The sequence below is a fragment of the Eptesicus fuscus genome, chromosome 16 (genome assembly GCF_027574615.1).
Source record: "Eptesicus fuscus isolate TK198812 chromosome 16, DD_ASM_mEF_20220401, whole genome shotgun sequence".
Classification (NCBI taxonomy): domain Eukaryota; kingdom Metazoa; phylum Chordata; class Mammalia; order Chiroptera; family Vespertilionidae; genus Eptesicus; species Eptesicus fuscus.
Window position 1 is genome coordinate 38,278,889 of NC_072488.1, and position 234,690 is coordinate 38,513,578.

General features: G+C 46.7%; 1 protein-coding gene and 1 long non-coding RNA gene across 6 annotated transcripts; one reads left to right on the forward strand and one right to left on the reverse strand.

The window, feature by feature from the left end:
• Positions 1-29,630: 29,630 nt before the first annotated feature.
• Positions 29,631-227,181, reverse strand: SPRED2 (sprouty related EVH1 domain containing 2). Of its 5 annotated transcripts, XM_054728136.1 has the most exons (9): positions 226,954-227,181; positions 222,475-222,528; positions 213,381-213,461; positions 190,195-190,253; positions 168,202-168,313; positions 50,218-50,386; positions 47,748-47,812; positions 32,454-32,603; positions 29,631-30,425 (listed from the first exon to the last, which is right to left on the reverse strand). In XM_054728136.1, the coding sequence occupies exons 2-9, from the start codon at positions 222,484-222,486 to the stop codon at positions 29,763-29,765; spliced, it is 1,311 nt and encodes a 436-aa protein (XP_054584111.1). In that variant the 5' UTR covers positions 222,487-222,528; positions 226,954-227,181; the 3' UTR covers positions 29,631-29,762. The 5 variants fall into 5 exon arrangements, 3 of the variants coding, with proteins under 3 accessions (XP_054584111.1, XP_054584112.1, XP_054584113.1); XM_054728137.1 differs by lacking the exons at positions 190,195-190,253; positions 213,381-213,461; positions 222,475-222,528; positions 226,954-227,181 and adding exons at positions 57,281-57,458; positions 144,201-144,323; positions 144,800-144,880 and having other exon boundaries at positions 168,202-168,265; XM_054728138.1 differs by lacking the exons at positions 190,195-190,253; positions 213,381-213,461; positions 222,475-222,528; positions 226,954-227,181 and adding an exon at positions 57,281-57,458 and having other exon boundaries at positions 168,202-168,265.
• On the forward strand, positions 30,842-36,247 carry LOC129151849 (uncharacterized). Its single transcript, XR_008558537.1, has 4 exons — positions 30,842-30,877; positions 31,885-31,968; positions 34,640-34,906; positions 35,670-36,247. It is a non-coding gene; the product is annotated as an uncharacterized LOC129151849 (long non-coding RNA).
• Positions 227,182-234,690: the final 7,509 nt, after the last annotated feature.

Consider the following 234,690-nt stretch of genomic DNA (forward strand, 5'->3'; position numbering starts at 1 on the left):
CCTGCAAGTCAGGTTCTGTTAGAAGCCTTGTTTGTTCTGAATGTTTGTCATGAAATTTGTCCAAAAGTGGAAGTGTTTAATTGTGCACAATGACCAACAGTCGTTTTCATGACTTCTATAAGTACATTTCTTATGGCTTAAAAACGGACTGAAAACTCGGTTTAAGGTTCCTTAAAGTAGAATGCTGTTCCTGAGGTGGGTTTTGGGGGTGTCAGCGTCTACTATTTGCCTTTCTCAGACGGGTGGAGGTGATGCTGGGAAAGCCATCTTCTGACTTGAAGTTGCCGTCCTTTTAAAACGGTGCGACAATTTTGTTTATTTCTTTAGTTTGCGTTAATCCTGCCAATCTCAGAAGGGAGTTGGCTGAAAATGATCTCTTTCCCATTTCATATATGTAGCACTCTTTTATGCCTTCAACGTTTTTTGTTGTCAGACCGTTCAAAAGAAGCTAGGACTTGTGGTGTGAGCCAACAAAAATCCTCTCTCAGGTGCTTCAGAAACAATGAGAGGGGCTTCGTTGAGCTTTCTAAATGAACGTTGTCTTTGTTTTGTTGCACTTCTGGGTCTCTTGAACGAATAAGTGTGGGGAAAGATTCATGTCATGAAACTCGCATGGTGTAAGAGTCTAATGAGGTTTGGATTTGTGGAGCGGCTCCCACCCCCACCCCCACCCCGCCATCGAATCTCTGAGGCCGGAGGAACGTGGCCCACAAAGACCTTTGCTGTTCTCGCCCCTGAAACGACAGGATAGAATGATCTACGGAAGAGCACCTTAAGCTTTTGGAAGGCAAGATTTGCCAATTGGCAAACTACACCCAAGGGTAGCTTGCTCCACTAGCTGATTTTATGCAGAAGCTGGGACCGAAATTCAAGTTTCCACTGCATCTCAATAGTTACCACTTTCAAGAATATGCCCCGTTTTCTGCAGGCTCGGGGCTTGTCTGCTAAAATAATTAGCTGTGAGGCATTAGGGGAAAGCGCTGCATCTGCAGAGGCGGACGGTTAGGAGAGGAGGAGATAAACCCTGGCTTGACTCACAGCTGCCCACCCTGCAGGGCGCAGAGCTCGCCAGGAATATCCACGCTGACGCTCAGGAGGAACGAGGAAACCATTCGCCCAGATAGCGGGGTTCCTGACAGTGGCGGCGTAAACGCTTTCCTTGTACAGCGCGGGAGAATGTTGAGGCTCCGAGGTGCTCCCTGGCGCCCACCTTCACCCCCTTCCTCTCCTAGCATTTCCAGCAGCCTCCGGCCAGGGGTGCCTGAGACTCAGCCCCGAGGGAGCTAGGCCAGGGATACCAGGCTCCACTTCCAGACGTGGAGGGGACACTTCGGAGGGCTCCTTTGCACTTGGAAACACGTGAATCAGAAGCCAGAGAATTTTGTATCGAATTAAGCCACGGCAACCGCTTAACATCAGAGTATATTTTTCCAAAGGCTTCCCACCTGTCCCTCAGGCACCGGGCCTTCTGGACCCCAGGCTGCTCTGTCTGTCTGTCTGTCTGTCTGGTGGCTGCCGTGTGTGCTGAGAGAGCCGGCGCCTGGGTTCCTGTGCGTTAGGTTCACTCGGAGGGGAAAGTGCTGCCGGTCTCCCCTGTGTCCAAGGGCCTTTGCTTCTAGTGCCTTTGGAAGAGGAGTGCCTTTTCCTGCCCTGGTTTGCTGCCTCTCAGAGAAAAGGAGGCATCTGACACGGAGGGGGCTGGACGTGCGCAGCCGCTTGGCTTCTTGTGAGCAGAGACCACAGGGCGCTCAGGCCCTCTTAGGGTGAAAGGAGTCCCGGGGGACCCGGTAACGATGCCGACACCAGAAAGCTGCCACGGTCCTTTCCTGAGCACCCACGGGCACCTCCCGCCCTTTGCCTGCCTTCTCATGTTGGTGCAGGAAGGAGTGGCTATGTGGGGGAGAAAGCAGAGGCCAAGGTAAAGCGAGCAGAGCACGGACTCGGAGCTGGAAGTTGTGGAGGCGGAGCTGAATTCCAACGTCCCCCCAGCTACACAACCTTCGCTTCAGCACCCTACAGTGGCTCTGCGTGATGGTCGTCTGTCGGTCTGTGGTCTGTCTGTCTCTCAAAACCTTCATCTTGACCGTCCACACCCCCCTCAGGCCTGGGGGAAAAGCTCTTGTCCTTTGTGTGTCTTTATTTAGCTCAGGCAGATGAGGAGGGTGCCCAGCCCGGAGCGGTTGCCGTCCCAAGTGCCATTAGAGAAGCGCTTTGATATGAAGTGCCCTCTGAGAGCCCGCTCTTCTGTTTATAGCCCGCTATTCCCGGGGAGGAAATGGAGCGGACGCTCTGGGAGTGAACAAATGAACGGCCTGCTGGCCACAGGCATTTGTATCAGAGGCGCTTGTCACACGTTGAGGGTTTATCAGGTTTGGACTTTCCTTGGTCGGTAGGCTTTGTTTTTGCCTAGCAGGTGTGTGCATTCTGGTTCCGAGGCTCCGAATTCAGATCAGAACCTGACAAATCAGTCAGCGGGGTTTTCAAAACCTCCACTCACGACAGGAAGGCAAGACATGGAAAGAATGTCAGCTATTATGGTTGCAGTGGCCCTTGGGGTCCAAATGGCCCTTGGAAGTAACACTTGGAGAAGGAAAACATTTGAATCACTTAAGTCTGCGAAGAACGCGCCCTGGGTGGAATGCTCTGAGAATGGCGAGAGCGGGGGCAGGCTCTCGGGGTGACTGCCGTGGACAGGGACAGCCCAGTGCCGGCCGCAGATGCTAAGAAGTGTAAGAGGACAGCCCTGGCCCGTGTGGCCCTGTTGGTGGAGCATCGTCCGTGCACCAAAAGGTCTCCACTTCCATTCCCCATCAGGGCACGTACCCCGGTTGCGGGTTCGATCCCTGGTCTGGGTGTGTGCAGGAGGCAACCGATCGAAGTTTCTCTCTCACATCGATATTTCTGTCTGTCTTTCTCTCCCTCTCCCTTTTACTCTCTCTAAATAAATAAAGACGTATTTCTAAAATTTAAAAAAAAGGTGCAAGAGGACAGGACGTTGCCTCCTGGGAGACGGTAACTGCTCCCAGACAGAGCATCAGTGTGTCGCTCAAGCAGCAGCTCAAGTTCCTGGTCTGAATTCAAGGACGTTTCCCAGGTCTCCAGGCCGTGAATAGCTGTGTAGTTTAAGACGGTCATTATTGCTCACATCCCGCTCTGGCCGGGAGCAGAGGGAGGGGCCTGGCCCCGGGTCCCCTGTCCCCGCTGCAGGAGGACACAATTAGCAGTTAGCCTGTCTCTGCAAGCCCTGGGGAGCGAAGGGGAGGAAGGAAGGAAGGAAGTTGTGTAGGATAAACAAAACAAAGCACAACCAAAAAAAGCCGCAGAAAGTACTTCAGATGTGCAAGAATCTGTAATTCCCATACTCCTGGGATAGCCAAGGGTTAGGGCCTGGATTGAATGTTTTCCCATGGAATGGGAACACCAAGAAAAACGTGTTCGGGAGGGCGGAGTGCCTGGCTTGCTCTAAAGGGGTCTTGGAAGCAGTTTCCTCTTGTGTTTCTGGATGTGTACACACAGCCAGGCCGATAGATAAATTGTTTAAAAGGCTATCCAGCAAGTTTCACCACAGGCTCCTTCGTATGGCCAGTTTGCCTTTAACTTTCCATGGCGGGCTTACATAGGTGTTATGAGCTTGCTGAAAACAATTCAGCACTTTAAAAACAAAAAAGGGATTTAAAAGACGTGAACCTACAGATAAAAAAAAAAATACGAAATGATCGCTTGCGTATTCACCAAAACCCACTCCAAAGGAAGGCGCCCCTGGCAGACACGGTGTCAGAGTGGCTGGTGGCTGTCACAGTTCAGGGCTTTTACAATGTCCAAAGGGGAGGTTCCCCGGGACTGACACTGCGCCACGCCCCTCCGAGAGGAGGCTTTTTCCGCATCCCAATGGCCCTTTGGATGGAACCGAGCGAACACCTCTAAAAAGTAGGCGTGGTGGGCATTTTAATAGGCTGCTGAGTGATCTCGATGTAAAGTGGGCCAAGATTACACAGCCTAATGGCATGCCGCGGCTGGGGCTCAGCTGTGCAGCTGTTCTGGTGAGGGGCTGGGGGGCCGGGGGGCCGGCTTGCGTGGGAGCCAAGGGTTTTGCAAGTTTTGTGCATGTGTATGTGTCAGGTTCATTGGAAGATGGTCGGTCAAGTTGAACTTGACAGTGAACCAAGAAAGCAAAACAAAAACACGACAAAAGTCAGTTCACTCCAATGTTTGTTTCGGTTTGTGCAAAATAAGCACAGTTGCGATTTTGTGTGTATGCAGTCGATTTTGTAGGGAACACAGTTTTTATTTCTTCACTGGGTAGCATTGTTAACGTGTGTTAGTTACCATCGTTGGACCAGGAGGCTTGCCTGTAGGGACGGGGGTCCCGTTGTTTAAAGATTCAGGCTGCGTTTCCGAAATGAACCGGCGACGGGGCAGGGCACCTTCCCAGGACCTTCTGGAGAACTTGAAAGGGACTGGCCTCTCAGGTGTGGTCCCCTCCTCCCCTGTCCGGGGCGGCCCTCACAATGGGTCTGAAGCCAGGGGCATGTAAAGTCACTCGTATTTGTGTGAAAGGCTCCGAATTTTGAATTTAAAGAAGCTGTGGGGTTCTAACCCAGGTAAGAATAGGCAGGCTGAGGATAGGGGATTGGGGGGGGGGGGGAGGCGGGGGGTTATGTAGCATCCTCAAGGGAATTCTGGGAAACCCAAGTGCCAGCAAAACGTCTACGACTCCCACATTTCTGGGCCCCTCATCCTCATCTGTAAACAGCCGGTTCCAAGGTGCTTGGAATAGTTATTATTTCCAGTCTCTTCCTCAAAGGTTCACGTTAGGACTAAGATTTGAGGACTTCGCAGGTCTTATTTTTTTTTTTCCGTATCAGAGTAAGCCTTGGAATACCAAGACAGCAGCGGCCAGGGGGATGGAGAAGACAGTGGCGACAAAACAGATGCAGAGGCTCAGTTAACTCAAAGAAAACCTAGAAACGGGGTCTCCGTTAGGGTGACCGGCTCCATGGGCACTGGATTAGTGGGCACTGGCCATGATGCTTGTGGCCACCAAGCGTCTTTCAAACTCTCTCCCCATTTTCTATGCTGTCAGTGCTGCCTCCTCCAGGCAGAAGTCACTCTCACCCTCCTGGCGGCCGGGCCTTTCCGGGCCAGGGGGCAGCTTAGGCCTGGGGCTTGGTCCTCAACTGGGCCCCGGCCTTCCCGACATGCCTGGGAGCTCCCCAGGACCCCTCAGTCATTTCTTTTCTGCTCAAACCGTCCAGGGCAGGTTATGCTGTTTGCAGCTAAGTGCCCGACTAACCAAAAGTGGCTAGAAAGCAATTCTTTTTTTTTTCCCCCTTCAGGAAAAGCAGTCTTTTTTATCGAACCTGCCTTGGTGTGGGGCAGTTCCGTCCTAATGAAACCAGTGCTTGGCAAGGAAGGACACGAGATCGCTGCAAAGCATTTTGTTCAGTGATATAGCACGTGTTTATTCTCCTTACGCGGCAGAGGCGGCTCGACACTGTCAAATTAAAGACAACTTTCCCGTTCAAGCGGCAGGCCCACTCGGTCCCCTCCATCGGGCAGAGCGAGAACCTGACTTAAGGTTTTCATAGGAGCCGAAGGTCAGAAGCAGAGCCGAGAATGGACTCAGCCATACCCTGCTGAGGTTTCTTTTAGTTCTTTACCCTACAAATATGGTAGGAGTAACAAAATCCCAAATCAGCCGAAGCCGGTTTGGCTCAGTGGATAGAGCGTCGGCCTGCGGACTGAAGGGTCCCAGGTTCGATTCCGGTCAAGGGCATGTACCTTGGTTGCGGGCACATCCCCAGTAGGGGGTGTGCAGGAGGCAGCTGGTCGATGTTTCTCTCTCATCGATGTTTCTAGCTCTCTATCCCTCTCCCTTCCTCTCTGTAAAAAAAATCAATAAAATATAAAAAAAAACAAAATCCCAAATCAATTCCCAGGAAATATGGAGGGATCTATAAAGGATCACGAAGTAAGGCAAATTCTCAGTGGAGTTTCCCCCCTTTTCTTAGGGGAGCTGGGGGGAGAGTGGGGGGGTGGGTTGAAGAATGAGAATTTTCTGTGTGCCTTCTCTGAAATCAAGAAGTGTTAGAAACTGTCCGGCCGGTGTGCTCTGTGGTTGAGCGTCGACCTATGAACAAGGAGGTCACGATTGGATTCCCTGTCAGGGCAGAAGGCTGGGTTGCGGGCTCCATCCCTCGTGTGGGGCAGGCAGGAGGCAGCCGATCAATGATCCTCTCTCATTATTGATGTTTCCATCTCTCCCTCCTAAAATAAATATATATTTAAAAAATAAAAATATCTTTTAAAAAATTGTTAGAAACCAAGAGAGCCACTTTGAAACATGTTTTCCTTGATGCCAGTAAACTGAAATTATTGAATCAAATGAAAACAGATGTTGAATTCGCGGTCAGCTATGGGCTGAGCTCGCTGCTGGATGGAAAACAGCAGCGACATTTATTTCTCCTGAACCAGTGGAGAGTAGCTTCAGACGTCCATGCCCCCTTATCGCTCACTACCTCAGTGTGTATTTCCTAAGAACAGGGCATTCCCTTACAGAGCCCCGGTGCTGTTACCAAGTTCAAGCCGTTTAATTCTGTTACCGTAACATCTCCTGTTCTTCTCTCCGTTTTCCAAGTTGGTCAGTTGGCCCAGCAGTGCCTCAGAGCATTTCCCAGACTCCAGTGCGGAATCAAACCCAGCACCACACACAGCATTTGGATGCCCTGCCTCTCTTGTTTTCTGTTCTCTGGAACCGTTCCTCAGCCTTTGTCTTTTAGGACGGAAACCAGTTATCTTCCAGAACATTCCTTAATTTGGCTCCTCGCATGTTTCCTCATGACTAGGGTCAGGCTATGCTGCCCCCAGGCCCCCCACTCCCCCCAGTCAGAAGATGATGTAAGTGATGCTGGAGGATGTCCCTCTGCTTATGTTCATTGTGATCACCTGGTCAGTGTGCTGTCCGGCTTCTCCACTCACTGCATAGCTACCACTTCTCCTGGTAACTAGGAAGCAACCGGGGGGCAACGTACCCTGGGTTTCAAGGACCAGCTTCCCACGGTAACGGAGGAGGCGGCCGAGGGCGGTGGTGAAAACGGGCTCGAATCCCGACTGTGCTGTTCACTAGCTGTGTGGCCTGGGGCGGTTACCGGACCTCTCACATCCACCTTTTCTCATCTGTGAAATGTGATACTAATAATTGCCTTCCAGGGTTGAGAGGGTAAATAAATATAAGGTGCTTGGCGGATGGGAGGGATCCACAGATGTTCGGGTGCTTCTCATCCTCTTCCTCCACCTGAAAGGCTATCTGAGGGCAGGGGTTTGTTGGTCTCTTCCTGTTGCTTCCAGTGCTATGAAGGGACAAGCAAGTCACCCAATACAGCACCGATGGAAAAACGGGGGGGGAAGCGTGGTGTTCTCATCGGAAATGCCAGGAGCAGGGGAGGGGGTAGTGGTCATGCTCAGCTTGAGAATCAGCCGCAAGGACAGGGCCGATGGGACACAGGCATGAGACCGCCCCGGGCTCCAGGGCTCCGGGTTTCATCCCACACCCAGGCCAGAGGCCAGAGGCCCAGGCTGCGGCAGAACCCACTCCGCCCCCTGCTGTGTCCCGGGAAACCACCAACCTCATCTCAGCCTCTGTTTCCTCATCTGAAGAATGAGGGGTTTTGCCCTGGCCGGGGAGCTCAATTGGTTAGAGCGTCGTCCTGATATACCAAGGTTGTGGGTTCGATCCCGGTCAGGGCACACACAAGGAGCAACCAATGAATGCATAAATGGGGGAACAACAAATCGATGTTTCTCTCTCCTTGCCTCTCTCTCTTAAAAAATAAAATAAAATAAAATAAAATAAAATAAATATACACTAGCCAGTTTAGTTCAGTGGATAGAGAGTCAGCCTGTGGACTGAAGGGTCCCAGGTTCAATTCCAGTCAAGGGCAAGTACCTCGGTTGCGGGCTTAATCCCTGGGCCCCAACAAAGGGCTTGTGTATGAGGCAACCAATCAATGTGTCTCTCTCACGTCGATGTTTCTCTCTCTCTCCCCCTTCATTCCACTGTTTCTTTTTAAAAAATATATATTTTATTGATTTTTTCAGAGAGGAAGGGAGTGGGATAGAGAGCTAGAAACATCGATGAGAGAGAAACATCGATCAGCTGCCTCTTGCATGCCTCCTACTGGGGATGTGCCTGCAACCAAGGTACATGCCCTTGATGGGAACCGAACCTGGGACCTCTCAGTCCGCAGGCCGACTCTCTATCCACTGAGCCAAACCGGTTAGGGCTTCCTTCCACTGTTTCTAGAAATCAATGGAAAAATATCCTCAGGTGAGGGTTAACAACAACAACAAAAAAGAAATATGAAGCGTGAGGGGTTTTGAGATCTGGAGCTCTCAGTCCAGGCTGGGCATTAGAATTAGGGAATTCTTGGACCCATCCCCTGACCACGTAAGTCAGTACCCAGGCATTGGAATGTTTCAGCAGTCCCCCAGCAGATCCTACTGTAAGTTAATGGGAAAACCTCAGGCCTAACTCATCCTAAACCTTCTTCCTAGCCTTAAGTTTCTACAAGTCTGTGAATGGAATATTCTGAGGAACTGAGTTTTCTGGTGAACTTAGAACTCACCACCAGAATTTCCTTCTTGTTTCTATTCCTTTTTTTTTTTTTTTTAACATTTCTAAAGTGAATAAGTCAAAATAATTTTGAAGGTCCTTCCTACCGTAATGTTTCTATGACCACATGAGAAGGATATTCCGAGGAACTGGGTTTTCTGGTGAATTTAGAATCCCAGTTTTCATTTTTATTTCGAGTTTTGAAAACTTTTTAATAGTACAATTTCCTGCCTAGAAAAAAGGGACAATAACTGCATAACATGGGGGCCACCACAGGTCCTATCCCGAGCCAGAGCAGACATTGCAAATTGATGATGATTCCGACCTCTGACTTGCCTTTAAAATCCTCTCCATCCTAGTCAGCCATGACCAATCAATCAACTAACACTCGAGGTAAGACCTATTTGCTATTCTGGGTATGCTGATTTTAGCTCAATATTTCTTTCATAATGGGATAGCTTCAGGGCCGCAAGGGCAAGACTCCAAACGGCCCTTCCTCAACTCCAAGGGCAGAGGCCTATAGAACAGGCTAGGGGGGCTGTGCTGGATGTATACTGAGATTGGATATGCTTTGGGTGTAAATGCATATAAATGTTTATGAAAGGACTAGAGGTCCAGTGCATGAAATTGGTGCACTGGTAGGGTCCCTTAGCGGCTGCCGGCTGCTGGCCGGGGCCTCTCTCCCTTCCTCCAGCTGGCCCTGCCCCTTGGTCGAACTCCTGGACAACCTCCCGGTCAAGGGGACAATTTGCATACTACGCTTTTATGATATAGGATGCTTTGCTACCATTTGCTTCTTTTACTTAAGTTGAATATAGAGAAGCCGGTGTAGGGGAAACAGTATAGCAGAGCAAGAGCCAGGGTTCAAATCCTGATCCTGCCAGTCACTAGTTGGTCCCTTTGGACAAGTTACCCAAACTCTCCTTCATGCCTCGGTTTCCTCCTCTGAAAATGTGTCTAGTAATACTGTCTGCTTTGTAGGATTATGGTGAAGTTTGAGTGAAATAACAGACCCAACACCCAGGGTCCTACACACAGGGAACTCTCAACAAATGCTACCTGCTTACCTTGTCAATACCACTCCCAGAAGGTTTTATTAAGTGAGCTATAAATCAAAATTGCATAGATGTGTTCCAGGCAGTAGAGAGGACAGAAATAGCTATATTGTGCCCCGACACCAGCTGGTGGGAGGGACGTGAATCTGTGTCCTTCCAAAGTGGGTGTTGTCGTGTGGTCTGGGATGGCAGTGGCCCCAACTCATGTAAGCTTGGGGTGCTCAACAGGAGCTGTGGTGCCCCCTGGGGCATTTTGGAGATTGGTGGGGTGGTTTTTGGTTGACACCCCCACTGGCATTTTGGGGTGGAGAGGAAGCTAGATGTCCTGTAGTATGAAGAACTGTCTCATGTCCCCCATGACTTTCGAGTGTTCCCTCACACTTACAAATGCAGGTCATCAGTACTTAGAACATCACAATCCTGAAAATAAGTTCTAAGAAGTTACTCGAGAAACCCAGTAATTTAGAAGACCATTTCGTCGGGAGAAACCTCAATGGAAGGATGATCTTGTCTGGAAATTACTGACTACTTGACTCCTGCAGGTTGCTGGCTCTCTCTGTGCATTAAGCTCTCTCACTACACAGTTTCCTGGAAAGGGTTTCAGGGCCGTAGGGCAGTTACAGTGCAATGAAACCAACTGAAAATGTGTAACAGAGATCTGAGATTTCTTTCAGCAGACCTCTTACCAAACACCAGTGAGCCGACTCGTGAAATGCAAGAGACGCAGGGAATTTCATTCATGATTAAAAAATATTGTTATAATTTTGCCATTCTGCATACGTATTATCTATATTAATTTTGTAGCACGATAATCAGAAATCTAGGTTGTGAGGATTACACCTTAAAATTTATTTTCCAGCGGCTGTTCCTCTTCAGCATTATTCTGGTTCCCGCCCTCGTGGTCTCCGCCGCCTCTTGGCCTCCTTCATCCATCCGCTCACAGGGTCTTTTTTTTAGCACTAGCTACCCTGTCACTAGGGTAACACCCCAGGTCATAAAATAGGAAACCCTCCTGATGCTGTACTTACAAATAAGTCCCAGCTCATGTATAATTTTGAGTCTCTAGTTCATCTATACTATATTTTAATATGGTTATTTTATCCTTTCTCTTATATCCAGGTTAATGTTCTCGGCTATTACTCGGCCTAACACCAGTTTTTATCCTATGTCCATCCTACCTTTGCCCTTTCGTTTCTCTATTCTTGTCTCAACAGCTTCTGATCTCACTTCTCTGAAATCCAGACGCCATCATTACCTGTAGGTGTTCAGTCTGTCCCCCGCGGCTGCTGTGCTTGAGCATTTATAGTTTGAACTACATGTCACTTTATCATACATTATCACCACTTAATTCTTCCTTTATGTTAGGGGAGGAGTTCTCAATGACAGATAATCTTGTCTCCTGGGAGACACTGGGCAATTTCTGGAGACATTTTTGGTTGTCACATCTGGGGGAGGTTAGGGAGCCGATGGTTGAAAGACCAGATAAAAAAAATTGACTAGGAGTGTTTTGTTTGTTTTTAAGTACATTTTTATTGATTTCAGAGAGGAAGGGAGAGGGAGAGAGAGATAGAAACACCAATGATGAGAGAGAATCATTGATAGGCTGCCTCCTGCATGCTCCTTACTGGGGATCGAGCCCACAACCCTGGCATGTGTCCCGACTGGAACTGAACCGTGACCTCCTGGTTCATAGGTTGACACTCAACCTCTGAGCCACACTGACCAGGCTAAAAATGTATTTTTAAAAATTCTGTTAGAGTTAGGGTATTACATTTTAATTTTTAAAAACGTGTATAGCTAGCTTATTAATCCATGAATTTCCTTAGGGCCACTAAAGGGAGTTTACAGAATACTTACAATACAAACAAGCTATGAGCCACGGCATAAATCAAAATAAGAGGAAGCGCTGTGGGCAGGCCTTGGATCCCCACGTCTATCCTTGCCCTCGATCTGGTTCTGTAAATAGAAAATGACTTTGGAAAGCTTCTCTGTCCCTGAATCTCATGTGGAGCCAAAGGTCAAATGTGGATCCGGCATAGCCGAATCGTCCAGCATCCATCCTTCCAACTGTGTTCCCCAGCATCTGTCCCCGAGCATTCTCGTCTCAGGGAACATTTGTTCAGCACCCAGTGAATCCAGCCTCCTCCCCGCCCAGAGGGAACGCTGAGAGGGTCTGAGTCACACACAGGGTTTGGTACAAACACCTCCCTTCAGCCAGCACCCAGCTCCGGGTCTCCTTCACCGCCCCCAGCCTGGAGGAACACAGCTACCAGGAGGCACTAGGGCTGCTCTCTGGGCCACAGATCGCCCGAGAAGAATGTCCCAGAATTATTTAAAGGCGTGGCACTTAGTGTGGCTGATTGTGGGAGGAGCGAGTCTGGATAGAGTACCATTTAGCATACTCCTTCCCAAGAGGCACTGGGACGCCTCCGCTCCACATGGGGTTAAACAAATGGGACGGCACATTCCACAGTCTGCAAAGCAGCCCGGGGAGAGCAGGCTCTGCAAGGGAGTCTCATCCTCTGGCTCTATCTACCGCTTACCGTGCTGGGTGGCTTTGGACACAACCTCATCCTCCTGCACCCCAGACACAAAGCACCTCGCAGGTGCCTGGCACACACACGAAAGGGGCACCACGAGCTGCTTTTGGTAATAACTCCACTCAGGGCCGTCGGCACCCCCTACACAACCCCCCCCATCCGGGACTGGAGCTGGCTTCCAATGAGCTGCACCCTCGGCAGCGTGGTTAGCATGGGGAAGGGTCCCAGCCAGCCCTGAACTTGGAGCACCTGGGGGCTTCTTACTCAATTAGAGACCAGCTTTGTATCCTCAAACCACCTTCAGAGATACCCCCGGTCATTATGAGCGCTTGCTGTGTGCCAGAGTGTGCTTGCATAGTCGCATTTCATTCTCAAAATTATCCAAAATACAGGCGTGGCTGCTCCTTTGAGTGGATGAGGAAAGGGAGCCCCAGAGCAGCAACCCCACCACTTGGGTCACGGAGGCAGAGGCCAGGGGCGGAGGCGGGGCTGGGCCCGGGCAGGGCTGTCACCTTAGGGTGCCTTTGTACCTGATCAGGCCGCATCCCTCCCTTCTAGGGAAATCACTGCCAAATGCTGACTCTCCCGGCTCTGGGAGGGGAGGCTTTGTGGGGCCAGCTAGCCCTTCTCGGGGACTCCCAGCTCACGAGGCCTGGCGCTGGCTCCTGCTCTCAGCTCAGCGCCGGGAGGGCCCCCCAAGCCTTGGCTTCCAGCTACCACATCTGCTTGGTGGAGAAGTGGGTGGGGCCCAAAGAGCAGATTTATTGTGTCTCCAGCGCCTTGGGCTCCATCCCAGGCGCAGAATTGGAGCGATGACAAGGATAGATGTGCTTGGCTCCGGGCTCAGTCATGAGGATTTACTGAGCACCTGCAGTCATAAAAAACCAGGACGCTGCAGCGTGCGAGGCCCCCGGGGCATGCGGGAGCCGCAGAGGTGCGGACGCTTGCTCTCCAGCTGCTTGCAGTCTAGTGGTGAACAGGGAAGGTTCCCGAGAACCTCAGACACGGAACAAGGCGGGGCGTCTCTGCCATGAAGAACCTGAGAGGTCGAGCACTCGGGTCACACAGCCAGAGAGGAACCGCTCACATCTGCAGGTTCTGTGACACTTACTCCACCTCCTTTTATTTCAAAACACTTGCAGAAGCCCGACCTGGTTTGGCTCAGTGGATAGAGCATTGGCCTGTGAACTGAAGGGTCCCAGGTTCAATTCCAGTCAAGGGCACATGCCCCGGGTTGCAGGCTCGATCCCCAGTAGGGGGCGTGCAGGAGGCAGCTGATCAATGATTCTCTCTCATCATTGATGTTTCTGTCTCCCTCTCCCTTCCTTTCTGAAATCAATAAGAAACATATTTAAAAACACATGTAGAAATATGAAATATAAAAATAAAACTAAGCACAAAAAGGGGAAGAAACCACCTCAAACCCCACTGTCCAGAGATAACATCCTCTCTCTCTACAGATGCACGTGCCCACGTCCACCGCGCGTGTCTGCTTTATAGCCTTGGACCATGCACACACTGCTCAGCAAGCTGTCCCCTTTGCCATGGCTCCCTGTGAGGGGGCTCCCAAGGGCAAGGCAGAGGGGTGCTTCCGGGAGGGTCTTCTCCCTGCAGGCAGCTCTGGGCTCCAGGAGGGAGGACGGCAGGCGACGGTGACACCTGCAGGGGAAAGGCGAGCCTCGTGCGATGTGTGTGGAGGGCTGCGGAGGAGGGACATGTAGGCCCGGGTGTGCTTTGGGGCTCCCAGGAGAGGCAGCCGGGGCTGGGGAGCCTGGCTGTGTGGCTGGGAAAGGCCGCCCTCTGGGTGCTTTCGGTGACCAGAGCCCACACATTTCTTCAGAAGGCGCTTCCGCAGGGAAGAAAGCATGAAACCCGCGTTTCCCAGGACGTGCCCAGGGAATACCAACCCCACAAAAGCCGTCTCCAGGAAGAGGATTGAAAGGCCGTGAAGAGATGTGGTCTCCAGTCCCCCCGCCTCGGAGGATTGCATGCAGAGGAGGCCTGGTGTGTCCAGAGGCCTTAACCCAAGTTCCCCACGTGTCTTCTCAGAATGGCTCCCAGGCATTTCCCTCCTGCTCGAGACCAGTGGTGTTGGAGAAGACACCACAGAGCCACTGGGCTGGGAGTGTCCCTCATTAGGGCGACTTCCTTTCCCTCAGTGGAAAGCCCCCGGCCTGGCAGGTGTCAGGTGCCCACGCCCCAGCCCGCCTCTGGCTCTGAAAAGGCAGAAGTCAATGACCTCAAGTCTTCTCCAGCTCCAACGTTCTATTTCTGTTTCTGAAATTCATGCCAATCGAATCTCACTTGAGAGAATACCTAGGGGGTGTGGTGGCCTAGGCCAGGCGTCCTCAAACTACGGCCCGCGGGCCACATGCAGGTGTTTTGGCCGTTTTGCTTTTTCACTTCAAAATAAGATATGTGCAGTGTGCATAGGAATTTGTTCATAGTTTTTTTTAAACTATAGTCCGGCCCTCCAATGGTCTGAGGGACAGTAAACTGGCCCCCTGTTTAAAAAGTTTGAGGACCCCTGGCCTAGGCAGTCGAATTTGTTGGTTAAATTTACCCAACAAGTATTTCTTGAGCTCCTATGAAGTGCCTGGTACTGTTCTAGGTATTCGGGATTCAGGAATGAATATAATAAGCTCTTTTCTCCTATTGCTCTAACTAGAGGTCCGGTGCACAAAATTTGTGCACTGGGTGGGGGGGGTCCCTCAGCCTGGCCTGCACCCTCTCACAGTCTGGGAGCCCCACGATGGATCACCCAGCACCACCAGCCAGGTAGCCTGGGCCTCCCTCTTTGGGGCAATTGTGGAGCCCCCCGATTGATCGCCCTGCCGGCCGGTGGCCTGGGACTCCCTCTGTGGGGCGATCATGGGGTGATGGCCGGGCTCCCGACCAATTGCATCGCACCTGCCTTGGCTGGCCTGGTGCCATTGGGTGTCATAGCGTGGTTGTCTGGATGGTGGTTTCGCTGTTTGGCCGTTCGGTTGATTTGCATATTATGCTTTTATTATTATAGATGGGGAAACTACAAACAAAAAACTATATCACAAATATGTCATCTAAGGACTATGAGGAGAGTAAGCAAAGGGTATATGATGGGGCTACTGAGAGAAGAAGCAATTTAAGAAAGTGAATTGGAAAGGCTTTTTTAAACAGGTGACATTGGAGCAGAGAACTGAAGGAAGCAAGGATGAAGCTGTGCAGAGATCTCAGGGCAGAGCATATCAGGTGGTGGGAATAGCAAGTGCAAAGGTCCTGAGGTAGGAACATGTTTGAGGAAAACAAGGAGGCCTGTGTGACTTAAGGAAGTAAAAGGGGGAGAGAGTGAGAAGATGAGGTCAGAGAGGTAGTGGGGGCCAAATCTTTTAGGATTGTGAAGTTCACAAGAAGAACTTGGGATCTGATTCAGAGGGTGATGGGAAGCCATGGGAGGGACTGAGCAGGGGAGTGACATGTGATACAAGAGAGAATGTCTGCTTTCTAATGGGGAAGGACAGCTTTCTACATGGTGAGAGCCCTCTCTCTGTCTTTAAATATAATGAAACTTATGAAAAGTAACTGAATTTTCATTTCATGACTGAAGATCTTGTAAGGCCTCAGGATTTATTCTTCATTCATTACATGCTCATTGAGCAGCGACTATGTGCCAAGCTCTGTGCTAGGCACCAGGGCTACCAATGTAGTTGATATGACTTTTAGTTCTCAAAGTTTGATGTGAAAAACATCCCAATTACTTTGTCCCTTTAATTCAGGAGTGGGGAACCTTTTTTCCTGCTATCTGGATATCTATAACATCATTTGCGGGCTATACAAAATTATACTTAAAAACTAGTGGCCCAGTGCACGAATTTGTGCACCAGTGGGGTCCATCGGCCTGGCCTGCGGTATCAGGCCAAAATTGGCTCTCCGACATCCCTCAAGGGGTCCTGAATTGCAAGAAGGCGCAGGTAAGGCCGAGGGACTCCACTGGTGCACGATTGGGGCCGGGGAGGGACACGGGAAGTGTCAGCCAGGGAGGGACCATAGGAGGGCTCCAGGGTGTACCCGGCCCAACTTGCTCAGTCCCGATTGGCTGGACCCCAGCAGCAAGCTAACCTACTGGTCAGAGCATTTGCCTCTGGTGGTCAGTGCACATCATAGTGACTGGTCAACTGGTCAACTGTCTGCCCCCTGGTGGTCAGTGCACATCATAGCAAGCTGTTGAGCAGCCTTAACGTATCATTAGCATATTATGCTTTGATTGGTTGAACGGCCAACCGAACGACCAGACACTTAGCATATTAGGCTTTTATTATATAGGATTAGCCTGCTATGTTTGGTCAAGCATGTTATTAACTCGCCCCTCCTGCCTTGGCAGGGCCACCCCTGCTCTAACTAAACAGGCCTCCAGGCCCCTCTTGTCACGGTGCCATGGCGTTCCATCTCAGTCACGTTTCAGGAGGCAATGGCCTCCCTTTCCCCTGTGATTCCATGTGAACCCGGGAGGGGCGGGGCCCCTGGTCTCCGTCCATCATGGGTGATACCGAGATGCTCCTGGTCCGAGCCCAGTTGGTGGTCTTGCCAAAGGCAAGCAGCTCCACCCCTCTGTGCCCGCCAGGGCTCCCCAGGTCCTCCCCTTGGTTCCCGGCTCCCGGCTCCTAAGAACTCAGTCTCCCTGGCATCTACTTACGGCTCTCAGTGGTCAGGTCATTAATGGATGCTGCGTGGATGCATAAGACACAGTCACCTTTCCTCAAGCCTTTTATGACTTTTGGTCCAACAGACGAGGAACCCCGTGTTTGGTCAGTGAGGCTGGGCTCTGTCAGGCCGTTGGGATAGACTCGGGAGCTGCTTCCCTTACGAAGGGTGAGCCGGAGGAGCTACCCAACGCTTGTACTTAAGTGGTTATTGTTTTTAGTATAACGGCCAATCGAACGACCAGACACTTAGCATATTAGGCTTTTATTATATAGGATTAGCCTGCTATGTTTGGTCAAGCATGTTATTAACTCGCCCCTCCTGCCTATGTCTCTGGACCTATTTCGTCCATCAGTTTGTTTTTGTTCATTAGATTCCACATGTGAGTGAGATCGTGTGACACTTGTCTTTCTCTGACTGGCTCATTTCGCTTAGCATAATATTCTCCAGGTCCCTCCATGCTGTCTCAAAGGGTAAGAGATCCTTCTTTTTTACAGCTGCGTAGTATTCCATGGTATAAATGTACCGTATCTTTTTTGTTCTCTCATCTACTGATGGGCACTTGGGCTGTTTCCAGATCTTAGCTATTGTGAATAGTGCTCCTATGAACGTAGGGGTGTATATAACCTTTCTGATTGGTATTTTGGGATTCTTAGGATATAAGTGGTTCTGCATCGTGGTTCCTAACGTGGATATAGAGGAACTTACCCAGTCTTCTCCTCGGGGACATTTGTGACTTTCTGGATTTTTTGCCATCAGTACCAACGTTGCAATAAGCATCCTCAGGCAAATGGCTCCGCAAATGTGTGTGGGCAACATTGACCATAAGAGCAAGATGCCATCCGGGGACAGGGGGTCACTCACTAGGTCCCTAGCTCAGAGATGACACTTCTGTCCTCTCCGGGGCCTGGGGGGTGGCACCAAGGGGCCATGTACGCTCCTGGCCTTGGGACATCCAGGTTTGGTAGTCGGACTCCAGCACCTGCCTGCGCCCCAGGGACGTTGCTGAATGAACACAATGTGGGTAGCAGAGGTGCCTGTTTCCGGTCACCCTCTCATCACACCCGCGGAGGAGGGGGTGGGGCGCCAGGCACTGTAAGGCTCACCTGCTCAGCCTGCTGCCCAGGCAGGGAGAGACCCATCACGTCTGGCTCACCTGAGGAGGCCTGGGCTGGGAGATCCAGAGAGATGCAGCAGCCCGCCCAAGGGCACACAGGACACAGGTGGTGGGGAGAACAGCGGGGCTGGGCTGGAGGGCGTGGCGGCTTCTGGCCCTAATCCTGAAGCTACGTCTGGGCCCGGGGAGAGGGTGCAGGACTGAGGAGCCATGCGGCCGTGTGTGTGTAGGGGGCGGGGTCACCCTCTTGTCACCTGTTTGCCTCCCCTTCACTAGAGTGAAGCTGGCTTTTTGTTTCCTGAGGTTGATGTTTCTTCACTAGCTTCTGCCCTCTATCTGCCAGGACAGTGTTCGGTGGTAACAAACCCCAGATTATACGGGCTGAATGCCAAGGTTTGCTTTTCACTGACACCTCAACCCCTGACTCAGGCCCTTCCTGTCATCTGCTCTGTGGTGGCTCGGTGACCCAATCTGCTGTCATCTTGTGGCTTACCACCTCCACGGTGGCCTCTGAGGACAGCCCCGGGGGAGGGGTAGAGGCCTGGGGAGGGGGAGAGCGCAAGAGGACCGCATGCTGATTCTTAGATGCCTCTTTTTTTTTTTTTTTTAAATATGTTTTATTGATTTTTTACAGAGAGGAAGGGAGAGGGACAGAGAGCTAGAAACATCGATGAGAGAGAAACATCGACCAGCTGCCTCCTGCACACCCCCCGACCGGGGACGTGCCCGCAACCAAGGTACATGCCCTTGACCGGAATCGAACCTGGGACCCTTCAGTCCGCAGGCTGACGCTCCATCCACTGAGCCAAACCGGTTTCGGCAGTCTTAGATGCCTCTTGAGGTCCCTTCCATTCAGAGCCTGGGGCCACACCCAATCACAAGGGATGGGCTACTACATTTGGGGGCGATGGGTCGCACGGGTAACCCCGAGCAGTGTGTGCGTGTCTCTGCCGAGCCCACAGGCTGCACTAAGCAGGGCAATGACCACAGGCCTGCAGGGCGGCTGTTGTCAGTAATAGTAGATTTGGAGCCCTAACCGGTTTGGCTCAGTGGATAGAGCCAACGCCTGAGGACTGAAGGGTCCCAGGGTTCGATTCTGGTCAAGGGGCATGTACCTCAGTTGTGGGCACATCCCCAGTAGGGGGTGTGCAGGAGGCAGCTGATCGATGTTTCTCTCTCATCGATGTTTCTAGCTCTCTATCCCTCTCCCTTCCTCTCTGTAAAAAAATCAATAAAATATATTTTTTAAAAAATAGTAGATTTGGAGACCAATGTTAGTTTTTAGGCGCCACGCAATTGTTAATTCATCTGCAGAGGACTTTTCCTTTTTGCAACCATCTTATTGTCCAGTAACACACACATACAGAAAACCCCGCACGACAAACGTAGAGCTTCACCTTAGTAAATTATGAGAAGGCACAGGCTCCTGAGACTGCCTCCCAAAGCAAGAACTTAACAGAAGAGCCAACTGTTTTCACTTTTGGACTTAGCATTCTATTTCGCCAAACTGACGTCTCATGCAGCTTTGGAAAACGGAAGTTTTGAATTTCAGAGGTAGGATGCTCCACTTTTATACGAAGGGCTGTCTAATCTCGACCGTGACCTTGCAGCACGCCTGTGGCCGAGGGAAGGAGGACGCGCTCCCATCTCACAACGAAGGTTAGGGAAGGAATGTGGGGTGCCTCCGGCAGGCCAGCCGGCGGCCCGGGAAGCTGCGGTCAGCCTCTCCCCGCATGCCCTCCCTGTGCACGTGGTCCCCGGGTCAGCCTGCCTCTTGTGGTCCTGAGGCCCCCAGGGAACGAGTCTGTCCAGCGAGGCCACCACACCCACCCTGCGGCCCCTCCTCCGGGCCAAACTGCAGCCGGGAGGTCAGCCTGACCCGGGGGACTCCCAGCTCTGGGCAGAAGCCTCCTTGCTCCTGCCAAGGTATGTGTCAGCCGCGAAGCAGCACACCATGTTTTGGGGACTTGCAAAGGCTGAATCCTAGAAAGACTGCGTGTCCCTGGCCGGGGCCGGACTGGCCTCCGGGGAGCCCGACACACCTGCGGAGAGACCTATCAACACACGTTCCTGGGGCTCAGGTCAGACTCGGCAAAGCATGGCTTCCTCCCCTCCCCACACGCTGCCCCTCCTGCACGCAGGAAGCCACTGACACCATGTTTGCTAGAAAAACGAGAAATCTTCGTGGTCGGACGAGAGGAAGTAAATGCCAAGCTGCCCTAACCCCGCCCGGACACCCCCCCCTGAGGACAGGGGCCAGGAGCCCGGACCTCCCCACTCTTTCCCAAGCATTTGGAACAAACTCCGAAAATACCAGGGGCGGAGCACAAGCTGCCTTTGCTGTCATCAAGAAGAATGATAAATCATGCAAAACAGGCCATTTTCTCCTGTCCCCAAAATACTGCGTGTATACCAGTACTTACATTTGGTGTCATTTTACATGGCCAAGGTATTTTCGAAAAAAAAGAAAAAAAAAGTTCTCTCTCTCTTTTTTCCCCCTAAACCAAAAACACCAGCTGTCAAACCCACTGCTTCCTTCCCCGCCAAGTCTGCACTGGTAGCAGGCGGCGGCGGCCCTGTGCTCTGAGTCAGGCCTCCCTCCCGGGGCTCCCCGCCTGCAGAACAAACGGAAGAGCTGGTGAATGGCACCTCGGGGCCTGCAGGCAGGCGGGGAGGCCTGACATATTGGCAGAGGCGCCCACCCCGTCGTCCGCAGAATGAAAGGCCGCCGGGAGAACGCCGGGGCCCAGCAGGGCGAGGCATTTTTCAAAGTGGCTTCTGCTTGTCGCCAGGAATAAGCGAGGAAGCCAAGACAGTTCATTCAAAAGGAGCACGTGAGAAACACCCCACTACTCCCCAGCCCCGGACTCGGAGAGGGCGCAGCCCGGTCCCATGCCTCTCCTTCTAGCCCTCGCTCCTCGCTCCGCGCTGCACGGGATGGCGTGGCGACAGCCTACATCAGCCTTCAGGGCTGGGCGGACGTGATCCATTTTCTCTTTCGACAGGGAAAGGCTTTTCTGGAAGACACTCGGAAGGCAACCATGGTTACTAATGGAGCACGGCAAGCACGAGACAGGTAGTTCTTACCTAGGCTCGACCGAAGAGCAGAAAGTGGGGGACGGTTTTTGCATCGAGCCACACATATTTAGGGGACAAAATGGTCTGAGAGAAGAGATACAGCTTGCTACAGTAAAAAGATCATATAAAGTAACCCCAAAACCAGGAGAGGCAAAGACGCGGACTCCAGGTGAGAGCAGGAGCAAACCAGACACACCTGACACCCCCTCCCACACCCCCTCAGATCCCCAGGAAGTCTCACACAGACAGGACACCTGGCAAAAGCTCTGTGGCCAGAAAGATAAGGCCGCAGGCCAAAGTCCCGGCAGAATTTTCATTAACCACGTTGTCTGCCGGGATGCATTGAGAAGAACATTCTTGGATCTCACGCCATTGGTGTTGCTGGCTCTGAGCCAGAATAGGACAGACAGACGGCCCCCAGGAAGGAAGGAAACACTTTTCTTTTACTTGGTCCCTTTGTCAGCGATGATCTTCCACCTGGACAGGCAGGAATTACCTTCTAGGTCAGACAGTTTCATTCTTTTTTTTTTTTCCCCTGCCTCTCTCCAAAGCAACAAAGACTGCAATTCCCAGAACACAGCACAGCGAGAAGGGAAAGGATGGCAGAAGGCACGCATCGTCTTCAGACGCAGAAGGAGTGTCATCATCAGGGCTAGGAGAGGGGAGGGTGCTGGCACTGGCTGCTCAAAGGTCTGCAAACTGCATTGGACTCTCCAGCCTAATCAGGGACCCCAAGAGCTGCGCAGAAGCAGCCATAGGCTGCCTCAGAGATACCCCAGATAATGCTCACCAGGCAAGAACGTCGGAGCGAAGCAGGCTCAGATCCACGAGAGAAAGCTGCTTTTGCTTGTCTGGTGGCCAAGGCTGAGTCTGGATAGATAGAGGGCTCTCCATTCGATGGAAAAATACCAACAAGAGGCCAAGGAAAAGAAAATAGAGCCTCAAGGAGAAGAAAACTGCTCTCAACACCCAGAGGCGGCAGATCTCTCCGAACATGGCTCTTCTACAAGAAACAGATGCTAATCTTTGATAACTGCTGTTCTGTGTCCTCAGAAAGATGCAAGGAGATATGGCCTCAATGGAACTGGCCAAAGAAGGAACTGGGGGGACCACACAGTCTGAGATAAGAGAGAGACGGAGATACGAAGAGAGCTGGCTAACATAAGAAGATACCATAAAGCAACCCAGAAAGAGAAGCGCCAGCGTCAGAGCCGTGTTGGAAGAGCAGCCTTGACTGTTAACCAGACAGAGGAAGAGGCCACAAACTCGTCGTTCTCAGGATCCCTTTATACTCTTAAAAATTATCGAGGGCCCCAAAAAGCTTTAGTTTAAGTAGATTATAGAATGGAGAGCCCAGAAATAAACCCATACATATGGTACATTCATTTACAACGGGAAAAGGACGGTCTTTTGTATAAATGGTGTTGGAAAAACTGGACAGATGCAAAAGAATAAAAGAATACCCACGCAATTAATAAAATTGGACCACCATCTTATACCATATACAAAATTCAACTCAAAATGGATTAAATACTTGAAGGTAAGACCTGAAACCATAAAACTCTTAGAAGAAAACTGACATTAAGCTCCTTGACATTGATCTTGGTGATGATTTTTTTGGGCAACAAAACCAAAAATAAACAAGTGGGACTACATCAAACTAAAAGCTTCTGCACAGCAAAGGAAACCAGCAACAAAATAAAAAGGCAGCCTACTGAATGGGAGGAAATACTTGCAAATCATTTATCTGCTAAGGGGTTAATATCCAAAATATATAAAGAACTCATACAACTCAATAATAAAAACACAAACAATCTAACTTAAAATGGGCCAGAGGATAGACTTTTTAAAAAGAAGACATACAGCCCTAGCCAGTGTGGCTTAGTGGATAGAGCGTCAGCCTTCAGACTGAAGGGTCCCAGGTTCGATTCCGGTCAAGGGCACATGCCTGGGCTGTGGGCTCGGTCCCCAGTAGGGGGCGTGCAGGAGGCAGCCGATCCATGATGCTCTCTCATCATGGATGTTTCTATCATCTCTCTCTCCCTCTCTCATCCTCTCTGAAATCAATTAAAAAATAAAATAATAAAAGAAGAAATACAGATGGTCAACAGGTACATGAAAAGGTGCTCAATATCATTAATCAAGAGAATGCAAATCAAAACCACAATGAGATATGACCTCCCACCTGTTAGAATGGCTATTACCAAAAAGACAAGAAATAGCCCAGCAAGTGTGGCTCAATGGTTGGGCGTCAACCCATGCACCGAGAGGTTGCCAGTTCGATTCCCGGATCCCCAGCAGGGAGTGTGCAGGAGGTAGCCAATTGATGTTGATGTTTCTCTCTCACCGATGTTTTTCCCCCCGCCCCCCCCCCCCTTTTTTTTTGTTCTCTCTCTCTCTGGCTGACTCGACATGGTTAGCATTAGAATAAAGGAATCGAGAAAAAAGCAAGCGAGTGCAAAGGGTTAAAAGTGGTGAGAGTGTACATCTTTGTTTTGTTCCTGATCTTAAAGGAAAAGCTTTCATTCTCTTACCAGTGAGTATGATGTTAACTGTGGGCTTATCACAATTGCTTTTATTGTGTTAAGTTTTGTTTCCTCTATATTCACTTTGTTGAGAGTTTTTATCATGAATGGATATTGAATTTTGTCAAATGCTTTTTCTGCATCTATTGAGATGATCATATGATTTTTATCCTTCACGTTGTTAATGTGGTATATCACATTGATTTGCTCATGTTGAGACATGCTTGCATTCTTGGAATAAATCCCACTTGATTATGATGTATGATCCTTTTAATGTAATGTTGAATTTGGTTTGCTAATATTTTAAATTGAGAATTTTTGCATCTACTGGTATGTTCATCAGGGATATGGGCTTGTAGTTTTCTTGTAATGTTTAGTAGAATTCAGCAGTGAAGCTATGTGGTCCTGGACTTTTGTTTGCTGGGAGGTTTTTTTGATTACTGATTCAATTTCTTATAAGTCTGTTAAGATTTTCCTTTTCATCTTGATTCAGTCTTGATAGGTTGTATGTTTCTAGGAATTTATCCAGTTCCTGTAGGTTGTCCAATTTGTTGGCATATAATTGTTCATGGTGGTTTCTTACGATCCTTTATGGTACCAGTTGTAACGTCTCCTCTTTCATTTATGATTTTGAGTCCTCTCTTTTGTTCTTGGTGAATATAGGTAAAGGTTTGTCTATTTTGTTTATCTTTTTTTCCCAAGCGATTAGTTTCATTGTTATTTTTAAGTAGTCATTTTAGTCTCTATCTCATTTATTTCTGCTCTGATCCTTATTTCCTTCCTTATACTAATTTGGGCTTAGTTTGTTCTTTTTCTAGTTCCTTTAGGTGTAAAATTAGGTTGTTTATTGGAGATCTTTCTTGTTTCTTAATGTCAGCATTTATGTCTATGAACTTCCCTCCTAGAACTGCTTTTGCTGCATCCCATAAGTTTGGGTATGTTATATTTCCATTTTCATTAGTCTCCAGGTATTTTTTTCTCTTTTGATTTCTTCTTTGATTCATTAGTTGTTCAGTAAAATGTTGTTTAATCTTCAGATATATATGAATTTTTATTTTCTTGTAATTGACTTCTAGTTTTATATCATTGTAGTTGCAAAAGATGCTTGATATTTCAGTCTTCTTACATTTATTAAGACTTGTTCTGTGACCTAATATATGACATATCCTGAAGAATGTTCCATATGTGCTTGAGAAAAATGTGTATTCTGTTGCTTTTGAATGGAATGTTCTATATATGTAAGTTCATCTGATCTATGTATCATTTAAGACTGTTTCCATATTGATTTTCTCACTGAATGATCAACCCATTGATGAAAGGGGGGTATTAAAGTCCCCTACTATTATGCAGTTGTCTATTTCTCCCTTTAGGTCTGTTGATATCTGCTTTATATATTTAGGTGTCTCTATGTTGAGTGCATAATTATTTATAAAATATTATATTCTCTTGGGTTGACACCTTTATCATTATGTAATGCCCTTCTTGTCTCTCATTGTTCCTGAGGACTCCAGCCAGCCTAGTACACTTCTGCAGTTCTCACTTAACATATCTGGGAGGGGCAGCCAGAATCAAAACCTAATTTAGAATTGCAGAGGTTAAAAAATCTCAACATATAAGCTGTAGGCCTAAATATGTACAAAATGTCCACAATGGATTCAGCCTCCTGTGCTTCAAGAGGTTGTCCTTCCCAGAAAAAAAGGAGGAACTGAGGAAGGAATTAGCATTTTGGAAGCGTATCCTGCGTACTACATTCTAACTACAGCACATCATTTAACCTTAGTGTTGTTCTGAGGGTAGGTATAATTCCACTTGTTACATCTGAGGAAACAGGCTCAAAAATTGTTTTGCTAGTAATGACAGACTGTCCAGTGACTTTGGTCGAATTAATGTAGTTTCTCTACACCTGATTCCTCACCTGTAACATGGAAAGACACCAGCTCCTCTGCAGAAGGTTAAAGGGGACGACATGTGTGTGCCCAGCTCCCGGCTGAGCACAAAGGGCACCAAACACGAGGGGCTATTCCAGAGGCAGCCTGAGGGAACAGGGCAGACAGGGTGAGTGAGGCTCTTGACTGGTGTCCGCTTTTTAAGCCTGAAAGCAGGAAGGAAGGCGAGTATCAGAGCGAGGCCTGGAAGGGGCTCTGCAGTCACCTGAGTCCTTGCCTCATGTGATTGCATGGTCACCTGTTACTGACCCTTCCTAAGCTTCTGTCCCGCAACCCGGAACAGGGATAGCAGAAGAGACATACCTTGGGGGGGGGGGGGGAGGGGGAGGGCGGGAGGCGGGGGGAGGGAAGGGGATCCATGAGGATCAAGTAAGATTTTAGGGCTCCTTCCCCACTGCAGTTCTGGAGGTGCCAAGTTCTCTCTCTTCTTTTTTTTTAAAAAATATATTTTATTGATTTTTTTACAGAGAGGAAGGGAGAGGGATAGAGTTAGAAACATCAATGAGAGAAGAAACATTGATCAGCTGCCTCCTGCACAACCCCCACTGGGGATGTGCCTGCAACCAAGGTACATGCCCCTGACCGGAATCGAACCTGGGACCCCCCAGTCCGCAGGCCGATGCTCTATCCACTGAGCCAAACCAGTCAGGGCTGTTTGTTTTTAATCAGAACAATTTATTCAAGATTGTCGTAAGTAAATTGTTCTGGCAGATATTATTTTCTTAATTCACCAATTCTATTTCAGAGCAATCCCATTATCCCTTTACTGTCAAAATAAAAGTTTTACAATTGATGTTTCTACTTCCTCCATGTTGACCCTTCACCCCACTATAATCTGGTTGATGCACCTCCTACTCTAATGAAATGGAGCTTCCAAGTTCCCCAGCAATCTCTTAATTACCTCTCGCCTTCTACCTGCCAGCATCTCCTGTTGCTTTTCACCTTGGCCATGGCCTAGAAGTCATCCCTTCCTGCAGGAGTTAAAACTAAGATGGAGGGGCCCCTCCACACCTCCTTTTAAGGCCCTACTCAGTTATCTAAAGGAGCCAAACTTTCCTCTGTGACCCCTAAAAACACCCCACACTTGATCTCCCCAGGATCGCCACCGTAACTTCCGGGCATCCAAGGAGCCCGCTTGGAAGGGAAAGTGGGCCAAATGTCACCGAGTAGAAAAGCACTGTGAGAAGACCACGGGTCTTGCTGTTTTAACAATTGGTTTTGGTAGAAACTGTCTTACACACACACACACACACACACACACACACACACACACACACACACACGGTTTAGCAGGAATTGGTGGAAAACAACTGGGAGGAAGTACAGCTGTTCCCTCGGAGGAGCTGGCCTGGGGGAAGGCCGGCCTGGGGAGAGGGGGTGTTCCCCTTGTTCCCCGGGTGCTGACATACAGCATTCCTTTCACTTGAGGCAGCTGAGCTGAGGAGCTGCAGCCGCCCCTGGGGAATATGACTTAGCTGGGAAGGGCCTCACACAAACAGACCTGTGTCCCCACATCCTCCTCCGAGAGAAACCCCTTCCCATCCTTCGTGCGCGAACTCCCGCCATCAGCAGAGGCTCCGATACGGCCCCGTCTCTGGCCCGACAAACAGCCCGAAGTCAGTGATCTCGTAGGATGTGTTTATATTTACACGGTACAGTTTAAAGCAATGGCTACATTGGTCATACATATTAGAAACCATAAAAAAAAAAAGTTAAGAACTTAAAATGTACATCATACACTTGTATATATATTTTTTACACAGAGGTAAAAAGGGTTATTATAAAAAAATCAATACAACAGGGTTTTTAGTATACAGGTCAAGAATGAATGATGCTTCAGGCACTTTAATTTGTTAATGTGAGCAAATAGCTTAGGGGGGGAGGGGGAGGGTGTCGGGAGAAGCTTCCAAAACAGATAATCTTTTTGGTTAATGTTTTGTTACCACAGATACAAAAATAAAATCTGAATAATTTCTCTCAAATGATTGACGTCAGTATGGCAAAGCTGACTGGGGAAATACTACACACTGTTCAGCTGCAGTGTGGCAATGAGAGAGAGGGACGTATTTACATAAATGTCCCCATGGCTGCCCTGTGCCTTAACCGCTGCCTTCACAAACCAAAAAGCATGGGCGGAGTCAGACTCACTAGCATAACTCTTCAAAGGGTGGACCAGGACGGGGGGGGGGGGGGGTGGGGGGGGGGTGAAGGGAGAGAGAGACGACGAACTAGAGCCGACAGACAAAAAGCGGCTGGGATACGTGTATTCTTACTGAAATAAATAGGGGCGCTGGAACTGAGGTCTAACAAAACATACATTAGTGTTGTGCTTTGTAGAGAGGAGACCTTGAGAAAGACCTTGAGGAAAAACCTCGGGGCGTGGGGGTGGTCTCTCAACAACCTTGGGAGGCTGGCTGCGGTTTGCTAGCTGTTCTCCAGGCAGGCAGGGAAGCAATGCTCTTTCCTCCCATCACCAGACCGACGACCCTCTAGTCCCTTTCCAGACCGAAAGGCCCAACCAGGCACTCCAACAAAGGAAAACGTCTACCAACTAACTCAGAAGCACAGAGGGCATTTGCACCGGTGATCTGACTAAAGAAATGCGACGGGCTCTCAGGAGAGCGGAAAGCATTCCACGAAGGTAAGCATGGCTAGCACTTTCCCAGTACGATGGGAAGACTGGAAAAAAGTCCCTTTCCTTGAAGACTGGTGTCCTGTGTGCAACAGGGAAGGGAGGGGTGAGGGACCAGGCCACGCCCTCGGCGGGCAGTCACCCCGGGAAGATCGTGGCGGGAAGAACAGTGTTTGACAAACCCGCCCCTGGGTTCTCCACGTCGTTCTGATTGTACGATGCTGGGCACGGGCAAACCACTCTTCACGTTCCTTCTTTCCGCCCTAGGATTTGGCGATTCCTTGCAATCGGTTAGAAAAATAATCTTTTCCAGCTAATTCGAAGCCTCCTAGGTAGCAAGGCGGCAGGTAGCCCTAGCCTGCTGACTCAACCATTTGTGCACACCAAGTGGCAAGTCTGGGTTTGGAGTTGCAGGAGAAAGACACTTAGGCATCGGAGGGGTTTTTACATATGGCCTTGTTTCTTCCTAAGTATAAATGAAGAATTTGGTGACGTGAAGTTGAGTCCAAAAGAAAAGCACAAACCCACGTACGAAATGCAGCCCACCACTCCTCAGATTTACAACATTTAAACCCCCACCCCCCGTTAACAGAAAACCCCCATTGGGGAGAGGGGAGTTCCTTTCGTTTGATTTACCGGAACCTTAGCGTTTCCCAACACTGGTTTGTGTTTAAAGAGAGTATTTGGTTTCCAAAACAGCAAGCAAATTTTTTTTTACTTTATTAGCATTTTCTTCCAATATTGCTAAATTTTTGGAAGTGGTGGTGACACAATTTTAAAAAGTTCTACCTTAGGGGTAACTGGGGAGACTCAGGGAAACCGGAAATCTCCTTTCTAGCCCTGGCCAGAGAGGATGTGATGCCGTTTAAGGAATTTTCCTGATTCTCCCAAGTTAATCTGAGGTTTAAGGCTCAATTCTTAGTCATTTTACGGGTGAAATGTCTGCATCCTGAAGAACTGGCAGATTTGGGGGGGGGGGGGCAGACCATGATGATGGGCTCAAGACAGAAACTGCGGCTTTCATGGGAAATGTGGCTTTAGAAAAGTTAAAGCGATCTTGTGTGATGGCGGAAGTTTGTCAGCCAGCTCACCACCTAGACGGAACAGCTAACGTGGGGTTGAGATACTTCTGGTTGGGTTTCATCATTCTGACATCACACTTCCAGGAACCCGGTGATGCTCGTTAGCAGCTGGCAAGCTGAGCCCAGAGAAAGATAGTCTGCGATGCTCTTGGAAAAACCAACTACAAGACCCATCAAAAAAAGAAAAAAGAAAAGCGGCCGTTCGGACGGCAGGCGCCTTTGAACTGGAAGAGGTGGGCAGGAAATCAACACAGGTATGAGACAGTGAGCTTGATTACAGATTATCAATACACGAGTCTACGCGGGGGGGGGGGTCCTTTCGTTAGAACACTGTGCGCAGGGATGGATGGGTGGGTGGGGGTGGCTGGGAGGTGCCGAGTCCGCCAGAGGGTGCCCCAGGCTGGAATGGCGCCCCGGGGGGCAGGGGAGAGGACGAGCGTGTGTGGGAGACAAGCTCCCTCGGGGCGGTGCACGGCGGGGAGGGCGGGGCGCGGAGTCACACGGCCGCTTTGTGCTTGCCGCCGCAGCACCTGCACATCACGCCGCAGTGGTAGCAGGCCCGGAGGGGCAGGTAACAGCACATACAGGGGGCCAAGAAGGACAAGGCGATAAGAGCCATCCACCGGAGGCAAAACTTCTCGTCGCTGGTGTCGCACGAGCAGGGGTCTGTGTAGTCGCCCTCGGGGTCCGACATACAGTGGTAGAGCAGGCTGTCCGCACACCACATGCAGCTCACCCGGCGGATGCAAGTTCTCACGGCGTCGGGCGCGTCCTGGCAGCGGCCCCGCCGGTTCTCCTCGTGGTTGAACATGTCCCTGCAGTACTCGCACCGGGAGCGCTCGCCGTCCTCCCGCCGCCGCGACTTGCCCCGCGTGGGCTGGGTCTTGATCACGCCGCCCCCGCGCCCTTTGGGGTCCTCACGGAGGCCGAAGTCCGAGGAGTCCACGTAGGGGTAGTTGTAGTCGTGCTTGGGCACCTCGCCCTTGGCGAAGCGCACGTAGGAGTCCGCGTCCTCGGCGGGGTCCGGGGCCCTGCCGCGCACGGGCGCGTGCCGGTAGTCCTCGTAGCCCGTCACCCAGATCTTCTCCCGCGGGTTGATGCGCACGATCTCCTCGTCGTCGTCCGGGAAGCTCACCTGGCGGTAGGGCCTGGGCATCGGCTGCCCCAGGAGAAAAGAGACGGCATTTTACAGCAGTGGCAAAAAAAAAAAAAAGAAAAGAAAAAGAAAAGAATCCAACATGTGCCTTTCACCTTGACAAAGACATTTCTTGAAGAAACTGACCCGTCCTGTAATGACTGAACATCTTATGGGTCAAAGATGGATTTCAAACTGTGAGTCTCAATCCATTCCTGGGTCGGGAATCAATTGAGTGGGCCGAGACCAGCTTTTATCCTCCCCCGTTTTTTGATTACCATATATATATGTGGGAGAGGGTGCCCACTGTAAGAACAGTTTGCATTTTCAGAAGCTGGACACACCCAGGTCAAGACGCAGAAGGTGTCCGATTTCTGCCTGGTTTTGTACAGTGTGTTCTCTGTTGTATGATCAGCTTTTTTTTTTTCTTCTTCAGTGAAATAGGCGCATACGGGAGTACACTGCACGTTAGAAGGGTAAGTACTTTTCATAACCTGTGCATAGACAATACGTGCGCTCTGGGTCACCCTATAAAATGCATTTCTCACTGTGGGTCGTGTTCCAAAAAAGCAAAAGGGGGCTACCAGGAACTATAAGAACTGTGGAATCTGGTTGAGAAGTTACGATGCCCAGGTAACAAAAGGTTAAGAGCCCAGGTTCCAGTTCTGTCACTCACTGCGCAGGCTCCGGAGGCCGGCTGCCTGGGTTCGAATCCTGCCAGGATCGCACAGATAGTGAGTGAGTGACAGAACTGGAACCTGGGCCTAGGCAGCTGCGGCCCAGAGCCATACCCTCCAGCCCCCACACCCCAACTGCATTCTGCCTTCGGGCCAAGAGTCCTCTCAGCAGGTAGTCGGTTTTCCACCTTGGAAGTCCGTTGGGCATGAAGGCTTTTTAAGGGGAAAAGAGCATGGTTCTGGGCAAACCCACTGGAGTCAAATTCGGGCTGTGCAATTTCCTGGCAAGTGGATATGCCTCAACCTCCGTTTTCCTGACCGCCAGACTGCATAGGGCTGTTGTGAATGGAAAGAATCTACGCGGTGTTCGCACTGGGCCTGTCACACGGGATGTGCTCAATACCCGCTACCACTGTCACCATTATAACAGTGACAGCATTTTGACATGGCAGTTCGGTTCACCCATCGCTTCCCAGCAGACTGTGCGCAGGGCCACCCCTCACACCCTTTGCCCTAATTCCCGTGACAATCTTGACATTAGAGCTTCCTGGGCTTCAGAAAATCACAGTCCTGTAGGATTTCAGAACAAATCTTGGGAGCTGTCACAGGCTTTGCTAATTTTTTAATTTTATTTTGCAAAGTAAGGAGAGTCAAGAAGTCAGTTCTTATCTATTGCTACCATAATTTGACTTAAAAACATTTTTAATGCCAAACTATTGGGACGCATACAACAAAAAGGTTTTTTTAAAGGAGTCACAGAAACCTAGCTTTACGTTAACTGTGCTCCTTTTTTTCTCTTTTCAAAGCAGACCCTGGTGGCCACCTCGCCCTCCACGGGCACCAGTCCCAGCCCCGCTGTTTGGGAACCTCCTCTGCAAAGCAGCCACTCGGTAAATATTTGCTGAATTATTGAGTCCCAGACTCCATCTCCCCGAGCAGGCCTGGGCCTGCAGCCCGAGCCACCAGGGCGCGAGCCAGGTGTGCGGCGCTCTTCAGGCCCGGGCGGGCTTTGTGCTGTCACACCGGGTCGGCAGGCCCTCTGCAGGGGGCAGCACCGCGCCTGGGAGAGCACAGACTTGCATTTGAATCTGTTCCACCGGGGACTCGATCTCTCTAGGCCTTAGCTTCCTCATCTACAAAGTGGGGAGCCGAGGACCTGCCTTGTGGGGCACTTTGCGAGGATGAAACGAGATACAGTACAAGGGATCTGGCACACAGAAACCTCTAAGCAAGGGTGAGCTGCCGCCGCCAGCGAGGTGGGGTGGGGGGGTACGAAGTTGCACGGAAGGGGCCTAGGCTCGGGGAGAGGAAGGAGGCCTCCAGCATCGGGAGCCCCGCACCCCGATGACCTCAGAGCAGGGAGACTACCGCTCACCTGTTCGAGGTGATAGTGGTCCGTGGGGTATGGGTCGTGGTGGTGGCCCAGGGTGTAAATCCTCCGGTGCTCGCAGGATGTGGGCGAGGAGATTGTCCGGGTGGGTTGTTCCCTCTTCTGAGAGGAATTAGAAGAGCTGTCTGTAGCTGTCTGTTTAGAGGGAGGTAACCAAGAGTTAATTTGAAAAAAACCAAACCCACACACCAAACCCTAGCATGCCGTCTACCCGCCTTGTGGCCTCTTGCTGGACTTCCCGAAATCTTGAGTTTATCCTGGCTCCGGGAGGCGGGAGGGCCCCTGAAGGACGAGATTGTCTACACATGATGTGGCCGCCAGACCCCGGACGGTTGGGTTTGTTTTCTCGAAGGTGGGAGCAGCGACCGGGCTTTGGGGCCGGGCTTACTACAGCGGGCCTCCCGCCGGCCGGGGCAGCCCAGTTTGGGCAGGGATGGTCGTCCCATTTGTAGCGCTAGTTCCAAGGCACTCTGGCAAGCAGGGGAGGTGCAAACACGGAAAAAAAAAAACCCCAAATGTTTACATGTGTGGCTAATCCCGGCCTGAGAAAGAGATAAGGATACCTTGGGGTATCATGGGTACTGGCTTTCCAGAAATTTTGTAGGACGACATCTTTGAGGTCCACTTTAAACTGGCAGCGAGATGGGCGACCGCGGAGGGTTAAGGCCGCCATCAGTGAGGAGGGGCTCGCAGAGCTGTCTCCCCAGCAGCAGTATCCAGTTCAGCCCCGAGCCTCCCTGATGGTGTCTTGGGAAGGTGATCAGATGTTGGGATGGACTGTGGCCAGAGCGCAGGGGGGGCCACCGCCTCCCAATATACCTACCACCTGGGTGCTTCATGCTCCCGCCTAAGACTCAATGAAGGGGGCCAGGTGATGGTCGCCCTCCACAACCACTCCCACCCCCCACATGCTCGTAAAAGACTGTTAAGTCTTTACAACCAGGGCACCCCACCTTTCACCTCCATGGAGTCGGGGACCCTTCCCCACCCCCACACAAATGAAAAGGTTTTTCTTGTATGTAGGAACTTCTTCCTCTCCTTGGCTGTTGCTCTCACAGTCCCCTTGGCCTTTTTATTCTACATGTCTTTTGTCCGTGTCATAAATCCTTTTGGGGGCAAGGCAGGGCTTAAACAAATAGACTGATAAGTTATTTTCACCCCTCTGCCCATTTATAAAGACGGAAATGCTCAGAAAAGTGGGACTACAGGTATTTAGGAGAAAGAAGACTCATTTCCATTATGCAATAAATTGCTGTTAATTTTTAAAACTTGGTGGACATGTGCAGCTTCCCTACAGGGACCCAACCTGCCTGGATTTTTCCTATTGGTTTGGTCCAAGTGATGCGGAGCTGATGCCTGTGTCCAATCCCTCCACCCGCAGTGGCTAATCCAGATGTGGACACATGGTCCTCGCAGGCCATCCAGAAAGATTTCTGACGGAGTTCAGAAAAGATGCTGACTTTTTATCTCGGGTCCCGTAAGCCTGGGACTGTGGTGAGGGCACTGGGAAAGCACCTTCTGAGGGTGAAGTGAAGCGAAACCTAGAGAAGGCAACCCCCACGGACAACATCTGAGCTTTGGGGTCCAGTCAAGCCTGAATCCTGACCCCCTCTTTGGTAACTTAAGCCAGATGTGCTGGGCTCACCACGTGGGCGCACTTCTCCTCACTCCCGATCCCAGCTCTGAGGCGGCAGCGCCACCTGCGTCACTCCCCTGGCCTCTCGGTGACCCCGACTCCTCTCCACAACGGGTGGGGTGACCTGGGCGTGCAGCCTGCTACCTCCCTCCTCTGCCTCTTGGGAGCCACCCAACTGGCGAGCAGCACGTGCGAGCAGCCATTCTGGGGACTGTGGGGCCCACCGTGGGGAGGCTGCAGACCCAGCACCCCTGAGACACCCGCTTCCTGCAGATGTAACCAAGACCACAAAGGGTCCCCCGCAATGGGTTCAGATAGGAAAGAATTACTATTAAATATCCGTAACAGAGAGAGAGCAAGCTGACACACAAGAATTTTTTCCTTTCTTCCACACTCTGCCTGTTGTCCAGCTCTCACCCACTTTGCTGTCGATCCGACGACAAAGCCCAGAACTCCCCCGTTATGAGAGTGTGTACCATGTGCCAGGTACACATGAACAATCGCAGGTAAAAGACCGTCTCCACACCACACATAGGAAAACGAAGACTCAGAGAGGCGGGACCTGCTGACCGGCAGTGGCTAACCCAGATGTGGACACCCTGACTATCAATCCCCCTGGAGTTCAGCACCCCACACCGCTGCTTCTCACACTCAGGCGAGCCCATTCCAACGCCTCCTCTGAGAGGAATTGTGTTAACCTCAACAAAAGTCCAACTTCACGTAAGAAGGCGCACCCTGCATGACAGACACCCAGCAAGTAAGGGGATGGCGTCTCATGATACAAAGGTTTCCAGAGATCTCAGTAAGTACTTCCTGAGTAAGCAGATAAGGGCCCTCAGTATGACTCACATCTCAAGGGTTACGTTCTTATCCAACACCCACATGATGGTCATCTCCGAGGCTAGAAGCTACCCGGGTGCTGACCGCGGTAACATGCTCTCAGCACCGAGGTCTCAGAAACCGGCTAACACATCACGGTCACCTCTGTGTTAGTCAGCTGGTACCCTCATCCACCCCAGGGCCAGGTTAACAATGTGTAGGAAGTCATTCTGAGACATGAGGCACACCCAGTTTTCCCGGTATTCATGAGCCAATCAGAAATGCCCCCGTCTGACCTCCCTAGGCCCAAACAGCACCACCCCCCACACCCGACCCCCAGCACAGTCAAGTGCAAAGCTTCCCAAACTCGAGGCTGAGGGAGACCTTTGAAGGCCTCCTAACCTAGTGAGGGTTTGTGCAAAGGAGCAGGAAAGCCAGCAACCTCTGAGGTATGCCCACAGTTCCCCGCCTCCCGAGGGCCAGGCTGAGGGTACGGCCCGGCCCAGCCCACAGCCTTCCCTGCCAGACTGCTCGGTGTGGGTCTGGACCCTGGAAAGGAGAGCCTGCCAGACAGGCTCCACGGGAAGCCGAGGTCGTGTCAGATCTATACTATCAGACAAATCTTGAAGCGGGGTGACCCGCAAACAAGAGGGATGTCCTATCAGGGCATCTCCAAGAGCAGTGAGGGGAAATACCTCCTGCCCACATGCACTGCTGACCTAACTGCTCGTGGTTTCCACTCACAGCGGGAGGACAGCAGCCACCCAAGCGGTGCGCACGCGCACACACCCACAAGCAAGCTGCTCGAAGGTCACCGTCGCTTGTGTGCACAAGCTCATGCCACCTACCCATCTGACAGCTTCTCCTTCGACGCGGAAAGACTGCGGCTGCGTTTTAAACTCGCCTTGCTCTCCCGAGGGTGTCTCAACTGCTGCAGGTTTGAACTCAAGAAGGACAAAGGCAGAGGCCCTCAGCCCCCCGAAGAGGGACAGCTTCAGTGCCAGGCTCCCCGAGCCACTGCACCGGCACGTGTGTCCTCCACAGCCAGCCTCTGACTCAGTGTCAGTGCCCACGATGAAAACGAGGTCCAGCCAAGAAGTTTGCAACTTAATATTGAGGACCGAACAAAAGAAAGGCGGTGGAATGTTATAATGTTAAATATCAGGGTCTTAGCTCAGGCAGACTGGATTTGAATCATTCTCTGCTCATTATAAATTGCGTGATTTTGGTCTAATTCACATCTAACTCCAGTTTTCATATCTGCAAAAACGGAGCTGAAACTGTCCTCAGAGTTATTGCAAAAATGAAATGAGATTAAACATTTGCAAAACTGAAATGAGATTAAGCATTTCCATTTTTTAAACTGGTACTGCCGATTACAGAAAAGTTACTGATTCTGTTGGTCCGGTATCTGGTCGCCTCGCTTAACTTCTTATAGAAGTTCACATAGTGACTTTGGGTTTTTCTCAGTAAATCATATTACCTACAAAAGATAGTCTGGCCTCTTTTCCAGTATTTATACCTTCTTTTTCTTATCTTACTGCAATTTTTGCCAGGGCTTCCAGCCTGATGTGGAAAAACAGAGGCAATAGTGGCCCTGCTTGTCTTTTTCTTTTTTTTAAATTGATTATATATATATATATATATATATTTATATATATATATATATATTTCTTTATTGATTTCAGAGAGGGAGAGATACAAACATCAATGATGAGAGAGAATCATTGATCAGCTGCCTCCAGCATGCCTCCTACTGGGGATCAAGCCCGCAACCCAGGCATGTGCCCTTGGCCGGAATCGAACCTGGGACCCTACAGTCTGCAGGCCAACGCTCTATCCACTGAGCCAAACCGGCTAGGGCACCCTGCTTATCTTTTTAAAAATAAATTTCCAATGATCACTGTAAAAACTCACAGACTTTGAGTAATTAACAAGCTTGTGTGACCCTCTAACAGGGCAGGAAGCTGAGACAGGACCTTGATAAGGAGAACAGAGAAAGAACAGGAGAGTGAGAAGGGAAGGGAGGTGGAAGCGAGAGTTCAGGGTACTGAGATGAAAGGGTGGGCACTGCTAACCTTAAAAACACTGAGCAGAGCCCCGACCAGCCTGACCAAATCCACTCTGGGAGTACCAATACCCATCCCTTCCCTGAGGGTTTTTGGGTTTGGGCTGGGTGCTTGTGGGATGTGGGTTCACATTCTAGATGGGTAGACAACCCAGACCTGGGCCCGGAGGAAGGAAAAAAGAGGCTCAAACTGATCAGTGAACATCGGATAAACTTCTTTAAACATTGTAAGCTTCCAGTGTCTGAGCTCTGCAGACGTAAGTTGAACTTACTTTGAGAAGTCAGATATTTCCTTTGAGAACTCAGAGAATTCCCCAGAATTTAACAAATAAGAGGAAAACCACGGAGCTTCAAAAGTTGATAGACTTTCCTTCTGAATAACTGACTTGAATGTTATGATATCTTGCCAGTAAGTCAAAATCTGAAGTACAAAAGACCCTGGGTGGAGGCCGCCTGTTCCCCAAGGTCAATGCTACCTGTGTGGGCGGGAATTTGTCTGAATGGAGAAAGGGGGTTAGAAGATCAATGCCTAATGTTAGAGCTGTGGCTGGCTCCCTCCTATGTTACGGGCATATTTTGTACAATAGGATTTCTTACTCTTAGAAAGTTGGCTACCCTTCCCTGACCTACGGAGGGCTCTGGAGTTCCCCGGGAGGTTCTTGAAGAAGCACGTGCATTTGTTCGTGTGCCCTGGGTCCGGGAATGAGCCTCCTTCATTTGGAAGGTTAACCTCTTTGACCAGGGGAAGCTCAAAGAGGGAGGGAAAAAACCAAGAGGCTAAACCAGGTAAGAAGGCAATTTGCTTAAATTAAGTTACCCATCTGGGATAGGATCCTAGCTGCAGACCAGGGCTTTCTGGGGCATTCCGGGTGGGTCAGACTATACATTTCAAAGTAAAAGAAGTGTTTTCAGGACTATGTGCATCCCCTTGAACTCCCCTGGGTTTTCCCGCTAAATCCTTGATTTTCCAAAAGGGGGTGGGGGTACAGAACAAAGGCAGCAACAGCTGGCAGACAGTGGCTAGGGGAGAGAAAGGGGTGTCCAGGGCTGATTTTTCAAGGACACGTGGAACTATTGAGGGGCTCCTGGTTTATAGCTTTCCCGAGTAGGACACTCCCACCGAGTGTATCGGTGCGACTACGAGAAGGCTGGCGTTTGTCAATTTTCTCCTCCCTTCTGGGATGGAGACAAATGGGATGAACCCCACCCACCTCCAGAGAGGCAAGCAACCAAGTACAGCCACTTCATCATCCCCGTGTCTCCAGAACACGAGCCGACGGAAGAAAGTGCACGGTGCATGGAGCCAAGCCCACTCAGCGGCCGCTTCCGGAGGCCAGCGGACCTGGGTGTCTTCAACAGGCCCAGGAGGGACGGGTACGAAACTGCTGGCGGAGCGCGGCCACGTCACCTGGAGTCACACAGCGACGCTCGGCCCACATAGCTCAATGCAGAGAGAAACGGACAGCCGGATGCCAGGCCATTCGTCTTAGACAAGTTGCTGAACTTCTTTGGGCCTCAGTTTCCTCCTGTGTAAAATCAGGGGCTCTACTGGGTGATCCCCAAGGTCTATGTGGGCTCTAACAATTTCATGTGTAATCCTCCTCCCTCTTCCTAAGAATATGACAGGTCACAAGGGTTTGTCTAACCCTGTTGCTTAGCTGATTCAAGAGCCACACGATATATGTCAACTATACTTCAATAAACACAAATAATAAATAAAAATAAGTCATCACCATGCCCCCCCCCCCCCAAGCTGCCAGAGGATTCACTCAGAGGATGAAGTAGAATTTCTGCCATCGATAGATGCTATTTTGACTTTTTAAAGATGGGTTACTAGGAGTTATGACCACAGTTCGTATTATTTTGACTGCAATCCACCACCAAAATAGATCTCGACATCTGATGCATTCTTCCTATAGCAAGGGCTTCTCGTTTTATTTCTTTTAAAAAGTATGCACACACACAGAGTATATATAAATACAAATGTATGCCATTCCTCTCCACCTCGGGCTGGGAGACTAGACTGATCACATAAAACTCGGCTGCTTCTGCCTATCAGGAGACAGTAACCGGGACGGCCGAGGGCCCCAGAGGCGCCTGGCTCAGGGGTGTGGATGAGCTGTTGTTTCTAACGCTTCAGCAAAGCTTACATTCTCCTTCATATCTACCAGACTGACAGGCCCGTGGCCAATCCCTTTTCCTCTGCTAAACAGGAAGTTATCACCAGGTCTTTGGGAACAGATAGCACTGGCTCACCTGTCCTAAGGGCCTACATTGGTTCTAGGTGTCCTGTTTCAAAGAGGCAAGCAGAGCAGAAAATCGGCCAGGTACATGCTCTCCTACGGTCCCAGCGAGCAGGCAGTTTGGCCTAAGAGGCAGCTGCTTGGGGAAAAGAGAGCACTCTGTCCTCGGGCATTAATTACCCTCTCTGGGACCCAGGGAATAGATAAAGTGGGCGTTCCTTCATTGGGAAAAAATAATAATAAAAAGGAAATTTCCACATGTTCAACAAAATTTTGTGTGTCTAGACGTTGAAGTCAGGTGAAAGCAAATTTGATATGAAAGGAAAGGACTGATGAGCCACAGCTTCGCTTCACCGGAAGGGCTGAGGGATGGGAGCAGGAAGGCCGGGTTTCAGGTAACCCCGGCGACGTTCTCTGTATGAATTAGTAAAATGGAAATAACAGCATCCACGGCTTAAAACGATGAGATGACATACGTGTAAAGGAAGAAAGACACACGTGGAAGCGTTAGAGAAATGCCGCTGGGCTTCCTGAAATGGAGAGCGTTGCGAAGCTTTTGTTGGACATGAACTGCTTTAGTTGAGCCACTGGAAGGCACTGCTTTTGAGTAAGACGATCCTCCTCTTACTATGTGATGTGAGCTTGGTAACTGTCGTGTGGAAGGTAAAGCGTGGGCCTCCGCCTGCAGCAGCTAAGGGACACGCTTCCGGGTGCCAACCACGGGGCACAGGGCTGCCCCTCCCAAACATTTTTGCCTTTCTTAACCAATTTCACTAAATTTTATAGAATTTACATTTCCAGCCTATGTTCTCTCCACGTATCCTCCCCCCACCCCGCTTCTGTCCCCATCCCTTCATTCCATAGGGAGAGACAACAGAAACATTTCTGATCAGCGGATCTTCTAAAAGGAGGCTGGGGCTTGGAGGAGGAACTGGCGACCGTGTGCCTGCACTGAGGCTTTAGGCCAGCGCCCTCGCTGAGATATCCATCATTTAGGTGGTTCTTTTGCAACGAAGGGGGACTCTGGTACGCTTGACGGGTAACATTTATAAAACGTGCTGAATAAGTACTGCCTTTTCTTACAGTTCCGGGCGAGCAGAGTGTGGAACTGAGCCTCTCTGAGCCTGGGTGATTCATCTGCAGACACGAAGGGCCGGTAGGGTACCTCCCAGGTGGCCGGAGGACAGATGCAGTGATGTATGCGCAAGTGTGGGCGTAGCACCAGGGCAGCTCCACGCCCCAGTTCCTCTCCCTCCCTTCCCCTGGGCCAGCAGACAGACTCAGAAGAAATGTGTCCACCCTGAGAAGGTTGTGTGTTCAAAGGATCAAGGGTCACAGCTAACTCACGGCAGAACCAAGTTCAGAATCCAGGCCTCTCCCTCACCTCCAAACTCCGTACTCTCAGGGGTCACACACCACGTCAGCTTTTAAAAACACTCTTAGAAAATCAGTAGGTGAACCCCATCTATCTATCTATCTATCTATCTATCTATCTATCTAAAATAGAGAAATATGCTAATTAACCGGGACGCCATAACGGGTCAACTGGACAGGAGGAGGTTGTGCGCACAGCGTCGGGGGCGGGGCGGCAGGGGCCTCCGAGCGCCTGCGCTGGGGGAGGGCCTGATCAGCAGCGGCTGTGGCTGCTTCAAGGGCCAGAGAGGGAGGCAGGGCTGGACCGGCAGCGGCCATGGCTACTGTGGGGCCCAGGGAATGAGGCAGGGCAGAACCGGCGACTCCAGGGTGGGCGGCACCTCGAGATTTCAAACCGCGCGCTGGGCTCCTAGTTTTATTATAAAGCTGGTCGATATGCCTTCAGTTTTAATGTTGGGGCTGGATTAGGTGGAAAAACTCTTTAAGGAAAATTTTGTGGTATTCTGCACTCTTCCGCTTCTGTACGTGAAACCTAGGTAATTACAAAATTCAATGAATTTTTTTTCTACTTAATTAAGAATGAAAATAAGGACAACTTGCAAATACTCAAAAAGCCCATCTAGGATAAAACAAAACTGCTTCTCAGTACTTTGGTTTCAACCACTTGCTCTAACCTCGCTTTAGAGAGCACCTGGGGTGGATGGGCGAGGCACCATCGGGGACAACTGCTCTGAACAGCCAGAAGGTAACAATGCAGCTTGTAATAAACAGGATGCCAGGGGGCCAAGCACAGGGCACGAGGCAGGACCAGGTTTTCCAATTTGGGCAAAACATGGCTAGAAACTGATGATGCTCTAACAGACATGACATCTTCCCTGTCTAAAGGAGGACTGCCTACATCAAGAAATAAATACAGCGACACACCAACACATAACCCAAATACCAGCCTTTTCCAGCTGGGTTCTCGGAGAGAATTCAGACCCGAACAAAATCATGGAGTGACTCTTCTCAATTCTGCAAAGGACGTTACACAGTGAGTACCGTTCTCGGTGCACAGGACACGTTAACTCACTATATAAGGATGGATTCCTTAAAGTGCTAGGGCTTAACCTTTTGCACTCGGATGTCGAGTGTGACTCGACACGGTTAGCATTAGAATAAAGGAATTGAGAAAAAAGCAAGCAAGTGCAAAGGGTTATTGGAGAATTGATGGAGAAGGGCTGTCCAAATCCCAAAACGATACTTAGGTGGAAGTAAACCTAGAGGGTGGAGAAAAACAAAACCCCAAATCTATACATGTAGGGTAGGCCTTGCTATGGTCAAGCTCCGAGTTGCCATCTTGGGGACCATAGGCTGGAACACCCACTAGGAAGGCTCCAAGCCCACCACATGAATGGGTCACATGGGCATGAGCCACATATCTATTCTCTTGTCTCTCCCTTTTCCAACTTGGGTCCAAGAGAACCCTAAGATAGAACTCTTATATTTGGTGGTGGTTAAAAAAAAAAAAAATAGAACAGCTGAAGGACCCTAAATATACTTATTCAACGGCGGAAGAGGAAAATAGCAGCGGAGAACTGGGAAGCTGGGCGCGAGCGCTCCCTGCCCCTCCGCCACGAACTGGATGTGAGATCGCAAGCGAGTCACGCGTCTGAGTCACCTGGAAAGAACTCACAATCCCTTCCCACTCCCGGACCGGCGATTCTAAGGAGCTGGCTTTTTAGAGCGGCCCTCGCCACCCAGCAAGGCAAACAAATGTCCAGCTAACGCCTGCAGCTTCTCTCTAATGGGCCATTGTTTCCACGGTGGACATCCGGCTGCCCAGCGCGAGGCAGGGCGTAAGCAGGAAGAAGAGCGCTTGGAGCCACAGAAGTCAACCTCTTTAATCCCTAAACCTCCAGCGGGGGGAACGAGGATGAGCTGCTATAACTAAGCTGTTCATCTCGATTCCTCCTCCTCCCTTGACCTCTCACCCACCTTCTGATAAAACCCCTCTCATTTTAAAAAAAAAAAATCAATACACGTATGTATATCACTTAATATCTCAAGTAGCAATCTCGCCTCTCTCCACTTCAGCTTCTCGCTCTGCAGAGAAATGAATACACTTTCAACTCTTGTGGCTCTTCTTGTATTTGTCTCCATTTTTTTTTCAATCGCATGTGGTTTTATACTATTTTCTGATTTGCAGACTTAGATATTATTTAAGGACTGCTTATTATGGATGAAGATCTAGCCCTTTTATACACCCTCAAGTATCCTCCTATAAAGGGAATATTTCCCTAATCCCCCAGCTTTAGCGCCAGAATCCAGCCACTCGGCACAGTGACAGCTGAAGCACCGACCGCACGTGACCAGATTCTAGGTCGGCTGCTCTAGAAGTATGTGTGCCCTGCAGCTGCATTCTCCAGCGATCCTATTAAAAGGACCCTTGTCTGGCTATGACGATGCTAATAACATTTAAACATTACTTTAGAATTCCGCCGCAGTAAATAAATCACCCGGTTTGAATGGACCAAACCCTACACAACAGGAATTTGGGAAATTGTTCACTAAGTGACCACAGAACCCAGAGCCTCTCCGGTGCTAGCCAGTTCATTGTCTCTCCTCACTCTGCCCCGGAATCCCTTTCCTGCCGGTTCCAAACCCTCACCTGGAGGGACCTGGGAGGAAGTCAGTTCTAAGTTGGGGAGCAAAGCAGCTCAGCTTATCCACAGAGATAAACAGTCCACACCTGAGGTTCACAGGGCCTCCTCCACAGAGACAAAAGCGCCACGGAGGGAACAGACTCGAGGGTCTTTCTCCATCCCTCTCGTCTCCCCAGCTCAGAAGGGACAGAAGTGAGAGTGCGCTCTCAGCAGTTTACAGACTGCGAACCTTTGTTGTTGCTTTATGTTCTTTGCATGACTCATCTCACACATTACCAAGTGGCTCAGGCCCTGGAATTCCTGGTACCTCCATGTTTAATGCTGGGCACTCCCTTGCCACCAAGGGTCAACCGTTGTAACTGAGGTCTCCCTGGAGTGCAGGGGCCGTGAGAGGGCTGTGCCACACAGGAGAAAGCTGGCGAGAGGGTCAGCAGCAGCGCGAGGAGCCAACAGCTTACAGTGGTGACAGAGCCGGGGCTCCGCTCCTCGCTGTACACCGAGCACAAACGGATGGAAACACGGCACGCAGGCACTGAGATTCCCTCAAAACCACCCCCTTTCAATGGCTCTCCAAGATGACAAAGCAAATGAATAACGTAGAAAAACCTGATTTTACACACCATACAGTAATCCTCACCAAATGCCACAGATAGGGTTTACGACTTGCTGTATCTGCGCATGTATGTGTGTTTACACACACTTACACATATTATTTTTGCTGATCAGTTAAAAATAAGTTACCTGGAATAGGTATCTTATAGGTATCTTATATCTTCTCTGACCTCCCCTACCGTCAAGTCCCTGGTTCAGAGGGCTCTGCAGTCTGTGCCAGGCCAGCCTAAGCCTGTCAGAGCCAAGCTCATCCCTGTTCAAACCACCCTGCTCCCTGAATCAGGGCTGCAGCACGCTTTACACACCTCTGTATTATCCAAAGCAGTTTTTTCAAATCACTAGCCGGGAGGAGTCTGTTGGAAAGCATGTTTAAAGGGGTACAACCAATATTTTAAAATATGAAATAAAAAATTGCTTATAAAAGATATTCTTGGGACAACTGAGGAACTATTATCTGACAGGAGATTCCTATAAGGGATCTGGAAGGGACAGAAGTGAGAGTGTGCTCTCAGCAGTTTAAAGCAAAATGACATATAACGAAGCCCATTTTACCACAGGCTAAACCAGTGGTCGGCAAACTGCGGCTCGCAAGTTTGCCGACCACTGGGCTAAACCAGCAACGCAAGAGTGAAGTTCCTACACTGCCTCACCAACGTTCTAACAGAACAACGCTGAATGAAATGCATTACTCCGGGCCTGTTGCATCTGGGGGTCAGATCACCCATTTATTTATTGGGTATTTATAGAGCAAAGCTTTCTAGGGTTGCAGAGACTAAAATAATGAACAACCTGTTTCTAATTGACTGGAGATGCATTCACTCAGCAAATAAAATAGGAAAGCCAAAAAAGGGGCAGGCTTTTAAGTGGCGAGAGGAATACAGAGTACCATGGGATTTTAAACAAGAGAGAACAATCCTATTCGGTCGAGGGAGGAATACGAGGGCACACGAACGGATAAACAACCCACACTCAGAGAGTCGGAGTGGTTGCTCATCAGGGGTCTCTGGTGGCGGCACTGGCAGGAGAGATGTGGACACACACCAGGCTGGCGGCAGTGACGTGGAAAGGAGAGCCACGGGAACACTGTGGAGGCCCCAGTGTTGGCAACAGGTGCACAGGCAGGGCAGGCGTGCATGCGTGTGTGTGCATGCGTGCACACACTAAGAAGGGCATGCATTTAACCGAGAAACGGCAACATGGTTGTACCATCCTGAGAAGTCAGGCGGAGAAGCTGCTTGGGGGGCGGGAGCGGGGGGGTAACCATCAGGGCTGGGAAGTGTGAGCAGGGACAGCCCGTGCTTGGTGAGCACCCAAGCCAGACAGCTACCCCACAGGGACCTGGGCTGCCCCCTCCTCCACTTCATTCCCTAGTGTAGAATGTGCATCAACAGGCTGCCCACGACGTCCTGCTTTCCTCCCAACCCCAAGCAATCCCCCGAAACGGGGACCCCCTGGCTCCACCAGCAGAAACAGAGGACACACGTGTGGTTCCTCCAGTGACAACACCTCTACAGGTTTCCCCACACACACGCTGTTCTCGCAGGAAACCCCTAACTCCATCCTCGGCGGTAAGTTACACTCTTTCATTGATAAATGAGTTCTGAGTTCTAAACGCCTGTCTCACCAATAAAAGGTGTTTTTTTTTTTAAAAAAAGATTGTAAAATTGATTTTGAGAGAGAGCGGACAAGCGGGAAACCTGGTGGTAAGGTTGACGACCCTCTCATCCTTACACAGGATGTGTTTCTAATAGTCCGTGACCGAATGGCTGGGGCTGTCTCGAGAAGGGAGGTACTATTGTTCAGTCCCTTCTTTGTAAACCAATGGAATGAAGGCCACGGGTCCCATACAGCAGGGCTACAGGGAATGCGAGGGAGTGGGGCTCCTTCCCCAGTGAGTTCCAAGTGTCTGGGAGCAGAAGGGCTGTTTCTACACTTCCTTCCAGGCACTCGGCGACACCCTAGAGCAGCATGCTGATACCCCGCGGCTGAAAGGGCAAAACCAGGAGGATGCTGGCTTCCATCACCCGGCTCCCGCTGCCCTCTCCTGATTCTATAAATCATTCTGGCAGGTAGCTGGGAAGCAGCTGCGGGTGACAGTTTTGCTCTGGAGCACAGGAAGCCACCTTTTAACCCTCCTGCTGTTGTTTGTCTCTCCAAACGTGACAAAGGAACAGATGTAAGCAACATGCCAACTGCTGAGAAGATCTGCTCGGAGCGCTATAGGAAACCTGCTCAGAGCCACATCACACCAGCCGCTGCAGGGAAGGACAACCGAGTTCATTTCCTGACGCCCCCACGGACGCTGTGCTCACGTCGGGCTGGGATCCGCAGGCCGCTCGCTGTGCACATCCCGGCACCCGGCTTCGCCCCTGTGGTTCCCAGCCTTGAAGCCACTTCCCGAGCCCTGTTCCAATGCCGCCGAGGTCCAGTCGGGCCTCCCGACTGGTGGTCTTCTCTGACCTCCCCTACCGTCAAGTCCCTGGTTCAGAGGGCTCTGCAGTCTGTGCCAGGCCAGCCCAAGCCCTTCAGAGCCAAGCTCATCCCTGTTCAAACCACCCTGCTCCCTGAATCAGGGCTGCAGCACGCTTTACACACCTCTGTATTCAGTTTTTTCAAATCACTAGCCGGGAGGCGTCTGTTGGAAAGCACGTTTAGAGGGGTACAACCAATATTTTAAAATATGAAATAAAAAATTGTTTATAAAAGATATTCTTGGGACAACTGAGGAACTATTATCTGACAGGAGATTCCTATGAATTTTCTTATAGGTATAGGAATGGTGGTATGCTTGTGTAGAATACCACCTTATTTTTAGGAGGTGGATAATGAAGTAATTCCAGGTAACTTATTTTTAACTGATCAGCAAAAATGTACGTGTACGTGTACGTGTGTGTGTGTGTGTGTGTGTGTGTGTGTGTGTGTGTGTTGCACATCTCTAAATACACATACATGCACAGATACAGCAAATGGGGCAAAATGTCACAACTGCCAAATCTAGGTGTTGAGCATACAGTGCTCACTGGATTATTCTGTACGTGTTCCTATGTGCTTGAAAAGTTTCATAATCAAAAAGTAGAAGAAAACAAAACAAGAGAAAAAACCCATAATGCAGAGCATGAAGTACAGTCCGGTTTGAGGTGTCTCTGGATGTGTGCCCCCTAGGTTACAACGTAAATGTGTTTCATACTGTAGGTCAAGGCCACGAGTGTGAAAATGCTGCCCTAGAGCTTTTCTCACTAGGCACACGGCAGGCGTGCAATGAACTGTTATTTCCTTTTAGAAGCCCAGGACTTAAATGAAGAAGCTGAGAAATCATTTTATCTCCAGTTATATCCCATTAACTCAAGCTGTATCAAAACATCCAAGCCACTTCCTGCCTTCGCACACTTAGTTCCAACCTCAACTCAGCCTTCAGGCCTTTCTGATCCGATGTTTAATCACTCATCAGCAAGGCTACTTCTGGCATTCCCGTCGATGCCAGGGAGGCGGTTGTGTTCGACTCTGAGTAGGGTGACCAGTTGTCCTGGTTTGCCTGGGATTGAGGTGTTTTGTAGGACCAGGGACTTTCGATGCTAAAACTAGGACAGTCCTGGGCAAACCAGACGGTTGTTCATCATAAAACTGAGGAAAGACGGTGCGAGAACCTGGGACAGGTCCGGGAGAGTGGACGCTGTCAGGTCATGGTGTGATGTTCCCACTGCAACGCGAACAACAAAGGCAAAACCCAGCCCAGGAAAAATGGTGACAAGCCAGAGATCTCCACGATGGCATCCCTGCTGAAACAGCACATGCCAGATTGCGAAGTGTCTCTCATGCCCTTGACCAGAACCTCTCCCGAGTCCTCACCGCTAACCTGGAGAGCAAGGGACCCAGAGAACTTACCGTAAAAACGTCGTCATCACCAAGCTCAGCTTCATTGTGGATGGTGGAGGATGATGTGGTTGAGCCTAAGAAGACAAAAAAAAAAATGTAATAAAAAGTGTTTTCAAAGAGGTTAAGTCCAGTCCAATCGTTTAAAAGGTAGATTTTAATAAAACCACACCTCGTTCCTTTCCTGTGTAGCTCACTAACAGATGTTACCTGGGAATTAATGCTTTTAATTTATTCTTCAATTGACCCTTGCCAGGATGCCCCCTAAATGAACTTGGCCGACTGTTGTTCCCAATTAACCCCTTGAACTTTTGCACTGGCCATTAGCACACAGAGAAGCAACACAGAGGAGGGGCGGGGAGAGCCTGCCCACTGCTCTGCGGTGCAAGGTCAAGACCAGCCTCTGCCAGCGACCCCCCCCCCCCCCCCCCCCAGGTCCCAACAGGGTATAGTAGGAAAAGCACGGGATGGAAAACCCCCAGGTTAGACCCACCACCATCTCCCTGTAAACTGGACTTTGCTTTCTGGTCTTTTCATCTACCAAAGAGGGGGCTTGACTCAACAGCTTGTATGGTCACCCCCTGTTCTGAAATTCAGGCACCGTTCTCCAAAACCCAGATTGTGGGAGCCACCTTCTAAGCTGACACCAGGGCAAGATTGTTTTCTCTCACAACACCAGGGCCTCGGTGAGTTTTCTGTTTCTGCAGGCCAACATTTAGGCTCAGGTCAGAAAGCCAGGTTTATTCCACCATGAAATGAGGGTTCAGTTTATTTCCCTTTTCATCTCTTCATTCTGGTATGCAAGCCAGTAGAAATTCCCTTCTTTCCCCCATTAATAGTACCCAGTAATGTGTAGATCAACAAGTGACAGTTAATGGCCAAAAGGAAAAATATTTAAATTTGCATAAGTGATAGACCAAGAGCAATTTATTTTCTACCTTCTCCTTTTCTTGGTTAAGTCTTTAAAAATATGCATTTAGAAAGTATTTTGCTACTATATAAAACAGAAATTAAGAGAATTGCTCAGAAAGGGAAGAGAGCCTGACCGGCGTGGCCCAGTGATTGAGCGTTAACCTATGAACCTGGAGGTCACGGTTCGATCCCCATTGTGGGGCATGCAGACGGCAGCCTATCAATGATTCTCTCTTATCATTGATGTTTCTAGCTCTCTTCCCTCTCCCTTCCTCTCTGAAATCAATAAAAATATATTAAAAAGAAAGGGAAGAGAAATATTTAAATCTCCAACAAGGAATCCCTGGAGGAAAAATAAGTCCCATAATAACCTCTGCACAATTCCTATTAATCTTTCAGGGTTTTTCTCTACTTAAATTATACTAACCAATTAATACTTAAGGCAAGTTTGATAGAAAACAGCTGGGTAGAGAAGACATAGAAAAAAATGACATGTGCTCAATTTTGTTTATAAATTCAGTAATTAAGTATATGGACATACTGAAAACTGTTAACAGTAATACAGGAGCTATTTTCTCTCTATACATTTAAAAGATATGTTTGACAACACTTTAATATTTGTTACTTAGGTAAGACCTATGATGTAAACCCCAGTTTTCATTGGCTAGCACGTGGTTGTAGTTAACAGATTTATGTTCCAGCAATAATTATCTTACTATTGATGTTAAGCAGTTTTTCATTGAAGATTTGCTTTTCTCTTCCCACAAATCCATAATGAAGAAAAGGACTTCTGAACACTTTTATTTCTTAAACAGATGAAACACACATTCTTTTATGATTGATTTTTATTTAGTTTTTATAATTAATTCTGAGGTGGCTTTTGCTTGGTATTTCTTTCTTCATGGTTTTGGTACCACTGCCCCTCTCATTTGAGAACTGAATGAGTTAAAGTGGAGAATTCCTGTGTTTGCATCTGTGGACTCTAGAAAAGCCCATGAGAATTGATGGCCTAAGAGCCTTCCAGGCCAGGATCAAATGGAACACAATTCTACTAATCACTCACCACAGAGTAAGGCCTAAACCAAACCAGGGCTCCGGGAGTCACAGATCCCTTTCCTGTTTGGGGGCAGCTGCACACCTGGCTCTGATCGCAAGAGGGCAGTGGGTGGGCCTGGAGCCCTCTGGGTTCATTTGAATCTATTCCCCATTTCTGAGCCATGACCGATAAGACCAAAGCCGTTTCAATCATCAGGGAGAGGTGAACTCCATCAAAAACTCATTCACATGGTAGTCTAGAACTTGTCTTTTCAGAGCAAAGTCTAAAAACCAATTGGGACCACTTCTTACTCAGAAACCCATCTCCTTCCCTACCCGCCCCCCGCCCCGATCTCTCCCTTCGTAATTGTTTTCCTTTCCTTGGATGTTCCTCAAGTTTCGGCTCCTACTGACTGACCTGGCCACCAACCCTCCTTCTAATAAGCCACAAATATATGATGGTGGACAACAGGAATGAAAAATCACTCAGAAAATTAACACAGTCCCACTGAGAATGCAGCGACAAACGCAATACCTTCTATAAGGTCTTCGATTGCTTTCCTCACTCCCCTGTCAAAGGCTCGAGCATCGGCAGGACTTTGGAAAGTAAGTCCAAACTTCCTATTGTCGACCTTCCAGTGATGAAAGGTTGGGTTGGCTTTGGTGTAGACCAAGTCCTTTCTTACATAGCATTCCAATACCACCTGAAGGATGGAAACACACAGGCTGGTTAACTTGTGAAACAGTCATGCTGGTGTTTGGTGACGAAACTCTAAGTGGGAACTGTCCATCTTTGGTGGCAACTAATGAAAACCCTCCTCTCCTGCCTTCAGGTATCTGTGAGTCTCTCCACTGGAAAGGCCTTTGCTTGCCTCTGTGGACCATCCATCCACTCTTTGTTGACCTGTCATCCTACCCCACACCCCCAACCCCCTTGCATTTGGTGATTCCCCCTGTACTGTGGTACTCCTTAACCACTCTTCATCTCATTCCTCTTCCTCACTCCTCGATTGCGGGGGGTGGGCACTAGGCTGAGGTCCAGGTCTTGGGGCTTTGCTGTGTTCCAGGTGACTGATTCCATGCCAGGACCTTTGTATTAGTGGCTCTCAACTTTCCCTCCTCTGTCCTAATGGGTGTTTCCCGGTGACCTCAAATCCAACATGTTGAAAAACTAACAATCTGCTCTGAAATTTCTGCCACTAGATTCCTCTCCCAACTTCCCCACATCTAGCAATGCCAATCCCGCTTTGTTCATTCTCTTTGGTTTAAAATCTCCATGGTTATCTTTGCCTCTTCTGCTTTCTCTACCCCCTGTATTATTAATCACCAAGTCCGTTTCATTTTTCCTTCAATATCTTTTATATAAATTCATTTAAGTTGATACTACCCTGATCTGGGTCTCTATTAACATTTTATCTGCATTATTAGAACAATCTCCAAGTTTCTAGCCATTTAACTTTAGAACTGCCTTTAACTAAGCTATAACTTTGCAGAGATTGTCTCAGACCCTTGGTCTTTTTATCTCTAAAATGGAAATAACACTAATATTATCAGCGTGAACATATATAGCATAAAAGCAGCATTGCAATCATGTGAATGTAAATTCCCTTCTTTTTTCACAAAAAAATCTCTAAATATCAACAATGTTTATTCCTAGGTACACCAAAATAATTTTGCTAAGTGTTATTAATAGCTTTGATTTTGTTCTGGTGAAGCTCTTCATTTAACCAAATGAAATCTTACTAAGAGAAGGGAAAGAGTAAAGGCCTGCCTAAATAAGTATAAATTCAAATTAGAGAATATTATTAAATAAGTACAGGTTTCAAGGCTACATCTAAGCAGACTAAGAAATTAAGTGCTGCCTACTAAATGTTCCCTAACTTGTAAACAGATGAGAACAACAGTCAAATTGGTATATCCAGTAGCAGTCCCAAGCAGTTAACTTTATTACATTGTATTGAAAGAAGACAACAGTCCTTTCACACAGTTCTATTTATGATTAAGATACTTATTATGGCCGTTTCCCCCTAAGAATAGTGCGATGGTTAAATGTCAGCCCAGCCCCATTCCTAATTGGGGAAATCCAAATAACCAAGGCTTTAACTAACAAATGTTATCTATTTTAGAATTTAATAGTCTCAATTCAAAGTCTCAAAATAAATGTTTTGTAAAAACAAAGACTTCCAGTTTCTCCATATTTTTAGGGTGAAAAAATTAGTCTTCGGTTGACATTTTCCAAGTTTAAGATTATTACAACGGTACATTTTCTTACAGAAGTTTCAAAAAAAAAAACAAAAAAACGACATCATTACATATCTGTTTAATGACAAAAATGAAAAAGTTCAGATGCTTTCATCTTACCAACAGGTATAATCCCTCTAATGAAGTCTAGGCATTAACTTAAAACTTAAAAATATCTTCTTAGCCTGGCCAGCGTGGCTCAGTGGTTGAGCGTTGACCTATGAACCAGGAGGTCATGGCTTGATTCCTGGTCAGGGCACATGCCTGGGCTGCGGGCTGGATCCCCACTGTGGGGCGTGCAGGAGGCAGCCGATCTATGATTCTCTCTCATTGATGCTTCTATCTCTCTCTCCCTCTCCTTTCCTCTCTGAAATCAATAAAAATATATCTAAAAATAAAAATATTAAAAATTATTAAAGCTTGACCCTTGAATGGACATCTTTTGTGTGATGAAGGGGAAGTACACATAACTGGATTCTCATCTCTGCTTCCGCGTCCAGTCTGCTGTAACATGTCACTGGGGTTGCAGTATATGAAGAAAGCCGGGCTTTGCGCAAACGCGGTTGGGAAAGGGGAGAGGATTTCTAACAGCCTTTTCTCTTCGGCTGCACGTGGAAGAATGACAGCTGTCTCAAGGAAAAGCTCTAGTGCAATTAACTGCTTCAGTTGTGAGTTGAACTGCCTGCTTTTTTTTCATGGATTTCCTTGAAAGAACCACTGACAGACGAGCTACGGTTACTCAAACGTGTGTATCTGGCAGGTCTTTTCTTGAATCTGAACGCAGTGAGCCTGTCACTTTCAGGAAAACAACTGGCGTTATTTGTTGCCAATAATAAAATCTGAACTTTCAAGCGAAAGAATTGTGGACAGCTCCCCGACACTTCAAGACTTTTCTAATGAGATTAGTGGTGACGTTGTGAGATTTTTGGATACTGTTGGGTTCAATGTACCAACCTTGGGGAGATCTGTTTAAATCATTATTTTCCAAATGGCCAATGCATGATGTTACAAAACCAAGAGTGAGTAAAAGATGTCATCAAAGTGAAAGATAAACCAGTGGATTTTAATGTAAGAGTATGAAAAATTCGTTGATATGGCCTCAGACTCCACATTCATAAAACTCCACAAGCCATGTTTTGGTGTAGTATCAAAAAAGTGTATCTATAATTATCTGAAAAGGTTATTAAAGTGCTTCTCCCTTTTCCAACTACCAACCTGTGTGAGGCTGGGTTTTCTTCACCCAAAACAACATATTGCAAGAGACTGAAAGCAGGAGGAGACACCAGAATCCAGCTATTTCCGACTAAGCCTGATATTAAAGAGATCTGCAAGAACAAAATACTACCCTTCTCCTATTTTTTATTCTGGAAAATAGCTATATAATTAGTTCTCATAAAGAATGCCACCCATGCTAACACTATTACTTAAGATGAAAAATTTTTCAGTTTGAATTTCTAAAATGGTAAGTATCAGTAGCTCTACCTCACAGCGACAAAAGCTTTTTGGGGTCCTCAATAAATTGTCAGAGCCGAGGGAGCCTGACACCAAAAATGCTCGAGAACTGCTGTTGTCCACAAATCTTTGCAGGCGAGTCTATTTTCACAGGACAGGGCTCAGGTGTAAAACTGCCGGGTAAAAAGGTATGTACACTTAAAACCGATCGGTATCCCGCCACACTGCCTTCCAAAGAGCTCTGCCAGCCGGCACTCCCACCAAACGGGAGCGCTCCTGGCCTGGCACGGGCAGCGGATGGAGTGGTCACCCTTTTAGACTCTGTGGTTCCTTTTCCTAAGGTGGTTCTCACAGGATTTGTTTCAGGAGGAAACTCCTCTAATCCATCTCACATAGGACTGAACTCAGAAATTTTAAATTTACATATAATTGCTCAGGAAAACTTGACTGTCTCCAACTTCCAAAAAAATGATCCCAGTAACACCGTGTGAACGGATGTCTGGAACCCAGGCTTTCCACAGAAACAGTGGCAGCTGAGCTCACAGGCCTCAGCATGTCATTCAACAACAACAAAAAACCAGGGTTTTGCATTTTAGAATTGCACTATGTTGGAAAAACTATCGACAACACGGTTTCTGTCAGAAAAAGCACTTCCTGTCCTAGCTGGACTACTGGGGACTCTGATACCATCCATCCACTCTATTCCAAAAATGGTCTCCACTCTTTCCTCGAAATCCCACCATTTAGGGGTGGGGGGGAGGGCGGTTCTTCAACAACCCACCCTCTGCAGGGTTCCCACAGGGACTCATACTCTCCAGTGGGTGGGAGTGCTGCTTACGGAAGCTTGGAGGCCAAAAGAAGAGTCACCATATCTCTAAGGGGTGGAGGTGGTGGTGGTGGTGGTGGTGGTGGTGGTGTGTGTGTGTGTGTGTGTGTGTGTGTGTGTGTGTGTGTTGTGGGACAGGGCAGAGGGAGGGAGTCAAGTACCACCGAGTATAGAAGTCCAGAATTTCCTGGAGTGTGACATAGGTAAGGTGAGGGATGAAGTGGGTGTGTGATTTAAACACCAGTGGATATAAAAGTCCAGAAGTGTAGAGTCAGAATGCAGAGGGTCAGGAAGGGGACGGAGGGATGGAGACACATGATTGGGGAGAGGATGAGGCACACAATCCTTTCACAATGGAAGCTGGCCCGCAAGCAGGACTGCCCTGTTGCTGTGCGGAGTTAGTGAGAAGGGACCAGGTTTTGGCTTCACAAGGAAATGGTTCCCAGCGCTGGCTCTGCTAAGGCTGTGTGCCTAGACAGAGGAAATGGGTCCCTTCTTAGAGCATCGCGTTCCCACGCTACAACGTGGACATAATAGTACCGGCCCCTACAGCACGCGGCAGGAATTTAACTGAGGTTCTTTACACAAGGGCCCTGAACAAAACCGCAAAGGTTTATTATGTATGTCAGTGGTAAGATACAAGTTTATACATGTATTTATAAAATGACGTCGTTGGATGAGACAAGCTAAAGGCCATTTTAGGTTGACATATTCTATGACAAACTACAGAAATACCAGGAAAAAAACAACAACATCTAAACTAATATAACCATTCAGGTAAGATAATCTGTTAACACAAAGGTAGTAACAATAAAAAGGGGAAAAGGGGGAAAACTTTTCTTTCAAAATTTTTGTAGAAAAAGAACATCAACTAAAACAAAAAGACAATAATGTGGCGGATGAAGATTAATATCCCTGTTATACAAGAGGGCATTCATACATATGAAGGAGAAAAGGTCCCAATAGATCAAATATCATTAACAGATAACTTAATTGTCCCTGTTTAACAGACAGAAAAACATTTGATCTCATCAGATACCACTGATAATCTGTCAAACTGGTGAAGATGTGAAGTATCCGATCCTCGTTGTGTTAAAGGATATTCTCATAATGGTCGCAGCTCTTCGCACAACAATCAAAGGTCATAAAAATGTGACCCTTAAATTATTCCAAGAAAATAAAAATGTGGAAAATGCAGGTAGGTATCTACAAATGCAGATAGGTAATACTAGGGGAGGGAGCAAGGGGGAAGAACCTTAATATTTGACACTAAGGAGATTGTCAAATAAACAAAAATAATCAACCTGATAACAGCAACATGGAAAGTTTCTTACAATGATGTTAGGGCAAAACCAATGACATACGAAACTGTTGATGAGTTCGGATTCTGGCTATGTGAAAATAAAAACATGCATGAGGAGAAAACACGACATCAGAGCTAAATAAAGGTGGCTGTGCACAGGCGACTTTGGCTCAGTTCTGGGGTCAGAGTGACAGAGTAGCAAATACTGGTTCCAGACTCCAAGATGAGTCACCAAGAACAAGGAGTCTTTCTGAATCTTAATTTCTTCAGGTCTGACTACACAGGCTGATACAAGGACACAATGATACAACCTCACTGAAGGGCGAGCACAGGTCCAATGCTATGTAAAGGGTCGTTATTTTATATTGATGGTGTGGTTATGCTGCCTTTATTGTGAATATCTTATAAATAAGACTGTTTCATTATTCGACTATCATGGAGGGAATTTCTTAGATAGACACATTTTCATTTATTTTATTTTTAGAGATGAATCAAGGGTGAAAACAGCATTTCTGTTAATCCATATATAATATTTACAAATTGTTCTGTCTTACCTATTTCATAACTTTTAAAACAATAAGTGTTTGTGAAATATTGTATTTGTACACTTAGCAACCTTATCAACTCAACAGACACCACCAGGAGAGGGCTTCAGGTGTAATACTGACATATCCTGCAGTGTCTCTGTTTTCTCTGCTGAGATCCTGTACCATCTGGCACATTCTGAATCATCTGATGGCTTTTGAGCATATACTCCATGACTGAGTACAGATAGGAGCAGTGTTCTTCCAGGTCCACACCACCAATTACAAATAGCTTTAGCCCGGCCGGTGTGGCTCAGTGGTTGAGCATCGACCTATGAACCAGGAAGGAGGTCACAGTTTGATTCCCGGTCAGGGCCCATGTCCAGGTTGTGGGCTTGATCCCCAGGGTGGTGCTTGCAGGAGGCAGCCGATCAATGATATTCTCTCTCATCATTGATGTTTCTATCTTTTTCTCCCTCTCACTTCCTCTTTGAAATCAATAAAAAAAATTTTTTTAAATAGCTTTAGACATTCAATTTCCCTTCATATCATAGATTCCTTCGTAATATAGAATTGGGCATCCAAGTTCCTTCATGCAACTAAATGGATTAATCATGCGCCCACCCCTGAGAGGTCATGGTTACACTCCAAAGTGTCTATTTTTAAGCACGTAGAATTGTTATGGAAGTGCGATACCACTTTTTGTTACTTTCTTTTTCCAAACATGTTTTGTTCATTACCTTTATGGAATTAAAGCTACCGTATCTTTTAGCTAAACATTTATTTAGAAGTAACCAAATATCAGGTGGCACCTTTTCTTTCCACCTTTTCACCAACCAACCAAATCTTGATGGCACGCTCCATTAAAAAAAAACCCTACACTTGAAGAAAGTCTGACTTCACAGCTCACTACAATCTGATTCATAATAAAGAACCCACTTCTGTTTTGAGTATCTTGTTACAGTGACAGAAAGACAGCTTAATTAATCAAAGATGCAAACAAGACTGCCGAACATACGGCCTCTGAGCATCCGAATTATACGGTGCGTGTAAAAAGTGACTTTGCTGGAAAGCCAGGGCTACGTTTTTTGCAACTTGGTACCAGCTCCAGATTTATAACTTTGGGAGCTTTCCTAAGAGGTTGAAGTCAGAGAAAGAAGGGAAGAAATATCCTACGGGAAGAGGGCTGCGATTTAAGGTAAAGAAATCAGTCATTGCTGATTTAACCCCCGCCTTCCCCGTCTGCCGTTACCAGTTTGTCTTTCTGCCGTTCACCATGGATGAGAAAGCCGCTTCGTCCATTGCCTTCGGGGTGCATGACCTTACAGACCCCCACGCGACTGATCCCGCCTCCTTCCTGTGGGAACCATCCCCCGCTGGAGTCATCTCTGGTCATAACCACAGCCTTGACACGCACAATATAGCTGTCACTAAAACGACAACAAGAAGAATGGGGCATGACAATGGTCTGGCAGTTGCAGGACATGTTTCACAAAGCAAGACGCCAGCATTTGCTGGGCTCATCGACAGGAAACCTATGCCTGGCAGCAACCTGAAAAGGCGGCTCATCTCAACTTCTAGAGAAAAACCAAAACTTTAATTAAACTCAATATGAATGTACATTAAAAAAAAAAAAAGGTACCCACAAACTAAAAAATATTTGTGAGTTTTTCAAGGTGTATGTCCAATTTCTGGGTGGTAAACACTAATGATAAAACAAATGAGCTGGCCCGGCTGGTGTGGCTCAGTGGTTGAGTGTCGACCAAGGAACCAAGAGATTGGGGTTCAATTCCAGGTCAGGGCACATGCCTAGGTTTCAGGCTCGATCCCCAGAAGCGGGTGTGCAGGAGGCAGCCAATCGATGACTCTCTCTCATCACTGATGTTTCTATCTCTCTCTCCCTCTACCTTCTCTCTCTTAAAAAAAATCAATAAAAACATTAAAAAATAAAACCCCACACAAATGAGGTGATCTCTATAGTTTGGTATCATACATTAGTAAAGACAAATCTATTAACTTAAAAGGATATTATGGTTTCAACCATTAAAACTTAGTTTATAATGCCAAGGTTTAACATTTTATAAAACCAATAATCCTCTGATTTAGCATAACACTAGGAGAATCCATTTCCAAATCACACATTCACTATACAATCACAGATAGGTGGGAAATATTTCAATTTAAGTGCCCTTTATACGTGTGTAACCTCTTGATTCTATTTTTCCAGTCTAAATTTCAATTTCACATTAAGTTCTTTTGCACAATTGCCAAACATCCTCTTTCTTCTCCAGAGACCAACTCTAGCTTCTTTTCATTCTTCCGTCACTTTGCGGGAAAATTTATTTGCATTTTCAGCAAGGCCATTAAATCTCACTCGCTGCTCTCTTTCTTTGGAAAGAATTCATTTTTTACTCATTCAAACATATATCCCCGTCTTCTATATGCCAGGCACTGTGCCAGATTCCAGGGAAACAAAGATGCGGAGTAACACAGAACCCCCTCCTTCCGCCTTCCAGGCCGGCGCGGAGCCTGGCCACGCAGTCTGCAAGCCGAGGGAGACCCTTTGGGCAGTCCCTCCGCCCCACGCCCCTGATCACCTTACTCCCCCCAAAGACAGAGCCACCTACATTCCATGGTTCCCTAGAGAGCTTACCCTCCACTGCGACCCAGCTCCCTTCCCACGGTGCCCATCAGACTCAAGGTCTAACACCCCAACCCTTACCTTCTTATCCCTTCCTCAGACTTTTTTTTTTGGTGGTAAAACATACATACAGTAAAATGTACCATTTTAAGTGTACAATTCCATGGCATTAAATTAAGCACATTCACACTGTTCTGCAACCATCCCCATCACCCACCTCCAGAACTTCTTTCATCTCCCCAGACTAAAAATCCATTCTCACTAAACACGAACTCCCCATCCTCCCTTCTCCCCAGCCCCTGGCAACCACCACTCTACTCTGGGTACCTGTGTAAGACCCTTTCACTTTCTTAACCCAAATGCACAGGTGCTCCGGGCTGAGCCTCTGGGGCCCACACACACCGGGCTGCTGTCTCACCCCTGGTGCAGGCCAGTGGCCCTCTCCCCAGTTCCTCTGAAGCTCCCGAGTCTGCCCATGCCCCCACTACCCCTCCTGAGCCTGACCATGCCCCCACTACCCCTCCCGAGTCTGACCATGCCCCCACTACCCCTCCCGAGTCTGACCATGCCCCCACTACCCCTCCCGAGTCTGCCCATGCCCCCACTACCCCTACAGGCCTCGGGGTCACTCCCCCGCATTCCTTGAAGACACTCATTGTCCCTCCATCCTCCCACCATGATCCCTGTCATGGTTCTTTCTAATTTCATTCTTCACCCCAAGGATCCTTCCCATTTCTTGGCCTCTCAGCTTCTGGAACTCTTCTGCTCCTATGACCTGGTCTTCCACCCAACCTCTCCCACCCATGCCTAGTCGCAGCCTTAACCTTAAACAATAGCTGTTCAGCTCCCATGACCTCATTCTAACTGTCCTGCTCTCCAGCCACCCCCTCCCGAATTTGCAAGCTCACTCCCTCAACTTCAGTAACTGCCCCCACTGGGGCCACAATCTACTGTTATGAGCCTCACCCCCCACCCCCACCCCACATACACCGTTCCCCACCCCCTTATGCTCTCACTTGATTCTCTACCCAACTTAAGCTCCATGGTCTATCATGACACTCTTTTGCACAAAACCTTAACACATTTGTTCTCTCCTCATTGTAATTGCCTGGCGAAACCCCAACTCAGGGGAAATGCCACCATCTATTTCACTCCATGCTCCCACCCAGGCTGCTGAATATGGTTAGAGGAACACCCCCCACTCTGTTTAACGTACAGGTCTGGTGTGAAAGTCACAACCACTAACCTCCATGGGTCCTGAAGTGCCACCCAGCATCCTGCTACATTCCCCAAGTCCGTCCCCAAAATCACTTCACGTGTCCTCCTACCACCTCCCTGTCAGATGATGGATGAGCTTGCTTTCATTTCAGTGAGAAAATAGACACGATCGGAAAAGACCCTGCACCTGTGCCCACCAGCATGCCTACGACTCTGGACCATTACTCTCTGCCTCTCCTTTGATAACTGGCTAACCCGTCCACGGTCCAAGCCAGGGTCAACAGCTGCAACGTCAGTACTGTCTACGTATGTGCCAACAGTGGCCAAATTCATGTTTCTATCCAGACCTCATCTCTAAGCTTCAGAACAGTAAAACCAACTGCCTATGATTTCTCTGCTTGGGTATCTAGTTCAATCAACAGCTTGAACTCGTGAGTCCCAACACCTTCCTATCCAGGAGGTTCTCCCTTTGACACATATCCAGAACCCACATTGGACTACCGCCCTCAACTCTGCCCTGATCCCAGCTGTCACCACCTCTCAGACGACTGAGGTAGCCCCCTAACTGGCCTCCTCACTTCCACACATGCCCAACTTTCTAAGAAATAGACAGGTGACTCAGAGTATGACACGCGACTCAAACCAACCCTCCAACATTTCTTCATATTACTCTGAGTAAAACGAAAAAAATCTAGCCTTTATCTTACCACTCTCCTCCTTGCTCATTCCACATTAGTCCCACTGTCCTGGAGGGTCCTCCCCATGAAGCCCATTCCTACCTCAGGGCCTTTGCACATGCTTAAAACCCCATTTCACTCTCTCCCCCCACACATAAACGAGGTTCATTCTAAAGGTTAATTTCATCACAGAAGACTTCTCTGTCTACTTTATGTATAGTACCGTGCACTCTTTTTTTTTTTATTTTTTTTAAATTTATTTTTTTGATTTTTTACAGAGAGGAAGGAAGTGGGATAGAGAGCTAGAAACATCGATGAGAGAGAAACATCGACCAGCTGCCTCCTGCACACCCCCTACCGGGGATGTGCCCGCAACCAAGGTACATGCCCTTGACCGGAATCGAACCTGGGACCCTTCAGTCCGCAGGCCGACGCTCTATCCACTGAGCCAAACTGGTTTCGGCCATGCACTCCTCTTAAATCTTCTCCTGCTTTGTCTTTCTACGTGCTGCTAAGTCGACCCCTGCCCTATTTGTCTGTCCACCTTCCCCAACTAGAATGTAAACTCCCTGAGAGCAGGGACGTTGCCCCTTTTGTTCATTGCTATATCCCCAGAGCCTAGAATGGTGTCTTACATGTAGTAGGTGGTACAGTGATTGGGTTAAATATACAATATTTATCAACAGGCTTAAAAAAATAAGTTGTAGCTAACAGAATCCCTGAGAAAACACGAAGTGTTCAATACCTTTTTGCTTATGAGCCATAATAAGTTAATTGGGATCGGGTAAAAATTTCCTTTTCAATAAACAGGAAAACTGGCCCTGGCTGGTTTGGCTCAGTGGATGGAGCGTCGGCCTGCTGACTGAAGAGTCCCAGGTTAGATTCCGGTCAAGCTCACCTGCCTGGGTTGTGGGCTCGGTCCCCAGTGGGGGGCGTGCAGGAGGCAGCTGATCAATGATTCTCTCTCATCATTTATGTTTCTATCTCTCTCTCCTCCCTTCCTCTCTGAAATCGATAAAAATGTATTTAAAAATAAACAAACAAACAAATAAATAGGAAAACTGATTTTAAAAAAAATCACATGGTTTTCATCATTAATCTATTTTAGGATCCAACGTGCATATTCCTTTAGATCATAGAGATTAAGAACATTTTATAACATTTGTTTAGACTAGTTGCATACAAGCATCTTGAGAAGATCTTTTTTCCCCTCAATACCCCATCTTTTCTAGAAAGAGGAAGGGGTTCCCGGCTGTGTAAATGCTGTGGTATGAAACCCCGCTTTTCAAACCTCCGGTGCGTGCACTGTGGGTTCATCCTGACGGGAAAGGCCAAGGCGAGTAACTGAAACACCACACACCTCTCACTGAAACATGCTTTTGCTGTTTTGGTGTTGCAGCTGTGTCCTGGTCTCCTTTCGAGTGAATTAAGTATGAAAAAGGAAGTCTGTATTACTTACGCTAGTGTCACAGACTTATTTCCAAGAAGTATTCATTTATGAGAGGTTTTTAAAAACGCCCCAACCCTTGGCGTCCAGACCACAGGGGCTGATTCTGGCGTTTGCTTTTGGATCTGCAGCATCCTCCGTCCTGCCTTGATTCATCTCACGCCCCTTCCTGAGGGCAGGCGCCTTCTCTGTGAGGGGCTGCCTGGGATGGGGCTGGGGGGACAGGAGTCCACCCCCCACTCCCGTCTTCTCCGGTAACATCTCCGATAGCCGGCATTAACCGAGGCATCTGGCTATTTAAAACGAGGTGGGGGATAAAGTGTTACACTAAAAGCTGCGAAGGCTGTCTGGATAATCCAGCTGCATGGCTGCGTGCCAGCTGCTTCCTAGTTGTGGTGTATTTACGTTACTCAGGCATCTCACCCCACCCAGAAGACACGACAATGAACTCGGCTACCAAAAGGAATAGGGGAGGAAAACTCCCTTCCCACCTTCCCTCCCCCTCTTTCTGGAAAGAATTAAACAACATGTTTAAACCAGATGTGGGGGTGGCTGGGGGGAGGAGGGGCGCAGGAAGGGCAAAGGTAGGTTAGTGTTGTAACGTGCACAAGGAGAATGCTGCTAGCGTGCCTCAGAAATCTTACAAAATAACTTTTGACAAAAATAACAACAACAAAAAATGCTCCTGAAAGTTTCAACTGCTAAACTGGTGTAACTGATTTAGGGCCTGGTGATGTCCCAGACGTGGGTCCAGACACCAGCCGAATGGAGCCCTAGTGTCTGAATTTGAGCTAAACTGCCCCACAGAATCAACATCATTACAAATGGTGTTTGACTCCCGCCATCCAAACAACACCATACTCTTTAGATCAGTGGTTCCCAACCTTTTTTTGGCCATGCCCCACCAAGACATCTCTAAAATCCTGGTGCCCCCTCCGTGACATATGCTTCTTATTATTCAAAAAGTGAACTCCTGTTTATGTGGAGGAAACCTAAGAGACCATTAACCTAGTCTAAACAAGCTTCCAAAGAACATGGCATCCATGAAAGAAAAATAAAAGAATGAAAGGACAGTTGAGGTACTAAGGAAGAAATCACTAAGAAATTGTTAAAAAATAATAATAATATGAAGTGATATGAAAAAATGGCAAGTAAATTTTCAAAACACATTATAGAGAACTGATATGCATAAATATGTCACGACATATATTCATACTAGAGGCCCAGTGCACAAAATTCGTGCATGGACAGGGTCCCTAGTGGCTGATGGCTGGGGCCGCCCTTCCCCTGCCAGCCTGGGCCTTCCTTCGTTCCGCGCCGCCCCCTGGTGGTCAGCGCACATCATAGCGAGTGATCGAACTCCCGGTTGGTCGAACTCCTGAGGGAACACATTGCATATTAGGCTTTTATATATATAGATACTGTATATGAGGCCCCTAGAACCATAGGAAATGCAAAAAATTCCGTTAATAACTCATTCTCGAATTGCCCCCCTTAAAAATCAAATTGCCCCCCCCCCTCCGTGGGGCATGTGCTCCACATTGGGAACCACTGCTTTAGATGCATTTTGAGTAAAATTGATGCTTACAAATTGGACTGGAGATCTGCCATTTAAATGTGGTTTCTTTAAGGAAAAAGTTTTGTGTTGCCATGTGTGACTTTATTTGTAAAAACAGGAGTTGTTCTGTGATCGCGCAATATACAGAAGAGGTAGGTGCTATCCTAAGGCAGAAAGAACAATTTCAAAGCTAGATTTTTTTGGGGGGTGGGGGGAGTGCTGATTCTACAGTGGCAAGGCAAGGTTTGGATCTCAGCCCTTAATGTTCTAAGTTCTCCCTAGATTAAAAGCAGGCCCTGTATGGGCCACGTTACAGAAGTAAACAAAGGAATTGTAGGAAATGGTGCTGAGGCAACGGTCTGTAAATAATGTTGAAAGCCAGACAGGTCAGCAGTGCCTTGACCTCAGTAGCTGAGCCTCTTTTTGAGCTTCAGTTTTCTTATTTGGAGAGAGAGAGAGAGAGAGAGAGAGAGAGAGAGAGAGAGAGAGAGAGAGAGAGAGAGAGAGAGAGAGAGAGAGAGAGAGAGAGAAATGGATCTATGGATCTATCCTGCTGGGAAGTGCAGAGGGTTAAAAGCAGTGATAGAGGTCAAGTGTCTGATACAGAGAAGTTGTAGCCAACATGATTATTTTTGCTGAAAGGCTGACTCTGATGATTAAAACAGGCCCCTGGCCACGGACTGCCTTTTTCAGCTGCCGGAGAGTGGAGTGGCAGGGAGGCTGTCAGGCCCTTGACAACAGGAGAAAATCCAAAACGGACCTGGGGCAATTATCAGTGCAAGTCAGAACCCTGAAGGCCGAGCTGCAGCCCAATCTCAGGCGCACCCACAGAGAAAAATCATCCCATCTGCCATCTGTGAGCAGTCCTCTGCTCCTCCCCTCCCCGGCTCAGGGGTGGAGACTAGAACTCTTACATCCCCCATAAATACTTCCCAGACCCCTCCTCAGCCAGCCCTTATCTCATTACAAGGATCTTTATCTCCACATTACGCTAAACATTAATTTCCTCCCAGCCCTCTTTTCTACCCTTCCCCACTTCACCACACCTTGAGAAGGATTAGCTAAGATCCATGCTCCCTCTTCCCCCCAGCTGCCCACTGAGCCACAAGAACCCCAAGTCCACCAGGGGAGCCAGGCGCACAGTTTATTGTACTCACACCCTGTCTACCCCATCTTCCTGTGTCTATAGATTTCTAAAGGCTCTTTGATTTCATCGAATCACATATCCTATATAATAAAATCCTAATATGCAAATCAACTGAACGGTGGAACAACCGGCTGCCATGATGCGCTCTGACCACCAAGGGGCACTCAACGTAGGAGCTGCCCCCTGGTGGTCAGTGTGCTCCCACAGGGGGAGCACCGCTCAGCCAGAAGCCGGGCTCATGGCTGGCGAGTGCAGCAGTGGTGGCGGGAGCCTCTCCTGCTTTTGCTGCAGGTGGGCAGTAAGGAGCGAGGGGTCCCAGACTGTGAGAGGGATGTCTGACTGCCCGCTTAGGCCCGATCCCAAGGGGACCCGGACTGCGAGAGGATGCAGGCCGGGCTGAGGGGGATCCGCCCCCCCCCCCCCCGTGCACGAATGTCGTGCACCAGGCCTCTAGAGTATATATAAAATAGAATATGTATAAAATATATGTGTATATGAAATATATATGTCTAGCTATCTTAAAAAAAAAGAATCAACAAACTATTTCAGCAGAATCAAGTGTGTTGAGAAGTCAAAGATATTGGTCATATTCTACTTAAGCGAGTGGTGGTTCTGTGAGTGACTGTTTTATTATTAAGCATCAACTACTTAATTTTTTTTTAAGTTGACTGCCCCAGTTTTAGAAATTTATATTCTCTGAAGTTTACAGGCAAGGAAAATTATACATAATACTAGAGGCCTGGTGCACAAATTCGTGCAGGGGTGGGGTCCCTTGGCCTGGCCGGCGATCGAGGCCTATTGGTGGGGGGGAGGGTGACCTGGGGGGAGGGGCCCTGGGAGGTGGGCCGGCCAGGGGGAGGGGGCCATGGGTGGTTGGCCAGAGACCCCACCCCCGATTGGGGCAGGGGGGGTGGCATCGGGGGCGGGGCTGGCCAGGGGAGGGGCCGCAGGAGATTGGGGGGGCGGCGCGCGGGATCGGGGCCAGATCGGGCCAGTTGGTGTCATAGTGTGCGTGTCATAGCAACCAGTTATTCGCCGTCTGGTCACTAGGCTTTTATATACATAGTTTCGTGCGTGGTGGGAACGTGCTTTTCAGCTCTGTGCGAGCCACTAAAGGTAGACGATGTGCTCGCTCTGCTTAATGCCTACCAAATGTGTGGGGGCTTGTACGGGCTGCGGCGTTACAGAGAACGATGGCAGGAGAAGCCCGCTTCTGCAGAGGACCAGCTCTCTCGGATGCTGACGAGCAGGCACTATGAAGCAGAGACAGTTTCTGAACGTCAGTTTGCTTCATAAAGAGAACTGGTTTGCCTAATATCAGAGTGGGGGAAGCTCAAAAGTGGGCTAAGATCATGTAAGAAAAAGGCTTCCCCACAGTAACGTAACATCCGTGAAGTCAGCCATGAAGTACACTGGACGGAAAGTTGGCTTGGAAACTGCCCTACCCTGTATCTGGGAGGGGGAAAAAACATGACTCTGACCTCACGGTGCCAAGGCGCTCAGGTAGTGACCAGACCTACGGAGAGAGGACAGCAGGCTCGGCAGTCCAACCTCCATCGTGCCCTGCTTTTCTGAGATGCCGCAGTTCATCTTGCCCACGCAGAGTAATTCTCCCAGAGGATTACAACAGAGCTTTTGTATGTTCTATCTTCATAATTTAGGTAATTTTAAAATGGTTAACGAGTTTCTAGGAAAAGAACCCCAATATATAACACTAGAGGCCCAATGCATGAAATTCATGCAAGAGTAGGCCTTCCTTCCCCCAGCTGCCCGCACCGGCTTCCCTCCGGCCCTGGCTTCATCCGGAAGGACGTCTGGTCTAATTAGCATATTACGCTTTTATTATTATAGATGGTACCCAAAAGGTGGTGGTGGTTGTGGCTGTTTGCCTTGCAATGGCTAGGGATGTAAGCTTCACCCAGGAATCAATCAGGCTGAAAGTCAGAGGTCCTGCTTATATTGTAGGAGCCCCAGAGGGGGTATGAATAGGTTTCTTTATTATGTACTGGGCTCAGAATCTGTGAAAATGTTTTAGGAATCCCTACTTCAGCCTTGCACCATAAACCAGTAGATTCTGTAGCACTGCAGGTCACTAGAGCCTTCGGGGTCCAAATTCTACCCTCACCCAGCGGGGGAAGTAGGGGGCATGCCCATTCTCATCCTCGCATGCCACACTTAATTCCGCATCTTTGTTGTTGATGCTACCTAGCTACCCTGGGGCATATAAATAGACCCCCTCACCCACACACACTGTCTAGGGCACAGAGAAAGGGCTGCTTCCTCCATTATTGTGAAAGGCACTGCCAACACGACTGGTGTTTGAAACAGGCATGATTATTAAACGTAATAGTTTATAAATCATTCTTTAGAACCAAGCCCGGCAAGTGATCGTTCTTTAGACGTGGCCTCTGGTATTTTTTATTTTTCCTATTGAAATTTTAAACACAAAAATATCCTGTTAGAATAATTACTGCTAACTCCTGTTTTTATAAGCTAGTGATTCTATGATTCTAAATAAAAGTCCAGACCCTAACATCCAGTGCTGATTCAGCACAATACGTGCCTCTAATAGTTTCCTTTCAATTACAACGCACTGTAAACAGACACATTTTTTTAATCTCCCAGGTGCCACCTTACACTTTCAGGCCATAGGAGCCAGTGCCGGTGTACTGAGTATTCCGGCACATTCTCTCTCGCGTGGGGCCAAGCCGCCGCCCGGTACGCGTCTTTGGGAACGGATGCTCTTTGGGGCTGTCCCAAGTGGAGGGCCCTGGGCAGGGTGCTGCTCACCACTCGGGTCCCCCTTTCTTTGCTGCTGAGTCCTGCTACCCTTAAGGGCCAGAGAAAGGAAATGAAGCGAAGACATAAAGGAACGAAGGCTGAGAGTGGAAGTGAAACTTGTAAGCTTTTTCCTTTTTAAATATGTAAAGAATATATATATTGATTTCAGAGAGGAAGGGAGATAGACAGAAACATCAATGATGAGAATCATCGATCGGCTGCCTCCTGCACGTCCCCTACTGTATTGTGAACAAGCATAAATCCTCCACAGGAAATGAAATGGTTCAACTGGCTTTTACTTATATATGGTTCTCAGTCCTTTTCTCTTTTGTAAATACCTTTTTATAAAAATCTTTCGATTTTATTTACTTAATTATATCCAACGTCTTAAGGACGAAGCGATGGTTTACAACAGCAGCAATGCTTTTCCTACCGACATTTAAATTCAGCACTTAAATTCAGAAACCACAAGAATACTAAATATATAATACCCATGATGACGGGTCACTTAGAGCTGGGGCACAAGGAAGATAAAGGCATTAGGGTTGCTCTGCTAATGTCCAACCCCAAACCATAACCCGGGGTCGTTTTAGACCGGGACAATGAACCAACCATCCGCTGAAGTAAATCTTAGCTTCAGCACCTGCACAGGCCGTTTTAGAAGTTGCGTCTAGGACAGATTTTGTTTTAATGGCTCGTTGGCAAATGTCCCGTGTCAACGTAACTTTCCTGAGCAAGAACCTCTTGAGGTGAGTAATGTACCAGCTGGGAGGAGAAGGCCCCGCTGAGGTCGCGCCTGGAGAGCTGGGGCAGGGCAGGCCTGAAGTTTATTGCCGGGGATGCACGATCAGTGAAGAACAAATCATTTTTTTCTTGAAATTTGAAAACCATTTGCTCTAATTTCTATTAACAGCAGAAATCCTAATTTACCCACCCCGAGGGTCCGGGGAACTAGAGGTTCCTGGCCGCATACCCCTTAAGTCCTAGGTCGGTTTCCCGCTCAACCACTTGGGACCTCTGTGCCCTCATGTAGCAAGTGCCTATACAGTGGGCAAGTTCTTCAGCAGTAGGCTGTGGTATACATTTTAAGTTATTTTTTAGTTTAAAACACTGGATCCAGAAAATTAAACTAGCTCATACTGCCCTCCAACAACAAAAAAGTAAATATAATACAATTTTATTTGTGTGTTTTTTTTAAAAATTTATTTTATTGATTTTTTTACAGAGAGGAAGAGAGAGGGACAGAGAGCCAGAAACATCGATGAGGGAGAACCATCGATCAGCTGCCTCCTGCACACCCCCTACTGGGGATATGCCCGCAACCAAGGTACATGCCCTTGACCGGAATCGAACCCGGGACCCCTGAGTCCGCAGGCCGATGCTCTATCCACTGAGCCAAACCGGTTTCGGCAAAAAAGTAAATATAATACAATTTTAAAATAAACAAACAAAAAAAAATTACAATTCCACGAACTCAACCAAGTTAAAAACTTTTTTTTTTTTGGAAAAAGATTACTTTTTAAAACTCAACAGCAAATGATTCTCTGCATTAGATCATGAGTTTTATCATAGTATTATACACAAATTCTCTAAATGGTAACATGGGAATTTTAAGAACAGCTAAAACATTTTAGGAAATAATGGAAAGATTTTACTACAACACTTCATTAACACTCAAGGCATTTTTAGGATACTTCTGAGTTTTGACCAAAATCACCCCAAACACAGGCAACCTGAACATGAGCAAACTACTTTTTTTAAAAAAAATGAAAATTTTATTCAAACCAAAACAGAATGAATCTACATCTTAAAGAGTAAAATGTTCTGTCCCAAAGGGTGACAGCATGGTGTGAAGAGGGGACTGGGAGACGGGGAGGGGAGGGGCCCAAGTCTGAAACCCGGGTTTACAATTTTGCCTTTATTGTCTGCTGCTCTGCTGAGCCTACAGTTCAGTGGAGTTCATAATCAGGATCGAAGGATTACCAACTTACATAAAATAACTCATCCCTGGAGATCGAGCCCCGTCTTCTTCTCCCACTTTTTACTCCGGAAGCAGGTTTCCCTGTTTTCACACACCCTTCCAAAGATGGCACTTACAATCCACGTTTAAACACCCGAAGATCAGCTGACAGAAATCACTGAACACATTTACTAAATTACTGAACAAAATTAACTCTCACCACATTAAAGTATACATGTAATAGAAAAATGGGTACTTCAACAACGCATAAAGACCAAGGGGGTTGGTTTAAAGTTAATAATCTCTAACTGGGGTCTTTAAATTGCTGCCCTTGAATGCTGTGCCTGACTTTCTCAGAATCTCCTCTTTTCTCATTGAATCGGAGAAAACAAAGGAAGAGCTTCCTGAATGATCCACATGCTGAAACGTTGAGGAGAAGCATACGGATGTCTGTAACGTACTGTGCGATGCATAAAAAAGCGACGAGGTGACTTGGATGGAGAGAGGGATAGATAGGGGGGTAAGTCCTGTGGATTAAGCAATAAGAGCAAAATGCTGGCAGCAGACAGGAGCTGGTGAGGGTTGACGGTGCACGCCTTTCGGCAAAATGCTTTGTTGAAAAAAAACAAAAACGGAAGACTTTTTCTATAGTGCGACACTCTGAATGAAGATTTAACAGTAAACTTTAGAAGATGCTGATAATGGTACTGGAAATTCAGTCCAATTATTTCTCCTCACTCGATCCAGGACACGCCTCCCACATTTTTACCTGCCTGCCACCTGCCATCCCTCCCAATCCCCAAAGCAAACCATGGTCACAAGGGCAGGAAATTACCAAACTACTTAATACCAAATTCTAAACCTACAAAATCCTTTACAAGCCAGTCCTTAATAAGACCTGTTCTCAAACAAACGGAGGTGACAGTTTAGCCCACAGGGAGGAGAGGCAGCATGCACTGCCCGCCTCCCTGCCTATATTCCAACAGAGGTGAATGGCAGGAATTACCAAAGGGGATTTAGTTCCCTTTCTTCGACCTCCCTCATCAGAGATGAAAAGCCTACCACTAAGAAACAAATAAAGCATTTGTTCTCCCTGAAGAATTCTGGATCTCTTCACCTACCAGGTAGAGACTGGAGTAGAGCTGGGCCTACAGGTAGACTTTAGGTCTTCAGTTAGGACGGTGAAGAGCCATCCAAACACGTTTCGATACACACTTTTTATGCCAGAAAGAATCGTAGAAACCATGTACCCTAGACCCCTCGCTTAGATGAAAACGTTACAATCCACGCTGGAGCAGGGACTTGTCCAAGGTCACTGGCATTGGAACAGGAAAAGGACTAAGCGCTCCTCTCTGTAAACCACCCCTCTCCCCTGGCACTTTGTCTTAAAGGGGTCCCGTGTTGTGGCCAAGGTCCCAATATCCAAGCGAGTTGGTCTAGAGCAGGGGTGGGGAACACCCGGTCCGAGGGCCATGTAAGGCCTGAGAAATCATTGGGTCTGGGCCTGCCAAGGCATTAGGGGTGAGTTAATTAAATGTTTGGCCAAATAGAGCAGGCTGATTTTTAAGTTGACAATTTTGTATGGCCCACGAATGATGTTATAAATATCCAAATGGCCCTTGGCAGAAAAAAAGATTCCCCCGTCACAGACTTAGAGGATATAAGAGAAGTTATTCTCATTAGTCCCTTAAAATTTACTGGATAGGCAACTGACTGTCAAAGAAGTCATAAGGAGAAATGAAGAGGTATCACTAATGACACAACCATATGAAAAAGAAAAAAAAAAAAAAAAGTGGGACCTGCTCAGCTTGGCAAAGTTTCCCACGGACTGAGGCAATCCTCATTTGGAACCATCAGTGTAAGTTGTGCCATAAGCCAGCAGACTTAACCTCTATAGCACATCTCCTTCTCACTCCTGGGTGAGGCACCCCCGAACTCTGCTCGTCAGCCTCAGTTTCTTCATACGTAAAACGAGGGGTAGGGGCTAAATGACCTTTAAGGTCCTTTTAAAAAAAATTGTATTAAACACACACATTAAAAAACATCTCCTTAAAGCCCTTTAGCTGTGCCAGAGGAATCAGCAAACTGAAGCCACACAGATATTCTACAAAAGCAGATCAAAAACTTTCAGCAGTAAAATGGTAACCGAAAATATCTTCTGAATTGAAAAAACCCCTGAAACCACAAAGACCTGAAACCATGACAAACTAACAGATATGTTCTCTCAGTGCAAGTGTTGTTACGCAATTATAAAGTTCCCAGGAGTGAAGCTAGTCTATCAAAGTGTTTTAGAAAAAAACACACACACACAAAAAAAAAAACAGGAAAAGGCTGAAAATTGAGTTTAATAAGATCCTTTGAGTCAAATAGGTACAACTTCGCTCTCTAACTGGGTTTATACGCCCACAAATGTGAGATTCTCTCCAGCGATACGTAGAAGAAAATCCTCAAGACATGTTTATGGGACAAATGCCTCTTGTTTATGGGCAAAGAAGAGAAGCGGGATCTGCCTCCTTTCTCCCTAATAGTTCACCTATATGCTCTATCAATCGACTCAAGACAGCTGTTCCAGTAGCAAAAGGTAAGGACGCATTTGCTTAATTTAAAAAATGGGGAGAGACACTTTGATAAAGCAACTCTGTGCACTTCTAGTTTCACGTCGGGTCCAGGATGCTTCCATGACACAAACGAGTTCGGGCACAAAAGTTTTCTTGTAAACCAGTTGTTTGAAATTGGAATGTATTTTCTCCACAGGAAAAACAAACTGGTGAGCAGCAGGAAAGTCCAATCAATTCCTAAAATGCTTGAATCACAGTTCTATTCCCAAATGGTTTTTACTGCCCACTGAGAGTCTCCTTAAGAGAGAGAAACCTCTCCCTCCCCCTCCAGTGGGAATGGCCCCTTCTATTAAGCTCTGGCCAAGAGTTTTCCCCACCTGGGTGTGGGGTGGGGGAGAAAGGGCAAGCAAGGAAGAATTCTTAAACTCCTGGTTTAGACTTCATTTGGGGCACCCTGGAATTCCATACCACTGGATCTTGAAAAGCTCTGAAAAGAGCCAACCTGATGATCATCTACTACTAAGATTGAGAAGTCTTTACACCTAAGTAAGCAGCAGTCAAACCAAAAGGAAAGCGCTAAATTACAGCTCTGGTATCCGAATCAACACTATTGATTAGGAATCCCAAGCGTCACTGGGACAACTGTTCTTTGCCTTGATGGCGGCGATGACGGCTGGCGAGCAATTAGAAGGGCAGGAACAAGGCAAGCTTCAGGCTCACAGGATACTCAGGCAGCAGTGCCTTCTTGACCAGTGCTTGACTACGGAGAGGAACAGGATTTGACCTACGAGGGCCATTTCCTTCTGAGTTATTACACAACAGAGCCATCCACTTGGGGCACGTGCTTCCATTAAGTGACTTTCCTGCCATAAAAGAGCTGGGCAGTCAGGAGAATGTGTAGGCCGACTAGCTATTAAGTTTGCCCGCAGTTTAACATAATATTCTTAAAATAGCTTCCCTTGTAGGAGAATATTCTAGATTGATTTCAAAGACAGCCTCTGGGGAAGAGCTATCCCTACACCTAACTAAGTCTACCAGCCTGTGGATGGGCTAGAAGCCGCCTGATTTCGAGACGCTTGGGGTGCACAGATAATTGAGACCCCTGGAGGCTAAGCTGCTGAGTTTGGGCCTTCCTGCCCATCACCAACATGCTCACGCCAGGAAGTCCAATCGATCTTTTAGGCCATGCGTTCAGTGGTGGCTTAAGACCACTGCCCACGGTCCAAGGCAGGACAACCGAGTAGCCGCGGCCAACTTCTCCCACCAGGGAGCTTTACTGACCAGGTGGCAGGCTGAATGGCCAAACAGATGCAATTACACTACCCTGAAGCCATGCTGTCACTGTGGGCTGCCAACTAGCATCAGAAGAAAGAATAAAAAAGCCCCGCCTTAATGTTTGGTCAAGAGGAAGTACCCCAGCTCATTTCCCGCTTGGTGTGCTTCAGCCACCTCTCAGGACTAAGCTCACCTGCAAGAAGGTCACAACCCCTGAAGGCACCGTAAATACGCCATCCCGGACCGCACATGGCTACACACCCAGCCATTTCCTGCGCTGAGCAACTTGGTCTAGGGAAGCTCTTGTGTAAACCAAAAAGGCTAGATAAACACAAGGTGTTATGACACGATGGCACCTTTTCTTGTGTGGCTGCATATAGAGAATGAACCCTGACATTTTTTGAAAGTCAAGTCTTATCTCAAAAGGCATTCATTTCACATCCATGTTCACTGTAGCATTATTCACAACAGTCGAGAGATGGAAACAGCCTAAATGTCCATCAAAGGATGAATGGATAAAGAAAATACATGTAACAGGATATTTTTCAGCTTAAAAAAGAAAAAGAAATCCTGTCGTAGGCTGCAACATGGATGAAACCTTGAGGGCATTATGCTAAGTGAAATAAGCCAGTCACAAAAAAGACAAATACTGCATGATTCCATGTCTAAATTCTGCTCTCTAAAGTAATCAAACTCATAGAAACAGAAAGTAGAATGGTGGCTGTGAAGGGCTGGGGAGAGGGAGATATGGGGAGTTGTTTCATGCATCTGGAGTTGCAGTTTTGCAAGATGAAAAGGTTCTAGAGTTCTGTTGCATGCATGTAGTGAGCACTAATAATTTACTGTAACACTCAGAAATAGTTAAGATGGCACATTTTATGTTATGTGTAGTAGAATTGCATCTACTTGGCCACACACAAAAAAGACAATATGAGAAACAAAAAAGGGCCACTTGAAATGGGTATACTCAAGAAGGACCCAAATTCAGAAATTTTGGGCTTTGGCAAAATAATATTTCTGTAGTCCGAAAGAAATAAACATTAAAACACACACACACACACACACACACACACACACACACACACACACCTCTCCCTTAATCTAAGAAATATTCTTCTACACTATGAGAAACAATTAACAAATTTGCAAGATCTCAAGGTAACTATAAAAGGGAGATCTTGTGCTTTAAATATAAATGTAAATGTGGCTTATGCTCTGTTCCTTGAGATACCAGACAAATTGCATATATAAAAAACACAAGCATTTCCTTTGTGGAGGGTTTTACTGAGATAAAAATGGCTTTTCTTACAAAGTCATCTCAAAGAACAGAAGCCACGTTAAGCATAATAGACTTTCCCCTAATTGTTAGCTCCAAAAATCCCCCTAATCCTTTGCCATTCCAGTATATTCGAATAGAATGCTCATTATGTTTACAATATAGGTGACAGAATCCCTAAAAATATTTTATTACTCCCTTTCTATTTCTTCTATTCCAACCTCAGTTTTGAGATTATTTTACACACACACACACACACACACCCCACAATCACAAGGATTTTCTAAGATTTCCATCATGGGGGTTTGTGATGTTTTTTAAAACATTTTTCAAAGCAGAAAAAGGGGCCGTTTTATACTTCTTTGGAATACGTTCCTGCCAGGTTTTGCACACTGCAGTTCTTTGGCGATGTGATGAGAACACATGCCCACCCACACACACTAATTTTGCTCTTCACCCTTCCCAAGCAGCCTTTATGACACATGCTGTCTGTGCTCCATTTAATGGAATTCAAGAGGCCCAGTCAAACAGCCGGCCCCACGGGCCAGTGCCACCCCTCTTCCTCTGGATGGGCACAAGGAACGTGTGTTCAAAAGAAAACCACAAAAAAGCCCAACCCGGCTTGGACACCTCCAATCTGAAAACCTCTACAACGGTATGAACTAACACTGAAAACAAAAAGTCATCTCTTGGGTTGAAATCTGGAAAGAGATAGTATCTCGTTGCGGTTCCTTGCACGCCGAGCTCTACGAAGATGAGGCAGCTAACTCCTGGAGCCGCTCTCAACGTGTGCAGCAAGGAAGGCAGTGGACTGGCATGCCAGCCAAAAGCTCTTTCTAAGAGGGCTGGAGTGCCAGCCTGCCTCTGAAGCATTTGCTTTCCCTGTGGTGATCATTAGTCACGAAGAAACGCTAGTGATTAAGAATCCACCTGGGGATGGGCATGACCTCTATGACTGTCCCACATGCATCCCAAGACACTCTGGGCCCAGATGTCAATGCCAACAGGCAGCCAGCAAATTCACCCCTAGAAGAATGCTCAGGACTAATAAAAGCCCTTGCTGGTTTGATCAGAGAGTGGTCGTCGCCCCATTTATGTGTTCTTTAGAGTGGGCTTCATGCCCTAGGAAGGCTGTTCTGTGCTTGTTTCTGGCTTTTCTGAGCTACACACAAAAGTCGATTATTCCCAGATAATGCTACAAGATTTATCTAAGTGTTGTTCATCGTAACCCTGTGTAGGCAGAGTGACCATAAACCCCGGATGTGGGGGGACAGTGTAACAGCAGAAGAGTGGGCAATGGACAGCAGGCAATGACTAGGCAGGCCCAGTCCTCCCCTTGGGGGAGATCACCAAGCACCCATAAATCATCCGCCCGCACGGCAGGAACGGATGGTGGACTCACTAAACAGATCTCTCTAAATGCAAGTATTTTAAAATGTCGACAGATAACCTATGGTGATTTTAAATCTGTTTTTATCAAATGGTTACTGAATTCATTACAGCTTTGAGTCATTAGAATATACTTTTTATAAGATGCTGAAGAGGGGAAGGGTCTTCGAACCTCAAAGATTGGGGAAATTATCCTTGATGTTTACTAATCTGTTTCACTAAAATATTCTGGACTCTAAGCTTTGAGGATTCAAACACTCTCTCTGCCTCTCCCCTCAAGGAAGAAGAGAGAAAATGAAACAGAACAAAAAAAACCAAAAACCTTTGTGCAAGGTGGCTCAGAAAACATGGCCACTAAAACTATCAAATGAATTTCTGGGTAGGACAGTTCTTTCTTGATATCCATCCAAGAAGAGTTAGATGTTGAAGAACGAAAAGGGAAGAGCTGAGAGTCGTTTCTATACAGAGCAATGAGTGGCTCCAGATTACAGACTCCAGTAAATCTATGAATAAAAGAAAACCCAGGAGGAGCCCATCGCCCATAACAATAAATTCCCACTGAAGGGGGAATTAAAACAAGGGCAGGGCTAGGCATTTCTTAATTTAACACTACCCAGCACATAGCTCTGAACACAGGCAGCGTCTCACTCAGTATCTATTGATCGCTTCCAAGTTGAAGGATCTGAGACCCTTGGTACTGGCTCTGGCTCTGTATTCCTGTGTCCTCCAAAGGGAAAGGGGGAATCTAAAAACCAGGCGGTCACTCTGGAGTGATGGCTCATGGTGCTTCACAGCAAAGGGGCCCCTGAGGAGTGTCGGCCCCAACTGTAGGGGTAATTATCATTGCTGCATCTCAGTGATCGATATGCCCTGGGTGCATAATGCAACCAAAGCTGAACGAAATCTATGTTGCCCTGAGATAATCTGGACTGGACCTGAGTTAGTCTCAACTACACAAATCACAGGGAAACAACACATTTTCACAGAGAATGCCAATAAATCAAGAACTTTAAAAGACATGTTTTCATTGGTAGCTATGCCTATGCTATTCAAACATCAGAAAACCAAAGAGAGAAAATCTTGAAAAAGATTTTCAAGGAGGGGGAAAGCCACCTTACTTAGAGAGGAATAAGGAGAAGGATTACAGGGGATTTCATGTCAGAAACCATGCAGACAAGAAGAGAGTGAAGTTGCCCGGCTGGGGTGGCGCAGTGGTTGAGTGTCGACCTATGAACCAGGAGGTCATGGTTTGATTCCCGGTCAGGGCACATGCCCAGGTTGCGGGCTTGATCCCCCAGTGTGGGGAGTGTAGGAAGCAGTCAATCAATGATTCTCTCTCATCACTGATGTTTCTATCCCTCTCTCTCTCCCTTCTTCTCTGAAATCAATAAGAATATATTTAAAAAAATAAAAGACATGTTTTCATATACCTACCTGGAATCATTTTCTATAGGCTCAAGGAAAAAAAAAGATATAATGGAACTGAAGATGTCAGGAAAATCAGAGCAAATGAGCTATTCTGCCTTTAGTCCATATTAAGTCATATTATTTTTCTGGTAACATTTAAAAAAATAATCATATTTTTATTGATTTCAGAGAGGAGAAGGTAGGGAGGGAGAGACAGAAATATCAATGATGAGAGAGAATCACTGATCGGCTACCTCCTGCACACCTCCCACTGGGGATCAAGCCCACAACCCGAGCATGTGCCCTGACTGGGAATCACACCTCAACCTCCTGGTTCATAGGTTGACACTCAACCACTGAGCCACACCGGCTGGGCTCAGATGACTTTTGACAAAGTGAACCCTGAGCTGAGTGTGGCATTCAGAGTGTGGCTTCCAGAGAGAACCCCATTTACTATAAGGTCACAAAATTCAGGCTTTAGTTTAAGCTAACACTTTTAAAAAATATATTTTTATTGACTTCAGTGAGGAATAAAGAGGGAGAGATAGAAACATCAATGATGAGAGAGAATCATTGATTGGCTGCCTCCTGCACACCCCCCACTGGGGATGTGCCCACAACCAAGGTACATGCCCTTGACCGGAATCGAACCTGAGACCCTTCAGTCCGCAGGCCGACGCTCTATCCACCGAGCCAAACTGGCTAGGGCTAAGCTAATATTTTTTTAAAATAGCTTACCTTTTATAGCGTACAAAAATGTTAATGAGAATAAAAAGGACTCTCACTTTGAATCCGAAGTATCTTTTTAATATCACCAAATGCCATTATTAAATAGGCACTATGCATGTATACACACACATGTAAAAATAAGCACTACAGATGTGGGCAGGAAAATTCTTAACAAAACCCCCACATATTTCAAATACTGTCCTTCCTCATTATTGTCCTCTACCATAATTAGCACGGTACGGCATAACAGGTGGTTTTCATTTATAGAACGCAAAATTAATGAAATTTGGAGATAGTCCCGCCCCCAAAAACAAGTTGGCCATTCTAAAAAAAGCATACCCCTTAAAATCTACAAAACAAACAGAAACGAACCAAATAAACCCTTCATGCTGACTTTCCAGATGATCTGAATTTCTAAATGTATTTAAAGAAGTAAATTTAATACATTTACCACTGATGGTTTAAAATACAGATGCCTCAAGGAAAACAAGACATTGTTATGGGCTTTACAAGAAAGGGGAAGAGAAACAAAAACTGCCTATTTTTCCGGCTTGGTAGTCCCATATGTTTAATGCTGTCCGAGTGATAACAGAATTTATCATCATATATGGAGTTGCTCCAAAAATACTAAATCTTAGGCAGAATTGTGGGCAGTTGTTCTCACCCAGCCATTCTGGACAGACAGACCAGAAAAGCAGAAATAGTACTGCTTCTGTCCCTAACAAGTAGGATGCAAAAAGTCTTTTTTAAAAACACAAGGGGACACTGAATGGACTGTCAACACACAGAGGAATGTTTAATGTACTCAAATAAACAAGATCTGTGCCTTAACTCGCCAGGCATTGTTTAAATTTAGTGAGTGAAGGCGGTGGGGGGGGGGCAGGGGGTGGAGGGCGGTCAGACAGGCGACACAGCCTCCCAATTATGCAGAGCAATCCTTCAGATCACGTGAAAGCTATAATTAAATGTTGATACCGAGCCCCCCAGCTCCCCCTCTCCCACCTAGAAGAGTTAATGCATGAATTTAGCACGAACAAATTATAATTTGTAAAAACAGACATAGTCCCTCAGGAGGGGAATAAAGCTTTCTTGCATTAAGTCATGCATCTTGAAGGGTAGGAAGAAGCACAATATTGAAAAAAAAAAAAATCCAACATCATAAATACAATAGTTACAATTCGACCACGTCCTTTATAGCTCACCTCTGCTTATTCAGTTCTTTTTTAAGTTTTAAGCTAGTCCCCTAAAAGGAATACCACCTCTGCAGGCTGTTTCCTAGGCAGCATCTTTTCACCTAAGGGCTTAACAAAGGGGATGGGGTTAAGATCATCTCTAGCTGAATACCTAAGGAGAAATTTGTTTTCAGAAAAGGAGATGAGTGACCAAGAACTCTTTGTCCAACAAAAGACCACGGTTACCTATGTGTCCTTGCACATGGGCACCCCACACACACACACACACACTTCACTTCTTCATAAACTGAATAATTTTCTCCCTCCCTTAAAAAACGGTAGAAAGCAAACACCAGAAAGCTTAGGCAGGAGAGAAGGAGAAAAGAAAGCCCACGTAAACAGCAAGTACATACCTGCCGGGCGGTGCCATTTCCTCTACATGGTAGAGCCCACGTGCTGGGTATTAGCATTATTGCAACTATAAAGCTTCCGATAAAAATGGACCGTCCCTTGCGGACCTGAGAACCAGCTGGCTGCTCGAGCCGTGGTTTCCCCCATATATGATTCAGTCTCCTTGACAAATATACTGCATCGTACTGGATGAGTCATCCGAGGGTTAGTCCGCATTTTATAGGCCTGTTTTGTCATTACTCACATTCAACATCCTGCTTCTCAAAAGTGGAAGCTGGAAGCCTGACAGCTGACAGATGCTTCTTCCAATTAAAATATTGTTTAAGAGAATTCCTGTAAGTTACGATTATCAGTCACTGATGGTACTACGAAGTGCCCCGGAAACAAATGGCAGAGCTCAATACCCGAGATCAGAGTCCGTAGAACCACAAGTGCAAACCGTTCACCTGCTCCCACCCCCAATCCAAATGATGCTGTTCCGAGGTGAGAGCAAGGGCCCTGCTCCTCCCTCTTTTAAGCGATCAGCGAGGCCCTCGTTGATTCTTTTTTTCTTTTAACATTTTTTTTTTTTTAAATTACAGAGAGGAAGGGAGAAGGAAAGAGATAGAAACATCAATGATGAGAGAGAATCATTGATTGGCTGCCTCCTGCACATCCCCTACTGGGCATCAAGCCCGCAACCTAGGCATGTGCCCTTGACCGGAATCGAACCTGGGACCCTTCAGTCCGCAGGCCGACGCTCTGTCCACTGAGCCAAACCAGCTAGGGCCCCTCGTTGATTCTTATGCTGTAAGGTTACCTAGTTGCAGGTGCTCTGTGAAAACTGCACGCCAACATTTTGGTCCCTGGGTGTATTTTCTTAGGTGGGACAGTGACATTCTGTTTATAAAATGCCTACCTTTTAGAGGAAGCATGTTAGGGGTGAAATGATAAGCTCTCTGGGATTTGTCGTGAAGTATTTTAGCCAAAAAAGACAGGGTGGGAGGTAAGAAAATGTGGCAAAATCTTGGTAATGGTTGCATCTGCGAGGTGAGTCTAGAAGCATTGGCTTATTATTCTCTCTTCTTTTGAGTATCTCTGAAAATTTTAATCAAATGTTTGTGTGTGTTTTTCAATGTTCAGTCCCTATAGTCTAATTTGTGCCCAAACAAGGCACTTTCAAGCTAGGTATGAACCTGCCATACATGTGAGCGTGCGGCCCCTTTTACACGGAGCCGTTGTGGGTGAGAGTCCAGCCTGCAGGTATGACACACCCGTCCTAAGGCCACTGTGAGGGCTGCATCCACCCCACCCCCACCCCAAACACAAATGCTCGGTGCCCTCTCCTCCCAAGACTGTCTGGCTGTTCCTTGTGCTTGCTCTGAGGTCATCAGTCCAGGCCTCCTCTGTGAGCTCAATGTTGACACAGTGAGGGAGAGGTGACTACTTCCAGCTTCCTTATATGGTTCTGCAAACGCTCTGAGAGGTTATGTCACATCCACAGTCCCCTTAAACCAACAAATCGCTTTGTAATGTGGCACAGTGTTTGCCCGACTCACTTGATGCTCTAATTGGGTTACTTAAACCACCTGAAGGAGAAAGAGAGCTTTGATTTCATGGCCAGAAAAAAACCCAGATATGGAAGCTCCAAGGTATGTTCAACGAAACCACTGTTGAAACTAGATGTCATTACAAAAAAAAACCTCTGTGTTGTTGTTATGTTCTGAAAGCATGACAAGTCAGTATGGGACACTTGAAATACAGAGGTCCCACTGCAGTGGTTCTCAACCTTTCTAATGCCGCGACCCTTTAATACAGTTCCTCATGTTGTGGTGACCCCCAACCTTACAATTATTTTCGTTGCTACTTCATAACTGTAATTTTGCTACTGTTATGAATCGTAATGTAAATATCTGTGTTTTCCGATGGTCTTGGGCTCTACAGCAGCGGTTCTCAACCTGTGGGTCGTGACCATCGGAAAACACAGGTATTTACATTACGATTCATAACAGTAGCAAAATTACAGTTATGAAGTAGCAACGAAATTAATTTTATGGTTGGGGGTCACCACAACATGAGGAACTGTATTAAAGGGTCGCGGCATTAGAAAGGTTGAGAACCACTGCCTTAATCAATAAAGAAATTAAAAAAACACACAAAAAAAACAGTAACAGAGACACTATAATAATGCAAGGAAACTGGAAAAAAGTAAAATGAGATAATAGAAGTGATGATTAAGCACTAAGCATATATGATGATTGGGCTGAGCAGTGATGAAGAATAATTTCTCTGCAGTATCACAGTGAGCAGAATGAAGACACTGGAGTATGACATATTTTAAAATAAAGTTAAACACAAATACATAACTTCTATAAAAAAAGAGAGAGAGAGAACTGTATGGTTTCATAACTACCATAGTTGTTGCTGCCACCTTCACCCTTTTAAAAATGTCCTGACCATAAGGAAATTTACAAACATGTAACCATTGAGAAATGCCTCTGGGTTAGGGTGTCTCAAAGGATGTTCCTTGCAAACAATGTTATAAGAGGCTCCAAAAACAAAACAAAAAACCCAAATAAACATTTCAGGAAGACAATATACTATATCCTTGAAAATTCCGTTTAAGTTTGTTTAGTCTAGTCTTTCATAAACTCATTTGACCACAGGAACCTCCACTTCCATTCCTGTTAAACAAAGCACTTGGGGAAATGGTGTAGGTGGTGAAACAGGGGATATCTTTTTTCTGGCCTTTTGCTCTTTCTAAGTTTTCTTCAGAATACACTTTACTATCACCACGAAAAGCATCCAAACTTGGCTTCTACTATCTTTAACAGACATTCCTTATCTGGTTGACTTGCATGCTAACGACCACAGGTAGTCCGCAAACAGCTTGTATTACGTGATTATCCGTCCCCCCCTAAGTCCCCATCAGTGGCAGCCAAGGAGCTGCACCTGTGTGTACAAGGGAGTGGACAGCTCGTGCTGGTGTGTCTGTAAGAGGCAGCTGGTCCTGGTGAGGCCACGCCTCGGGGCAGGAGCTTGCTTCAGGCCCGGCTCCACCTCGCCATTTTCAGAGCACGGGGTCTTGGAGCTTGGAAACCAGTCTGGGTATCTTTGGCCCCCAAGCTCGCCAGGCCCGTCTCCTGGCACTGATCCTTAAGAAGCAAAACAAGCCTGGAAAACACAGTAAAACATGGCTTCCAATTTATATGAACTCACTAATGGACCCTTATTTTTAAAATTCTTGCCAAGTTTTTGGGTGGTTCTTTTTGGGTGTTTTTTTTTTAAGCAATTATCTGTCTGTATGTTTTTTTGAGGGGCTAAAGTCCAAATACTGGCTAAATGTGAAGGTATAAAAGCAAATGTGGGTATCAATGATGTTAGTACTGTAGGCTGTACTGACTGTGTAAAGGGAAAGAGCATGAGTTAAGCTGTCTTGGTCCAAAATCCAGCCTGGCCCTTACTTGCATAGTTTAAACTTATCTGAGCCTCTGTTTCTTGATCTGTAAAATGGGTACAAAGCTATGCATGACCTCACATAATTGTTCTGTATGGGATAAATATGATCATTTACAAGTACTTGGTAAGAGCCTGGCCACATACAAAGCACTCATTAATGTATGCAAACAATGATAAGGATATTTTAAATTTTATGAATTTAGACTGTCTGGGGTGGGTAAATCATGGCCAGACACCACACTCACCTGTTTCCATTTCGTCTATGGCTGCTTTAGTGCTACAAAGACAGAACTGAGCAGTTGTGACAGAAACAATATGGTCCCCGAAGCTGAAAAATATTTACTATCTAGACCAGTGGTCGGCAAACTCATTAGTCAACAGAGCCAAATATCAACAGTACAACGATTGAAATTTCTTTTGAGAGCCAATTTTTTTAAACTTAAACTTCTTCTAACGCCACTTCTTCAAAATAGACTCGCCCAGGCCGTGGTCTTTTGTGGAAGAGCCACACTCAAGGGGCCAAAGAGCCGCATGTGGCTCGCGAGCCGCAGTTTGCCGACCACGGATCTAGACCTTCACAGAAAAAAAGTCTGCAGACCACTGGTGAGCAACATTTGAGGGATAAAGAACCAGCTCTTTTCCCTACAGAAGTCTTGGTCTTTTGTCCCTCACTCTGCTTACTGCCTCAATTCAGAATCAGATACACAAGCGTTATCGGTGGTGATTTGGTCCACGGGAGCTATACAGCTCAGGCTTCCCTTGCAACACAAAACACAGCGTTCTGTCTCAGGGCAGGTGGGGAAAGCTACAGAGCCTGAGGTTGCCTGCTGGTCTTTCCGCCTTCCCCACTGCAGAGTCCAGTGACCCCAGCTGATGGGTGTGAGCCCACAGCCTGCCTCCCCTCCCCCCAGTCACATCTGTGCATTATGTCGAAACCACATGTGTCCCTAGAGCTTGAAGCAAGAGGTGAAAAATGATCTGGAAGAGGCATTCAGGAAACTGAGCAAACAGAAATGAAGGATGCATTCAGGAGGGCTGGACAGCCACGGCAGGATTGATGCAGCGCTGGGGGCCTTCACACAGGAGGGTTGCTACACCACCACCGCTGCCAACAAGAGCCCAGTAAGACGACGAGGGGCCAGCCCAGAAAAAGGAACAACATGCCCCAAATGCAGGTCCCAAGATGCATCCCTGCATCCAATCACCCTGCCTATTTTCTTTGGCAGGAAAACTTGTTTATTTGGGGAAAATGAACCCGCAGCGTTAATGGATAATGCAGGTGAAGGGACTCCTGGGACTTGTCTCTGGGAGAGGAAATCTGAACAAAAGAAACCATTCTAATTATTTCAGCTAGTTCTCTTACAAAAAAAACGTCTAAGCCAGCTGTTCGGACAGAGATTAAATCTGGGGTGTACTTAGACACACAGTGTCTTTCTGGCGGTCACTTGTTGCGCCTCTCTGGCAAATGTCAATATTTTTGTAAAGTCAACCCGATAGAAAACTGCACATGGTAAATAATAAAGTGGATGATGAGGCCGGAGCTGGTCAAGGAAGAGGAGGGGGGCCGATGATTTCTATTGTTCCCCACGAGAGCAGGATTTCAGAGACGATACGAAAATCTCACGTGAAGCCAAGTTAGTTTGCAGCCCTAAAGTGTTAATGGCTGGCACAGGGGTAAGATAAGGCTCCCTCCAAAGCTCATGATTAATTTGGGGATGTTCAGCTTGGCCAGAGTCAGAAGACCGTCACTAACTAAATGCACATGGGCTATTAGGCAATGCAGATTTTTAAAAAAATAACCAAGAGACCCTATGATGTGAAGACCTTTCAGAGCGAGGTTTGTAGATTCAACCAGGTTTCCCTAGAGCAGTGGTTCTCAACCTTTCTAATGCCGCGACCCTTTAATATAGTTCCTCATGTTGTAGTGATCCCCAAACTTAAAATTATTTTCGTTGCTACTTCATAACTGTAATTTTGCTACTGTTATGAATCGTAATGTAAATATCTGTGTTTTCCGATGGTCTTCGGCGACCCTATGTTGAGAACCACTAGCAGGGTCGCCGAAGACCATCGGAAAACACAGATATTTACATTACGATTCATTAACAGTAGCAAAATTACAGTTATGGAGTAGCAACGAAAATAATTTTATGGTTGGGGGTCACCACAACATGAGGAACTGTATTACAGGGTCGTGGCATTAGAAAGGTTGGGAACCACTGGTCTAGGGAAAGGGAAAGGGTACTCACATTCACCGAGTAACCACGAGGTGTCGGGTGTTCTGTATGGCTGTATCAATGCACCTACAATTCTGTTCCTGATGGGTGTGGAGGGAAAACAGGGGGCTGAACTACCAGGTTGATTTAGTCTAGAGAGTCTGAATCTCCGGAGCACAGGATGTTATACAAACAGGCCAGGACTGATAAAAAGGAAGGAATCCAAAATATATCAGGAATATGGGAAAGTCACTCTGGGAAATGATGGAAGGAGCCAAGAGCTGGATAGAAAGGAAAAAGTGAGAGCATTCAGGGTCCTGGGTACAGGCGTGTCTCGTTGTATTGCCCTTTGCTTTACTGTGCTTCACAGGTGCTGCAGATTTTGTTGTTTTGTTTTGTTTTAAAGAAATCAAAGGCAACATCCTCCACCAGCAAAAATATCACAACTGGTTCTGGAATGGAACCTGCAGTATCTCCGAGGTGTGCCTGTACACGGCTGTACTGGAGGCTGGGTGTCCACTAGAAAACCACGGTACCCTTCAGGCCTGCAGAGTCAACAGGGCAACAGGGCCTGACCTCAGAGACCTGGGCTGCCAAGAGAAACCATGCCTGGGCCTAGGGGTACATTTTAAGGTCAAGGGATGAGGTTGCCTCAAGATCTAGAGAGGGAATGTAGGGTGTTCCTATAGTGTACTTACTCTCTGCCAGGCAGAGCAGCGAGGCCTGTGTGTGAAATCTGCCCAAGGTTGGACAGTTTGTTCCTCAAGGTGCACTTGTACCATGACTATCGCTGAACGCTTGGAGCAGGCTGGTCCCAATCGGCCATCAGCCTCGCTCAGCCCATCCTGTTGTTCCCCTAACTTTAGGCCAGAGGCCAGATGAGACCTGAAGTTGCTCCAAGGCGGTGTAATTCCAGGAACAGACTTCAGAAAAGGAATCTACCACTCACCTTGATGTTGTTCACAAAAAAATGTATCCAAGACAAGGGAGCTTTCTAGCTAAGCAAACCGTCCACGGAAGCCACCTCTGTGTGTCAGATGGCTATACGGATATTCAGCTGTGGACACAGAAGGCTCACCTGAGAACTCTCAACAATACTCTCTAACCACGCACCTATGTAAATAGCACACATCACTGAAGTTAGGAGTCCTACGGACTCATTTGGTTGGGAGGCAGGAGCGTGGGCCTGGCTTTACCACTAGTTATATGACCTTGAGCAGAATCACTTATCTTCTTGGTGCCTCGATTTCCTTGTCTAGAAAATGTAGGGCTGAAACTAGTTCAGTCCCTGAAGCTCCAAAACTCTGCAAGGAATGAATTGGTAACAGCTAAATGAGAACGCTGCCTAGTAATACGAGTAGACAGAGAGAGAAAGAAAGCTGGGCAATGCTGGTCTGCTCAAGACCAAGGGACTGGGGCCCTAGCCGATTTGGCTCAGTGGATAGAGCGTCCGCCCACAGACTGAAGGGTCCTGGGTTCGATTCCAATCAAGGGCACATACCTTGGTTGCAGGCTTAATCCCCTGCCCGGGGAAGCAATCAATCAATGTGTCTCTCTCTTGCATGGCTGTTTCTCTTTCTCTCTGTCTCTCCCCCTCCCTTCCACTCTAAGAATCAATAGGGAAATATCCTCAAGTGATGATTAACAACAACAAAAAGAGGAAGGGACTGGGGACAAAGCTATATTCCTGACCCTGGATCTAAGAGGCCAGCCTAAACTAACATACCAGCTTAAAAAAAATGTTTTTAAATTGATTTTAGAGAGAGAGGAAGGGAGATAGAGAATCATCATTTTTTGTTGTTCCACTTATTTACACATTCACTGGCTGATTCTTGTATGTGCCCTGACCAGGGATTGAACCCGCAATCCTGGCATATTGGGACAGCACTCACCAACTGGCTTAGATAGCCAGGGCCTAACACAATAGTTTAAAAGGATGCAGAGCTCACTCCAAAGCTCAAACTGGCGTTTCCTCACAAACATCAGTCAACAGTATCAGCTCCTGTGAACATGAGCTGTGGCTGTATCATAAGCACTGTGCCTCACGATCTCCCAGGACTCTTGGCAACAGTCAGACACACCCTCTTCTCTGCCTTCGTGGCCATCAGTAACACCACTACAGCATTCTGTTACGACTTGCATGTCACCTTTGCCATTGGATGTGAGATTCTCAGGAAAAGGTTTCCTTTCATTTTTCTAGTTTACTTTTGTAGCTCAGTGTCCAGCAAATGGTAAAACCTTGGCAGACCCCCAATTTTTTTTTTTTCATTCATTCAACAGACAAACCACAGAGAAACCTTTACTGGCTTAAATAGGGAGTGGAGATAAAGATTGTATGAAGGAAGGAAATGACAGAAAGGTGGTAGCAAACTTTTGTAATGTGTATTTCTTCTTCATTACTAAAAGTGGTAAGTTTACCGTGGGATATTTAGGACATGCAAAGGAAAATATTCACTGAGATGACCTCTGGGAGGTAGAATTTAAGAGCAATACAGGTGCCCTAACCGGTTTGGCTCAGTGGATAGAGCATCGGCCTGCGGACTCAAGGGTCCCAGGTTCGATTCCGGTCAAGGGCATGTACCTTGGTTGCGGGCACATACCCAGTAGGGAGTGTGCAGGAGGCAGCTGATCGATGTTTCTCTCTCATCGATGTTTCTAACTCTCTATCCCTCTCCCTTGCTCTCTGTAAAAAAATCAATAAAATATATTTTAAAAAAAAAGAGCATTACAGGTTTCTACAATTATGTGATGCCTGCTTGCTAATTTATTGTATTCTTTGCCACATTTTAAAAATGACTGGGAAGTAATATTTTCCTATTTTTTCACTTCTGATAAAGACAAAAGGTAATAAGCGCAGAGCTTAGTGAAATGTTTCTTCCCTGCTTTAGTTCAGCACCCCAGAGGGGCAAGTAACTCATTTATGGATTTCACACATGATGGACCTTAGATATTATCTAAAAAAACCAGGAGAGCAGCCTAGAATTCTAAAACAAACCTGAGAGAGATCTAGTTCTAGACCAACCACACTTGACAGATGAGGAAACTAAGGCCAGCGGTCATGTTTCTTGCTCAAAAGCAGTAGGAGTCAGAACTGGACCCAAAACTCTAAGTCCATTGTTCCTTACAAGAATTACCTACCTAGCTAAAATCAAATTCTGTCACACCGTTGACTTCTGGTTTCTGAAAAGCAATCAGACATGATTCCAGAACAAGAAAAGTAAATGACACCCTCACTGGTTTGGCTCAGTGGATAGAGTGTCGGCCTGTGGACTGAAGGGTCCCAGGTTCGATTCTGGTCAAGGGCACATGCCCGGGTTGCAGGCTCGATCCCCAGTGGGGGGCATGCAGGAGGCAGCTGTTCAACGATTCTCTCTCATCACTGATGTTTCTATCTCTCTCTCCTTTCCCTTCAATAAAATTTATATATATATATATAAAACCTTTGTTAAAAAGAAAAATAAATGACGGTGTCCAGAATATTTACCTGCACTACAATTCTCAGGTGCCAGATTAAATACATCATCAGAAGGGCAGCCAAAGGCACACGTTTCTCTGAAAATGACTCCTGACTTTGCCACAAACATTTTAATTCTATGAGAAACTAAAAAAAATGGGCCAGTGAACCTGAGTTAAGGCTCACTGGTCAATAGATCGCAAACTATCAGATAAGGCCTACAGATAAGACCTTGGCACCCACTTCTTCCCCCTGGTTCACCCGAAGGCACAGTTAGTGAGCATCCAACTTGCTTCAAGTATCCCCAGTCTCAGGAATTCCCGAGAGCGGTCACAGTAAAGCTTACACTGAGGGGGGAGGAAAGGGGAGAGTCCAAAGTACCTCCCTGAGAAGTGAACCTTGCTCTGTGAACCTTGCTCTGCGTGGGAGTTAAGATTAGTGCCTTGCCCTAACGGGTTTGGCTCGGTGGATGGAGCGTCAGCCTGCGGACTCAAGGGACCCGGGTTCGGTTCCAGTCAGGGGCATGTACCTTGGTTGTGGGCACATCCCCAGTAGGGGGTGTGCAGGAGGCAGCTGATTGATGTTTCTCTCTCATTGATGTTTCTAGCTCTCTCCCTCTCCCTTCCTCTCTGTAAAATATCAATGAAATATTTTTTTTTAAAAGAAAAAGATTAGTGCCTTACTGGGAAGTCTCACAGATGAAAATTCAACACCACCCGCTCAGCAAGAGAACAGAAGCAAGAGTCAGAGCCCACTTGAGGCTCTTCCTCTCAATGAACACATCTGCTGGAGTTGGCTGTTATTTGGGGCCCACTATCCACATGCCTCTCCTGGCCCACTGCCACCCTCGATGTGACTCTAGGGTTTAAAGATGCAGTGCATATTTCATGTCAATGTGGACACTAAGTGCTGGCCAACGACCTCACTTGGTGTTCCATCGTGAACACATGGGCCTTCCCAAGACTGGAGGAAGAGGAGAAAGACTGTGCTGGCCTCCCACAGAACTGCCAAGGTTAATTATAACCACATGTGATTTTCATCGTGTGTACAGCTCTAGTCAAGAAAGGAAGAGACCTGTGGGAGCGATAACAAGTCCGTGAACAAACCTCAACCTGATCAGCACCCATCCCTAGAACAGGACTCACTGTAGTACTCATTCCAGGAAGACAAGGGACCGAGGAGGGCTTAGGCTTACCAACCCTCTTCATCTACACTGTCCATTTCAAAGGACAGCCTTCCAATTTCATTAAAATAAGTCTCAGAAGGGAACGGGAGGGGTGGGGGGGGGAGAGGGGAGACACAGACAATGAATGTGGGCTCCACCTATTTTACAGACTTAAAAACCAAAGCATAAGCTCCAAATGCACAATCAAATCCTATATAATAAAAGGCTAATATGCAAATTGTCCCCTCGACCAGGAGTTCTATCAGGGGGCGGGGCTGGCTGGTCAACTGCCTGCGGCCCCTCCCCCTAGCCGGCCCCTCCCCTGACTGCCCCCCACCTACCCTGATAGGGGGCAGGGCTGGCTGGCCAACCTCTCGCGTCCCCTCCCCCGCCCTCCCCCCCCCACACCCGGCCGGGCCCAATAGGCCCAATTGGGGCGGGTTGGCTGGACTCCACCCGTGCATGAATTCGTGCACCGGGCCTCTAGTAAAATATAAAAGGTATATTTGTGGCAGAGCCAAGAATAGGTCCTGAGTGAAAATTCATCTCTCAGAATACTGTTCAATAAGGTACACTCCCCCCAGCTCCTTTGTTTCAAATGTCTCCAAAGGTTTTCTCTACCCCTCTTTCTCCACTCAAAAGGGAGAAAACTGTTCACGCATTTCATGTGTTTGTTTCCTGTGAGCCCTGGAGGAATTGTCCCTGATACTAAGAATGTGCCAAATGTGAAGAGCAAGTCTTAACATTAGAACATTCCAAGCTCCCAGGGTGGGACCAGTTCAGCTCAAAGGGATTTTACCACCACTCAGTAGAAGCTGGAAATAAATACAAATACACAGACAATGTGGCTCGTGGAATGCCAACGGAGAAGCAACAGTCTGCACAGAAAGACTAGAATGGGAAGGGAAGCCATGCCCGCACCCCCCTGCCCCCCACCCCCAGCTCCTCCCATCGTACCATCTCCACATAAGACGGCAGCGAACTGTGCTGGAGGCAGCCTGCCTTCCCCGTCCCCTTCGTTAAACCTTAGATGTGGTCAGCTCAGTTTATATTTCAGCGTGAGGAAGCAGAAAAGCCCACGACCTTCAGAACAGAACCAAATATTTATAAAGTGCTGCTGAGCGAGGCATCATGGGAAGAATATGGCACACATTCCATGGGCTGGTCATAGCCTCACGGGTCCATCTCAGAACAGTTTCTGGGGTGTTTCAGTACAGACAGGCAGAGGTCAGGAGCTTACACAACACACTAACTGAGCAAAGGAGATCACCAATTTATCTGCACGATGTGGGTTTACATGCATTTATTCTTTTTAATTTAGTTAACTGTTCTGCATAGGTAATACATTCATGATTCATAGTCAAAATATAAAAAGGTATACTCCCACTACATCCCATCTGCCCTGTTCCTTCTTCCCACCAACAAGCCAACTGTAAGCACCTTTTAAAAGGCTTGTGTGTATCCTTCCAGGTTTATGTAGTCTCCTCTCACCCTTTCTCAGTATGTTATTCCTATGTTCTGGACTTTGCTTTCTACCCTCCAGAGATTTTTCCATATTGGAACACACAACTAATCCATCCCCTTTTTACATCTGTACAATATTCCACTATAAGGATGCAGCATGATTTACTTACTAGTCCCTTACTCATGAACATTTAGGTTTTTGTGAACCTTTTGCTATTGAAAACAATCCTGTAACAAACAACGGTATATATCAGAGCTGCCTTTATATATTAAGTTGTGTTTACTGCTCTGTAATTGCCTGCCCATTTTACAGAGAAAGAAGAAAAGCAAACCCCATCTGAAATCAAGACAAAGCCCTTCTAAAAAGCAAAAATATGGTTATGGAAAAATAACATGAGATTTTGATTTTGTATGATGCATGTGTGGAAGGAGTGGGGCAGAGTTCTATTATTTAGGTTGCCCAATTACCACCCTTATCTTCCTCCTGCTCTCCTCCCATTCATCCTAGGAACCATCCTGGCATCTGCCCCTTTAAGAAATTCTGACAGCATTCTATCCCACCGAGGAGGGACACTGTAATGTCTGGTGCCACCTCAGAGGGCAGAAAGTAACCCTCTCCTCCCCTGGCCATTATCTGGACCCGAACCCAGAGTTCCAGCTGGAGGTGAGGCCACACAGAGCTCAGGGAAGCAGGCCTGCTGGTTGGTCCCTCTGTCAGAGCTCAAGTCCCAGGTGAATCCCAGGGGGAAGCAGTAGAGCAGGACCCCTCGGCAGAGCCCAGGGAGGGGCCCAATAGGCTGTTCCAGCCCTTTCCAGCCACTGCCTTCAGCAAAGGAGCAGGAAATTCAGCGCTGCCCATGGAGCTGACTCATTCTCTCCACAAGCCTCCTGGTGGTTCTATTCTAAGTTTACCGAAGGGAACATGCCTTCAGGCAGGCAGAAGCGGAGCAGCCCAGAAGTGCTGTGGGGGCCTCAATGGGCATTTCCTCCCGGAGGGGCCAAGGTCCCACCAGAGGCTAAGGGAGGTGAGGAAGGAGGGAGACCATCCTGGAAATACCAGCTGAGTCAAATACCACGGGCACCTCTTTTTATCGGTGCATGTGCATCGTCACCTGCGTGTGCGCAGTGACTGGCCTAATCACCTGCGGCTCAAGTCAAACCACTAAAAACAAAGTATACTTGTTGGGACCCTAATTGGAACAAAACAAATCTATCGAAGCATTTGAGACAAACGAGAGAAAACCGAATATGGATTTGGCATTAGATGAGACGAAGGGATGACTATTAATTTTCTTAGGTGTGATAATGGTACTGTGGTTATTTTTTTAAACTCCTTAACACTTAGAAGTACCTATTGAATTATTTATGGGTAAAACGATGTTTGGGATTTGATTTAAAACACTCCAGCCCACCTTCCCCCACCAATAAAAAGTGTGTGTGTGTGTGTGTGTGTGTGTGTGTGTGTAGAAAACATGAATGACTGCTGGGTGATGAATACTTGGGGTCCAGTATGCTATTCTCTTTACCTCAGTGGAGTTTAGAATGTTTCATAATCAGAAAACAGCCACGTGCCACTGAGACCTCACAACGTACTGACCAGAATGGGCAGTTCAGCCCCTAAGGGTGATACCTCGGCCTCAGATGTGTGTAATCTGGTGCTCGATTGAATTGTTTGGGGGTGCAGCCCGAATTTCTGGATATTTTTCGAAGTTTCCTAGGTAATTCTAATGTATAGCAAAGCCTGAGAGCATCGGTATTCCAGGAACCTAACAGAGTGGGTCAGAAAAAGTCAGGGCTAAGTGTGAGAGGACAGAGGCAGTCCTCTGCTCTTATCGGTAACCCCCTTGGCCCAATTATCTGTCTTTCCAGGGTCCTGAACCTGGGGTCCAGGCCACGCTTCTGCGAATTACCGGTGCAAGCAAAGATGACACTGGAGCTACAGTAACAACTAGGGACGTGGCAAACAGATTAAAACCAGAGGTGGGCCTACTTTAAATGCAGATGGGAGACAACCTGCTATTAGTATCAGGACTGCAGTTCACCTCAAGCTTTTCACTGGTTCCCGCCCACCCACCTGAGCATTAGTTGCCAATGTGTATCTCTCTGAGATCAGCCTGTGTTAACTACTAAAAAGTTCCCGTGTTAAGAGGCTGAAGGGTCTTGGGCAGCTTCATTTGTTCTAGCTGCCGAGTGTCGGAGCCCTAACAGCTGGCCTTATTCAAAGCAGAGAGCAGCTGGCAAGCATCCTCTCAGAGCACAAGCCTCACCTCACCAAGGGACAGGGGGGATTTTCCTGCGGCAGGTGGCATCTTCTGATGCGTAACTGTGGGACTCTGTCCACTTTCTGTGGCTTTGGGGGACAAATAAATGTAAACAGTGTCAAACTCGGTTCTCAGCTGTTTGAAGAAGATTTCCCAGTGACAAAATTGTGCTTTTCAGATATTCAGTGTGGCTCACCATGAATTCCAATAATTTCAGCTCAAAGGGTTAATGATAATGATACCTAACACTGGTATCATTGTGAGTATCATACCTAACTGGTATCATACCTAACACTGGTATCATATGATAATGATACCTAACACTGTATCATATTTTGATGTCATTCACAGGGCCTTGGGAGAGTGGGGGGTTTACATCTGTAAACCCCCTCCTTATAACTTCCCTCCTTATAACTCCTCTGGCCTTCCCTCACAACAACCCGGAAGTGGAATCGTGTCCCCATCTTACAGATGAGAGAAATGAGGCCCAGGCAATCCTACTTACGACACCACAACCAGGCAACAGAGAGCAGAACTAGAGTTTGACCAAGTCCCAAAGCCCCACGCTCTTTCCCCAGGAATGTCCTCCAAGATAAACACCAGGATATACTGGACGTGGCACCTCTCATCTCCACCTGCAGGAAACAATCCAAAGGTTGCTTGGTGGCCCAGCCCTTCTGGATGAGCCTATTAGTCACCAAGAGCCTGACGATATAAAACCCCTGACCTTTCTTCTGACATTTTCCACAGGGACATGCACTTTCCCTCCACGCCCAGTAAGCTGATGATTGCTTTCTAGCCACTCAGCGGTGCCCACGGAACGGGGAGCGCTTCTTGCACGCGCAGCTCTACGGTCTAGGCGGAGGACACGACCGGAGCACCCCTCCCTTGGCACACGCACACTTTCGGATCTGAATTCTGTGTGTCGTAAGGCACCCACAGACCTGGAATGCAAGTCAACCCAGGTCCTGGCCTCTACTCCTTGGATGCACAAGACCTGCTGCTGCTCTGGGCCCCACCGGCAGCTACAACCCCAACTCTGGGCCAACTCGGCTGCAGGTGTTACTTAATACAGCAGACGCAAATAAGACTCGCGTGTACTTCCAAAACAGAACCTCACATCTGAGTAAATGTTGCCCACTCACACCCAGACCCCTGCCTCCAAGACTTGAGACTTTACTAGTGCTTCCAAGGAGCTGCCCCAAGTCAAGAGCTACCTGGAACCCTTCTTCTGGGACTGCCGCGGGGCTGGTCTTACAATCAGGGAGCCAGCCATTACGTTTAAAACACAAAAATCAACCCTTACCTTTTAGTTAAGCACTCGGTTTTAACGTACAGTGGATCCGTCACCAAAGCTTATTTTCGACTTAATTCGTTCACCTGAAGGCCATTTCCAACCTTACAACCTGCCTTTCCACTAGATATACTTAATGTCACCATCTTTTTCTCCTGAAGCGTTCCCAAAGGGCTTCTGGAAACGTTTCAAGCAAATGGCTGGGAGGATGGAGCGAGCATGGCGCCTCCTGAAGCGAGGCCACGGCTTTGAAAGATGCAAAGCTCCAGTACAAAGGAACACAGTCAGGTACAAAGGGATGTGTCCTGATAGGTTTGCCTTTCAACAAAAAGCGGAGGCCACATGGTCGGATCTGCCAGTCCATTTTGTATAAGACGCCCATCCATCACGCGGCATTAAATGGCATCAGTGATGATCATAATGAAATGTCAGCTGACATTTACCTGGTGTGCCAAGTACACTATACCTTTAAGCGCCCTCTTTAACTCTCACATCAGTTCCCTAAGACAGGAAACAGGAGTATCCCCAGTTTACAGCCCAGAGCACGAAGAAGCCCACCCAGGAAGCCATCAAGAGGTAGAACCAAAAGAACATCCTGACTCCAGAGCCCTGAACCCCTCTGCTATTCCAAACCTCACCAGGTTGGCCTGCCGCCGCTGGGGGGTGTACTTTCTGCATCCACAGCAGCTGCAGGGCCCCTGGGAGAGGCAGACGGGACATCGTCGGAGACAACCCTGGACACGACAGCCACGTGGGGAGAAGGTTCTGCGGCACGGAGCCCTTTAGAGGCCACGTGAGAGGGTGTTCTTCCAGCAAAGCTCAGAGGCGCTCACGGTTCTCCCCCCGGCTCAGTGGCACAGAACTGAACCCGCCCGGGTGTCGTGTCCCAGCCTGCACCAGCGGACGTGTCGATGATCAACAAACGCCCGAGCAGGACGGAGCAGCGCGCGCGTGGACCGGTCCGGGCAGCGCAGGGACAGCCGATGTTAAACACCCGGCTCTGGAGTCGCACCCCGAGTTGTACTCTGTGCCCCACTGATTTCGAGCTAGGAGCTCATCTTTTTTTAACTGCCGTTTCTTCTTCATCGGCAACACAGAAAAGCAATGACACCTGCTCTGGAGTGTCTAATAAAGCGCCGGACACAGAGTAAGCACGGAATAAATGCTGGTTCTCTAGCGGATTGTGCCAGCCACGGTTCGGTATGCCCTGGACAGCGGTGTGGACACAATGTGTCAAAAACACCAAGTGCCTGGTGCAGGGCTGCTCTGACACCGAGGACAGAACCCGCACCCCCCGGCACAGGTGCCCAAGCAGAGAAATTCCACCACGCAACATCCTTTGGCAGATGACAACTAAACAGTCCAGCAGGTTCTTCCTGGACCTCTGAAACTCCTCCTTGCAACAGGGAATTGTTTTCGGCTTTCAAGCACCAGTGGAATTTCCCCCCCCCCCCTTTTCCTGAAACTCCACCCCAACATCAGGAGGTGGATGCGGTTCTGTACTTCTGTCCGTCTCAGAGCAGGAGTTTCCTAAGCTTCACACCCACCTCGAGTTTGCCCAAGATATATTTACACTTGAGTAACCACGCCAAAGGGCGGGGGGACCTGGGGACACGGGACTTGTCTGAAAGTGTGGCTTTCCAGGCCGCTCTGGGTAGTTCTTGGGCAGCTACTGGAGCCTGACCGAGGGGGAGAAGGAAAATAAAACAAAACGAAAAGGCCCTCTGGACACCACCAAGCCTGCAGGTCCCAGGCTGACGGAAGGGAAAGTTCTGAATTTTGAAAGAAAGGGTTCCAGGAAGGAGGCTGGTGTACAAAGCAGGCGAAAGAGGAAAGAAAGAAAAGGAAGAAAAGAAAAAAGGAAGAAAAGGAAGGAAGAAAAGGAAGGAAGGAAGGAAGGAAGGAAGGAAGGAAGAGAGGGAGAGAGGGAGAGAGGGAGAGAGAGAAGAAGAGAAGAGAAGAGAAGAGAGAAAAAATTAAGCCAGGAGGGGTGCTTTTTGAAAGGATTTTTAAAAATTCCTGCTGCTGCTTATTAAGTTATTAACTCTTGAGTAGAAGTAGGCTGTCCCACCCACTGCCCTAGGCAGTCTTATGAGGGCTGGGTCACCCCCTCCACCCAGGCCACCTGGGCAAGGAACCTCCCCGACCCCCTGAACTCCTGCCTCTGGGACCGTATTTGCTTCAAAGCCACACTGGCAGCTGACCCCACAGTACAGACTAGCAGCTCTGTCCTATAGAAATGTAACATGAGCCCCATATACATATGCCCTTATTTTTTTTAGTAGTCACATTAAACAAGTAATAAAAAACAGGCAACACTAATTAGAATACTATAGCTGACATAATCCAATCTATCTAGAATATTTTCATGTCAACAAGTCATCAAAATGAAAGAATTACTAGTGGGATAGTTTACATTCTTTTTTTTTTTTTGCAACAAGGCCTCAAAACCCGAAGTGTATTTTACACGTACGGCACATCTCAGCTCACACTAGCCTCATCTCAAGCGCACGCCAGTCCGGGCGGCTGGAGGCCTGAGGAACTGGACAGTGAGGGTCCTGAGAGCAGCCGGCCAGGGTCTGGCGCAGGAATTTCCAAATCCAGTCACCTGAGTCGCCAGGGGCGGAGGGACGGTGCCTTGTGCAAAATATGACATCCCAGCCCCACCTCAGAAGGCCTCAGTCCGAGGCAGCTGGCTTCCCTCCAACTTCCGCTGCGGCACAAGCCGCCACCCACGCAGCCGGTCCCCGAGGCCTCTCTGCGAGAGGCATACCCGAAGGCTCACATGGAAAAAACAACCCTCCAGCCGGCTGGCTGGGGATGTGAGCACAAACAGCCGGAGGACCAAGGAAGTCTCCCACAGGCCGGTGGGCCCACCGGGTAATGAGGAGCACGCCCTGGCCTCCTTACCTGGCGTCTATCTGGCCTGAACGTGTGTCCACCCGGCTTTTTGCTTTTTCTCTGTGTGCAGTCATGGGCACCAACTATACTCTAATTCCCTCATCTGTGACAGGAAGAAGGAAGCGGGGGCCCTGATTCTAGTTGAAAGACGTTGCAAGAACACACTATGGCCCAATGAGGCGTATTTTGGGCTCTTCCGGGGGGCAGCAACATTCCTGGAGCCGTTATTCCCTTGTGGATACTCAGTAGGGCGTTTAAAATGTCCTCAAACAGGGCCCTTGGCAGCTGTCACTGGATCTCCCTCGGACTCTGGCCAGAAAGAAGCCACCTTTACCCGGGAGGAGGGGGCCGAGTGCCCATCCAAACCCACTGCAGGTCGCTCCCCCGACTCCCCGAGTTCCCCAGGCTCTGGGGATAAGGAGTCTTTCTGGTTTAGCCTCCCTTGCTGGGGTGTCTAACTGAAGTCTCGCAAGGGAAAAGCCGGACACGCCAGGATGGAAAAGTTATCTTATCATTTGGAGAAAATAATTTGGGGCTGGGTAGGTAAACATGTACAGGAAATACTTCTATAGAGGTCTTGATCCTCTGAAGATTAATAACCCACGCAACTGGAGACCAGCCTCAAACTCGGGAGGAAATAGGCAAGTTATAAAAACAGGAAGAACGGGAAGTTTATTTTTGGATGAATATTTGTTCTAGTGAAGCTCTTGATGCTGACACAAACCTTGATCCGCAGGTCATCTGCTGCAGCCGAGCAGCTGCGGAGCATGTTTCCACAGGCGGTCCCACCAGAGATTTCCGGGTCTTTCTGGAAAGGGCCTCGCCCCACTCCTGCAAAACATCTGCCTCGCTGCCCCTGGCCCCGGGGACGCCTTTCTCCTTCATTCCCGTGGCTGAGCAGAAGCGCCGGCCCAGCTAGAAACCTCAGCCATTTCCAACCACTCCCTCCACCTTGGTCCCCGGTGCCCAAAGCCTGCCATCTCCACCGGGTGTAGCTCTTGTACCTGCCACGTCTGTTCCAGCATATGATCTGCCTCCCTCCACGGACTGCCAGCCTCCCTGGCCTCACCAGCCTCTCACAACCCCCGCCACATACCTTCCACGGCTCCCCCCCGGCTTCTAGAATAAAACCAGATGTTCCCCAGTTTGAGGGACAGCTCTTCACAATCCGGCCCCACCCATCTTCAGAGCCCCGTCTCCACATGCAGGACTGGCTACAGGAGGTGCCGAACCCAGTACGCAATGAAAATAATTGATGGGGCCCTTTGTTCAAAAGATGAGAATTTCAAGGTGGCAACAACATAAACCAAGCAGGGGGCCCTTCCAAGCACAAGGCTCTGCGGGACCACACAGGCTGCACAAAATTGAGGCAGGCCCTTTCCTCCCTCAGACGACGCCAATAGGCAAAAGATGGCTGCCACAACTGGGAAGAACCCTTCTCACCTGTCCTCCCCCTCACTGAAACTCATTCTGCCCATCAAAGACGACTTCAAGACAAGGAAGCCAGCTTCCACCCTCTCCTGTGATGCATTCAGATACCCCTTCCACTGAGCTCTCTCTGGCCCTGATTTATCATGTGGTTATTTATTTACCTAGCTCTCCTCCACGCCTTAATTAGATCAAGAGTCCCAAGGCCTTGGGTCCATTGCTTAGTCATTCTGCCCCCCACCCCCCCACCCCACACCTTTCATGAACAAAACTTGGTACACATTAGGTCTGCTATAAATTTCTACTGAATGGCCACTTATAAAGCCCATGACCTTGCCAAGTGACCGATTAAAGGCAAAATTAAAAATTCCCTGAGGACCTCGCTTTTACGTGAGAGGAGAAGCCCCAGTTCAGTGGAGCCTGAATACACAATGAGCTTGAGGGCATCTGAACAGGACTTCCATTAACCATCATTATGAAACCTACCGGCCAGACACAAAGGCTGCATGTGTTGACTTTGGCAGTGACTTCACAGTGGCCTAGCTGGCATTGTGGCAGAAAACTCACCACCTTCCTAACTGCTGCCAGCACCATGGGGGGGCATGGTAGAGGGCTGGGGAACAAGAGAGCCAGCATTACCTTCTTTCCCCTTACTTCCTCTGACACAGGGGTGGGCAGAACCCGGAGAGGAAGATGGTGATCCATGTTTCATTTCATTTCCTACCACTGCCAAGGGGATGGAGGGTCTTCTTACCTAGAAACTTTACATAAGATCTCGTTTCCCTTGAGGTTCCTTTTGGGCAAAGAAGCAAAATGAGGCAGAAAGCAGAAGAGATAAATGATGATCACCACTAACCCCTCAATGGGGACATGCTTTATTGCTCTTTAAGAGGAAGAAAAACATTGGAAATCCCAAATAGCTTCCTAAACCTTCCGGCATAGTTGATTTTTCCAGCAATTGTCTGCTGATTGTGCTCATGGGAGACAGTGAGGCAAAGAGTGGGGACGATACTGTATCAGAAAGCACAGGCATTAGCGTTGTGTGCCTTCTGATATAGGTCTTCGCTGAACTTTAGTCAAGGAACCTTCCCCCTGCAACTGGCCAGTCAATACCACCGAGAGTAGCAGCTAACATTTCCGGAGCCAGTCCTCGCCAGGTAAGGGTCGGACCAGCTATTCTCCATCACGTCTCTCCTGGCACTGGGGACAGTCTGTCCTGTTTTCTGTTTACTGCTTCCCCTGCTTATGGTGGTGCTCCCTCTTAAGAATGTACGGTCAGCTCTGATCACCCAGGACCCAGAACAGTGCTGTCAACCGAGGAAGGTCTTAATGTCATCATAACTTGTCAAAAATACGTCATCTCCGTCCGTACAGTACGGTCCACATTTGAGAGAGGAAGAGAAATCAAGTAACAGGCTCTGGCTGCCTGTCTCAGGAAGGACATGTCAGGTTTGGGCCCTTCAGCTGTCATTCTATACGTTTAGGGCACTCTCGTTTCCAAAGTCCTGAGCCTAAAAGTATCTTTTACAATGCCCACGTTGGAGACCCGCTCTCCCCGCCACCCATCACCCAGCAAACATTTCCCATAGATGGCTCTTGAGGAACTTTCTTTTTTGTTTTCCTTTAGTTGAAGCTGGTTTTACTGGTACAGAAAAAATACGTTGACTGGGAAATATTCAGTGAATACCATAAACATCTAAAACCTCAAGGAGGGGGTCAGGGGACGCTTCCACGGTGACAGGATGATTCTGTGGGGAGTATCCTAAATCTCCTGTGTGGTGTGGGATATGTGGTAAGTATTCCATCCACATACCCTCGGTGTTAGTCACAGAGCACTGAAGACAGAAACTCCACAAATGGCCTCCGGAACAATCTCCTCCTTTGTCGGCATTGGCAGCTTTGGTGGTGCTTTCTCTTTAAGAAACATACTCGCTGTCCTTCGGCTCTGACCACTGTGAAGGTGGTATGAACTCCCTCCAACAGAGGCATCTCACTTGCACATCTAATAATTTGTACCCTTGATGGGCTAGTTTTTTTCACAAAATAAGGGAAAACACACCCAGGTTTCAGTTTACTCAGTGAAGAGCTACAGCTAAATATATTCAATTCTGACACTAATAAGTAAAAAAACAACACAAAAGTTTCAGAACATGCTGGTAAATGATTCAAAATTATTTCTGAAGTGGGTGTGTTGGGAAGATTGGGTAATGTGTACATGTGAACTCCAGAGCGTTTGGTTAAATAAAATCAGAAATAGTAAAGTGATCAACTCTACGCAATATCTATTTTCCAACTTAGGTCTAACAGTTTAGACTATTAACCCAAAATGCATTTTTTTTAACCAAAATGCAAATTTAAATCTAAACACATATGTAAGTTTTTGTAAAAGGCAACTAAAGAACACTGAAGAATGAGGGAGAGCACAGATCTGAAAGCCACCGTGAATGAGCAATGAGGTTCTTAAGGCCAACGCCAGGTTTCAGCGCGTTACATGCCCTAAAAGAACCAGGCCAGCGCCGCACCCACGAGCTATATTCAGTCCCTTATTTTACTACAACGTGTCCGGGGGAGCAGTTCAACCTGAGTGAATCCAGAGCTTATGAAACTCTGAATATGAGCCCTCAAGGTAGGGATCGCATGTCTCCCATTAGGGGCAGAGCCAAAGACATTATCAGTGCCCAACAAATGGCTAGATGGGTGAATGAGGTAATGCCAGCCCAGGGCGCCATGTGGGCATGCTGCCCCGCCCGGCCTGTGTGTGCCTGTCTCCCAGCTAAGCTCCTACTCCATCCAAAGCAGTACTCAAATCCGCCAAGGGCCACGGACTGGTGGCTCTATTTTTTGTGATTTCTTTTTTAAAAAAAAATATATTTTTATTGATTTCAGAGCGGAAGGGGAGGGAGAGAGATAGAAACATCAATGATGGAAGAGAATCATTGACAGACTGCCTCCTGCACGCCCCACACTGGGGGATCGAGCCTGCAACACCGGCATGTGCCCCAACGGGGAATCAAACCATGACCCTCTGGTTCATGGGTTGACCCTCAACCACTGAGCCATGCTGGCTGGGCGTGTGTGTGTGTGTGTGTGTGTGTGTGTGTGTGTGTGTGTGTGTGTGTGATTTCTTGAGCCCACAGCGAGGACCCTCATGGACAGCTCTAGTTTGCCTTGGTGAGGGTGACAGGGAGCAGGCCTGGCCTGGTCTCCTCACTGGGGTGTTTACCACGTACCCTTAAGGGCTGTTATCAATGGGGCTGGAAGTCCCTCAGTCCCCTCCAAATACTACCAGTGTAGACGAGGGACCAAAACCAGGGGTGAAGGTAAGGAAGCAATTCTTCCCGCAAACACACATTCCTGATGTGCTCTTGATTTCCTAAGTACCCAAAGCACAATGCAAACCCTGAGCATGTGATCCATTATTATAATATTAATTATCTAGAATATATTAGCCCACTCTCTCCCCATTCTCCTTGGCTTAGGAGTAAATTGCTCTTCCGGGCAGCCACCAATTCAGCCCATACCTACAGACTGTGCAGGCAAACCACCTGGGAAGCTGATTCTGGTTCAGTAGGTAAAGGGGGAGAGTCTGCATTTCTAACAACTCCCCAGGGATGCTCGCCCTACGCCCTACGTAGGGAGCTATGGGCATCAAGACCCCAGGAATCCTGGCGGGTCAGGCCTGTTCCCTCACTCTAGCTTTCCTCTGAAGGATGAGAGGCCCTTTACCAGCCTCAGAAATCCACCAGGGGATTCTCCCTGTTCTCACCCAGCAGATAGATGCCTCATCCCTCTTCCAGAGAAGTAACCATAAATGATATATCAGTCTTTTGGGGGGAGGGGGAGGAATTTGCCTTGGGAGCAGTCTTTCTTTTGAGTAAAAATTTAGAAGACACCCTACTTTTACAATTAAGAAAGAATAATTTTGCTCCATTACTTTCCTCTTACCTCCCAAAAAAGTGTGTCTAAGGGAAGGGAAGGTGACTCAGATTTTTGAACTTGTTGGAAGGAAGATGATAAACTCACAGCTCCTTTGAAAACATAACACACAAGATCCAAATTTAAACTTTGTTCTAGTTTAAACATCACAGTCCCCATAAAGAAGTACCTAAAACCTTTGTCTCACTTGTCAAATAACAAATTTCTAAGATTTAAAAGCATAAAACCTTCTCCACCCTCCCTAACACACACCTAAAAAGAAATGTAGATTTTGTGCCTCCACCTCATGGGAGGGGAATGCCAGTGCCCTCTCATTGTTCAACTAATGTGACAAAACAAACAATTACCCGAAACTCTGGCAGAGTTCTCAGCAAGGTACAAGTTCAGACAATAGCTGAAGGTATTTCTTTTTAGTACAGAAGTGGAGTTGCTCTAACTTGAATGTACAGATTTTGAAAGAGCTGGAAATTCTGCCACAGTAAAACTGCATTGTACGAAGAAAAAAAAAATTGGAATACATTTTTAAAATCTGGAAAGTAAAGGAAGTTTGAAGAAACCTTTAAAACAGGTGAGCAAAAGGATAAATACTCTCTGGGATCGAACGCCCAGAGATCCACCAGTGCTGACAAAGACACGTGCAATCAGGGGGGTCAACGCTGAGGATGGATACCCTGATTTACATCACCCCCTCCCATGTTCAGACTCATCCTGACATTTGCAGAGTCCAGAGCCCTCGTGGGAGATCCCAACACCTACAGGAATATCTGATGGTCGGAGCAGAGGACCCAAAATCACATTCAGAGAGCAGGCAGGCCGATGAGCCAGATTAGGCAAAATAAAGGAAAAGGAGAAGTGTTCCCAGAAATAGCCGAGACTGCACCTGGACCCAGCCCTTTGCCGCAAGGTCATGTGGCACAACTGAAAGAACACTGTCACCAGAGGCCAGCAACTCGGCTGTGGAAATCCCCACTCCAGGCTCTGGACTAGAGGGGAGAGGGGGGGTTTCCTCTGTTCAAGGTCAAAGATGGGCAGTCCTGACAATTGACAGGGCCTGGAATGAAGGAGCAGTAAGTGGAGTGTGTGGCCCCACCTGTGGGCAAATAAAGACAAAATTGTCAAGAGGGGCAGCAAGGAGCCGAAACCGGTTTGGCTCAGTGGATAGAGCGTCAGTCTGCAGACTGAAAGGTCCCAGGGTCAATTCCGGTCAAGGGCATATACATTGGTTGCGGGCACATCCCCGGTAGGGGGTGTGCAGGAGGCAGCTGGTCGATGTTTCTCTCTCATCGATGTTTCTAGCTTTCTACCCCTCTCCCTTCCTCTCTGTAAAAAATCAATAAAATATATATATATAAAAAAAAAAAGAGGGGCAGCAAGGAGAGTGGCTGGAGAGGGGGACCTATAGAGATATAGGTGGTGGTTGAACAGCCCAGAATCTGGATCTGGACTGCCCGAGTTCAAATTCAGACTCCTTTGAGAGCTGTGTGACCTTGGGCAAAGTACTCCATCTCTCTGTGCTTCTGTAAATGGGGATGCGAGAAGAGTACTTACTTTATAGGGTTGGGATGATTAAAAAGTGTTAAGTACCGTGAAACAATACTGGCCACATGTAGACACTACTTAAGTTTTTCCATATTTGTCTTTTCCTGTGTTTTCTAAAAGAAGTCATGTTAATTTTATCACCAGAAAAGTGACTGCGTTACTCCCCCAGACAAGGCCCCGTCCGCTTGTCACTTGTCACTCACTGCCTTTGACCCTTCCTGCCAAAGGGCACAAACCCACCTCAGTACCCATACAGGTACATGAGCACGGCGATGTTCAACCGGTGTGCCGCAAGAATTTCAAAAACGTGCAATGCCTGACTACTTAGGGGCACTGACCTCTTTCCCCTTAGATTGTCAAATAAAAATATGATAACAGCCATATGGTGTGAATGCCCTGTCTTGAGCCATAAATACATAGGTCATATAATAGAGTTGTATCTTAGTGGTCATGTCACATAAAAATGTTGCATCTGATTGGTTAATTCTTGATACCAGAAATCCTTGTATATACAAGTATAGGCACCTGACTTTTTTTCTTTTTAAAAAATATTCTTATTGATTTCAGAGAGGGAAGGAGAGGGGAGGGAAAAATAGAAACATCAATGATGAGAGAGAATGATGAGAGAGAATCACTGATCGGCCCCCCCGACTGGGGCTACACGCCGCTCCCTCCCCCCCCCCCCACTGGGGCTTCAAGCTCAGAACCCCGGCAGGTGCCCTGACTAGGAATTGAACTGTGAGCTCCTGGTTCATAGATGGACGCTCAACCACTGAGCCACACTGGCTGGGCAGCACTTTTTTTTTTTTTTTTAAGTCACTTTGGAGCAAGAAGGGTAGGCAATTACTATTACTTTGTGTGTGTTTTTTGTAAATCAAAAGTATACCTATTTTTTGTCAGATTGGCAAAAAATATATTTTAGAATTTTAGTAATTATTTGTGCCATGAGATGTATGCACTAGAGTGATCAACATGTAGAGTAGGCCTTTCAGCACTGAAACCAGGGCAGGCAGTGCTGGGCAAACCGGAACGGTGGGTCAACTTCATCCTATGTAATAAAAGGCTAATATGCAAATCAACCGAATGGCGGAATGACTGGTCGCCATGATGTGCACTGACCACCATGGGGCAGACGCTCAATGCAGGAGCTGCCCCCTGGTGATCAGTGCGCTCCCACAGGGGGAGCGCCGCTCAGCCAGAAGCCGGGCTCACGGCTTTCATGCACCAGGCCTCTAGTATATAATAAAGGAATAAAGAAAACAAGAGTCGTGTCTTTAACACCACAGCTCAGAAATGACCATGACCAGTGCTAACAGCCTGGTAGAGTTCCTCTTGGTCCTTTTCTTATGCACGTTTTAGGCACAATTTGGATGTCTATGTAGGTACAGAGCTCTCTATCCTGTTTTTACCCAAAGCTATATTCTCTATCTTATTAATAATTCCTTCAAAGTACTGTTTTCCGAGGCTGTATACTATCCAGTCGTATGGATGTCCCATATGGCTGTACTACTACTGCTCTCCTAGGCTCCCTCATCAGCATTTCCAACTCACATAACTTTTTGTTGTTGTTGTTGACACTATTACAGATGTCCCCCATGTTCTCCCACCTCCACCCAGCCCCCGCCCCCTACTTCTTCTGGTCACACCACATTGTTGTCTGTGTCCATGAGCTATGCATATATATTCTTTGGCTAATCTCTTCACCTTCTGTTACCCAGTCCCCCACACCCCCTCCACTCTGACCTCTGTCAGTCTGTTCCATGTATCCTTGCCTCTGGTTCGATTTTGTTCATCAGTTTATTTTGTTCACTAGATTGCACATATAAGCGAGATCATATCTGTCTTTCTTTGTCTGGCTTATTTCACATAACTTTAAACCCCACTGCCCATAAAATGTTCTCATCTAATTATTACCTTTAAATTTCTAGAAGAAAAATATTTAGAGGTAAAGATGATGAACTTTTTTTAAAAAAAGTACTATGCCTGGCCAGTTTGACGCAGTGGATAGAGCGTCGGCCTGTGGACTGAAGGGTCCCGGGTTTGATTGCGGTCAAGGGCATGTACCTTGGTTGCAGGCTCCTTCTGGCCCGGGCCCTGGTCAGGGTGCATGCGGGAGGCAACTAATCTGTGTCTCTCACATCCATGTTTCTTTCTGTCTCTCCCTCTCTCTTTCACTCTTCCTAAAAATCAATGGGAAAAATATCCTCGGGTGAGAATTTAAAAGAAAAAAAGTAATATGTTACCAAATTGCTTTCCAGAAAGGGTACACTAAATTCTATTCCAAACACAGTATGAAAACTGCCCCCTTGCCAAAACTGTACCAGCACTTAAAATATTTTTCTATTTGGTAACAGTTGAAAATATGCTATTGTTTCACTTGTATTACTCTAATAACCTGTGAATAGCTGCTGTAAAAATGCTATTATGTTTTAATTGCATTGCTTTAATACTTTGTGGGTTAACTATTTTGTTCCATGTTTAGCCAACTATATTTTTCTCTTTTAAATAGTTAGCCTGGCATTTGTTAAAGCATTAAGTTGTCTATATTTCTACTGGTTGTCTTAAGTGCCTCTTTTTGTAATTTCCTGAACACTTCATAGTTTTATATTAAGTCTATATGTCATAATCGAGGCAAACTCTTTGCATATTTGTTAAATTTGTCTGTGGTATTATCGCACAAACAGAAGTTTGGAAACTTCACAGTAAGTTCCTCTGTAATTTCTTCCATCCTTTTATGCACAGACAAGGCTTCCTTCAGAGATCAGTTTATCTACCTATGTGTTCTTCTAGCTTTATGTTTTGAAGGTTTTCATTTTGTTAATATTTACCTCATAGTTTTTAAATAAAATGTGAGGCGAGGTTCTACATTTGAAGGAAATCATAAAACCCATGGTACAATGGAGTTGTGCTGAAACAAGGAAATTGTTAGAAATTAAATCCACAGGATACAAACTGGGGATTTGCATGAGACCTACTCTCCGTAATGAATCAGCTCATTAAAAAGCTGTACTTGACCATGAATAGGATTAATCAGAACTGTGCCAGGGACACTCAATTCCCCTCCTTCCCCAGGCTCTCGCCTTCCTGAGAGCTGCTGTAGAGGATGAGGGATGAAGCAGAGGGCAGCGCCACATGAGAAGGGGGGGGAACGGGGGTCTGACAGACCGTTCGGGCCCCAGACCTCAATGTATGAGAGACTCTACCTGCCAATAAATAACAGGAAAAAGGAACTGCGAGGAACCTGGCAAGAGTTTCAAGTAGATCTTTTCCCTGCCTCCTTTTAAAAGGCAGAAAAGGTCATGGACCCAGCCATTTTCCCTATAGGAAGTTATTGCTAGAGATTTAAAAAGCAGCACGCTGTTCAAAATAATCCTGAGTGTGTAGCGCTCAGCCACCTTTTAGACACCTGCACACAGAGGTGGTGCTGCTGTGGGAAGCACCTCATGTGGGAGGTGTGGCGCCTCGACCCAACCTGCCCCTTCCCGTGTACATTCCACCCCTGACCCCTTTCCCAAATCCAGAGCCGCGAGTGCAATTTTACTCAATATCTGTGTGTTGAATGATTGTAGGTTTTTCTCCTTTGTGATGATAATTAATAATGGGGATTACCAGCTTTAAGGAAGATTTTTTTTGGTGTCTCTTGGTTCGTGGCCCCCTTCTCCAAAAAAACATCTCAAATATTGTCTTATATTAGGAAGCAATATGAACTATCCTTTTTGGGGAATTCATCCATCCATCCACCCACCCACCCACCCACCCATCCATCCATCCACGAATGGTTATTGCCAACTGTCGGGCTACTCCTGGTAACGGGAACAGAAAGCCACGTGCAGTCAGGGATCCAGGCTGCAATCCCAGCTCTGGCGCTTCCCAGCTGGAGGATCTTAGGAAGCTACTTCCCCTCTGAACCTGAGCTCCTCCTCTCTAAAATGGGTTCAAAACCACACAAGTAAAAATTGTGAGAACTACTAAGAATGTGTGAAAAGTACCCAGGCAAGGAAATTATAAAATATCAATCAATAGTGGCTGCTCCTTGGTGGGCCGGGGGGGGGGGAGGGGGGAAAAACACCTTTCCCTGGGTCCTATGCATCCGTGGATAAGCTGTATCCTCATATGTAAAACTGTAAAAGTCCAGCAAACAATTTATAGTCTCATTTCCTCTCAGGTAGCTAACCCGCTAGAAATAGATCAATCGTAACTCCACAGCTAAGCAATTACACATCATTAGGTTTGGAAAGATGATTCCGCAGATGAATCCCTGCTTTTAAAATGCACAGGCGTCTGGCCAAGGGTGCTGCTCTGAGAGGCCCGCCAGAGGGAGGGGGGGGGGGTGGCTGCCGGCGCCCTGCACTGGCCGCCCGCCTGACGGAAACCAGGTGTCACAATGAATGGTCACATACAAGGGCTTAATGTACCTTCTATTTCAAAGCAGCCTCTATAAACCCAAAAGCCAATAATTACTTCTGGGCCAGATCTGACTGAGGGACACACGTTACCGGAAGACTGATTTCTTATCACTGTACGTTTCACAGACATGGATCCTACATTCACATGACCCACTTGAACTTGAAGGGTGCACGGTGACCAGGACTTGCCACACACATCCAGCAATTTCTCTCGTCACCAGCTCCTCCTGCGGTACCCAGCCCACTGGCTGTCCATCCACGTCCCCAGCCAGACTTCCCTCAACCCATCCAGCTTCCTCTCCCGTCTCAGATCTAAGTGTACCATCCATCGCTGAGTCCACCCTGAGAGGCCTTCTCCCCACGTGCGTGCAGAATGCCCCACTTTGTCCCTTCTCGTCTGTTTGTGGGGTTGGAAAGGAAGGTGACTTGCCTCCTCCACTGACTACACTCTCAGGGCTCTCCCCAACACCTGCACTCTACAAGATGGAAGTCAGAAGGCTCTGCTCCGTGGACTCTCTCACTCCCTTCCATGCACCCCGATTCTCTCCCCGCCCTACGTCACCACTGTCTCTCATGGGCTCCTGCAGTGGCCTGACTGATCTCTCTGCCTTTGACCTCAAGTGCACCTCCCACATCATTCTCAATTCCTCTTCTAGCAAGTCATCCTCTCCACACGTTTACTCAGCTTCCTTACCAGCAGAAGGGGGCATGGACAGCACCTACCTCACAGCGCTGTTATGGGGATGAAAGGACATCAGCTGGCACGTAGTAATGAACTCCAATGTTTTTGCCTTGCAGTTGGAAGCACTGCTGTGGTCACGTCACACTCCATTAAAAGCCTTCAGTGGCTCCCTGCTGCTTACCGAGTAATTAACTCAGCATTCAAGGTCCGTTCTTTCCTCTGCCCCAAACCACTTTTTTTTCCCTAAACCTCACCTTGCAAATTACTCCACTTCCTTCAAATACCTTTTGCTCTGGCTAATGCCTGTGCTGTTTTAGAGGCCAACAGTCTGAGATTTGGAATCAAGACTTTCTTGAGTTCAAATCCCCACTCTGACTACTGAAGAGATTCCTTAGGCAAGTTACTTAAATGCTCCAGGCCTTCGTTTTTCTTAGCAGGAAAGAAGCTGCCATGTGGATTACATGGGATAAGGAGGGTGCCACCTTAGCCAAGTGCCTGGGGTACAGCGAGAACTCAATGAGCACTGATTCCTCTTCCTTCCAACTCCCCATCCGTCCTCTTGCTTTATAGAGCCCATGTGTTATCCACCTCTGCCCAGAACACCTCCTGCTCTGCACAGCGAAGCCTATCCTTTAAGGCTCAACCCAAACGGCACCTTCTCCATGAGGGTTAACCCCCTCACTCAGCTCCTTCCCCTTCTAACTACCTGCAGCACACCGCGCTGTTCTGGGGCACTCTGTGGTAATAGCTCCGTGGGCTTGCCCTCCTGCACGCTGTCCTTTACTTGCCTGACAGCTTTTATGGACAAGGCCCCATGTCTGATTCATCTTTGTGCTCCCCACACAGTCCTGCGTATGGCAGAAAGTTGGTAAATATTTGCCGAGCTGAAGAACACATTTTTGGAGGAAAGGCAAGAGGGGGTTCCAAGCTTTGAAGACTAAGGACCCAGCACCACGGGTGTCACTGAGCAACAGGCCAGAGATGGACTTGTCCCAGGACACACTGGAGAAGTGAAGGATGTTTTATTCCAAAGGAGCACTGGAGCCAAACTATACAGAGCAAGGTGAAGTCAGCCTGCTCTGTCTCCTCCAAGTGAAGCATGCTGCCTTCACAGCGCCGGGGGTGGCCGCCGTGTCAAAACACCTACGCCACGCCGCCCCTGGGGGCCAAACAGCCCTCAGTGCCTCTGTCCTAGGAGAGGGACTCTTGTATACCACGTGCTTGAAAAATTGGATCTTTGATCCCAAGAGGCTATTCTAAACTTCTAACCAGGCCTGTCTGCTTAGCAGTTCAGCCCTTAAAAGCATGTGCTGGTAGCAAGTACAGCTGCATTCTTAATCACTTACACCACACAACCAACTAAAGATAGCGTGAGGAGGTCTGCCATATGCCAAATTCTTCTTTTAAATAAGAACACAAGAATCGTTCATGCGAGAAAAATTTAGTCATGATCGTCAGAAAAGGAAACAGACTTGACTTTTCTTTTTGTTTTGAATGAAATACCAAAGTAGAAACATTTCGATACTGAAATAGATGCACACCACATCTTGGCACCCCCAGGTGCCAGGCTTAAATGAGCCACATGGCCAGGCCTCTGGGACCCTCACCCTAACCCTGGTGCGTGCCCTGAAGATGAGCCAGGTCTGCCAGAAATCAGCCAACTTACAAACTCAGCCCTCACCGGCGTCATCTTGAACAAATGAGCAATAAGTACTTACTTTTCTCATTGGCAACCAGTTTGTGGTTTAGGACATACCTCTTTTTCCCCCTTTTCCCCAAACCCTACCAACCTATCAAGGCAAAACTCAATTCTTTTCTTTTCCACGAAGCGACTCTCAACTGCCAAAACCAACAATTCTCAACTGTTTTCATCCCATCGCGCACATAAACTACTAAAATTCTGCAGCATACAAAAAAAATACTACATTTTTGTGCCTGACAAAATAGGTATAACTTTGATTATTTAAAATGTTTAAACTGGACAATCTATGGGAAGAGAGGTCGGTGCCCCTGACTAAATAGTCAGGTTTTGCATGTTTTAAAAATTCTTGTGGCACATCGGCTGAAAAATCACTGGCCTAAACCAAGATGATTTTCCCTCTTCTCCCATCAAATTGCTACCATGTTCTTGGCACCTTTTTTTTTTAGCCCTTTTCTCACAACAAGGTAACATATAATTATATTTCATTCACAGACTCTGGCCTTTCTAAGTAGCTGACAACTTCTTGAAGACAAGTCTTGGCTAGACTTCGTTAGACATGTCACTTCCTCTAACGCACCTGACAGGCTATTCTCAGCATTGCAGGTGGTATACAGGTGTGGATACTTCTCCAGGGGGACCACTGATGCACAAACCTGGCATCGGTATCAGCGATTATCTACTGGCTCCCTCAGGTTTGGCTCTCTTACTTATATCACCCCGACTCCTCCCTCCTTCTTCAATAGTTATATGACATTTTAATTAAACCAAACTTTGGCAGCACGCAGCTATGATTATGTAAATCTTTAAAGTGAGCCGACCTTGGAAAATTCGCTGGTCATATTTTCATTTTTTTAAAAATTTTTAAATATATTTTATTGATTTTTTTTTTCAGAAAGGAAGGGAGAGGGGTAGAGAGAAACATCGAGGTATAGAGAGTTTGAAACATCGATTAGAGAGAAACCCCCTACTGGGGATGTGTACCGCAACCAAGGTACATGCCCTTGACCGCAATCGAACCTGGGACCCCTTCAGTCTGCAGGTCAACGCTCTATCCACTGAGCCAAACCGGTTAGGGCCATATTTTCATTCTTGTAGCTTTCTGTCTTATTCCTACTTTAAAAATGACCTCCTCTTAAAAATGTTGCTTGGTTTTCTATGCATTAATTACCATTTCATCAATAAACTGGGCCAGAGCTAAAAAAACATTCTCTCAAAAGGACCAAAAGCACTTTTTTGCTCGTAGTGCCATTCCTTCTGGACCCACCCATCCTGCCCATCGAGACTGGCTGTTCTCAGGGTTTACATGTGTGGCTGCGTTGCTGGGCTTCTTCCCTTTATTCCTGTTCTGTATTGGACCCTACTTCTCACATGTTCTCTCTCTCTCTCTCTCTCTCTCTCTCTCTCTCTCTCTCTCTCTCTCTCTCTCTCTCTCTCTCTCCCTTGCTGATACAATGTTCTTCCACTCCCTGTTTTAGGTGCAGAACTGCATCTGGCCCTCCAGCCTTTAGGATTCTGTAGCAGAAACTCCCATCTATCCCACCCCCACCTTTGCACCACCCACCATTCACACACGGGCACTGCATCTTGCAAAAGTTGCTTGCTATCTCTCTCTGGGAGGTTTGTGTGTTTATACTGGTCTTAGTCCTTACTGTCATTTTATTAAGAGTTTTGGGAGGAAGCCGAGATTGGGACACTTATTCAGCTTACTATGTTTAACCAGAAGTTAAGGACTAACTGTTTACAAACAGAATTACAAGGTCAGTCAGCATGTCTTGTACCCTGTTTCTTCCCCTCCTAGCATCAAGTACAAAGACGTTTAAGTACGGAGAGCTCAAGAAGTCTACCAATAGCGGTGGGTCAATATTTTCACTAACTAAATGCTAATATTTAGACCACTCGCAGGTTACAAAATGTAAAACAGTGAGAATATTAACACGCACAAGCACCTGTTAATCTGCCGTAGGTAATTCTAAAGGCACATGCGTTTCCTAGGGATTCGAACATCACCAACAGGGGCAGGTGCTTTATGCACAAGCCTGTAGTTGCAGGACCTCACCTTCCAACCAGCATCGTCTGGAAACTGCTTCTTTACAAAACAACAAAACAAAGCAAAAAAATCTCTAGGGATAATGTAGTCTTTTTTTTTTAATTTTTTTTACTTCTTTGCTCAAACAGCAGTGAATAAATACAAATGGTGGTAGAACTCAAGTTCCTTGCATTTCAGATAAAGTCCTTCATTCAGTCAACAAATCAAGTTGCTACTATGCTCAGGTACTTTCTAGGCACTAGCATACACGAGAGCAGTGGTCGGCAAACTCATTAGTCAACAGAGCCAAGTATCAACAGTACAACGATTGAAATTTCTTTTGAGAGCCCAATTGTTTAAACTTAAACTTCTTCTAACGCCACTTCCTCAAAATAGACTCACCCAGGCCGTGGTATATTGTGGGAGAGCCACACTCAAGGGGCCAAAGAGCCGCATGTGGCTCGCGAGCCGCCGTTTGCCGGCCACGGCACTAGAGAAAAGACAAATGAGGTCCCTACTCACACACAGGGAGACAGAACATAAAAATCAGCAGGCAGGGGTAGGTCCTACACAGATTTAAAGTTGGGTGATGTAATGGGAGGTGACCAGGGCCAGAAAAGGCATCCAGGAGCTGACACTTAAACGCAGATACTAGTACACTTACCAAGAGGGAACCGGCGAGGGGAGAGCAGGCAGAACAGCACTTTCGTCAGAGGGAATGGCCGATACCGACACCTTGAGACAAGAAAGAGCTTTCCTGGCCTGCAGGAGAATGGTTCCCAGGTGAGCAGAAGGTGTGATACAGGTCAAGGCAAGAATCCAGGGATTGGTAAACCAGGCCAGGAGTTCCCAATATAAAACTGCTGGAAGGTTTTAAGCAATGAGAGACATGAAGCAATGTGTTTCTGTAAAGATCATTTGGCTACTCTGCAGAAAATGCATTACGCAGGGGCAAGAGCGAGGGAGGGTGCCAGAGGGCTGTGGCAATGCTTCAGGTGGGAGACGGAGACAGCCTGCCCAGGGGAGGGAACTGCCAGCGGAAAAAAGGACAATTTCATACTCTTATGGAGGAACAATCGACAACCTTGTTGATGGCTTAGAGGCGGACAGGCGGTGTAGGAAAATGGGATCAAAGATACCATGAGATGTGGGATCTGGACCACTGAGTGAACGGTAACGTCACGCGTCGAGACAGGGAAGGCTGGGGAAGTGGGCTGCCTGCTGTAGGGGACGGAAAGTTCTGTTTTGGACATTTAAGTTAAGAGGCGTGTTAGACGTCCATGTGGCAATGCCGGTACAAGTCTGGAGTTCTGGGAATGACCAGCCTGGAGAAATCAACCTGGGAGCCGTCTGCACACAGACAGTATGGAAAGTCATGGGACTAGATGCTGCCCAGGCGGGTGGTAGAGAGAGAGAGAGAGAGAGAGAGAGAGAGAGAGAGAAGGGGGCAGGTTTGAGCCCCTGGGGTGCTCTAGCACCAAAGGAGGTGAATTCACTTTGCAATCACACATCTTAATACAAACAAGACGTTAAACTCACACCTATGTTATTGCCTGAATTACAGTATTGTAAAGCAGCTGCATCTGAAGAAATCGACAATTCAGAAATTACTAAAATCAACAGGCACTGTATAGACATGCAAAGAATCATAACTTGATATTCTGCAAGACTACAAAAGGTTTTAGTATTTGCCGAAACCGGTTTGGCTCAGTGGATAGAGCGTCGGCCTGAAGACTCAAGGGTCCCAGGTTCGATTCCGGTCAAGGACATGCACCTTGGTTGCGGGCACATCCCCAGTAGGGGGTGTGCAGGAGGCAGCTGATCAATGTTTCTCTCTCGTCAATATTTCTAACTCTCTATCCCTCTCCCTTCCTCTCTGTAAAAAATCAATAAAATATATTTAAAAAAAAAACTTTAAAAAGACTACAAAAGGTTTTAGTATTCACCAAAAAAAAAAAGGTTAGACCATGATGAGCACATATGATCAAACTGAGTAAGAGAAATGAATCTACCATGTTTGGGGCATGTGATGCTTCTGTCAAATAATTTATTGGCGCAACCCATGCTTGTAGCCGAACGCTGAACCCACTAACGTTTGATTTACATCCAAAAGCCCAAATACATTTCCAAAAGCCAAATACAGAGCCTCAGACGTCACTCAAGGTCCACAGTGAATCCTGAAACGTCCAAGCTTCTAGGAGCGGCTGGCTATGCTTGGGCAGTGTTAACCATCTGCAGACCAAACGACGGTCCTCCCAAGCAAACAGCTATTCCCAGAAGGGGTTAAGGAAAGTCAGCACTTAGCATAAGATGTGATACACATCTTTAGAACACGAAAACATGAATGTCCTAAAGCAAACTGAAGTCCTGCTACCCAAAGTGTGGCCAAAAGAGGCAGCGGCAGCGGCGGCAGCAGCAGGAGAAAACTTATTAGCAATGCATGCTCTCAGCCTCTCCACCCAATCTGCAATTTCGCAAGACCTGGGTGATTCACACGCACATCAAAGCCCTAGACCTCAGGACACCTGCTCAGCACTGCTCTGGTCCGAGCAATAGTCAGGCAAATGTGTACTCCAACACTTCACTCCAGAAGGAGCAGCACAATCAGTGTTTGAAAAAGGAACGTTCACGCCAGTAATTTCTCCTTAATTATTTTAACGATGGTGTATAGGCAGGCAACCAACCATGTAAAATAAAGTTAAAATCTGTCATCGAATATATTAAACATATGAACTGCATGGTAACTAGTTATAAACACAAGTATCAACAACTTGCCTATGACCAAACCAAGTTGCTTCAAAGGTTTCTCTTCTCTTTATTGCACAGCCTAACAGTCTCAGCAATGGTAATTTTCTTGATGAGTTTTCTCAAGGAGCACGTATATTTTATTGTAGACTAGAGGCCTGGTGCACGAAATTCGTGCATGGAGGGGGGTTGTCCCTCAGCCCAGCCTGTACCCTCTCCAATCTGGGACCCCTCAAGGGATGTCTGACTGCCCGTTTAGGCCCGATCCCAGTCGGACATCCCTCTCACAATCCAGGACTGCTGGCTCCCAACTGTTTGCCTGCCTGCCTTCCTGAATGCCCCTAACTGCTTCTGCCTGCCAGCCTGATCACCCCCTAACCACTCTGCTGCCAGCCTTTTTGCCCCCAACTTCCCTCCTCTGCCGGCCTGGTCACCCCTAACTGCCCTCTCCTTCAGGGTTGATCACCTCCAACTGCCCTCCCTTGCAGGCCGGGTGCCTCCCAACTGCCCTCTCCTGCTGGCCATCTTGTGGTGGCCATCTTGTGTCCACATGGGGGCAGGATCTTTGACCACATGGGGGCAGCTATATTGTGTGTTGCAGTGATGATCAATCTGCATATTACTCTTTTATTTGATAGGATAGAGGCCTGGTACAGGGGTGGGGGCCAGCTGGTTTGCCCTGAAGGGTGTCCCTGATCAGGGTGGGGTTCCCTTGGGACGTGGGGCGGCCTGAGCGAGGGGCCTGTGGTGGTTTGCAGGCGGGCCACGCCCCCTGGCAACGCAAGCGGAGGCCCTGGTATCTGGAATTTATTTTCCTTCTACAATTGAAACTTTGTAGCCTGGAGCAGAGCCAAGCCTGGGGCTCCCTCCGAGGCCCGCAGCCATTTGTGCTGGGGTTATAATTGAAACTTTGTTGCCTTAAGCGGGTGGGCCGGGCCAGGGTGTGTGGAAAGCTTTGCTTCCCCTGTTGCCGGCGGCAACCCTGGCCTGCTCTCTCAAGCTCCATTCTGCCGCCATTTGTTTGAATTTGTTTACCTTCTATAATTGAAACTTTGTAGCTTGAGTGGAGGCTTAGGCCTGCAAGAGCTGGCAGAAAGCTTGGCTTCCTCTGTTACCTAGGAAACCTTGCTCTCTGTGGCTGTAGCCATCTTGGTTTGTGTTAATTTGCATACTCGCTCTGATTGGATGGTGGGCGTGTCGGAGGTATGGTCAATTTGCATATTTGTCTATTATTAGATAGGATACTCATTCATTTGGTACCCCATCCATTCATTCAGCAGATACTACTTGAGATCCTATTATGCCGGCACTGGAAGCAGCAGTAAACAAAACAGGCAAATGCCCTTCTGTAACTAAACCCGACTGTTCACAGATAGACGGTCCTGGGGTCTCTGGGAGCTGGATAGTTGACAGAACCTACCCCCTGTCCCTCCCGCCCTCCCCCCCCCCACCATCCTCACAAAATGTTTTGCACTCAAAATTAGGGAGAAGCCAAAGGGAACAGGTTACAGATTGCAAATCTACAAAACAGTGGGTCAATTTCTTGCAAATGTGGACACAGCTCAGTCATCCCATGCACCACATCCCCAGCTTGGACACCACCCTTTCTCTTCCGCCAATCAAATCCCTCCCTCCCAACAAGTGGCCCAGGAAACCTTTCTGGGACCAACCTCACTTAGCTCCAGGCACCTGTTCCCCAACAGACCTTTCATCCCCTGCTTTTCCTCCGGTCTTGTGGCTATCTTTGGGGCAGTACAATACTATAAACATGATCAGAAACAACAATGATGATGATAACGGCACCTTGCTATTATTTACCATGTGCTTTTCTTCTGTGTCTTGTGTTATCTCATTTAACTGTACCTACATTAGCCCATTTCCCAGAAGAGAAAACTAAAGCTTAGAGTTTAAACTGCTCTAGCTCACATGACTAAGAAATGGCAGAATCAACTTTTATAACAATTTTCAGCTTGGTGGAGAAAAGTATGGAGCAGACAAAAATATTAGAGGAAGTCGTTTTCCAGGGAGTTACTGAAATATCATCTTTCCTTTTATCATTCAAATAGCAATTAACAAGGGCCAGTTGCCATAAACCATTCTCAGTTTTCCCTCTTGGCTTAGATCTTATTTTATTCTGACCCCAAATATTCCTAACTAAAATGCTTAATGATGATTCTTTCTTCCTTCATCACAAATCTACATATATAATCTATATATATAAAAGGCTAATATGCTAAGTGTCCCACCATCCAGGTAATGACATCACATAGCAACGCCTGGCTTCCTCTCCCTAGGGACTAGCCTCCTTACAGTTTCTTCAGCCCAGGAACACTTGCTTTATAGCCAGGTGGAAACATTTTACACTTTAACCAAATGTCTGTGAAGCATTTTCCCGTGCCTCATCTCATTTGACCCTCACAGAAGTCCTGGAGTAGGTTGAGAGGAGACTCAGTGGAATCCTATTTTCTTTTCATTAGCCAGAAAATGCAGATTTAGAAAACTTAGAAACTTGACCTGACTAAAAAGAAGAAATGTTGGACCTTGAAAATGACTTCAGGTTTTCTCTGCACAGAATATAGTCAAACACTGTTGCAGTTAGATATTTTACCCTTTGTTCTCTCCCTGCGTGATCTACAATAATAATCTGCTTTGTGTTGATATTTACTGCTGTGTTGCTGGCAATTACCTGAAAGAGAAGTTGGGGTGCTTCACTGGGCTGGAAAAAGTTTAGCTAAATCAGAAAGTAGGTCTAATTAAGCAAGTTTATTCTCTATATATATAAAAGGCTAAGTTGACTCGCACATGCACGATACATATAAAGCTCTCGCTGGCACCAATCACACACGTGTGTTTTGGTCTGTCATTGTCGATCGTGAATTTGATTGACACTTCTATTATAGAGAAAGGGCGAATAGAGATATTAAAATATTTCTTCTAATTAATTTCCTTTCAATGTGCCCGAATTGCACCAGGCCACTAGTTTGTTATAAATGCAAAGTAACTGTGAACGACTATCCAAATGAGGACAAAAACTCCCCCTAAGTCCAATCCACACACCTGAACTTAATGGGACTTCAACACCCCCAGAAGATTAATCAGCACTGGGGCTCCTGAGAACACTAAGGCCATTTTGTGGGAGTAATGCTGCGCCACAGTCTTCTCTTCTGTGATTACACCTCGTTTTATAACAATGTTCAGACATTTGGTTTGAGCAAGTATAGTAATTACATTTCTCACTTTGAACTAATTTAAGCAGCTATAACTGAGCTCCTCCACCCCTCGCCTCCTACCCAGCGCACTCCTGTTTGAAAAGACCCAGAGCCTCTGCAAAGTGCCCGTCCCCTCTTTCCTTCAGGCACTCTTCAAAATTACAAAGGAATTCTCCAAGCTGACCCCCCTGCAAGGACAGCATCCCCCCTTTCTTTCTGGACCTCATTTGGATGATCCCTGGGGGAAGAGCAAACATCCAGGCCAATCAGACTCTCCTGCCCCCAACGGTGTGACCTGGGTTTAAATCCCAGGCCTCGGTGTCCTCATCTGTAAAATGGGGCTTCTTTCTGGCCTCGATGTTGTGGATGGACACACCTTGAACCCCATATCGCTGCCCTGAGGTCAGAAGATCACCCCAAGGTAGCAGTTCTCCAGAGGCCGGGCAAATGTCAGAGCCACAAACACCACCCCGGAGGAAATGAGAAACCAGGATTTCTTCATCCTGTCCACCTACAAACTTTCCAATTTCCCGGTCCCTTCTCAAAAGTCACTCTTCAAACAGTCAGGAATAACGAATTGAAATGTTAAAAACAAAACAAGGCCAGGTTCGCCCCTTCCTCCCTCCCCCAAATCAAAGGGCCCCATTTTGCCGGGTGGGATCCCGTATTTCACCAGCTTGTGTCTGTGCACAAGTCTGTCTCCAAGATTGCAAGGAGGCCCAGCCAGTGTGGCTCAGTGGTTGAGCGTCGACCCATGGACCAGGAGGTCATGGTTCCGTTCCTGGTCAGGGCACATGCCCAAGTTTAAGGCTTAATCCCCTGTAGGGGGCATGCAGGAGGCAGCCAATCAATGCTTCTCTCATCAGTGATGTTTCTAGCTCTCTCTCCCTCTCCTCTCCCTCCCTCTCTCTGAACTCAATAAAAAAAAATATTTGAAAGAATAAAAAAAAAGACTGCAGGAGCTTTTACAGAGACCGAGGCAAGGGGCCTAACTGGCTGTGGATAAAGTTAGTCATTCTACTCTATGCACCACACCTGGGATGTCCAACTTTTTTTTAATCTCTGGGGAGGATTCCTTTAGGGAGGGGAGAATGGAATGTCAGGGGCAGGTAGCAACACACACTTCAGAATGTGTTATTATTTCACTTTCCTTCTGCTTGCTGCAGGTGAGAGGCAGGCCAGAAACAGTTAACATCAAGTTTCTCCTCTGCAGGGAGTGAGTCTGTTTCACCAGAATGGCCTGATAAAGGGAGCCGCCACTTCCTTAGAGATAAGATCTACCTTTCCCGAGAGCTCAGACCCACAGTGAGGCACGGCCCTCCACCAGCCACCTGGGCTTCTGGTCCAAGTCACTGGACACTACTTGGGGCAGTGGAAAGTTTAGTCTTTCTCAAATGGAGCATTCAGCTCCTTTATTCATGGCGAAAAGTCCCACGACAGAGCGTCTATGACCTCATAGCTACTGTGAGCTAACAAAACAACAACAAAAAAAGAACACAAAAAAACCCTCCCAAATCATGATGGCTATGCATCTCTGTATGAGTATGTGTGTGTTGGTGGTGGGTGACTAATACCTATGGCTGAATTCAAGGGAAGCACTATATGCAGCGAAAACCCATCTAATGACCATCTTTGGGGCCACTGGATTGTCCTCATCAAGTCAAGGGGCTCTAATCTGCTGCTATGGGGCCACCGGTGCCGAACTGCAGTAAATCAAAGAGGTGGGCGCGTGGCTGCAAGGTTTCTCTCTGCTCAGGGCAGGGGAGGGGATGCCGCCTATTTAAAGCGGTTTTATGCCGTGTCTTTGTGTGCAGGGACTGTCACACACACCCTCATTCACGTGCTTTGCAAAGCTAGATTCTGGTGTCTGGTTTGTCTGAATCAAAAGGCCAATTTGTACTTATTCTCTTTGGCTGGATCACGTGTGTCCTTTCACCTGTGAAGACACTGTATCCACTCACACTTCACCTTGGGAGCACCGGTAACTAACTCCCCAGAACTCCATTTTGAGGATGGTTCTTGGCTCTTGGGACTGTCTTAAAATACTAACACGAGAGTGTGACACTCCAGTAATAATTTTACTTTCCATAATAAATAAAAAAAAATATATATCAAAAGCTGGGCAAGGAAACCAGAGAACTAAAGGGACAAGAAAAAAAAAAATGTTACCAAAATGCTCATGACACAGCCTGTGTATGTGTGTGTGTGCGCGCGCGGGGAGGGGGGTCCTAATCCAGCTACCCAGGCCACGCCCCTTTTCTTCCTCTTACTTCTCTTCCAGAGTCCCCTCTGGCACCCAGTTCAGTCACAAATCCTTAGTAGGATCTCATGGAATCTTGGTATTCAATGAACAATGGGCATGTGGCCCTAGTCAGTGGTCGGCAAACTGCGGCTCACGAGCCACATGCGGCTTGCGAGCCGCGGTTTGCCGCACTGTTGACTAATGAGTTTGCCGACCACTGACCTAGACTCTCGATTCCAATAATCACAGGCTGTTGTTGTTCCTTGTGATTAAGCCCCTATCCCAGTGGTCGGCAAACTCTTTAGTCAACAGAGCGGCAAACCGCGGCTCTCGAGACCACTGCCCTAGATCCTCCATGCCCATTTCATTTGGCTACGACAGGATTTATCAGTCTGTTTCCAGCTCCAAAGACAGTTCCTCACAAAACCTTCCTTGCTGGTTCCATTTCAAGCTGTTCATCAGGGAGGCACAATCCTTCCCTTCAGTCTAGACCTCAGGCCCTCTCGACAGGCTTTAAGTGGAAACTGCTTTCCAGGTGCCAGTAACATCCACCTGGCAAGGATTAGGCACCTCAAATGGGCCAGACTCCGCAGCAGGCTTTTTCAGGTGTAGCCTCATTGAGTCCTCCCAGGCCTCATGTTATTAGTTCCACCTGACAGATGAGAAAACCAAAGTTTGCGAAGAGAAATATGCAATATAAGGGGGCAGAGTCCGAATGTGAAGCCAGCTCCCCCACATCTGAGGCTCGGGCTGTTTTGATAATGCCACCTGATTCCTATAGGAATTCCCTGCGCACCTCCTTCTCCGAATTGGTCAGAGCCCCAAGCAAATCGCTCTGACCAGAAGCACAGTTCCCTTCCAATGCTGGTGTACGAGATCCCGGTCTCCAGTCCCTGGAATTGTCAGGTTGTTTGAAATCCTTCTTCAAATAAATAAATATTGTCTAAACGCTGGCTTCCACGAGAACTCCTACTCCTTAATCCATACGCTACACAATTAACAGTGGCTATATCTCAAAAACATAGAGATGCCATTTACAGAGGACCCCTTCCTGGACCCATGCGTTTACGTACACACACCACCTGACTTAATACTCAGAGCAGCCCAGAAAGGTGGGTTTTACGATACCTTTTTTACCTTCGAGGACACTGAGGCTTTGCATGTGTACAGGTAATTTACCCCTGGTCACACAACCAATCGGCAGCAGAGTGACGCTTACACCCAGGTCTGTCTTAGCCTAGAGGTGCGCTGTTTAATACAACAGGCACTAGTCACTCGTGGCTTCCGAACACGAACACGTGAAACACACCTGGTCTGAATGAGATGTCCTAGGTGCAGAATGCATGCTACATTTCAAAGGTGTAGCACAAACACAATGCAGAATATTTAATACTTGATACCGATTACATGTTGAAATGACAATTGGGAGATATACTCAAATAAAAACATGTTAAAAATTAATTTCACCAGTTTCTACTTACTTTAAACAAACAACCACCAAACACAGCTACCAGAACATTTACAATTACTTACATGGCTCGCATTGTATTTCTATTGGACAGCACTGGTCTAAAGTCTGCGGTCTTTATCAAGAAAGCCCTACTTGCCCAAACTGGTTTGGCTCAGTGGATAGAGCGTCGGCCTGCGGACTGAAGGGTCCTGGGTTCGATTCCAGTCAAGGGCATGCACCTTGGTTGCGGGCACATCCCCAGTGGGGGGTGTGCAGGAGGCAGCTGATCGATGTTTTCTCTCTCATCGATGTTTCTAGCTCTCTATCCCTCTCCCTTCCTCTCTGTAAAAAATCAATAAAATATATTTTTTTAAAAAAAGCCCTACTGCCTCCTTGCAATAATGCTAAAAAAGAACGAAGCTACCATGACAGCCTCACTTCTACTAACAAGAATTTCGTTTCCCATGAAGACTTTAAGAATAATTTTAAATTAAAAAAAATAATAATAACTTCATGTGGGAGTAATGCTGCGCCACAGTCTTCAAGTGGCTGATGCCAAACAATCCACAGGCAGCCTACACAGGGCTGGCCCCTCTCCCTCCCCGCGGCCGGGATCGTTAGCATGTTCACAGCATTCGATAAACCTTCTCAAGCAGAATCTCTCTTTTTTTGTTAATCTTCACCCGAGGATATCTTTCCACTGATTTTTAGGGAGAGTGGAAGAGAGAGGGAAAGACAGAGAGAAACATCGATGTAAAATAAACACATCGATTAGTTGCCTCCTGCACGGGCCCCGACCAGGGCCCAGGCTGGGCCGGGAGGAGCCAGCAACCCAGGTAAGTGCCCTTGACCGGAATCGAACCTGGGACCCTTTGTTCCGCAGGCCTGCGCTCTATCCACCGAGGCAAACTGCCTAGGGCAGAGAGTCTCTTTTTTTAAATTCCTAACTGTACTAACCACCCCAATTCTTATAACCACCCCAATTCTTACCCTCAACAGATAAAAAGTGGTTCCCGAATCAGAAGAGCGCCTCGCTTTTCCCTCCTAAGGAGGAGGCGTTTACAGGCAAGAAGCTGGGTTGAAAGATGCCACGCGCAGGGTCTACGGCGAAACCCCAGAGCCAGGAGGAGGGGGGCCGTACCTTTCCTTGGCGGAGTGGTTCTCAGCGCAGGGCTTCCGCCTGGCGTCTGGCTGGAGTCCCGAAGGTGCAGGAGGACCTGGGGCTGTTTGCCCTGGACGCCCAACCCCTGGAGGCTCTTGACCAATAGCAACTGCTGATCTAAGGGTTAGTTCTCTCGCAGGGTTTTCGGTTTTGTGCTGATAATCCTCATCAGCTGCAGCAGATAGCCGTTTCTACATCGGTTGCTTTCTACCTACTAGGCGCCGCGCTCGAGCGCGTGACCCACGTTTCCCTCATTTTAATCCTCCAGCAGTTCTTCGAGGGAATTACTCTCTGCAAATGAGGAAATCACAGCTCTGGAGCCAGGCAAGGCTCATTCAACAGCAGGCTCTGAAAGCAACAGAGGGAGCCCGAGTTCCCTGCCCTCTCTCTAGCATTCCCATGATATCCCTGATGCTAGGGGGGTGGGGGTGGGGGTGGGGAGTCCCAGTGAGTCGCGAAAGTGTTAACATGGCATCATTTAATAGTTCCTTCAATTACATGCTTTTAAGCAGCACTCTTACAGGATGACATGACAAATGGCACTTTTACCTGTGTGCTGTAACGGGCCACACATGCACAGGTTATGCGAAGTAACTAGCTTGAAGGGGCTTGTAAAACTGAGCTATGACTGGGGACAAAAGTTACAGCTGGAATGTGGGCATGGGCAGCTCACTTCCAGGCCTTAATTAGCGTCTATCTTGGTGTTAATTGACTTTGAGTTAAGTGCCTTTCATACAAACAGAGGAAAGCTGACCTTTGCCGGGCTGGAGGCTTGTTGGGTAAACATGTCTTTATGGACTTCATAAAATGCAGATTGTGTAAACACATATTCAGGAACCATTAAAAGCACTGGGTGGCTGGAGCAAGGCACAAAGGTGGCCTTTAAGATTCCTGAGTCTACAGTCCTTGGACATTTAAGAAAATGAACATCAAAGAGGTCGTTACAATGGAGGAAGCAGACCTTCAACGCTGGCTTGCAGGCAGAGGAATCACCTGGGGAGCTTTCCAACAATGCAGGTTCTCTGGGCGGCGCAGCCAGCGAGGCCCATCTGGAGGCCTGGGTGGGCCGCCGACATGTGTGCTTTAACAAGCTCTCCAAACTACGGGCTCTGAGTAGGTGGCCCAGGACCAACTTCAAGAAACAACGATTTCAGAGCTATGAGCAGCTCACCCACCTTCTCGCCTAGCCTTCTGCGCCCCTACCAAAGGCTACCACTCAAGCAATCCAGCCAGCCAGCCTGGCTCAGTGGCTGAGCATCGACCCGTGAACCAGGAAGTCACAGTTCAATTCCTGATCAGGGCACATGCCCGGGTTGCAGGCTCGATCCCCAGTGTGGGGTGTGCAGGAGGCGACCCATCAATGATTCTCTCTCATCATTGATGTTTCTGTCTCTCTCCCTCTTTCCCTTCCTTTCTGAAATCAATAAAAATATATTAAAAAAAAAAAAAAAAGAAATACGAAGACTAGACTCCTTCACCTACCTATAAGGGGAGAGTTCCTTTGGAGCAGAATGCCCTTCCCATCCCTGCCCACCATACCAAGAGCCAATAGGATGCCCTCTCAAAGGGAGACGTGTCTATTCTTCTTCGCCCGTGGCAGCTGATGGTAACTGACATCCTTTTTTATTATTATTATTTTTTTTAAATATATTTTATTGATTTTTTACAGAGAGGAAGGGAGAGGGACAGAGAGCTAGAAACATCGATGAGAGAGAAACTTCAACCAGCTGCCTCCTTCACACCCCCTACCGGGGATGTGCCCGCAACCAAGATACATGCCCTTGACCAGGATCGAACCTGGGACCTTTCAGTCTGCAGGCTGACGCTCTATCCACTGAGCCAAACCGGTTCGGCGTAACTGACATCCTTTAAAAGGAAACTCAAGGGTGCAGGCTCAGCACCCGCAGCATGCATTCTCCATGCAGAACCTGGTGCCTTTACACGGACCAAAGCCCCGAAGCCACCCCAGACTGCACCAAGAGAGGCAAATGCCCACAGTCTCAAGAGTCCGGCACCGGGAAAAGCACCCCCAGTTCTGGGCCCCCATTTTACGAAAGACAGGGCTGAACGTGAACCCAGATAAGGAGACCGGGATGCTATCTGGCCTGAAGAAGAGAGGGAGCACTGCCGCCTGTATCAGCAGGGTGATCAGAACCCGGAAGCGGCTGCCGCTGCTGCAGAGGACAGTGGTTCCATACAAGAACTTGCCGACAATCAGAGCTGCACAGCACGTGGGCTCCTTATCGCGGAAGTGACCGGGCGGAAAGCGAAGGGCCATCCCGTGTGGTAGAACAAGGCATACTTCTCAGCTCCCTGAACTGGTAAGATCTTCAGATCCTGTGTTTCTGTGGGGGAAGGTGCGGGGGAGGGCTGTGTGCTTTCACATGAACAAACGTCCCCTCGACCACGAATAACCCTGTCCCCAAAGCTTGTCAGAGAGGCTCATTACAGCGTTTGTTTTTTTCTCCTGGACACAGAGATTGCCAAATGAAGTATCAAGTGTGGCGACGTAAGTACTTCCAAGGCCAGAAAGTGTCAAATCCATAAACAGTTTATGAATGAGTACAGATCGTCAACAATCAAGAATGACTACTTGTTAGTAAGAGAGTGTAGTTTCATTGAAAAACTCACAAAAGCTACGTAAGAAGTGGCCTTATATGCCCACTCTAGGGGTATGCCACTTCAGACACCCTAACAATCCAATTTACACCAACACGCTACTAGTAAAACTACTCAGAGAAACATCAAGTTTTAAAAAAACAAGGATGTGAAACGGGAGAGTCTCAGAGAACAAGTTTTCTCGCAGGCGTGCACCTACAGTACACATTCATTCTTACATGTTTGTTTGAACTGAGTGATCCTTAATTTCACCTGTCAGATTATGAATCCTCCACATAGGATGAAGGGCCGACTGGCCTCTCTGGTTTTCACATGCGTGGGAGCGCCAAACACATACAGTTGTCCGAACCTCTGAAGTCGGTGATCCTGCTCTCCCGGAGAACTACCGAGGCTCCGTGGATGTGAATGCTTGCCCAGGGCCGTGTCAGGTGGTCACCACTGAGGGAGCCTCCCCTTGACCCTGGTGTCTGCGTCTAGTGAGGCTCTATCATCCCCATCACCCAACACTAAGACCAGCTCTGCTCTTGGCTCTAGTAGAAGCCGTTCCGACCTCCAGAACTTTCTGAGAGGTTCCGACCCCTAGTCAAGACACATCCTGTCTAATAAAAGAGTAATATGCAAATTGACCATCATTCCAACACAGAGATGGCTGCCCCCATGTGGACACAAGATGGCTGCAAACAAGATGGCCAGCAGGGGAGGGCAGTTGGGAAGGACCAGGTCTGCAAGGGAGGGCAGTTGGGGGCGATCAAGCCTGCAGGGGAGGGCAGTTAGGGGGGACCAGGCCAGCAGAGGAGGAAAGCTGGGGGCGACTGGGCCTGCAGGGAAGGGCAGTTGGGGGGGACCCAGGCCTGCAGGGGAGAGCAGTTGGGGGGGGGACCAGGCCTTCAGGGGAGGGCAGTTAGGGGTGACCAGGCCTTCAGGGGAGGGCAGTTAGAGGTGACCAGGCCTGCAGGGGAGGGCAATTAGGGGCAATCAGGCTGGCAGGGGAGTGGTTAGGGGGTGATCAGGCTGGCAGGCAGAAGCGGTTAGGGGCAATCAGGAAGGCAAGCAGTTGGGAGCCAGCAGTCCTGGATTGTGAGAGGGATGTCCTATCCTACCTGGATCGGGCCTAAACGGGCAGTGGGACATCCCTCGAGGGGTCCCAGATTGGAGAGGGTGCAGGTTGGGCTGAGGGACACCCCCCCCCAGGCACGAATTTCATGCACCGGGCCTCTAGTTAGTATAGAAAGAAACACACGTACTTGGTACATACTTGGTCAACTGCAGGAAACTTTAGGGGATAGTGACTTTGGGCACCACTGGTCTAATCTCAAAGTCCATTTGCAAACTTTGGTGAAGGGAGCTTTTTTGGGGGGTGGCCGTGGGGGTAGGGATCAGAAGAAGGGAGCAAAGAGGACTAGGCAGGAATTGACAGGAAGCTAGAAATCTACAGGTGAGGATGTGAAATAGATTTGGCTTCTGAGGCACACAGGCAGCTGTGTTCAGGGTGCAGTTTTTCTGGAAAGAAGTCTTTGAGTTCTTGCACGGTCATTAGTTGACTTGGGTCCCATTTCTTCGGTTTGATGTCCCATTTCTTCGGTCCCATTTCTTCGGTTTCACTGACCATTTTTGAGTATGGGTCAGTGAAATTAGTAGTCACACTGTTGTGCAAGGCTGTCCCTTTTTAAAGTGTGTCCTTGAGTTTCTAAGCTATTAAAAATGTTTCAGCCTTTCCCACATTTGCATGTGGGGCCACACCCTCTGGTGACAAGTAACCATCTGAAAACCTGACATCCGTTTTTGTTGGAGACATCTGTTTCAAATCAATGTATTTTCATTTCTAGGTAAAAGCATATGATTCTATACCTCTGTTTTCCTTCAAATTCGAGCAAATACTGGTCCCACATTAACAAAAGTTGTCAAAAATCAAATGTAAGAACTTATCCTGTTCCCTATAAAATAACTGGCCCTACTCTACTGAAAAATAAAAATAAAAGGCAACATAAAAAACACACCCTGATATTTACTACTTTAACTGTTAAAATAGCTAAATTAGTATCCTAACGGCATCTGTGTTACATCACCAATGAAAACTTCTGAAAAAAATTAATAGGGCTTTCAAGGTTAAAATAATAATTTTTTAAAAAGCCATAAATTGGGACAACTGTAGGTGATGTATTTTTGGTGTGCTTTAGAGTTTTTTAATTCAATATAAAAGAACTTTTGGAATGACAATTAGAATTTATTTTTATTGTCTCTTATGATCTCACTTCATGTTAACATCGATGTGGTATTGTCCTCCCTAAGAGATTATTTGCTATCTAACTGGAATGAGATGGAACCTCGAGGAAAGGGTGGGAATGGAAGACCAACATTCCTCAGAACATTCCTGTTCACTGATATGAATGTGTGTGGCCTTCTGAATGCCCTCTGACATGACGGACTAGTCGGCATTAACTTATAACATTTTATTAGTTTCAGGTGTAGAACATGATGCGATATTTGTATATATTGTAAAATGACCACCACAGTAAGTCTAGTTAACATCCGTCACCTAGGGGGGTTCTTTAAAAAGAATCAATGCTCCCTGGTCAGTGTCTCCCTGCTCTTGGTTGGTTACAACTCACTTCCAAACCCTGATTAGCCTAAGGTAAATGAGAATCTTCACACAGGGGACGGGGCGAAGTTCTAATTCCACTGGTCTAGAGAGGAGGAAGGTAAGAGTGCAAAGATGGAAAGGTGTGATATCCTAGATAGCATCCCCAAACAGCCTCAATCTGCACCCCTCCGGGCCTCATATTGATCAACCGTCCTTGTTGGGGCTGTTGGGAGAGGGGTTCCATTTCAGGCTGCAGTGCCTGGGGTGGGGGCTGACCACACCTGTCTGATTCTCCTGGTCACTGTTGTCCTGCTCAATGTGGAACAGGAGGAATGGAGGATGGGGGCCTGCAGGTAAACCATTTATTTATAACCAAACCACCCTGACCCTTTGGGTGATTCAGAAGGACTGGGCCAAGGGGCCTGAATCGCCCATGGAATCTTCAAGCTCACAAAGGACCCTTCTACTCTAGGAGTAAGGAGGATGCCCAGTGGGTGGGGATGAACAAGAGGAAGCAAAAGGCAAGTGGCGCAGAACCCCCCAAGAAAAGGAAGTTTTTTAAAAAATGAGTTCCCCATCCTACACAAGCAGTAGGAATCTTGTAATCCCAAGAAGTCCTGACTGAGAACTATAGTTTTAAAGCAAGAATGGAAAACGGATCAAGTCTAACCATGGCAAAGTGGGGTGTGTCCTCTCAGGAATACTGCCTCTTGGTTTGGGGAAGTTTCCATTCTCCCTCAAGCCTAGGTTTCCACAGGTCCTTGGCCACAAAACTTACTAAGCTGCACGAGTCCCTAGAGCCGCGGTCGGCAAACTGCGGCTCGCGAGCCACATGCGGCTCTTTGGCCCCTTGAGTGTGGCTCTTCCACAAAATACCACGGCCTGGGCGAGTCTATTTTGAAGAAGTGGCGTTAGAAGTTTAAGTTTAAAAAATGTGGCTTTCAAAAGAAATTTCAATTGTTGTACTGTTGATATTTGGCTCTGCTGACTAACGAGTTTGCCAACCACTGCCTTAGGGGATATCTGAAACTTACCTGGAGTTAACCAATGGGACAGCAGCCTTACAAAAACCTAAATTAAAAAGCTACCATATGCCCTGGCTGGTTTGGATCAGTGGATAGAGCGTCGGCCTTCAGACTGGAAGGTCCTGGGTTTGATTCCGGTCAAGGGCACATGTCTGGGTTGTGGGTTCGGTCCCCAGTGGGGGACTTGCAGGAGGCAGCCGATCCACGATTCTCTCTTATCATGGGTATTTCTATCTCACTCTTCCTTCCTCTCTGAAATCAATAAAAATATTAAAAAAAAAAAAAACAAAAAAAAGCTACCATAGCCTTAGCTGGTTTTGCTCAGTGGATAGAGCATTGGCCTTCGCACTGAAGGGTGCTGGGTTCGATTCGTTCAAGGGCACATGCCCGGGTTGCAGGCTCGATCCCCAGTTGGAGGCGTGCAGGAGGCATTCGATCAATGATTCTCTCTCATCATTAATGTTTCTATCTCTCTCTCCCTCTCCCTTTCTCTCTGAAACAATAAAAAATATTAAATAAACTTTTAAAAAGCTACCATAAAAAAATGTTCATTATATAACCAGCCGGTCGACTTTTCCCTCCCTCTCTTTGCTGTAAAAGCACCTGTTTGCTTAGCAGTGCTCAGAGTTCTCACCGGAATGTGCCAAACCACCACCCTTCGCCTCCTGAATCCACCGACCCCCTCCTCAGCAGACCTGCATATCAAATATTACTTCCTGCTGTCTATGACCACACCACCTTGGCAGTTAACATCAAAAACAAACACATGGGGAGAACAGAAGGCAATGTTTCATCAACTTTTTTTTGCTGGTGCCCAGGTGTAAAAACCTGGGAACGTCACATGGACTTCAACTTTTCATCTACGGGATCATCTTCCCTCTCTCAGGATGGTGAGCTGAAGGAGGCCCTCCTCTGCCTCCACTCCCTACCCTCCCGTCCCCGAGGGTGGAAACCACACGGACACAACGCTTAGGCAGGCTCATCTAGCTCAGCCCAGGACAGGGACTAACCAAGGCCAGCAATCTGGTCAATGTTGATGGTTTCAACACGGGCCACATTTACCTGTACTGAGTAGGTTACTGCGGGAACCCCTTTCACGTCCCGCGTGGTTCAGGGTTCAGGTTCAGGGTTCGGGTTCTGGAGGAGGCCGCACACAAATGAAAGAAACTAGAAAAGTATTAATTTGGGAATATTGGGGGCCAGGCGGGAGCCCACCTCTCGGGGGAGGACTACACCCCGCTCCAGCCTTGCTATTCCTTTTATTAAGACTTTGGGATCCACCCATAGAGGCAGGCAATTCCAATAATAGCCAATCAGCAAGGATTTACATAAGATTGACAGGTGGAAGTTGCTTCAGCTATCATTGTCTCAATTAGACAGTGAGTGATTGGCTCTGACCTTTCAGAGCTTCTACGGTTAACCAGCCTTCCGGGTTCCTTGTCCACACCTCTCTGCTAGTGAAGGCAATGGGTGGTTTCCGACAGGTTACCACCATCTTTTTCCTTATCTCCTGAGGGCTGAACAACTCGAGGGTAGCAACTGTCATGAATGTTTAACACAGCACCCCAAACAGGACTGGAACCACAGCCAGGGGACATCTGCTCCCTGAAATATCCCAAATCACCAACTGGCTGTGTGACCCTGGGTTCCTCACTCAACCTCTCTGGACTGCAATTTATGTGTAAAAGAAGGGAGCTGAGCTGGTATTTTCCCAGGATCCTCTCCAGTTCTACAATTAGGTAGTCAAGTTGTAACCATTTTACTCTACTTAGAAAGAGCAATGTATCCTCTACTTCACAAGGACACATAATAGCTTTCCGTATTTAGTCTCTGCCGACTGGACCAGCTCTTTCGCTGAGCTCCCCCAGCAGGAACCTGGGGACGGAGTTTCCCTGGCTATGGAAGAAAACCTTTGGCCACAAATTGCCTCCTCCCCAACTTGCCTCCCCCAAATACCAGCACCGTCTTTAGATGAGTCCTTTAAAACTCAACCCCTCCCACCCCCCACTTGTTGACGGTGAACAGTCATCCCCTGGGCTGATGCAGCAAGAGGTATTTTAATTTCTTCTTTGTATTTGTCTCTATTAAAAAAAAGATTATTATGCTAAGAATGAGTTTTTAAACACGAACTGTCCTTGCAATATCTGGAATTATAAGAGTTCTTCAATATTATATTATCCAATCTCTTCATTTTAGAGATGAGAAAACTGAGTCCAGAGAAGAAGCTCGACACCTTGCCTAAGGCCCTACAGCCGGGTGGTGGCAAAGAGCGATGGGACCTCCGTTTCCTGACTCCCAGATCTTACTACACCTGGCAACCGAGTACCCACCTTCTTTGCTACTTGGTACCCATCAAGAGCTTCCAGGGTTGGGTGCATCCTCTTTTGCACCATCAATAAAGAGTTGTGTGCTGCACAGCACACACGTTTGACAAATGCTGATGGAAGTGGAGAGAGGAACGAGCTGGAAGAGAGGAGACTCCCTCCCTCAGCTCTCCCTCCTCTCACGAGAAGACCCAGCTTGATGCCAAGTCTCTAGGGGAGAGGTCCTGAGGCTCATTTTCAACTCCCCCATCCACCTCCGACTACACCGGTCCTCTGCTTTCCTCGGGCCTTCCACGCAAACCATCCTGCCGTAGGGCCACACCCTCTCCACATGCGCCCCCCACAGAAGGACCGTACATCTTTTCTTCCATCTAGCACGCGGGGCACAAACTTTCTAAGTTAGAGGCACTCAAAGGGAGAACAGTTAGGGACTAGCCCCTTCTCCCCGGGGATTATAGTTGTGCTTCTTAGTAACTGTGAGTTGAGAAAAATACAACCAGCATCCACAGTGAATTCAGCAGTATTTTAATGAGGCTGTATTTTATTATTCCATAAATACATTGAAAGAGAGTAGTGACACAGATAAGATATGGGTGACTTGATGTATTTGGTTCACAAGCAATACTTAAGAGTGCTTGCTCATGGGTTCCCAGCCACTAGTTTGGGAACTGCTGGGTGGTGGCATCAGTTCAAGACTTCGGAGGGGGTCTCTAAATGCTGGAGCGGGGCCGTAAGTCTCTTACCACCTTTGTCCAACAGAACAATGTGACAGGCTAATGCAAAGACAGCAAGAAAGGGTGTCCAGTCGGCTCATTTTAGGTTTCCCATTGCATTTACCTCCACGTTGGTAGGTCACAGCACTGGTACTTTTAGAACCTCTTTTTGGAGGAAACAAAGGATCTCTCACTTCAGCCCTCTGGTCTATTCTTGGCTTTCCTAGCAATGCTGCCAGAAGAAAGGCCCATTCCCAATTCATATTCCAGTCTCTTCCCCATCTCTCCCCAGGAATTATCTCTAAAGAGACAAGTGATGGATAATTTGCATTTTAACCCTATTCAAATTTGGGTAAATGGTTTAATATGCATGCTAATATTCTATCATTATTCCAATTAAGGAAACTATTATGTTAAAGTGTTTAATCAGGAGAATTAGGGAGAACTCCAGACACCTAAAATTAACCTCTAATAGTCTTGACATTCATTTCATTTAAGTGCAATTTGCCAAGCTATAAGCAACTCCCTGTTAAAGACTTCTGCTTAGGCACGTGGGGATTCCTGATAAGACCTAAAAGCAATTCATTTCCTAACTAGATTGCTGTCTAGAAGAATAAACTAAAAGGGCTGCAATTTAAATACAATCAAATCCCCAAGCAGCCACATTCCAGAAGATTTAAACATCACTATCTTGATCCCCAGGAACAACAATGCAATTCGCATCAGAAACAACACAACCACTTCCTCTTTCTCTGACCTTCTCTGTTTAATTACTTCCTGTGATTTCTTCTAGGGCTGAGCGTTCCTGCTTCCCAGGGGCGGCAGGCTTTCCACACAAGACTGATTCGTCTGGAGGGTACAGGAGTGCCAGCTGACTAGCAGACATTACAAACCAAGTGCAGGAACTTCGCATTCCTTGTTCAGCGACGGAACTCTTGGGTCTCTTGGCATTCACTAAGAACCTTTTTTAAGCCCTAAGAAAAGAAAAAACAAATCTTCGGGCACACTCCTGTCTAAAATCAAGCTGTCCCTCAAAGCTGGAAGTCCTGCCGGGGACAGGGAAGGGCAGGAGCTTGGTAATGTCTCCTGTGTGTTTTGTTCCATGAGCTTCCTCAACAGATCCCAAAAGCCAGGTATGTGAGTCGCCTCTGAAGACACAAACCTGGCAGCCGTGAGCTCCCTATCATCCCACCATAGAGAGGCCCTGGCTACTCGAAGTGGAGTCCATGGATCAGCAGCACCTGCAAGTTTGTTAAAAATGCAAAGTCTCAGGCCTGACTGAAACACGGTCCCCATTTTACAAGATTCCCAGGTGGTTCCCTATGCACGTTCAAGTTCGACACCCCTCTCAAACAGCTAGGCTAAAACGCAGGGCCAGGAGAATACTGTGCTTTGGTAAGCCTTCTGCTCACGCACGCTTTTCCTATCAAGGGGAAGGTGGTTGGTGCCTGTTCCAATGGAGGTACCCTTAGAGCTGCTCTATATCTCAGTATAGAACAGGCCACCTCGGTGGGCAATGGTTCCCTGCTCCACAGAGCAAAAGAATGTGAAGAAGCCCTAACCGGTTTGGCTCAGTGGATAGAGCGTCGGCCTGTGAACTGAAAGGTCCCAGGTTCGATTCCGGTCAAGGGCATGTACCCTGGTTGCAGGCACATCCCCAGTAGGAGGTGTGCAGGAGGCAGCTGATCGATGTTTCTCTCCCATCGATGTTTCTAACTCTCTATCCCTCTCCCTTCCTCTCCGTAAAAAATCAATAAAATATATTAATAAAAAAAAAAAGAATGTGAAGAAGAAATGACACCTCACAGCTTTGAGGCGTTTACAGGATTCTTAAGTAAATTCTAATGGCATTCGCTCAACAGTAATATAAATCAAGCTGTACACACAGCACATTTTTGTATTAGAGAAAACTGAGGCTCTGTGAAGTCATAATACACAATGTTGTTCTACAGACATGGAATTTGAAGTCAAAGGATCTGGGTTAAAAATAACAAAGCTTGCTCTGTGGCCCCAGACAAGATACTTAACCTCTCTGAATCTTTTCCCTGCCTGTAGTTTGTGGACTCTTGGCTAACATAAATATCCCATCTCTGTGTGAGTGTGCGAGTACTTGTCCACACCACATACACTCACCTTAAATATAACCTGTAGAACGTGTTGGGGATGCTATCCCCCCTACCCAAATCTGGGAACTCCAATGCCTGCAGGAGGGAACCTGCAAAAAGATGGGAAGGAAAGGGAAAACAACTCTGCAGCCAACCAGACAATCATCACACACCCTTCAGGCAGGTGCAAGTGCCAAGGACCCTAGAGCGTCAACTCCCTGAGGGCAGAGAGGCCCTCTGGGTCACAGTCCCGTTACCTGTCTGGGACACTGGGTGTCTGGTACGTTGGTTGCAGTAAGTGAATGGCACTCAACAGCTGGTGGCTCCCTTTCCTCCAGCCTCACCCACACGGTTACTTATTTTATTCAATAAAATCACTTATGTATGGCTTTGCAACTAGAGTCCAAGTGTGCTCTAAAAGTCGAGTTTTTTCGAGTCAAAGCCTACCACACTCCAGATGACACCTGTAATTCTAGTATCTCCTAATTTTCCTTAGTGTAAAAGACATCTAAGACTGGATGGTACCGGATGCAAAGCTGGTTTACAAAGGGCAGCGTCCTGATCTAAAACCTGTGCACACGCAGATAAATGAGAAGGCAACCATTAGGCCTTCAGGGCCATTAGTGACGTGGAGCCGGTGCACACCATCCTGGTAGAGCAGACTTGTTTTGGAATTTTGAGCCTGAGAAAAGTCACAGGTTTGATTTAGGCTATTATGCAAAAGAGAGAAATTGAATTACTATAGTAAGACTATATTCACACTTAAGCAGCTTCAAAAGGTCTATAAAAATGAATAAAATTATTGGGATATTGATGGTTAAATTAAACCTCTGGTCCAGCATCCATATTATTCCTTGGCTGGAAATATAAAATGCAAACACCAACATAGCAAGCATACAAGTAGACAAAACAAGTCATAAGCCACCTTATCCCTAAGAGAACCCTTGGCCCAACCCATCCCCACCAAGACTATTGACCCTTGTTTTGGAAACTATTTGAACGCCACTGGTAACATGATTTCTAGACCACAGACAGGGATGGCAAGAGAGCCAAGGATGCTACTAGAGGTACGATTACTGACAGGAAGAGAGGAGACAAGCTACTAAAAACATAAACGTCTCAAAAAGCATAGCCAACCAGGATCATTGAGTAAAGGGGCCAATAGTCAGCTGGGCATTACTGATATTATAATAGAAAATCTAAGCTGCTGTTAGAGGGACCTGCCAGGATAGCATTGGAAGGCCAAATGAAGAGAACGTGACTTCAAATTCTCCCACAAACCGCCCCCCCCCCCCAAGCAAGTCACTTCAAGTCTCTTAACTATAAAGTGAGAGCCCTGTTTCCTGCCTCAAAAGGTTGCTATGAGGCTAACATAGTTAATGGGTATTCTCCCTTGTAAATTCTGAAGAGAAATGATTGCTTGCCACATGATGTAAGACCTACCAAAGGTAGATGAGTGCCACTGATCTCCCGATTCATCAGGTGCTGTGCTAAAATACTTCACATTTCCACCACTGTTTAACAGTTTGTGAAGCAGGTAGCAGAATGAACTTTGATGACATTAACCCAGGACTCATGGCTCAGGATACTTTCCAGGGTCCCTGAGTTAATGGAGAGTTGGGGCAGGGTATCACCCCAAAGACCATGCTTCTTCTACTACCATCATGGCAGCCGGCCCTTCATGGTAATTTTTTTAAAAATATATTTCATTGATTTTTTTTTTACGTTGATGATTTTTTTTTTTTAAGGCACCCTCTAGGGCTGGTAGTCGGTAGAAGGGAGAGGGAGAGAGAGTTAGAAACATTGATGAGAGAGAAACATCGATCAGCTGCCTCCTGCACACCCCCTCCTGGGGATGTGCCCGCAACCGAGGCACCTGCCCCCGACTGGAATCGAACCTGCGACCCTTGAGTCTGCAGGCCGACGCTCTATCCACTGAGCCAAACTGGTTAGGGTCCTTCGTGGTAATTTTTAAAAAGCAACCTCAAAGTCTTTTTGGATGTTGGTACAATATGAATAACTGTTTAAATTTTCACATAAGGTAAAATGATTCCTAAATTAATGACTCTTTACTTTAACCAATCAATAAACATTTGCAGAAAGCCTTCTATGGGCAGCAAGCCTGCAAGGGTTAATATAAGCTATTACTCCCATAGTAGACGGGCAGATGGGTCTTGCTTCCATGTAGTTCTGTTAGGGTAGGATGCAAATACAAAATAAACAGTGCTTATCTGAAAAATCGATGCTGGAGGCCAGAGTCAAAGCAATGCAAGGAGAAAAAGAAATAAGAGTGATAAACAATGAAAATGAAAAGACGGCCCTAGCTGGTTTAGCTCAGTGGATAGAGCACTGGCCCGCGGATTGAAGGGTCCTGGGTTCAAGTCTGGTCAAGGGCACCTACCTCAGTTGCAGGCTTGATCCCTGGCCCTGGTCAGGGAACCTCGAGAGGGAACCAATAGGTGTGCCTTTCTCACATCGCTGTTTCTCTGTCTCTCCCCGTCCCTTACACTCTCTAAAAATCAATAGAAAAATATCCCCAAGTGAAGATTAACAAAAAAAAAAGAAAAAAAAAAGAAAATGAAAAGACAAAGATGTCATTACTAGATGAACTTGGAACAATTTAAAAACTTAACCTGATAATTAAGTTGTAAGCATTTATGAATGGAGCACAGGAAGTACACCTAACCATGAAAACATCCAGATTTGAAAAATCATTATTTCAGTACACAGAGGAGCCAAAGCCATACTCTTAGAGGCTACCCAGATTGTTCTAATCTCCTCAATCACAAGCACCAAATGCTAAAGTCAAAATCCATTACGTTACCTCTACGCTCTAAGTGCGCGTAAACAGAAATTTTGTTTTGAAATAAGTATTCAACTACCCTTTGAGAGAAGCATAACTAACATAAGCACAATTTGCTATCATGGGTGCACATGTGAATATACTGTTGACAAAGATTACCTGAGAAATGAGTAGTTAGAAAACAGTTGTTCCTCAGCTCTTATACCAGTAACTATCAAGGATTTTACTAAGATCCTGGCCAGACTTCCTTTCCATGACATGGGACACATCAAGCTGTGGTAACAGTCCTTCAGGCCGACCCAGGGCAAGCACAAGAAAAGGCATTTTGCTCCACAGAGCACTGTATGCACCAGTGCAAAATATTCCTTCTACTCCCAGCGACTACCAGCCCTAGAGGGTGCCTTAAAAAAAAAAAATCATCCATGTCCTAGTTTTAAATATCAATTAAAAAGAAATATTTACAAGAAGAGTCATCAAGTTTATCAATATGACTGGGTCTTTAAAAAAAAAAAAAAAAGTCAGCCCAATTTACTTAAGAGAAAATAAGCCAAAACAAACAACCACACACACCAAAACTTCCTGCTCTGCCTCTATTATCATCTTGTTCGGTTTGGGAGGGTTCTGCTGTTAGACTGTGTATTTGTGTGCAGCCCAGTAACATAGGAACTATGCCAATATTGGAGTTCATCAGCACAGCTGTCTCCAACTTCAAGTGTCGAGACGCCATCAGAACCCTGCGGCTACTGCAAATTGTTAATATTGTGATTTCTGCAGAGATTCTCCTGCAGAGGCAGAGACACGGGCCCCGGCCTATTGCGTCCTACTTCCCAGTCCTATGGCTTCTACTCCCCAGTTCCTGTAACAGTGATTGGAATCAACGTGGTTTTGAGGTGTCAATCACCTATCGCCACCACCAGACAGTTCTGCACCCAATTTCCACACACCACTCCAAGGGCTTCGTGTGAACACGGGAGTTTCTCAGGAGGAGGCCTTCGTTAACCAAATACAATTATAATCATTGCGTTAGTCGACAGGGATGAAACCGCATTTTAAAGGAAGAATTAAATCCATTTTTAACCAATAGGCTTTTATTCCAACACTTTAAAAAATGTCTGCTGTCTTAGGCAAGTAACGACAACTCCTGCCCAGGGTTATTTGAAAATTAACAAGCTGAACCTGTAAAATTCCTACCTCAGTGCTCCCTAGAGTCTCACTGGACCTTTGTTTCATGCTTGGTCCTAGACTGTAAATTTTACATAAGCTATCTCATTTAATTCTCACAACAACTTCATGAAATCACTAATACTTACTCCTATTTTATTCACACTCAGATAAAACCTAGGTGGGATCCGAAAGTGTGCAAATGGCTAAGCTTTGCGCTGTAGTGTATATTTCACGAGTGGCATTTAACACAGGATCCTTGACTGGCTCCTGGCTGAAATAACCAGTTATAAAAGACGTTTTTCAGACAATTGAGACTGAGTGTTAAAAACATCAGGGAATTATTCTTAATTTTGTTAAGTGTGCTGATGGTATTGTGGTCTCACCAAAGAGTATTCTCACCTTTTTGGGAAGTAAGCTCAAGTATTTTATTTATTTATTTTTTAAATATATTTTTTTATTGTTGATAGTATTCAAGTATTTATTTTTATTTTTTTGTTAATCTTCACCCAAGGATATTTTCCCACTGATTTTTAGAGAGAGTGGAAAAGAGGGGGAGAGACAGAGAAAGAGAGAAAAACATCGATTGGTTGCCTCCTGCATACACCCTGACCAGGGCTGGGGATCAAGCCCCCAACTTGAGGCACGTGCCCTTGACCAGAATCGAACCCAGGACCCTTCAGTCCCTAGGCTGATGCTCTAACTAACCACTGAGCCAAATTGACTAGGGCTAAGCTCAAGTATTTAAATATGAGTTCTGATGTCTAATTCTGAAATGGTTCCACAAAAATAATTAAGTGGGGTTTTTTTTTTTTTTTTTTTTTAATGAGAAACCTTTCAACATTAGTATGACTGCAGGCAAAGCTGCAAATCCATTCTCTCAGCAAGATGTGTGTTCTGGAGAGGAACAGAATAAAAAAGCTGAATGAAGACCTGATGTCTCCGAGGTTATAGCTCACTTGAGAAGGATTTCTTCATTTTTTGTCTGCAAATTTCCAAACCACTTATAGCCATGATCAAATGCTTTAAAGAGATGGTATGACTTAAAATTTTTTTCTATTCCTATGTATAAAAGACCACTTTCGATATTTTGTTGGTGGTCTTTACTTTTTAAATTATAAAAAAAATGTGTAGAATTGTTAATCTTAACATACATTTCTAACTGGAGTGGGATCAAAGAAGAGTCAATGTAATTTTTATATTAGCTAATTTTTATGACCATCAGTGAATAGAACAGATAAGCTTTCCTGAATTACTATATATTTATCAGAGAGGAGCTTTAAATTGACATGGAAAAGAAACATTAGAAGACAAAACTTTTTTTTTAATTAAGCATAATTTTACCAGTGGTTAAGATTCTGATTTGTTATATTCTGATGCGAACTATAACAGACATTTAAGAAAAATAGGTGGACTAACAAGAAAATCTATTTTGCCTAAGGCACCAATATAACTCCCTAGGTCTCCAGTTTATTGTTACCAATTCTCTTTTTAAGTAACAAAACTTGCCTAGCCGAAACCGGTTTGGCTCAGTGGATAGAGCGTCGGCCTGCGGACTCAAGGGTCCCAGGTTCGATTCTGGTCAAGGGCATGTACCTTGGTTGCGGGCACATCCTAGTAGGGGGTGTGCAAGAGGCAGCTGGTTGAAGTTTCTCTCTCATCGATGTTTCTGGCTCTCTATCCCTCTCTCTTCCTCTCTGTAAAAAATCAATAAAATATATTAAAAAAAAAAACTTGCCTATTTCCAAAAGTATCCGAGGGACCTCAAACATGAAACCATTAGAAGAGAAAACAGAAGATCAAAATTTATGGAGGAGTAAATAAGTCTAGCAAGAAACCTTGGCCAATATGGCTACCCTGATCAAGCAATAATTTTGGCTCTGAGCTTCCAGACAGTAGTAGCAAAAAAGAAAAGGCAATCATAGCAAGCCCTATAACTCAAACAGAAACCTTCTTTCTGGTACTAATACTTAAAAAAAAAATTTTCAGATGGGTCATTACATAAGAACATTGAACAATATAATAGAGTGTCCACAAATGCCAGTTGATAGAACGTGCAGCCTGCTCTCTAACCAGGCATTTCATGTCTCATGCCAAGGTCATTACATTAAAAGTAATCCTGAGAAAGCTGTGCAGTGAGCGAAGGGGCCACAGCCTTCTGATTTTCTGAAACCAGAACGTGTCCGCAAACAGCCATTGTCTCAGCTAGGCTTCTGACAGCAGTGGGGGCAGCCAGTTCTCCATGCTGAACTGCTCTTGAAAGCCTGGAATAGAGGTATTTATTTCTTGCTGGTGATCCCACTTGAAGTCCTTTTGCTTTGGACCCCAGATAACATGCCTCGGTGAAAAGGGAGAGGCCAGGCCAGTATTCACAAGGGACAGAGCCAAGGAACCCAATCTAGGGTGGTCGAATCCATCTTTGGGGAATCCCGAAGCCCAAAGCATGGCTACTATTGCTATCTGTGTGTGCAGGGACAAAGGAGGACCCACACACATACCTATTACTAACCAAGGCCTGAAGGGGTTAAGGCCCAGTAACCTATTACTAACCAAGGCCTGAAGGGGTTAAGGCCCAGTAACCTATTACTAACCAAGGCCTGAAGGGGTTAAGGCCCAGCAGCATATTAACTCCCCTCCGTTATTTCAGCCTAGAAACACAACTTTATTTTTTTTCCTTTTCACTTTCCCATTTCAAGGCAGTCTACGAAGGCCAAGCAAAATGTCTAAAACAGAAGGGCCAGCAGATGTAGTGGGATGGCCACAACATATACACTGGGCGGGGGTCCTCTCCGGCTACGGGTGCGCGGCAGACGAGGGGTTACTGCAATCAACGCTCCCTGGGGACCCACAGGAAAGGAAATTCCCTTTCCCCAAGACTAGCCCTCCAACACCCCCTCCCTCCTAGCCTGGCCACAGCAGACGCCGAAGGATCAAGGGGCGTTAAAAAAAGGAGTAGATTCTTAGAGCGGAGCACAGCCTTCTGTCACCTGCCGCAAGAGAAGCCTTCTCGCCCAAGCCCTGAGTCACTTCCCCTCTCTGCACCGTCTCAATGCTCCAGGAGGCAAAAGACCGGGGCCTCAGGAGCTGTCTACCCGCAGGCCCCACGCCCCCAGAGACACTCCCGGGGCCTCCCTCTAGGGGTAGTTTCCGCGGCTGCGAACAGGGTCTTTGCGCCGAAGCCGGCGCCGCCACTACCTTGGCTTAAATGGCAGGCAGCTCTGAATGAAAGGAGCCGAGGCTGGCTCCGGATTTATGAATGTGCAGGGGAGGAGGGGAGGGCTATCATGTGACAATAAAGGAGAACGTCTTATTCACAAAAAAAAAAAAAGGAAAAAATAGAAGAAGAAAAAAAAAAGTGGCTGGTGGCGGGCACAGCCGCTGAGTAGTGGCGGCCGCTGTGCGGTGACCGCTCGGACCCGAGGCCGACGACCTCAGGCGCCGGGCCCAGCGGCCTAGCCTGCGTTGCACCCGCAACCGGAACGGCCTCCGGCGGGACTGGGAAAGAATCAAACCCGACTCTGCGACCGCGAGGCTGCAGGGAGCTGCACCGTGGCCGGGGCCTGGAGACCTGCATGCGTCCCCGGGGGGCGATGGGTCTGGCTGGGAGCCCCTAGGGCGGAGCGCCCTGAGCATTGTTACCCTCGGACTCGCGGAGCCCGGCACGCACACGGATGCACCGGCGCACACACAGACCCCCCCGCCCCCCTCCCACACACACACGCTCTGGCCCGCACTGTACTGCCCCGCAGGATCCCGCCCGCCCCCGCTGCGCACGCCTCGGATCCGCCCCCCGAGCTACCGGACCCCGCGGGGCGCGGGTCCCGGGCACACAAGCGCGTGCACACCCGCCCGCACGCGCCGCCGGACCCCGGGGGCGGCTCCAGCACGCCAGCCAGCGCGAGGACTCGGGCGCACGCAGACCCCGCACCCAGGGCTCCCCTGGCTCGGCCGTGTTTTTTATGAATGAAAATGTGGTATGCAAATGAGAGCGATTCAAGAAAACGAAATGGCGGAGCCTGGGCCCCAGCGGGCTCCCGAAAGGACCGCAGGGCGAGCAGCCGGGCGGGAGAATCACAAAGTCACCCAATAAAAAACCCACCGACCCCAGGAAACCGAAGCGGGGGTGTCAGGTCTTCCGCTCCGGCCGCCGAGGATTACGGGGTGCGGGGGGGCGGAATGTTTGTAACTCCCCGGGAGAGGGAGGGGGACCTCCCTGAGGTCACCAGTGCGCCCTTGGCCCCCGCAGGGGCGACCAGCCCGCCGACCCCAAGCGCGCCCCCGCCGGTCCGCAGCAGTCTCTGCCCCCTTCTCACATCCACAAGGGGGGGAATCTCGCGTCCCAAACCCCACAGGCCAGCGCGTCGCTGCACCCCACGCCAAGTGCACCCAATGAGAGTCCCCCGCCTGCGTCCTCAGCCCCGACCCCCACACGGCCCCCGCGGGGCACGCGCGTCCCACCCCGCGGCCAAACTTACTCGTCCGGGTGTGTTTCTTCGGTCATTTTCCTGTTCACCTCGACGCCTGTCCCGCGGCGGGCAGCTTGGCTCCCTTCATCTTCCTGTGCGCTCACCCCCCTTCTTCACATCTCCGGAGATCGCCTGATTTGGTTGGGGAGGGGGGGACGGCTAGAGATGAAGGGGGCGTCGCAGAAGGCAGAAGGGGAAGCTGCACGACCGGGCGCTGGGTGGCTTGGGGGAAGCGGTGCCAAGGCAAGCCGCGGGAGGTCAGGAGCGCCGCAGCGCCGAGGGGCGAGGCGGGCGGGGGCTTCGGGGGCTCGGGAGCGGGCGGAGGGGGAGAGGTTTGGGCTGGGGACGGCGGTGAGGGAGAAAAAGAAAAAAAAAAAAAAAAACACAAGCGCGCCGTGGAGCGGCGGAGACTGGTGAGAGGAGGAGAAGGGGGCCGGCCGCGGGTGGGGGCTCTGTCCGGGGTCGCCCCCGGAGGGGGGGGGGCGGGCCAATCACGGTTCCGGGGAGCGGTCGGCGGCCGGGGGAGGTGCGCCTGGGAGGCGGTGCAGGGCGCCCCGTCCGAGCCCCATCTCTCGACTCTACCGATTTACTCCATATTGGATTCTCACCGCCGCCAACAGGAGGAGGAAGTAGGGCGGAAGCGATGACGTCTTCCCAGCGGCCAGAGGTGGTGGAGTGCAAAAAGCTTCCTACTTGCGACCGAAAAAAAAAATGGGAGAGCGCGGAGAAAAAAGGGGGAAAAAAGCAACTTTGTCCCGTCTACTGAGCATGCCCGGCTTCCTCTCCCCCCTCCCTCCTTCTGGCTCCCACTCCCGCGGGAGCCGCGGAGCGGAGTTGTTTGCACCGCGTCTTTGTGGCTCCGGATCCTCCTCCGGCTGAGCTCCGGGTTTTAAGATGCCCGGGAGGAGGGAGGAGGCGGGAGCCGGGGACTCGCACACATCTGGCTCGCGTTCAGTTCCCTCCCTCCTACCAAACCCCTGGATTAAAAATCAGGGGGTGGGGAGGAGGAGGAAGGGTGGAGACGGAGAGCTCAGGGTAGGGCCGGAGCGGTGCTCGGGCTCTGAGGATCAACTACTCCCCCACCGAGCGGTGGGAGGGTGAGGGCGGCACAGGTGCTTTTGCCAAGGTTCTGAATGGCAGAGGCTTTTCAGTTTCACGTGAATCTTATGATGTTTATTTTTTTTTCTTTTGTCTTGGTAAGGGAACGGGCATTATTTTACGTAAAAAGAATAAAAGGTAAGTCCACAAACGCAGTCGACAAACGTTTGCATTTTAGTAGAAACGACGCGCTTTCTTGGGTTAAAAAGTAAGCCCAAATATATATACATATATTTTTATTTTATTGAGTAAATCTTTCTCATGTTGGTGGAGGATGGCCCTGTCCCAGGCTCTTGAAGGCCTAGACTGGACCAGAGATTGCCAGCCCAGTGGCTTTGTTTGGAACAGTGAAATGGGGAGAAAAGAGCTCCTCGAGTCCCCTTTTTCTTCTTCTTTTTTTTTTTAAATTGATTTCAGAGAGGAAGGGAGAGAAAGAAACATCAATGATGAGAGAGAATCATTGATTGGCTGCCTCCTACACACCCCCACACACCCCCTACTGGGGATCCAGCCTGCAGTGCAACCAGGGCATGTGCCCTTGATGGGGATCAAACCTGGGATCCTTCAGTCTGCAGGCCGACGCTCTATCCACTGAGCTAAACCGGCGAGGGCCCCTTTTCCTTCCCTTTATCTTCAAATTATTTTTCCGATCTTGGCCAGGGACCATGGCCTAGGTGGGCCCATGCTCTCCAAAGCAGCACTGTCTGGGCAATGGGCAGGCCTTGCTTCCTGGGCACGCACCCTGCTCGGTTGCACAGGGACCTTTCCTTGTTTTTATGCTCTGCTGTTGGAGTCTTGACATTCTTTATAGTGTTTGAACAAACAAAGGACTCCACATTTTTATTTTGCAGTGGGCCCCACAATTTGCATAGCTGTTGGGTATTCCTTCTGGGTTTTTGCTAGGGAGCAAGAGATACAGTCCCGACACCTTCCTGCTCTCCAAACACAGTAGACTTTTCCATCCTCCCAAATGTGCTAAGAGATGACACAGATATTTTAACTAAATAGCAACCACTGAATGAATTTATTTTTTTTATTTTTTTAAAACATTTTTTTCTTTTTTAATATATATTTTATTGATTTTTCACAGAGAGGAAGAGAAAGGGATAGAGAGTTAGAAACATCGATGAGAGAGAAACATCGATCAGCTGCCTCCTGCACACCCCCCCACCGGGGATGTGCCCGCAACCAAGGTACATGCCCTTGACCAGAATAGAACCCGGGACCCTTCAGTCCGCAGGCCGACGCTCTATCCACCGAGCCAAACCGGTTTCGGCACACTGAATGAATTTAAAGTAGATTAAACATACCTCAAATGTAGTTCATCTAAAGGGTACACACACACACACACACACACACACATTTGGAGAGCCACAAGTGCTCCAAAATAGTTTCACCTTGAGTCATGGCGAAATTGGTGGTTTACCCTAGCTTAGTGCTGATCACAACCATGAACTTTCTGGGTATGGATCGGGCTTGACCACCTTTGATGCTGAGTGCCGTTGTATGGTGGTGAAAAGGGCACCAGATGGAAGGAATACCTGGGTTCTGGTTTTCTCCTGGCAGCCTGAAGACCCTCAATGAAGCTTGTAGCAATTCTTCAGTTTCTGCATAAAATAGAGATAACAAGGCCAAGGTTGTCTTTCTCAGCGCTTGAGGCCATTGAGAGTCTATGAGAAAGCACTGAACAGAGCAAGATCTCATTGGTCTCTAAATCCCCACAAAGCTAAGGTATCTATCCAGTTATCACCTTTGGCCATTGTTGCTTTTCTCTTAGAGTTGCTGAAAGAGGTCCCACTCAGTCATTCCTGGACTTCAGGGAACACAAACATTTGTCCATATCAAAATTACCCATCCATGCCCTAACTGGTTTGACTCAGTGGATAGAGCATCGGCCTGCAGACTGAAAGGTCCCAGGTTCGATTCCAGTCAAGGGCATGTACCTTGGTTGCGGGCACATCCCCAGTAGGAGGTGTGCAGGAAGCAGCTGGTTGATGTTTCTCTCTCACCGATGTTTCTAACTCTCTATCCCTCTCTCTTCCTCTGTAAAAAATCAATAAAATATATTTTAAAAAAATTATCCATCCAATGGGCACCTCTTTGGCTCCACCCTCCAGTTTTAGAAAGTCCAAATGACACGGTGGCAGGTGCGGTGGTTACTGATTTCTGTAGGCAGCCAAGCAGAATTGGTGCCATCACTACTCATTTATCCAGCTCCCTGCTAATAGCCGTGAATGACTGGCCCTGCCCTCTAACCGGGCAGCCAGAGGAGCTGAGAAAAACATTCGAGGTCCAGAACTCACCAGGTCACTGGTTGGTTGCCCTGGTGCCACACTCCAGCAGGTTTTTAGGTTCTCTGAGCCTGGGTTCAATGTCTGTAGTGCCAGGATAATACCCACAAACGGGGCCGCTGGGAAGATTAAACGGTTTATACAGTGAGGCTACTGAGTTAAGCACACTGCAAATAGGAAATTAATGGCAACCCTTTCTTCTTTCTAGGCAGCTGTATTACTATATTGCTACCCCCTCCACTCTGGGTACTTCATGTTCCTCTAAAGAAAACCTTCCAGTTTTCCCTTGTTCATTACCCAAAGGGGCCTTTCTCTTTCTTTCTTTTTAATATATTTTATGGATTTTTTACAGAGAGGAAGGGAGAGGGATAGAGAGTTAGAAACATCAATGAGAGAGAAACATCTATCAGTTGCCTCCTGCACACCCCCTACTGGGGATGTGCCCGCAACCAAGGTATGAACATACCCTTGACCGGAATCGAACCTGGGACCTTTCAGTCCGCAGTCCGACGCTCCATCCACTGAGCCAAACCGGTTAGAGCCAAAAGGGGCCTTTTGATGGAAATGTTCCTAGCAGGTCACCTCTTGATCCTCCCATCAATTACTAACTGTACCATAGAAGAAATGGCATATTGGGCGAATAACTCAGATATGTTTACTGATCTGAATATCAGGATGTTATCAAAGTCTACTGGATCGTTACCAGAATAGGGGCTATCACGGATTTAGGGCTTTAATTTAATGACATTACTGAAAGAGCTAAACACCCACATCCCTGTCTCTCCCCCCACAACCTCCAAAACGGGGAACAAGGCAGCTCCGAACACGATCAAAATCAAGGGTGTCGACTCAAGAGTGAGAAAGTACAGCTTCAAAAGTAATGTCGATCTATTCACAACTTCACGTAAACCTAGCGGAGCCCCCAGCACGCGCCCCCACCCGACCCCCCACCCCACCCCCCTCCGCCAACCTCTCAATCCCGAGTCCCGGGTGGGGCAGCACCCCCACCCCGGGCCTTCCCGCCGGCCTCCCGGAAAACGCGGAGCGCGGAACCGGAGCGACCCTCGGTGGCCCCGGGACGGGCATGCTCAGTAGACCCACAGGTCTTGTTTTACTCGGAAGCCCGTCGCGGCCCCCGCCCCCTCCCGCCCCGCACGGGAGTCGGGAGCAGCGGACATTTTATCCTTCTTGGCAATCTGCTCTCTTTCGAGTCCTTCGTCTCCTCTCCGCGTCCTCCCCACCTCTCGCCCATCGGGGTCTGGTAGGGCCGGGGGTGTAGATCTCCCGGGGCGGGGGTAGCGGGGGGGGGGGGGGGCTCCGACAAATCACCCACCCTGACCCCCGAACCCGGGACCAGAACGGGGGGGTGGAGGGGTGCGGAGTGATTTGGAGAGGACTCCACTATATCCGGAGGTGTGTGTGTGTGTGTGTGTGTGTGTGGCCGGATCCCCCGAGACCCCCACACTGACGCGGCACCCCTGCTCCCGACCCGGCCAGGCGCGCGCAGCTGCGCGGGGGCCTGTCCTCATCTCACCCGCACTCTGCCCCTTCGGTATTTCTCAATGACCGGCGCAGGGAGGACACTTCCGACGGGGGCGGGAGAGGGTGTCATTAGCGCTCGGTTTATCAGTTCCTTCCGGTCTGCCCGGAGCCCTGCCCCGCGCGCCCCTGGGCCGCGCCTCGGGCGCTCGGGCGCCCTGATTATTATGTTTAAAGGAGCGGTCGTGTGTGCCAGTGTGTGCCCAGTGAGTCCGCAGCCCAGCTGTCTCCCCCCCCCAAGACCCGCAGGCCGGAATGGAAACTCAAGCTCTCTCGTAAGGAAGGGGATGATGCAAACTTAGCAACTGACCCGGCGGCCGGGAAGGGTGCCCTCCCCCACCCGGCGCGCGGCGTCCCGGCCCGGGCATGAATGGCTGGAGCCAGATTGCATAATCTGCCGGGTATAAATAGCCGGCGGGCGGGCCGCTGACGCGCTCGCTCGCTCGCTCGCTCGCACCGTTATCGTGCAATACTTCAGCCCCGAAGCAGTTCACTCCCAGGTCATTTTCCCTTTCAGCTGCGATGCTGGGATTTTAAATAGCAGAGATGAAAGGCTCTTATCCCTGCCTCCCTCCTCCCTGGAGTTCATTTATTATGAATGAACCGCCAACCTCGCGGCTTCCTGAGGCACTTTACTCCACTCCAGGTACGGGAAAGACTCCCGGTCAAGGCAGCGGTCCACCCAAGCTCGTCTGTGTGCCCGCGCTGGGGAGGGAGAGAAAGCTGGCAATGATTGACAGGCCTGGGAAACCTTGTAGAGAAAATGTAACCGCTTAGGGTTTTCCTCTGGAGTTTCCATTTTTAACTCGACACGACTCGGTCCTTTTAAGAGTGGGTTATGCAAAAGGTCTTTCGGCTGTGGCTGCTTCCTCTCCCGCCGTGGGCCGCAGCGTCTGTGCAGGTGCAGTTTCATTCAGAAGAGCTGGTTGCCTCCCCCCTTGGAGGCAGCCAACACTCTTAAGAGTCTCAGGGATGTTGGGAAGGTTGGGGAGAAAAGCTAGCCCAGCCGGTTTAGTCATTTTCTTGTTCTAGAACTCTTCTTAGAAGCCCCAGCTATGTGCAAAGCTGAGAAAAATCTAAAAACATATTCTTTCCAACTGTGTTTTTTACAAATGTGTGGTCCTTGAAAGTATACAGAACGTTCTTTCCCCCTTTCTCTTTAACACCAGATTTCAACTTCGTTTCTCAAAATAAAATGACAGATTTCTGGCCTGTGAAAGGCAATGGTCAGGCTCATTATTTTTCCAATTGGATGCGCGGGCTTTTCCTGCATTTAAAGTTCGAGGTGCTCGATGAGGCAATGGTCCCTGCCCTCTAGGAGTTCCATCAGGTGGGGCAACAGGCCTGTAGATAAAACGTTAGGGCAGCAATTGCCAGCCTTCTTCATCTCATGGCCCACGTAAACTAATGAGTAAAATTCCCTGGCACACCAAAAAATATATATTTTGCCGATCTAACAACAACAACAACAAAAAAAGGTATAATTTTGATTCCTTCACACCTGGACGGTTATTGTTGTGTTGGCTCACATTTTTAAAAAATATACTTTTATTGATTTCAGAGAGGAAGGGAGAGGTCGAGAGATAGAAACCTCAATGGTGATAGAAACATCAATGGCGCCTCCTGCACACCCCACACTGGGGTCGAGCACGCAACCCCTGCATGTGCCCCTGGTTCATAGGCCAACGCTCAATCATTGAGCCACGCCAGTGACAATCTAAGGGAAAAGAAGTCAGTGCCCCTGATTAAATGGTCAGGTATTGCATGTTTTAAGAATTCTTGTGGCACGCCGGTTGAAAATCGTTGCTTAAGGGCAATCGAGTAGCTACTCTAAAACATGGGGTAAGCAGGAGAGAACGCAGAGGTCTGCCCAGAGGAAGGGGTGTTGGAGCCAAAACTTGAAGGAGGGTGAGAGTGCTGACAGATAACTGGACGTGAAAGATCCTCTGAGATAGCCCCGTGAGCAAAAAGGCCCAGAGATGCGAAACAGTGTGAGGGCGGGGAGTAACAGAAAGGCCGTGCTAAAGGGTAGGAGCCAGGTCAGGAAGGTCACGCAGGCCACCTTAAAGGAGATTAGGCTATCTTGAAATCGTGGAACCTTTTGTAACCCATTCACAGCTGATCTTTCTCCAGCCCCAGTTCATTTGATTGCTGTGGCCTCACCCCCATAGTGATGCAAATGTAGGGCAAGTGGGCATCCATTGTTATGGGATTAGGGCAGAAAACCAAATTCACAAACTGACAGCCCCTAGGACAGATAAAGCCCCAAGTAAGTTTTGTTTTGCCTGCTTAAAAAAGAAAAAAAAAAAATCTAGCTAACAGTTTAAAATCAGAATATTTCACATAAAAAAAAAAAATCAAGATTTTGGGGCTCCTCCTGAAAAAACTATAGATGTGGCTACTGGGAATTACGGAGCGATTGTTGCTGAGTGATGGCTGCCCTGTCTGGCGGGCTTCTGGCTCCTCTAGGCATTTGAGTTTTTGACCTCTGGCATAAAAGAATCTTTTGTGACTGGATCGAGACCTCCACTCTGAGCCCCAGGTAGGTAGAGCTTGCTGTTAGGCCTGATCTAGCATTGATACCCTCCTCCCCCAGGAACTGACCTTTCAGGCCATTTCACTATGGACATTCCCTTTGCTGAGACCACATTTCACTTGCAGCAGACCTCCCCTCCGGGCATGCGTAAAAAAGTCTCGGCCCAGAAAAAGCCCGCCAAAAGTCCTTTAACCTTTTGCACTCGGATGTCGAGATTAAAATTACTCTTTGAATGTGTCAATAATTTGAAATATAAAAAAAAATCCAAATAAATACGTTTGTATGAAAAGAAACTCCAGTTTTTTATTCTACTGCCGCGCTTTGTAAGATCTGGGGTATTTAAAAAATTAAATCCCGAGCAGAATAAAGGAATCGAGAAAAAAGCAAGCGAGTGCAAAGGGTTAAAAGCTGCTGACTCCTGTCCCTGGGTGCTGGAGCCATCCAGGCTCAGCCACCTGGTGTGCGGGTGACCGAATAATAAATTCAGGATCCCTCACCATTCTGGCCTCGTGCGTTCCTCGACGACCTAACACTTGTCACTGGGTGTAGCAATTTGCACGAGAGGCCCTGGGCTTCTTAGGAGTAAAGACACCAGTCCCCAACCCCCTGCTCCAAGATTCCGTATTATATAGTTAGCCACTGCGCAGGGTGGATTAACGTGGGCTCAGCCCCAGCCCAGTGGCAGGGACAATGGGGCCCCTAAAATAACAACTAACACGCATCTTCCGCTCAGACTCTGTTTCTAGGGAACTCAACCTAAGAAGACAACCAGGCTTTCTGCCAACAGGGCAGCTGGGAGTTCGAGTGATCAACTGGAAAAATTACCAAATAGGATCATGTTTTGTACCCCAAATTTGTGGAGCAGCTCAGACAAGTTGTGTAAACAAAGGTTTTAAGCAGGCACTACTAGACTCAGATGTACCTTTTTAACTGGTTACTCGAGGCACATAAGATAGTTTCTTTTTTTTTTAAATTTCTTTATTGATTAAGGTGTCACATATTTGTCCTCATCCCCCCATTCCCATCCCACATCCCTCCCCACGGATGCCCCAACCCCCTGTTGAACTTAACCATTGGTTAGGCTCATATGCATGCACACAAGTCCTTTGGTTGATCTCTCCTCCCTCCCCCCACCCTCCCCTACCCTTCCTCTGAGGCCCGATAGTCCGATCGATGCCTCCTTGTTTCTGGTTCTGTTCTTGTTCATCAGTCATAAGATAGTTTCTAGGGAGCAAAGCAAAGACTGAAATTTTCTTCTTCCATGACAGGAATAACAATGCCTGACAAAACACAGTGGCCGTGGCCAGGGCGAGGGAAAACCAATTCCAAAGACACAGATGGGGTCGAGATATCTTGGCTTTATTGTCTATTGGACCCGGGGACTCATGGAGAGGTCTGGGATAGCTTCCAAGTTTTTGACTTGGGAAACTGGATGGAACTTAGTGCCTTTAACATGATAGGGTAACAGGTGGGGAGAAGGGAAAAGGGCTTGGTCACTCAAGATGGAGACGTAAGAGACAGTTGCCACCACTCAACTCTGGGACTCACAAAGTAGGTCAGGGATTGAGGGACCCAGGGAGACCAAAACAGAGGGAAGCAGAACCTAGAGACAGAGATGGAGAGACAAGAGAGACACTGCCCTGAGGATATCATTGGAGTCAATTGTGTCTGAAGCCTGAAGATGATTTGGACTTTTTTTTTTTTTTTTCCAGAGAGAAAGGGAGAGAGAGAGAGAGAGAGAGAGAGAGAGAGAGAGAGGGAAAGAAACATCAATGATGAGAGAGAATCATTGATCAACTCCCTCCTGCACACCCCCTACTGGGGATCGAGCCTGCAACCCAGGCATGTGCCCTTGACCGGAATCAAACCCGGGTCACTTCAGTCCGCAGGCTGATGTTCTGTCCGCTGAGCCAAACCAGCTACGGCGAGGAGTTTCAATAGAGATTCTGATTTAATAGAGCGAACCTCTCTGTGGACGAAAGGGGCCACATGCTGACCTGACAAGCTCAGGGAAGGCCTGCATGGCAGTCTTGCAAACTCAGAGACCTAAAGTAACCACAAAGGATGGTCTGAAATTACACTTTAACTAAACGCAGTTATGGTGGGCAGTTACATCCTAGGCCAGTATCTTCACTGACAAGGTCAACCTTTACCTTAACTGAGCCTATCTGTCTTTTTGCATCTATGATAGCATACAGATGCCACAAATTCCTTCATTATCATGTTAATTGTTCCTGCACCCACCTAAGTATGTGTCCATCATTTTACTTTTTATCCAATCCCAGGGGTTTCCTCCGCTTTGCTTTATCCCACCTCCTTAATCTATCACCAATGAATTTCATGTAACCCACCTATGTCCCTCCTTTAATTGCAATGTATAAATACAAATGTAACCCGCCATTCTCTGGAGCATTATCTCAATTCGTTGAAGTTCTGCTTCCCAGCATATGTTTGGCTCAAATAAACTCACAAAAATTCTTTACAGGTTTCAATGATTTTTGTTTGTTTGTTTGTTTTTGTGTTTTTTTTTTACGTTAACATCTCCTAGGAAGTTAAACACAATATGAGTTATACTGATGTCTCTTTTTTGCCTCAGCATCCCACTATCACCACCTTACTTCACATTTTCAGCTCCCTTTCACTCTTAACATCATGCCTCATTTTTATTGCCTTTATTCCTCAGCCCCGTTCTTCTGTAAAGACCATAACTGAGAAAGGAAGCTTAATAATGTAAGAGAATCAGAGCTTTTAGAATGAGAAGAAAATGAAAGATATGTTTGTGTCAACTGTGGCTCCAATAAACCAAACATTTTACCCAAGCTTTTTGTAATGGGTAAAGAGGAAAGAGAACAAAGCTCATTATGATATGGTCCCTGTATCAGTAAGCTTTTGCTGTATAACAAACCACCACAAAATTTTGTGGCTTCAAGCAATAAGCATTTTATTATTTCTCATGAGGCTCTGGTCAACTTGGTGGTTCTTCTGGCCTCTGCCAGCTCAGCTGGGGCAGGATGGTCTAGGATGGTCTCTCCCATATCTGGTGACGGGCGGGCTAATTGGTCTTGTAGGGCCTGAGCTGAGCTAGTTCACTGATGCCACATGATCTGTTATCCTTCGGCAGGCCAGCCCAGATTTGATCACATGATGGTGGTGGCAAGGTTCCCAGATCAGCAAGGCAAGGCAAAACCCAAAGTGCAGGCCTCTGCTTTCTGTCACATTTGTTAATATCCCATTAGCCAATGTAGTCACATGGCCAACCCAGGGTTAAGAGTCAAGGAGCAGTGAAGTAGACTCTCCTTCTTAATGGGAGGAGTGGCAAAGTCACCTGGCAAGGGATGTGCATACAAGGATGAGAGGACTTTGTGAACATTTTTTACCATCTACTTTAGTCTCTAACCCAAATTTCACAGTTAGAGAAGGGTATAATAATATACATTGATCACATGTATTTGTTAAGTATTGTATATTTTAGTATACAAATATTTAATAAACATTTTATGAAGTATACTATAAGTACATACATTTTTACATAAGCATCATATATTTGCATATAGATAAACTATTTAGATATGGGAGTACTATTGATAGAATTAACTATCTTTACAGTTACTGATTTATGACCAAGTAACTAAAACTGCTTAATGTTTAGTAGATTTGTGCATGTTATAAAACTCTTCACAATTAATTTAATGAATAAAGAAAGAGATCTTATGAGTTTCTTATTATGCTTGCCCCTCTATCTCAGCATGAAAATCCTATCCCTCATATATCTTATTTTTAAAATAGGTATATTTTAATCCTAAAGAGATCTGGGTAATTAAAATGTTTGTAAACCAAAGCACATATTAAAAAAAACACTAGGGAAACTTTATCTGAAGTTACTGTACATTGAATAATTTGGAAAAGCAAATAATCATCCCTTAATTTGTTCAGTACATCAACTCAGATTTTATGCATACTTTTGGGGTTAAAGCAAGCCTCACTTGTGTCCTTTTTTGTTGATGGCAGAGGTGGTGCTTATGGCGGTGGCTATGATGATGACGGTGATGATGGTTGTGAGAGGGGAGGCGTTGAGAGGTGATGAAGGTGGAGGTGGTGGTGATGGTTATGGAAATGATGGTGGTTGAGGTGGTAAGAAGGATCTGAAACAGAAACCTTCAATTTGCTGCAAGTGTTTCCCTGTGGCCCTCTTACCAGGTCCCAGGCTGTATAGATAACTGGGCACATGCATTGAAGAAAGGAATCGAAAAACAATTAAGAGCCCTGGCTGGGTGGCTCAGATGATTAGAGAGTCATCCTGATAAGCCAAGGTTGTGGTTTCGATCCCTAGTCAGGGCACATACGAGAAGTGACCAGTGAATGCATGAATGAGTGGAACAATAGATCCATATTTCCTTTTCTCTCTCTCTCTCTCTCTCTATCTCTCTCTCTCTCTCTCTCTCTCTCTCTCCTTCTTCCTTCCTCCCTCTCCCCTCCTCTCTAAAGTCAATTTAAAAAAGAGAGAGAGAGACCAAAAGTGGGTAAAATGTAGCATGAGATGCCCTGTAGGCTAAGCAATTTCCCACAATGCCAGGAGAGCCCTTTCTACACCTTTTGTAATTGTACATTGGCTTATTTATATCCCCTTCCCACCAGATTGTAAGCTCACTGAGAGCTGGGACTACATCTTATTTTTAAAAAAATTCATTCTAGAGTCACTGTGGCACATAGTGGGTGCCTGTTTTCCTTCCTGAGTAAATGAATGACAAGCCACCATGGCTTGCCTCCTTCCTTTCTCGCTAAAAGTGCATTTTGCCCCAATGGCATCAGAGAAAGTGCCCTTCTGAATAACTTACGTTTTGCTGCCCCAGCTGGCTAGTGTCAGATAGGGTCTGGGAAGGTCCCAGTTGAACAGTAATATAACATCATGGAGTGGTAGAGTTCAAAGGACATTAAAGAACCATGTGTTTTAAGATGAGGAAATTGGGGCCCAGATAAGCCAAGTGACTCAATTAAGACCACACAAATTGGGTCACATCCAGAACCATAACTCAGGGACTCAAAGTTCAGATTCCACAACCAAGGTGCCTTTGTTGGAATAAGACCCTTGGCACTTCTAATTATGCTGGTGGGAAGCACTGTTGCTTACCAATATTGTAGCTCATTCATGAAGGAGAAAATGAAGACTTTTAGCTTAACAAACACTACTCAGGGAGAGCTAAGTATATATCTTGCATATGGCTCACATTAAATTCTACTGGACACTGCTGATCTAGGGCAGTAGTGGTAATTCCTTTTTCCAGTTTTTGGTTTAAGAATGGCTATGATTTTTAATTTCAACTGAGTGTAGTTTTCTTCCCTGGTTTTCCTTAAACTGAACTGTCACAGTGTAGCCAATAAAATTCAGGAAGGTGTCTGCTAGGGAAATTCTGGGAAAGATTTGAATCCCTGAAAACAAAAGAAGATGGGGTGAGAGGGATGCCCCCTTCCTGCCGTAGACATTCTTGGGTGCAGCAGTGATGTTCACTACCTAGCTGTCACAGGAAAGCTGACCCAGAATCCTGAATTTGCTGAGCTACTGAGTTAACCAGAGTTGGAATCCACCTCCTTCTGGACTTCATGTTATGTGAAATAGTAAATATTTATTATTTAAGCCACTTTTGTCAGTGTCCTGTTACTTATGGCCAAAGTAACTGATTCACATCATATTCATCTGTTGTGTGCTCAGCAATCCCTGTTTTTAGTAAATTCCAGTGTTTCGACAGCAGGTGTCTGGTTGATTTGCTACCTTGCAGAGAGGATCAATTTCTAGATAAATCTGTTTTGTTTGTTGTGTTCATATCTTTTTTTAAAATTAAATTGATTGGAGTGACATTGGTCAACATGCACATATAGGTTCAGGTGTGGGTTTCTATGTGACAAGATCTGTATATTGCACCGTGTGCCCACCACCCAAAGTCAAATCTCCTGTCACCATATATTAGGACCCCCTTCTCCGCCTACCCCCTTCTCCCTGGCAACCACCACACTGCTGTTTGTGTTCATGAGTTTCAGCTTTATATCCCATATGAGTGAAATCATATGGTTCTTAGCTTTTTCTAACTGACTTATTTCACTTAGCATAATGTTCTCAAGGTCCACCCATGTTAGCACATCTCTTTGAGATGTCATCTGCTAACTTTTGTAGGCTGAGGAATTTTTGTTGCTGTTCATGTAACAACTAAACATTGGACAATCTACAAAAACATCAAAACCTCTGGCCTCTGCGCTTACAAGCAAACATGTATGCTTATAACATGTTGTGATTGAAATTCAGTGGTTTTGTTCCATTGTTATTTGTGACTATAAAAATAAGTCCTGTTTATTATACAAACATTTAAAGTGTAAAAAAGAAAAAAAAAGTGTAAAAAAGTATAGTGAAGAAAATAATCTCCCAGCAATCCCACCATTTAGATATATCCTCTGTTGATATTTTAAATGTATCTTTATAGACTTTTTCTATTTATAGTGTATATTTGATTTTAAAAAAACCTATATAGCATGTATTTTAATTAAATAACATCACACTTAAGTACCTTTTTGTAGCCCCTTTAAAAAAAAAAATCAGTGCTCTGGTCGGGTAGCTCAGTTGTTTAGAATGTCATCCTGCTGCACCAAGGTTTCAAGTTTGATCCCTGGCCAGGGCACATATAAGAATCAACCAATGAATGCATAAATAAGTAGAAAAAAATAGATGTCTCTCTCTCTCTCTCTCTCTCTCTCTCTCTCAAATCAGTTTTCTAAAAAATTATTTAAAAAACCCTAAGCTCTGGCTGGTATGGCCCAGTTGGTTGGAGTGTTGTCCCATACACCAAAAAGGTGCGGGCATCTTCAGCAATAATATGCATGTGTTCAGAGCCCTAAATTTCTTTCAATTACATTTTATGTTCAATATTAGTCTGTATTCATTTTTTAAATCCTCACTTGAGGATATTTTTCCATTGATTTTTTTTTTTTTTTTTTTTTTTTTAGAGAGAATGGAAGAGAGAGGGAAAGACAGAGAGAAATATCGATGTGAGAGAAACACATTGATTGGTTGCCTTCTGCATGAGCCCCAGGAAGGCTTGGACCAGGGAGGAGCCTGCAACCAAGGTATGTGCCCTTGACCAGAATCGAACCTGAGACCCTTCAGTCCGCAGGCCCATGTTCTATCCACTGAGCCAAACCGCTAGGGCTCTGTATTCATTTTTATCTTCATACTTGCTGTCATATAGGTGCATAATCTCGACTTTCCTATCTCTTCTTCAAAAACATTTTTTTCATTGATTGATGTGAGAGAGAGAGGAAGGGAGAGATAGAGAAAACATCAATGTGTTGTTCCACTTACTTATGCATTCATTGGTTGACTCCTGTATGTGCCCTGAGCAGGGAGTGAACCGGCAACCTTGGTGGATCCAGACAATGCTCTAACCAACTGAGCTACCCAACCAGGGCTTCTATCTCTTCTTCCTTATTTCCATTCCCTCCCAAACCCACCATGGTCTAGCTTTTGTCCTCACCACCATACACAAGCTGCTCCTTGGTTAGGACACTTCATCTGATTGCCAAATCTGGTGGCCTTTCTTGATTTGTCAACTTAACATAGCTGACCACTTCCACCTTCTTGAAACTCTTCCTCCAGTAGTTCCCATGACCCAAACATCTGGTTCCTCTTTACCTATCTGTTTATTCATTTATTCAGCAGAATTTTATAGAGTACCTGTGTTAAGTGTTGTCATAAGGGCATGCAATAATATGGTGAAGCTAGCATCTATTGAGTGCTTACCAAGTACCAGGCAATGTTTTGAAATTTTAAACACTTCAGTCTCACCAAAGCAGGGGCTAGCACTTTTTCTTAAATATTTTTGGCTCTGCAGGCCCTATGGTCTATGTTGCAACCACTGGACTCTCCCATTGTAGTATGGAAGTGGCCATGGATGATATATAAACAAATGAGTGTGGCTGTGTTCCAATAAAACTTTATTTATAAAACAGGTGGCTAATTTGGCCCACGGGCTATAGTTTGCCAATCCCTGCTCTAAATTCTAATCTAACTTCCACCGGGGTAGGAATTTTTGTCTGTTTTGTTATATGATAGTCAGTAAATATTTGGTGAATGAATACTCTTCTTCTAAAGTAGGAACTATTCTTCTAATCTTCATTTTACAAACAAGGAAACTGAAGCACAGAGGTTAAGTCACATGCCCAAGTTCACCAACTGACAAATCCAGGATCTACACCCATAGCATCTGGCATCAGAGACTATACTTTTAACCACCACACTCTACAGTGGTGGCACAGAGGGGAAGGTCATCAGCTATTCTCACAGATGTCTGGAGGGGTTATTTTAACTGAATCTTGAAGAATTCACCAGGATGTGGAAACTGCAAGTTTGGTACAAAATGGCATTCTGAGCAAACTGGCAGCAAAGGAAGAAAGTTTCTTAGGAAATGCATTCACTTTCCAGTAATTCACCTCTCTGGACATAGGGATTGAGGTGGAAAGTGGTGAAGATGAGGCTAAATGAGTTATGTGGGGGCCTTGGGTAGCATCTGAACAAATTTGGATTTTAACTTGGTGGCAGATGGGCTACTGCAGTGTTTTGAGCATGGGAAAGAATGACCATATTTGCATTTTAGGTCAATTTTTAAAGCTACATTTTATTTTAAAATTATGTGAGGCATGCATATTGCACAACATTCAAAAGCTGAGGTCTTCCTGCAGGCCTTCAGCCTTCCAGGGTGCAGTCGCAGAGGGCTCACTGTTTCGTTAGAAAGGCAACTTTCACTTACAGTGAGAAGAACCGATTGGGTGGAGGTGTGCTGTATGTCCTGCTAATTAATTTAAATTAATTTACCTAGTAAATTGATTTAATTTTTGTCCTTAGGGTGGATGATAGCGAATAAAAGGTTGAGAAAGATTGCTGTACCCCTTTACAAATAGTTCCTCTATTAAATCCTCTTCAAATGACTCAGGTTGACTGTGCATCTGTTTCTGCCCAGATGGCTACATGAGAATGGATAGTGAGGCGTGGGTAGAAGATGGTTATCCACATGGCACATGATTACAGAGAAAGGACAGCACACCATTTTGGTAATAAGCATGGACTGCTGGGATTAGAGTCCTAGCTCTGCCATTTACTAGCTCTGTGACCTTAACCTCTGTACCTCTCTGCAAAATGGGGATAATAATGGTACCTATCTCCTAATGGTTGTAAGGCTATCCCCCTCAGTGTGTGTTAGCTGTTGTTCAAAGAGTGGACGGTAAGAGCTTCAAAGGAGGAGGGGGTTTTGCAAGAGGGTGGAAGAATGAAGGTTTGGAAGCAGGACTGAGGTATATGGAAAATGTCAACAGCACTTCCTGTGCCCATGGGTGGGGGGTATGAGAAATTGAGTAGCATCCTTTCTAGAATTCAGCAAAGAAGAAAGTTCCTTTGGGAATGCACTCATTTTTGCAGTTAAGGTTAAGAAAGGAGCCAGGAGAGTAAATGTGGAAAGAAGTTTATTTACAATTGAATGGAGGTCCCTGCTGGGCACGGAGGAAAGACTGGGAAAGAAGAGGGTAGAAGGTGGAGAGAAAGCCCAGAACAGGGTGGCAGATGAGAGACTAGGGTAAGGGAGAAAGACCTGGATAGAGGTAGGTCCACCAGGACAACACAGACTGAGCAGGGCAGGGAGTGGGAAACTGTGGACATAGCGAGCTAGCTGCCTTTTTTTTTTGGTGAAGTTCACAAGCTAAGAATCGTCTTTACATTTTCAAATGTGTTTCTTTTTTTAACATTGAGAGTAAGAATAATATTTCACAAGACATGAAAATGATGTGAAATTCAAGGACAGTATCCATAAATAAAGTTTTATTGGACCAAAGCCATGCCAATTCATTTACATAGGGTCTATGGTTACTTTCACACTACCGTGACAGAGTTAGGTGGTTGCAACAAAGACCAAATGCCCACACAGCTGAAAATATTTACTCTCTGGTCCTTCATAGAAAAGGGTGCCAGCCTCTGCTCTAGCACATCATTCCCAGTCTGCAATATGAATGGCACCCCCTGGAGTCATGCAACACAGGGCCTAAGAGCACTCATTTTAGATGGTGACCAAGGAGTAGCAGGAGGAGAGGCAAGGAGGGAATTACATGGCCTCCTGGCTTGTTTTGTTGGCACAAAGCAAGGCTGTCAGCCCTGATTCAAGCCACTAGCTGAGGACACTACTGCTTGCCCACGTTGTTGTTCCTTATTAACAGAAGACTGATTTTATCAAGATGACTATGTGCCCTATTAAAAATAATCTTGAATAAGAAAAGTACTCAGAGAATGATGGGAATGTGTCAAAAGGACACAGAAGCCTGCTTAAAGGGGCTTCGAATGGCCAATCTGTGACAATTTGAGCACCCAAATAAATTATGATAGTAGTTGGCTGTAACACATTGAATAGACTAGCAAACTATGAATCCACACTGAAATGAGCAAACAAATAAGTAAATGGAGGAGGAAGAAAAGTTCTTCTGTATCCAGGGTGGGGAACCTTTTTCTGCCAAGGGCTATTTGAATATTTATAACATCATTTGTGGGCCATACAAAATTACCAACTTAAAAATTATGTTGCTATGAAAAAGGCTCCTAGATTTATTGAATTTTGAGTCCCACCTGCGGTTGCCTTGGCAGGGCCAGACCAAATTATACAGCCCCCAGGCCGGACATTCCCCACCCCTGTGCTCTGTGATGGAAGACAAACTAGTAAGCTATAGAATGAATGACAAAACTAGAAAAATCACCATATTATTATTTCAGGCAAGAGTTATCAATGGATGCTAAAACTACCAGGTGACATTTTGATGAAAAAACATGATGTTTAAGTCACCTGAAAGCATCTCCTGCAGATTCTTACTTTAGTTTCAAAGTGTAAAATAGTAACTTTGTAGTAGGGAAATACTACACTGGCCAATACTACCACTTTCACCAAGTGATCAAAGTTAATATTGCTAGTAATAGGACAAATCAAAATTAGGAGCCTCCTAATATGATGACGGAGGACACCACTTCATTTCTGTAGTGTTCCAGCTGAACATGTGTAACCCAAAGTATGAGGGAACATCAGATACATCCAAGTAAGGGCTGCTCTACAAAGTGATCTTCAAAAATGTCAATGAGCCAAAACCGGTTTGGCTCAGTGGATAGAGCGTCGGTCTGCGGACTGGAAGGTCCCAGGTTCGATTCCGGTCAAGGGCATGTACATTGGTTGCGGGCACGTCCCCCGGTGAGGGGTGTGCAGGAGGCAGCTGGTCGATGTCTCTCTCTCATCGATGTTTCTAGCTTTCTATCCCTCTCCCTTCCTCTCTGTGAAAAATCAATAAAATATATTTAAAAAAAATGTCAATGACATGGAAGATAAAGACATACTGAACAACTTTCTAGACTAAAGTAGACTAAAGCAACATGACAACAAAATGTGATCCTGGATTGGTTACTGGACCAGAAAGAATTTTCTTTTCCTTACAACAAAAGACATTAGTGAGACAGCTGGCAAAAGCTGTAGATTAAACAATTGCATTGTATTACTTTTAATGTTCTGATTTTGATCATTGTACTATGGTTACATAAGAGAAGATCCTTATTTTTAGGAAGCAACACTGAAGTATGTAGGAGTAAATGTGCCTGACAGAGAGAGAATGATAAACTAAATGTGGCAAATGTTAATATTTGGAAATTTTAAAATTTTGGGGAAAGGATATACAGGATTTCTTCGTGTTATTTTTGCAAGTTTTCTGTCAGTTTTTAATTATTTCAAAACAAAAAGTTTTTTAAAAACCACCTGGTCTCCCCCAGGTACCCATGTAGTGAAATAGTCATATCCTTAATCCTGGCTGCTGAGTTGTAGTTTTTAGTCTAATGCAGCAATTTGCAACTGGTGTGAAGAATTTTTAAAACATGCAATACTGCCCTGGCCAGCTTGGCTCAGTGGATAGAGCATCAGCCTTCGGACTGAAGGGTACCAGGTTTGATTCCTGGTCAGGACACATGCCCAGGTTGCAGGATTGATCCACTGTAGGGAGTGTGCAGGCGGCAGCCAGTCAATGATTCTCTCTCATCATTGATGTTTCTATCTCTCTCCCTCTCCCTTCCTTTCTGAAATCAATAAAAATATATTTTAAAAAAGAAAACAAACACACACACACACACATGCAATACCTGACTACTTAGTCAAGGGCACTGACCTCTTTCCCCTTTGACTGTCAAATAAAAAAAATGACAGCCAACACGACATTGGCTATCTGCTGTGAATGAATGAAAATTATACCAATTTTTCTTTTGGTCAGATCGGCAAAAAATATATTTTTTGGTGTGCCGCAGAATTTTAGTAGTTAGTTTATGTGTCCCATGAGATGAACAAGGTTGAAAATTGCTGGTCTAATGGACGGGACTTCTAAAAAAACTATTGTTTTTTTCTGATAAAAAAAGAAATACTTGGCAAATGCCTTTTGCCCTTTGCCCTTCCCCTTCTTCCTGACTGGAAAGAGGGCTTAATGCCTGGATGTGGAGTAGCCATCTCCAAGCACAAGGGAAAAAGGAACTGAAGGAGCTGAGTCTTGATGGCTCCATGAAGCCCTGCCTGGACTGCCCTCTGGGCAAGAAGCTGATTAGCCACTGTGCTCAGGTTTCTGTTATATGCGGCCAAATGCAATTCCAACTGAGCTAGAACATCTAAGGCTCCCAGTGGTGTTTAGGGTTTGTGTGGCTTTGCTTCTCAGTCTTCTTCATGGGCAACTGCTTCCAACTGCCCCTTAAATTAGTAGGTGTTCCCTAAGTTTGGATTCTCAGACTTCTCTTCTCTATATATGATCCCCTTTTACCTCATCCCCTTCTGCTTGCCATTTAAACTCTGATGACTCTCAGATTACTATCTCCGGCCTGGAATTTTCTCCTGAATTAAATCAAGATCACACATCGAGCCACCTACTGGAAACCGATGCCTATGGTTCCTGGTCACTGCAATAGTTACCAAGCTGAACTCTCTTTTCAGTCTCTCTCTCTCTCTCTCTCTCTCTCTCTCTCTCTCCACTTTCCAACTGAGGCAGGAGAGTAGGAAGCTAGGAAAATTCCTTGGTAAGTGGAATGGGGAAACTAAGACAGAGAGCTGAACAAACTGAGCAATTTACAGCCAGATGCAGAAGGTCACGGGGTGGAAAGCCCCAGGCGCCTAGCAACTGTTAAAACTGGTGCCAGACCTTGCCCCAGGGTGGCCTTTCTCCCCCAGCATATCAGCATATCGCTGGTCAAGCGGTTTAGTCCCCCTGACCTTTCATGTCACTGGTCCTGTGGTTAGATCCCGCCCCCTTCACCTTTCCTCTCTATAGATAATATCAAGACCTCAGTTGTATTTCAGCCCCAGGCCCAGAAAAGCAGCAAAACCAGGTGGGGGTCACCAGGACCAGTTGCAATGACTAATGACCCCCTGCCCTGGTGCTGACCAATCAGTGGAGACCATGACCCTGAAAGGGCACACCCAGAAAAGCTGATGAATATTCTATTGAGATCCTTCCATGAAACCTCCCCTAAACTCCCAGCCTTTGAAACCCTCAAGGCGAAGGATCCAGTTCATGCTCTCCCTCCAGGGAGCACGCCTGTCCCCTTTCTTTCCCCTCTTCTTTCCTGACAGGCGTGCATACCCTAAACTCTAAAGACCCCCTGAGAATTGCAACCAGCGGAGCAATGGGCAGTGGCAGCTCGTTCCAGGCTAACCCCTTGAACCTGTCTCCAAAGCCCCCTTTCTCTGACTTTCCAGTGAACCAGAGCAGCCTGCCTAGGACCTCTCGTGTTGCTTCTTCCACCCTAAGCCCTTCCTTGTTTCACTCCCTCCAGCCTTAATAAATGCACCCTCCAAATCACCTGGACTCGTATTGTGAAATCTCTCCACACACTAACCGCCGGCCCAAGGCCGCTCTGGGCCTGCTCTGCTTTCGGGAAGCACAGCCACCATCCAACCACTTTCCCAAGTCAGAAACTCAGGAACCATCCTTTCCTCTTCCTACTTTCTCACCCCCTCCATGCAATTACCCAGATTGTGATGACTCCATCTCCTGAAGTTTCTGAATCCATTTCCTCCTCTTTATTCTTATTATCTGGGGCAGATGCCTCATCCTCTTTCACTGGCATTTTTTTCATGAACCTTCTAAACAATCTCCCTGTCTCTGTTCCCCTAATATGTACTGCTGTCCATTATCTTTCTAAAATGTAAATATGATCACTATACTTCCTACTTAAGAATTTCCTGTCACTTCAACTGCTTATGGTAATAGCCCCCACCCCCAATTCCTAATATGGTATGAGAGAGCCCACAGGCTGCCCTTCAGCACCGCGTCTCTAAGAGAGAAGGACGGTTGCTGGCTTTGGATGGTTTGTAATACAGAGAGTTAGAAACATCGATGAGAGAGAAACATCGATCAGCTGCCTCCTGCACACACCCCAGTGGGGATGTGCTCGCAACCGAGGTACATGCCCTTGACCCAAATCGAACCTGGGACCCTTCAGTCCACAGGCCAACGCTCTATCCACTGAGCCAAACCGGTTAGGGCTGGTTTGTAATATTATTTTTAAAATATATTTTATTGATTTTAGAGAGGAAGAGAGAGATAGAAACATCAATGATGAGAAGAATCATGGATCAGCTGCCTCCTGCACGTCCCCCACTGGGGACCGAGCCTGCAACCCAGGCATGTGCTCTTGGCCGGAATCAAACCTGGGACCCTTCAGTCCGCAGGCTGACGCTCTATCCATTGAGCCAAACCAGCTAGGGCTGGTTTGTAATATTTTTAAGAGACAACTTCTCTCAGTTTCCAGTAAACCAATCATTTTCCCTTGCTCCAATGCTCTCTTACTCACAGCAAGTTGTACCTCATTCTATTCTACATCAGATGACCTGCAGTGTTCTTTCATTTGTAGTAAAAATAGATATTATATGTTGGCTCAAATGAGGTATTTGGGCCACTGTGTGCAATAGTGAAGATTGGGCATTCCCTGAATCCATTGAACACCATTCATATACATGATATTTCAGTCTGTATATGGTGGCCCAGGTCGGTGAGCTCTAGGAATGTTTATAACACAACCTGACGCTACACTGTGGGTCTCTTGTTGCATTGGCTGCTTTTTAGTTCCTCCATTTTCTGAAACCAGGGCTTGGAAGATGAGTGATTCATAGTCAGCAACCGAGCAGGAAACCAGGTTACCCAGCTTTGGAGGCACCGATCATCCATCTTGTCCTTTAATAATCTTCCCTGTTCTGTTCCTAGCAAAATACTCCCCCCGCCCTCCCAAAACCCAGATCAAATGTACCTGTTTAAGCCTTCCCTCACCCAGGCAGAGTTAGACATTCCTCCTAGGAGCTCCCATGGTACTTACCACACTATAACGCAATTAATTATGTATTTGCATGTCTATTTCCCTGTGCTTGGTTTCCAGCATCTGAAAGCAAGTCTTACTCATTCTTGCAAATCCTTCGTGAGCATACAGCAGAGCCTGATATGTGGGGAAGATTTAATGTGTCTGTTGACTGATTGAATGAATGGATGTTTCTTCTAGGTTCCAGGTGGAACATAGTGGGAAAGATCTGAGGCCTGGGTATCATTCCCAGTTAGTTCTTCCACTAATCTCTCAACACTCCTTCCTTCATCAATGAGTGGAAACAGTAATATCTACCTTGGAAGAATAGTTTTGAAAATTAAAAGAGTTCCTGATCATATATTTGTTCAACTGTAGGGATGTACTGAATGCCTTCTATGAACCAGGCACTGTGTTAGGTACCAGGGGTATAACATTGTCTTTTCCTCATAAAGCTTTTCAATCTAGCAAGAAAGATAATTAAAGAAGTATCTATAATAAAATATAGTGAGAATTATACTTGGGGAAGAACAAGATACCATAGGAACATAGAATAAGGGATATAACCTACCCTAGGGGTCAGGAAAGATCTCTCAAAATGCTGTGAAACATTTGTAAAATAGTCTACTCAGTGTCAGGTAGGATATTATTACTAGAGAGGAGACTGCCCTTGAATTCACATTTGGCAGACATCACACTGTGTGAAGTATGCCTTCCCAGAATAGGTACTAGTAGAATATTGAGCTGGACCCAACTTCCTTTGATGTCGCTGACCAATCTTTATCAGGAGGGCATGCATTTGCACAGTGTTTCAAGCATCAGGGATGGATTTGCCTTCATCTGTGCCTCATCCAATTTGCTTTGTGGCTCTAAGAAACGGAGCCCCCCAATTAAAAAGAATATAAACCACAGAGATAGGAAATGCCGAAGTGGAATCTGAGAGGCCAGTGATGTTGCAGGCAAGGCAGCAATGTAACACGCTGACTTCTTCCTTCAAAGGCATCTAGAATGTGACTGCTTTTCACCATCTTCTCTGTAACTCCCTGGTCTAGGCCAACATTATGGGTCACTGGGGTGTCTGTAAAAATTTCCAAACTGGTCTTGTTTGTACCCTTGCCTTCTACAGCCTGTCTCCACACATATCCCAGCTCCAAAATTCTGTGTTCCTACCTTGGGCATATTCACTTGAAGAAGACCAGTGGTTTGCAAGGAAAGGCGGCCTTGGCTGAAGGAGTATGGAAGGAAGGTTGTGCTCACGGGCAGGATGAGGAAATGCAGGGACCTGTGTTAGGTAGATAAATAAGACCAAATCAGCCTTCCTCTGTTGGTTTTGTATTAAAGAGTTTTGAGATAAGCCCCTGCTCCTTCACCCTTTCCCACACTCCCCTCCTCCACATTTCCCACACATTCCCTGAGTTGTTTCTAGGCTGCAAACATCCCATCTGTCTGCCCCCTCATCTCCTTCCCAGTCTTTTCCTGACTCACCCTTCAAGGGCTCTCCCAGCAATGCAGGAATATTCTCTTGTCTACCAAAGCCAGCTTCAAACAATCATCCTCATGCCCCCTGGCTAGGGAAGGCACCAGGGAGCAAGCACTTGGTCAGCTCCCGAGTGTACTGAACTTAAAGGCTGGCCGTTCAATGAGGGTTTGCAGTGAGGCCAGTTAACCTGACCCAGGCTTCAGACAGGACTGCATTTTCAAGAATGATCTATTTCAAATCTTGGTGTTTTTCAAATGCCAGCAAGGTAAGGAATTGAAGCACCATTTATTTTTCTTCCCCCAATTTTTATTCTGAAATATTCAAACGGGTAGTACAGTTGTAAGAAAAAGCAATTAAATCCATAGATTCTTCACCTATATTAATAGGTGTTAACATGCACTTTCCCTCTACATCTCTTTTTTTCTCTAACACTTTCAAGATTATCTATTTTTTCTATCTATCTATCTATCTATCTATCTATCTATCTATCTATCTGCACAAACACATGCATATATTCACACAAACACAAAATAAACTGTTCGAAACTAAACTGCAGACAACTTGACTCTTCTAAATACGTCATCATGCATTACCTTGAGAATAAGGACAATTTTCTACACAACACCATCTCTTTATCACATCCACAAAATTTAACATTAATGAAATATCTAAAATGCAGTCCAAATTTTTTCCATTTGTTCCCCAAATGTGTTTTAACCCCAGCACATGATCTCACACATATGTGGAATCTAATGAACAAAATAACTGATGAACAAAAGAGATCCAGAGACCTAGAAATATGCGACAGACTTCGGAATCTCAGAGAGAAGGTGGGGGAGGCCGGGTGGGTGGGAAGAGATCAACCAAAGAACTTGTACGCATATATGCATAACCCATGGACACACACAACAGGGGGGTGAGGGCTGGGGTGAGGGCAGGGGGTGGGCTAGAAGAGGTCAATGGGGGTGGGGAGGGGACATAAGTAATACTTTCAATAATAAAGATTTAAAAAATAAAATAAAATCGGGTAAATAAAAAAAAAAGATATTAGGATGCATATACGCACAGAGAGACCACATGAAGAAAAAGGGAGCTGAAACCGGTTTGGCTCAGTGGATAGGGCGTCAGCCTTCGGACTGAAAGGTCCCAGGTTCGATTCCGGTCAAGGGCATGTACCTTGGTTGCGGGCACATCCCCAGTGGGGGGTGTGCAGGAGGCAGCTAATCGATGTTCCTAACTCTATATCCCTCTCCCTTCCTCTCTGTAAAACATCAATAAAATATTTCAAAAAAAAGAAAAAAAGAAAAAGGGAGAAGACAGCCATCTACAAGCCAAGGATAGAGACCTCAGACGGAAACCAATCCTGTGGACACCTTGACCTTAGACTTCTGGTCTCTATAATTGTGAGAAAATGCTGTTGAAGCCACCCAGCCTGTGGTACTTTGTATGGCAGTCCTTTGTTAGGGAACTAATACAGCAAAATATACAAAACTTCTATTGATAAAATTTAAAAACTCTAAGCAATGTTCTTCCTTTCGCTCTCCTCCTTTCCTGCACAATTTGGTCCTTTGCCAGGAGGTGGGGCAGAGCAAGGTGAGCTTCTGTGGTTGGGGGATGGGAGCCAGTGAGAGAGTGCTGGGTGCAGGATGAGGCAGCATGGGAGTCAGATTTTGGGTGGGGTGAGGTGAAGAAAGTATCGATCAATAATGATGTTCTGGCCCTAACCGGATTGGCTCAGTGGATAGAACGTTGGTTTGCGGACCAAAGGGTCCCGGGTTCAATTTTGGTCAAGGGCACATGCCCAGGTCGCGGTCTCAATCCCCAGTAGGGGGCATGCAGGAGGCAGCCGATCAATGATTCTCATCATTGTTGTTTCTATCTCTCTCTCTCCCTCTCCCTTCCTCTCTGAAATAAAAAAAATAAAAAATATACTATATAATAAAGCTTAATATGCAAATTGACCGAACAGCGGAACAACCGGTCGCTATGACATGCACTGACCACCAGGGGGCAGATGCTCAATGCAGGAGCTGCCTCCTGGTAGTCAGTGCACTCCCATAAGGGGAGTGCCGCTCAGCCAGAAGCTGGGCTCACAGTTGGCGAGCGCAGTGGCGGTGGCGGGAGCCTCTCCTGCCTCCAATGCAGGTGGGCGTTAAGGAGCGAGGGGTCCTGGACTGTGAGAGCTCCAGACTGCAAGAGGGTGGACATCCCCCAAGAGGTCCCAGACTGCAAGAGGGTGCAGGCTGGGCTGAGGGACTCCCCCGCCCTCCCCAGTGCATGAATGTCGTGCCAGGGCCTCTTGTGTATATATATATATATAAAAGAATGATATTCTGGTATATTTCATTTTGCCAGAGATCAAGGAAGTGCTCAGTCCCCAGTAGGGGGTGTGTAGGAGGCAGCTGATCAATGATTCTCTCTCATCATTGATATTTCTATCTTTCTCTCCCTCTCCCTTCCCCTCTGAAATCAATAAAAATATTATTTTTTTAAAAGGGACTCCTACTAAAGGGCCTCTCATTGGCCTCTCTGGGGACATCAAAATAATAATGATAATGGATTATAATCCTTTGAGTAAGACAGAAAAATCTTTTCAGTACAGATACAAACAAATAAGATCATAAGTTGAACATTTGATGAGGAATGGGGTATTTATATAGTTTTAAAATACCCCCCAAATTCTCATTAATTTGAAAGGGGGAAGTAGTAACTCCAGAGAAGAAAAGCATAGCATGCTGAACCTTAGGCAGTGCTTGATCCCACGTAATCTTTGGCTATGTAAAACAGTACTAGGACAATTGGTAGAATTTGGAGTCCTGGGATCAAAGGTGAAAATGTGTCAATGTAAATTTCTTGATTTTGATGGTGCATGGAGTTATGTAGGAGAATGTCTTTGTGTGTAAGAAATACAAGGCATAATGAAAAGGCACCAGGTCAGAAATTTACTCTCAAATGGCTCAGAACCCCTCCCCCCCGCCCCCGACACACATAAAACTCAATTCTGTACATTCACATTTTCTTGTACGTTTGTGGTTATTTCAAAATTTAAAAAGCAAAAAGAAAATTCTAATACAGGATATAGAAAATTATCTACATACACATCCATGTTCTGTTGGATTGGATGGTTTAATAGTATAGAAATAGCAATTTTCCCCAAATTAATCTTTACTTTTATACCATCTATTCAAAAACTACTCTAAATTTTATATGGAGAAATAAAATTCTATAATAGCTGAGTCAATTTTACATTTAAATCAGTATATTTTATGTTGCATATTGTGCACTATGTCACCCTTAAATAATAATATATGGAGTTTTACTCTACCAGATATTAAACAATACTAAAGAGCCATAGTAAGAGTAAATGGAGGTTGCCAGGGGCTGGGGGTGGAGAAAGGGGGAGATGGTCCAAAGGTAAAAGTTTTCAGCTATCTGTATAATAAAAATCCAGTGGTTGTAACACCGTAATGACCAAAGACCAGTCACCAGGAGGCTGTGAGTGCAGCGAGGTGGGCGGGGCTGCGAGTGCAGCGGGGTGGCGGGCGGGTGGGCGGGGCCGTGTGATTTCACGCGCTGGGCTTCTAGTATGATAAATAAGTTTTAAGGATCTAATGTACAGCATGGTAACAATAGTTAATAAGTAATACTATATTGTATACTTGAAATTTGCTGAGAGTAAATCTTACGCATTCTTATCACAAGAAAAAAAGTAACTACTAGTATATGAAGTGATGAATATGTTAATTAGCTTAATTATGGTAATATTTCATAATGTATATGTATATCATGACATTGTATACTTTAATTACATAGAAAATTTTTGGTCAATTATTCCTCAGTAGAGCTGGGGAAAGATTTTTTTAAAAAGCCATAGTAAAAAAAACCAGTTGGTTTTGGTGCAAGAATAGACAACTAGGCCAATAAAACAGAGTTCAATTCAGAGATAACCCCATGCATGTATGAGAATTTAGTTGTAGAGTACAATTCATGGAGCAAAGGATGAATTACTTACTAGTTGGAATTGGCTCACCTTGTGGAAGAAAATCAAGCTAAATTCCTAATTAATCCCATATCCATAACTGGATTCTAGATAAATTAAAAACCTTAGTCTGAATGGTAGTGTTTGAAAATTAATAGGAAAAATATAATAGAATATTTTTGACCTAGAGTTAAGGAAAGACTTCTTAATCAAATCATAAAAAGCACAAATCCTAAGACAAAAAAAATCCGATAAATTATATCATCTTACCATAGAGGATTTCTGTTCAATGAAGAGCACAATGATAAAATTAATAGATAGTCAACAGAAGAGAGGAAGGTACTACTTGCAATGTCTACAGCAAACCAGAGATGAATATCTAGAATGTTCAATGAATTCCTACAAAGTCAACAAGGGAAACACAGCTACTTCGACAGGAAAAGAACATGGTCAGAATGATGTTCACTTTGTATAAGGGGGAAACGGGGCTCCAACAAGTTGCTCAAGCATGAATGTTCCTACTTCCCCTTGCTCCTCCATGTAGCAGACAGAAGCACAATGTCGGTGGCACAGAAGTAGTGCTGACGGCGCTAGCATTATACTCTCCTTCCCTGGGCCTCAGTTTCCTAATGTGTAAAGTATAAAATATGGACTAAATACTCTCCAAGATTCTTTGGAGAGTATATTCTGAAGGCAGGGACAACAGGACTTGCTGATGCATGGAAATGGAAGGTCCGAGAGAAGTAAAGGCATTAGGGATGGCTTCAAGGTTTTCAAGCTGAGTGACTGGAAGGATGGATTTGCATGAGAGTTGCACGAAAGGCTGCAGGTGTGGGTGGAGGAAGATCAGGTGTTGTCTTGGACACGTTGAGTTTGTCATTTAACACTGAGCAAGCCACTTAATTACTCTATCCTCAATTTCCCTTTCTGGAAAGATTTTAAGTCTTAGAGTATTTTTTCCCCCCTTATTGTTGTTCTTACAAGAAATCTTGGAGGGTATTTAGTCCATCTTTTATACTTTACACGTTAGGAAACGGAGGCCCAGAGCAGGAGGGTAGAATGCTAGGCCTACAAGCCCGGAGTCCCATTTCCTTTCAGCAATCTTCCTTTTATGTGGTATTGCTTCTCCTCTGCCTGGACCAAGCAAACAGAGGTGAAGAATCTGGAAGGCCTCTGCCCTGTAGAAAGCAGGGTACAAAAGGCAGGTGTCCGTGTTTTTGAGCTTCAGGAACTGGCTTCCTAGTTTCCTTTCAAATCCACCTTGACTGAAAGATAAGGGCCTCTGTAGGCAGCAACATCCCCCTCCATCTTCTTCTTTCTGGTGGCAATAACACAAGTGAAAATGTGTTTCTTCTGGCTCCTACTTTCCCCTTGTTCAAACTTGATGTTGGAAGGGAAATGGGGGGCCTTCTCATTCAATTTGGAGCCATGCTCCTGTCACTCCAAACACAGCAGATCGAGCTCCCTCCTGTAAGCACGAGGCCACCTGGTGAGTGGGCACTTGCCTTGGACTTGGGAAAGAAAGCAACCACCCAGGAATCCCAGCTTGTCTACTTCAAATGCCGTCATCAGTGATAATCACCAGTGTTCACTGTGAAGTTACTATGTGCCAGGCACTGTTCTAAGTATTATTAGGACACAAACACAAGTATTAATTCATTTAGCCTGCCAACCATCCTGTGAGATATGGTGTCGTTCATATCAAACCCTTTATAGGGATAGGAAAATCGGTACAAAAAGATTAAGTAACTTGCCTAAGGTCTCTCACTGGTAATTGGGGGCAGAAGCAGGACCTAAAGCCAGGAAGTCTGGCCTGGGTTTACACTGTCCCTGGTAATTAGACGCTACACTGGAGATTTGCTTCTCTAAATATCTTCTTCTTTTTTTTTTTTCTTTTTTCTTAAACAGCCACCTACACTGAGAAGCTGATAGGAAATCCTTTTTCAATCATTCACACCGCTGTGCAACTTAGATTCTTAGATGATTTCCTGTCCACTTGAGAGCAGATCCCCAAGGCACTAGACATTTTGACATTGAGGAGGAAGCATTTCGCACACGGATTTCACATTTACTGGCACTGACTGGGATTTGACATAACGTTATTTATAGAACCCTGCAATGTCCCTGCAGGGTAAGAGTTTTCCTCCTTTTATGTTTGAAGGGAAATGGGGGTCTCAGAGATTGGAGCCGAGTTTGGTCCCTGGGCGTTCCCAGTGGCTGCACAGGCCCTGGGACCCTTGGGGCTGGTGAGCAGGACAGAAAGACAGTCTGGAGGGAAACAGCAGGGTGCTAAAGCCAGACACCCTCGTTCTGTGCAGCAGCTCTGAGCCTCGAAAGCACAGCTGGTTTTATTCATGGATAACCATCGGGACAAGACAGGCCCTCCCCACCTCTCGGGGCTTCTGTGCCAGGATGGGAGATGAGGATGTGGCACTGTGCTCCGTCATTGCCAGTTCGTGTCACAGGCCCCCTGAACCTTCCACCTCCCAAGCAGGGGCATTTCAGGGGTTGAGGACAGAGAAGAGGGGACTGGAGCTCATTTATAACTTTAAAATTCGTCATTACTTTTCTTATTTGCCTCCAGTCTTTCCAACACAAGTGCCCTGAATGCATCAATTTAGATGCAGCCGGATGACATCTAAGGCCCACCACACCCTGCACAGACCGTGCTTTGCTTGTGCGAGTTACCTTTATCTACTGTGCATTTCCGTTTAGGCGGGGAACCTCTCTGCTCGAGGTCACCAGCTTTGGCTTTTCCAGACGCGGTGCCTCTGGCAGACTCCAGCTCTCTGATGTTTCAAACTACAAACATGAGAACCGAAGTCACGGTCGATTTGCACTTCTGAGTTTAAAAACAGATATTATTTACGAACTAACGGAGTGACTGGCAGAGAGGCCCCAGTGGAAGCAGGGTGAGAGCTAACCAGGCTCTGCAGTGTTTGGCCTAACTCTTTTTTCTTTCAGAAAATATCTCTCTGGAAGGGAAGCCTCAAACTGTGGGTCCCCATCCAGGCATTGAAGAGGCAGCATACAACCCTCCTTTTGTAGGCACCTCCCAAAATAACTCTCAACAGGATATGGCTCATTATATTAGTTCTGTAATTTTATTTTCCAAATGATGCCTGTCTTGGAAGTGTAGCTGGGGGAGCCATAGCTAAGATAAAATGGGGTTCGACGTTTCGTGACAATACTTCCTTGGATTTACACATGACTTTTAAAAGACATATATATTTTGATCTCTTAAAACCTGTGACACAAAATATTGGATCATCTTCCATCTTGACATTCATTTCCCATTTCTGATCAGTATTGAGCACCTCTTTTTTGTGAGGCCCTTCCCTGGAGCTGAAAATACACAACAATTCAACTGGCCTCTGATCTCAAGGGACTGAGGGTGCAGTAAGGGAGGCGGATGATAACGCAAGGATCTCACAAATAAGTGCATAATGCAGCTGTGAGGTGTTCTAAGGAGGCCAGGGTATTGTGAGGGAATTGAGGAATAAAGACATTAACGACTCCTGCAAACGGAAGTTAGCAGCCAAACCAGAACTAAGCCTCAGTTCTCCTGACTTTTAGGTACATGGCCTTTTTTTTTCATCATGCAAAAACTGGGAAATGTGATCTTCTAAATCAGGACGTTTCAGAAGACTCTGGTCATGTGATTATTATAATTGTAACATAATGTTCCCGTTCATGGAGTCTCCAGACATTAACTCAATTAAGCTTCCCAACTCTACTTCAAGGTGAGAATTATTTCCATTTCACCTTTTTTTCACTCAGGTTCAATGCCTTCTCCATTAGTCAGTCAGCTTCATGAAGGCAGGTTCCGTGTTTGTCTTTTTCACTGATGTATCCCCGCCCTCTATGCCTAGCATAGGTAGGCAGTCAATAAAAATGTGTTGAGTCAATAAATGAATGAATGAATGAATGGAAGACTAACTTAGATGGAAAATTCTCTGAGGAGATGTGTTCTTTTCAATATGTCTTCATTTGTCTTGATATCCCCTTATGTGGCCACTAGAATTTAGTCAATTCTTTTGGGGGCAGGGAGGATTTAGTAAATTCTTAACTAACTAGTTAGTCTGCTGAATTAGTTCAAATTTTAAAAAGATTAGGGATGTCACCATCGATTCTCTTCTTAGGATGATCAACCATCCTGGTTGGCTCAGGACTGTCCTAGGTTTAGCACTGAAAAGTCCTGCATCTGCCTGGCCTGTGTGGTTCAGTGGTTGAGTATTGACCTATGAACCTGGAGGTCATGGTTCAATTCCCAGTCAGAGCACATGCCTGGATTGCGGGCTCAATCCCCAGTGTGGGGCATGCAGGAGGCAGCCAATTGATGATCCACTCTCATCATTGATGTTTCTGTCTCTCTCTCTCTCTCCCCTTTCCTCTCTGAAATCAGTAAAAGTAAAAAATAATTAAAAAGTCATGCATCCAAGGAGACCCTTTAATCTCAAGAAGACCAGGATAGCTGGTCACTCTGATTAGACACAGAATATATGATTGTCACCTGTAAGAATGCACCTGTCCACCCAGTGGTTATCAAAGTGTGATCCCGGATCAGCAGCAGCAGCATCTCCTGGGAAACATCTGTAGGGAACTGGCAAACTTTCAGGCCTCTCCCTGGTCCTACTGAGTCAAAAAATTACGGGGTGGGGCAGGCCCAGCAATCCTTATTTTAACAAGCTCTCCAGGTGACTCTGATGCCCCACAAAGTTGCAATCACTCAACCTGAGCATTGTTCGATCAAACAGGAAGTAAAGAGAGAAAGCCGAAAAGCAGACCACAGAAACACTGTAACCCCATTTGTGTCCTTCTTTGAGTTAGGCCAAACAGTAACTGCACTGCAGAGCCTGGTTAGCTCTCACCCTGCTTCCACCGGGGCCTCTCTGCCAGTCACTCCGTTAGTTCGTAAATAATATCTGTTTTTAAACTCAGAAGTGCAAATCGACCGTGACTTCGGTTCTCATGTTTGTAGTTTGAAACATCAGAGAGCTGGAGTCTGCCAGAGTCACCGCTTCTGAAAACTTTCTTGGGTTGCTTTCAATCTACTAATTCTGGCTACGCTCTCCTCCAGTGGAAGTGCTAAAGAAGGCCGGGTGCATGCCTCGTGGCTTCCAAACTTGGAAGACTTGTTTCCCAATAAGGCGGTTTCCACTTTCAGTGGCAGCATCACTTATTGCTGGGCGCAATGGGTAGAGCAAATGAGAGAGATTAAACATACGAGTGAACAGGAATATGGCATGAATAGGTCCACGCACAAGAGGATAGTAGCACTACTTGAAAGGAGTGTCTTTTCGAAAGGATATGTTCACAATTTTCTCTCTGGTTTAAACCGCCAGATTCCCAGAGACATGAAAGACAGGGCCAGACCTGAGGCCCACCTTCACATCATCCAGTGAGTCAAATTCCTGAAACATCAGTGAATTCAAAGCGAATGACCCAGGCACTTTGCTAGTCTGTAATATTGGACAATTTATTTATTTTTAATCCTCACTTGAGGATATTTTCCCATTGATTTTTTTTAGAGAGAGGGAAAGAGAGAAATATTGATGTGAGAGAAACACATCAATTGGTTGCCTTCTGCAATGGCCCTGACCAGGGCTCGGGCCAGAGAGGAGCCTGAAACTGAGGTACGTGTCCTTGACCGGAATCGAACCTGGGACTCTTCGGTCCGCAGGCTGACACTCTATCCACTGAGCCAAACAGGCTAGGGCTTATTGGACATTTTAGAAAGGATTCGGAGTTACACAGATACCATAAAGTCCTAGGGAGATGGGTAGGAACAAAGGCACTGAAAGGTTTTTCCTTTTCTCAGATAAGGAAACTGAGTGGGTAAGCGACTTCCTTGGATGAGTTTTTAGAAGGGGTGTCTGAACCAAGAAGGGAAGTCAGGACTTCTGTACACAGCTGGGGCCATTAGGGCTGATAGGTATTTATCTTTAAAGATCCAAAGGTGGTAAACTTCTTTGAATGACTTATCAGATAGATGGAATGATGGTTCCCAGCCATGGAACTCACTCAAGTGAGTTAAAAAGTCAAGTTGAAAAGTTCCATTTGCAGGTCTTTTCAGATGATTTTTGTTTGTTTTTAAATTTTTCCACATGTGGCTCCCAACTGATGTGGTTGGTCTAAATAATGGCATTCATCCACTGCTCTCTGGGGTGTTGGACCATGAAGGGGTAAAGATGTAGGCACCATACCAGAACATAAACAGTGATTGGTGCCAGTCAAGTCCCATTTCTGACTCACCAAGAAATAATGCCCTAGGATCCTTCAAGGTGCCAGCATAGTTTTCTAGGTCAATGAATTGACCAAATGACCTTGCAAATCTACCTCCCTTCCAGCTCCACTTTCTTGTGGCTTCATTAACTCGGGAATGAATGAAATATCCTTCTACGTTGATCTCCAAATTTAAGTAAACTAAAAATAGTAATAGGAAACACATGTAGTGCTTACTATGTGCCAAGAACTCTTCAAAGTGCCTTACCTATATTATTAACTCATTTAAACCTTACAATTGCCCTCTCAAGTAAGTACTAATACTATTCCCCTTTTACAGACAAGGAAACTGAGGCACAGAGAGGTTAGGTTCCTTTCCCGGAATCATATAGCTAGTAAGCAACACAAATGAAATTTGGACCCCGGTAATTTTATTTCAGACTGTGTGCTCTCAATCACATCCACCCAGTTAGCCCCTTTATAAAGGCAAAATTGAACGGATCCTCCTATGGTCTCCACTACAAATGTATCTACAACTGTTATCACACTGATCACAGCAGACATTTCATTTGCATTCCATAGGGCAGATATAGGCGATGTTACCTATTAATAACTAGAATGTGAGCTGCTTAAGGACCTTTCCTTAAGTCTTCCTTGTAGACCTAAAGCCGTTATGATAGCAAACGCTCACTAAGTGTTCCTTGAATGTTACGCACAAGTATTTGGAAAGCTGTGAAACACTAAAATCTTGCTACAAATGCTCATATATACCTACAGTATACTGCTATGCCAATCAGAACGACCTATATCAGTATCTCAACTGTTTCCTTCTTCCTCTCTCTCTCTATAGGTCATGCATGCTTTGTACAGACATCCCCCAACCACGGAGCTTTGTTAATTATTCCTTAGTTGCCCCTACGGAAGCGAAGCGGGAGCCGTAGCAGGATGTACCTGGCTGAGGTGCCTGGAAATTCTCGACTTGCTCATGCACTCACTCCCCTCGGCCCTTCTTCCCTCCCATTTCTCCAAGTAGAACATATTTCCACCTTACCAGCTTAGCCCAGTCAAGGCTTTAAAAATATAATTAAAAGCTTTTAAAAAATGCTTTTCAATGATTACAAAACAGCCAAGTCATTTGAAAGGAACACCATTGTCATTATTGTATTAGCTGGCAATGATGTGACATATGATAAACACAAAACCTTCACAGCATTGAGGAAGTGATTCTTTTAACATGACTTCTCTTTTAATTTATGTTTCAAATGGAATTGAAGTATTTTTAAAATTACTTTTGTTGTAAAGATCCAAATCCAGCTTTGTCTACGCAGCAATTTGTAAATGGATCAACCCACTTGTGAATGGGCTAGATTTTTTTTTTTTTTCCCCCAAGAGTCCGGCATATTACCGCATGGAAAACCAGCAGATGTATAGCTAGCCTCAGGTTTGTATCTCTGTTGTCCGGACTAATCATTTAGTCAGCTGTCTCTTAGATAAACGCCGATGTCCTGATGGAGAGCTCAGTTCTCAGTTCTCGGGACCCAGACCTCAGCAGGAACTGACCTCAACGCTGTGAAGCTGAAGCCGTGGGAGCCAGGAAGACAGGCCTGAGGAGGGCTGTGGGTGGCTCCAGGATCAGGCCTTGTCCGCTCTGGGCTGCCTGCCCCATACCCCAGACACAACAGTGCCACCGCCATGAGTCACTTGGAGAGCTGTGGAAAATGGGACACAGCCAGTAGCCTGGGGAAAACAGAGCAGGACAGATAGGTAGGTCTGGCTACTTTAAGACTTAAAAGTGTCAGCTAGTGGAGACCAAAGTCTTTTAAAAAGCCAAAGCTGTCCCCAGACAGCTCGGAGCCTCCCAGGTATGATCTTAAGACCTCATCCCAGCTGAGTCTGTTCTGTCCAGACCTTGCCTCCAATATCCCTCAGGGGCCGGTGCTGCCTCTGCCTTCCTGGTTTCTGCCTACCTTATTTATTTTTAAAAAATATTTTTATTGCCCTAACCGGTTTGACTCAGTGGATAGAGCGTCGGCCTGTGGACTGAGAGGTCCCAGGTTCGATTCCGGTCAAGGGCACATACCTTGGTTGTGGGCACATCCCTGGTAGGGGGTGTGCAGGAGGCAGCTGATGGATGTTTCTCTCTCATCGATGTTTCTAACTCTCTATCCCTCTCCTTTCCTCTCTGTAAAAAATCAATAAAATATATTTAAAAATATTTTTATTGATTTCAGAAAGGTAGGAGAGAGAGAAACATCAATGAGAGAGAATCATTGATTGGCTGTCTCCTGCACGCCCCACGCTGGGGATTGAGCCCGCAACCCCGGCATGTGCCCTGGCCAGGAATCTAATCGCAACCTCTTCGTTCATAGATCGACGCTTAACCACTGAGCCATGCTGGCTGGGCCTGCCTGCCTTCTTAATGACATCCCGTTCTTGGTCAGCCCTGAGGCTCACACTGAGTTTTCCAGTCATCTGACTGTGCCTTTGCCCCAAGGCCCATGTATGTGATGTGTATGCCATCACAAGCTTATATTTACATGTGCTGATTTATGGCAAGAGTCAACACTTGTGTAGTGTTTACATCAGGCACTCTTGTAAGCACAAAGCGGTGTTCCTTACTTAGAGCAGTGGGGTAGCAGTCCCGGACAGCTTGAAAAGCACAGAACACAGGGCCCAACTCCAGAGTTTTCAATTCAATAGGTCTGAGGTGGGGCCTGCGAATTTGCGTTTCTAACAAGTGCCACACTTCGAGAACCTCTATGGTAGAGCATCAGATAACCCTCAGATAACCCATGTGCCCTGCCTGGGGATTGAACCCCACAACCTTGGCGTATGGGGATGACACTCTAACCAACTGAGCTACCCAGCCAGGACCTTGGGTAATTTTCCTTAACAGAAGAAAGGTGAAAGGAAACTCTTCAGCACAGTTCTCCATCAAGGGTTGGATATTGACAGGTCATACCACTCGGGTTGGACAATCAGTTGGCTCTCATGGGCCTCAGCAGTTGGACCTCAGAATGGAGGTGAAGGGAAGGAAAAAGCACCACCATTGGTGAGTGCCTGCTGTGTGCCAGGAACTGTACTGGGCACTTCGTCTCCATTGGGAGTCAACCACCCGGTGCAAGTGATATTATTTTCCCATTTTGCAGATGAGCAAACTGTGGCTTAGAGGGCAGAGGGCGTATGGCAGAACTTCCCAATCGGTGTGCTGGAATGGGTTATGTGCACTGAGTTATCAATCCCCTCAGCACTAGCGGTGCCAGGATTGGGGACGGGGCCTGAGGTGCCTAGAGCATCTTTTAGTCACCTCATGAAGAGACGCACCCCCGCCCCTCCCAGCCCCATCAGTTTCCCCGTGGGTGCTGTGCCCACAGGACCGACCTTCAGTGAGCTTGGATCTAAGGGCAGACACTGCTCCTCCGCCCTCTGATGCTCCAGCTCTGGAGGGCAGGGGCAGGACTACAGGGGTGACTGCAGAGAGAGCTGGGAGAAGGATAGTTCTCAGGGTTGAGGCTGAGGCTGAGGCACTGAACTGGTAAAAACCTGTCAGGTACCTTTGCGGAAAGCAGACTCCCTTTCTGGTAAGCGGAACAAAAGGTCCCTGAGGACACTTCTGCACCACAATCTTAGGATCCATCTAAGAGAAAGAGGAGGAGCAAACAGAACCCGCAGCCATTCCAACACCATGGAGTTACCTCTCAGCAAGGCTGGAAGGTTGCCAGACTCTGTCCTTGGTGAACTATGGCAGAACCAGAGATTTATGACCCGTATTTTAATAGCCTCTTGCTTGGATGATTGGAGCTCCCTATATTTTCATCTGCCGGCTAAGTAGTGTGGTGTCTGCACAAGGCCCAAATGCTGTAGCCAGACTCCCAGAGAGGCAACGGCTCTGTATGTTGGGAGAAATCTTAAGTAACTTGATTGACTTTCAGTTGTTGAGAGCATTGATTTTTTTTTTTTAATTGCACTTATGGTTTACAAGACCCAAAATAGCCTTAGACAATAGAGCACACATTGCATTATTAGTTCTTTAGGCAACTCTGGGCATATTCTGACCTCTAAAAGGGCCAGTTAATATATTAGGAGCTTCTAGTTCAAGCCAAAGGTTTCCGTTGATACAGCTACAGGACAATTGATGCTTATATTCATCGCCAGGGGAAGGTAATTGTCAGAGAGTCTCTACAAAGGTTCTGGGGGATATTCTGACTAAATCAGAGATGTCTCAGGAGTTCTGCAGCTTCTCTTTTGTTCTGAATGTGACCTGTGATCTGCAGGCACCTTTTCTCTTTCCCCAGTGACCTTTGCTCTCAGAACCTCCCACCGGCTCATGTTGGGAGGAAGGAAGGCATTTTCCAGAGAGAGTAATCATTCCTCATGTTTATATAGTGCTGTCTAGTCTTTAGTGTTACAGAGAACATTAAAAAGTCCTAGGTCACTCCTGCTTTCATTAATGAAGAATGGAGGTCAAGGGAGGCTAAGTGGTTATCCAAAATATCACAGCCAGCAAGAGACAGGGCCAACAGTGATCAAGCCAGGCTCTGTGCGGTCTAGGGAGAGAAGTCCTCATTAAGTTTATCCAGGTATGTTACTTTTCTGCTATCATCATGTACAGGATTGGGGTGGGTGGACAAGGACACAATCAAGTGAGTGTGGGAGAGGAACCACAGATCCTATCTAAGTCCTGTCCTTACGTAGGGTCTAGAAGGCTATGGAAAGGTGACCCCCTTCCACATATTTCTCCCAGTTTAGAAAGTAGGCCAAGAAAGTAAAGCTAATGGAATCAACATAAAATAGACTGGCTTTTTCATTGGCTTAAGTAGCACAGATTAAAAAATGTTTGGGAAAGATGATACCAGGGAGACCACGGTATTTATGCAAGTCGATTTAAGGAACATACAGATGGTGCTCTCTGGGGTGACACTTTGCTGAAGGGCAGCCATATGCACCAGGCCTGGGGAAAGGTTGCAAGGGCTGGAAGGCACTTGTTTGACCCATGTATGCAGACCCCAGGACTGGTTACACAGATGTACACTCCCTGGAAAGAGTGCAGAAAATTTTACAGCCTCCCATGAATTCATTCTGGAAAGGTTTACAGGACATGCACTGTGTGCCAGGGGTGGGTGTACAGTTATGAAGCCTGCATGGCCACATCGCTGTGAGTTCTCAGTCCAGCAGAGAGGTGAGAATGTGGGGGCTAAAGGGGCAGAGCCCAGGGTTAGAGTGGGCATTGTCAGCTCAACTGGGGTGGAGGGTGATTAGGACTGTAAGGCTCAGTGCTGACATGGGCTCAGAGGGATCACCTCTGGTAGTGAACTGGTCCCTTTATGGATTCAGTCTTCCCTTCAAATGGCTTTCAGGTCCTAAAGAAAGTCAGTTGTATTGCAGGAGGCAGGAGGCTTTATGTCACACCCCCTCCCATGCTCAGAATCTAAGGCATTGCTTCAGCGTTCACATTTTCACAGCCAAATGCCGGTATACCTGGTCTGATATCTGAAGAGGAATTTAAAATCAATGGCAATTTTTCCCCCAAGTGTGGTTTTAGGCATTGTTGCCTAAAAGGTCTTGTTTAAAACAATCTCCATCCAAAATCTCTTTATAAGAAAAACATTTGACATTTATTGATCACTTACTTTGTGACAAGTGCTGTGTATGCATTAACTCACTGAATCCTCCCAAGAACCCTATGAATAGGTCCTATTAAAGCCGTGCCTCTGACGTATTTGGGGGTTGGTTCCAGACCACCGCAATAAATGAATCTTTTTGTTGGTGGAAGGTCTTGCCTTACATTTGTAAAAAATGCAACATTTGTGAAGCACAATAGAATGAAACACAATAAAATGAGGTATGCCTGTGTTAACCCCAATTTCAGGTGAGTAGCTGAGGCTAAGAGAGTAAATGATTAGCCCAGATCACATAAGGGGGAAGTAGCTTCACGGGGATTTGAGCCCGTGCTTTGAGTCTGAGCAGCTTAATAAACTGCTTAAATGGGAGCTTCTCTGAAATATTGCAACATCCAAGGCAAATACATGCCTGGTTCAGAGGGGTGGGAGGGGCTTAGAAAAGTGTATAGTATGAGGAAATTATGTTTACCATAATATCTATTATGTACCTTTATATTTTAAAAAGGACAATAATATTGAAATTTCTTTTGAGAGCCAAATTTTTTAAACTTAAACTTCTTCTAACGCCACTTCTTCAAAATAGACTCGCCCAGGCAGTGGTATTTTGGGGAAGAGCCACACTCAAGGGGCCAAAGAGCCGCATGTGGCTCGCGAGCCGCAGTTTGCCGACCACGGGGTTAGAGCATTGTTCCAATACACCAAGGTTGTAGGTTCGATCCCCCGGCAGGGCACAAACAAGGATCAACCAATGAATGATGAATGGGCAGACAATAATCTCTCTCTCTCTCTCTCTCTCTCTCTCAAATCAATCAATAAAAAAATTTTAAAAACATTTATTTTTTTAAAGGACAATAATATAGACTTTTATATAACCTTAATTAAGGGAGGACACACATCCATAATGCTCAAGTGAAGAGAAGCCACAGGCTAACCATCTCCATGGTGTCTCAGCAGTAAAGTGAAGAAGTTTCCCTGTCTATAAAGTGGGTGGGATAATAGCACCTACCCACTAGGGTTACTATGAGGATTAAATGAGATTAACGCCTGTCAAGCTTTTAGCACCCTGCTCAGTGTATAACTATAATGGATTACTCAAAGATAGGGGGGAAGAGAAGGAATTTGACTAAGTGACCAAAAGTATTTTGTTGTTAAAATAGATGGGCATGGGTAGGACTAGAATAGAAATGTTGCATACATTTTAAAACATATAGATCAAACTTTAAGAAAACTGATGCCTGTTTTGAGCCTCTTCAGGGTATACTGAAGAGACATCTATCTCTCTCCGCCTTTGGGGAATATTTTGATGCAAATAGCTAAATTGCCAGGCTCTAAAAGTCCTTTCCTGTTTAATGCCTCCGGCACCCGGAAAAGGACCAGCGTGCCTTCCCTTGAAATGTAAATAAAGCCTTTGACATCTGGGCACTCAAAGTGGCCATTTCAAGTTGTTGCTTCCCCAGAACTCCCTTGTTTCTACTGAAATCTTGGAAGGGGGGGGGAGGGCTGCGGGGGGTGCGCGGGGGGGGGGGGGTGCGCGGGCGGCGGGGAGGGTCTGTCTTCCAGATACCACTGGTGTGAGGGATACTTTCTGAGAGTGACAAGCCTGAGGAATGTGGGTAACTTCCTCTGGCGTGTTTGCTTATCTCCTTTCTGGCTCCCTTTAGAGATTAGCGGTAAAACCCATTTGACCCCTCCTGTGAAGGAGGCCCACCTAATACCATCATTTCCTTTTGCTACTCAGAGGCCCAGTGAGTTGGTGCCATTTGTCACAATCCTATAGAAAGTTAGGTGACCTGGAGGCTCAAGCAAACATCTTTCAGTGTCTCTTCTTGTAGACTTGCCACAGGAGACCACTTACAGCTCGATGATGGAAATCATGGTCAGCAGCTCTGGATGTAGAGTGATACAGAAGGAAGTTTGAATCCCAGACCTACCTCTTACCAGTTGCGTGGCAGCAGAAACTCCCGGATGCCTAGCAAGGGGCAAAACTGGGAAAACAAAAACCTGGCCCTCAGGTAACCTATTTGCCCCTAGCATATCAGTGGTCATGCGTTTGGACCCCTGATCTTTTCCTCCCTAGAGATAACCTCTAGGCCTCAGTTGTATTTCAGAAAGGCAGCAAAACCGGACAAGTGATGGCGTGGCTGCCTCAGGACCAGCTACATTGACTAATGACCCCCTGTCCTGGCATCGACCAGTCAGTGGAGACCACGACTCTGAAAGAGCACACCTGGAAAACTGATAAATATTCTATTAACACCCACCCCTGACATCTCCCCTAAGATTTCCATCTGCAAGGGAGATAAATATGCTCACGACAAAGGACCCAGCACCTGCATGCTCTCCCTCCAAGGTGCCGGCCTGTGCCATTCCCTAACCCAGTGGTCGGCAAACTCATTAGTCAGCAGAGCCAAATACCAACAGCACAACCATTGACATTTCTTTTGAGAGCCAAATTTTTTAAACTTAAACTTCTTCTAACGCCACTTCTTCAAAATAGACTCGCCCAGGCCGTGGTATTTTGTGGAAGAGCCACACTCAAGGGGCCAAAGAGCCGCATGTGGCTCGAGAGCCGAGGTTTGCAGACGGCGGCCCTAACCCATCTCCTTCCCCCGCAGGCACGTATGCCCTAACCTCTAAGGGACCCGATGAGACTAGCAACCAGAGGAGCAAGGCCCGTGGCAGCTGGTCCCAGGCTAACCCCCTGAACCGGTGGCCAAGGCCCCCTTTCCTCTGACTTCTCAATGAGCCAAAACCGCCCAGCCCAGGCTCTCCTGTGGCTTCTTCTATGCCCCTCCTTGTTTCACTGTCCTAAGTATATTTTTGTTGCCGTCATGGACCCAATACCCTTTGGCTCTTCCCTTTGGATCTCCCCACCCCACCCCCAACCCCTTTTCCTTAAATAAATTCAAATTTTCTTTAATCACCACCTGAGATGGCTGTTTAGCCTCCCCTCGCATTTACCGACGTTAACCTGTCACTGTCCTTATTCAGAACTATTCCCATGCAAGAGCGGAAGCGCTTCTGCAGCACATGAGATCCTGGTAAATATTTAGCAAGCACAGCTGGGTCCAGGGACCTAGGGTCTTTGATAAAAAACCTTTAAAATCAGTGGGGGTGGCACATTCTCTCAGGAAAAGGAAATTGGCTGTGTGGCAGCTTTGTGCCCTGCTGAGTGAGACTTCCGCCTTGCAGGATGTTTAGTGGAGTCGGTGTTGGTGTGCGGTTCCACTCAGGTGAACTAGTTTGTAGGAAAAAGGTCTTATCGAAAGGAGCAGGACCTCCATCCTTGCTTACCACCCTGAAAGGAGGCCCCGCCCCGGGGGACCTGGGAGGAGGTTGTTAAAGAAAAAAGGACGCTTGTTAAAGATGGTAACACAGACTTTCTTCAGGGAGGTCCGACTTCACCTGGGGGACGGTGGAGGATGAGGAAGCTGATCCGTGAGGGCGATCAGATATCGAAGGTGGGGCGATCTGGTGAAACCGACTTACCAGGGTTCTTGCTAAAACTGGATTTTACAAGGAAGTGCCCCGATGGGCTTAAGAGAAAGTGCCAGGAGCCTAACGTTTGGGGAAGCAACGCATCTTTACCAAGGTCTAGCTAGCGGGCTTCCTGGACGCCTCTCATCTTTGTCTGTGAAGGAAGTCATGGGTCTGGGAAGAACGTGGGACAGGTTTGGGTCAGGAGGAGAAGCACCCTGGGGCAGGAAGGAGTCGTTACTGAGAAAACTGGCAGGCCAGGGGCAAAGGGAACCTGGCGGAGAGCAAATTCCACCCTGCTGTGGGCGGCAGCTTGCCTACGGCTGACCACAGGACGGCTGGAACATCACTTGGGTTTCCTCAAGGAGGCGAAAAGCACTTCCTGCCCATGATTCCCTTTGTTCTGAAACCATCTCGGGGAAGAGGGAGGTTTTCCGTCAGCCCTGGCAGCCTTTACAGAGAGCTGGGCCTCTCCCAGAGCGGCCGAGTGCCCATGTTCAGGTGCACGGAGGGTGCCGCTCAGGGAGGCCGCCTGGCGTCCCAGCCTGGGCTTTCCTCTACGGGGTGGGGAACCTTTTTTTCTGCCGTTTGTATATTTATCACATCATTCCCGGGCCATACAAAATTATCAACTTAAAAATTAGCCTGTTATATTTGGTCAAACATTTCAATGAACTCACCCCTAATGACTTCATGGATCTTACACGGCAGCACTGGACGCTCCCATCCCTGCCAGAGTCTAAAGGGTGGGACCAATGGGCAGGACACCCACCTGGTTCCAATCACATTTATTATCAAAGACATGAGTGACGAGCTCTAGTCCGCAGGAGCTGACCTGGGAGAGAGCCTGGGATGGAGGCTCCCAGGTTAACTCTTTTCTCACCAGCACAAGCTTCGCCGTCAGGACGGGAGCCAAGACTCTCCCCGCTCTTACCCCTCCCCCTGTCCGCAGGACTAGTCCGAGGAAGAAGTCTACAAAGCCAGGTTATTTTTAGCCTTTGAGGCGAGGCTGATTCACCCTTCCCCTCTCCCCTTCCTTGGAAATGCGGAGGCCTTCTCGCTCCCAGCCGGGCAAAGGCGCGAGTTCTCCCCAGCTGCCCCGGAGCAGAGCGAGCTCAAAGCGGCCGGACGGCGGGGTGTGGGACCACCGCGGGCGGGCGAGCAGCGGGCTGCGATGGAACCAGGAGGCCCAGCTGCTCGTCCCAGCGGTACACGCAAGTCCCCGGAGAACGTTTGGAGGGGAGAGCATGGGGCGCAGGGTGTTATTTCCTAGTGTGCGTTACTCAGGTTAACAGAGCAATACCCTTTCTAGGCCTGAAAATGCCCCAACCACCGTTTCTGTTACTTGAAGATACCCTAGGTATCTTTCCAGTCGACCATAAGCAATTTCAAAGCAGCAAGAGGCCTGGAAACTTGTCAATTAGTTACTACCATTAAAAACATTCTTTTAACCCCTTCCTCTTCTTCAGGTCAGTAAGGTTGTCAACTCCGCATTATTAACCAGTTAACGGTCAATCCGAATTTTTAACCGGTTAACAGTCAATCCGCACTATTAAACCGGTTAACGGTCAATCCGCATTACCGGTTAAAAGTGCGGATTTTGTAATCAAAGAAAACATGATAATTTCAAGAGAAACATCAGAAGTGCTTTATTCAAAGCAATGTCCATCATCATCGTCATCACCATTTCCAATAAAAACATCCCCTACCCGCCACAGATTGCAATACAATCTAGATTGTTGGTTCTGGAACGGGTCTGAAATGGCCTTAACAATTACAATGGAGAAAACGAAGACTCTAAGAGGCGAGCTGCCTCTACGTTGACAGTGTGCATACTGAGGTGCGGTTCTCTCTAGCACCCCAGCACCCCAGGCACAGAGCTTAGCACAGGGGAGCTTCCCTGTAAAGGCTCACTGCCTGAGTGCCTCTGTTAATGAATGAATGAGCAGTCAAATCCTGCCCACAGTGCACATATGGTTCCTGCTTTAAACTTCATCCTAATCAATGAAAATCTGTTAGGAGGGGATTCATCTTGTTACTTAATATAATGAATGGAATGTAGAATGTTTCACTAAACTTCCTAACTATAGAAAAGTCTCCTTGAGACCTTTAAAACAGTTTATTGGGCAACAATTAATATGCAAGAGAAGGTGTTAGTTGGAGAAACACACACACACACACACACACACACACACACACACACACACACACAAGAAAGAAAGAAAAGTATTAGAACCTGCATTTAGACAATGTTTCCAATAGAAATGCCCAAAAGCTAGGTGCCATGGGATGTACCTCCTATTCATCTATCCATGTCTATTTTACCAAGTGCCAGGATATAAAGAATAGGTAAATCACAGCAGGGGGGAGTGAGTACTCACGTCTTTGCCTGTGTGGCACGTATGAGCCTGTTGGCTGGGCTGAGGGGCACAGCTGGTGGCTGCCGGAGAGAGATTAAAAACCCAGATGGTTACTAGACTTGTCCTGACCATCACATCATAAAGCATATAAATGTCATATCACAATATTATACAACTGAAACTAGTATGATATTGCATGCTGATTGTACTGTAATAAAAAACAAACAACCCTCCCCCCCCCAAAAAAAAAAAAATAACATCCACACATCCACAAATAGCAGCTCATTGGGTGGGACTCAAAGCCAGGTTCCAGGGGCACCAAGCTCTAATCCAACGCAGATTGCTTCCTAGAGTTCTCGGGGATCCCGGCTGGGCAGAGGGCAGGTGGCAGGAGGCCTGAGGTGGTAGAGCGCAGGGCAGATTAATATCAAGACCACCTGGGGACGGACTCCCGGCTGGATGGTCATCATGAGATCTAATGCTGAGGGGGTGTCGGGCACAGTATTACTCACTAAATCCTCGTGACAATCCTGCCAAGTAGATGCTATTAAACCCTCATGTACAGGTGAGGAAACCAAGGCCCTGAAAGCTTAGGTAACTTGCCAAGGTCACACAAAAGAAAGTGGTGGAGCTGAGGGTCTTTCCCAGACCGATGGACTCCAAAGCTCATGTCTTCTTTCTTCTTCTTATAATGAAGAATAATGTACACACAGTAAAATTTTTCCTTTTTACTGGTATATAATTCATAAGCATTGACAAGTGCATATAGTTGTATGATCACCACCACAATCAACATATAGAACAGTTGCATCACCCTCAACAATCCACTAGTGCCCCTTTGTAATCAATCCCCTCCTGCCATTCCCCCACAGCCTTGGACATCCAGTGATCCCTGTTCTGTCTGTTTTGCCTTTTCCGGAATGTCCTATAAATAGAATCATACAGCCTTTTGAGACTGGCTCCTTTTACTTAGCAAAATGTACAGAAGGTATAGATGAGGTTTTCTTTCCCTCTTCTGTTGCTGCATACATCTATTGTTTATTCCTTTTTATTGGTGAGTATTATTACATTGTATAGATCTACCACAGTTTGTTTCCATTCACTAGCTGAAGGGCATTTGGGTGGTGCCCAGTTTTTTTGGGGGATTATGAATAAAGATGCATAAACATTTGTGCCCAGGTTTTCATATATGTATAAATTTTCACTTTATCTTGGGTAAATATATACCTAGGAGTGGGGATTACATATCTCATGCTTCTAGCCAGGCTCCAAGATGCTATAGAGAAGATGCTATAGAGTGGATCTTCAGGACCCAAGAGATGTTAACATGGAGAAAAGATTTTTTGTGATTCACTCCCTCCCAAAAAATTCAGAAATATATATATTTATATATATATTTATATATATATATTTCTGAATATATATTCTATAATAGATATATATATTTCTGAATATATATATATTCTATTCTTCACATTGTTAACATAGAAAAAATAATAATGTTATAATCACAACAAAGTCATAAACTTAAAACATAATTTTTATATGTGGTGAATACTAAAAACTGAACACTGCTCTTTTTTCTTTCTTTTGTTTTTCTTTTCTATTTGTAATCTTTGTTCTTGCATCCTAAACAAAACTCACCTCCCACAACCCACCTCACATTTCTGGATGTTTCTTATGTCTCTTTGAAAGCCACTGGGTCAGACTCAGACACTCAAACAGAAGGTATAGATGAGGTTTTCTTTCCCTCCTCATTAGAATTCTGCTCTTGCCTCTCAGGTTTATTTTAACTCTAATCCCGTTCTTCCCCACATTCCAGCCCTCTCCCTTATTCTCACCCATCACCTGCTTTGGAAGAGAAAGCTAGATTCTCAGATGCAAGCCTCTTTGCTATATTTGTTAAAGCCTCTATATTGAGTGGTAGACACACAGACATGAGCCAAACCATGTCAACCCACTGTGTGTCCTGATGTGTGTATGTAAGAAGTGTGTGAAACATCCCACTTCTAATGAAACTGTTCTTCCCATTAAAAAAATTATATTTCAGAGAGAGGAAGGGGGAGGGAGAGAGAGATAGTTGAGAGGGATAAGAGAGAATCATTGATTGCTTGCCTTCTGCATGCCCACCTACTGGGGATCGAGCCAGCAACCTGAGCGTGTGTCCTGATTGGGAATCGAACCATGAACTCCTGGTTCTTAGGTTGATGCTCAACCACTGAACCACACCAGCCAGGCTGTTCTTCCCATTTTTACATGGTGAGTCACTGGCCCATATCATTGGTCCACAAGATGGGTTCTAGTGAATCTCCACAATGAAATTGGACTTGGTGAGAAGGATTCACCTATGATGCTTCCCCAGGGTGGGTAGAAGGATCATTTTCTCCTCCTCCTTTGGGCTAGATGTATTGAGAACCTCTCTCAGAGTCAGTGGCTGACTGGTTACAATAGGAAGGTTCACATTCAACACAAACATGAGCAGGGATCCAGGAAACCCTCATCGCTGTGCCCTCATTTTCAAAAGCCAAGTGATTTAAAAAAAATAATTTTTAGAGAGAGAGAGAGAGACAGAGACAGACAGACAGACACACACACACAGAAAGAGAGAGGGACATCGATTTGTTCTTCCATTTATTGATGCATTCATTGGTTGATTCTTTTTTAAAAAAATATATTTTATTGATTTTTTTACAGAGAGGAAGGGAGAGGGATAGAGAGTTAGAAACATCTATCAGCTGCCTCCTGCACACCCCCACCAGGGATGTGCCCGCATCATTGGTTGATTCTTGTATATGCCCTGACTGGAGATGGAACCCACAACCGCAGTGTATTGGGATGATGCTCTAACCAACTGTACTACTCAGCCACGGCCCCAGGTGATATATTTTGAGGTTCCTGAGTACCTTAGTCTGGATTCTCCCCAAAGTAGAGCCTGATAGGAATGCTTATCTGTGAGTAGTCTATTGGAGAGTGAAATAGGGAAGGCGAGAGAGCCAATAAAATGATAAATTATTTAATTGGCCACACTAAGCAGGACCTTCTAAAAAGCTTTGTGAAATGCATCTCAGGAATATCGGGGGGGGGGGTGGTGAGGGGAGAAGAGGCAATGGGGAAGCAGTTATCCTCCTGTTCCCAACCCCTAGTGGGTAATAGTTGCCCATGGGCATCAACACCCTTGGTCTGAGGTGCAGTGTGGGGAAAGCCAGGGGCATGGTCCTCACAGAGGCCCGTTGGCCGTCGGCTACTCATGTTGCTTCAACAACCCCTGGTGTTAGTTGGACTTCAGACACTCTTGCTGAGCAAACGGCAAAGCTGTTTGGGGCCTCTTGGGACTTGGATCCAGCCATTGTCTTCCTATAGCCTGGCTGTAAAACTGCAGTTGCTCTGAGTAGCTGGCAAGAATGGTGGCTGTGGAATTTCTACTTGGTAGAGAGGCCTGCAGGCAGCCATCTGGTTGGGTCTTAGGCTTGGTCTTAAAGCTGTGTTTGGATAGCAGACATTGTTTTTTTCTTAGATTGCAGGCTTATTTTAGGGTGGTTGAAGGATAACGGGGGACTCTTAGCTCTGCACACAGCCACCAAGGGCCAGTGCTGCCCATGGAGCCCAGTAGCCCAGGCTTCCAGCTTTCCATGCCTCATCTCATTGCCAAGCCGTGCAGAGTGCTTGCCTGGGCCCTTTCTCTTTCTCATCCAGTCTGGCCTGCCCACTCCTTCACTGGGGAGAAGGTGAAGGCGAGCAAAGAAGAAACCCTCTCCCAGCACAGGAACTGTGAGGTCTGTTGCCAAGCCTTCAGGGAAATATTTTCAACCTCCGAAGTTTGTGACTCCCAGGTTCCAGGTGGTGTGATCCAAGCACAACAGTGAGAGCTGGCCGTTACTCAATGTCCCCTGGTGCCAAGTTTTCACATGCGTCATCTTACTCAATCAGCCCTTAGACCCGAAGGAAAGGTGACCTCTTTAGTATGTGGCTTGTGTTCCTTTATTCATGTCTTGACTGGAAAAGCAGTTGCCAATTACCATGTGTGTGTCTATAGCCCTCTGTGATTGTCTCTTCAACCTCGGTTTTGCTCTTGGTAAACATCTCCTTTTCCTCCTCAATTAGCTTTGACTTGAGGAAGGAGGCGGGGCAGAATGATGACGAGAATCCTCTGGAATAATCCGTTGCTTTGTGGCTGTTGCTCATGTCTTTCCCCTTTCATTCTCCCTCCCTGCCCCTGTTCCTAGTCACCAAGTTGTCCCCGTCCTATAAGCCCCACTTCCTCCAGGTTGTCTGTCTACTCTGGCTCCTCTGAGAACTCAACTCACTGGGCCATGAATCACTTCTGCCTGATGACAGCTCTGGTTTTGTAATTTATCTTTTCAGATTCTCCTGCCTTGTCTTTGTCCCTTTCCTACACCCCCTCGCCACAACTTCTCCCCAGGAGATTGTAAGCTCCTTGAATTTGCTTTAGATTTCTTTGTAACCTCCACGAGGTCTAGACTGGTGTCTTAGACACAGTAGGGATCAATGAATATTTCCCAAATCAATTAATGACTAGAAAAAGGGACTTGTGGAAATTTGGAGAAGGACACTCTGATGGCCTCTGTCTCCACCGGGTCTTGAACATGTTTGAGAAATTGGCTGGTCTTGGGCCCTATTCCAGCGTCCAAATAACGAGCATTGTACTGGGGCCTGTCGAGTTTGCTTGCTAGATCTTCCTTCTTTCCTTCTTTCCTTCCTTCCTTCCTTCCTTCCTTCCTTCCTTCCTTCCTTCCTTCCTTCCTTTCCTCTTCCACAAACATTTATTGTGTGCGCCCCACCCCCACCCTGCAGTGTTTAGTTTAACGCATTTTGGTTGACTCAAGATGTTAAAGGGAACATTTGGAAAAGTATAGATTACTGGAAGGCACTACCCTTTACCACCTGGTTGCTGTCCCAGCTGCAGAAATTGGGGGTTTGAGGCACTGGACAGTTGCCTCTTGGGAGGACTGGACAGCACTAGGGAAGGGAAACCCTTTAAGAGGGAGGGAGTTGAGAATGAGCCAAGACTTCCTTCATCAGCTTCCCCGTTTGGGCTAGGGCTGCCCCGGCTTCAGGCCTCATATCTAATTATGTGGGTTCAAAAGGGCTCAGACACTCCTTCTGGGAGGGGAGCAAATCCTCAGGAATCCAAGGTCCTGACCGTGGATTCTTCCGGCTGGACCCCGGAGGACTGGTGGCACTAGGGCTGGGGAGAAGGGGGTGGCAGTTTGGGGTTGAAGTCGACTTCAGCAAATAGCCCATTGTTCTCTTTCACCCTTCTGTGAAAGAGGATCAGAAGTTCACTGCATGGTTCTCAGGAAGTTCCTGGCAGCTCTGTTTATAACAGCGAGATTTTGGAAAAGACCCAACTGTCTGACAGTAGATGATTGGTTAGATAAAGTATGGTTTTGCCAGACATTGGAATTCTATTCAGCCATTAAAAATGATGTCACGAATGATTGTTTATTGACATGATAAAAGGATATCATATCTGGAAAACATACATAGACATGTAATACTTGACATGTGTGATCTTTAGGAAAATAAGATCCCCACAGAAATAAGATCAAGGAGGTTTCTCTGGCTGGTGAGATTATGGACAATTTTTCCCTCTGTGATGGGCACATGTTTGTAATGTAAAACTAAAGTTGCAGTGTTATAGATTGAACCACGAACCTCCTCCCTCTTTCTCCCCATCAGAGCTTACTTTTCTACATTTATTCTCACAGGTCTAGGCTCTCTCTCTCTCTGTGAGTCGCAGAGAAAACCTCATGCCCAAGGCAGTGGGTGGTCTTGCCAACAACTCTGGCAGCCCCTAGTGAATGACCTATTTGGTGCTTCGGGCAGCTGAGGCCCCCTGTGATGTTTCATCCACACTGTGCATGCTAGCAGAGGCTTCCCTGACCATCCAACGTTGTGTCATCCTCTCATTGGTGCTAGCAGAGGCTTCCTTGACCATCCAACGTTGCATCAGCCTCTCATTCTCTCTAGTAAATATATATATATTTTTTTTAATCTTTATTGTTGAAAGTATTATATACTAGAGGCCCGATGCATGAAATTCATGCAAGGGCCTTGGCCACTGCCGTGGCCCCTGCCCACTGTGGCTTTGTCCAGAAGGAAGGAAGGACTTCTGGAAGGATGTCCGGTCTAATTAGCATATTGTGCTTTTATTATTATAGATGTCCCATTTTCCCCCCTTGACCTCTTCCAGCCCGCCCCTGCCCCCCAACCCAGGCCTTCAAAACCCTATTGTCTGTCTCTCTAATAAATTTTATCTTGCTTGAAATCCCAAACCCTACCCGATATGTCTCTAAATATTTATTTTAAAAAGTTATAATGTTCTACTCCAGTTCAACTCAGCCCACATTTATTTGACTGTTTACTTTGTGCTAGGTAATAAGTTAAGCTGTTGGGAAACAACGGTCATATGGAAATGAGAGAATTGGTGGGGCTACCCTCAACAAATCAATGAACATCAAGTGCTGCCCTAGCAGGTTTGGCTCAGTGGATTGAGCATCCGTCTGTGAACTGAAGGGTCCCTAGATTCAATTCCAGTCAAGGGCACATGCCTGGCTTGCGGGCTCAATCCCCGGTAGGGGGCGTGCAGGAGGCAGCCGATCAGTGGTTCTCTCTTATCATTGATGTTTCTATCTCTCTCTTCCTCTCCCAACCTCTCTGAAATCAAGAAAAATATTTTAAAATAAAAATGGAACTGCCATTTGACCTAGTGATCCCACTTCTAGAAGTATATCCTAAGAATTCTGAAACACCAATCAGAAAGAATATATGTACCCCTGTGTTCATAGCAGCACTATTTACAGTAGCTAAGATCTGAAAACAGCCTAAGTGCCCATCAGTAGATGAATGGATAAAAAGACTGTGGTACATTTATACAATGGAATACTATGGAGCTATAAAAAAGAAGGATCTCTTACCTTTTGATACAGCATGGGGGGACCTGGAGAGTATTATGCTAAGCGAAATAAGCCAGTCAGAGAAAGACAAGTGTTGCATCATCTCACTTATATGTGGAAACTGATGAACCAAATAGATCAATATGTTTGCCAATATATCTTGTAGGGCAAGGGAAACAAAGGGGAAAAAAAAAACCCCACAAGTGGGACCACATCAAAATGAAAAGCTTCTGCACAGCAAAAGAAACCATCAACAAAATGAAAAGGGAGCATGGGAGAACATATTGCCAATGATACATCTGATAAGAGGTTCATTTTCAAAATATGTAAAGAACTCATGCAAATTAACAAAAGGAAGATAATCCAATTAAAACATGGGCAAAGGACCTCTATGTCTTTCCATGGCTTGACAGCTCGTTCATTTTTGGTTCTGAGTAATATGCCATTGTCTGGATGTACCACAGTCTGTTTATCCATTCACCTAATGAAGGACATCTTGGTTGCTTCCAAGTTTTGAATACAGCTGCTATACACATCCAGGTGCAGGTGTGGTGCGGACTTAAGTTTTCAACCAGTTGGGTAAACGTTCCGGGGCGCAGTTGCTGGACTCTGTGGTCAGGCTGTAATTTGGTAAGAAACTGCCCAGTGGTTCTCCAAAGCTGCTGTACCGTTCGTACTCCCACCAGCAGTGAATGAGCGTTTGTCGCTCCAGGTCCCCGCCTGCATTTGGTGCTGATCGCATTTTGGATTTGGCCATTCTAGTTGCTTGGTATTTCATTGTTTTAATTTGCAATTTCCTAATGACACATGCTATTTTCTTATGCTTATTTCCCATCTGGAGATCTTCTTTGATGAGGTGTGTGCTCAGGTCTTTTGTCCATTTTTAAATCAGGTTATTTTCATATTGTTGAGTTATAAGAATTCTTTGTACATTTTGGATGATAGTCCTTCATTAAATATGTCTTCTGCACATGTTTTCTCCCGGTCTGTGGCTTGTTTTCTCATTCTCTTGAGAATTTTCACTTTTTACTTTACACATTTCAATTTTGTTTATTTCCTCCCCAAAGGGCATGCAGTGCTTTTTGTGATGAAAAAACATTTAAAAAAAACACAAAAAAACCACACACACATTGCATCCCAGTGCATTTAGAAGCATACAAATGAATTAGGATTGATCAGTAATATACCTGCTGTTAGAAAGATTCCAAGCCCTGGCCAATGTTTCTCAATGGTTAGAGCTCCCTACCCTGTCGGGATGCATGCAGGTGGCAACCAATGGATGTGTCTGTCTCACATCCACCTCCCTCCCTCCCTTCCTCCCTCCTTCTCTCTCTCTGAAAAAGCAAGGGAGGGAAAAGGATTCTTAGGCAAAGTGCAAGATTTTTCCTAACCAGAAACCCAGGTTCTGCCCTGGGAAGAGGAGAGAGCAGTAAGCATGGTGACTATTTCCCAAAAAGGTAACAAACTTGTGTGTGGTAATGGCTGTATCATGTATTCCAGAGTTTAATGCCTATATTATACATTGGTATGTCTGATAGGGTCTTGGATAAACAGGAGTCTCTAGACTCCCTGAAAAAAATCCACACACACTAATGAATTGGATTCCCTTTGACTAAAAGAGAAATCTGGAGCCAGCTGTCTGAGCTTGAGAGAGCAAAGGGAAAGGCTGAAAAAGAGAGCATACTGGAGGCCAGAGAGGCCATTTGGCAGAGGACTTTAGCCGATGGCCTTCTGTGGCTCTTGTAGGAGGAAGCTCCACATTTATGTTCAAAGGCCCTGGGTACCAGACCAGCCCCACCATAAGCTGACTCTGTGACATGAACAAGATGCTAAGCTTTTTTGAGCCACGATTTTCTTATTTTGGGAAAATGCAGATGATAATAATAGTTACTATCTCAGAGGGTTGCTATGAGAATTAAATGATGCTTCACTTTCCAAGTGCTTTGTAAAGAACAAAGTGCGTGTTCTAACACGCTATCCTTGGGTATTTAGACACATTGTGTCTGAATGCCTATTGTGTGCTGCGTACTGGGCATACAAGGAACAATAATGCTTGGTGCTTATCCTCAAGAACCTGTCAGGCAACATAAAACGTCAGAAAGGATCATCCTATGACTATTGCACTGGAACTTATACCAGGTAATTTGCCACTTAACAATACAGATTCTTTGACGGCAGTGGCTTCTTTTACCTTCCGCTGCAGCTCACATGGTGTTGAGTGAACACAGCCGCTGCCAGCCTGCAGCTTGGCTGAAAGTGAACCAGAGGATTCACATCCCAACTTTTCTCTCTTGTACCCTCTGATTTCCTGCCACTCACATAGGTTTTACCCAATCAGAAGCCAGAGAGCAAGACAGCCAGCTCATGCCATGAGCTTAGAAAGATGGATCTGGAGGGGAAACGGAGGATACCCAGTGCCTCTGTCCACAGTTCTTAGCAGCTGCTCCAAAAACAACCAAGAAGCTATCAACCGGGAAGTATATAAATAAACAGTGTGACGTCCACGCTAGGGAACACTATTCTGCAGAGTCTATTCTAGATCAGTAAGCACTGATGTGGATGGATCACTGAGACATGTCGTTGAATGGTGATGCAAATTGCAGAAGGATGCCTGGTATGTTTATTGCACATGTGCATGCATGCATGTGTGTGCGCACATACACTACCATTAAGCTTATTAAATGCCTCAAGTCTATTGTCAGTTTTGTTTGTTGTGTATACGTATATGTACAGTATATGTATGCCTGTAAATCTGGAATGATAATAGTGGTTTGCACTGGGGTGGTGAGACAAGGCTCAAGATTAGAGTGACAGTCAGAGGGGACTTTAGCTGTGGTAGACACCATTAGTTCTCTAACAGCAGCCATTCTCTGCCTTCCCCCCATTCTTTCATATTAACAATTCCAATTTTGTCCAGGTATGAAAGGGCAGCACTGTGCTTAGAAAAGGTGGGTCCAGGGCTCGGGTCATGATTGCGCTAAGCTCACACCATTCCTCTTTGCCTGTGGGTAGGCGGGCAACCTCATCTGCTGGTGACTTTGAGAAAGTTTTTCCACTCTAATAACAAAGAGTATAGAGGACAAGCAGTTCTGCCTCTCCCTTTCCTTTCTGTCTTGGTGTGATGTTTAAAAATGTGATTCTTGGCCTGGCTGGCATGGCTCAGTGGTTGAGCGTTGACCTATGAATCAGGAGGTCATGGTTCGGTTCCTGGTCAGGACACATGCCTGGAGTTGTGGGCTCGATCCCCAGGGTGAGGTGTGCAGGAAACAGCTGATCAATGATTTTCTTTCATCATTGATATTTCTCTCTCTCCTTCTCCCTTCCTCTCTGAAATCAATAAAAATACATATTAAAAAAAAGAAAATATGATGCTTGGAGCTATGGCAACAGTCTTATGACTATGAGGGCAAGACCAAGAAACTGTAGAGACATCACTCCAGCACCCTGATATCTTCTTGCTGTTCTAAAGCAGAAACCATTCTCCTTCAAACCTTTTGTTACCGGAGATAATGAAATGCCCTCATTGCTTAAACCATTGTTTGTCAGGCATTCTGTTATCATTAAACTCCTCCTAACCAATACAGTGGCTTAATCTGAAATAGTTTAAGAATCTTCTCAGGACAATTTATTCCTGTGCTACTTGTGTAATTAAACTTTTTTTTTTTTTTTTTTTTTGTAAAGCCACCTCATGCCCTTGTACTTCGTCTGCAGAATTGACCTGGTCTGCCTTCTGCGGGCTCTCTGAGGCTCTCTCTACCCTTCAGATCCTTGTCTGCCTCTGTCCCCGGGTTGCCTGCTGAGCTGCTTGATTGATGACTCAGGTGGACAAGACTTTTGGAATGCATACACCCTCTGTCCCTCCTGGGGCTGCCGTGTCCCCTGCACCTCCTCAGGCCGGGGGGCCGTTTCCATAGCACTCTCTGCAGGGAGGGGCCTGCCATTTGGAAAGAGGTCTGGGGAGAATGGGGAGGTGCATGCAGCGTGGGAGAGGCCTGAAGGCCCAGGTCTGAAGCCGAGTAGGATTTGTTGTGCCCCGACGCCTGGTATGTGACTATTATAAAGAAGCTCCTTCTAGGTTTATCCAGGGAAGTCTTGCAGCTCCTGGGATTTCTGAGGATGCTTTTCACTCACTAGCATTCACTGCCTCTGCTGGAGGTCCTGTCCCCTCGACTTGATCCCCACAGTGATGGGGGCCAGTGAAAACATCTTCCAGAGGAGAGGGAACAGTTGGTTTGGGAATACCCAGGTTTACATTTGCATAAGGTCACCTTGGAGGCCAGAGACTGTTGGGAGGCCCTTGCGATAGGCTGAGGGAGAGAAGCTGAGGTTTTGGTTGGGGCCCAGGATGGGGTGCAGAGGAGAAAGGGGGCGTGAGGTTCCCCCTTCCCTTCATTGTGGGTGAAGCTTTACCCATTGTGACAGGCAACTTTTCTCATTCTTCAAGGCCAGGGCACCGATCTCTGGGATGCTGTTTCTGAGGGTGTCTCAGGGAGCTCTCTCAGCAAGGGTTTCCTTCCTGGCATTTGGCAGTCAGTCCCCATCAATCATTCTTTGAAGCAGACCTGGGCTGGGGGCTGGGAGACCAGGACTTCTGTGCTTCCTTTGCCACTGTGAGCTCTGCACTCCCACCGTGAGCAGTAGGTACCTCCTTCCTCCGTCCCTCTCCACCTGCCTGCTTCCAGTTCACTCTTCCTCTCCAAACTTACAGAGGGCTGCAAACTTTCGCCTCGGATGCCTGGCTGGCTGCTTTGTTATGCATGCTTCCCTCTTTCTCACTGTTTTTTTGGACAAGTCTGAAAATAAGCACTTTTGTAATACTGACTTGCAATTCACACTTTCCTGACAAGTCACTCCAACTTTAAGCCACAGCTGTTTGAAGTGGGATCTGACTCAAGCCTTCTTCAGCAGGCACTCTCTAATTCAGAAGGTCCCAATGCGACTGATCTTGCTCCTCCTACCCGGGGATCCCTGGGCCAGAACTTGCCACACTGGGTCTCCACCACCAATTCCAGCTTTTGAAACGGCTAATCCTCAAGTAATGTTGGGGGATCACTGAAAACCTCACCTGGAAGGGACCGAGGAAAGGTGTTAACTCAAGACCCTCATTCTATAGGTCACAGGAGTGTCTTTCCTGCTTAAAGCGACCAGACTGGTTAGTGGAGAAAGAGGGAGTATAACCCTGAAAACTGTACTCCCAATCCTCTCCCGTTAAGCCGTGATGTATTAATGTTTTGGATTTTATTTCTTTCACTGGCGTTTTTATTATGGAGAAATTCAAGCATACACAAAAGTAGAGAGAGGAGTATAATGCATACCCACGTACCCATCACTCCCTTGCAAGGGTCATCCTTGTTCTGACGTTCTTGTTTTATCTGTCCCCCGCCCTTGCCCCTTTGCGACCAATCAGACTCCATAGCATTTTATCTGTTAATACAGCAGTAGGTTTCTCGAACAGAAAGCTTCTAAAAAGAATGTGACCACAGCACCATTATCACACTCACACAATTCACACAATTAACACTGTTTCTTAGTATCCTAATGGTATGGTACTCAGTTTTCTCCGATTGTGTCGAAAAGGTCTTTTTTTTTTTTTTTTTTTTTTTTTTTTTTAGCTTATTTACATCAGCATTCCAAACCAGGTCCACCTATTATATTTGTAGGTTTTTTTTTAAGGGCTTTTAAACTATAACAGTCCTTCCTCCCACACATCCCCCATGTCATATGTTTGTTAGAAAAACTGGGTCATCTGTCCTTTTGAATTTCCCGTATTCTGGATTTGTGTCCTGCTGGTATCTCTTCACATATTTCTACATCCCATTTCCTGTAAATGGGTACTTAGTTGTAGAGTAGTGGGGGAGATTCATGTCCCTCCCCTGGGCCCCTCCCAAGGCCTGACGATGTGTGGAGACATTTTTAATTGTGGGTGGTGCTATTTAGCATCTAGTGGGTCAAGGCCAGGGATGCTGCTAAACATCCTATACACACAAGAAAGAATTATGTGTCCCAAGAGGTGAATTTTTAGTAGCCCTGATGTTGAGGTTAATCAGTGGGTTCCGGAGGCGTCAGCCTGACATCCATGATAAAGTTGGCCAAACTGAAGTATTTGGCGAGTAAAACAGATCATTATTAATAGACAAAAAGACCGAGAATGTCTCTGGCAAACAGGGACATAGGATTAACCTATCCATTGACTTTTGCAAGAGCTTTATTCAGTTCTACCTGATTTTCCTTGACATTTCTCTCAGTTTTTATAAAAGTTACTTGGGCACATAATTTAAAGAGTCTCATAATTCTCCCAGCAGTTCTTCCCCACTCTCCTTTCCCAAGAGGCAACCATTTCCATTTTTTCCCCCCAGCTGGTTCTTTTAATATTTATCTTTGCATATCCTAATAATGGGCTTAAATTGCTACTTTTTGTGCAATTCGGTTTTGGGTATTTTCTAATGACTTCTCCCTAAAGAATATGATAATCTCTCCATTTTTCTAATAATGCTTCCCAGCCAAGCACCTTTTCTACCCTTTAAGATCTAAGAAGAAATGCTAATTTTTGTTGTCTGCCCATGTTTAAGAGCAGGACATTAAAGAGCCCATTGGAAGCTCTGATCTCATCGGTAGGGCTTGTTGACGGTAGTTTCACTGCAGGGTTATCTGGCTATGCTGTTCCTTTAGGGAAGCCTTCAATGTCAGAATGCTTAAGGCTCTTCTTGGCCCAATAAAATTGCTCAGAGAAGAGTTTTCCAGTGTTGTGCCTGGAGGTTGCAGGGTTCCAGGAGCCAAGTGGGGCTAGGAGGCTTTTAGTCTCAGCATTCAGTATGTGGACTTTCCTGGTTTTGTTATAATTCTCTCTCTCTCTCTGTTTTTTTGTTTTTTTTTTTTTTTTTTTTTTTTTTTTTTTTTAAGTTGATTTGCGAGAGAGAGGAAAGGAGAGAGAAAGAGAGAGAGACATTGATTTATTGTTCCATTTATTTATGCACTCATCGGTTGCTTATTATATGTGCCCTGACTGGGATGGAACCCAAAACTTGGCGTATCAGGATGACGCTCTAACCAACTGAGCTACCTCGGTCAGGGTTTGATTATTGTAGCTTTGTATGAAGTCTTGACGATAGGTAACGTAACTCCTCCACATTTTAAAGCTGATTTGGCTATTCTAGATCTTCTGCATTTTTAAATGAATTATAGAACCAGCTTGTCAATTTTTATAAAAATAATACATTTGTTTTATTAACATAAACAACTAACAATATGTTGTAAAAATATATTATGTATAATGTAAAGAGCCTCCTGGGATTTTGACTGAAATTATATTATAGTTGATGATCATATTGGGGAAAATTTATATCTTAGCAATATTCAGTATTCCAACACAATAATATGGTATATCTCTCTATTTAAGTATTCCTTTTAAAAGAGTATTCCTTCATTTCTGTCCATGATATTTTGTAATTTTCATTGTACAGAACTTGCACATCTTTTGTCAGATTTATCCCTAAGCATTTCATTTTTTAAAAATGGTATTGTATTTTAAATTCTATTTCCCACTCTTTTCCCCAGTATATCTCTCTATATAAAAGCCTAAGCGACCATAACTACTGAACGACTGGAACAACCGGTTGACCAGTCGCTATGATGCGCACTGACCACCAGGGGGTAGATGCTCAACGCAGGAGCTGCCCCCTGGTGGTCAGTACACTCCCATAGCCAACCTCCTGCGGCCGGCCAACCTCCCGTGGCCCCTCCCTGCCCCCCCCCCCAGCCAGCCAACCTCCGGTGACCCCAACCCCTTCCCCCACCCGCTGCTGACCTCAATCAGCCCTGATTGCTGGCCAGGCTGAGGGACCCCACCTGTGCATGAATTCTTGCACCAGGCCTCTAGTAGTAATATAATTTGATTTTTTACATTGCTCTTTCATACTGAAACTTTGCTAAACCCATTTATCAATTCTAGCAGCTATTTTTGTAGATGACATAGGATTTTCTGCATAGACAACCATGTTACTTGTGAATACTAGTAAAAACAGCTTTACTTCTTCCTATCTGAACTGGGTGCCTTTTGTTTTCTTTTCTTGCCTATTGCATTGGCTAGAGCCTCCTGTTCAATGTTAGATATAAGTGATGAAAGCAGACATCCTTTCCTTGTCCTGGTGTTAGGGGGAAAACAATCAGTCTTTCAGCACTAAGTGTGATGTTAGCTGTAGGCTTTTCACAGGTATTGCTTATCAGGTTGCAGAAGTTCCCATCTATTCCTACTTCGTTGAAAGTTTTTTTAAATCACAACACAAGTTAGATTTTGGTAAGTGCTTTTTATCTTTTTGCACGTATTGAGAGAGACACATGTTTTTTTTTTTTTAAAAAAATTGTTAATATAATGAATTATATTGATTGATTTTCAAGTGTTAAATCAACCTTGCAATCCTGGGATAAAGTCTACTTGACTTATCATAATATATTTATCTTGTTGGAGTCAGTTTGGTAAAATTTTGTTTTAAGAAATTAGCATCTACATTCATGAGGAATATGGGTATGTAGTTTTCTTTTTTTGCAACGTCTTTGTCTGATTTGGTATCATACTAGTAGATTGCTGGCCTTGTAGGTTTCCTTTCTTCCTCTTTAATTTTTGGGGAGATTTTGTGCAAAATTAGTATTATTTCCTAAATGTTTGGCATTATAACGAATTTCTTTCTTCTGCTTATGTTGGTTTTCATTTGCTCTTCTTTTTTCTAGTTTCTTAAGTTGGAAGGAAGCTGAGGTTATTGATTTGAAACTTTCTCCTTTATTATTTTTCCTAATTTAGACAGTTAGTGCTGCAGATTTTCCTCTAAGTTCTGCTTTATTTTTTTTTTTTTCACACAAATTTTGAAATAGTGTGTTATCGTTTTCCTTCGGTTCAAAATACTTTCAATTTCCCTTTTGATTTCTTCTTTGACTCGTTGTTCAGGAAATGTGTTATTTAGTTTTCAAACATTTGGAAATTTTGAGATATATTTTTCTTATTGGTTTCTAATTTAATTTCCTTTTGGTCTCAGAACATCCTTTGTGGGACTTGCATCCTTTTAAATTTATTGAGACTTATTTTGTGACCCAGAATATGAACTCTTGGTAAATGATCTGTGTGCACTGAAGAAGAATGTGTGTTCTGCCAATCTCGGGTGGAAATGGAAACTCTCTCAGGACAGTACGCCGCGGCAATCATAGAGCTTGTCTTTATTTCCTGTCTCTCAGGGATGGCTGTACTTTGTTGCCTGATATCCAACATCTTGAGAACAACTGCTTCATGCATTCCATCTGCTTTATAAATTGTGTCTGGTGGGAGGATAAACCTGGCCAGAGTGAAAGTCTCCTCAAACTGCTTTTTAAAATATATATAGTTTTTATTGATTTCAGAGAGGAAGGGAGAGGGAAAGACAGAAACATCAATGATGAGAATCACTGATTGGCTGCCCCCTGCACCGCCCCCCCCCCCCCCCCATTGGGGGTCGAGCCCAAAACTCAGGCATGTGCCCGGACCAGGAATCAAACTATGACCTCCCAGTTCATAGGTTGATGCCCAACCACTGAGCCACGCTGGCCAGGCTCAAACTGCTTTTAATCGGGTTTTTAATCTAATATTCCAGTTAGTTCTACCTTAACCTTCCACTTCAGAAGTTCCTGGTTCTGACAATTCCTGAGCCTTTTGGGGGTTCTAAGATATCAGTTGTGTTGTTTCTTGGCCTTTCTCTCTCATGGCTCTGGAAGGAAATAAATATTGTAGGAGAGTTGTTAAAGCAGAGCTGGGACCATACAGGGGGTACAGAAGCTGGGCAGTCATGGCTGAGCTTGGTTTTATCATGAGGCTACACTGCCTGGACCTGGGCCTCAAACTCAAATACCAATGATGGTCCTACAGGGAGGGAAAATGAATGCAGAGCACTGGTGCAAGCTACGGGGAGGGGTGGGCGCCGACATAACTCACCTTGTTTTCTTATCTCTGCTCTCTTCTCTTAGGGCCATGCAACAAAGAAGGCCCAGTGTTGTCAGATCTTCCCCTAAGTCAGAGAAGCTGGATATTCAGAATTTTATGCAACTGTTCCCATTTTTAAAAATCTTGACAATTAACCTCAATTAAAAAAAAAAATGTTGTGGGCCAAATGAAAATCCAATGACAGACTGGATCTGCCTCGTTGGGCTGTCAGTTGGTACCTTTGGCTTTTCATGTCTGCTTCTCCTTTGCGTGTTCCTGATCCATTAGGCAGGCCACTTATCCTGCTTCCTCTTGTGCCTCTGCTCCGCAAACATTGCTCACACGTGACTCTGGTTTGCCGTGGCACCCACCCTGACCGCCATTCCACATGACCTTTTCGTTCAAGTTCCCAGCACCACGTAACTAACTTAGTGTCTCAATATTCCAATTTCAGGTTCCCAGAAGAGAGAATCTGACTGTCTAGCTTTGGTCTTATCAACTGTGATTAGAGGGGGTCAATTAGGGTCCTATTTACTAGCCTTTGGAGGCCGTCTGAGAGTGGGACGGATTTCTATGCATAGTGAGAAAATAACTGCCTTTGTATGGAAACCAACTGAATCATGCAAGGAGAGAGCTGGAAACGACCTTAAAAATTTTGGTCTAACTTCATTGTATTATATATGAAGAAACTAGAGCTTAGAGAAGTGAAGTGGCTTCTCCAGGTTCAAAGACTTTATTAGTTAACAGTAGGGCTGGTGTCTGGGATTTAGTTGCTTTGCCAAGTTTTCTTCTGTGTTCCATGAGAGCAGAAAATACATCAGTATCCTTAAAGCAATGCTTGATGCAGAGTGGGTATTCAATGGCTATTTGTTGAGTGAAAATTTGTTTTCTCTAATGTTAGCATACTTTCTTTATAAGTTAGGATAAGGTTTAACTACATATAAGACAATCCTCAAAACAATGGCTCATCCCCAATAAAGGTTTATTCAGCTCGCATGTAAAAGAAGTCTGGAGCTGGGGTGGACCTTTAGGATATCTGCTGATTTCTATGTTGTCACCTTAGTGCATAATTTCCATCTTTAAATGTGTCTTATGGTACCGGAGCTCTAGTCATGCACTTGAATTCCAGGATGGAAGAATATAGAAGGGGTTTGTAGCAAAAAGCTTTCCTGGAAGTTCCACCCAACTTTGCTTACTAGTATATCTCACAGTTAGAAACTTAAACATTTGCCTATATTTAGTTTTAAGGGAAACTAGAAAAAGGAAGTTGGATGCATTGGCTCCTTTAATAAATCTGGGTTTTGTTAAAAAAATAAGATGGAATGGCTATTTGGTAGATATCTAACAGTGTCTGCTGGAATTAAAGAGCTAATTGATTGATTGAAATGTTTCCTGGAGTTTTGATATGCCCAATAATCAGAACAAAAATATGAAGGCCTTTAAAGATACTTATCAGAAGAGATGCAAACAGAAAAAATACTAGTTTGGTTCTGATAATATTCTAATGTTCTGGTTCAATTGCTTTAGAAAATATCAGTTCAGCTATAGTTCACAGTAGTTCAATAGGGTTTTACTGGTTTTCATAGAAATCGTTTTTGGTAAGTCCACAATTTAAAAAAAAATGTTTGGTTTCAGTTCAGTATTGAGTTTCACAAATTAATGTGATCCCTCCAATTTTTGGTTCATAGGTAGGGTCAGTGCCAGTTTCTGGTTGTAATGCAGCCACAGTAGGAATCTTGCCCAAGATTTAACCTATATATTTCTTCTCATTTCTAGGCAAGAAGAATTTAATGAGAATCTGATGATAATATGGCAAGGAATTTAATTCTCTGTGTATGATCATATGTTTCTTAGAGCCATTGATCATACTTATAAAATTCATCTGGTCACTTGGCACATATGACCATTGGTCATAAGGTAAAAAGTAAAAATAAGAGGATAGAAACAATGCATTACAACCTATTCCACATGACCAACCAAGGTCTGCATGTTTATATGTTATTTATTTATTTTCCAAATTCATTCAATGAGTGTCAACTGTGTGCTAGGCCTATAGTAGGATGGCAAATGGAATGTAGAGTGGGGGCATGCCTTTCTCTGGCCTTTACTTATTTATTGTTAAGGGAATTAAGGAGAATTAAAGGGAAGGAGGCCTTTGTCTCTGGTCATAAGCTGTGAGATGTGAGCCTTGAAGCCCCCAGCAGACATTGTTTCTTCAAGGGGAAGCCAGTCTGAGAGCATCAGGTCAGATGCATTATTTCTCCTCTGGATATGGAACAGCTTCCTGATGTGTCTCCTTGCTTGCACCCTTGTTCACGGATAGTCTGCTTTTAACGCAAGAATTGGAGTGATCTTGAAAAACAAAAGTCAGATGTCACTCCTTTGCTCAAAACCCTGCTTTAGGTCCCTGTTGTACATAGAATAAAGTGAAGTCTTCACCATGGCTTATGGCTCCCTGTGACTGGCTCCATTTGCCTCTCTACCATCATCTCTCACAGTAATCCCCCTCACTCACTCTAATCCAGTTACTCCTCCAGAATGCCTAACAGGACCTCTGCACAGGCTGATCCCTGTCCCCAGGAAATTTCCCATAGATTTTTTAAGTCTAATGCTCCCTACTCCTCCAAATGCTCAAATCTCACCTTCTCACTGAGGCTTGGTTTAATTGGTCTGTCCTCTGTGCAGGTCACACCATCACTTCTTCTTGCCTTTGATCTTGGCCCTGAACAACTCCAGCTCCATGACCACTAGGATTGGTCTTGTAACAGAAAGGACTTGGAGAGTGACTAGCTCGGGTGGGGGAGTGAAGCTTCCTTGAAATGGCAAACTCAGTGACTTAGAGGAGCCTTGTCTCTGTGGGCTAATAGGACTAACTTTAGGCTGTTAATTAACCTCTGGCAATTATTTTTCACTACAGAAACTCCCCAGTTTTATGTACACAGAGTGACTTAGCCTTTTCACAGACCACATCATCTCCTTATTTTTGGATCTGTTTATAAAAAACCACCAGCCCCCAAAGCGTCCCAGAAAGCTGTGCTGGAAGCTGAGGCATAGCCCAGGGCTGAGTGTCTGCAACTTCAAAGACAAGGAGGGTGTAGAGGCCAGAAGCCTTCATCTGTTCTTCTTTTCCCCCCTCTCTCCCTTCCTCCCTCCCTCCTTCCTTTCCTTACTGCTTACCCCCTCCTCCCTTCTTAATTTGCTTGGCTTATAGTCATTAACAGTTACTAAGCATCTATTAGAAGTAAGACATTTTAAAAAGAGTTAAAAGAAGAGAAGACATGTTCTTACAATTAACTTTTAGAACATTCAGCACAGACAGAGAATCTTAAGTTTGTGTTGTTTGGTTTACGTTCCAACTCCAAGGGCAGCTGCTCTTGCCAAGAACACAGAGTCCAGTGTGTGGCCAGCTCCATTCTAACCAGGAAGTTCAGGCAGCCACTAAAAGCACTAATGATACTCATATTTTGATCAATACCCTTTGCTTTGCTAATTAGCATAGTGAATGTCAGAAAGGGGTTTATTGCTGAAAGTAGGAGCTGGTAGCCTGCATCATGAAAGTGGGCTCTCGATTGGGTGAAACCGAACATAGTTAAGATGGGCTAACATTTCAGAGCCACTTGCAGAAAGAAGGTAGAAGAATCTAGCAAGATTCTGTAGGTCGCCTGCACCGTTAGGGAAGGCAACAGACACCTGGTCCTTAAATGATCCCCTCTCCAGCCATTGCTTTAGGAGGTGGCATTTAGGTTACTTAATGCCACCTGTGTGGGTAAGAGAATCTCGTTTCTGGAACGTCGTCATGTCTGTCTCTGATAAGCCTTTCATATGAGGCGGTGGGCAAACGTTAGTAGACAGCTTAGACTCCCTGGGACTTACGGGACAGGCTTTATAAATGGCTTTGTGTTTGCTTTTTCGTAAGTTGTTTTGCAGTCAATGTTTGCATGTGTGGCAGAATTTGGTTTGAGGGTTCCCATTAATGTAACGGGGAGGGGAGAGTGTGGGGAAGCAGCGAATCCTCTCTCACCTCCAACTTCTTCAGTGGCTACTATGTTTTTACCCAAAAGGACCCATGTTGTGCATCATCAAATCGGCTTAGGCCAGTTTTCAATAACTCTGTCCCAGCAGGGAATCTGAATTTTATCTAGAAAGGTTAATGTTTGGAGTAATGATTGGAAAAAAACATAGCTCAAAGGAAGATACCCCGTTCTTCACACAATGCACAAGCAGGAAGAGGGGCGCTTCTAAAACGGCAGGAAAGAGTAAGCAGCGTTTGTTGTTGTTCTTCTTTATTTTTGTCAGCATTATTGATGTGTAATTTACAAAACAAAATTCACCGATTTCAAGTGCACAATTTGATGAGTTTTGACAAAGATATATATACCTGTGTAACGGCCATCATGATCTACATATAGAACAGCCCAGCTGGTGTGGCTCAGTGGTTGAGTGTCGACCTAAGAACTAGGAGGTCATGGTTCGGTTCAATTCCTGGTCAGGGCACATGCCTGGGTTGTGGCTCGATCCCCAGTGTGGGGCGTGCAGGAGGCAGCCGATCAATGATTCTCTCTCATCATTGATGTTTCTATCACTCTTTCCCTCTCCCTTCCTCTCTGAAATCCATAAAAATATATATTTTTTAAAAGATAAAGAACGTGTCTATCATCCTCCGAAGTTCCTTTCTTCCCATTTATAGTCAATTCCCTTCTTCACCTCTTGGCTCTTGATGACAACTGAGCTGGTTCTATCACCATAGTTTGGCCTTGGAAAAAGAATTTTATATAAAGGAAATACAGTTTGTAGCCTTTTGAGTCTGGCTTCTTCCATGTGGCATAGTGCATCTGAGCTTCATCTATGTTGGCAGTGTATGTATATCACAGTCCATTCCTTTTTATTGCTGAGCTGTATTCCATTGTATGGCAATGCCACAAAGTGTTTATTTTCCCCCAGATGATAGGCATTTGGGTTCTTTTCAGTGATGATTATTATGAATAAAGTTGCTATGAGCTGAACCGTTACCATGACTTAGCCCCACTCTACTTATCCAAGGAAGGCAGGCAGGAGGGGAGTAACAAGCTGCATACCTATTGTGGGCCAGATACTGTGCCTAGCATTTTACATGTCTTTTCTCACTTAGCTCCCCGACAACCCCGTGGGCAGGAGTTATCACTATTTTGTGAAAGAGGATCTTGACCTCTGGGTGGTTAGAAGGCTTGTCCATGGTCACATAGTAAGTGGAGAAGTTAAGATAGTAAGTCTGTCTGATTCTTTCTTTTCCTTCCTTCCTTCCTTCCTTCCTTCCTTCCTTCCTTCCTTCCTTCCTTCCTTCCTTCCTTTTTCTTTTCTTTCTTTCTCTTTCTTTCTTCCTTTCTTTCTTTTCTTTCTTTCTTTCTTTCTTCTTTCTTTCTTTCTTTCTTTCTTTCTTTCTTTCTTTCTTTCTTTCTTTCTTTCTTTCTCTTTCTCTTCCTTCCTTCCTTCCTTCCTTCCTTCCTTCCTTCCTTCCTTCCTTCCTTCCTCCTTCCTTCCTTTCCTTCTTTCCTTCCTTCCTTCCTTTTCTTTCTTTCTTTCTTTCTTTCTTTCTTTCTTTCTTTCTTTCTTTCTTTCTTTCTTTCTTTCTTCCTTCCTTCCTTCCTTCCTTCCTTCCTTCCTTCCTTCCTTCCTTCCTTCCTTCCCTCCTTCCTTCCTTCCTTCCTTCCTTCCTTCCTTCCTTCCTTCCTCCCTTCCTTCCTTCCTTCCTTTTCTTCCTTTCTTCCTTCCTCCTCACCAGAGGATATTGTCCCATTGATTTTTAGAGAGAATGGAAGAGAGGGGAAAGACAGAGAGAAATATCGATGTGAGAGAAACACATAGATTGGTTGCCTCCTGCACGAGTTCCAACCAGGGCCTGGGCCAGGGAGGAGCCTGCAACTGAGGTATGTGGCCTTGACCGGAATCGAAACCGGCTCCCTTCGGTCCACAGGCCGATGCTCTATCCACTGAGCCAAACCTGGCAGGGCCGATTCTTAAAACACTGTGCTACTGTAGCAAGCTTAATCCTACTACTCCCCAGTGTTCACCTTTATATGAGAGATTCATATTTGTTGACACCAGTTTACTGACATATTTTATAATATGCATCCTCCAACAATTACCTAAATAGTATTCAACTGATCCTGTAATTACTTACTATTTGTATGCCCTCAAACCCCCTGTCCATCCCCTGAAGCAGCCGTATTTTTCCATGACCCTGCCACTCTGGTCCCAATGGGCACCTGATTGGGCCAATGATTTGTTCCCTGAGGTTTTTAGACTAGAATGGAGATAGGCTGTCACTTGTTGGTTGAGGGCAGCTGCTGGTGGGAGTGGTGGGTGTGAATTACCTGGCAGAGCGAGCTCCAGCAGGCAGCGAAAGCCTTTGGGCAAAGACATGCAGGTTGGCAGCTGGAAGTTGGGCAGTTGCCCTGAAATGAAAGAGAGAAGGAAATGGGTGTGGCATCAACAGCTTCTGCTAGAGCACACTTCTTACACCTTCCCTGTCTGCGTGCCGGTGTGAGGCACCACTTCCATAATAAAAGTACCACGTGGCAGTGACATGTTTATATCAGGGTAGATTCATATTGATTTGGGGTTTAAGATCCATGGGAGAAAAAAGCGAATTCTTTGTGTAATTATTGCTTAAAGCCCTTCTCTTCTGTTTGACTGTAAGGTTTACGAGGGCAGAGGCTGTGTCTTCTTTGATTGCTGTTTTATCCTCAGGTTCTAGCATGGTGCCTGGCACATAGCAGAAACTCGATGCATTAAAAAATAAAAAATATATATTGGTTTCAGAGAGGAAGGGAGAGGGAGAGAGAGATAGAAACATCAATGATGAGAATCATTGACTGGCTGTCTCCTGCATGCCCCCCACTGGGGATCGAGCCCACAACCCAGGCATGGGCCCTGACTGGGAATCGAACTGGGGACCCTTCAGTCCATAGGCCGACACTCGATCCACTGAACCAAACTGGCTAGGGCTCAATGCATTTTTATTGAATGAATAGTGCATAATTAGAAACAATGTGAAGTATTGTTAGATGTGTGAAATTTGGGAGAATCTGAATGTGTACAACAGTGTCATTGTTGGTTTCAGAATATATTTCTGTGTGACAAGCAAGTTAATTTGCTTATAAAATTATTAATCAGTATGTTTAGAGGTCTAAAGACCTTGAAAAACATTGGAGGATTTCTTTTCCTTTTTTAGCTTAAAAATGTCTAAGGAGGGAGGAAGAAAAAGCTGGTGTTTCAGCTGTTTGTTTTCTTTTCCCTCCCAACTCTGAGGCTTCTATATGCTATTAAAACCGGGCCAAGTATCCCTGGCTTGGATTCCGTCTTTCCTTGGGGGGCAGAAGTTCTTGCCTTAGGCCTCCAGTCTTTTCAGTCTACAGATTCTTCAAAATATGGGCTGACTAATCCAGAAACGGTCTTTTTTATTGACCAACTCCAGGCACATGTGTTATTTCATGGAGGAGTATTTGTTAAAAGATAGGACAGACAGTTCTCATTTGCAAGAGAGGAGGACATTTTCAGAAGCTACTATGAAAGGGAGGGTATCTTTGCACTCACATGGAGAGCCTTCATTCTGGGTTTTTATGAAGAATGTCAATTATCCTTCCTCCCCCGCCCCCTTCCTTTCCTCCTTTCCTCCCTCCTTTCCTCCCTTCCTCCCTTCCTCCCTTCCTTCCTTCCTTCCTTCCTTCCTTCCTTCCTTCCTTCCTCCCTCCCTCCCTCCCTCCCTCCCTCCCTCCCTCTCTCCCTCCCTCCCTTCTTCCCTTCCTTCCTTCTACTCCTTCTTTTGCTAGTTTTCTCTGTTCTTTGGGTAAACATTTTTTATTGAAGGATTTTACAACAGGGAGGAAAAACTTTTGGTTGTTGAAAGAATATCTCAGGCTACTAGAATCCAATCTGGCCCAGGGAATAAAACTTGGGAATCCAATTTCCTCAAACTGTACAGACCCTGTTTCGTGTGCTTTGAAATGTGGCATGTATGTGAAGCCACAGAGAGAGTTGAGCTAATTATGAAGTGAGGTGTTCCAGGCAAGAAAATGAGTTGGAGCTACTACTAAAACAGTCAAATAGAAATGCCCCTTCTTCTGCAACTAAAGGCAACACTGTTCGTTAAGCGCCCCCTCCCCTCATCCCCCCACCCCCAATCTGGATGCTGCAAAAAACTCTGTCTTGTCCATTGGGAACAATGGTTGGAATGATGATGTAGTCAATGGAGGTGGGGAGAAGTGTTTGAAATAAAAAAATTTTTTGAAAGATGTTTCATGTGGTGGATCAGAAGCTGACCAATAAAATATTGCAACATTTATATCGACCAACCCTATGGTTAGGGTTGTAACCATACATAATTATATCTCATTTTCATTTATTTTTAAAGAGATCAGAGATTTCTCTTTCAGCTAAAAACAGAACAGGACATTTCATTGATAATAGAAGGGGGGAGGGTGAAGGATGGTAATGGAGTTGCTTTGTAATAGGCAATCAGGATATAGACTTGGTCATGAGAGCTAAGTACAGCACTGACCCTCATTCAGGAACACATTCTATCTAAAGATTATTGTCTAAGAAAACCAGTGCTATGTACCCCCTAACTTTTTAAAATAAACAAACACCATTAAGGGCCATAAACCTCAATATGTGTGCCAAAATTAACACCTACATGGAGAGGGAAAAAGCATCCTCTTCTTAGTCTGTCCATTTAGGGCTCTCCCCAGTGGAGCCCCAAACTCCTTTTTTAATCCTACTGACCACAGTTCTCCCACAAGGAACCATCTCAGCAAATTTGCTCAATTGATAAATACTCCTAGTCCTGAACTTTCGAATGATATTGTACAGATGCTGCATTTTTTAAAAATTGATTTCAGAGAGGAAGGGAGAGGGAGAGAGAGATAGAAACATCAACGATGAGAGAGAATCATCGATTGGCTGCCTCCTGGGATCGAGCCAGCAACCCGGGCATGTGCCCTGACCAGAAATCGAACTGAGACCTCCTGGTTCATAGGTCGATGCTCAACCACTGAGCCATGCTGGGCGGGCCAGATGCTGCATTTTGATTTGTTAATATGATGTCTGAGCCCATGTGACATCTTTACTCTCAGTAACTCAGCATATTTCTAATGTAATTTTATAAACTAAGCTATAATTGTTGTTACTAAAGGTCTGTGGATCAGCCTGACTTTAAAAGGAAATCAATGGATCAGATATTTATACACCTTATGAAGTGATCACCACAATAAGTCTAGTACCTACTTGGCATTACACATAATTATTACAATACTAGAGGCCCGGTGCATGAAATTTGTGCACTGTGGGGGGGAGGGTCCCTCAGCCCGGCCTATGCCCTCTCGCACTCCAGGACCCCTCGCTCCTTACCACTGCCTGCTTGCTGCTCCTTATCTCTCGGCTTGCTGCTCCTTAGTACTACTGCGGAGGCAGGAGAGGCTCCTGCCACCGCCGCTGCACTCTCCAGCCATGAGTCTGGCTTCTGGCTGAGCAGAGCTCCCCCTGTGGGAGCGCACTGACCATCAGGAGGCAGCTCCTGCATTGAGCTCTGCCCCCTGGTGGTCAGTGCGCATCATAGCGGCCGGTCGTTCTGCTCGTACCACCGTAATGGTCGCTTAGGCTTTTATTATATAGATTATGACTATATTTTCTATGCTGTACTTGACATCTCTGTGACATTTTTATGACTGGCAGTTTGTACTTCTTAATTCCTTTCACGTTTTTTGCCCATCTCCCAGTCCTTTCCCATCTGGTCACCTTCAGTTTTTCTTTATCTATGAGGTTGTTTTTTTGTTTTTGTTTGTTTTTTTGCTTGTTCATTCATATATTTTTTTTCCGATTCCACATATGTACAAGTGAAATCATATGGTATTTGTCTTTTTCTGTTTGACTTATTTCACTTAGCATAATACCCTCTAGGTCCGTCCATGTTGTTACAAATAGAATGATTTTATTCTTTTTTTTATGGCTGAGTAATATTCCATTGTATATATGTATCACATAATCTGTATGCTTTCATCTATTAATGGACACCTAGTTGCTCCATATCTGGCTATTGTAAATAATTCTGCAATGAACATAGGAGTACATACATCTTTTCAAACCAGTGTTTTCTATTTCTTGGGCTAAATACCCAGAAGTTGGATTGCTGGGTCATATGGTAGTTTTATTTTTAATTTTTTTGAGGAATCTCCATACTGAACCAATGGCTGATAACTTTTTATTTTGAATGAGTGAGACATTTGATGGACGAGTCCCCCCATGCACGTTCCATGAGATATACTCAACTCTAGCACACTGGCCCTTACCCTGCACCTTTTTCTCCTTTCGCTCAGAACAGTATACCGAGTGGAAGAATGCTTTCAGACACAGGAAAATCTTGAATCCTGTCTACTTTGTAACGAGAAAGGTCAACCTTTGCAAAGCATGTATTCTTTCTGCTATGGAGTCACTGACCAGTGTGGGGAGGCTACAGTTATAAGCCCTGAAGGGTCTAACTCGACACTGGCCTGCTCTCTCACTGCCGACAGCGGGAGACTGCCAGATTTGGTAAAGAAGACATTCCAGCTCTTTGTGAGGATATGCTGAAGTACTCAGTCTCCCGTCTACATGGGTGTGCTTTACATTGAGAGAAAAATCTTAGCATGTGCCCTTGACTTTTCACCCTAATTTGCAATTTTAATATTATTTGTGGTTAATTTTTTTTTAAAGTTTCCATTTTTTTGGGGGAAAGTAAACATACTTTTGAGAATAGAAATCTGTGTATTTTCAGCTTGAAATAAATTAGAAGGATGAGTTGGGAGTTTGGTTTAATGAAAAGAGCAAACGTTTCAGAGTCAGATTTTTAGCTGTGTTCTCAATAAAGTACTTGCCTTTCTGGGATTTAATTTCCTCATCTGTTAAAAGGGGATTTTTGCGGAGTTGTTGGGAAGATTAAAATACCATTTGGAGAACACCAGCCAGGGCCTGGGCCAGACGACATCAACAGAGAGTGAGTGCCCTTCTCCTTCTCTCTGTCTGGTGGGGTGCCCCAGAGCAGCACAAGGCTCAGCTGCAGACAGATGGATGCCTCAGAGTGTAATTTCTCGGGGACTCCCATTTGCCGCTAACTCTCTAGCTGGGCTGCGGGAAGTGCTGGTGACAGTGCCTGAGAGCCGCGCGTGTGTTTGTGTGTGTGTGTGTGTGTGTGTGTGTGTGTGTGTGTGTGTGTGCGCCAAATTTTAGGGATTTGGCGGGAAGTCACACAATTTAGTTCTGTTCTTAGCTTGTTCTTGTACAATATCCTTGTGATATCAGAGACTCGGGTTCTGAGATGATAAACCAGCACAATCCTCAGCGCTTTTAAAAGAGATGGAATGGATCAATTAATAAGAAGTCATAGCTGGATGTGGGGAGGTAGAGGAATGATCACTTGTGCTGGTAGCGGGAGAGATCCTGGGAAGATCCCTATGTCCCTAAATGTTTCTTTTCTCACGTACTAATCTGAAATGCTTGAAACATCACAAGGTATTTTTTCCTTGTCTTTGCCAACCTTCCTCCTTCCTTCCTTCCTTCCTTCCTTCCTTCCTTCCTTCCTTCCTTCCTTCCTTCCTTCCTTTTTGCTTTCCCTTTAACTATACATCCAGGTTATTCACTCTGGCCAACTTGTTTGTGATCTAATTTGAGTCATTTTATCCCTCTGGGCCTCTTAAAATTAGGCATTTATCTATCTAACCAGCTCCGTTATCCAGAACATAGAAAATTGTTACCAACCTGGGAGTTGACTCTGGTTGGGCCTCTTCAGCAATCACAGGGTGCTAAGTGTTCATCTTGTGGGTGGGGAAAGGGTTTCGTGGGATGCTGAAGACAAAACCCAGTCATCCGAAGGCAGGCCCTGGGCTCACTGTGGAGTGCCTTTAAGAGAACGGTGCAAAGGAAGTTCCTCACAGTTTGGAAATGTGTCCTGTGGATTTTAGACGCAAGCGGATGAAAGCAAAGCCTTCCTCCCTTGTCCTACGAATCCTGCCAAACTGTAGGACCAAGGAAATGAGAGAAGTAAGCGATAGAGTTGCTTGGCATGTCTCTTGGTTTCAGGCAGCGTGGGAACTGGAGTCCCGAGTTCTGGTTTTGAGGCCCAGGCTTTCCACTGATTAGCTGGGTGAAGCTGACATCTCTGTGCTTTGCTTTTTTCTGTTAAGTGGGGGAGCACACTTGACCTGATGGAGACTGTGTTCATTCACTCACTCACTCACTCACTCACTCACTCACTCACTCACTAACTCATTGTTCAAATATCTGTTGAGAGCTGCTTATTACGTTCTCATTGAGGATAGCAAAATGGACAAGGCCTCATGTCCCTGTAACCAGGGGGGGAGATACACAGAAAACAAATGAGATGGTTTAGGATTGTGAAGCAGCCTTGGAGGCACTCCGGGCCTAACAGCAGGGGAAAGCAGTTTGCAGGCAGAGAGCATGTGGGCCCTGTGGCCCGTAGCTGCTGCTGGTCACCATTCTCGCTCTGTTGCCTGCTTTGGAAGGGCCTTCTCCCCCTTTGCTCCGATTCATTGGGGCAGCGCAGGAGAAGCCAGGGAAATGGCCTTGCTTCGGTTCTGGGACAATTCATTTCTTTTTGTGGCTCACCACGGAACTTCCCCGTCTGTATCTTGCCCCCTGTCTCTCCAACACTCCTGGCTTGGAGATGCATAGCATGTATTCTGGGGTCTTGTTAGGGGTGATGGGCTGTTGCCATAACAACTGCCTCCTAGACTTAACAGTCGGTTCCACTGAAGGTTTTTCATTGGCTTTTCAGTCAGTTCTTCTTTCTCTTCCAATACCAGAGCGGATCTAACTCCCCTACTTCTCAGTTTGAAGCTGGGGAAAGCCTTGACTGTCAAGGAAGTCAGGCCTGCACAGGTTTCCTTCGTGTGTAAGAAACAAAACCAAGAGCCAGCACAGAGGGGGCCTCCTTGCCAGGATGATGGAGGGTGTTCCCCGGGCCCTGGGAGGAGCTCTCCAGACCTCCTCGGGGACTTCCCAGGGGGCTCCAGGGGCCACGTCTCCCTCCGTGTTGGGTAGTCTTCGTTTTCAAGTTTCGCTGCTCTTTGGATCCCGGTGCTAGATTCAAAGGCCAGGTTTATAAGGTCAGGAGAATCAAAGAGGGCCAGTGACTCACACACTTTCATGTGTCTCAGCCTTTGCCTGTTGGCAGTTTCTGCATCTACTTGTAACCACTTTCCTGGAGCCAGGGCAGGTTAAGGAAAGGAGCTTAGCAAACAGGGAAGGGGTGGGCGGCCTGCCTGAGCCTGAGCCCGAGCCCTGGCCTGTGATGTGGTCGGGCCGCTGCGCACCCAACTTGGCAGGCCCCGCCAGCCCTGGGCAGACAAGCCAGGGCACACCGCAGGCGCCTGGGCGCGCGGCTGGTCCCTGCAGGGTGGGGCTGGCTGGATGGCTGCTCCCGGGGCTGCCTTGGGGGTTGTGCTCCGGGAGGTGGAAGCAGCCGGGAAGGGAAAAGCAGCAGCTTCCGCCCACACCTCCTGTAAAGATGCCCTGGGCTTCGGGGCTTTATGTCCACCTTTCCCACGGGCCAGGACGGACTTGCTCTGGAGTTTAAAGATCTATCGGACACAGTTACGTCCACTTCTGTCACCCTCCTTCTCCAGCCTTCAAACTCTAGGTCATGACCCGTACGTGGAGCATGAAATCAACTTAGTGGATGACAGACAACATGGAGGAAGGAGAGAGGATACACTGAAGGGACATTAATCGTTTAGGCGCAGCACGGAGTTGTGGCTGTATAAGAGAACGTCTTTATTCTTAGGAGGTGCCTGCTGAACTGTTGAGGTGTGAAGTGCTACGATGTCTGTCATGTACTTTCAAATAGTTCAACCCAAAATGGTGTCCGTGTGTGTGTGTGCAGGAGTGTGTCTTGAGAGAAAAGGAAAGTGATATGGCAAAACGTTATCCGCTGGTGGGTCTAGGTCAGCGGGCCTCAGTGGGAGCGACATTGCCTCTCAGGGGACATTGGGCAATGTCTGGAGATACCACAGGTTGTCATAACTCGGTGTATGTGTGGGGTGCTAATGCCACCTGGGAGGCCAGGGATGCTGCGACATATCATACGATGCACAGGACAGCACCCGCAACGGAGAAGCACCCAGCCCCAAGTGTCAGTATCGCTGAGGGTGACAAACCTGCTCTCGCTGAGGAGTGTTTTCATGTCATTCTTTCAATTTTTTTCTGTAGGTATGAAAAATTTCAAAAGGAAACAAAACAGATGAATGAAGGACCAGGTCTCAGAGTGTAAAGGTAAGTATTGTTAGGTAAAACTCGTTTTGTTTAAGCCATGTGTCTGTTTATGTGTTCTGGGTTGCAACATACAACTATTTCCTATGAAGATGGTGCCCAAACACTTGAAAAACGCTGCTTCATCCATACTGTTCTGGCTGCACTTGCTGCTGGGGCGATAGAGAAGCGTGTCAAACTCCCCAATTTCGACCCACCCACAGCGATGTTATAATCTTATGTTGTGCTTATCATGTGTCATGCACTCCGCTGGGCAGTTTACTAGTTCATGCATTATTTAATTTTCACGAGAACCCTTGTAAAGTGGGCATTATTCCTACCCTCATTTTACAGACAAATTGAGGCTCAGAGAGCTTAAGTCAGCGGCCCAATGGCACACAGCTGAAAAAAATGTCAGCAGAGACTTAGCTCTCTTAGACTCCAAAACCCCAACTCTTCATTAGTGTGCATTCCGTCCCAACCGTCTGGGTGCTTCCAACTCAGCATGGCTTGGTTGGGAGGTGAGAGGAGCTTAGTTTCTGGCAGGATGGAGTAGGCGTGTCAGCATGCACCCAGCCCTTTACTCTCCTCCAATCCATCTCCTGATATCAGCACATGCGAGTTTGGGCGCTGTTCTCAGCCCTGAAGAAAGATGGTGCTCATCTTGAAGTGATGAAACTTTGATCAGAAAAGTATCATCAGGGCTGAATGGCAAAAAGGCGACAAGTGATCATGAAAACGTTTGACCCAATTGCAACCTAAATACAGATTTCCAAAAAGCCCAGAGGACTGAGTTTGAAGGACAAAAATGAGGAGCTCACATTGTCCTTCTACCTGAACTATTTAGAGTGTACATGAGGATTCAAAGAGTTAACTGGGGCCCAGCCGGCATGGCTCAGTGGTTGAGCGTCGACCTATGAACCAGGAGGTCACAGTTCCATTCCCGGTCGGGGCACATGCCTGGGTTGCAGGCTCAATCCCCAGTGTGGGGCATGCAGGAGGCAGCCGATCAATGATTCTCTTTCATCACTGATGTTTCTATCTCTCCCTCTCCTTTCCTTTCTGAAATAAATAAGAATATATTAAAAAAACATATCTCATATAAAATCTACCATTTTAATCACTTATAATACAATTCAGTGACATTAAGCACATTCATATCGTACTTACCATCACCACCATCTATCTCTAGAATGTTCCTAATCTTCCCAAACATTTTCCCACCTAAAAAAAAAAAAATTGAGCTATAATCACACAGCATAAGATTCACCCCTTTCCGAGGGTACAATTCTGGGGTTTTCAGTTTTTACTACAAGGTTATGCAACCATCACCACTATCTAATTGCTGAACATTTTATCCCTGATCACTTTTTAATTCTGGTTTCCACACAGCATTGCCCTCTCTGCCATCTGGTGCTTTGGGGATAACTGCATTTCTTAAGAGTGCACCACTATGGCCTCTGAAATTTTCTCCCAAGCTGGTCACACCTATTCTGCAAGTTTTGATGCCAGTGCACTCCTGATTGTGCCTGATGATGCCAGGCAACGACAACTATGACATAATTACCCACCTACCTGGCCACCGGCAACGGTACGACACGCACTGATGTGGAGATGTGAAAATGGGAAAGCATGTGGCCTTAGAATGGGTGCACTCAGTACCTGCCCAGCTTCAGCCCCCAAGTGGCTGCATCTCCAGTGGCTCACTCCCTTGCCGAGTTCTGGGTGGCATCCTTTGCCCCACTGTGAACTCCACAGTGCTTTGGACAAGACCCCATTACTGCCCCTGTGGTCTCTGCACCATCTATACTTGTTTACATTATTGTCTTCCTCCCAGGGCCAAGAGCCCCTTATGAACCGAATATTTTATTTATATTTGCATCTGCTGTGCCTAGGGTCATTTGAGCAGTAAAATAAGTGCTTAATAGTTATTGACTAAGCAATGTTAAAAAGAGCCCACACATTATATCTGAGAAGGGGACAGCTTATTTGAACCTTCCTGGGCAGTTTGTTGGTGAAATGAAGAGAACTTAATTAGGAGTCATCCAGCTCAAAAATGTAACTAAAGAAAAATATTCTGAGACATTGGGAACGCACAACACGCTATGAAAACAGGGAAACAAGGAAGAATTGGGGTGTTAATGGCAATGAAAACAGAGGGCGTGTGGTCGTATTTAAGTCTAGGAAAGAGACAATGGTTTGAATTTCCTACATGGCCAACCAAGACCCAGGGGCTCCGTCCTGGCTGAGGTGTGAGTTCCGGGGGCTTGGCAGAGCTAGGGACAAGCTTGACTGGAACTATGCAGACCCCAAGGACCTGGTCCATCCGGCCTCCTCCGGATACTAGTTCAGCTTCCTCCACCAGGAAGAGGATGTGCTGAAGGCTTGCCTGTCACGGTGGGCAGTGATATTTCTTACGATAAACTAGTTGAGATGGCTTGCAAGCATGTCAAACTCAAAGGCTAACATGGGCCAAATAAGTGAGGCATGCGGCCCACAGGCCATGAGTTTAACATGCTTGGCTTACAGCCGTGGTTGGCAAACTGCGGCTCACGAGCCACATGTGGCTCTTTGTCCCCTTGAGTGTGGCTCTTCCACAAAATACCACGGCCTGGGCGAGTCTATTTTGAAGAAGTGGCGTTAGAAGAAGTTTAAGTTGAAAAAATTTGGCTCTTAAAAGAAATTTCAATCGATGTACTGTTGATATTTGGCTCTGTTGACTAATGAGCTTGCCGACCACTGGCTTACAGGATTCCACTCGGCATTACCTAATGGCTTCTGTGATCGTTTCTGCCAGTCACAGCTGTCAGCAATAATCACCTACAGCAGGCTGGATGGAGGCCACACTGGAGTGTGTGGATTCGGAAACTGTCTAGTGTGTGGATCCACTAGTGTGTGGATCCGGAGACTGTCTCTGCGTCTGTGCTGCGTGCCCCAAGGGCCGAGGGTGCCTGTCCTCCTCAGGGACAGCCCCCCATGTGTGGCCAGTCTGCTGACTAGCCCAGGGCCCAGGACCCAGGGCCCTGCTTTTTGGATTGCCTCTGTTTCCCTGTTCTCTAGTACCTGTCCCTGACATCTCTCTCAGCAACTTCACTGGCCTCCCTAGACTCTGACTTAAGCATCCACCTACCCCAGAGAGCTCTGGCTCCCTAAATCAGGAGGCCTGGGTGCCCTTCCTCCTCTGGAATTGAACTCTGGGGTAGCAACACTGGGCTCCGACTTCCGGAGTTTGCTCTGCTCCTTGAGATGTGGCCACTTGAAATGCTGGACTCTCTCTGGAGCGGAAGAGGAGGAAAGAGCAGTCTGACCTGTCCTGGTCAGTTCCTTCAGTCTGCCTTTTCTTTTTCAGGAGAAGCCTCCAGCATGCTTTGTGGTCAGGATAGTCTCGTTATGCCAGAAGGACTGACAAACGGAATTGCTAGATCTGTAAAACAGGGCCTAATTCTGGGCCACGAAGGACTGTACAGGTGGGGTTCCCTGTGAGGCCCATCTTGACAGGGGCTTCTTCTCTGACCCAGCAACACTCAGCTTCTCAAGGAGTAGTGGGCAGGTGACTGAGGCTTTGGGGAGGCAAGTAGTGCTCGGTTGTTACCTCAGAATCAGCATCCCCTGAAAAGGCTAGACAGGCAGAATCTCGGGCCTCAACCCAGACCTCTTGAATCAAAACCTTAATTTTAATATGAAGCCCAAGTGATTCCAATTCATATAGGACTTTGAGGAACACATTTCTAAAGCACTAGTTTGTTATATATAGATACTAAGGAGACTCGTGTCTATGAAACACCTACTATGTGCCTACACTTTTTTCATTACCAGGCCACAGTGCCTGAGGATCCTTTCTTTGCTTATAGTTCATTCATTCATTTATTCAACTCTACTTTTGAGAGCCATATGTGCTGGGCACTGGGCCAGACATTGGAAATACAAAAGTGTACAAGACACGGGCCCTGAGCACAATGATATGAGGCTGCAATAGCAACCCAGTGCCTTGCCCACAGTGAGTGCTCAGTGAGTGGTGCCGGAGTGGCTGATCCCAGGAGGTTGGTGTGGGACCCACATCCACATAGCCTGGTGGGGTGGCCCTTGCTATGTGGACCCCAGGTTGAAGGTAGATAAATCAGGATGTAAAAGAGCATCATTATTACTGATGTTGAACAGGAAGAAGTACTATGTGGCAACCCAGAAACATGGCCATTGGAACTGCAGCTGATGTAAACATGAAACAGGAACCAAATAAGCTGTCTTCTTTGGCCAGCATGCTCAGACAGTTGGCATTTTGTTTGTTTGTTTATTTGTTCACTTAACTCCAGGGGTCTGAAAACTATGGCCCATGAGCCAAGTCTGGCCCACTGCTTGTTTTTGTAAATAAAGTTTTATTGGAAAACAGCCAGACTCATTTGTTTACCTATTATTTTATGGCTGCTTTTACACTATAATGGCAGCATTGACTAATCTCCAATAGAGACTGACCACAAAGCCGGAATATTTACTATTGAGCTTTATAGAAAAAGTTTGCAGACCTCTGACCTGACCTTCCACTTTAGCTAAAATAAAAAACAAGTTTTCAATTACTTTGAAAAGTGTACATATATTTAGATAGAAAAAGTCTACAGCAATATAACAAAATTATTCATGATTTCCTATTGGAAATTTGATTTCAAAGTATTAGAGGCATAGAACACTTAAATTTTCCTTATTTTTTAAGGATCAGATTTTATTACTTTTATATTTAATCAGACTTTTGTTTATTAAGCACTTTTGTTATATTAAACTATTTTCATTGTGTTCAAAGTAATTTTTAATTACAAAAGCTATACATAAATATTTTAGAAAACAAAAGGTAAATTTAAACTACCATCATTATACTACCCAGAAATTTTTTACTGTTCCTATTTTGGTGCAATTCTCCATTCTTTCATTTGAATGGGTTACTATTTTGGTGTACAATCTTCCAGTCTTTTGAGTATATACTAGCATAAGTACATGTGTGAGTATGTATATACACACCCACACACATACATACACATTTAATATACTCATTATCTTTTGGGAATTATTCTTTTAAATTTAATAATGTATTATAAACACTTTTCTGCATTCTTAAATAGTCATCTACCCAACATTTTAAATTGCTGCATGGTATTGTATTCTATGGAGATATATGATATGTTTACCAATTCCCTATTATTGGACATTTACATTGTTTTCAGTTTATTACTCTTTTAAAGAAAGCTATGAGAACATTCTTGTAAACAAATCTTTGCAGATATCCATGATGACTTTTATAGGCTACGTTTGTGTAAGCAGAATTGCCGGACTAAATGAGCCCTATGATTCTGATTCCAATTCTATTCCAGTGTGTGAGTTCCCCGCCCCACCCCCCTACCTCCATTAGGCAGTTCTCAGATACCAGCTGGGTGTCCTGCATTTCAACTCAATTCTGACACTGTCTACCTAGAGATAGCGTCCTATCCCACAGGTTAAGGGCTCAGGCCCACCAGACTGCCCCCCACTTCAGATGCCAGTCACACGTCCAGGTTGTTCCCTGTGCTTCTGGCAGACTGGCTGTACATCAGGGGTCCCCACAACCCTCTCCCGGGGTTAATCTGCTACAGTGGCTCACAGATCTCAGAGAAACACTGTACTTACTGGATTACCAGTTTATCATAAAAAGAGGGAACTCAGGAACAGCCAGTTGGAAGAGAGGCACAGAGAAGCTGAAGGAGCTTCCAAGTGCTTCCAGCACCTCCACACGTTCACCAGCCAGGAAGCTCTCCGAACCCCACCCTTCGGTTTCTACGGAGGCTTCCTTACAGAGTCACAATTGGTTAAATCTGTGGCCCTCGGTGATTGAATTCAACCTTCCCCCCCAGCCTCCCTCCCCCATCCTGGAGGGCGGGACTGAAAGTTCTGCCTTCCAATCACAAGGCTTATCGCCCTGGCAACCAGCTCCTATCCTTAGGTGACCTAGGGGCTTTCCAGAAGTGGCTTCATTAACATAACAAAAGACACCTTTTCCAGTCTCTTCATTTAGGAAATTCCAAGGGTTTTAGGAGCTCTGTGCCAGAACCAGTGAAAACCATGTATACTTTTCACTCAAATCACAATATCTCACGAGCTTTTGTTTTTCGGTGACTTGTGGGTCAGGTTGTGCCAATTTAAGTCCTCAGCAGTAGTGTCGGAGGTTGCCTGCTTTCCAGAACCTTAAACTAGGTATTATCGAAAGGAACCACAACAGTACCTTTGCCACTTTCACTTTTGGTTTTGTGTCTTCTCACCAGACAGGTCTCTTCTTCTTATTGGCCATTTTAAGTCTCAACAACATCTCACTGGAACGCCGAGCAGTTGTCTTCACCCCACGTTTCAGGACCATTTAAGTCCTTAACTACTGGTGCTTGGCAAAGCCAGCCATCGGCATCGACTTCAGCCACTTCTGGAGGTTGACCTCTGTGTGTACACCCCTGTCCTCCTGCCTCCCTCAGGCGCCCGAGTGAAGTGGTGGGTCTGGCGGGGTCACGTGACTTGGCAGGTACTAGATCCCACACTACAGAAAAGCAAAAGCTTTATCTTTATCGTGAGGATGGGTGGCCTCTCCTCCTCCCGTCCTTGGCCAACATTCTTTAAAGCGTAGCATAAGCTTTCTGTCTCCACTCCCAATCCCACGAGATTCCGCTGCAATTGAGAAGTCGGTCAGGAATTTCTAACTGCCTGATCCAGGACCTCCTGTTGGTGGCAGCGAGGGCTGCACCAGGTGTGAGACCCATAGGGCCCGATGGGACCTGGGTTCAGCAACCTGGGTACTAGAGTTCTAGCAAAGAAAGAATTCAGAGCCAAGACTCAAACTATTGAAAAAAAAAGTTTATTTAGGAAGTCACAGAGGTAGAAGAAATGAGCTCCGGAGACAAGTTACAGAGGCAAAAGAAGGGGCCCTTGGAGCTTAGGAGTGAGAAGGGTGAAGGTAATGCACCTGGGGGAAGAAGGGGGGAAGGTGAAAGGCGTGGGCCTGCTCGGGTCCTTTGTCCTAACGCCGAGGTCGGCAAACTGCGGCTCGAGAGCCACATGCGGCTCTTTGGCCCCTTGAGTGTGGCTCTTCCACAAAATACCACGGCCTGGGCGAGTCTATTTTGAAGAAGTGGTGTCAGAAGAAGTTTAAAAAATTTGGCTCTCAAAAGAAATTTCAGCCCTGACCGGTTTGGCTCAGTGGATAGAGCGTCGGCCTTCGGACTCAAGGGTCCCAGGTTCGATTCCGGTCAAGGGCATGTACCTTGGTTTCGGGCACATCCCCAGTAGGGGGTGTGCAAGAGGCAGCTGATCGATGTTTCTCTCTCATCGATGTTTCTCTCTCATCGATGTTTCTAACTCTCTATCCCTCTCTCTTCCTCTCTGTAAAAAAATCAATAAAATGTATTAAAAAAAAAAGAAATTTCAATCGTTGTACGGTTGATATTTGGCTCTGTGGACTAAGGAGTTTGCCGACCACTGTCCTAAGGGCTTTCAAGTGTGGGGATTTTAGGGGAGGTCCTAGGGGAGGCTCTCAATAGAATATTCATCAGCTTTCCAGGTGTGACCTCTCAGGATCATGATCTCCACTGACCGGCCAGCACCCCGGCAGGCTGTCATTAGTCAGTGCAGCTGGCCCTGAGGTCAGCCTTGGTGTTGCTTGTCTGGTTTTGCTGCTTTTCTGGTCCTGGAGCTGAAACACAACTGAGGTCTAGATGTGTTTGATGCAGATCAGAACCTCACTGTCCTGGGGGCTTAATGCTTAGGGCTATTTTCCAGGCGCCTTGTTCCTTCCCCCTCTAAAGGGGTCTAACCTGCAGGACTAGCGACATGCCAGGGGAGGAAAGGTCAGGGGAGAATGCGAACCGCATGACCAGGGACAGGAAAGGTCAGGAGGCCTAACCCGCACGGCCAGTGATATGACAGGGATGAAAGGTTAGGCTCCCCTGGGGGCGAGGTGCTTGTTTTCCCCGCTGCTAGGACCTGGGGCTTTCCGCCCTGGTGACCTTCTGTATTGGCCCATGCTCCTTGCTCTGCTCCTGTCTGTCTAACTGCCTACCACACTTCTCTCTTTGGCTTGTTTTAAAAAAATATATTTTTATTGATTTCAGAGAGGAAGGGAGAGGGAGAGAGATAGAAACATCAATGATGAGAATGAATCATGGATCGGCTGCCTCCTGCACACCCCCTCCTGGGGATGTAGCCCGTAAACCCAGGCATGCGCCCTTGACCGGCATTGAACCCAGGGCCCTTCAGCCCGCAGGCCAACGCTCTAGCCACTGAACCAAACCAGCTAGGGGTCCTCTCTTTGGCTTTTGATATTTGACTCTCCTTCTTGGAAGGTGTCTTGTCCACAGCATTTAGTTGTTCATATTCAGTTTCCTTTGCTAGCTCTTCTTCCTTAAATTCCCTTTAAATGCATGCATCAGTATTCCTCAAGGTATATCCGGTTACATTTCACGTCTCTTTTTGCTCCTGCTGTATGCTCGCACCTCTCTAAAGCTTTGCTCTGCAGACCATCCGCCTCGGCTCCTTTGGCCGCCTCCAAACCAGCCTGTGCAGCACGCACCCCGTCGCCTCTCTGTCTACCCACCGGAACCAGTCCTTCCTCCCAGGCTTCCTCTCTGAACAGAATCACCCTCTACCAATTGCTCAACTCGGAAACCTCAGAGGCATGTCTTTTTCTGCTTTCTGCCTCGCCTGTCAACATCCAGCATGTCGTCAGACGCCGCTGGTTTCTGTGCATCCGCGAGGGCCATCGGAACCGAAACGCAGCCCTCCTCAGCCCTGGCTTGAATGAATGAGGCTGTTTTCTCTCCCATTTCCTGCTTCCCGCGTCTCCAGGCAGAGTCTACCTTTCTGCCGCTGCTACGGCGATCTCCTAACAATGCAACGCGACTGAGTCCTCTGTCTGTGAAAAGAATCTCTCAGTGATTTCTCGTCGATGACAAAGGCCTTCCTAATCTGGCCACCGCCTCCCTCTCCTGGCTCCCATCCTGCACATCGTCCTGCCGGGCAGCCGGCCCTCATTCCCAGCAGGTCTCCGCTCACCACGTGCCCTCAGCCCACGATGCCCTGACCCAGCCCCTCTGAGCCCCCAGGACCCTGCCTCTCCTTTCCCAGCATTACTCACTTCCCGCTCTCTGGGGCTGGGCACCTTGGTCCTATCGCTGGTAAAGCAAGTTGTCACCTTGTTACTCCGGTGAGTCACATGCCTGCTCTGCCCCTGCCCGCCGAGGAGTTGGTTGTGGACAGGACCCTGCCTTACTCACCTGTCTCTCCAGGGCTTAGCACCGTGCCAGGCACAGAGGAGTCACTCCATGAATGGGTGGTCCTCCAGTGACATCACCAGGCTTGCTCACCAACTGATATTTTATTATTATTTTTTTACCAACTGATTTCAAAAAAACAGATGTTAGGCTCCTAGTGTTTTTAGTTTTATGGGTGTACAGTCAAGATGATATTGTATTAGCGATCAGTTTCCAGTTTCCATATTGACCTAAGTTTCTGTTGCCGTTCACCGCCCCCCCCCCCCCCCCCCCCCCCCCCCCCCGTGTCAGGGCGTTTTCTGTAGTTTCACTACACATTCAGAAAGAGTGCGCCTCCTGAAAGTGACACGCTCCTTTTCCTCTCCACACAGGAAGCCAGAGGCCGCTGAAAATGCAGGCCATCCCAGTTAGCAAACAGAGTGAGCCAATATTTTTAGCAACTCTTGCACCACGGCCTTCGGGATGTCCGTCCCTTCAGACCCATTTAGAGAAAGGCGTTTGCTCTCGGGCTGGGCCTGGAGTAGGCAGATGGGCCCCGAGGGCGTGAGCAGTCAATCCTGGCCGCTGGTGGGCTTGCTGGGAAGGGGACGTGGCCTTTCTGAACCGTAGGGTCCAGATCGGTAAATGTGAACCAGGCCCCTGGATTACAGGGTTGTTGTGAAGGTTGGAGGACGACACGCCTCGGAGCACGGCTGGGGCCGCTCAACAACGTGCAGCTGCTGAGAGGTGCTGCCCATTGCGGGACCCAGAGGGGAGGGAGCCGGGAAGTTCCCGCGTTGCAGGCTCAGCCTTGGCCAGGCTAGATAGTACTGCTGCCCCGGCCCCCACCCCACGAGATGGCTAACTTGCAGGTACCCGGAGTTGGGCAGGTGTGAGGGGCTTAGTCACGTGCAGGGAATGCCCTCTTGCCTTGAAATTCAGTGACCAGGGAAGAGGTTTTGAGCGGTTCGGGGATGGTGTTCAGGAGCTCTTTGAACCCCTGAGACTGGATAGTGAATGTTGGGTAAGAGCACATTTTTCTGAGGAAAGAGGCCTTGGTTTTTATCAGGTTCTCCGAGGGGTCTGGGGCCTTAAAACTGTGAAGAACCACGGGCCTGGAGTCCTGCAGACGGCGGGCATTTGAAGGTGCCCTGTTTCAATCTCCAGGGCAGGGGTGCTGGGAGCAGAAGCCAGTCCTAACGCAGATGCTGTGGACCTCGAGGCGGAGAAACCAGAGAGCCTTAATGCCGATGCCCTCGTCACAGGCCCGGTCCTACCAGGGGCTCCCAGTCCCCACACGCAGGCAGGCCCGCACTGCCTGTGGGAGGCTGTGGCAGGCTCCGAAGGATGCTGCTGGGGGGTGTGCGCCTGCCTGCATCCAGGGTGGCAGATGTTTGCACCAGCTGCTGGGGTGGGAGGTGCAGCCTGGAATCCAGGAACTTTCTAAGAGAGAGATCTCCAGTGATCCTTATGTAAATGGAAGGCAAGCCTCGGCCTTATTCAGCTGGGGCTCTCACCAGCACCCATTAAACCAAGCGGGTAGCTCGGGCGGCTCACTAGCTCTGACAGCAGGTGGGAGGGGGGCAAGGTGACCTACCTGTCCAGGAGGAACAGCCCCGGGCCTGAGGTCAGGCTCGTCAGTGGAGGTGCTGCCAGGGCGGCTTTCCTCCAGTCTCCCGTGGGGACATCCAGGACAGACACCCCGCCCCGCGTTCTCCTTGGAGACTGAAGGGGAGTGTCTGTCAACTGCACTTGGGTGCGTTCAGTCTGTCCGACTCTCATTTCGTTTTGTTGTTGTTGTTAATCCTCACCCAAGGGTATTTTTTCCATTGATTTTTAGGGAGAGCGGAAGAGAGAGGGAAAGGCAGAGAGAAACATCGGTGTGAGAGAAACACATCGATGGGTTGCCTCCTGCACGAGCCCTGACCAGCCCAGGGCCGGGGAGGAGCCTGCAGCCAAGGTATGTGTCCTTGACTGGAATGGAAACTGGGACCCTTTGGTCCGCAGGCCGACGCTCTATCCACCGAGCCGAACTGGCTAGGGCCCGTTTCGCTTTAACACGCTGGGGTTAGCGGGATGGGGGCTGGCCGGGGTTACTCCTGGGCTGAACAAGGCTCCCGATGGAAATGGGTTTATTCAGAAGCAGGTTAGATAGCCGCTCCCCTGGACAGGCTCTCGCTGCTCCCCGTTCTTAGGGCACCTCTGCCCCGAATGACTCGGCCTTCCCGGCCAGCGCACGGCAGTCCCTCGTGTTCCTGCTGAAGGAGAAAAAGAGGATGCTGTGCGCTTGCAGCTCGGGCTTGTCTTCGCGCACATCACGTTCAGGTTTTTACAATGAGTGTTTGATTTGCCGCGGACGGGTATTTATCTCCAAGTCCACCAAATGCTTCTCGAGGCAGCCTGCACACAGACTGTGATCGCCAAACCCACTTATTCTGACTCAGTGTCTGTTTGGCAAAATGTCTAGAGAGACAAAAAGTGGGGAGAAGTGAGCTGGGCCCAGATGCTTCCCTGTGACTAACAGAATGTCCACCCCAAGTTGGGAGCGGAGCAGCCTGCCGGCGTGTCACAGGTGGGTGGGTTTCTCACAACTCTTATTTAAAGCTGTGCCCTATTGTACTGAATTGTAATTTGTGAATAAGCATTGCATTAGAGTCGCTGGGCTGAGCTGACTCACTGCCGGTAACTGGGACAGGGTCTGAGGATGCCTTCATGTCACACGGGACTCAGGCAAGAGGAGAAAGGCAGGCAACGCTTGCTGGGAACCTGCCCATGGCTTTCCTGATGTCATTTCTGCAGACAACGGGGGCCACTGGTTTCTCTCTCCACTCCTCCCCTCCATCCCTGTAGAAGAAGAATAGGGTTGAAGCACTCACTGGCTTATCCAATGGATCTCAGTGGCAATGCTTGACAATCAGAGTTTTGGGCTTTGCGATGGATCGCACAGCCTGCATGCGATCTCCAGGAGAGCCCTTGCAGCAAGAGGTGTGGCAGGGGACACCCGGGAATGTGGTTTCGGGACCAGATCTGGGTGTAGCCTACAATCCTCAGCATCTTCAGTCGTAGCGTTGGGGCCCGGGGAGGAGTAGGTGAGCTTTCCAGGTGACGTGGGCCATTCCGCTGAGCTCTGGGTTTTTGCCAGGTGGGAGCCACCTGGGGTTCAAGCTCTTGTCAGGTGTTGTTGTGAGGACCACGGCCATCTCTTCCCATGAACAAGTTGACTTGAACCCACTGATGATAGTCTATTGATCAACATTTTGAAAAACAGAGAATAAGGTTCTGAGGCGACAGATTTCATGAAGCGTCATTTCCATAGAAACAGGGTAGAGAAACCCCAGAACACTGGGCCCCCGAAAAAGGATGGGGGTAGTGTGATGACATAAAGGCTATACCCCAGTGGTTCCCCCAGTGATTCCCATTGGGGGCGCCATGGCTCCTGGGAACATTGGGCAATGGCTGGGGACACGTTTGTTTGTCACTGAGAGAGGAGGTCCCATTGGATTCTCCTGTGTGGAGTCAGAGATGCTGCTGAAGATCCTACAACACACAGGACAGCCTCAGCGAAGAATTACCTGGTCCAAAATGTCAGCGGGGCCTCTCTTGAGAGACCACGTGTGCATGCGCACGTTCTCTTCCTCCAGCAGGCTGCCTCTTGCATTTCATGTGTCATCATCACCAAACCTCATCTGTGTGCCAGACACAGTGATTGGCTGAGTGGGAGGCTAACAGATGAGTAAGCCCAATTAGGCAGAAAGACACGATCACTTAGCCTCTCCTCTCCTCGACAGAAAGCTCTCCTGGAGAGGGCTGCGTCCCTTGGACTCTGACAGAATTAGTGATGGTGCCTATAGTGGCCTTTGTTCTAAAAAAAAAAAAAATTTTTTTTAAATGCCTCTATCCCTTTGGGAGTGGGGGCGGGCGAGGCACACTCCCCCTGCGGGCTCTGTGCTGTGATTTGGTTCTGGTGCTATGAGTCGCCCTAAGGTGCTGTTCCGGAGGCTTCCTGCTTTCTCATCCATGCAGCTTCCCACTCCGAAGGGCAGGCTTGTTTTAGTAACTGAGATGGACTCAGATGAGACCGAGGGTCTGGAATTCATTCCCTTGCTCAACAGTGATTATTCATGCTTGACTACAGATT

Coding starts and splice junctions, on each gene's coding strand:
- SPRED2 (XM_054728136.1), bottom strand. Junction 190,254..213,380: donor GCTGGAGCTCGCTCTGCCAG/GTAATTCACACC, acceptor TCTCTCCGGCAG/CCACCAGCTGTGCCCCTCAG. Junction 32,604..47,747: donor GTGATGACGACGTTTTTACG/GTAAGTTCTCTG, acceptor CCCTCTAAACAG/ACAGCTACAGACAGCTCTTC.